At 45.7% G+C, this 277,589-nt stretch overlaps 4 protein-coding genes across 14 annotated transcripts; 3 read left to right on the top strand and 1 right to left on the bottom strand.

Moving 5' to 3' along the window:
* The first annotated feature begins 357 nt into the window (after positions 1–357).
* On the top strand, positions 358–44,504 carry Xylb (xylulokinase). 3 transcript variants are annotated; one of them, XM_027932509.2, is made up of 19 exons: positions 358–492; positions 1,691–1,773; positions 3,585–3,654; positions 5,598–5,678; positions 8,172–8,258; positions 8,841–8,969; positions 9,989–10,054; positions 12,104–12,176; positions 13,394–13,512; positions 16,574–16,655; positions 18,041–18,081; positions 18,668–18,783; positions 19,536–19,651; positions 20,346–20,419; positions 22,668–22,764; positions 29,667–29,725; positions 31,551–31,638; positions 34,736–34,821; positions 36,625–44,504. In XM_027932509.2, exons 1-19 carry the CDS (start codon positions 436–438, stop codon positions 36,700–36,702), a joined length of 1,602 nt encoding a protein of 533 aa, XP_027788310.2. In that variant the 5' UTR covers positions 358–435; the 3' UTR covers positions 36,703–44,504. The 3 variants fall into 3 exon arrangements, 2 of the variants coding, with proteins under 2 accessions (XP_027788310.2, XP_071455963.1); XR_011703948.1 differs by lacking the exon at positions 31,551–31,638 and having other exon boundaries at positions 36,625–36,711; XM_071599862.1 differs by lacking the exons at positions 34,736–34,821; positions 36,625–44,504 and adding an exon at positions 33,291–33,406.
* A 15,197-nt stretch (positions 44,505–59,701) lies between these two features.
* Acvr2b (activin A receptor type 2B) lies at positions 59,702–99,137 on the top strand. Of its 2 annotated transcripts, none has more exons than XM_027932203.2 (11): positions 59,702–59,959; positions 83,372–83,579; positions 83,915–84,024; positions 84,185–84,336; positions 84,420–84,563; positions 85,292–85,435; positions 85,756–85,904; positions 87,664–87,778; positions 88,457–88,595; positions 88,681–88,811; positions 89,345–99,137. In XM_027932203.2, exons 1-11 carry the CDS (start codon positions 59,908–59,910, stop codon positions 89,537–89,539), a joined length of 1,539 nt encoding a protein of 512 aa, XP_027788004.2. In that variant the 5' UTR covers positions 59,702–59,907; the 3' UTR covers positions 89,540–99,137. The 2 variants fall into 2 exon arrangements, with proteins under 2 accessions (XP_027788004.2, XP_071455977.1); XM_071599876.1 differs by having other exon boundaries at positions 84,209–84,336.
* A 3,167-nt stretch (positions 99,138–102,304) lies between these two features.
* Positions 102,305–130,006, top strand: Exog (exo/endonuclease G). Of its 2 annotated transcripts, XM_027932424.2 has the most exons (7): positions 102,305–102,479; positions 102,603–102,635; positions 103,903–104,052; positions 107,734–107,873; positions 109,646–109,722; positions 111,654–111,768; positions 128,219–130,006. In XM_027932424.2, the coding sequence occupies exons 1-7, from the start codon at positions 102,317–102,319 to the stop codon at positions 128,678–128,680; spliced, it is 1,140 nt and encodes a 379-aa protein (XP_027788225.1). In that variant the 5' UTR covers positions 102,305–102,316; the 3' UTR covers positions 128,681–130,006. The 2 variants fall into 2 exon arrangements, with proteins under 2 accessions (XP_027788225.1, XP_027788227.1); XM_027932426.2 differs by lacking the exon at positions 102,603–102,635.
* A 22,614-nt stretch (positions 130,007–152,620) lies between these two features.
* Scn5a (sodium voltage-gated channel alpha subunit 5) lies at positions 152,621–231,231 on the bottom strand. 7 transcript variants are annotated; one of them, XM_027932276.2, is made up of 27 exons: positions 230,959–231,231; positions 228,368–228,486; positions 221,939–222,028; positions 220,406–220,534; positions 214,023–214,114; positions 210,506–210,736; positions 208,972–209,035; positions 207,497–207,638; positions 206,801–206,998; positions 205,545–205,724; positions 204,602–204,973; positions 199,300–199,432; positions 198,661–198,899; positions 188,522–188,695; positions 186,882–187,238; positions 182,010–182,450; positions 180,474–180,632; positions 177,502–177,622; positions 176,452–176,606; positions 167,862–168,035; positions 164,013–164,135; positions 162,141–162,422; positions 159,640–159,693; positions 158,903–159,040; positions 158,140–158,244; positions 156,647–156,917; positions 152,621–153,861 (listed from the first exon to the last, which is right to left on the bottom strand). In XM_027932276.2, exons 1-27 carry the CDS (start codon positions 231,229–231,231, stop codon positions 152,621–152,623), a joined length of 6,057 nt encoding a protein of 2,018 aa, XP_027788077.2. The 7 variants fall into 7 exon arrangements, with proteins under 7 accessions (XP_027788077.2, XP_027788076.2, XP_027788078.2 ...); XM_027932275.2 differs by having other exon boundaries at positions 180,474–180,635; XM_027932277.2 differs by lacking the exon at positions 214,023–214,114 and adding an exon at positions 214,254–214,345 and having other exon boundaries at positions 156,743–156,917.
* Between the last annotated feature and the right edge of the window lie 46,358 nt (positions 231,232–277,589).

Genomic DNA, 277,589 nt, shown 5'->3' on the forward strand with positions numbered 1-277,589 from the left:
AACAGCTGCTCCAGTACCCAAGAGACAGCTCTGGAGGATTCTCAGAACCTGGGCCACCAGAGGGCCAGGCAGGGACAAATTAGGTTAAAGGTGAAACCTCTGGGTCAGGAGTCCTCGGGGCAAGCCGGGCGCGTTAGGGCAGGCTGGTGTTGACAGCAGGTGAGGATGGCATCCCCATGAATCTGGGAGGGAAGTGGGCTGCTCAGGTGGCCGGTCTATTGCACAGGTGCGAAGCCAGAGGCCCAGGCCGGACGCGGTCCCAGCTCTTGTCCCTCCGCAGGCGGCGCCAGAGCGCAAGCCCGCCTCGTGACTCCAGTTCACAGTCCCGCCGGGCGGGGCGAGGGGCGGGCCCGGGAGCCTGGGCGTTGGAGCGCGGTCACAGTCACGCCGCGGGACGGACTCACGGACGATCGCTCAGCCGGACCTTTCAGGGACATGGGGGAGCGCGTCACTCGTAGCTGCTGCCTAGGCTGGGACTTCAGCACGCAGCAGGTACGGTCGCAGGACCCCACTGCCTGCGGGGCGGGGCCATCGCCTCCGCTACGCCGCGCGGGCTTGCTGGCTCCGGGCCCTGGGATCCCTGGGCGGAGCAGCGGGTGCGCCGCACTTTCGAGCTTCCCGGGGCTCAAGCGCCTCTTCCTGGTGCGTGGCTGCGGGGCGATGCCCTGCCGGAGAGGTGCGCTCTAGACTCCAGCCTTTCCGGAAACGGCGGGCGCCCCCCGGCGGGACCCAACTGGCACGTAGCAGGGACGTGTCCAGAGAGGGGCGGTTCGCCTGCTGACCTGGGCACTGAGTAGTAGGGACTCCAAGACATTCAAATCAGTGAGGCAGAGAAGCCAACAGACTGGTAGACGTGCGTGCTACGTGTATAACCAGTGACCTGAAATGGATCACCCTTCCAACCGCCTACCCCCATTCTTTTTTCTTTCTTGAAATGGGCACAATGTACAAATGGACTTTGCCCCTCCCTTTGGCCGCCCTTGGATGCACCAGTGTGCTTGGGTCTGTGGACCCAGGACTACTGGCCAGAGGAGGTCTGTGCTGCTTTCAGGTCCTGCAGACAGGCGAGCAGAATTAAAATGTGCCATCAAACTGAGCATGGGATGCCCATGGGACTCCTCTTTATAAGTACTGGGGGATAAATACAGTCAAAACCCCCAGTCTTTAGGTGGGCCAAGGGAGCAGGCCTCAGATAGCTCTAAGGGGAATGTCCTGTGGGACTCCAGTTGCCTTGCTAGGCTTCAGTTTCCCCATCTGTCCAGGAAAGGAACTAAATTCCCGAGGTTGGAAATATGCTTCATCGGGACATTAAATGTGTCTAGATCATGATCATGGTTGTTGAGACTAGCCCATGGGCCTTGCCTGGTATCTCAGACCTCTGCAGACATGAGTGACACCTGCCCCTTTGCCTCCATTCCTTGCCAGGCACTGGAACCAGCTCATCTGTACTGGTTACCTTTAGAGGGTCTTGGCTTTTGGCTGTTTGGGGAGCCACGATTCAGGTTCTTCATTTTATTAAATCTTTGGATATGTCCCCAGATGAAGCCTTTGTTGCCATGGCTACCGTGATATACCCTAGCCTCCCAGGGGGTGTTTAGGCTGAACCTTGCCTAGTGATGTTACTAACTCCTGGGCCAGTATAGAAGCTGAGGAAAACTCTATGCTATTTTTTTTTTTAAATGCCTTCCAGGTGAAAGTTGTTGCTATTGATGCAGAGCTGAATGTCTTTTATGAGGACAGTGTGCATTTTGACAGAGACCTTCCAGAATTTGGGTATGTACCTGTGTGTGTGTGTGTTGGGGGGCCAGTGGCTTTGGGTTTCTTCCAAAATTTACATTCATGAACCACGGTGTTATGGTTTTATAAAATTTTAGGAATGGTGATCTTGACAGATCTCTGAGTATCTTTTTTCTCTATACCTGGAATACTTTCTTCTCCATTTCTTCCCAATGCTATTCATCCATTTGCTCATTCATTCCTACATGTCTTAAGTGTCATTTGAAATCTGCTTTGTAACAGACACTGTGCTGGTTGTTATCAGTCCATTTTCTGTTGCTGATGACATAATGCCACAGACTGAGTAAGTTATAAAGAAAAAAAAAAGTTTATTCTGGCTTATGGTTCTGGCAGAAATCTAAGGGCCACATCTGGTGATATCCTTCTTGTTTTCAGAGTCCTAAGGTGGCACAGAATATCATGTGAGAGATAAAAAGTATGCCTGTGTATTTGTGTAGGAACTCTCTCTCTCTCTCTCTCTCTCTCTCTCTCTCTCTCTCTTTTCCTTTTGGTGCTGAGGATCAAATTTAGGATCTTGTACATGCTAAGTACTTGAGAGAAGGAGTTACTTCCTCAGCTGTTGACACTGTCCCTGTTCTCAGCCTAAGCTTCTAGAGGCCTTGCACACTTCTGCTTTTATTCTTAGAATCCTGCTCAGTGTCACCTGAACAAGATCAGGCTAGCCTGCTGGAGAATAAGAGACATGTCACCTCCTTGCCCTCTTCCTCAGCCAAGAGCCAGCCAGCTAGCAGCAGAGCCCTCTAGCTACTGTTAGCTGACCACAGATGCACCAGTGAGCCCAGCTGAGCCCAGCCCAATGTCTGACCAACAGAATTGTAAGCTAAGTGAGCTTAGTGCTTTCAAGGCACTACATCCCTCTCTCCCTTTTTTGGCATCAAACTTGTAGTCCTCCTGTCTCCAGAAGACAGAGCTTGGATTATAGGCATGCATTACCACACCTGGCCTTGTGTGAATAGTTCTGTGGACTTATACTTTCCTTTCTCTTAGCTATTAGGGATAGAATGGTTAGATCACAAGATATCTAATAGATGGTGTGGATTATGAACCTATTTTAAAATATTAATTTATAGTTGTAAGTGTTAGATTTTATTAAACCAGCTTTTTGCAGGAAGGTCCTTTAGGGGTGAGATAAGGATGAAGATGAGGAGAAGGTTCCAGGAAACTTCCAGGGCTTCCAGTTCAAGGAATCCCTGGTAAGGGAGCACAGTGGCACTCACCTGTAATCCCAGCTATTTGGGAGGCTGAGACAGGAGGATCCAAAGTTCAAGGATAGCTTTAGCAATTTAGCAAGACCTTGTCTCAAAAAATAAAAAAGGACTAGAGATGTAGCATAGCAGTAGAGCATCCTCAGGTTCAAACCCCAGTACTGTGCGTGCATACACATACCTACCCCTCCACCACTCCGGGGCTGCTGTGATAGGTGAGAACTTCCTGCAGATGTAGCATCTCTGTATAACAGCTGTCCCTGACTTCTCCAAACTCATGAGGTTTCAGAGGGCTTTTAGTTCATCCCCACATTCTCCCATTTCCTTCCTGGCCTCTGCACCATGCCTCCCCTGGCCAGACCCTCATGCCTAGAAGATCCTTTCTAAGAATTGCCACCTCTGGGCCACCTTGGGTGATTCCATGCCTTCTCTCCCCATCTTTCCCTCTCAGAGTTCCACTTAAAGCTGGGGGGGGGGGGTTGTTTATCAGCCAGTTTCTAGCATCTGCCACCCCAGGCTGGCTTCACTGTGGTCAGCCTGCCCTGAGGCTCCAGCCAACATTCTATCTTGTTCTCCCTGCAGGACTCAGGGTGGTGTTCATGTGCACAAGGACAGGCTGACAGTCACCTCTCCAGTCCTGATGTGGATCCAGGTAAGCACAGGCATCCTTTCCTTCTGTCCCTAGCCTGTCTCACTGATAGTCTTAGTGATTTACTAGGAAGCCCCAAGGTGGAAGCTCATGAGAGCATCTATTGAGACCAGGTTCTCATGGTTTAAGGGAGTCTGTTTGGTTCCTAGGGCAGGTTCAGCCTTAGCCTTTGTGAGAGGACTCACAAAGGACTTCCAGGTACCAGAGTCACACAGCTGCCAAGTTCTCCTAGTACCATATTTATTTGTTTGTTTTTGTTTTTGGTACTGGTGATGGAACCCAGGGCCTCATTCATGCTAGACAAGCACTCTATACTAAGTTAAACCCCCAGACTTTTTTCAAAATTTGAGATAGGGTCTCATTATTCCCAAGCCGGTCTGGAACTTGTGACTTTTCTTGCTTCAGCCTTCTGAGAAGCTGGAATAATAGGCTTGTGCCACCACTCTGAGCTCACCAGTGCCATCTTTAAAATACCACAGAGAAAGCCTTCCAAGATACTTGGAAGTATCAGTCAGGTGCTGTGGTCTGTCTTCTACCTTGAATTCCAAACAGCCCTTGGAATGTTATGCTTATCCCCCTGGACCCTTCAGCTTCAGGGCGTGGGCATTCACACTGGTAACTTAGAGCCTGACCAATCATGCTCAGATCAGTCCAAATGGGCCTGCCTGCTTAGGACTAACAAGAAAGGAAGATTCCTGTGGCTGGATCTAGTGACCCATGGGGCTCCAGGACCAGGGATGTAGACAGCACAGATAGGCATGATAGGGCTTGGACTGCCTCACGTCCCATGGAGACCAGAGTCTCTGAAACTAGAGGCCAAACAGGCAGCATTTGGTGTATCTGCCAAAAGCTTTTTTGAGTCCTCCGATACCTGTTAACCAATTCCTGTATTAAATTCTTCCTGATAAAAGTAACTAGTATAAGTTCTTTTTTATCAATCTGACCATGACTCATATACTGGAGAATTGGGTAAAGGATAGATTTTAATCTAATAGAAGAGCTGGAATGTATTTCAGAGAGCTAAGCCAAGGTGGGGATTCAGGGAGTTAGAGGCAAGCTTTACTGTTAAGAGGTCTCAGAAATGACATTAATGGCATCTGATATACAAAGGCCTTCATTGGGGAGGCAAGCACAGAAGAAAGATCCAGGCTTCGGTGGGGGGTCAGGGTGATTTCTGGAACTGTTCCTAATTTGTTAGACCCTGCCTAAGGTTTGACAAGCAGGGAGACAGCTGGCAGCATAGTCAGGGCTGGAGGGAGCCCTCCTAGCATGATGCAGGGACAGCAGGATCAAGCAAAAGCTGGAGTGATTTCTCTGTCCTCAGGGAAGACACAGGCTGAGGTGAATCTGTACTTCCTGCTGTGAAATCTTAGGGGTAGTGTCAAGGTCTGTTGGTCGCACCATTCACCCCACCCATGGTGTCTTGCTGGAAAGATAATTGCAACCAGATATTGGAGGGTGGACCGGGGACTTGTGACAAACGGCCACCATCTCTACCCACATCCTCAACTTTGGGCTCCTAGACACAAAGAGTCTGGGCCTGGAGCCCTCCTTTGATGGAAGAGCTCTCCCCCTGCTTTGCTCTTCATTTCTCTGTTAAGTCAGATCATTAATATGGTGGGTTAAAAAGAAACCTAAATTTAGGCTGTTTTGTTTTGCTTCTCCTGAGTGCTTGGAAGTCCCAAATTGAAGAACAAACTTTAAAGACTTGTGATTTGTGAATCTATTTATTTTAAACATTTTTAGCATAGTTGACCTTTTTATTTGATTGATGCCTACTTGTTTAATTAACATATTCTAGTGCTTACAGATCCTGTCTTTAGGACCTTCTTCCTCTGCCCAGAGCCCTTGCTGTAATGGCAAGCACTGCATTTCCATTTTGAGGCTGTGGCTTACCCGATTCAGTAGTTCAGTGTAGTCACGGTGGATTCTGTTCTTCTTCTCAGGCTCTGGACATCATCTTGGAGAAGATGAAGGCTTCGGGTTTTGACTTCTCTCAAGTCCTAGCCTTGTCTGGGGCAGGCCAGGTTTGTGTGTAATAGCCATGTCGGTCCTCTGAGGGTGGCTGTTGGAGACAATGGCCTGGGTGAGAAGGTGATGGCTCCTTTTGGGACACACATTTGTTGTTAGTGAAAGTGCCTCCAGCTATTTCACCTTAGAGACCATATGACTTACTTTATCTAACAAGGATCTGGGACAGTTCTTATGATGAAGCAGCATGTAAAATAGGACATTTGGTGAGCGAACCAAATAGAGGTCCTCTAAAGAGGATGGAACATTCAACATGAATTTATTATGACTATTTGGGGGCACTGAAATTGCTTTTCTGTTTCCTGGAAGTAAAAGCCAGATAAGAAATGATACTAATGATGGCAGTAATTTTAGTAGTAGGAGTCATAGTCATAATAATATCAAAGAATGCTGACTGAACCTTTAATATGGCCAGGGATTGCACTGAGGAGTTCATGTCCATTATCTTAGACCCTATAGCAATTCTAAGAGGGTACTGGTTATGTTGATCAGCGTAAGAGCTCTGGGCATGCCCAACTTTGTCGTTTACAAGCTGTGACCTGGGGAATATCACAGGCCTTCTAAGTGCCTCCAGATTCTCATCTGTCATAGAGTTATGTGAACATTATTTTATAGAGAATACTGGGACATAATAAACCTTATTTAATGTTATCTATGGTTTTTATTATTATTGACATTTACCTAAGGACATTGAAGCACACAGAAATGATATCACCTGCCCAAGCTCATCTAGCTGCTAGAAAGGGAAGTCAGTACCACCTCCAGTCTCATCCTCTAGTCCCTGTGCTATGCTGGAGTCCCTTCACTTCTCACTGGGTCACTAGGTTTTTACCTTCTCATTAGATGGACTTCTAAAGAGGCCTTTTGCTTTACCCCTGACCTAATAGGAATTTATTGTTCTTATTCTCATTAAACTAAAAGGATTACTTGGGAATCCATTTCTCTCACCTGGACCCCAGGCCTGGGCACCTGTTGCCTTCCTAGACATCTGTTTTAGTCAACTTTTTTATCAGTGTGATTAAAAGACCTGACAAGAACAACATAGAGAAGGGAAAGTTTATTTGGGGCTCACGGTTTCAGGGGTCTCAGTCCCCTAGCTCTGGGCCCAAGGTGATGCAGAATATCATGGCGGAAGAGCATGGCAGAAGAAAGCAGTTCAGGACATAGCAGGCAGGAAGCAGAGAGCTCTGCTCTCCAGGGACAACATATAAACCCTCAGTGACCTGCCTCCTCCAGCCACAGCCTGCCTACCTATAGTTACCGCCCAGTTAACCCCTATCTGTGGATTAAGTCACTGATTAGGTCCCACTGCTCATAATCATTTCACCTCTGGAAATTCTTGCATTGTTTCTAAACCATAATGTCTCCAGTCCCCATGACTGGGAACCCTACAAGTGCCTCAAATAGAATGTCCTAGACTGGGTACTCTGTCTTCACCCCATACCTCCTTCTCTTCAGATTCCCTTTCTCAGGGAATTCTCATTGTCCTCTTGTACTCCTTGTCCAGGAGTACAAGCCATGTGTCATCCTTACTACTCCATCTTCCCACTCCACATCCAAGTTGTAAGAAACTCTTGAATCTACCATGTCTCTGCCAGCACTGTCTCTGTTGTCCCAGGCCAGGTATCTGTTACTTCCCTCTAAGCCTCTGCTGCAGCTCCTCTGCCTTCTTCCTACTTTTCCCTGACTCCCATGAGCCCTTTTATACGCTCAGCCCTGGCCACAGAACTCCCCTCCAGACCATGGCTCCTACCACCTTCAAGATGATCCCAGTCTCCTAAGCCTGGTTTTCAAGATCCTTGGTGCTCAGGCCGCCTCCTCTCCCTCCATCCCATTGCCTAGGTCCTGCTCTAGCAAAAGGCCCATTGCTTAGAATGCCACCCTTCACCAGACCTGCCAGGCTGGCTCTCACCTGTGGATGCTTTCTCTGTGGAGCACCCGTGCACCTAACTCTGTCCTAACACTCAGCACCCACTTGACTTAACTATACTCCAACCTGGTTGGGTTCTGTGTGTTCTCACAGCCCTGTCGCTGCAACTCCACAGGGTTTTGTGATTGTACATTTGTATCTTTTCCCCTGACTTAACTCCAATATCCTGAGAAATAGAGTCAAAAATATCCTTTTCATCTATCCTATGTCTGGTGTGATCTAGGGGCTCAAGTGATTGAATGAGTAGGACGAGTGAATTTTAGGTAATGTTGCAATCAGTACATTTAAATACAGTTTTACAACAGACACCAAGATACAGAAGAGTAATTCTTTCTTGGAACCTTACTATAAATTTTGGTGTGACAGGGCAGAGTTCTTTCCATTTTATTGAAATGAAAACCAAATCTCATAAAGGTGATGAGATCTTTAACTAAGACTTTGCAGAGACAGGCTTGGAGCCCAGTTCTTTGGTGTGTGGCCTGGGACTTTCTGTGTCTCCAGGAGGCTGTGATACCACTGTGTGATCACATGAGCATGTGCTTGGGTTTCCCTTCAACAGCAACATGGAAGCATATACTGGAAGACTGGGGCCAGCTTGACACTGACGGCACTGTCACCAGATCTCCCATTACACCAGCAGCTGAAGGTAACTGTGACCATGTCTGTGAGTCTGAGAAACTTCAACAGAGAGGGCAGAAGAGCCCCAACTCCTGTGGCCTGGAAGTCTGGGGCTGTATGCACTGTTGAGAATATAAGGAGTTGGCTTCAGCAGCAGTTCTGTGGGTGGTCTGTCCTGCCTCCCCAGGTGGAGTTTCCCCACTGTCTGGGCAGGGCGTCAGGTGCTAATGACCTGAATCACATAAGTCCCTTCCTCCCAAAATGACTTTGAGCCATCCTCTGCATGCCTCTCGAGAATCTCCCCTTGGTGCATGCTGTGAAGTCAGGGGCTCTGCCTTCCCCCTTTCTCCTGAGTTCCAGAAGTCCCTGAAAAATCTGCACCTGACTAGAGCTGTAGCTCTTCTCTGGTAGTCTCTAGTGTTGTCTGCTGTGCTCAGGTGCCCTCCCTGGAAGAGCCTTTGCCTTTAGGCCTTCAGGGAGAGACCCCCCAGGGCCAGGCCAAAGGGTTGCCATTGATGGGTCTCCCAAGGGCACATCCTGGGAAGAAGTGCTATACCTGCTCTTTGAGTCAACCATGGAGCTCAATCTGCACCTTTGTGCTTCTTTCCAGACTTGCTTCTCCATCAGCGACTGCCCAGTGTGGATGGACTCCAGCACCACAGCCCAGTGCCGCCAGCTAGAGGCCGCCGTGGGTGGGGCCCAGTCTCTCAGCTGCCTCACAGGGTCCCGCGCCTATGAGGTGGGCAGCCCCCACAATGGGTTGGGGAATAGGGCAGATCTTTTCTCTAAAAATGGGTGTCTAGGAGGGTGGAGTGGTACCCAGTCTCTGTGGGAGTCATGTGAAGTGTTGCTGGTGCTACCCAAGGGAGCCAGAATGGGACATGGTGTCCCGGCCTCCTGATCCAGGTTGTCCTGCTTCCCTGGGCACGTACCAGGCCAGGGCAGCCTCTTCCCATGAGTTCCCAGGTCAGGCTGGGATGTGAAGTGAACCCAGCTAAGCTACTCACATCAAGCTACTACTGTACATGGTATGATCATGGCAACCTCAGTCTCATTCTCTGAAACCTGGACATAGCAATAGCACTTCCATTGTATTTTTTATTTTTATGGTTTTTTTTTTTGGTGGTAGATGGACACAATATCTTTATTTTCTTTATTTATTTTTATGTGGTGCTGGGGATTGAACCCAGTGCCTCACACATGCTAGGCAAATGCTCTACCACTGAGCTACAACCCCAGCGCACCATTGTAGTAGAAAAGAGTCAGAGAACATAAGACTGTGCAGTGCCTGGCTGACTTCAGCCCCAGCCCCAGGGATCATGTGATTGGCCACCATGGATCATGTGACCTCACTGGAATTGAGGTTTAGGGGATCAACCCAACTTAGGCCACCTGAAACAAGAGGAAGTCGGATGGAGAGAATATCTGCATAAAAGTGCCTCAGTTCATGAAGGCTTGTCCAGTCCTGACAAGTGAGAGGCCCTCCCAGAAGGCCCAGAAGTTACTTCTGTGTCCTTTGGGTACAGGGGGATTGTTTATTGCCAGAGTATTTGATTACCCTAGAACATTTTAAGGATCCAAAGGCTAAAATACACAGTGTGATTGTTCAGCAGAAACTAAGCATTTCCAGATTAGGGGCCTTTTAAAAGTTTTTATTTTACCACCAAATATTCAGTGCATGCTATGTTAAACTCTCTTTATGGAGTTATTTATTCTGTGTAGGATTTTGATTTCTAAGAAGTTGCACTCTTTTTTCAGCGTTTTACAGGAAACCAAATTGCAAAGATATACCAGCAGAACCCTGAGGCCTACTCACGCACAGAGGTTGGTTCAATATTCATGTTTGATTGAAAGTCACAGATACTCAGAAGGCTGAGGCAGGAGGGTGACAAACTTGAGGCCAGCCTAGGCAACTTAGCAAGACTCTGTCTCAAAGTAAAAAATAAATAGGGCTGGGGATGTAGTTCAGTGGTAGAGTGCTTGCATAGCATGTGCAAGGCCCTGGGTTCATTCCCTAGTACTGTGGGGGAAAAAAAAAAAAAGATTACAGTGAGCTGAACACCTCCTATTGTCTAGTGACATTATAGCTGTCTTAACTTTGAAGGGAATTCTCATGTGTTTGTGACAATGATGCTGTAAATAAAACTGCTATGCTTCTAGTCTCTTAAAAGTGTTTTTATTTTTTTATTTTTTGAGTTTCTGGTATTGGTTATTCTGAAGATACCAAAGCTATGCTTATATAAGAACATAAAGGCAAAAAAAAAATTATTTGTACCTTTTCTATGTTGAGATATGTTTAGAAGTCAGATGTGGTAGCATATACCAGTAGTCCCAATAACTAAGGAGGCTGAGGCAGGAGGATCTCAACTTAGGAGGATTGCCAGCCTCAACAACTTAGTGAGGCCCCAACCACTTAATAAGACCCTTTCCAAAGGGCTGGGATATGGCTCAGTGATAAAGTGCCTCTAGGTCCAATCCCCAGTACCCAAAAAAGAAGATACATTTAGATACACAAATATTTACCATTGTGTTACTATTGCCTACAGTATTCAGTATGGTGACATGCTGTATAGATTTGTAGCCTAGAAGCAAGCAGTAGGCTCCACCATCTATCTGGGTATGTAGTATGCTTGGTTTGTGTAAATATCCTGCATGGTGTTCGCACAATGATAAAATTGCCTAATGACATTTTCTTAAACCATATCCCTGTTATTAAGCAGTGCATGACTGTATTCAACTTGTTTTTTTCCCTCATTGTCAGACTGTTGCCAAAAACAACAGCCTTGTGAGAAAAAGAAGTCAGGGGCTCTCATGACCAGAAGGAGTCCGGGGCAGGGGCAGGGAAGAAGTGGTGGGAATTTGGGTCTTTCTGAGACCACCTGAGTAGGAGATCTGGGTGCCTTGGGGCTCTCTGTCCATTCACTTTCCTGTATGGTTGATGCAGGATGGCATGGCTGGTGGGCACTTGATTGGCATGGGTCAGGGTCTTCTCTGTAGACAGGTGGGGCTGGAGCTTTGTGTCTCTAGCTGTGGTCCTTCAACCTGTATCACAGGTTGCCAGATCCTTCCTGGTAGCCCAGTTTCCAAAAGCCAGCACTTAATGCTACCCAAGAAGCAGCTCTACACCCTAGCTGTTGATTTTTTCCTTGCAATAAGAAGATGACCATCTCACAATAAACTCAAAGTACCCTTTTAATCTTGGAAATTCACACGCAGTTTATTATTTAATGATTTGAAGGTCTAGGTTACTCTGTTGCATTAGCCATGGGGGATTGCCTCCCCAAACTCTGTGTGTGGAATAAAGGTGGCCTGATGGGGACAGGAGGTGGCAGCACTCTGTCCACTAGTCCTGGAGCCCATAGTGCTCATGTGGATTCCTCAGGCTGACATTTTAAGTTCTGTCAGTGATTCCATCTATCACATGATTTTAAGGTCTGGGTTCTTAGGGACCAGCTTTTATTTAAACATATCCCAAACCCCCAGGAGTATCTTGGTTCATTCTGAGTCCTGTGGTCACATCCTCTTCCCTGTGGAGGAGGAAGTCAGGGCACATGTTTCCCAGCCCATGGATTCTGTATGGAAAATCAGCTTCTCTATGCACAGATTTTTCACGGGCTTTTAGTTTGTGTTTTCATTGATCTTGACAGTTCCATGGCCTGTCAGAAATTGCAGACAGTGAGTGCTCTACCCAGGAGTCAGTTCTTGGAATTCCAGCTGCTCTTATCTGGGATACTCAGTTTCCACTGTTTGCTTGGATTTTGCTCAAAGTTTCCACTTCCCTTCCCAATTTAAAACTCTCTTCCTGTTGTGTCAGAAGTATTCAGTAACTTAAGGTATGTGGAAGCGAGTAACCTTTTACTGTTTCTTTTTCAGAGAATTTCTTTGGTCAGTAGCTTTGCTGCTTCCCTATTCCTTGGTTCTTACTCCCCCATTGACTACAGTGATGGTAAGCCTTAGGAGTTCTGACTGGGTGCTTGTGGGCATATGGGTACGCAGGCAGTAAGAGCCCCATCCACCCTGGGTGGATGCTCATCTTGCAGCTCTCATCATTGGGCAAGAAGGGAGTGTATTAGTTCTCTTTGCTGTGTAACAAATGACCCTAACATTTATAGCTGAAGACCATAAGTATTTATTTTCTCACATAGTGCCTGAGGGTCAGGAATGTGGGAGTGGCTTAGCTGGATGATTCTGGCTCAGGATCTCTCTCAAGGTGTCAGGCAAATTGGCAGCCAGGGAGGTAGTCATTTGAAAGCTTAACTACAGGATTGAGCCTTCCAGGATCTTGCACAGGACTGTTGACAGGGGGCCATAGTTCCTCACAATGTGTCTCCTCTGGAGGACTATTAGTGACATTAGAGAGGAAGAGAAAGAAAGGAATAAAAAGAGGAGGTCAAGCAAAAACTGCATAGTCTTTTTCTTGGAAATTTTGGAAGCAACAAGCCATTGCTTTTGCCTCATTCTGCTGTTCACACTGACCAATCCCAGTAGAATGAGGTGCCCCCTCAAAGCCAGCAAAAAGCAAAGTATCGAGCAACTCAGTGAGACCCTGTCTCTAAATAAAATACAAAATAGGGCTGGGGATGTGGATCAGTGGTTGAGTGCCCCTGAGTTCAATCCCCGGTACCAAAAAAAAAAAGTCCATGAACTTGTAAAATCCATGTGGGCAGATCCATATCAGCTCTGGGGCTGCCTTTGAGGGGGCACCTTGAAACCCAAGAAATAGGGCTGAGGTTGTGACTCAGTGGTAGAGTACTCGCGTAGCATGTTCGAGGCCCTGGGTTCAATCCTCAGCACCGCATTAAATAAATAAATAAATAAATAAAGATGATATTGTGTCCAACGAAAAAATAAATATTAAAAAAAAGAAACCCAAGTAATATGTGGAGCAACAGATTTCCAGGCTGCCTGTGGTGTTTGATCTGTGAGGACATTTAGAGGAAGGGATGCTCCATGTGCTCCAGGAATCCTGCTGTCCTCTGGTTCTCTGGTTCAAGAACAGTGTGGTATGTTGCAGACAGACGTTCTATGAATTAAGAGGCCCAGGCACCAGTTGGCTGTAAGATAATTATCTGCTTTTTGCCAATTTTCACCAAAGGTTCTTTTCTCACAGGTTTCTATTTTGTTGTTGTTGTTGTTTGTTTGTCTGTTTCCTTCCTTTTTCAGGTTCTGGAATGAATCTGTTACAGATCCAAGACAAAGTCTGGTCCCAGACTTGCCTTGGTGCCTGTGCCCCTCATTTAGAGGAGAAGCTCGGAGCACCGGTACCATCATGCTCAGTTGTGGTAGGTGCCCCCTTTTGTAACTACAGTTAAATTGGATTTTCTGCCATTACAATCCCCATTTGTGTTCTTTTTTCTTTAGCTCTACAGTGTTATAGTTAATAGCAAACCATCAGCAATTCCTTCTCAGGTGCTTTTCTCACAAACTTGGAAGAATGAAATTCACGGACAAAGGAGGGACCAAGGGGACAGCTCTCGCTGAGTGAGAGAGATCCTAATAGAGGATTGCCACCAAAGTGTACCAATCTAGGGGCTTATATAACTGCTGGGTAGGGATGTTGCTCAAATGTTTATGCTAATCAGGTACCAAAAGAATGCCAAACCTATTGGTCCTTTTATGATAATTAGGTTATCAGGAAGGTGACTTGTTCATGGGTCAGACCTGTGACATTCTGATGATTTGTTCCCTTTTAGCCCTTGAGTTTGAAATTATCTGTTTCCACACAGAGCTGTTCCACCTTCCCTTTTCTTACTTCTCTTGAGTCAAAGGATTTGGGGTGATAATAAGGCTTGGAATGTTTAGACAGAGCCATCCGTTTATATGCAGTAGTGCGCACTTTGCATTTACTTAGAGAAATCTTTTGGGAGCCTGTTGCTATAACTGTCTGCTTGTAGCTTACTGTCTGACTAACCTACCTATTCATCGGGGCTCCTGTAAGAGCTGGCAGCTACAGGGAAGCACTGACATCTGTGCAGGCACACCCATTCATCATTTTACTCACAGGCGTGGACACATGAGGCTTTCAGTTTAGTCTAAGACAAGAATTTGATGTACGTCAAAGTAAAGTACCTGGATCAGCACCTTGCACATAGCAGGACTCAGGGGCATGTATAGATTGCTGGCTCATAGCAGGGGTGAGTTTCAGGGTGATTGCATACCTGAGGAAAAAAATGCAGACTGCTGGAATTCTAGGACTGGGACTACTACTGAGGCTTGAAGCAGGCAGGCTTGTGGGGAAATAGAAATGCCAGGGAACCCGGATGTGCATAGACTGCTTGGACTGAGTTCTAGATCTACCACGAACTGCTTCTGTTTAATCTGTGCCTTAGTTTCCTCATCTGGAACAATGGGAAGAATACTGTTTTTCTTATGGAGCTACTGTGAAAATCAGATGAATTATGATATATTTAAAGTGCTCAAGATGGTGCTTGGTAACATGGGTAAAAAAAAAAGACTTGATCGTCAGTGTGGTACCACCCAGTTGAATATCCTGGTGGGCCCTGGTTGGCTGGCCCTGTTCTTGGCTGTCCTGGGGGGATAACGGAGTAGAAAAAGTCCTGGGAGGTGCCCTTGGGGTCCTCTGATGGGGTGCACATGGCACATGGCCAGAATAACCAGGAAGAACTCCATGTGAGAGTGTTGGGTGTGAAGGGAGGAGAAGTAACCCTGAAGCCTGCAGAGAATCATGGAGCTTAGAGGGACAGGCCACCAGGAAGATGGAGTTTGGGGAAGTATTCTCCACTGGGACTTTCAACCACAGAAGCCCTTTTTTTTTTTTTTTGGAGGATTCTCACTGACATGATGAAAATCACCTTTACCGTTATGGGGCAGGATGTCACAGCCAAACCCCTATAACACAAAGTGTGCCATGGAGGCCAGTGCACAGGACTGAAGGAAAAACCAGCCCGCCCCAGAGGAGCCAATGGTGCGAGACCCAGCTAGATAGGTCATGCATGTCAGAAGGACAAAGCAGCCTCATCCCCGGGGTTGCCATCCATCCCATGCGTGGCTTTTAGTTTAAGGTGAAATGGAGAGCAGCATTTTGTCCAGGGAAGCAGGCTTTGTTTGCTGTGAACTAGGAATGAGTGACTCCAAGAAGGAGCCTGTACAGAGATAAGCAGTGAGAACTGATTTTTGAAAAGATGCATTTTCATTTGTCAGATATCACACGATGGGGGAAGCCATTATGGCTTCAATACAGGTGTCCCCTGCTGCCCCCTACCTGAGCTGTATCTCCTCACTTTCCATTCTGGGGCTTCTCTGATTGTGTTTGTGTTCTGGGAACTTGGAGGTGCAAGATGTTAACACCCCATAGGACGCCTGTCATGAGTGAGGTGAGGGAGCCTTGTGGATGGTTAACCGCTCCTCCCTCTCTGTCCCCAGGAGGCCATTCCTCAGGTCCATTTCCAGCTCTCGGAGGTTCCTCTGTGGCCTGAGCCTCAGTTGCCCACAGTGATGATTCTTGGGCCAACTTTCCCTCCTTCCCTGTTTGTCTTTTCTAGTCCCCACTCCTGCCTCCTGGGATCACATCCCCAAACAAACCACCTGCATGCAGCCCTGTCTCAGGCTCTGGTTTCGGAGGCATTCTGAATAGAGATATCAGTTTTCCCAGGTATTAGCTTGTTCTGATGGGCATCTAAAATTTTTCTGGCTGGAGCAAAATTTTCTTCCCAGACACCAGGAAATCTTCATTTATTTTAAACTTTTGAAACTACAATATAGTCAAAGAATGGAGGACATGTTCTGTATTTTATAACTGCTTTCTCAAGCATATACGTCTGTTGGGGGTTATCCTATGCTCTTATCCCATAGTGTCTTGTGGTTCCTGGATGGGTCCCCTCCCCCACCACTGCCATTTTTTAGTTTATTTTCTTTAGAACATTGTTCTCTGCACTAGCATATCTGATTATTGATAATCCAGTGGCTGGGATCATAAGTAAGTATGTAAGGTACTATCAACTTCCATGAGTTTTTTTTTTTTTTTTAAACTGGTGCTGTGTTACTTTTTTTGTATGCTCTATCCAGACTTTGGAGCTTACAAAGCAGGTACAAGTTGGGGATTGTTTTGTTCTAACTGCCCTGATTCTCAAAATCCAATAAATGGTCTTCTGTCGGTCCTGATGCTTGTGGTTTCAAACCTGCATTAGGCTCCTCCAGCAATTTGTGAATAGAAAGGATGTGCCTGGTTTGTGACAGGGAGTGATACACCCCCAGGCTTTGCAGAAGATTCCTTCAGCTCCAGCAACCCAGAGCCCCGGAACATTCTCATGGCCTGAGGTGTGGACAGCTGTGCTGAGTAGGCGGGATTTATCTCAACAGAGCACACATGCTTTTTCTCCTCAGGGAGCCATTTCTTCCTACTATGTCCAGCGCTATGGATTTCCTCCAGGATGCAAAGTAGTGGCCTTCACTGGTGACAATCCAGGTGAGTGCTTTGGAGGATTTCCCTCTCCAGCTGGACCTGTAGGGTCTATGCTACACTTCTGAGAATTCCAGTTCAGTCTCTTGGTAAAAGCCCTTCTGCGCTGTCCCTTTTGATTTTCAAAACCTGCCTCCTTGTCCCTGCCCCAGTTGGGTCCTGACTACCCTCAAGAACTGCTTTGCCAGTCCGTCTGCTCCCTCCAGGTGAAGGGTGATGAAAGAAGGTCATTGTGCCCCCTCACCCCCAGCCTCTTTTCATTCCAAGCTAATGCCTCAGCTCCCTCTTCCCCTCCTCTAGGACCAGGTTTTGAGTCTCTGCCAGGTCATTTGATCTATAAATGACTCATTTCTCACCTGGACACTTTGTCTCCTTCCATGGCCTCTCTGCTTTTCCTCAAAGGGGCTTCTGAGGTTCCTGGATAAAGACCAGGTGAGCCACACTGAGTAGCACCCTGACCACTGGCCCTCAGCCCCACCCTAGGTAAAGCAGCCCCTTCCTGAAGTGCCACCAAATACCAAATTAGGGTTAAGATTGTGATGCCTCCCCTTCCAGTTTCTTCCTATGCTCATAAATAAGCAGCGGTGTTTATTTGTTGTTGGTGGTGGTTTTTTGTTTTTTCTCATCAACCTGGGCAACCTCATTTTCCTGGTGGTCCAAGGTTCAGCTGTCCCAGAATTTATTTCATTGATCCCCTGTGGATGGAGGTTGGTGTTCTTCTAATGCTTGGGCAGTGTAGACAGCCTGAGATGCACGATCTGCCCTGTCCCTTTGTCACTACAGGATCAGTTCTCAGAGGTGGTATTCCTGGGTCCAAGGCTTCTGGCAGCCACTGCCGACTGCATCTCACTGGAAGAGCTTGAATGTGCCTGTTCTTCCCCCCACTTCTTGTTCAGCCATTTGTCCCTTCACTGAGCATTTAGTGAGCACCTGCTTATATACCAGGTCTTCTTTTAGTACTGGGGTGCACCAGCAAACATGCAGATAAGGATTGCTATTGTGGTCCTCCCATCTAAGGTGGGGACAATCCGCACAACCTTGGTCCCTTCCTGTGCACACTCTGCCTTGCTTTCATCTTTCTCTGCTGTGTATTCTTGGTGTCTCGTCCTGGCCCCTTTGGTTCTCAGCACTCCTTAGAGTTCCTGACAGTGGTGTGGAGTTTGAACCCCTTTAGGGAAGAGACTTCCTAGCCCAGATCAGAGTTCATGACCACAGAGACTCTACCCTTTGACCCCTGCAACCTTCTCTTGGGCCTCTGAGCCATCAGCTTGCCCTGCTCCTGTGTTGGAGTGGGAGATAGGGGTCTGTGCTGTTGTCTGGGGGGCACTGTGGTTTGCTTCGTGGTTCCTGTGTGGCCTCCAGCTAACCAGAGGCTCCCCTCCCATTCTCAGCGTCACTGGCAGGCATGAGGCTGGAGGAAGGTGACATTGCGGTAAGGTGACTTCTCATTCCCACAGGCTCTTTCTGCCCTGGGGACCAGGGTACTGGGTCTTAGCATCTTTACTATCTATTAGAGGGTCTTCTGTTCCTTAAAGGGTATGGGGGGGTGCTACATCTCCTTCCTTAGAAGGTCATCACTCTTTACTGAGTAGACAAAACCCTGCCTGCTCAGTGGTGACCAGTCTGGTGGGCAAAGTGGCCAAGGGTCAGACATGAGGGCTGAGAGCTCCCCGGGTGAAGAGGAGGATGTAACTCATGCCTTCCTGCATCTAGCAAAGAAGTCATTTGGGAAAAGTAACCACCTACACCATTATTTTGATGCAGTTATGGTAAGTTCTAGAAAGTTAGTAAAGGAGGTCCACAAGAGCCTGGATCTGGGGAGCTGACTTTTGACTCGTCTGGTATGGGAGGGTCAGACGAGGTGTCTGAGGAAGTAGCATTTCATCTCAAGTGAGGCCTGCAATACGAGGAGTGAAGTGATGCAGTCAAGATGGGAGAAGTGCAAAGTACATCACTGGCAGAAAAGAAGCATTTGCAAGCAAAGCCCCAAGCCCCTCACTCTGCCCTTCTTGCCCCAGGTCAGTCTGGGCACCAGCGACACCCTATTTCTCTGGCTCAAGGAGCCCACACCTGCCCTAGAAGGCCACATCTTCTGCAATCCAGTTGACCCTCAGCACTACATGGCACTCTTGTGGTAAGCCTGGGTGTGGGTTGTTACCATTCCCTGGGGTGAGGCCAAGGAGGGATGGGCAGATCTGGCACATCTTGGGCACCTCAAGTCATTCCACTAAGCAGGCTCAGATGGGCAACTGAGACCCCCGGGACCTATCTGCTCTTGCCAACATCTGAGTTAGGTGGGGAAAAGCCTAAGACCTGGGGTCCTCCAAACCTAAGTTCAAATTCTGACCCTACCACTTACATATCCTGTGTGATGCTGGGCAAACCCCATAGCACATCTCAGCCATACCTTCATCATAAAATGGAGAGAATAAGATTGTTGACTTGATAGTGTTGTGGTGTGCCTAGCTCATGGTAGACCCTCATCAAATAGTGAGAGGGACATACTGCTTCCTGACCATTCTCACAGAAGGCCTGGGCTCTGTGATCTGACCATAAGCCTTTGGAAACCTTAGGAAGCTAAGCCCCAAGATCTATGGAGGATTTGTAGGTTAGTCAGCCTATCAACCCCACCCTGTTGTATAGATACCCCAGCTCCCTGACTCTGCCTGGGCTCCTTTGTGGCAGCCTCCTGTGTAAACAGCCTGAGATAAGTGATTCCAACTCCTCTTAGGGATGTGCCAGGATCCTGGAACTTGGGTCAGAGCCTCAGACATTGGAGGTTCTGGTTCCCTGTAGGCTATGGTCCAGCCTCACCCGCAGGCTCTCTGCCTGAGACTCTTCCAAAACCCATGGGTCCAGTGCTCAGAGTTGTGTACACTTCTGCAGCTTTAAAAATGGCTCCCTCATGAGAGAGAAGATCCGCAATGAATGTGCCTCCTGTTCCTGGAGTGAGTTCTCTAAGGCACTGCAGTCCACAGAGATGGGGAACGGCGGAAACCTGGGTAGGCTGTTTAGTGATGCCTGGGCCTACTAACGGGCTGTAGCTGTTTGCTGGAGGGGTAGGGTCTGGAGCCCCAGGAGTTGGGGGAGAGGAGGCCCATGGAGAAGTCCAGGGGAGTCCTGTTTGTCTGTACTTCTACTCCATAGACCTCACAAGCTGATGTGTTATCCCATGTTCTGAGTGAGAGTGGGGCCCTGATAGCAGTTGTCCACTGCCCAGTGTACTCGGTGGAGGTCAGGCCATAGCTGCCTCTTGTGACCTCCTTGAAGCCCCCGGTGACAGGATCAGAAATGTCATCCATAATATCTCCCCTACCCTGGTGCTTCCCCATACACAGCTTTCTGCGTGGACTCAAGGTTCTATTAGGAAAGGTACCCAACACCTGGGCAGGCCTCTGATCAGGGAGAGGATGTGCCTCCCTTGGTGAAACCTCTGTTGGTATTTCAGGAGGGTTGGGTAGCCATTTCTTTAAATGGGCTGCCAGGAGGGAGTAGGAAGTCACTTCTAGGAAAACCTGTCTTGGGCCTTTCTGGGTCTCCTTTTGTTCTGATGGAAAGAAGGAACTGAAAATATTCCCAAGGCTCCTCTGTGGACATGGATACGGGTCATTTCACCTTGCCCTTTTCTAAGTCTGTTGAGAAGCTAATCTTTGTTTTTGATGCCTGACAGCTAATCTCTTCCTGGTTTTGTTTCAGGTTTTTATTTTGATGTAATGGAGATCACCCCTGAAATTATCGGGCGTCATAGGTTTAATGCAGAAAACCATGAGGTAGGTATGTTATTAGCTGCATTGATTCCAGTTCTGAGTGTTAAATTTAACAGTTGCCTGTCACCTTGTGCTACTTTTAGGGACTTCTTTTCCCCCCATCCACTGGTGAAACAGAAATTTTGCACGTGTAGCCCACCTTCTCGAGGGGGGTAGGCAGCAGGGTCTAAGACAGACACCACCCTTTCCCCCAAGGAGGAGCATGGGAAACCTGAGTGTTCTCTGAGCTAACACTTGCTCCTAACACTGCTACTGAGTGTCATAGCGCTTGTTTCTTTGTTGAGCCATACCCTAAACCTACCCATGGCTCAGAGATTTTAAGGTCAAAAATTGCTTCCTTGTAGAAAAAAACCTATGGGATGGGAGATACTACCATTTATTGAGCACTATTTGGTTCCAGGCACTGTGTTTGTGGTTTTCTGAATCTTTCATTTACTTCTTAAAGCAATTCCAGGAGGTAGGCATGATTATTCCTCTTTACAGATGGAGAAATTGAGGCTTAGGCTTAACCTGCCCAAAGTCACAAAGTGACAGTGAATGCAGGAGGCACAGTCCCAATTCTCTCTGCCTCAGAAGCCACTGTTCTCTTTTTCCTTCACCACATGGCCTCTCTCTCCCAGGAGGGATTTAGTCGGTGGGTTTGGATTGACTTTTCTGATAGTTACCCAATGGTCATTATCCCATATGGGGTTGGATCTGAGAGTTGCTGTGATCCCGTTGAATGTGGATGAACCTCTTTAAGACACTATTTAATCATTGTAACAGGTTGGTATTGGAAAAATGGCTGACAGTGGCATAATATATTTGGTTTAAATGGAAAGCTTTCAAATTAATGAACTCTCCACCACTGTAACAAAATACATGAGAAAAACAATTTAAAGAAGGAAAAATTTATTATGGCTCACTGTTTCAGAGGTTTTGGCCCATGGTCACTTGGCTTGGTTGACTGTGGGCCTTTGGTGAGGCAGAACATTCTGGCAGGGAAGGCATGATATAGTAAAGCTGCTTATCTTGTGGTGACCTGGAAGCAGGGGGTGGGGTTAGGACAAAATAAACCCTTCAAAGGCATTTCTCCACCACCACCTACTTCCTCTAACTAGGCCTCATTTCCTAAAGTTTCTACCACCTTCCAACAGTGCCGTCAGCTGGGGACCAAGCTGTTAGCACATGACCTTTATGATCCAAACCATAGTGACTTTATATGAAATGAAGGGAGTTCCTCTTGATCCTCTGATGTGATCAGTTTGGTTTCTGTTCAGAGAGAGAGAGAGAGAGAGAAGATAGGTCTGCTCTCTTAGACATGTCAGTCCCAGCTTTGGCAAGGAGAAGGTAGCAGACATGTCTGATTGGTGTCAGGTGCTAGGGACACAAAGGAGGGCAAGACACAGGTGGTCCTGGCTCTGTGGAGTCCACAGTCTAGAAAGGAGGTGGACAGTAAGCAGGTAAAGGAAAACATACACCACTCCAGGGGTGATGCAGGAGAGAGCAGGAGGTGGGCTGGGGCTTGCCCATGTGGTGTGATCCAAGTGGCCCTCTCTGAAAAAGGGCCCTTAGGCTAAGACCTGAAGGATGGGGAGGCTCTCACTGTGGGCTGGAGTAAGCTTCCAGGGAGGGAGCAATTGGGGAACTGGAAGTAGGTGTTTAGGCTAGAGTATAGTAATTGGTGAGGGAGGGAGGCTGCAGGTTCTGTTCTTGGTCTCAGGTCCTAGAAAGACAGGGTAGAGCTTGGGGGTGACACCCATCAGTATTAGCTTGACCAATGCCCCTCAGCTCCACAGCCATGGGCTTTCAGCATAAGCTCATGGCTCTCACCTATCAAGTATTAACTACATCTATCAGGCTGTCATTTAATACGGTCATTATAACAAGCCTAAAAAAACAGGTGCCACTCTTACCTCAGTCTTGTTAAGAAAGAGAATGACATTCAGCAAGATGGAAACAAATCAAGATCACAGAACTGACTGGTGGAGTCAGACTTTAACCCTTGGCTGCCTGAGACTGAGCTCTGTGAGGCCTCTGACTCCCTAAAGTATTACACACGTGAGATGCGTGTGTCTCTCTCACTCTCTGTTTCTTTTTGTTTGTGCATGTGACAGGTGAAGTTAGTGGTTGAAGAGACCAGCTACTCTAATTCTGGTGTGTTGTTGAAAAAGATCTCTCTCTCTTACACACACATACACACACATGCACACCTGCACACCAATGGGCGTTGGGAGTTCCTCACTGTGTGCCTACCTTCTCCTGGAATCAGGTCCCAGCATTCCCCAGAGATGTGGAGATTCGAGCACTGATCGAAGGACAATTCATGGCCAAGAGGATTCATGCAGAAGGCCTGGGCTACCGAGTCAGTAAGTGAACTGCTGGCAGGGTATGTGCTAGAGTAGGGGCCCAGGGCACAGTCACACCTCAGGCCAGGACAGGCAGGACAGTGTCTAAGTCTGTTACAGGGGGCCTCACACAGGAGGGTGGTGGAGCCTGACCCTGTTGTGGGAGGGGTGATAAAGTGAGTCTGCCTGCCTCTGTGGGCAGGTGTGGAAGAGGAGGCGGTTAGCCTGCTTCTCAGCTGCTTCCCCAGGAACCTGCTTTCTTAGCCAGGAACCACAGGACTCAAAAAGAATCCGAGTGCCTAGCCACAGACCAGACATCCTGAGCTCTGGATCCCAGGGACATGGGCAGTGCAAGTGGCAGGCTCTACTCTGGGTCATGACTGGGACTTTCCGCTTGGGCCAGGACAAGTGGGGATTCAGTACCACCATCAAAACTCAGAGGACTGACATGAAGAGGGCAGATCCAGGGCTCAGAGGGAGGCAACCAGGAAGAGAAAGGGATTCATGAGAACTTGAACTGTGGAGTAGGTGACTCCAGAAGATCAGTGGGTTCCCTTTACTGATGGTATTGAAATGGTCTGAGGTTCTGAGAGGAAACGAGACTGGATGACCATAGAATTCAGGTTTCCGAGATGTATTTGTCCCTCTGAGAAACAACTGTTGTCACTGGAGAAGGTCAAAAACCTCTGAAGCCACTTTGCTTGAGGGCTCCCTTAGGAGCCTTTTATGGGCAGTTCATGTTCTGTGTAGGATATGCTTTATTATGTTTTTGAACCAACCCTGTAAAAGGATGCTATAAAAATAAGCACTGGATAAACCTTTTGGAAAACCTGTTAGACAGCATCTGCTAAAGCTGGATATCCACTTTCCCAGCAATCTTACTTCTATGTAAATGCACAATAGAAATGTATACACATGTTCTTTAGAGGTTCATGAGAACCTTTATCATGATGTGCTTAATAGCCCCATGGTGGAAGCAGTCCAGTGCCCATCCACAGTAGACAGGATGAATGCATTGTGGCCTATTCATGCAACACGATGCTAAGCAGAAATGTAAATGAACCAGCTTCAGCTACATACAACTAAATGGGTAAATCTTGCAAAAGTAGCACTGAGTAGAAGACGGCATTCAGTAGAGTATAAATGGCAGCGTTCTGTGTACATCAGACTCAAGACAGACAAAACTATTTGCTGTTGTTGGAAGTCAGGGTAATTAGTAGTTATCTTTCAGAAAAGAGAATGAAGCCAGGCTTGGTGGTACCTCCCTGTGATCCCAGCACCTGGGGAGGCTGAGACAGGAGGATCACAAGTGCAAGGCCAGCCTCAGCAACTTAGCAAGACCCTGTCTCATAATAAAATAAAAAGGGCTGGGGATGTAGTTCAGTGGTAGAGCACTCCTGAGTTCAAACCCCAGAAACACACACACACACATACACACAGAACATTTTTTGTACAAAACAGCATAGAGATATTTATCCCCTTAGCAAACTTAAAATCAGAATCAAACCTCTTTCCAGCTGAGCTTATTCTCAAATAAAACCTCTCTCTCTCTCTGTCACTCTTTTATTTTTTTGATCAAGCCCAGGACCTTGCGCATGCTAGGCAAGCACTCTACCACGGAGCTACACTCAGCCCTACTCTTTTTTATTAGAGCATATTAAATATATAGAATAATGGGTTTCATTGTGGCATATTCATACATGTGTATGACATTTTGATTATTTCCACTCCCCATCACCAAACGCTCTGATCTCCTCTATCCTTTTCCTTTTTTTTTTTTAATTTTTTTTTATTGGTTGTTCAGAACATTATAAAGCTCTTGACATATCATATTTCATACATTAGATTCAAGTTGGTTATGAACTCCCAATTTTACCCCAAATACAGATTGCAGAATCACATCGGTTACACATCCACATTTTTACATAATGCCCTATTAGTAACTGTTGTATTCTGCTACCTTTCCTATCCTCTACCATCCCCCCTCCCTCCCCTCCCATCTTCTCTCTCTACCCCATCCACTGTAATTCATATCTCTCCTTGTTTATTTTCCCATTCCCCTCACAACCTCTTATATGTAATTTTGTATAACAATGAGGGTCTCCCTCCATTACCATGCAATTTCCCTTTTCTCTCCCTTTCCATCCCACCTCATGTATCTGTTTAATGTTAATCTTTTCTTCCTGCTCTTCCTCCCTGCTCTGTTCTTGGGATACTGCTACATAGATGTTCATAGCAGCACAATTCACAATTGCTAGACTGTGGAACCAACCCAGATGCCCTTCAATAGATGAATGGATAAAAAAAATGTGGCATTTATACACCATGGAGTATTACGCAGCACTAAAAAATGACAAAATCATAGAATTTGCAGGGAAATGGATGGCACTAGAGCAGATTATGCTTAGTGAAGCTAGCCAATCCCTAAAAAACAAATACCAAATGTCTCCTTTTCCTTTTTTTAATAGTCTTTCTTCTAATTTTATATCATCTTTTCCCCCTAGATTCCACATATGAGAGAAAACACGAAATAATTGTCTTTCTAAGTCTGACTTCTTTCACTTAACATATTCTGTAGCTCCATTTACTTTCCTGAAAATGACAGGATTTTGTTCTTATAGGTTAATAATACTCTATTATGTACATATACCACATTTTTAAAATCCATTTATCTGTTGATAGACACCTAGGCTGATTCTATAACTTGCCTATGGTGAATTATAATAAACATGAGTATGTGGGTATCTTTATAGCATACTGACTTTTTTGTATATGTGTGGTACTGGAGATTGAACCAGGGGCATTCTACTACTAAGCTACATTTTTCTTTAAAGATTTCTTGTAGATGGACACAATATCTTTATTTTGTTTGTTTATTTTTTATGTGATGCTAAGGTTCAAACCCAGTGCCTCACACATGCTAGGCAAGTGCTCTACCACTGGGCCACAATTCTAGCTCCCACAGCTCTTTTGTAAATTTAATTTTTTTAAAAAAAAAAATTTGACACAGGGTCTCACTAAGTTGCCAAGGCTGGCCTCAAACTTGCGATCCTCTTTCCTCACTCTCCTAAGTAGATTACAGGTGTGTGCTACTGTGCCCAGCTAGTATATTGACTTTAATTCCTTAAGCTATATACCCAGGAGTGGTATAGCTGAATATGTGGTAGTTCTATTTTTAATTTTTTAAGGAACCAATTCCCATGGTGGCTATACTAATTTATGTTCCCACCAACAATGTTTAAAAGGTGCTTGCAGCATTTATTGTTACTTGTATTCTTTTTTTTTTTTTCCCCCAGTATTGGGGATTGAACCCAGTGTGCTTTACTGCTGATGTACCTCTCCGGCCCTTTTTATTTTCTATTTTGACACAGGGTCTTGAGCTGTCTTGACCTTGCCTTCTTCCTGCTCAGCCTCCCGAGTACCTTGAATTACATACAGGGGTGCCCCACCTCAACATGTTATTTGTATTCTCCATGATAGGCATTCTGACTGGGGAGACCCAGCCCAACTTTTATCTTTTTATATTTCTTCCTTCTATGTCATTTGAGTCCTTTTCCTTTTCTATATTTTAATATTTTTATTCCTATTTTGTATTGTCTTTTGATTAATGCATTTCAAAAGGCTAGATGTTAGCTGGGCCTGGTGGCGGCATGCCTGTAATCCCAGTGGCTTGGGAGGCTGCGGCAGGAGGATTTCCAGGTCAAAGCCAGCCTCAGCAACTTAGTGAGGCCCTAAGCAACTTAGCAAGACCCTGTCTCTAAATAAAATATTTTTTTAAAGGACTAAGGATGTGGCTCACTGGTTAAATGCCTCTAGGTTCACTTCCTGGTACAAAAAAAAAAAAAAATTCCATAACATGTTGTGTGTTCAGTTTTGCATTTCTTTTCTTTTCTTTTTTTTTTTTTTCCATTTCTAAAAAGAGTAATTTTCATCTTTTTCTGTTCTAATGAATGTTCTTTAAAACTAGCCCTTTGCTCTCTTGATATATTCCCCATTTCTTTAGTTTGTAGGGGCAGGATGAGAGAGAAAGTATGTCTGCACCCTGTATTTCTTAACTCAGCTCACTGAAAGAGGCTGGGAGCAACATAATCCCAGTAGCAAAGAACATCCAGAGAACGATTTTAAACAGCTTTCTCCACCCAAGGAGCCAGAGCTCCTTGGATTAATGAAGGTTATAGGGCTGATATAAGGATAAAACAAGTTGAACCTGCCACATTTTCTGTGCTATGTCTTGTCTAATTTTTTTCTGTCTCTGTTTACCACTCTAGTTTTAAGAAATTCCCTGATTTGTATCCTTCAGGTTATTAAATTTGACTTTGCTGTGTTTATTATTTAGCCTTTCCATTTAGTTTTTTATTTTTGTAACCATACATTATTTTTTAATTTCTAGGACTCTTTCTTGTCTCCTGGTTCTTTCTTATAGTGTTAGATCCTTGGTTTTGGAACGTTATATTCCTTCAAATATTTCTGAAGATTCATATTAGGATTTATTTCAAATTGGCTTTTTTAATTCCTTGAGTTATTCCCTTATTTCTAGAGTACTCTATTTGTTCACGTCGATCCTTCTCTTTCTTGCTATTGTTGTGGTTGTATTTTCTTTTTCAAGAACAGAGTGACTGGGGGTTCTTGGTGCTAAATGAATCACATCTCTTAGTGGAAACAGGAAGCTTAGGTTTCCTTTTCAGGAGCAAGGTCTCTTCTCCTAGTGGACCTTCCTCCCTGCCCAAATACAAGAGATACCTAGACAGGCTATGTATTTGGGTAAATGTGTTAACTTTCTGTCACTATGGCAAAATACCTGACAGAAACAATTTGAAAGGAAGAAAGGTTTATACTGGCTCACAGTCTCAGAGATTTCATTCAGTTCATGTTCACTTGGCTCTGTTGTTTCTGGGCCTGTAATAAAGCAGAACGTCATAGCAAGGAATACATGTGGAGCAAAGCTATTCACCTCATGGTGGCTGAGATCATAAAGAAAGGGGCTGGGAACAAAATCTACCCTTGAAGGGGATACCCTAGTGACCTACTTCCTCCAATAGGCCCTACCTCCTAAGGTTCCCACCACCTCCCAGTAGCCCATTAAGCTATGAATCTGTCAGTAGATTAGTTCATTGATGAGGTTAGAACCCTCGTGATCCTATCACCCCCCAGAGGCCCCACTTCTGAAACACTCCTGCATTGGGAACCGAGCCTTCAACACCAGAGCTTGGGGGACATTTCATTTCCACACAACAGTGAAAAGATAGATTTAACTTGATGCCTTTGAGCCTTGTAAATGCTGTCAAGCTGGATGGAGTCTTCCCTACAATGTCTTCAAATGCCAAAATGAGCAGGATATTATTCTGGTTAAAAGATGAGCCCAGCTTCTTTTTCTAGTAAATAAGTGCAGCCACGTCTATCTGTCCACGTCTATCTGTCCGTCTGCCATGGGAGTTTGGTGTTACTTCAGGTTCTACTTCTCTGTCCACTGTACCCTAAAGACTTCACTTTTCACTTGAGGTCAGACCAGGGACAAGGAATGGAGAGAAGGGGTTTCATCACCACCAACACTTAGCATTAACCACCTTTAAATTTGTTGCCCATCTGATGGGTGGGTCTAAACAGATATCTCAGTGTTAGTATAATCGATGTTTCTTTCATTAATGAGTTTGAACAGCTTTGAGTAACTTTAGTTTCTTCCTCTTTGAACCGATTATTTATATCCTTTCCCATTTTTCTGTTGAATTGCCTTTTTAAAAATTGATTTGCAGAAATTCTTATGGCATTGATGAGTATGCCACTTACTATGTTAAATACTACATACTATGGATCTTTGCTTTTTTTCTGAATTCTATCATTTATCTATTGCTTTTTAACAAATTAACTCAAAATTTAGCCCCTTAAAACAATAATCAGCCTTTATTATCTTACACAATTCCCTTGGATCAAGAATTTGAGTCAGCATAATCCAAGTGGTTCTTTTTGTGCATTTTTTTGTAAAGGTGTCTTCTTATGTTGCCCAGGATAACCTCTAAATCCTGGGCTCAAGGGATCCTCCTGTTTCAGCATCCCAAGTAGCTGGGACTATAGGCACATAACAGAGCATCCCAGGTAGCTGGGACTACAGGTGCATACCACTGAGCCTGGCTCTGCCTAGTGGTTCTTACTGAGAGTCTGTCTTGAGTTTGCAGTTGAGCCATCTTCCAGGGCTCGAGTCTTCTGAGGACTCCATAAAGCCTAGAGGATCTGCTTCTAAGATGGTATATTCACATGGCTGTTGGCAGAAGACCTTGGTTCCTTACCATGGAGACTTCTCCATGGGGCTGCTTGAGTATCTTCATGACATGGCAGTTAGCTTCTCTTGAATTGAGTAATCCAAGAGAGAATGATCTACATCAGAGCAAGATGGAAGCTGCAATATCTTTGGAGTTCATACCTACCCTGTCACGCACACAAGTCCTGTTGGTTACATGAGTTAGCCCTGTTGAATGTGTGAGGAGGTTACATGAGAACATGGATATTGGGAGGCATGGGTCATTTGGAGGTCATTTTGGAGTCTGGCTGGCATATCAGTCTTAAAGATAATACTTCTTAACCTTTATGTTAAGAATGGTGTTTGTTGCAAATTTTGGTGAATTCTTCTGTCTTATACAGTCCTTTAATCATCTAAGGAAATTTCTTTCTATTCTTGGTTTTTTGAGAGGTTTAAAAAAAATAATGAAAATGTAAGACAATAAAGGTGGATGGACAGCAGTCTCCCTAACAAATTACATGTGACAAGCCTACGTAGACAGAATCAGCTTTGGTTCTCTTCCTGGTCATGGATATTACAAGAGGCATTGCTCCCTCACAATCACTCAGTGACTGAAGAACTCTGGAAAACAGCCCTCTCTGCCGTGGGGGAATTGTCACAGCCATTACACTTTTTTTTTTTTTCCTTGCAGTGCCCAAGACAAAGATTCTGGCCACAGGAGGGGCATCTCACAATAGAGACATCTTACAGGTAGGTGCTGGTAGTGGACCCCATGCCATGGCCCCTTCCATGTCTGTCATGTCTAAGAGCCAACAGGAAGGGCTGCCTCTGTTTCCACACCTGCAGGAATGGGGAGCCCATACTCAACGCTCTCAGAAGCTAGCTCTTTGGCCTTATAGCTCCCACTGTGAGTGGGTTCCATCTTACATCCAGGTGAATTCTTCGGTCTTTTATAGTCCACTCTCTGATAGCAGCAGTGGCCTCTGGAAGCCCATGGGAAGTGCCTGTCCTTCCCCTGTGTGAGCCTTCTGACATCTAAGACAGTGTTCTTGTTCCTTAATGTTTCTCCCTTCCAATTTAACTCTCTGACTTTCCAACCATTCCTCTTGTAACACAGTTTCCAGGCTTTGTCTCTATCCCTCTGGTCCTCCATTATGCTAGAAATATATGACCCAAAGTAAAATCAATCTACACATGTCTGACACTCAGGCTATCACATTGTACAGCCATTAGCTCCTCCTAAGGGGACACTGTACATTTTGGGGTTTAGCCTGTGGTTGCCTTAGCTATTTGAGTAATGACCTCAACTGCTGCATTCTGGCATACCTGTCTTAGGTAAGATTATCTAGGAGCAGAGCCTGAAGTGAGGATTCTTCTATAAGTTGTTTGTTGACAGTACTCCCAACAAGAAGGGAGTATGGAACTCGGGACAGGGTTGGGGAAAAAGAATAAGCAAGGATATGATCTGGAGTCTGCTTTAGCTTTGTCCTCTGGGGTGCTCTGGAGCATGAATTAACTACTGAGCTAGTTCTGCCTTGGGCAGTAGGGCTAACTAACTGCCTTGGAGAGGGTTGAGCATAATCCTTGAGAGGTGGCCTCTGTTCAGCCAAAATTTGTTCTCAAGAAGTACTGTGAGCCCTTAGCTTCCAATACTCAGCAGCTGGGTGGGGGATACACACGATCCAGTGAAGAGAATCCTGGTGGGGTGCCAGTGGCATCTACTACAATACCTCTGGGCAATTATAAGACCTTCCCTCCAGTCTTTTCCATGTGAAATCGTCTTAAGACAGTTCCTCCATTCTAAATTTATGCAATTTAATTTCTGTACCTAAATGAAGAGCTTCATCATGATCCTTATAAAATGTGTCCTTGGCTGCATGCCTATAATCCCAGTTTAATCCTTGGCTCACTGAGGTAGGAAGATCACAAGTTTGAGGCCAGCCTTGGCAACTTAGACCCTCAGAAACTTAGTGACCCTCAGAAACTGTCTCAAAATGAAAAATAAAAAGGACTGAATATGTAGCTCAGTGGTAAAGTATTCCTGGGCCCAATCCCCTATACCAAAAATAATAAATAAATAAAGTTCCCTTGTTAGTTTGTGCTTGTTAACATTAGTCTCTTTCCTAGCTGTTAGTGGCATTTAGTAATCATGCCTCCTAAATCTCCTGCCTTGTCTTGTTAAAATGGTTTAAAAGTACAGGGATAGCCTGGAGAGCTGTTGCCCTCCACTAGGGACTTCCCCTAGGTCACCCTTCCTCTGTTATCCCCGGGGCAGCGTGGCTATGTGTATTTCTTCTTCTTTTGGTACTTGGGGTTGAACCCAAGGGTGCTTAGCTACTGAGTCACATCCCCAGCCCTTTTTATATTTTTATTTTGAGATAGGGTCTTGCTAAGTTGCTTAGGGTCTCCCTAAGTTGCTGAGGTTGGCTTGAACTTGTAATCCTCCTGCCCTAGCCTCAGGAGCTGGGATCACAGGCATGCACCACCACAAGGAGAGTCTGGAAATTTATTCCAAAATGTCCTTGTGTCCTCTGAGGAATGACTCACCACCATAAAAACTCTGTGTCCTTCCCAGGTGCTTGCAGATGTATTTGGCGCCCCGGTGTATGTCATAGACACTGCCAACTCAGCCTGTGTGGGCTCTGCATACCGAGCTTTTCATGGTAGGTTGATGAATGAGGGATAGGAGTCTCTGGAAGCATTCTGGCACTGTCTGGGCTGAGGAGGGTGGGAAGGGAAAGTAAGGTGTTCCCACTTTGGGGAACTTGGGGACTTTAGCTTCATCTTTATCTCTCCCAGCAAACAAGGACCAACCTGTGCCCTTCGTTCCTTTATTCTCTACTTAAAATCGAGACAGGATGTAGAGATCTGGGCTGGAGTCTGCTTTAGCTTTGTCCCATGGGGTGCTCTGGGACACCTCTGAATGAGTCCTCTGTGATAATCTGGCTCTGCAGAGGGACACTGGAATAGGGCACAGGACATGCTTGAGTGGACATGGGCCTGGGTCTGGACAGATGGTGGGCAGGAGAGGTGGATAAAGCTGAGCCCTACGTTCAGCAAGAGCAGGACATTGAGACAATAGTGGAGGCTTCAGAACCAAGCATTCCAGCACCCTGGACAGCTCCGTGTATGCTCTGATTGAGGCCCTCAAAACCTCCAGATAGCATCCTCATCCAGGAGAGTTCTGGAGGGAGCAGCTCTTGCCCGCAAGGGCGGTCTCCCTCAATTTGGACCAGTTTTCCCTGTTTCCTGCCTGCTGAGGGAGCTTCTGGCTGCCGTGTACCTCCAGGGCTTTGTCCCTTCCCTCTCTAGTGCTTCCAGTCTTTTGCATGCTTGCTCACAACTCTTCAACATACTTATTCAGACTTATAGTTTTCTTTTAATGTTGAGAATAAATCACAGATATTTCCTCAACAATTAACCTTCTTTATTCCTCTCCCTTTGCCTCATCTTCCTCAACCCACCTCTTATATCAAGATCACTAGGGGTTTTATTTCCAGATTGTTGTATTTTTAATTATATTTTACATCATATTAGCTCTTATTTGCACTTAACTATGAGTCTTTCTTCCAACTCTCTGTATTTTCTTTTGTCTCTACTAATTTTGTTTGTTTGTTTTATAGTGTGTGTGTGTGTGTGTGTGTGTGTGTGTGTGTGTGTTTTGGCACTGGGGATCAAACCCAGGGATTTGCACATGCTAGGAAAATGTTCAAAGTGACCATAGGTGGTATAACTGTTGCCCTACTGAAGTGTTTTTATAGGTATCCTATATATAGAATGATAGGATGTAATAGGTTAAAATCATGCTAAGGGCTGGGTATAGCCACTGGTAGAGGCACTTGCCTAGAATGTGTGAGGTCCTAGGTTCAATATCCATCTCTATTTCTATGCTAGTTTTATTGACAAACGAAATGAATTGATTGATTGATTGATTGACTGTGGTTCTGGGGATCAAACCCAAGGCCTCATGCATGCTAGACAAGTACTCTGCTACTGAGCTACACACCCAATCCTCTAAATGAATATTTTAAGATAGAATCCAGCCAGTGATAATTTTGAGGCCTGACATGTCCAGCAAAGTTTTGGTTTCAATGTCCCAAAGAATGCTGGGTAAAGGAATCTGAGTTCAGAGTACTTTTCCCAAGAACCTTGATAATGCTGTTGCCTAATCTGGCCTTCAGCATTGCCAAGGAAAAGTCTAGAGTCCATACGATACTCCTCCTACTGCAGAAATGGGAAGGAGTTACCCTTTAGGTACTTCACTGCTATGTTATCCTATGTTTTGATTTTATTTTCCCTTTCTATGCTCCTTTAGTTGTTGAAGGGGACTGGGTCTGTTGCCCTGCTCTGCCCTCCAAAACCAAAGCCTGATCTGAATCCTAGCTCAACCTCAAGGCCTGTTAGCTGCTTTATTTGGAGCTTTCTCCTCCCTGGCTGGTCTGGGAATGAACCTCTCCTGCAGCAGGGTTGTGAATGTGAGTGGAGCCAGGAACAGAGTCTTTGATTTGTTTCTCAGCTGGCCACCCACCACCCATCCCACTCCCTCATCCATACCCCTCTGGCATGAGATTTTCTAGCACCTAGTTGGGAAAACTGGTTCTTACGTCTTCAGGGGACCCTCCTTTGCTCAGGGTGCTGATGCATTACTCTGGCCATCTGACACCCCTGCTTAAAATGCCTAGGATTTCCATACTGCTTCTTGCCCACCCATAGCAGCCTTCCCCCCTTTCCAGCTCTGCTATGAATTTGCTTGATGAGCTATGATTGAGTGCCTCCTATGTGCCAGACCATGTGCTAGGCTATGGGTATGGTGGTGACTCAGAGAGATGCAGTCTCTGGCCTCTTGGAATTTGTAGCTTGGCAAAGGAGGGACTTTAAACAAAGGATCACCCAGGGCAATGTGGCTTATTGGCAGTGTGCCTTCCTGACAAGTGCAAGGCCCTGGGTTCAATTCCCATACAAAACAAAGAATCACCTAACAAATTACAGAAAGTGCTATGGGGAAAAGTAGATGGTGCTCAGGGTTGGAGGCTGGGGGAGGCCTCCTGAACTAGTGAGCTTCCTAGGAGCAAATTATCTAAAAAGGAAATAGGTACATGAAGAGGGAAAGAATATTCTAAGGCAAAACATGTGGAAAGAAGACCAGGGTGGTCAGAACATGGTGAGCAATGGGAGAGTGAAGCAGTACAAGGGAAGACAGGCAGGTTGTCTGCTTCTGAGGGTTGGCTTGGCCATGCCATGAAAGGCCACTCTACAGTAAGCAAGACAGACTAGGCCCCTGCTGAAGAGCAGTCTGACTTGAATTTTTTTTTCTTTTTTTAAAAACAAATTTATTGAGGGGCTGGGGTTGTAGCTCAGAGGTAGAGTGCCCGTCTAGCCTATGTGAGGCACTGGGTTCAATCCTCAGCACCACATAAAAAAATCAAATAAAGATATTGTGTCTACCTATAACTAAAAAATAAATATTAAAAAAACCAAATTTATTGAGGTACAGTATGTGACACAAAAGTCACCTATTTTAAGTGTACAACTCAGTGATATTTTTAGTAAATTTGCTGATTTGTGCAACCATCACCATAATCCAGTTTTAGAATGTTTTGATTTTGTCTTGATGCTGGGGATCAGACCCAGGGCCTTGAACATGCTAAGCATGATCTTGGCTTAGAACCAAACCCCTAGATTTAGGACATTTTGTCACCCCAGTGTGATCCTTTGCAACATGCACAGACAGGAAATGATCTTTCCCTTCTTGAACTACAGGTGGAAAAGACGTGCCCTTTACAGAGGTCGTGAAGTTAGCCCCAAATCCAAGACTAGCTGCTACTCCAAGCCCAGTAGCTTCTCAGGTGAGACACCATCATATTTTGTCATGCATTTGCACTGTGAAAGCAGACCAGGGTATTTTTTTCCCAAAAAGGTTAGTTTTTTTTTTTTTTTTTTTTTATCATATACATTAAATTTGATGTGTTCAACTGAAGAGGAAATCCTGTTTTGAAATTATCAAGAAAATGGGGCAAAAGAAGCGAGATTGTCAGCTGGAATGCACAAATATTGCTGACACTGATGGGAATTCTGAAGATAGTGTTGGTTTGGTGGTTCAGCATCAGAAGTCTGAGTAATGTTCCTAGCAGTTCCCCAGATCAGCAATGGACAAAGGGAACCTAATGTGAGCCGCCTGTGTTATTTAAAACTTCCCAATAGTCTCATTTTTCAAAAGTAAAAATAAATAAGATTAATTTCAATAATATATTGTATTTAATCCAACATATCAAAAATATTGCCATGACAACATGTAACCAGTTAGAAGAATTACTACTGTAGCCAACTTGTGCACACAAGTTGCTCTAATCCCAGCTCTTCGGGAAGCTGAAGCAGGAGGACCATAAATTCAAGACTAGCCTGGACAACTTAGTGAGACCCAGTCTCAAAATAATACAATAAAAAGGACAAGGAATGTAGCTCAATGATAGAGCACCTTGTTGCTCAATTCTCAGTTCCAGAGTTAGGAAAAAAGGAAAAAATTTACTATTATGATATTTTATTCTTTTTTGTATGTGTACGAAGCTTTTGAAATTTGGTGTGTATTTTGATCTTACAGTTCTAGGCAGGCTTCAGGTATGCAAAGGCACACTGGCTTGTGGCTGTTCTCTTGGATAGTGCAGCTCTAGATGTGTCCCATGTGGTCTCAGGATGTCAGAGCTGCTTCAAACATCATGCTCTCATGCAGCTGTGTTCAGAGGCAGGTATTGGAAGGTACCTGAACTGTAATGTGGAAGGCAAGAGGGAGAAAGGTGGGCAGGTAAAAAGACCCTCTCCTGGACCACTGTGGGAAATGCTGGATGGACCACCCTGTGGTCCCCATTGAAGAGGAATGCTGGCCAAGATCTCTCCAGTCTATACCCTTCTGAGGGCCAAGGTGTGGCCCATGGCAATCATATGAGTCTGAATGTTTAGAGGTATCTAAGAGGACTCCTACTGGGCTGAAGACCCTACATGTAGAATTATTTCCTTACTAGAGTTTCACAGTAGTATAACAACCAGGTCACAGACTAAGGATCCCTTAATACAGATATGAAGTCAAGTTGATTTCCACAAGGGTTGTCCCATCAATTTTCACCAGATATACAGTGAGACAATCATTCCCAACTGCCCTCACCAGAATTTTTTTAACTTTTGTAGATTTGATAACAAAAATTGGTTTCTTATCGTAATGTACAGTTTAAAAAAAAGTCTTAAAATACAAGTTTGAGAACTAATAGCAGTTCTTTTTATTTTCTTCAGTATTGGGGATTGAACCCAGGGCTTTGCACATGATAGGCAAGTGCTCTACCTCTGAACCATATCCCCATCCCTTTTTTTAATTTTTTTTTTTTTTTTTTTTTTGAGACAGGGTCTCCTTGGTTGCCTTAGGCTGGCCTTAAACTTGTGGTCCTCCTAACTCTGGGTCCCAAGTCACTGTGATTACAGGCATACTACCATGCTCCTACTGACAACATTTCCTCTTTCATGAATTGATGCTTCCTTTCCTTTGTCTAGGAAAAAAGCTAAATTGCAAGCTAATAGGATTTAAATTTTTTAAATTGCAAGTTGCAACCAGATGTCAGAGCACCCTCCCCTCCTGTCCTAAATTGTTCTTTCTGCCCTTGTAGGTCTATGAGGCCCTTCTCCCCCGGTATGCTAAACTTGAACAGAGAATCTTGTTCCGGACCCAAAGGCCTCTGGAATGAATTCTGCAGGCCCAGGCACCCCTGCCACCCCTGCCTGCCCAGATTCACTGATCCCACTTGGAAACACAGCCCTGAACAACAGGGACTGTCTTCCCTGTTCTGAGCCGCTCTTCCTGCTCATGTTGACTCCTCAGAGTGCTCCTGCCCATCCAGGATCATCCTGAAGCTGACTTCAGCACATCTTCCTGAAGATATTTGGGCTAATAGTGCCCTACGCCCTAGGTCGAGAGAGCATCTCTCCTTTCCTGTCTTTCATTCAAGGATGCAGGATAACACCGACTCTGGAATATATCCACTAAAAATTGTGACCTTTCTATTTTCAAAGGCAGAATGAAAGCTGATCTTGGGACCTTAATCAGCAGAATGGGAGAAACAATGCCTTCTCCCTCGCCTACCCCGGCCCTGACTATGCTCACCAAGCACAGATGCCCCACCCCATACCTTGACCCTGCTGTTCATCATCTCCCATCACCCAGAGCCCACAGACACTTCTCTCCTATACCCTGGCCCTCCCAGCTGTTTCTGCCCTGTTCATTTCACCCTCCTAGGTGCCTTCCCAGGACTTCTCCTGTCTCACACCCTCCTTCCTTCATATGCTCACCCTTCTCTGCATACAGCACTTGTCCCTTTATGGGTCACCCAGTTTCTCCCCACATCCACCTGGTGTAATTCACCATTTCCCACCTGAAAAGAACTAATAGTCCTGGTAGACACACTTCTCATGCCTTCCCTCAGTTCTGCCCAGAGTCTACTAGACTCTGGGTCTGGTTGGGCCATCTCCCAGGTGGTGGATTTTAGGGCTCTCTTCTCTTTCTCATTGCAGTTCAGTTTTTGAAGATATTTTATCATGTTTCTGGGAGAATTTTCCAAATTCTTGATTTCTTTTTTTTTTTAATTTTTAAAAAATTTTTATTGTTGGTTGTTCAAAACATTACATAGTTCTTGATATATCATATTTCACACTTTGATTCAAGTGGGTTATGAACTCCCATTGATTTCTTTTTTTATTTGGAGTATTTTCATCAGGTAAAGAACTGATCTCACTTTCAGTTATCTTTCTATATTTTTATGGAAATTGGATTCCTTCTTCCTTCTTCTCCACTGCTCCTGTTTTACTTTATATCTCTCTATTTCTGGATCAATTATTTGCAAAAGCTTCCATAGAAAGTCCTTTGTGATCTTACTCCTGTTAAAATCCTCCAGATTTTTCTTCTGTCACAGACCTTTGCTGATTCCAGTTAAACCAAAATACTTGTGGACTCATCCAGAGTGGCAAGATGCTGCAGGCAGGTCTGAGACCTGGTGGATGAATAATCCTGGTGGAAACTCAAAAGGGAGGTGCTTAGACTGTGACTAGGACCAGAGTGTCACTTCTATTAAGAGATGAAGCCATGCTGAAAGGGAGTGGTGTCCCTCAGGGGTTGGTGGGTAAAAAGGGGAAAAGGAAGCAAAAATCAAAAGATAACAGCAACTCCAAGATACAGAAGAAAACACAACTCCCTCATCACTATCTGGATATTGCTTGTTAAAGAAATTTTACATCAATCAATAGAAAAGGGCTCTCTTGGACCGTGAAACAGAGTGAACTGTAACACAGCTCTCCAACAGAAAATTTTAAATCAATTAAAAATTCGTGGATGTGAAAGAAAACCACAAATCACAAATTCAAAAACAAAATGAAAAAGCTTTTCGAATGTGGGAAAGAATTTTAACAAAAAGATAAAGTCATGACAATATGGAGACTAAATTCCAACACATCCAAATGAAAGTAGATAACCGCTGTAGTACAGTAAGGCTCAAAGAAGGCAGGAATGCGAAGAAGATAGGCAAAGAAGAGACAGCATGGGTAAATTGGAGCTCCTGAAGGAAAAAAAAGAAAAGAAAAAGAAATTGAAATGGTGTTAATATTTAGAATTTCCCAAAAGAAACTTCTGAACACTCTGAGCAAGTGCTCCATGACTGAGCTACCTCTTACCCCTGAAACTAGATCTTGAAAAGATCACTCTTGTCACTTGTAGAAATTGGCCCCAAAAGATCAACTCTGAGACCTACTGCAGCAAACTATTACATTATGAAGCTAAAAGAAAAATTCTCCAGGCCAAAGATCTAGTCCCTTACAGAGGAAGATCAGGTTGGTGTTAGACTTCTAAACAAAGCAAAATAGCAATGGAGTGACAATTTCAAAAAGTTTTTTTTTTTAAATATGAACTATGGATTTTTATATCCAGTTAAGCTGTCCTTTAAAATCCAAAGACATCGCAGGAAGTTTTAATTATGCAAGAGCTCAGGGAATATTATAACTTTTACAGAAAGAGAAGGTTCATCCAACTAGGAAATGATTGGGGAAACTTGAGCAAAAGTACATCTTTAGTTGTAGATCTGACCTCCAAATGCAAGCGGGGGTAAGGGTGAAAGAATAATTTCAAATGGTACATGCTTTGACAGAGGTAGACAACTAGAAAAGTGGAAAAGAAGGGAGAGGGAAAAAGGAAAGTATAAGAGTTCTTCATGACATAAGCAATATGTAGGAGTCAAACATTATTTAAAATTGACAAACCAAAGGTTTGAGGTGTAAGTAAGGAGAAAGGGGAATTAAGAGCATTAAAGTATACTATACTATTGAAGGCAATAGTATAGTATAAACAATATCATCACTAGAATAAAAATGCAAATCTCCCTCAATACCCAAAGAGACAATAAGTAAGTGGAAAATGTAGTGAATATAGCATCATTCACATAGTAAATAATAAATCCAAGCATGTGAATCCCATCAATAAATGTATGTGGACTTCATCCACCTATTGAAAAGAATTTCAGATTGACTTACAAACCAGCATGTCTGTTATTTATAAGAGGCAAACCTAAATAAGTGATTCAGAAAGGCTAAAAAGTAAAAGGATAGGCAATAGCATACCAGACAAATAGGAACCACAGAAGGCAAGGTTTACAATTCATTTCTTTTTTTTAAATTGTTTTTAATTAGTTACACATGACAGTACAATGATCTTGACATATCGTACATTTGAATCAGATGGGATATAATTTCTCATACAATTCATTTCTAACAGGGTAAAATTCAGGAAAAGAAGAGCATTATGATATTCAATGCGAAATAAAGATACACTAATTATGAATGTTATAGTCTGAACTGCTCGGCTTGTGAACTTTGAATGATATTCTTCAACTCCCACCTATTGCCTGTGTAACAAAGAGTTCTTTGTACTTTTCTTTCCCTTTCGTTTTTCATTATTCTAGTTGTGTTGCTTCTGGCTTGTCAAAGCATATGACATTTGTACAACAAACTGCAAAGAAAAATAGCTAGAAGTAATAAAGAAATTTAACACAGCACTCTTATTCAAGACTGAAGTCGAGGCAACAAGAACTACATAGGATATTAGAGATCTAAATAACAGTTTCTATAAAGTAGATCTTTTGAATACATATTGAGTTTCACACCTTGGTAATATTATCTATTCTGACAAAATTGATAATTTATTATACTATAAAGAAAACCCCAGTAACTTGCACAAAATAGTAATAGAAACTTTAACCACAATGCAATGAAATGAGAAATTAATAGAACACTTTTTAAAAAAAAGTCTTACCTGGAGAAAAGCTTCCCGTTAAACTACTCTTGGGGGAAAAAAAAAAAGAAGCTAAATCAAAATTTCAGAACTTCTCAGAAAAATGATTAATAATGAAATTGATGTTATGTAATTAAAGCAGCAAATTAAATATAGCTTATAATATTGGAATACTGATAAAAATGAAAAGTGAAATGAATTGATATCCAACTCAAAAGGGAAAAGAAGAATAACCAAGTGAAAAAGGAAAAAATAAGGATGAGAACACACAGGTTAGGAAAATGAACAAAAAATAGGATAAATGAATAGAAATTTGATAATAAACATGGACAAACCATTATGTAATGTAAGGGGAGAATGCAGAAATACATGGAAAAAAATAGTGAAAAAAAATTTAATCTTAAAGATTATTTTTCACAATTGGATGGAATTAAATATGACAACTTAAATTAAATGGATAATGATCTAGGAAAATACAATATACTAAAGTGATTCCAATAGATAGGAAGTTTAAATAGACTAATTTTCTTAAAGGAAATAGAAACAATTATCAAAGAACTACCCTGTAAAAAAGAGGTTAAATGGGGAATTCTGCCAAATCTTCACTGACCAAAACACTAGAAAAGAAAAAAAAAAAAAAACCTCCTGATTATTTTAGGAAGCAAACATAACTTGATCCTGTATGGAAGGTTGCAGAAAACAGCCCAAATCTTTACATGTCCCTGTAACCTCATAACCTGCCATGGAATTCTGTTGTGCCATCCCTGTGTGATTCTGGGCCATACATGTGACTTGCTTTAGCAATGGGATTGTCATAAATGTGATGCAAAATTGGATTATTCCCACTTGTGCTCTCTGCCTTTGTCATGAAAATTCTGTAGCTAAATGGACCTGACAGAAGCCATTCAGTTTCAACCTTAGGGTTGTTGACTATCTCAGACATATGAGGGAGCCCAGAGGAGACCAGGACTACCCAGCCAAATAATTATTTTTTAAGGCATTGAGATTAAATTGATTTTTTACACAGCGATAACTGATGGAAATTAGTGCCAAAACAAAAACCTAACATATTTAACATTGGAACTAGGCTGCGGAAGGAAGCTGGAAAAATGGTGAGAAAACCATTATAGGAAGCCAAAAAACAAAATGCCAGGAGAGTAGAAAAAAATGGTGACCCATGTTACCACCTGAAGGTGACTTGGAAGCCAGCAAATGTACCCACAGAACATTTAGCCTTGGAAAAGAGATGTCTAGGTGAAATGTTGGAAATGTCAGCTTGCTGTTACTCCAAAGAATCAGTCAGATGTTAAGTAGAAAGAATTTAGAGGGACTACAAAGTACTACATTGGAATAATAACTTTTTCATCTTCATCCTTTAAAGCCAGAATAATATTATGAAATGAAAACTTGGCTTTAAGTAAAAAACGAAACCAAGGGCTTTGAGATATTTTTCCATGACTTTTTGGTTTTTGCTTGGTTTTGGTTTTAATCCTGGGAATTGAACCCAGGTCCTCATGCATGCTAAACACACACCCTCCCATTGAGCTACATACACCCCTCTGAAGGAATCAAGGCACTAGCTAATAGATCCTTCCAGCTGCTTTCAGGAACGATTAAGATTGTTCCACAGCCATTGGACACACCTAGAGTATCAATGATTAAGACTGATGGGGGGAGCTCACAAATAATTGTGGGTGTGGCCTTTTGCGCATAGAGTGGACTCCAATCAGAGTTTTCCCCAGAAAACTTTAGAGAGCTACACTAATGAAAGTGGTATTAACCTAGACTAAAAGGAACTACATGTAGAAAGACTCTGGGCTCCTGGGTAGGAAGCAAGCTATGAAAGTTGCTGAAAAGGCATATTTTACACTGCTGTCTTCATAAGTGTCCAAGGAGGACAATAGAGCATGGAAGGTACAAGAGGGTGAAGCCAAGAGCCAAAGAAAGCAACGGATTGGAGTAGACAAATTCCAGTGTGGCCTGCAATGATCCCTGCCTCCTGAAATTTACGCCTTTGTGTAATCCCACCTCTTAAATATAAGTGGGGTCTGGGATATTCTTCTATTAGGATATGACAAAGGTGATGGAATGTCACTTTTGTAATTATGTTATGTAAGGTTTTAACTTCCATCTTCCTAGCAGGCTGTAATGACTCCCATGCTGGCTTTGATGAAGCAAGCTGCCCTACAGAGAGACCCACATGGCAAGGAACTGGGGCCAGCTTCTTGCCAATTTCCATCAAATAACTGGAGCCCTTATCCAATAATCCACAAGAAGCTGCATCCTGCCAACAACCCCATGAGCTTGGAAGTGGATCCTTGCCCAGTGAAGCCTCAAATGAGACCCTGGTCCTGGCTAACACCTTAATTGCAGTCTTGTAAGAGATTCTGAAGTAGAGGACCCAGCTAGACCATGCTCAAATTCTTGACCCACAGAAACTCAGATTACAAGTGGGTGTGGTTTTAAATCACTAATTTTATGCTGATGTTGTTAGGCAGCAATAGATACCTAGTACACGTAGGATACAGAACTGGAGCTTATTTGCAAAATATTGCCCATCTACAGAGCAAAGAGACCTGCTATCACTTTCCCATTGGGATTTTGGAATTGCTATGAGCAAGTAAATGTTATGATGCCTTCCATTCTCATGCTTTCCAAATGGAAGTGCTTTTGTAATTACCCTGTCCTTGTTTTACCGACTTATGTTAGGTACATGGGGGGTTAACTAATTTGACCATTTTGGGGGGGGTACCAGGGATTGAATTCAGGGACACTCAACCACAGAGCCACATCCCCAGTTCTATTTTGTATTTTATTTAGAGACAGGGTCTCACTGAGTTGCTTAGTACCTTGGCTTTGCTGAGGCTGGTTTTGAACTCAAGATCCTCTTGTCTCAGCCTCCCGATCCTCTGGAATTATAGTCGTGTGCCACCGTGCCTGGCCTAATTTGAATTTTAATTCATGTATCTTGTGTGTGTGTGTGTGTGTGTGTAAATATATATTTTAGTTGTAGTTGGACACAATACCTTCATTTTATTTTATTTATTTTTTTAACCTGGTGCTGAGGATTGAATTTGGTGCCTCGCATGTGCTTGCGAGGGCTCTACCATGAGCCACAACCCCAGCCCCCAATTCGTGTATCTTTGGATTATGAGTAGCCACCTCCAGACGTTACAGGAGGAATTATGAGATCTTGAATTCTGAGTCATGTTTGAGATTTTTGGAGGCTGCTGGGATGAGAATGCTCACATATCATATGTAGGAATGATGTGAAGAATGGTCATGAGGACAAACAGTTGGCAAAAATGGCCCCAAATGCTTCATACCTGGGTTAACCAGTTTTTCACTACAGTAGCAAAATACTTGAGATAAACAGGACTGGGAGTGTAGGACACTTTCCTAGCATGAGTGAGGCCCTTATTAAATCTCTAGCTCCACAAATAAGCCAACAAACAAACAAACTCTGAGATAAACAACTTAAAAAGAGGAAATCTTTTATTTTGGCTTACAGTTTGAGTGGGTTTCAATTGGTGGTTGGCTGGCCTCATTGCTTTTGAGTCTGCAGTGAGGCAGTATTTCATTAGCTGAAGCCTGTATGGAGGAAACTCCTCACCTCATGGTGGCCAGGAAGCAAAGAGACCTGAAGGGACCAGGGTTCCAATATCCCCTTCAAGGGTATAGCCCTGATGATCTAATTTCCTTCCACTAGGGCCCGCCTCCTAAGGATTCCACTACCTTTCAATAGCAACATGGGCTAAAGATCAAGCTTTTAATCATGGGCCTTTAGGGGACATTCCAGATCCAGACTACAGCCACACCTAACTTATCCACAGAATTTGCTGCATAACTTGGTCGTACCCTTCCGTTACGACTCTTAAGATCCGCAGTGCTATTTGGTTTAGTCAATGGGGTGTTAGCAAACACGCAAGCTGAGGCTTGAAAACAACTTGTGTTGTTGAGCTTGCTTTCTTGCAGGAGCACCATTTCTATGATAACATGACAAGGAAAGATGACAAATGTGGAGAAGAACCTGGTCATTCCAGCTGTTCCTTCCAGCCATCAGTCAGCTGAATTCCATATATATAAGTTCAGCCAATATCAAAATCGTCAGTCACATAAACAATAAATATTTTATCTCTGTAGGCCTCTGAGAGTTTGTTGTTGAATGTTAGCATTATAACAATAGACAACTGACAATACCTAAACTCATACATATTATACAAAATAAAACTAGATCAATCTCTTATAAATATCAAAATTAATAATTTTATCAAATTATTGATTAGTATAAACTATGATTATAAATGATATATTTGTCAAATATTATAAAATTAATATCAGTGAAAAAAAATCTCAAAATATCAACAAACCGTTAGGGCATTAAAGATGATGTTTCATGACCAATGTAATTTATTACCAAATGGTTCTGTATCAGAAAAATCAATGAATGTAATTCTTTATTTCAATAGGTCTAAGAAGAAAATCAATTTGATTGTAGCTGCCAAAAAGGTCTTTGACAGAACTTAATGCTCATTCCTGATTCTTAAAAACTAATAAAAGTCAGCATGTATTTAAGGAGGAAATACTAGAGTCATTCCTGCTAGAATCAGGAACAAGCTACTCTACTAGTACTTAATATTTTTTGAATGTAACAACCATTGCATGCAGACAAAACCAAGACATAAAAATTGAAAAGGATGATATAAAATGAAAGAGAATCAATGCTAAAACTAATGCAAACAATAAGAAAATTCAGTGAAGTGGCAGGATATATATAGTCAATACAAATTACATGCTGTGAAGGATGAGAGCCCAATTGCATAGCAACAAAATGTTAAGATACTTAGAAATAGAGCTAACATTTGAAGAAAATATTCAAACATTTCTTAAAGGTATAAAAATAGACTTGAGCAAAAGAATTACTCAGAATCATGAAGATTTTATGTGTTCCAAATAAAAATACCAATTTTTGTAGGGCAGGGGATGTTTGCCTGGATCTAGACAATGAGATTGTAAGTTCATTTGCAAAAGCACACAAACAGAAATAGCTAGGAAAATTCTGAAAAAGAAGTTCAGTGAGGGTATACCAGCCATGTTAGATGATGAAACAAAGTTTCTATAAAAAAAAAAAAATGTGCTGGTTTAGAAATAGCTCAAGAGAACGAAATAAATAGTAAGTCCAAAAACACACATAATTACATGTGGACAAGAACTATATGAAAAAGATGCTGATTTAAAACACTGAAAATATGGAATTTTTGATACATAATGTTAGGGAAATTGGACAGCCATGTGGAAAAATATAGTAGTAGAATCATGCCTCATGTCATATACCAGAATAAATTTCAAATGGATCAGAGATCTAAATATAAAATGTGAAGCCATACAAATCCTAGAAGAAAACATGATAGAATTCATTTGTAATTTGGGACTAGGAAAAGCCTTACATGTCTCAAAATCCATCTTACATTCCTTACAGTAATGCAAAAGGGACTCCATTCTCCACATCCTTGTCAATATTTATTATTTATACACACACACACACACACACACACACACACACATACACACACATATCATCATTATCCTAGTAGGTATGGAGTAGAATCTCATTGTGGTTTTGATTTGTGTTTCCCTAGTGACTAGTGATGTTGAGCATTTTTTCATGTGCTTATTGGCTATTTGTATATATTTTGCTGTTTTGATGCTGTTGTAAAGATATCTCATTTTTTAATTTTCAGTCATCTATAGGATTGTCTTGAGATATTCTACGGTGTACAAAATATTCATTGTTAATATATAGAAATTTATTTTTATCTGATGTATCTTGCAACCTTAGTAAATTCACTTATTACTTCCATAGTAATTTGTATTAGTGAATATAGGATTTCTACATATTATGACATATTTTTGGTAAAACAAACCAAAAAACAGACTTTCTGTTTTTTTTTTTTTTTTTTTTCTGATCTGTAAGAATTTTCTTTTTCTTGCTTTATTGCAGTGGCTAGAATGCCCAGTGTAATGTTGAATAAAAGTGAGAAAGCAATAATTCCTGCCCTGTTCTGGATCTTAGGGGACAGTTTTGTTTTGTTTTAACCACTAAGGGTCATGTTAGATATTGGGTGTGTGTGTGACAAGGGGTGAATACATGCATGTGTATGCCTTTCATTAGATTAAGAAATTTTGCTTCTATTTATAATTGAGAAAAAAGGAAAAGAGATAGAGGCATTGAAGAGAAAGTATGTGTTTGTCATGCATTTGACAAATGCTTTATATGCATCGATTATGGTTTTTCTCCTCTATGCTGTTAAAATGGTGATTACATTATTTGGTTTCAGATGTTAAAGACAACTTTGTATTTCAGGAATAAACACCACTTAGTTATGTGCTGTCAACCTTTTTATATATTTCTGGATTTATTTTAATACTATTTTGTTAAGAATTTTTCATCTGTGTTCTCAAGGATTTTTCCAAGGTTTTTGTTGTTATTGTTATTTTGTGATATTAAAGATTGAAGCCAGGGCACTGTGCATGCTGGACAAGTGCTTTACCACTGAGCTATGTCTTCAGCACTTTTTAAAAATTATATTTTGAGCGGCTAGCACATGGAGGCACTGGGTTCGATCCTCAGTACCACATAAAAATAAGTAAATAAAATTAAGGTATTTTAGAAAAAGGATGGGAATGTAGCTCAGTGGTAAAGCACCTCTGGATTCAATCCCCAGTACCAAAAAAGGAAAAAAAAAAAAAAAGAACGTTTAAAAAAATTATTTTGAGGGATCTTGTTGTCTCACTATTGGTAAATTGCCTGGGCTGAACTCTAATTTGTAATCCTCTTGCCTTAGCCTCCAAGTAGCTGGGATTACAGGTATGTGTCACTGGGCCAGGCTTCATGGTTTTTAAAAAAATATCTTTATCTGGTTTTGTTACAAGATAAAGAATTCTTGTTCCTTAAAATAAGTTTGAAAGGTTAGCATCATTTATTACTTAAATGCTTGTTAGAGTTGGACAGTGAAACCATTTTAGTTAGATGCTTTCTTTGTGGGAGTTAAGAGTTACAAATTGTTTATTAAAATTATAGGGCCCTTCCTATTCTGTATTCTTTTTTTTGTGTCCATTTTAATAATTTGCATCTTTCAAAGAATCTCCCTTTATAATTTTTTTCTCATTTGTAGATGGATACAATACCTTTATTTTATTTTTTTATATTATTTTTATGTAGTGTGAAGATCCAACCCAGTGCCTCACACATGCCAGGCAAGTGCTCTACCACTGAGCCACAACCTCAGCCCCAAGAATCTCCCCTTTTAACTTATATAATTTATTAGCATAAATTATTCATAATTGCTGTGATTTGGAGCTTGTATTAAAGGAGGCTTGATTATTAGCCTATGGTGCTATTGGGAAATAATGGAGCCATTGGGAAGTGGGACCTACTGAGAGGTCCTTAGATGACTGGGCATGCTGTTGAAGAGGATATTGGGACATAGCCTGTTAGAGTCTGTAAACAAGTCAAAATAACACCTGGCATTTTGCCAGGGGAATGTTAGAGTTCGTAAACAAGTCTGGATGGTGGCCTGTTACGGGGAGCCCCGGGACACTCGGGGGTAAGTGATGAAAAATGCTGCCCGTCCATAGATAGGACGGGAGCAAATCTGCTCGTCCCTAGGCAGATAGGGCGAGAGGAAAAATGACAATTTCGAGAAAATGGAGAAGATTGATACAGTATGTTTGTGTCTTGTTTTGTCTCAGTGTATTGTATTGTCTTTGTGATGAAAATATGGAAGGGGTGAGAAGTAAATTACTAAGGGAAGAAGGCACCCCAGTGGAACCAAGAATAGTTAGGGCATGTGTTGATAAGAGCCCAGGAACTCTAGTCAGAAAGAAAAAGAAAGTTCAGAAGAAGAAGGATTATCAGGAAAAAAGTTGCAGCAAAAGGCTATTACTGAATACTTTTCGTTACCGGAGGGTGCGTGAATCGGAGCGGCGGCTGCCACGTGCGCAAAACGCTCATGGCGCAGCAAGGTTTTTCCAAGCAGCGGCAGTGGGCTCTTCCCCGCCCCCCGCCCGGGGAGCAGGACGCCACTTCAAGAGCCCAAATCCAAACCTGACCTGGAGGCACAGTCTTGCAGGCTGTTTGAGTCCAGGACACTCCCCAGGGCCATCTGGGGCTGCCCGGGATGCTACAGCCGGCAGAAGATGCTACTGGCATCCCTGATGTTTGGTCATTTTCAATGCCAATAACTAAGCTACAATGGTTCTCCCACACCTGGAAGCTAATGAGTAATAAACACTATTAAGGCTTATTTCAAATGTAAAAAACCTTGAGATAATGTACTAAATTGTTCAGAAGGTTGTTTTCTTAGTGGAATACTACAGGATTTTTTTTAGCCATCCAGAGTTCCTGCCTTCGTCCCAGTGCCGGTGAAAATGAGAGTGGAAGAATTTCCAGTGTTGCTGAAAACCGGAGGGAGACTTCGGCTGAGAACCGGACGAGACTTTGGATCAAGCTAGCTGCCTGCAGAACTTACCTGGACTGTGATTTAAGCTAGCTGCTTGCAGAACTTACCTGGACTGTGATTTAAGCTAGCTGCCTGCAGAACTTACCTGGACTGTGATTTACCTGGACTGTGAGTTAATCTATTGAGACACTACTTTACCTGGACTGAGACAACAAACTGTAATCTATAACAAATTGTAACTCGGTATCTTTGCTAACAGTGTCATTGCTGGTATAATTTTTCCAAGGGCTTCTTGCATGGAGCCATCAAGTGGCTTGGTATTGTGGCATTTTGTATCCTCCCCTTCTGGTTGTAGCAGGTTATTTATGGTGTTTCTGTAAAAACCACTATGGTGGTTATTTAAATTAAACAAAAGGGGGAAATGTTAGAGTCTGTAAACAAGTCAAAATAACACCTGGCATTTTGCCAGGGGAATGTTAGAGTTCGTAAACAAGTCTGGATGGTGCCTGGCAAAATGCCAGAGGGAGTGCTTTGAGAAGTAACAAAAGCGAGCCATTAAGTGTGGAGATTCCTTATTGGTTGACTGATATATCTAGTTTATGCTAATTGGATGAGCTGTGTGGAATGTATAAATACTGCTCCTGTCCTGCAATAAACGGCTCCTACTCCTGCTGTATCAACGTACACAAGTTATTCGTCACCCCCCCCCCCCCCCCCCCCCCCCCCCCCCGGTTATTTTGCTGCAGCCGGACTGCGGCAATAGCCTGTCTTTTTGTTTTGTGGCTGCTATGAGGTGAGCAGCCTTCTCTGTTATGCATCCCCCCAAGATGCTCTGTGCCACCACACACTCAAAGCGATGAGGCCCAGAGACCCCAGACTGAGACCATGAGCCAAGATAAACTGTTGCTCCTTTAAAGTTGAGTCATCATGGGTATTTTGTCACAGAAATCTCACATGGTAATATTCCATTATCCTTACATGTCTACATCATCTATACTGATGTCTTCTCTTTTTTCATTTCTGACATTGGCAAGTTCTATCTTCTCTTTTTTTCCTTACTCAGACTAGAGGTTTATCAATTTTATTGATCATATTCTTTTTCTACTTTATTGATTTCTACTCTTTATTATTTACTTCAGATTTGTTTGTTTTTGGTACGGGGGATTGAACCCAGCGGCACTCTACCACTGAGCTACCTGCCCAGCCCTTTTTAGTTTGTATTTCAAGACAATGTCTCAGTTGTTGAGTGTGGCCTCAAAATTTTGCTCCTCCTGAGTAGCTGGGATTACAGATGTACACCACCATGCCTGATTACATCTCTTAGCCCTTTATATCAAAGCTTAATTACTTAATTTACTCTACTTTATCTGGCTTTTCAAGGTAGAAACTTAAGATTGTAGATTTAAGACATTTCTTATTTCCTAATATAAGCATGTAACATTATAAACTTCATTGTATGTACTGCTTTAACTGCATCCCATATTGTGTGGTGTGTGTGTGTGTGTGTGTGTGTGTTGTTGGGGATCAAACCCAGGACCTCATACATGCTAGACAAATGCTCTGTCATTGAGCTATATCCTCAACACCCCAAAACTTCTATATACTGTGTTTCTATTATCATTCAGTTCAAACTTTTTTTCTGATTTTCATGATTTTTTCCTTGACTAATGACTTAATTTCCAATTATTAGGAGATTTTCCAAATATCTTCTTGGTATAATTTAATTTTTGTTATTTAATTGGTCTCTGTGGCCCAAGAACATACTTTGTATGATTTCAGAATTTTAAAATTCATTGAAATTTGTTTTTTGGCCCAGTATATACTTTAATCTTTGGGAACATTCCATAAGCAATCTAAAAGAATGAGTTTTCTGATCTTGTTGAGTGTACTGTAAGTGACAATAAGGTCAAATTGGTTGATGATGTTATTTGAGTTTTTAAAAATATCCTAACTTATTTTCTGTATACTTGTATCATTACTGAAGGAGGAAGAATAAAATATCTAACTATAATTGTGAATTTCTCTTTTTTCTTTCAGTTCTTTGCATATTGCTTCATGTACTCTGAAGTTCTGTTACTGGGACATGCACATTTGGGACTATTAAGTCTTCTTAATGATTTGACCCACTTATCATTAAGAAATGTCCTTTAAATACAAGCTTTTTTTGGGGGGGGGGTACCAGGAATTGACCTCAGGTGACTCGACCACTGGGCCACATCCCCAGCCCTATTTTGTATTTTTTTTTTTTTTTTTAAAGACAGGGTCTCACTGAGTTGCTCAGCAACATGCTTTTGCTGCCACTGGCTTTGAACTCAAGATCCTCCTGCCTCAGCCTCCCGAGCCACTGGGATTATAGGCATGTACCACCTGGCATGGTGACTTGCATAAATTTCTTTCTGTTTTTTTTTTTTTTTTCAGTTTTCGGTGGATACAACATCTTTATTTTATTTTTATGTAGTGCTGAGGATTGAACCCAGCGCCCCGTGCATGCCAGGTGAGCGTGCTATTGCTTGAGCCACATCCCCAGCCCTTGCTGTTCTGTTCTCCATCTTTCTTATCTTTTTTCCTCCCTATATATATGTCTTTTTCCTCTGGCTGCTTTTACAGTTTTCTTTTTATCAATGATTTTCAGCAATTTGATTACAATGTTTCTTGGTTTGTATTTAAAACTATGGGACTTATTGCACTTTGTGGATTTGAGGGATTATAGTTTTCATCAAATTTGCAAAAATTCCAGCCATTATTTTTACAGATATTTTTTTCTCTAAGACTTCAGTTCACTTCACATATTCTCTAGGGCTTCAGTTAAACATGTCAGACAATTTGATATTTCTCCACAGGTCATGAAGTGTATATTCACATTTTCCTTGTCTTTTTTTCTCCCCATATTTAATTTTGTTTTTCTATTACTACATCTTCTATTTCCTGGATCTTATTTTTCTGTAGTGTCTAACCTGTAGTCGATTCCATCAATTAATTAATTATTATTATTATTTTTTGTACCAGGGCTTAAACTCAGAGGCACTTGACCCCTAAGCCACATCTCCAGGCCTATTTTGTATTTTATTTAGAGACAGGGTCTCTAAATAAAAGTTGCTTAGCACCTTGCTTTTGCTGAGCCTGGCTTTGAACTCGCGATCCTCCTGCCTAAATCTACAGAGCCACTAGGATTATAGGTGGGCACCATCGCGCCCTATTCACTGATTTTTATGGGGTTTTTCTGTCATATTTTCCTCTGCTTTTGCCTGTGTTTAGCAATTTGTGTATGTGTGTGTGTGTGTGTGTGTGTGTGTGTGTGTTGCTGGGGATAGAATGTAAGGCCTATGCATGCTAGGCAAGCACTCTACCACTGAGCTACAACCCTATCCCCATGCCTAGTAATTTTTTATTAGTTGTTGGACATTGTAAATTTTTTGTTCTTGAATCCTTTTAAAAAGTGTTGGTCTTGCTGGGCGTGGGGGTGCACACCTGTAATCCCAGCTGCTCAGGAAGCTGAGGCAGGAGGATCTCGAGTTCAAAGCCAGCCCCAGCAAAAAACAAGGTGCTAAGCAACTCAGTGAGACCTTGTCTCTAAAAAAAAAAAAAATAGGACTGGGGATGTGGCTCAGTGGTTGAGTGCCTCTGAGTTCAATCCCCATTACCCCCCCACCCTTCCAAAAGTGTTGGTCTTTGTTCTGGTGGGTTGTTACTTATAGATCAGCTCAATAATTTTAAGAATTAGGTTACTTTGTTTTGTTTTAGCTTAGTATTGTGGATTTATTCTTTATTCTAGTGCTAGTTTAATTCCATTACTCAGAGTTTCCACTGAATATCCTGGGTATTCAATGAGGGATCTCCATCCTCTGCTAAAATTATTTTCCAAACTGTTTGAGTTCTTGGAGCTATTCAGTTAATAAAGCTGTTTTTCTTTTCCTCACCACATGGGGTTTGCGAAACTTAGAATTCAACAGAAGACCTAAGGAGACTCTCCTGCAGATGAGTAAAGCTCCCTCTTCTCTGGTACACTGCCCTACAAGTTTGCAACAGCCATCTCAATCTCCAGTCTCCATTCTCTCTCAGCTCACAGGGTTGCCAGATTCTAGTTGGGATCCCCTCACTGCATTATGAAGTGGAATTTGTCTCTAGACAGAAATCATGGAGCAATTGTATGACTCACTTTTTGTGTCTTTATCTCAGGGATTAGAACATTTTTAAATGTCCAGGATTAATTATCTCCTATATTTTGTCCAGTTTTCTTCTTGTTGTGGCAGAAGGGAAAACACCATCCCAGGAACTACATGGTGGCCAGAGGTGAAAGTCTTATTCAGCTCAAATTGTATTCCATTTCTAGCAGTTTTTCCTCAATGTCAGATTCTGACATAAAAGGGAGACCCTGGGCTAGTGAATCTTGAGACTTCACTGGGCAGACAGTTCCAGATCCTTTTATCTTTACCAGAATCTCCTTACATTCACTTGCTATTAGATTGGGGAAAACCCCTTCCCGTTTCACTGGCTATTCTCAGGTGATTGACCCATGCTGTCCAGCAAATAACTCTCAGCTACTTAGGGATTCTTTTACTCTAAGGTACCCTGTGCATCTATTGTGTTCCTCTTGCATTGATGCTGGTCCCTGCAGTTTTTATTGCTGTTGGTAGTTTGTCATTGGTCTCCATTTGCTTATATTTTGATATTTTGGAGAAAACTTGTCACCTAACTTTATCATGAATATGTATGGGTTTTTTTCCATGTAGATGCTTAGTGTTTGTGGGGATTTTTTTTTTTTTTTTGGATGGGCCTTTATTTTGTTCATGTATTTATATGTGGTGCTGAGAATCAAACCCAGTGTTTCACACAAGCACTCTACCACTGAGCCACAACCCTGGCTCTGTTTGTGGGGATTTTGAAAGATTTAAAAACAATGACAGCAATATCCTTAATCACTACTTTCTCAAAATCTGGTAGAAGTTTTAAGAATTAGCATGTAATTTACTATACTCTCTTCCCCTTGTCTCTGCAATTGTAAAGATGTGTACCAAAATATAGCCTTTATTTATTTATAATATTTTTTTTAGTTGTTGATGGATCTTTATTTTATTTATTCATATGTGGTGCTAAGAATCGAACCCAGTACCTCACACATGGTAGGCAAGTGCTCTACCACAGAGCCACAAACCCAGCCCCCAAATGTAGCCTATATTAGCCTGGATCCCTGAGTTATTACAATGAGTAGAGCTTGTTCGGTGACCCCTAATGGATGTGCAATATGAGTGAGAAATAAATTTTGTTGTTTTAAGCCATTAAGGTTTGGGGATTTTCCATTAGCACAGTATAATCTAATATTTCTTAAGAGAGAGTGTTATCTTTCTACCCAAGCCAATTCATTTACTTGACCTCAAGGTAGCCACCATTAAGAAGACAGGGGGAGGAGAAGTATGGAGTCAAGGAACAAAAGAAATAAGGAAAAGAAAAAAGCAATTTGAGAACTATGTCTAGGAAATAATGAATAAACAGCTTATTAAGCTTTGTGGGGAATTATATGGCCAAAGAAACCATGCACCTTCCCCCATTGTGCAGTGGGAATGGTACCCTCGATACTATACCTAAACTACCCACTACACCTTATGTCTAAGCAAGACCTCTCAGAGGCTGAGGGGCTGGGGCCACTCTTTTTTCGAAACTGAATAAGTCTACAAATTTAATATGAACATTGTTGGCTACTTTAAAAATATACTTTAGGGCCAGGGCTTTGTGGGTGTAGCTCTGTGGTAGAAGACTTGGTTGGCATGCATGAGGCCTTGGGTTCAATTCCCAAGACTGCAAAACAAACAAACAATAAGTAAATAAATAATATGTATGTGTATACATAGATAGAGATATAAACTAATACATTTAATCCCACCATAGACTGCATTATGATTACACAGATACCAAGTCTTATTCTAAGGTATAGTGTTCTGTCTTCTTCCATTAACTTGACAGTGAAGGTTGCCATGCTCAGTTGTTTCTAATTCCTTGGTTTCTGATCTTGATTGTTGAGGAAGGAAAAGACCAGGTCCTCCCATACAGAATGCTTACTGGCAGAACTTTTTCCCCTACATTTTAAAAATTGGTGCATTATAGTTGTACACAATGGTGGTATTTGTTGTTACATATTCATACACACACACACACACACACACGAACCATATAATTAGGCCATTATCACTCCCCTACACTTTCTCCCTCCTTCCTTTTCTCCCACTCTGGTCCCTTTCCTCTCCGCTGTTGATCTCCCTTTGCTTTTCATGAGATCACCCCCCCTCCCCCACACCTGTCTTTTCTTTTCCTCTCTAGTTTCTACATATGAGAGAAAACCTACTGACCCTTGACCTTCTGAGTTTGGCTTATTTCACTTAACGTAATGGTCTCAAATTCCATCCATTTTCCTGCAAATAACAATTTCTTTATGGCTGAATAAAACTCCATTGTTTATACATACAATATTTTCTTTATCCATTTGTTATGATTTAGTTAATAGGTGTCCCCCCAAAACTCATGTGTGAGATAACATGAGAACCTTCAGTGGTGAAATGATTAGGTTACTTGAGGTATAACCTAATCAGTGAATTAATCCCTGACAGGGATTAACTGAATGGTAACTACAGGCTGGTAGGGTATAGCTGGAGGAGGTGGGTCCCTGGGTGTGTGCCTTTGGAGCATATATTTGAGCTTAGTTGCTCTGCTTTCTGATCATTGTGTGGGCTGCTTTCCTCTACCACACTCTTCTGCCATAATGTTCTGTCTCACCTTGAACCCTGGGGAATGAAGCAGTCTTCTATGGACTGAGACCTCTGAAACTATGAGCCCCCAAATAAAGTTTTTCTTCTTCTTCTACAATTGTTCTTGTCAGTTCTTTTGGTTAGAGCAGTGAAAAAGCTAACTAAAATACCATTCATCTATTGAGGGACACCTAGGCTGGTTCCATAGTTTGGCTGTTGTGAATTGTGTTGCTATAAACATGCATTTATCATTAAAGATGCTTTTAATTTACAGTACATTAGTCCTCCCTTATGAAAGGGGATACATTCCACGACCCCAGTGGATAGTACCAAACTCTATAACTTAATGCCTTTTTCATCTTAACTTAGCATTTACACACATTGTGGCCACAACTTCTGCAATTTGAGATGTGTTAGCAAAACTAGAATAAATTTTTCCTTCCTTATAATTTCACTGTAAGATTTGTTCTTATATCTTAGTAACCTCTCCATGTAATTTTTTTTCCTTCTATGTAATTTTTTTCTTATTGAGAACATTCATCTTTTTTTACTTAAAGGAAGCACTTTATGTTTTCTCTTTGGTACATCTGAACTTCCAACATCATTACTCTTGTGTGTTGGGGTTATTATTAAGTGAAATAAGGGTTACTGGAACACAAACACTGTGATACCATGACAATTGATCTAAAATACAAGTCAGCAATTAAATGGGTAACAAACAGTGTGGATACGCTGGATAAAGGAATAATTCATGTCCCAGGTGGGACAGAGTGGGATGGTGAAAGATTTCATCAGGATAGTCAGATGGATGAAATTGGAAGTTATGAATTATTTATTTATGGAATTTTCCATTGAATATTTTCAGAACTTGATTGACCATAGGTAGCTAAAACCTTGTGGAAGAGAAACCACAGATAAGAGGGATACTATTGTAACGTAATGTGAGTTCCATTTCTAAAAAATTTGCCAGACACAATGGCAAATACCTGTAATCCCAGCAACCCAGGAGGCTGAGGCAGGAGGATTTCAAATCTGAAGTCAATCTCAGCAATTTAGTGAGGCCCTAAGCAATTTGGAGAGAGCCTGTCTCAAAAAAAAAAAAAAAAAAAAAGTACTGGGGATGTAATTAGGTGGTGAAAGTGCAACTGGGTTTAGTCCCAGAACAACAACAACAACAACAAACCCATTCACTTCAGTTGCTGTTCAGAAGATTTATTATAGCTAGGCAAGAATGAAAGCAGGTGACCAATTAAGATCTTTTCCAGTTCACTGTTATCAAAGAGGTCCTGATATGAGATGTTGGGTGAGGGTAGTACACAGTATATGGAAAAAGGGGCAAGATGATGGCCATGTTCTTAAGGCCAACTTGCTAGGAACTGGATACAGGACAAATCAAGAACAACTTATAGCTGGGGGTGTAGGTCAGTGGTAGAATGTTTGCTTAGAACATGCTAGAATCTGGGTGTGATGCTGGTACTGTTAAAAAAAAAAAAGACTCATGATTTTTTTTTTTTTTTTTTTTTGTGTGTGTGTGTGTGATACTAACAATTGAACCCAGAGCCTCATGTGTGCTAGGCAAGTGCTCTATCACTGTTTCACCCCCCAACCACGCCTTTTTTTTTTTTTTTTTTTTATCAGAGCATTAGTTATACAAATTAGTTGGGTTCATCCCAACAAAATCATACATGTATGGTCCCTAACCCTTTTTACTTCAATAGAATCTTGTTAATTTGTCCAGGCTGGCCTTGAACGTGTGATCCTCCTGCCTCAGCCTCCAGAGTTACAGGGATTACAGGTGTGTACCACTATACTAAGCTACTCATAAGTTCTTTTTTTAGTACTGGGGATTGAACCCAGGGGTGCTTTACCACAGAGCAACATGCTCCATTTTTTAAAATTATCTTTTATTTTGAGACATGGTCTCACTACGATGCTCAGGCTAGTTTTAAACTTATGATTCTCTTGCCTCAGCCTTCCCAGTAGCTGGGATTATGGGCATGTGCCACCATGCCTGGCTAGTCATGAAGTTTTGATTTGAGTAATTATTTATACCATTGATTTAAACAGGGATATATGGGGGCACAGTAGGTTTATGGGGGAAATGAAGAATTTTGCTCTGTCTAGGTCAAGTTCAAGATGCCTAAGAGGCTGACAAAATATATTTTTGTCAAAGAGGCAGTTGGATATACAAATTCAGAGATTCCACAAAGTTTAGGGTGGAAGATACAGATGTGCAGGCCAACTTGGACCACCCCGAGTCCTTACTGTTATAAGTGACCTGGTGTGGAATAGAAGAGCAAAACTAGCTGATCTCGATTTTGACACATGAATTTTACTTGGTTGCTTCCAGTATATAGGAGGCAATGATTTTTCTTCCCTAGAAAAGACACTCATGCTGGATATGGACTCGCCTTCCTTATCACGGTGGGTCCATCACAGGGGCCTTCTGTGGGATTACCAAATACTATATTAAACATAGTCAAGGTATGTTTACATACAACACTGTTTCTTGCTTGAACTCAGTAGCATCCAATGTTGTAGAAAAGGTCCTACATAATGAGTCACCTGTAGGGGTTGTGGCAAGGAGGAGTTACATAGGATTTTCTAGAACTTACAAAGGGCCCTTAGAAATTTTTCTGGGTAGCGACTCCAAAATATTGTGGTGTTTCTGGTGCTTTGGAGACTGGAGGTGGTGATCCCTATTTCAACTTCAATCAGGGCAATGTACATTCTACATGATGGACTTTATTTTGGGAGTGGTTCTCGGATTGAACCCAGGGGCACTCTACTACTGAGTTACATTCTTAGCCCTTTTTAACACAGGGTCTAGTTAAGTAACCCAGCTTGGGCTCAATCAAAGACCAGGTTGCCCTTAAATTTGCAATCCCCCTGCCTCAGCCTCCCAAAGGCGTGCTCCACTCTTGCCAGACCCTACATGATGGACTTTTACATGGCTTTTGAATTGGTTTCTGCTATTCAAAAATGGAAAGTCAGGCAGTAAGTGAAACTCAGTAGTGGACGGGAGCTTAGCTTATGCAACGCCCTGGGTTCAATCCTCAATACCAAAAAAGGGCAAACAAAACAAACCATAAATCTGATTTAGACATTTGGGCGCCACCTCTCTCCAGGATACTTTTGCCCTGCACCAAGCAGGCTTATGACAACAGAAACTGGAGGACGATTACCGTATCTGAGGATTTTACAGACTCATCCCTGAGCTGGGCTTTCTTTCCATCACGACCTTCACAAGTTCCGCTTGTGTAATAAAGAGTGTGGAATCTGAGACTGGGAACTGTGATTCCCCAAGGAGGAACCTGGGGGCGAGGAAAGCACAGACATTTGCTAGACAAGATGAAATGTAGGGGTTTGGAGGTAAATGAGAATAGTTTTCAAGGTACAGACTTAAAGAGGGGGAGGTACTGAGGACCACTGGAAACCAGTCGCCCCTTTGCACCTGTGGATGCTCTCTGTGGCGGAGCTCTGTTCTCCCTTGGATGGGTACGAATCATCATTCCCCAGGATCCCCCGCTGTGCCTTTGTGTTTGTGGCTTGGAGGACCACTTATCAATTCCAAGAAGCCAGCCTTTTTCCGCCAATTAATCCGCCAATCAATAAAGATGCCTCGCCCACTACTCATGCGGAATTGGAAGACAGAGGAGTTCAGGCTGGGGCAGGCATTGGGGAGCTTGGGCTCGAGGGACCAGGGCAGGAATCCTAGATGGGGTGGACGCTGGGTCCACCAGAGTTCCAGAGTCCGCAGAACGGAGTGGTAGTTCACCTTCCAATCCCGCCACCTCCAAACCAATGCCTTGCCTGGCCTTCCAGCGGGTTGGTTGCACAGGCGTCCTCCTAGGGGTAGCGGGCTGCTGGGCGGGGCCTTGATGTTGTTGTTTCTCTGGGGCCCCGCCCCCGAGGGGGGCGCGGACCACGCGGCCAGAGGGCCCGCCTCCCCTCCCCCTCCCCGCCCAGCTCGCCCGCCTCTTTGTATCCAACATCCGGGTTTCCCCGCTGGCTCGGCTCCGTGGCCGCCGCTCAGGAGCCATTTTGGACTCGGTTCAGCTCCCCTCCCCCAACCCCTCCCCCCCGTTCATGGCCCCTCCGGACTCGGCCCCTGCGCCCGGGGCCCGGGCCCAGCCCCGCTGCGCTATGCCTGAGTCGGGCGCGCCCCGGCCCGTGCCCCGCCGCCGTCCCCCGGCCCCCGCGTCGCCCCGAAGCCCGGGCCGCAGTCTGCGCCTCCCGCAGCGTCTCTGAGCCCGAGCCCGCACGCTGTCCGTGGACGAAGGCGCAGGAAGCGCGCGGGGAACAAGACCGAAAGAAGGAGCGGGAAGGAGAGCGCAGCCGCCGCCGGGCCCTGCGCGCCCCGGGAGCGCCGCGCGGCCCTGCCGGCGGGCTCCGGGTGTCCGCGGGGCGGCGCCGCGGAACATGACGGCGCCCTGGGCGGCCCTCGCCCTCCTCTGGGGATCGCTGTGCGCGGGTAAGGACGGGGAGCGGCGTGGGGGGCGCGGGGAGGGCGCGCGGGGCCGGCATCGGGCGCCGCGCGCTGTTTACCAACAAAGGGCGGGCCCGCGGCCTCGCAGTCGCGCCACCTGCCCCCAGCCTGCACCTCTCAGGGCGGGGAGTAGGGGCGCGCCGGGCGCCCGCCTCCAAGGTCTTGGGGAAGATCTTGTTCGTGCTGTCGTCTGCGGGATTCTCGTTCACGGAGGCGGCCCGGCGATGGGGGCCAGGACCCGGAGCGTCAGGGTCGGGGTTCAGGCTACGTGGGCGCGTGGAACCCAGGGAGAGAGTGAGGAAAACCTGAGCGTGGGGAAGGCAGCCAAGCGGGGCGGGCAGATCTAATCGGGGGGCGGCGTGTTTGTAGATGCAGTAGCGGCCGGGGGAGGGTTGCGCGTCCCTCGAGCCACTAGGTGTTGTGGAGTGCAGGAGGCGGCTTTACACAGCCCAGAGCCCCTTCATCCTACCCCTCCAGTCTCCCTTGCCTTCCTCGCACGGCTGGCAGTTGGCACTGGCTCCCACCTGCTCCCGCTTTCCTCGCTCTGAGCCTCAAATGCGGAGTACGGTCACTTCGTGGTACTGCTTTGTTTGGGGCACCTGGGAGGGGAAGGTGGGGGTGGGCAAGAAGGAAAAAACAACAGGTATCTGTTCTTTCGGGCCTCCCCGAGGCACGTGGCAGGCATGGGTGACCCGCATGCAGCTCGGCCGCGGTCGTGTGGTTAGGAGTGTTCGATTTGCTCGCGTTTGGCCTGGGATGTGTGGGTTCAGGTGTATTCTTGCGGAGTTTTGCCGGGAAAGCGCTTTCCCCCAAATCCGAAGCACCGATTTCCCTCTCAGTGGTGTTGGGGTGTGTGTGCCCAAGCCTGTGGGCGCGCCGGCCAGGCTCGGGCAGTGCTGGGAAACGCTGAGAGCCGGACATTGAGGATCGGGCGAAAAGCTCTGGGAGGTGGGGGCCGCTGGTGCCTGGTGGCCAGGGCGGTGGGTCCTGCGCGTCTTTGTTCCCAGCCCCCATTACACATGCAGCGCGGGTCCCCTGCTGCCGTGGTGGCAGCAGTGCGAAGTCTGGGAAATCCGCGAGGGGCGGGGCCAGGCTTGCAGGGGATGGGCTGGGATCCCCGCGCTGCTGCGGGAATGGGAATCTGGGTGAGAGTGGGGATGGTGTGGGCAATCCGGAACCACATCCTCAACTCTTCTCCTTTTTTCTTTGCAAGGTATTGAGGCTTAGTTGTTAATGCCAACAACAAGAGAATTCCCACGTGGTCCTGCGAGCCTTGGAACCCGAGTGCAAGGACCCGCAAAGACCACTTCTGGTACCTAGGCACCTTGTGGGAAGCTGCATCCCGGCTCCCTTGAAGCCACTTCCAGTGTGGCTGAGGCAAAGCAGTGCTCATGTTGAACATTTTATTTCTCTCTTTCCCCCTCTCTTATGTGCTGCTTTTGAGATACTTTTCCCCCAAGAAGGAGGACTTCAAAGTGAAAGAGAAGGCATTGGCTTGCCAAGGGAAGGGCAGCAACAGGCCAACTTAAGTATACTCAGCAACTCAGCAGCCCACCTGGCTGCTGCCCAGACCTCGTGGACTCCTGGACCAGTTTAGGCTTTTTTTTTTTTTCTTTTGTACCAGGAATTGAACCCAGAGGGGCTTAAATACCTACTCTCAGCCCTTTTTCTTTCTTTCTTTCTTTTTTTTTTTTTTTTTGTGGTGCTGAGGATTGAACCCAGGGTCTTGTGCATGCGAGGCAAGCACCTCAGCCCTTTTTTATTTTGAGACAGGGTCTTGCTAAGTTGCTAAATCTGGCTTTGAACTTGAGATCCTCCTGCCTCAGCCTCCACATCTGGCTCAGCCTGGGCTTTTCTAAGTCTAGTCCTCCTCTCAGGACAAAAGATCTGGGATCTGAAGACCACCCTCCCCATAGTTTGTCAGTCTCACCAGTCTCACCTCCTTCATTAAGCAGGGCAGAGTGGGATTGATCCCTGGGATGTATTTCCTTCCTCTTGGGCCTTGTGCAGCAGCATACCCTACTAGCTGGGAGGTGGAGTAAGACTCCAAGGATCTGTGTTCTTACCCTGGGAGGAAGGTAGAGTCACTGGTTTTTTCTTGTGGTTACACCAGCCAGTCCTTTGACCAGTGCCCTGCACTAGGTCCAAGTTGGGGCAGAGCTGGCTTCCTGTACCTTTGGTTTCAAGGTGGTCTTTCCTTCATAGTCCTGGCTTGTTGTTTTTAATTATGCCCACCTTCTGCATCACACAGTGCCCTGGTAGAAGGAAGATCTATAATAGTGCTGTCTAACAGAAAAATAGGTTGAACCATATATTTAAATTAAAATTTTCTAGTAGTTGTGTTAATAACCATATCTTAATCTGCTCTGGTTGCCCTAACAAAATGCCATAGACTGGGTGGCTTAAACAACAGTAGTTTATTTTCTTGTGGTTTTGGAGGCTGGAAGTCAGACCAGTATGCTGGCATGGTTGGGTTTTGGTGAAGACTCTCTTCCTTGCTTGCAGACAGCTACCACCTCACTGCATTCTCATGACAGAATGGGTGAGAGGTCACTTCCTTTTAGGGTACTAATCTCACCATAAGGGCCGCACCCTTATGGTTTAATCTAACCTAATTCCTCCCAAAGGCCCCATCTCCAAATACTGTTACATTGGGGTTAGCACTTGAACATGAATTTTGGGTGGACACAAATATTCTTTTTCATAATGAGGAAGAATTAACTTTAACAGTATATTTTATTTAATATGTAGAATAATTTCAACATTTAAAGTTAATGAGTTTTTTTTTTACTGTTTTTAAAATCTAGTGTGCATCTTACACTTATAGATCGTCTCATTTCTGACTTTCCACATTTCAAGTACTGTGTAGTCATTAGCTAGTGGTTATCATATTGAATTGCCAGGCTTAAAAGAAAAGGCAGAATTTTTTCTGTAATCAGAGATCAGTTCTGTAAGTCTTTTGTGATCTGTACCTTGCCCAGTATCCAAGCCATTTGACTCTTGCATTGCAGTGGACATCCTAGATTCTCTGTATCCTACAAGAACTCCTGATATCTTCTTCTGTACTTGGAGTTTAGATCAGAGGGCCTTTTGGGGTGGGGTGGAACACTATCCTGAGCTGAGTGTCAGGAGCCATTCTCATAGGCTGACCACTTTCTGACACAGAAGTGTTTCTTATCCATTATCTTGAGTGAGTGAAGTGATCTTCAGCTCTGTGGTCCAGTGTAGTCATGGACAAAGATGTAGGCTATAGAGCTATGAGCCATGGGCTATGGGTACCTCTCCCCTAGGAGGGATGTCCTCTGGTACCTGTTCTGCCTGCTTTGCATTCCAGACTGTCTGGGTTGCTCTTTGGGAGGAGTGGTACCCTCCTCAGCTTCTTAGAGTCCCTTAGATGATGTGAGACACTTGCCCACTCTCTCAGATCCTGCAGCTGGGTGGAAACAGAAAACATGACCTTTCTTTGATAAGCTAGCTTCTTTAGTGTACTCTTCTGCAGGTTTTTGTGGGCATTCAGAATTCCCCAAAGTCCCTGAACCAGCCTTAGCACTTCACCTAGGGAACTCCCTTTGCAGGGAACCCAGCAAAGAAGACCCATCCTATAACATGGTCCTTTTTGTCCCAGAGAATCTAATCTAATAAACTATTGCTCTTCCCCCAGGAAAATACCTATGTGTGTGCATGTGTATCTCTGTGTGCATATGCATATTGTATGTGCACACTGTTTTGCACCTTGATTAGGCTCAAAATTCTGGTTGCCCTGCATATAACTATCCTCCTCAAGGGCAAATGGTTCTTGGCTATGGGTGTACATTGAGCCTGTTCCTGCCTTGCTGACTCTACTTGCCCTATTCTGGCTACTGGATAGCTCCTTTACTTCTGCTTCTTGTAATTGCCTGATGTTCAGATTCCTTCCCCTTTCTTTTCCTCTTCTACCAGGAAGCCACTCCTCTGATTGCCTGTGCATTTAGCACTCTGCTTGGGAGATCAAAGTAGTGCCATTGGGAAATAAAAGGGGCATTGAGTCAGGAGTTTAGAACCACTTGAAGATACTGACCAATCACCATGGAATAGGATCTCAAAGTGAAGGTGTAGGAGCAGGTCTGGTTAATACCTTTGAGAGTGAATGGATAGAGAACCCTGAGGCAGGGTCCTGGTTGCATGGACCTCTTTATCAAATAGAATTTCTCAATCTTAGATACTACTGACATTCCAGACTTGATTCTTTGTTGTGTGTGGGGGTGATGGTGGTGGGGGTGCTATCCTGTGGACTGTGGTTGTTTAGCACAATACCCTGGCCTTTGCCCATAAATTTAGTAGCTTATTTCTCATGGAGACAATCAAAAATGATTGTAGAGCTGGAGTTGTGGCTCAGCAGTAGAGTGCTTGCCTCGCACGTGCAAGACCCTGGGTTCGATCCTCAGCACCACATAAAAATAAATGAATAAAATAAAGGTATTGTCCAACTACAACTAAAAAATAAATTTAAAAAATGGTTGTAGATATTGCTAATTTTCTCTGGTGGAGATGAGGACAAAATCATTCTCAGGTTGAGGACCAGTGGTCTAGAATGTTCTCTAGTTTCTAATGAGACAGACAGCTGGGAGAAGTGGGATTAATGGTTGTACCTTCATCTTTATTCCCTAGGATTCAGGCAGCATTGGAGGTTTGATTCTTCTCAAAACCTAGGAGGTTCCTGCCCAGATAAACCTGTACAGTGTGTGAGAATTTGGCTCAAATTTGTAAATTGGGTATATTGCTTGCCACCAAGAAGAATCCTGGCGTCCTTGAGTTTTCCCAGAAGTGGTTCAGGTTTCAGGGAGGCGTCCGTTGTGGGTGGCCAGGCAGCTTGCCTGCCTGCACCCGCCTACCCGCTCTGACTCTGGCCGTTGCCTTGAGGCTGGCAGGAGTGCCTTTTCCTCCTGCACGCACAGAATGTCAGGAAGTGCCTATTGGTGGGGCCTCTCCTCCTGCCTGGCACCCCCTCTCTGCTCACCTGGGAGCTCCACGAGCCGAGGCTGGCCCATTCTGCCAAGAGGAGCATTGGGGTTGTAGCAAGACGCAGGCATGCCCTTTCCCCCGAGTGGGCCTGCTGGGTGGCGCTCCGAGGAGCCACAGTGGCTATGGGCTTGGAGCTCCCAGGCCGGGGACACCAGGGCAGGGGGGCAGCCTCTTTCCAAAGGTATGGGTGCAAGTCTCTCCCCTCTCCTTAGAGTGTGGTGTCCGGATGGAATCTGAGGACAGGGCCAGGCTTCCTCCTCTGGGCCTGGGGAGGTGTGGTGGGCAGCACTGCCTGAGACAGGTGCTAGTGCTGGAGGCCCTGACGGACATGGTTGATTTCTAAGGAGGCCTGTGTGTTGGGCTCAGCAGACTGGTGGTCCCCTGTGGCTGCCCCAACATTGGTTTTCTACTCCTCCCCTCTCTTCCTCTGCCTGTGCTGGGGAGGGGCCTTGGGTTAACTCCTCCTTTCTGACTTGTAAACTCAGCTAGACACAGCTGGCTGCACTGGGATCTAGTTTCAAACTGGACCTTATGGTGGGAGGAAGCATTGTTACAAGCCTCAGTTTCTAAGTGCTCACTTGTGTGTGGAGTGTGTGCCGGGGTGGAGACTTATAGTGTCCTCTCTTTTAGACTCTTCCCAAGGAGACTTGCTTTCCTAGAATTCTTTGTCTTCTTTCCCTTCCCTCCTGTTCCGTCGCCAGTATTTTTTTGTTCCAGAACAAACACTCACCCCTTTTCTGGGATTCCTTTTTGGTCTCTTGTTCTCCACCAGACTCCCAGGTTGGTCCCAGCCCTGGAGGTGCCTGCTCCTTGTGGTCCTGTGGGGCTGCTCCTGGGTACCAGGTTGCTGGGTGAGGAGATGCTGCTGCCTCTTCTGGGTCTTTGTTTATGGAGGTTGTCAGTGGAATCTCTGCCTAATACAATGGTAGGTACTGAAGCTGCGATTATTTGGGGGTCAGCTGTGCCTCCTCCTGGCTCAGGATCAGTAATGGCTTCCTAACTCTGGATAGCCCATGCTTTGGGCTTGCTGTACACGTACATGTACCTTTTTCAGATCCTCTTGGGGACTGGCAGCTCCAGCTGGGTGTTTTCATTCATGGACATGTGATCCATGAAAGCCGGTATTGGAAAAGAAGCCTGCCCCACTGGGCAGATTTGTGGACCTCCACCCTGGGGAATGTTGTCTAGAGGGGCCTGTGCTCCTCCTCAATGGGGCTTCTCTTTCGTGGCCAATTTCTGAGCTGGAGCTGAGGTGTTTTGTGAGGCAAGCTTATGCTCCTGTTTGCAAATGTGTTGCTCGGCAGACTATTTCAGTTCCACTTTGACAACCAGGGAGGCTAAAATTAGTTCTGAGGAAGGAAAAGGAAGGCTGGTTGGTAACCCAAGCCCTTGGCTGGAAGATGGAAAAGGCTGCTTCCCTGGGTTTGTGACTGAACATTTCAGAGGATGTGACCAGACCAGCTGTTGTCTGTCCATCTGGGGAGATAGAGGGGTCCTTGTTTGACTCTCTGACCTGAACCAATTAAAACAGAGGCTGATTTGGAACCTGACTCTTGAGTGTTGATGCCAGGATGTTTTTTCTTTCAGGCTAAGCCGTGGTTCATAGTGTTTTCATGTGTGAGGACAATGCTTTTTGATGCCCAGTGGCATTGACAACCTTTTTTCCTGTCTACCTTTAACATGACAGTTATCTATCTGTCCATTGGTTCAGAAAGCATGCTTAGGCTCTCAGAGCTTTGGATTGGCAGGCATGGGTTTAGAAACCTTTATTTGATGTACTTTTGGGAATTTCCTTCTCATCTAAGTTTGAAGTGGGGTTAGATGGGTTGAGCCTTGTGGCCCAAGCCTCAGGGAGAGGTTCAGCCTCCCTGTGTGGAAGACATAAAGGTCAAGGCTCATCTGCTCTATGGCTTAGAAAGTAGAAGAACACAGGATTTGAGAGGTGGTGTCTAGTTTTTCTTATCTTCTGACTGTTCCTCTGACCCCTCTAGAAGCCCTAGAGTGGGTCTTGCAGGGCCATATGAAAGTAGAATAAAGGCTAGGGAATAGGATTCTCTTTCCTCTACCCCTCAAAAACTTGCACCCAAACCTCCCCTTACCCAAGGATCTCCTTCCTGGTCAGCCCCTCTGGTGTATCGTTGGAAGAGTAGAAGTCACAGTGGCCCTAATTTCTTTTCCCATTTTAAGTTTTATTTATATAGATAACACACATATACTCAATTGCAGAAATTATCTGTGAACAGTTAAAACCAGGGTCTCTTACCACCCCTGTTCCCCTCCAAAGGTAAGCCTTTTAATTTTAAGGTGGTTGTATATTTTTCCAGGCATTTTTACCTGTGCATCTACAGGAAGTACGTAGAGGAAATAGAGAGTTTTTTAGTTATACATGGACATAATATCTTTATTTTTATGTATTTATTTGTTTGTGGTGCTGAGGATTGAACCAAAGCATCACACGTGCTAGGCAAGCGCTCTACCACTGAGCTACAACCCTAGCCCTGTTGTTTTCTTTTTTAGCTTAAAAAGACATCACTCTTTTTCAGGCATTTAACTGAAGTATAAAATTACAGAATAGTGTAATTATGGATGTAGGTGTAGCTCAGTGGTACAGCACATGCTTTGAAAGTACAAGGCCCTGGGTTCAATCCTCAGCACCAAAAATTAGCAAAGAATAGTGTAATTATCATAAGTGAGTGCTCAATACATATTCATGAACTGAATACATCTATGCCATCAGTGTGTCCAGATCAAGAACCAGATTATAATTCCCCTCAAACCATCAGGCCCCCCCCCCCCATCTCCCCAGCTTTGGTGCTGGGATTAGAACCCACGGCTTCTGCATACTAAGCACATGATGTTCCACTGAGATACTCTGGCCCCCATGCTCTCTCATGTGCATTCCAGTCACTGCCTTCATCCCCTGAGGGTGTTTACTATCTTGACTTCTACCATTATAAATTAGTTTTCTTGTTTTTATACTTTTTTGACTCATACATATGAACTAGGTTTTGCCCGTCTTCTGGTCACCTTTTCTTTGATTTTCATCTAATTGTCATGTCTTTTAAAACCCAGATTGGTTTTGTCAACCTTTCTAATACATATAGATCTACTTTGATCTTTTAAATAGCTATATAAATTCCAAAATTTAGATGTGGACTACATTCTATCTAGTTTCCTGTTGATGAACACTGCATGTCATTTATGCAGATTGTTTCTTAAAGAGAGATGACAAGAAGAATAACTTCTGGGTCATATGATATGTATATTTTACATTTTAATAGATACTGGAAATGCTATATTATTGTTATTATTATTACTATTATTATTAATATATGAGGCAGCTCAGGTGATGGCAGTATGTGTAGAAGTTAGGTGAGATGGCAGTTGGCCCTCTGTGGCAATCAGTGTACAACCTTCTAACTCTTCATCCTCTTTATCCTGTAATGCCTGATTGTAGAGGTTGAAATAGCTCTACATCCTGAAGTTGCTGTGATAGGAGAGGGCTCACTTCCATTGGCTTACTGTCTGAGGAGAGCCTGAGAGTCCGAAGCCTCTTCTGAGTGTCCTGATTACTGAGGTGATGAGGGACAGCACAGTGGACTAGCTAGGATGTGCTGGTCTGGGTTTGGGGTACATATGCATGTGTGTTTCTCTGATCATTTCATATTCCTTGCTGCCTCCACCTTTGAGAGGGACTAAAGCATTTGTTGAAGGTAGCCAAAGAGCTCTGGGTAACAGGGCACAGTGAGTGTAGTGCATTTGACAAAATCTTGGCATGGTAAGATTCTGATTTCATATATGGAAATAAAATATATGTCGGTGGTATTTCTTATAGTAGTTGGTAGTATTTCTTATTCCTGTCTGATTGTATGACTTGTTCCTTTGTATAACCCCGTTATAGTGGGCAGAAGAAATAGGGAAGACAGATCAGGATAACTCATTCTCTAAACCCCCTGTTTCTCAGTCTCTCCATTTAGCATGTTGCCTACTTTTTCTGTACTGTAGTCCTGGGATTCTTTGAGTAAGTCTACTTTTCAGACCCTCCTGGGGGATTTAGATGATACTGAATTTGTGGAAATGTTTCTAGTATGAATAACACCCAATCAAGTTTCCTACATTGCTTGGGTGATGTATACTGTTTGTGCCTTAGTCTGCTCAGGTTGTTATAATAGAATATCATAGGTGACTTAACAGAAACTTGTTTTCTGCTAGTTCTGGAGGCTTAAAGTCCAAGATTAAGGTGCTGGCAGAGTTGATTTCTGGTGGGACTTTTGTGTCTTACAGGCAACCACCTCCTTGTTATGTCTTTACATGGCTTTCTCTCTCTGCACACTCCAGAATCTCTTTTCTTATAATAAGCCCATTGAATGAGAGGGCTGCCTTTATGACCTTACTTAACCTCCTCTAACTACAGACCCATTGGAGGTTAAGATGTCAACCTAAATGAGTTTTGAATGGATGTAGTTCAGCCCATGACAGCTTGAAACAATGAAGTTGTTTGAAAGTGAATTATTGTCCTCTGAGTTACGTTTTGGAATGATAGCTACTTTTTTTTCAGAGCTTTGCTCTGGGGTCTCTGTTCTTGTTTAATACTTTCCATGGGCAATCCCATGCTGATGGGTTTAGTTTCTGTGTATTTGTAGATATGTCCTTGTCTTTGAGCATATTATGATCATGAAAAAAATGTCTAGAAGCTGAGTAAAAAGTAGATATGGAGACTTCCTCTTCTGATAATCAGGACCAACCTCCCCACCCCTTTTTGAAGACAATTGGAAAAAACTGATAAACTAGAGAAGACTTCTGATTGAAGTCATTGTACAGCTAAAATTAATACATTTATCAGGCCAGGATCTGTGTGAGAATAAAGACCCAGGGTGATGACTTTGGGGTTTGGGTTGTTTTCAATCTTTCATGGGGCAATTGAGAGACAGAGCATTGTATTTGACAGCTTTGTGGGGTTAGGAAGACAGGAACTGAATTCTAAGCAGAGGATGGGTAGAGTTAACCCCTCCTTTTAGGTTGGGACTCCAAAGACCTAGGGGTGAGGTAGACTCCAAATCAGTTAAACCCTAAAGTTGGATCAAAATGTTCTGGGTTAATAGAATCTTTAATGCTTGGCAGAAGCACATTTAAAATCTTTCTGCATCCTTGGCCTCACATATACTTCTATAAACAACTTGTAAATTTAGTGACTGGCTGGTGATTTGAAATAAAGAGCCAACAGAAATATCAGTTAAATCAGGGCTGGATGAACTCCAGATTGAAATTATTATGTACATATTTAAAAGTAGCATGCTTACTGTGCTTTAGGAGGTGAACCAGTGAAAATTTCAGTGGAGAGGAAAGATCTATTATAGAACTGATGTGTATATAATATCAGAAATTAAGAACCCCGTACATGAGATTATCAAATTAAGTGCAACTGAAGAGAGGATTAGTGAACTGGATGGTAGAGTAGAAGAAAATGTACATGGAGAGACAAAAAGAAGAATGATATAGAGAAAGAGATAGCTGAGGCCGACCTTGAACTTTTGTTTATTTAATTAGGTATATATGATAGCAGAATGCATTTTGATTCATTGTGCACAATTGCAGCCAACTTTTCATTTCTCTGGTTGTACTATGTGCATTCATATATGTACTTAGGATAATAATGTCCATCTCATTCCACCATCTTTCCTGCCCCTATACCTCCCTCCTCCCCTGACCCCTTGAACTTTTGATTCTCCTACATGGTTGGGGTTACGGGCATGTGCCAGTACACACAGCCATTTTCTCTTTTTTGAACTTGAACTTATTATTTAGGTTTTGGATTTCCTGGACTGCACCTCAAAAACACCTTGATTTTTTTTTTGTCTACTGTTTTTTTATATCTTTGTATGCTTACTTTGTTAGTTATCAATGGACATTTATTTATTTATTTATATGTGGCGCTGAAAATCAAACCCAGTATCTCACACATGCTAGGCAAGTGCTCTACCACTGAGCCACAACCCCAACCCACTTACTTGACTTTCTTAATGATGTTTCTTCGATTTTATCATCTAATCCTTCTGTTGATTTTAATTTATGCCATTGTGTGTACATGTGTGTACATGTGTGTTTGTGCGTGCATGCACGTGTGTGTATATAATGTCCCATAGATACATTACCTTTTCTCTGAGGATAAGTCTTGAAGTTTTCTTCTCTTTGCATAGTCTCAAAGTTATTTTTTCCTACCTGTTTTTATCTTTGTTGTTTACTAAGTGGCTTTCATAGAGCTGTTCATATTTAAAGATGGACCTGGATACTGATTGAAAACTGTGAGCTCTTGAGTGAAGCCGGCCAATGGTCTGGAAACTGGATTGGAACTAGTAGGATTCTCCTGAAGAGTCTCTTCTGATTTTTCCGTCTGGAGGTTAAAGACTAGACTGCCAACATGCTAGAAGCCACAGAGGGAAGAGAACTGGGGTATTGTGTGTGATATGTTCTGTACTTATTCCTATTTTAGAATGTGATTTGTGCCCTCAGATTTCCCCACTTCTCTCTGCAGGGCTTATCATCTGTTTTATCATCTTCAGAAAGTGAACTTCTTGTCCCTGCTAGTTTGGGGTGGGGCAGCCCCCGGACCTGACTGGTGGTAGGATCTGAGCATCTGCTTGTTCCATCCTAGTGGACCCTTCTATTTTTGGATTCATTTTTACTCCATTTTTCCAGAGACATCTGGTGTTGTGGAAATCATGTCTTCCTCATCTTTCTATACAGCCAACATTTAAGAATCTGTGTGGTCAGTTACCACTTATTTGTCTGCTTTCCAGCATTGAAATTTCATTTCTGTAGTTTTCTCCTATTCTTGTCCTCATGGGTTTATTCCTTAGACATTTTTTCTTTGCTGTGGTTTTAGTGGGATTACAGAAGAGAGGGAAAGGAAATGTTTTTTTATGATCCATGTCCTTTACCTGTAAGTTGTCTCTCTAATGTTCTTCAGGAATGACAAGGAATGGAGAAAGAGATGTACTTCTGAGAATTGGTCTTGGCCATACCTTTTATGGGGAGATGGTGCCAGGGACTTGTTTACAAAGTCCAATCTGGAATTGACTTGAGGTGACCTGGCTTGGTTCCTTGTTTCTAGGCTAGGCTTTGGAAGGCAGATGGGGCTCCTCCTGTCATCTTGGAAAGTGCTTCTGGACTTCCACTCCTGGCATTTATAGTGAACAAATGAGCTGAAAAGCTTCATACAAAACAGAAATGCTAGAAAAAGTGTAGTAAATATCTTTTTAAATTCATCTAGATAGCCACATTTGTAAGAATAAGGGAAAGAAAAAAGTTGGTAGGAGTAGAGCTGTGTGCTTCAACTAATTGCAATTACTGACTCCCTCAAGTCTTTGCCCATCTCTAATTTAGAGATGTGGGTTTTGTAGCTGTGTTAGGGTCAGGACATAATTGTGGAATTGGGACTGAAGCCTTCACATCTTCAGAGTTCAGTATAAGTGTGGACTAGAAAAAATATCCTTTTATTGACAAAGGGATTAGATAATGAATTTTCTTGGACTAAATTGATAGGGGAGGGGGTTAGGTTAGGTTTAGTTTCCCCTGAGTGTTTATAACCATAGGCCCATGTATACATGAGTCTGGAGCTGAAGTTTGTATCATCCTGCTCTCTGGGAAACTCTAGATTGAGGAATTAAAGTGCTTCTAAATTGGTAATTTGGAGTTTGGCAGAAGCAAAAAAATATAAATGATCTCTGGAAGGTTTCCCCCTCAAACTTGGTCTCACAATATTCCCACAGAAAAGGTTCCATTGAACATAAGCTCATTATCCAAAATTCTAAAATATGTGAGGAAACTACCATGAGTGAAAATGATCTGAAATAAGAAATGTCAGAAATAGACTTTCAATAAGTTTAATTATGGAATCATAAGAAGGAATTAGACAAAGAACAGAAGTACCATAATTGACCAGGTAGTTTTATTTTATTTTTTTTACAGTACTAGGGATCAAACCCAGGGCCTTGTGCATGCTAGGCAAACACTTTATCACTGAGCTATATACTACCAGAACAAGTTTCGTCTTTTTTAAAAAATAAAACGTACAGGAATGAAAACAAGAATAGTTGAATGTATAAATTAAATAGAAGAGCTCTACAGAAGATTAGACACAGTGAAAGAGGCAATTACTGAATTGGAAGTTAGATCTTAAGGAATTATTTGTAATGGTATTTAGACACAATTGGAAAACATGAAAGCAGGGGCATCTTAGTCTGTTTTCTGCTGTTATAACAGAATACCACAGACTGGGTAATTTATAAACAGTAGGAATATAGTTGGCCTCATTGTTCTGGAGGTTGGGAAGTCCCAAAAGTACGGTGTTGGTATTTGGTAAGGTTTTTGTTTATGATCCTTGTTTTTTACCTGGACAAAGGATCTTAATATGGTGGAAGGGATTATAAGGAAAGAGAGAAACAATGGGAGCCTTTTATAACTCACTCCCAAAGACAGTTAACCCACTCTCTGATGATGACATTTGTGAAATCTTATTTGTGAAGACAGCCCTTAAGATCTAATCACGTCTTAAAGGTCTTCTCAGCACTGTTGCATAGGGGATTAAGTTGCCAGCTTTTGAATTATAAACCATAACATGGAGTTAAGAGACTGGACAGAACATGAAGGTTTAATTTTCATGCAATAGGAATTTCAGAATTACAGCATAGAGTAATGTAATACTCAAATTGATAATAGCCAAGAGTTTCTCAGAATTGATAAGTGGCATGAATCATCAGACTCTAAAAGCATAGTGAACCCCAGTCAGCATAAATAAATTTAAATATATACTGAGATACATTCCTTATAGTGAAACTATAAAGAAAAGAAAAAAGAAAGCAGCCAGAGGGGAAAAGACAGAATATGTATATAAAGTATAGTGGATTTTTAAGCAATAATAGTGGAAGATAGAAAATAACCACTAAGTAGTATTTTCAAAATGTTGAGAAAAAAATAACTTGAGTCTAAAATTTTATGTTCATTTTAAACTTTGCTTTAGGAAGAAAGGTAAAATAATAATTCAGAAAAGCAAACAAAGGCTCTTTTATTAACAAGTGTTTCCTGAAGGAGTATGTTTTTCAGCAAGTACAATGGTCTTAAATAAGGACAGAGATGCAAGGAGGAATGGGTGAGCAGACAAACTGATGAATGTATGGATAAATTTAAAAAATATTGACTATGCTACTGATTGAATGTGTCTCCAGAATTCATGTATTAGAAACTTAGTACCCAGTGCAACAGTGTTAAGTGGTTGAACCTTTAAGAAGTGATTAGGAACAGGACATGGTGTTGCACACCTGTAATAACAGATACTTGGGAGTCTGAGGCAGGAGAATCACAGTTCAAGGCCAACCTTAGCAACTTAGTGAGGCCTTGTCTCAAAATAAAAAACAAAATGGGCCAGGTGCAGTGGTGCATACCTGTAATCCCAGTGGCTTGGGAGACTGAGGGAGGAGGATCACGAGTTCAAAGCTAGCCTCAGTAAAAGTGAGGCGCTAAGCAACTCAGTGAGACCCTGTTTCTAAATAAAATACAAAATAGGGCTGGGGATGTGGCTCAGTGGTTGAGTGCCCCTGAGTTTAATCCCTGGTATCCCCTCCCCCACAAAAAATGGGCTGGGGTATATAGTTCAGTGGTAAAGTGCCTTTGGGATTCAATCCCCAATAACAAAAACAACAACAAAAGGTGATGAAGGAAGTGATTAGGTCATGAGGGGTCTGTCCTTATAAATGAATTAGTGTGGGTTTCCTAAGAGTGGGTTAGTTATCCTAGTAGTGGGTTCCCTGTAAAAGGACACATTTGATCCATTCTATCTCTTGTCCTTCCACCTTTTGCCATGGGATGGCTCAGTGAGAACACATTGCGCAGATATGGACCCTCAACTTTGGACTATCAAGCCTCCAGAACTGTAAGAATAAGTCTCTGTTCTTTATAAATTACCCAGTTTCCATCTGTTATAGCATCAAAAAAAGGTCTGAGATGGTGTATAAAACACAAGTAGTATCTTTTCTTGGGAATTAGGTAAGAAGAAATCAATAACATTAAATACTGAATGCAAGTAATAGATTAAATCTAAATTGAAAATACTTAAAATGGAAATTAAATGTGTAGCTTTCAGACCAGAAGTAACTAAAATATGAACTGTAAGGGCTGGGGGCATAGCTCAATGGTAGATTACTTTCCTAGCATGCATCAGGTACAACCAAGAAATAGAAAAATAAAATTAAAAAAAGAAATATAAAAATATAATCCCATGAGGCTCAATGGTAGAACACTGTGCTATGTATGTGTAGGACCTTGGGTTTGAACCTCAGTACCACAGAAACAAAACAAACAAGAAACATAAATGGAGGTAGCAGTAGAGAAGAAACAAATCTAAACATATGCAGTAGTCATAAATGTAATGGAACTCAGTTCCCTGATTGAATCAGGGAAAGTAAAAATAGGCAGAAATGTGGGTGTTTTGTTTTTATGGTTCTGGGGATTTAACCCAGGGATGTTCTATACCACTGAGCTAAATCCCTAGGCCTTTTTCATTTTTATTTTGAGACAGTCTCTCTCATTTGCCCAGGCTGGCCTTGAACTTGTGATCCTCTGAAGCAGAAAGATTTAAAATAAAAATTGGAAAAGATTGAGAAAATACTAACCACAACAAATGTTAATAGCTATTATAGCATCGAACAAATAGACTTTTTGACAAAGAATATTACAAATGAAGAAAGTTACTATATAGTAAGAAAAGTTTTATTGCCAAGAATATATAAAGATTTTATATTACTTAAAGGAAAAATGACCCAATAGGAAAATGGGAAAGGATATAACAGGTAGTATGCAGAAGGAGAGGTCAGTGATCACAGAAAGATACAGTCAGTATCACAGAAATGTAGATTGAAGCCACATTAACATTTTACACTCTGCCAGGTCACCGAAATTCAGAGTGGATGAGGGTATGACTCAATGTGGACTGTTGGGAACATAAATTGGTATATCCTCTTTCGAGAACAGTTTGACTAGTTAGTGAGTTAAGGATGCTAAGATCCTGTGACCCAGCTATTCCAGCTTGTGTGGATGTACCCTGAGGAAATGCCCACACATGAACCCAAGGGCGGGCTCAGTAATGTTGCTTACATCAACAAACATAAATAACCTAAGAGTTCAACAAGAGAGTGGATGAAAGTAAGGTCACACAAGGGACTGTCACATGGCTTTGGAAATTCGTGCATTTCCGAACTTTGGAGAGGGATCAGTATATAAAGACATGTACTCTAAGAGATGGGCTGAAGTCATTGACAAATGACTTGGGAAGTTACTCAACCTCTTGTGCCTCAGTTTTCTTATCTGTAAAATAATGACTCTAGGTTGTCATAAGGATTAAATATTATTTGAAAAACGCTTAGTATAGTGTCTGAGATGTGGCATGAACTATGCAGTTGATAAATAGATATTAATCTGGATGGTTTAAAAATATATGGACAAGGTTAAAACAGATTTATCTAGGGTTATGATGTTATAGCCCTGGGTTTGATCCCCAGTACTGCAGAAAATGAAAAGAATCCAAATTTATCAAGATTGTGTTTAGTTCTCTTGTGTGAAAGAGTCTTCATCACTCACAATGCTTGTGCACTCTGTGTGTCTGGATATTTATCATGCTCTATCCTTTCCCTTCCCCGTCTCATATAGGTTTTTGGGTCTTTACTCCCTATCCACCTTGACTCTGGTCCTGGTGAGGTGGAGGGGATGATACTGTGTACAGTTTAGAAGCCTCACCTTTAGGTCTCATGGTCCTCCTTGGCTCTTCTAAAGGGACCTGCTAGGTAAAAATGTGGATGTGTAACCTATGTGATTCTGCAATCTGTATTTGGGGTAAAATTGGGAGTTCATAACCAACTTGAATCTAATGCATGAAATATGATATGTCAAGAGCTTTGTAATGTTTTGAACAACCAATAAAAAAAAAAAAAGAAAAAGAAAAATTCAAAAAAAAAAAAAAAAAGGGACCTGCTAGGGTAGCATTTGCTCAGTAAACTTGGGGCCATCTTCCTAGGGACATTGACAGTAGGGGAGAGGCTGCTTCTGCCTCTGGGCAGCCATGGAGGCTGGATACTGGAGGGAGCACTAACTCCCTGAAGTCACCCTTATTAGCTTCTCATGCTTGGAGGCATCTGGGAGAGTGTATCTTGCCCAGCTGGCTGGGGTTGTCCTGAGGTAGGTAGATAGAGTGGTGAGGGGCAGTTGCTCACCTCTTTCAGTGACCATATGGGTGAGGCTGGGTACCTGCTCCCTATCAGGGTGGCTGCTGAGGTGACTCCAGTAGCCAAGAATATAATGGCCTGCTGGGTGCTGGAGTTCACAGATCTTTTTTTTTGCGGGGTGGGGTGGGGGGGGTGGGTACTGGGTATTGAACTCAGGGCTACTTAACCACTGAGCCACATCCCCAGCCCTTTTTTTTTTTTAAATTTAGAGTTAGGGTCTCACTGAGTTGCTTAGTGCCTCACTTTTGCTGAGGCTGGCTTTGAACCTATGGTCCTCCTGTCTCAGTCTCCCAAGCTGCTGGGAATACAGAGTGTGCCACTGTGCCCAACTGGAGTTCATAGTTCTGAGAGATGTTAGTTGACTGGGGATACCCCAAGCCAGAGCTGGGGGAACCCCACAGGAGGCATGGTCATTCCAGTTCTGAGCCACCTTCCCTATTTCCCATTCCTTCCCCCTTCTCTGTTGCACTTTGAGGCCCTCACAGGCTGGACCTTGGTGATATTTCCCTCTGTTTTCCCCAGGGCATAGTGAGATGTGTCCAAAGACCAGTGGACTGAGTTGCTTCAGAGGGGAAGGAGCCTCCCAGTTCTTGTCCTTGAGCGTTGAAACTGATCCCTTGATGTCCCATTACATGGAATGTCAGTTCAGAGCAGAACCTGCATGTTAGCTGATAGTGTGTGTGTGTGTGTGTGTGTGTGTGTGTGTGTGTGTGTGTGGTTTCTGGGACTGAGGTTTTTCCTTCCCTGCCTGCATAGAGGATTTGGTTTGGAGAGCCTAGATTTTTTTTTCTTTTTTCTTTTTAAACTGCCAGGACTTGGGCATAAGGACTGCCTCTTAGGGATAATCAGACTTGAGTTACTTGGTTCCCTTGGAGAGCAGCAATTGAGATGGCTGTGGCTCAGGGATGTAGCAAGTCCTTTGTCCAGGTATCTGGGGGGGATACTCTCTTCAGTACTATAAGACAGCAAATGTGAGGGGCGTTAGTGCCCCGCATCTTGGGAGGACTGCTTCCTCTTCTGCCAGAAGGGGATAGTAGACTAGGGTAGGGAAGCCTCCTGTGCATGAGTGCCCTGGCTCATGAGTGTGGGCAGAAGGCCTTCATCTATTCAAAAGCAGAGGTGTGTGGTTGGAGTATTGCCAGAGGCTATAAATAGCTAAGTGTGTAAAGAAACAGAGCCTGGGAGAGGCCAGGAAGCTTGGAGACCTCTGGATCTCCAGCTGGCAGCAAAGCCTGGGTGTGGGGTGGGAGGGGCATGGAATGTCACTTCAGCTCTGAGAACAAAGCTCTCATGGGTCTAGTATGACTTGATGGGCTGGGGGCTTGAGGGGAATTGGCTGTAAGGGATTATTACAGGCAACAACGAAGGGTATGGCTCTGATACAATGAGTGGAATGCCAGGCCCTTTCTGACCACTCTTGAAATGTGGTCATTTATTTTTTGTGACAACCCTAGGATTTATTATGAACCCCTCTCAAAGAGTAACTGATTCTGTAAAGTGCCCAAGGCACACAGTGGTGAAGTGTCAAAGCAGGATTTAAAGTCTGGCGGCTCAAGGCTGTTATTTTGTTGGATTGCTTGTGGGAGGATCTGGTCATATGGGGCTCAGGTGACATCTTTAAACTTTGGGTCCTTCCTGGAGCTTGATTTGGAGCTCCCAGCCCTTTCCACTTGGGTTCTGCCCATGGTAGTGGCCAGAGGGGTCCTTGCCTGATGATGGCTTGGTGAGAGGAACTGGGCCAGCCTTAGGCCACTCTCTGTTGGTCTCCTTTGTTGGAACTCCTAACACTGAACAGGGAGCTTGTTGTTTGTTGACCAAATTCTTGCTCTAGGAGTGTAGATTAGTGGTAGAACCCTTGCCTAACATGTATGAGGCTCTGGGTTTGATTCTCATTTCTAGCAAGAAAAATAAAAAATGTAGGGGCTTCAGGCTAAAACTATCCTTCTTTCTTGTCCCCTTCTTTTGAAGTCTTGCTCTAGCCACACATCCTACACCCTTCTTTCTTTCCATGTATCCATCCATCCATCTATATGTCTGGAACTGGTTCTAATACTCAAGATGGGCAAGGGTCCTGTTTTCATGTGTCTTGTAGAGGAAGCTGGCATTTCCCCCCCTTTTTATTGATGCGTTATAATTATACATAACAGTGGGATTTGTTATTATATTCATATGTGCATACAATAAAACAGTATAATTTGTTCAATTTTACTCCCCAGTTAGCTCCCCTTTCCCTCTCCTCTTTTCCCCTGATCCCCTTCTTCTTTTCTACTGGTCTCCCTTCTATTTTTTTTTAATTTGTCCTATTTAGATATATATCACATATATATTTTGACACATTGCATTTTTTGCATTTTGACACATTGTACACAAATGAAGCACAACTTCTCATTCCTCTGACTTTATGTGGTGCATAGTCACACCAGTAGTGCAATCATACATATATGTAGGGTAGTAATGTCTGTCTCATTCTATTGTCCTTCCCATCCCCTCAGCCCCACTCCTCCTCTCACTCTCCTCTGCACAATCCAAAGTTCCTTCATTCTTTCTTACCCACCCCCTCTCCACGATGAATAAGCATCCATTTATGAGAAAAAACATTTGGCCTTTGATTTTTTTGGGATTGGCTTATTTCACTTAACATGATGTTCTGTAGTTCTATTCATTTACCTGCAAATGCCATAATTTCATTTTTCTTTGAGGCTGAGTAACATTCCATTGTGTATATATACCACATTTTCTTTATCCATTCATCTGTTGAAGGGCATCTAGGTTGATTCCACCGTTTAGCTATTATGAATTGAGCTGCTATAAACCTTGGTATGTCTGCATCTCTGTAGTATGCTGATTTTCAGTCTTTTGGGTATTAACTGAGGGTGGGATAGCTGGATTAAATGATGGTTCTATTCCACGTTTTCTGACCCAATCTTCAAACTGCTTTCCAGAGTGGTTGCACCAATTTGCAGTCCCACCAGCAATGTATGAGTGTGCCTTTCTCCCCCACATCCTCTCCAACACTTATTATTGTTTGTATTTTTGATAATTGCCATTCTGACTGGAGTGAGATAAAATCTTAGAGTAGTAGTTTTGATTTGCATTTCTCTAATTGCTAGAGATAATGAACATTTTTCCATATGTTTTTTGATCAATTATATTTCTTCTGTGAAGTGTCCGTTCAGTTCCTTAGCCCATTTATTGTTTGGGTTATTTGTTTTTTTTGGTGTTAAGTTTTTTGAGTTCTTTATATATCCTGGAGATTAGTGCTCTGTCTCATGTGTGTGTGGTAAAGATTTCTTCCAATTCTGTAGGTTCTTCACGTTATTGTTTATTTCCTTTGCTAGGAAGAAAACATTTTAGTTTGAATCCACCCCATTTATTGATTCTTAATTTTACTTCTTGTGCTTTAGGAGTCTTGTTAAGGAAGTTAGGTCCTAAGGCGACATGATGAAGATTTGGGCCTGCTTTTTTTTTTTCTATTAGGCGTAGTGTCTGTGTTCTAGTGCCTATTTTGAGTTGATTTTTGTGTAGGGTGAGAGGTACAGGTTTAATTTCATTTTGCTACATACGGATTTCCAGTTTTCCCAGCACCATTTGTTGTCTAGGCCATCTTTTCTCCAATGTATGTTTATGTTGCCTTTGTCTAGTATGAGATAGCTGTATTTATATGGGTTTGTCTCTATGTGGAAGCTGGCATTTGTAATGCAACTGTTGAGCACATTTGTAATATTTTATTTCTTATGCAAGTGTTCATTATGTTAATATTGTTATTTCTTCTTGGGAATTATTTTTGGTTATGTTAAGCATACAGTTTTTGGGTGTCTGAAATAGGCCTTTAAATAAGAACAGGTGATTAACCAAGGGTGGTAAATTAGGTGCTAGAGGAAATATAAGGCCAATGGAAGTAGAGTGTGCCTGGTTTTAGGGGAGAGGCAGGCTGAAATCCTAGGGATAAAGTGGGGAACATCTTACAGCCAGAGGTGGTAATGGGTACTAAGCCTAGAAGCCCAGCACATTCAAGAACCTGGCAGTGAGGTATGGCTGCAGAGAGGGAAGTAGATGAGGGAGTGCATATCTCCTCTGTCTGCAGCCCAACTTGGAGGCTTTCCCGCAAGTCTCAAGTCTTCCCCCGCTAGAATTGCTGTTGTGGAGGCAGTGGGGCCTCAGGTTGGGGAGAGTTGGCATGCACTGTGTGGACTAGGGGCTTTGCATAGCTAAGCTACTGGATGTTGTTGCGAGTGGGCAGGGGCCCTTGTACTTGCTCAGTCTTTGGCTCCTACCTGCATTGGATCCCCTCAGCTTCTCCCCCTACACTATAAGCCTGTATTTGAGGAAGGGTCTGACTGGGGGAAGTCAGTGTACGCCCCTGTGTGAGTACCCATGTAGACCCTGAGGCCCTTTTTTGAGGGCCAGGCTGAGTCCCAGCTGCTTGGCTTGTCACAAGGCCACTTTTTCCTTTTACAAGTGTCAGGGTCTAGGCCACATGGCCTTGGATGGCCAGAGCTATGGTTGGATGTTTTCATTCTAGTTGGGTGATAATTTGAACCTACCTGGATGATTTGGTCCTACCTGGAGCCTTGGAATTTGATGCTTGGCCTTGGCCAGGCCCCCCTGGAAGGACCTTTTATCACTGCAGGGAGGTAGAGCAAGGGTGAGTCTGAGCAGAGTGTGTTCCTCCTTGTGGTAGAGGGGCTCCTCCCTCTACCAGTCAGTATTCTCCTCGATGAATAGGCCTTGGGAATCAAGCCGTGGGCTGTGCTAGAACTCAGGGCACTGCCTTCCCCAGGATCAGGTGGGCTTCCTTCTCCTTGCCTGCCTTTCCTGCTGTCAGTGAAGTCAGGCTGCGCATGGGCTGGCTGGTGGTTTTTTGGGATTGACTTTGGCTCCTTCTCCTCCTATGGTGGGCACAGTTGTCGGGGGAGACTCGGGGAGCCCAGCCAGGGGTGTTGATAGGCACTGCCCCACAGTAGGCTCAAGGAGTGTGGAAAGACTGGTGACTGTTTACTGCTGGTTTCCTCTCAGATATCTTCATGGAGTTCTGGCAGTGAGTCCTTCGTGTGGATGCCTGGTGAAGGGGCCATAGCTGACTACTCCCAGGCAAAATCTCTTTTGCCATCTGCATATTCTTTTCCATCCCAGGGCAAAAGAGTTCATGGGGGAATTGGGAACAAGCTAGGACTGGGTCTGGGGGTCATCTTGTAGGGATAGTAAAGAAGGTGGATTTGGTAAATGTTTGATGCCATGTTTAAAGGAAAGCATTTGAAGGCAGTTGAAGGTTAAAGCAGTTGACCACCTGGGTGGCATTTCTTCCGGAGATAGAAAGAAGTTCAGGAGTGGAATGCCTGCCTGGGGGTCATCATCAGGGGCCAAGCCCAGCTGGGAGATTGATCTGTGTTTACAACTTAGCCACTAGCCAGCTCTTCTCCTGCTAGAGGCACATATCACTGCTGGTGATTCTGGGAGGTTTACCTGTGCAGGCCTCATTATCTTCAGAATTCTGCAGCACCAGGTATGGATGCTGGGTGTAGAAGGGACACTGGAGGGTCCTTGTTCTCTTGTGGAGGACATTCCAGCTCATCTGGGGGCGGAGCACCGTGGTGACCAAGGAGAGAGGGGGCAGTAGGAAGCCGCTTCTCCTTATAGTTCCTCCAGATGTAGTCCTAAAGGTTTGCATCAGTATCTCCTGAGATAGACAGGAAGGTTAAAAATGGAGATCCTGCCCTTATTCCTATTGGATAGATCTGGACTATGCCTGAGAGTGTTTGTTTTTATTAAATACTATAGCCCCACCCCTGCACTTATAGAGATTTTGCACTGGGGCTTTTGAGGGCTTCTTCATTAATCCTGGTACTGCAGGGAAGCAGCCCGCCATCACCCAGCTTCAGGCACTATTAATGCCACCTTTTGTGCCAGTGGCTGGCTGCTTGTCCATCCTGCATGGTATTCGGTTTCCTTCCTTTCCCCCTTGCTTGGGCTTAGGGCAGCTATAGTGGGAAAAGTGAGCTGGGGATGGTGCAGGCTGGCACACAGTAAGCTGAGGTGTTGGATACAGAGGGAGCATGGTGCCCAGTAGAGTGGTTTGGGACAGTAGCCCTGTGGGGCATGCTCAGTGTCTCTTCTCTGGGCACAGGTTCAGGGCGTGGGGAGGCTGAGACACGGGAGTGCATCTACTACAACGCCAACTGGGAGCTGGAACGCACCAATCAGAGTGGCTTGGAGCGCTGTGAGGGTGAGCAAGACAAGAGGCTGCACTGCTACGCCTCCTGGCGCAACAGCTCAGGCACCATCGAGCTCGTCAAGAAGGGCTGCTGGCTGGATGATTTCAACTGCTACGACAGGTACCACAAGGCTTGCCCTTCCTCTACTGAAGCCTGCCTATACTTGCACTTCCCGCTTGGCCCTGTGGCTCTCAGGATAACTGAGCAAGAAAGGGGCTCTTCAGGTGATAAGCAGGCTCCCACGCTCTTCCGCAACCGTGTTTGCCCTGCTCCAGCTCTGAGGAGGGGTTTCAGGGTGTGTTGACTCCTAGTGGTCTCTCCCCAGCTTTGGATGGCTTCACCTGTCCTGCTGATGTTGCCCAGAAGATGCTCTGTTTATAGGGAGGGGTTTGGCTGGGCAGGCCTGGGAGAGTCTTGCATCCCCTGCCTGTGTAAGGAAAGCTCTCTGCTTTCAGGCAGGAGTGTGTGGCCACCGAGGAGAACCCGCAGGTGTACTTCTGCTGCTGCGAAGGCAACTTCTGCAACGAGCGCTTCACCCACTTGCCGGAGGCTGGGGGCCCAGAAGGTGAGGGGCCAGTGGGAAGAGGGCATCTGACCTAGCAGACTTGGGCCTCTCCTTGGCCCAGAGTGCTCAGCTCTGGAGCTGGATGGGGAATGGCTGCAGGGCCCTGTGAAGGTGTGGGAGTGGGCGGGCTATGTGACGCAGGGCTCCGTGTGTCCCCCAGTCACGTACGAGCCACCCCCGACAGCCCCTACCCTGCTCACGGTGCTGGCCTACTCGCTGCTGCCCATTGGGGGCCTCTCCCTCATCGTCCTGCTGGCCTTCTGGATGTATCGGCATCGTAAGCCTCCCTATGGCCATGTGGACATCCACGAGGTAAGACAGTGCAGTCTTGGGGCAGGCGTGAGGAGGGGGCATGAGGCTAGGCCAGAACTGGTTAAGACTTTGCTTTCTGCTAGGACCCTGGGCCTCCACCCCCATCCCCCCTGGTGGGTCTGAAGCCACTGCAGCTGTTGGAGATCAAGGCTCGTGGCCGCTTTGGCTGTGTCTGGAAGGCCCAGCTCATGAATGACTTTGTGGCTGTCAAGATCTTCCCACTCCAGGTGAGTGAGTGGGGGCTCCAAGTCATCTTCCCTCATTGTGGCCTGAGCTGAGACTCTTCTACGCAAGGGCAGTCCAAACCCTGGACACTGGTGGGATGAGTAAGAAATAGCTGCATTGAAGTTGCCATTTACGTTACTCTCAGCTATATGGGGACTGCATTTAGCAGTTAAATTGCATTGAAGAACCAGGGCAGGGCTTTGCTATACCTTGATCTTCTATGGTATATGGGTTTTTGTTCTTTTTTTAAAATTTTTTTTTAGTTGTAGATGGACACAATCTTTGTCTTATTTATTTTTGTATGTGGTGCTGAGGATCCAACCCAGTGCCTCACGCATGTGAGGTGAGCGCTCAGCCACTGAGCTACAGCCCCAGCCCCTGGGTTTGCTGTCATGTTCTGCTCAGCAACTCTGGACACCAGGCCACCCCATGCATTTGCCTAGGACACTTAACAAAGCCTGGCCTGGCGTGCCTTTCACTTGTTGGGTGATGTGGGGCAACTCGCTTCCCATCTCTGGACCCGCAGTGGTTTCATTTTTAAATCATGGCTGATGTTAAGTGATCTAAGAGGTTGCTGCTGGCCTGATGTTGTGTGGCTCAGTCCTGGTCTCCTAGGCCCCTTATGGATGCTGAAACTGAGAGGCTAGTGGGAGGGGGATGGATGAAAGTGCAACCGCCTTGCTGTGGGGTTGTGTGGCTATAGCCTGACTGAGCTGCCTCCATGCTCCAGGACAAGCAGTCGTGGCAGAGTGAAAGGGAGATCTTCAGCACGCCTGGCATGAAGCATGAGAACCTGCTGCAGTTCATTGCTGCTGAGAAACGAGGCTCCAACCTTGAGGTGGAGCTGTGGCTCATCACGGCCTTCCATGACAAGGTGGGCCATGCTGTCAATCTATACGCGATGGAAAGGTTCCCATGAGGTGATTCTGCCATAGGTGTGGACCAGGTTGTCCCTATAAGAGCCTCTGACCCTGAGGTTACATCTATAATAAGCGTAGTGACTTAATGATTACCCCTGGACTTTCTATCCTGGTCTCATTTGCCTTTCCTGTTCATTATAGACTCCCAGGAGAGGAGCCCAACCATTGGCCTTCAAAGACATCTCTCCTAGGGCTGGGCTGGGTTGGGTTGGTTGGGTTGGGTCTTGCCATTCACCTAGAGCCTGTGTCTAAGATTTGTGCTTCCTTGACTTAGGGCTCCCTCACGGATTACCTCAAGGGGAACATCATCACATGGAACGAACTGTGTCATGTGGCAGAAACGATGTCACGAGGCCTTTCGTACCTGCACGAGGATGTACCCTGGTGCCGTGGTGAGGGCCACAAGCCGTCTATTGCCCACAGGTACCTGGGCTAGCAGGTGCTCTCTCTGTGCTTGGCCTGGAACTGGAGAGGGTTGGTGGGTGAGAGGAGGGTGTAAGGTGTGTCTCAATTTTCTATACATGCCTAGTCTCCCTGTGTTGTATTGTAATGACTGGGTACAGAACGAGGCCTTTACCTGTGTCCTTTGGATGGCATGGCCTCCTAAACTGGTTTTCTGGTGCCCTCTAATGGCTATGTGAGGAAGTGCCGACTGCGTTACTTTGAAGAGTTGGCTCAGCAATTCTTGAGCTTTATGGTTAGAACCCTTTAACCCTTAAAAGGAATTTTTGTATATGTGGGGTTTGTCTGTTGATATTTCCTAGAGTAGAGCACACACACTCTTATCTTTTTAGAGTGAGGACATCATCTATCATATAGTCCTTGGAAAACTCTTTTCTATATTTCTGAGAGGAAAAACTTAAAAAGGCAAATGCTAGATAATTAAAGAAAAATTTTGACCTTGAGAGCTCCTGAAACAATTTTGGGAATCTTTTGGGGTCTTTGAACCATACTTTTTGTGGAGGGGAGTATTGGGGATTGAACTCAGGGGCACTTGACCCCTGAGCCACATCCCAAGCCATGTGTTGTATTTTATTTAGAGACAAGGTCTCACTGAGTTGCTTAGTGCCTTACTAAATTGATGAATCTGGCTTTGAACTCATGATCCTCCTGCCTCAGCCTCCCAAGCTGCTAGGAATATAGGATACGCCACTGCACCAGGCCCTTGAACCATACGTTAAGAACCATTTTTAACTTGTCACCATTGTGCTTTACTGAATTGCAGGCAGTAATGCTTGAGAAATACCTGAATGCTTGAGAAATACCAACCTATTGACTCCTCAGTTACCACCTTGTAAGGTAGAAACTGTTTCTTCTCCTTATCTTAAAGGTGAAGGAACAGTAGTGCAGAGAGGTTGAGTGCCTTAGACAAGGTCCCGTATAACTAGTTAGTCTGTCTCCATAACTATGATGGAGGGGAATGAGACTCAGAAGTCCAGGTTTCTAAGCTGAAAGGTCCCTAAGGGTGTTAACAGTAGTGACATAGAGGTTGTGTAGACTTGCCATTTTTGTAGGCCAAAAGGTTGAATGTAGACTCTTGGATATGGTTCCACTTAACAGTAATGCATAGTAAGTTTGCCAGGGGTGGCCCAAAGCATTTTGTTTGCTGCTCACTCAGTTTTATCCTCATAGCAATGCTGGGACAGGTGCTGGGGAAATTGAGGACCAAAGTGGTTCTTATTAAGGAGTGAAAATGAACGCACACTCCAGGACCCTGTTCCACTCTGCCTTTGTGGCCTGTCAGGATCTTTGGCAAGCTAATTTTAAATTCCTGTTTTCACTCACATTCCAAATATTTCTTCCCAGAAAATGTGCATCCCAGGCCAGTGTACCTGTCTCCCAACCTCTCTGAGGATGTGTGGGCTGGCCTTTGATGCTGTGGGGACTGGGACAAGGTCTGACCAGCCATTGGGGTAGGAATTGCTTTGCCAACATTGACAGAAGTCTTTTATCAAAGGCAGTGAGGGATTCCCACACCTGTTTGGGCTCCTGAAGCTGCCTTACCTCTGCACCCAGGCACAGACCCTGCACCCCAGATAGGGTGGGATGATCTAATCTAGGGGCTCTGGGGCACAGACTCAAATATCTTAAGAGCCAAGGTGGGAGTTAGATCATAATGTTCAAGCACAAGGGATGTTGGATCATGATGTTCTACTTCATTGGGGCCCAATTGTCTCCACAGGGATTTTAAAAGCAAGAATGTATTGCTGAAGAGTGACCTCACAGCTGTCCTGGCTGACTTTGGCCTGGCTGTTCGGTTTGAGCCAGGGAAACCTCCAGGGGACACCCATGGGCAGGTAATGAGCCTGGGCCTGGGAAGTGGGGGGGCTGAACCAGGGTGGATACTCTGGGATTGAGCTGACAACTTCTAGGGGCATGACTTTGGAGCTAAGAACTCAGGGAACAGAGCTTGTGTTAGCAGTAAAGAAGCCAAGGCCTGGTGGCTTGTGAAGCTTCCCCAGGCCAGTCAGCTAAGAAACCTAGATTCCCTGTTCAGGTTTTGGCCACTTGTCCTTGTGGTCTCAATCTTTTTTTCCCCCCAGTCATAATTATCAATCAAAAAACAAAATAGAAAAGTATTAAGACTCTAAGCCAAGAACCTAGAAAAAGTAGCCAAAAAATTAAACCTAGCAAATCATCCCATAGCAGTCCATTTTGATCTTAAGTATTCTCTTCTTGCTTTATTTTTGTTTCAAACCTCAGAAAGTACACATCATTGATATAAATGTCTTGTGGTCTTGCTGTTGGAATTTGAAAGCAATTCCATTTTCTACCACTGCTGACTCCAGTGTGTTATATTTTAAAATCATCCGCAGGTACAGTTCATGACCCTGCTGTGAATGCAGTGAGTCAGGGCTTGCTGTCTTTGGTATCCTGCTGTGGTGCACACAGGCTATGGTTTCCGTGCCCTGGCTGAGTGTGCATTTATGCTTGGTTAGTGTCTGGAGACCCTGCACTTTTCTGTTCTCATGCAGGTAGGCACCAGACGGTACATGGCCCCTGAGGTGCTTGAGGGAGCCATCAACTTCCAGCGAGACGCCTTCCTGCGCATTGACATGTATGCTATGGGGCTGGTGCTGTGGGAGCTTGTGTCTCGCTGCAAGGCTGCAGATGGTGAGTGGGATAGCAACTTTGGGCATCCTGAGTTGGGAGCTGAGGGGCCTCCATGTCATCCAACCAGGTTCTCTCTTGCCTTCAGGACCCGTGGATGAGTATATGCTGCCTTTTGAGGAGGAGATTGGCCAGCACCCTTCGCTGGAAGAGCTGCAGGAGGTGGTTGTTCACAAGAAGATGCGACCCACCATTAAGGATCACTGGCTAAAGCACCCGGTGAGGGGTCTGAGTGCAGGGATTCCATGGGGCATAGCAGGAGCCTGAGATCAAGGGAGAATGGGACAAAGAGGAAGCTTGTCCATTTTTTAGATCCTAGAAAGGTGCTCCAGGGACTGTGCGGGGTAAGCTAGAATGATGCCCTCTTCTTGGTTCTCACTATGACTCATATGTTACACTTTGGGCCTTTGTGTTTGGGCTTTGCATAAAATATGATTTAATACCACTGCTCCAAGGTAAGCAGCTGTATCTCCTCTAGGAGGGGTCTGGATCCCTCACCTTCGTAAGCTGAGGAGTAGCAATGTTCTGGGGCTGACGGAAGCCAGTGGGCTCAGGGTAGTGGCTATCAGAAAGGCAAGCATGGTGATTGCTGCAGTTTCCACTAGGCACCTGTTAATTGACCTGCTGGTGTGGTTTGGCCAATAGGCTTTGACTAATCCTTGGGATCATCATCAAGTTTGGTGTCTTCCATGCTTGTCCTTACTTAGAGGTCTTAACAAGGTGTCTTTTCTCATTCTCCCACTGTTGTACAGGGCCTGGCCCAGCTCTGTGTGACCATTGAGGAGTGCTGGGACCATGATGCAGAAGCTCGCCTATCTGCAGGCTGCGTGGAGGAGCGAGTGTCCCTGATCCGGAGGTCGATCAACGGCACTACCTCGGACTGTCTTGTCTCACTGGTGACCTCTGTCACTAATGTGGACCTGCCCCCTAAGGAGTCCAGCATCTAAGCCCAGGACATGAGTGTCTCTCCAGACTCATTGGATCTGAAGAAAAAAGGAAAAAAAAAAGTTGTGTTTTGTTTTGGAAATCCCATAAAACCAACAAACACATAAAATGCAGCTGCTATTTTACCTTGACTTTTTATTATTATTATAATTATTATAATTATTATAATTAATATTATTTTTTGGATTGGATCAGTTTTTACCAGCATATTGCTCTACTGTATTGCAAACAGCGGACACGTCAGCAGGCGTTGAGGTGCTGAGCTGTGAATGCAGAACCAGCGCCATGCTGAAGAGCCTCAGCCACCTCCTGTCCTTTGGGATTCATTTTTCCCATTTTCTCTTTGTTTGTCGTCTCAGAATCTGTGACACAAAGAAACCCATCTCCTGTCTTAGGAAACTTAATGCTGCAAACTCTACTCGAGGAACCTTTGAAGACTGTTACATAAGAACATACCTTCCTCAGAAGAGGCATTTCCTCTCTCCTTGGCCCTCACCCCCTCCTCCCCACCACTTTATTATTTTTTTGTTGTTGTTTCTCCCTTTTTAGGCAGTGAGCTTAAGAAACAGCAGATGTGTCTTTCACGGATTTAACGGGTGTTGTCCTGATCAAGTAAAAACTGGGATGAGGACGAGGAGTTTGGACTGGGGTTGGAAGGGGAGGATGGTGCTAGGGTAGGGTTTGGAACAGAGCTACACTGGACTTGGGCACATTCGGAGCAACATCCTTTTCTGTGGAGGCTACTTCTCAGGTAACCAGGAATTGAGGGCAAGGACCTTGTGGAGGCCGAACATTAAGGGCAAGTGCGGGGTTTGGAGAAAGTCTGAGAGCAGGGGCAGCTCTGACCCACCTGCTGGTCCCACCAGTTTCTTTCTGTTGACCTGGGCTTGGCCTAAGATGAAACATTTTTTCTGCCCCAATTTTAAGATTATGTGGAAGGCAGAAATCATCACAGTTCAGTGAACATTCTTCATGCGATATGATGCTTGTAAGTATCTCTAATGGAGGAAATATTGAAATTGTTTCCTCCTGGGGCAGTTTAGGAAAATGCCCTTAGGGGGCGCCCTGCACAGCTAGGGCAAGAGAATTCCTGGATGGGCCCCACAAAGACGGCCTGTCTCTCTGGGGACCTTGCAAGCCCTGCAGCTCTGGCTCAGCCCCATGTGGTGACATTACTGACCCCATTCTGTGGCTTGTGGACATGGCTTTCTCCAGACCCCTTAAAGTGGTGCATATTCTAAAAAACGTTTTCTATTATGCCATAACCTTGCTCTAATCAGTGAATGTTCCTAATGCTGCTGTTTCAACATTTGAAAATTTTTAATTTATAAAACATGCTAAATTTTTTTTTCAGACAAAACACACATCCACATATACACACATGCTTTGCTATGTGGCTTCCGAGGTTTAAATTTTAAAAAAAGTAAAAGAATTAAAACTTCACGACCACAGACCACCTCAAACCAGAAATACCTCAGAATTTTCTACTTGTGTAAGTTTTATTATATATTTTGTTAGTTGTGTTGTCTTGTAGTAAGTATATTTTAATGTAAGTTGACTTTTATGACAAGGATGTTTAAAAGAAATAGAGGAAAAAGAAAAAAAGTTTGTCTTCTAGGGAGTACTACCATTTTTGTTTGATAAAGCCCCCTTGTAAATAATTGTCATCGAGTATAGGTTGGCTGGCTGGGCTGAGTCTGGGCGTTCATCACTATTGTTGGTGAAGGCTCCTCCTGGTTTCCTTAGATCATTTTATTTTAAAACAGTGTGTCTCTTAATCTCAAGAGTAGGCGAGTTGGCAGGTGATGGAGAGAGGTTGACCTGGGTAGACTGAAGAGGGCTGCTACCTCCTGGGTTATTTGGAAGGTCAGATGTTTCCCATAACTTGATTAGTTGATGTTCAGAATAACCTATGACCCCACTTTAACTTGTAAAACTGTGACCCTTATACCCACATGAGGTAATTTTACCTGAGATTTAATTCCTTCAGTAGATGAGCAGTAGTAATACTGGAGGGGATTAATAGCACCAGTGGCCACACACTATGCCCTGAGGGCAGTTGCCAGAGCTGCTTGTCTGGGGTAGAGGGTGTGGGAGTCTGAGTGTGATGGACCAGCTCACACTTGGGTGCCTGCTCCACTCAGTTGCTGTGTGTGGCATCTGGGCCTTCTGCTTGTGGGTGTCCTTTTCTCTGAGTGGGTACGGGATGCTGTCGGAGGCCAATTTACTTCCCTGTCCAAGCTCAGTTTTTGCTTCATGGGTCAAAATGTGGATTGGCCAAGTGGTCACTGGGACAGATGGTTTTCTTTTTGTTTTGGTAAGCTATGTCTTTTTTTTTTTTCCTGTTTTATTTTGTGCTGTGGTAATTTTTTTCCCTTGGAATAATTTTTAACAGCAAACAGGCCTTACAGCAGTTGCTTTTCTTTTCCACTTATTTCTTTAAGAAGCTTTAAAATATTTATTGAAAAGTGCCATATCTACTTTTTTTAGCTTTTTCCTCAGGCAGTGGGGGCATCTCCACTTTTCACCCTCAGAAGAAACAAATAAACCACTAATGTAGCTAATTCACTGCAGGAATAATCAGATCACTAATTCTACCCAGTGCCAAACACTAAACCCCAACTTCCCTGTTTGGTTTTTCATTTCCTCTGGGTGGTTGGTTTTCTTTTGTGCACTGGCTTAATTCTTTTGGTCTGGCCAAAGGAGCGTTGAGCCCTGGCTCTGTGGGACCTTCTGGTTGGGGTGCAGAACAGGAGGGCAGGCATACCTTTTCTCTGAGTGGCTTTTCTTTGCTGACCCCTCACCCAGGCCCTGCAGTGGCCCTGTGGGGCCTTGACATCAGAATGGAGTGTAAGGAGTGGTATCTGTTTGGTGTGGCTGGGAACAGGGAGAGTTTGGGGGTTTGTGCAGTTCTCAGGGCTTCAGACTGCCCCCACTACTACCCCTACTCTGTGCTGCAAGGTGCTTCCTTTAGCTCCAGGTGGCACATTTGGTTGCTACTGGCTGGAAGGTGGGTGATTTCTATCCACCACCTTCTGGGAGCTTGGGTGGGCCTTTTGCCACTGGGTAAAGGTTTCATTTGCTGCTATCACGTGCTCTGTGAGTTGGGAGACTCCTAGAGTCCTGATATGCATCTGTGATGGTGGTGATTGGATCACAGGGCCTCTGCCTGTGTTTCTGTCCACAGATTTCATGTAACATCCACTTTTGGGGCATCCAGAGAACTGCTATTTTTATTTTACTTTTTTGCTCCAAGCTTTGTGGAAGACTTGTAAATAAGGCCTGGTCTCATTGTCCCTGCCCATGAGAGGCACTGTCCCAGCCCTGTAGGTTTACAGGGGGCCAAATCAGGGAAGAGAAGTAGCCAAGGATCCTTGCTCTTTCCTTTCCAGTGTTCTGTCATCTAAGCAGCCCCTGGCTTTGGGGATGGGCTTCCATAGATAATGTCCTGGTTGAAAACCCCTGTAATAACTGGGATTTTATCCTTAGCTAGAGATCCGGAAATGAACCAGAGAAGGAGGAAGCAAGTAAAGACAGAGGCCACTGTGTCACAGTGTCCTACAGAGGGTCCTCAGTGATAGGGTGAGCAGGGGAGTCCATGGACATATCATCAGAGCATACTGGGCTGGCATGAGCTGGATTTTCTCCTGGGACCATTGGTCCTTAGCAGGAGGGAACAAGAACTGCAGATGGGGTGTTCTGGGGAGAAAGGGGAAAATCTGGCTACAAGGCAAAGTGGTGCCAGCTGCTTGAGTCTGAATTTATCCTGTCCCCAGTTGGGGCCATTTGTGCAGAATAAGAAGCACATTGCCTAACCTTGAATATCATCTTCTGCTCACATATTCTGAGCAAAGGGAAGGGGTTATCCTCTCCAGGCTACCAAACTTGCCTCAAGACGCTAGGTCAGCACTCCTGACATGCTTGATGCTTTAGGAAGCATAGCACTCGATCCTGTAGTTCTGCTTTACGGCCTTTCTTTCCATTTGATCACATTAATATTCTCTCTGTCCTGCTAACTATGCCCTGGGCTTGGGCTATATGTGGTTTTTTTCCTTGGGAACCTGATCTGTGTATTGAATGTTCTTCATGTGCTCTGTGTGTCTCAGAAAAGCCTGTCATGTGGCCCCTATGGTCGAGCCACAAAGGCAGGGAAATGATAGTCCCATCCAAAATGGGAGGACTAGGTGGCCCTCTTACAAATAGAATTTTACCTTTTTTAGTATGTAAAGTTCCTAGTACCTACTGGTAATAATGAGGATTTGCTGTTGTTGTTTGTTTGTTTGCTTGTTTTTTGCTAAGTAATATAGTAAGCATATGAGTTTTTAGGATTGGAACTAGAAGTTAAATAATCATTATTCTCAAGAACTTGGCTCACTAGAAACTTAACTAAATTGGAAAGGTGTCCAGTAGTTCAGTTTGATTTTGTCTTTATTGCAGCCTGTTGGGTTTTCAGTGGTGTACTTTTGGACAGATGACTAGGCCTGGTACACATTTCAGGGGCATTAGACCACACCTTTTCAAGAAGTGCAGTACATCTATTATTTACATGGTAGGGGAGCATCCAGAAAGGGGACAATATGGACTTTCCTTCACACTTGGGTGACATGACTTCTTCTTGATCAATGGCTGTTTGCAAAAGCTAAACTGATAAAATACTCGGCAGCTAATGTGTTCAGCCTAGTAATAAGGAATTTAAGACTTGATCAATATGTTTTAGGCCCAGTAATTCACTTGATGAACTGTGTTATTTTCTCAGTCTATATTTTAAACATTTAATGCATTCAGGGTTATATTCATAGTTCTTTAAGTAAGATTCCAGGTAGTTGATTTGTAACCAGCAGTCTACCTATGAATGTATCCCAAACCTTTAGAAGGCTTGGAATAGTTTTTTTAGATAATAACTTAGTTTTGTAGGAAAAAAGAAATTGAAGTTTAAAATACCCTTAATCCAGTTGATCCAATCACATTTTTTAAGACAGTAAGTTCAAAAGGCCTAGCAGCTGTCAACAAAAGTCCAAGTTATTTAGTGGGATATTTTGAATGTGCACGTTTCACACCTGTTTGGGGGTCCACTATAAACTTGGTTTGGACAAGAATTTGAATGTAAAGTATTTACCACTGTTTAAGTTTTTATCAAGTTTTAACATTTTCATGACGGTATCTTCCAGGTATGAATGAAGCAAGACTTCAGTTGTGGTACTCCATGTATATCCTGTAGTGCCAAAACAGTGATACTTTATTTGCTCCTATGGCAGCTTGTAGAGATAACTGAAGTGGTTTTTCCTTAAGAATTAAAATGCATATTCTCTAAACACCTGAGTGGGTGATGGGCTCTGCGCTGACCTTTTTTCCTCTGGGGCAGTATCTTCTGATAGTCTAGAGTTTAGGCAGTCACAGGACACTAAAGAAACATACATGTAGCTGTATGGATGTATGCAGTATGTTATTTAAAGGAGGGCTATTTTGGATGCCTACAGAAGTGTGACATTCGTTTGCAAAGTTTATGTTGTTGAGCTCACAGTTAAGAAAATTGTGACCCATTAGTCAGTTGGCTTACCCCCTCGCCCCCAGTCAGTGATGATGGGTCTTTTTGAATGAATGAGTTGTGTCTTGAGTTCTGGGAACTTCCACTGTTGGGTTGGGTATGGACCCATTCCCTGACTCTCCTAATCATGTTTGCATCAGTACTGTTAGATAGCATTGTAAATAAAAGAATAGGTTATCTAATAGAGACATAACACTTGAAATTTTACTTCAAAAAAATCTATAGCTCTACATATATATTTAGTTATATCACCTGACAGATTTCTTCTACACAGTGTGGAGATTGTTTTATACCACAGATTATTTTTATAAAGTCTAGTGAGTTTGAATAAGAATGCTTTTGTAATCAGAGCTACTGAGCTTTACCTTTCAGGATAAATGTACACTGGAGCATGAGGGGTGTGAATTTTTACTTAGCACTCACACAGATTCTTGTATACACTGGCAGCCTAGAGTCAATTTATGATTCTCCTGGCCAAAATTCCCACTTGTGGCTGTGAAGGACAGATGCTTCAGCTAGGCTCCTTACAGACCTGAAGGAGGGGGGGCCTGCAGTGTGTTTGACATTTATGCTTCCTCCTGAGATTTCTGAACAGAGGGTTCTGAAGTTAAACATTCGGTTGTAAGCTCCTGACACAAAATATAGTTGTGTTGAGGGTATTTGGGGAATGGAAATTTTATGGGGCACAGATGGGCAGGATGCACAAGAAAAAGATTTAGGCTACAAAAACTTTAAAATGGGGATTTATTGGTTTGAGTTCCACTAAACTGAATTACCTAGGACTAAATTATTGAGTTGAATAATTCTTGGATATGGTCAGAATTGGGTAGGGCATGTGGACATAGTGATTAGACTAAATGAAGAGCTACCGGCATATCTTGTCCCCGGTGGTCAGGGCCTTTGGAGATTAGAGTGAGTGGTTGGCTCACTGCTTTAATCTGTTGAATCAGCCAGGAGCCTACTGAGGAAACTAGAAACCCAGTAATAGCAGGGCATCTTTCACATGTCCACAGAGGTTTTTTCCACTTTCCCCACAAAGGTCAGCATCACTGCCATCAAGTGGAAGGGGGTTTCATTTTAACCTTTTTAATTTTGGGTAGAGAGTGGATGGTTATTTGAGTGCAACTTTTGATGGGGATCTAGGGAAACTGAATAATTAAGCTAAATCCTAGTGTTCATAATGGCTAGCTTTGAGGCCCAGGTAAAGGCCTGACCCCCACACTCTGCCTACTGGCTTCGGGCCATGGCTTCCAGAGGTACACTGGAGGTAGTTGATGTGTCATTTAAAGCCAGCTGTGCTTTCTGTTCCTTCTGGTTTAGAGTGTAGTTTACACTTCACCCTTTTATACTTACAACAAATGTAGTTCCAGCAGATCCAGTAGCACTACAGGAACTAACCCGCACTCCTTTCTCTGTTCCCATAAAAGGACATTTCTCTGCTCTCCAGCCACCTGTCTTGGAATGTAATTTTGTTGTGCCTTTGTTTTTGTCACCCTCCTCCTCCAAAAGCAACTGCTGTAAGCTTTTTTCTACTTGTCTTTTCTATCCCCAAATCCCTTGCCTTTTTCCTTTTTCCCAGCTCTAATTTCTGGATGCACTTGTGTGATCCAGGTCTTTTAAGAACCAGTTACCTCAGACCTCATGTTGAATGGTGTCACCATCTGGGTCCTCTTGATACTGCAGACTTAACATACACACGCAGGAACCCTGCTGAGTGTGGGCACTTAAACTTGTTTTAGTGAAACAAGGACTGAGAAGGGCTTCTGGTGATTTCATCCTGGCTGTGGTGGGGTTGGTCTGGAGTGTCATCTGAAGGTGCTTCCTGCGCTCCTCTGCATTCTGCCGTTTTCAGTATTCTTGTGTGTCTGATTAAGTGAAGCAACTTAACTGGCTGGTCTTGCATGCAAACTAGTTCCAAAGATGAGCTCTTTGTAACACATTTCCAGTCTCTAAAAGCTCACATGTAGAACATTCCTTTAAATGGCAGGATAAAAACCCACCATCCACCACAGTGCATTTTTGGGAAGATGTCTGTAGCATATGTTGCTGTGAAATTAGGCCTTGTTGGGATATGGCTGTTTGTCATTATGATGTATTTTAAATAAATAAATAAATAAATATATATATATTTTTAAAGAGCCTTTTTTACCAGTTCAAGAAGCTTAATTAACCAGCAGTCACCACATCTGAATTTTGTCTTCTGGGGCATAGATGGCAGACCAAGATTAAAAGTGGTAACTCAGTGATGCCATCTGCCTGCCTGGGCTGTCCTGCTGCCCTGCTGACCATGGGACACCAAGGTCATTGTGTTCCCAGTGGGTCCAGGCTCAGCCCTCTGAGTGTTTGATTTTTGCCCCTTTCAGTGGACTGTTGACTTCAGTCCCTGCAAGTGCTTTAGCCCAAGTGGGGTTTTCTCAGAGCACTGCCATGAGTTAAGTGTATGTTTAGCCAAATAATTTCTCGGTAAGGGAAAAATGCAGTCATCCAAATTTTACAACAATGACAGAGATGCGAGTAGGAAAGATTAGGCAACATCTGAGTTTTAATTTGAAAAGTGTCCAAGTCATTGTAAGGCCATCTAGGAGCGAATGATTCATTAGAGATTCTTTGGGAGACCCCATCTGAAATACTAAGACCACCAGTGAGGGGAACAAGTGTTAAAATGCCAGCGGCTTTTCCCTCTCATTTTTTTTTTGAGAATTCTGTAAAAATGCAAAGAAAATTGAGTGGTACTTTAGAGTTGAAGGAGAGAGTTACCGCAGATTAGAAACATATTTCTAGATTTCATTTCCATGCCACAAATCCACATGATGCCATTTTTCAACTGTACAGAAGAATCTGCTTTTGAATCTGACATAATTGTAATGGTAATGTCAAAGGCCAAATTTTCACTTGTTAATACTTTCCCACATTTGTCCTTGAATCTAAATAACTTTATACAGTACTATAAATTTAACTTACATTGAGTTTGATGTCAATTCTTGTGAAAAGAGCTTTCTGCATATAATAGACATACAGTTAAAGAACACAGCAGAGTACAAAGTTTTCAGGAACAGTTTTGGAACCAACAGAAAATGTCACCTTTTATTTACCATCTTATATATCAGTTTTACCAGCTACTTCTGAATTTGTACATTATTTGTAAGGAAAAGGAGGAATACCCTAAGACTTGTCTAACCTAGTGGAGAATGTGTGTGTTGGGCTTAGGATGGTAGCTAAGTCTTATTGAGCTGTGTTATCTAACTTGTATATACAAATTGTAATTAAAAGTTTGGATTCACCTGTTTCTCACAGTTTAAAACGACAAGTAATCACAAACTCTGGAATTGTGACTAGTGTATGATTTAAGACTGTAGAAGCAAGGAAGCTCTTTCAAGTGCTAAAACTAAAAACTTATAGTTTTTGGCTCAAATTCAATAAGTACTGTTTGTATACCAGGATATGTGAGATGTAAATGTAGTAGGTCACTTTTCACCCTTGTAGCTATACAATAAAAATTTTGTAGAACAGAAATAGCTTGTACTACTGAATTAACAAAAGTTATACTAAAGTATCATGTTTTAAAATATATATATATATATACAGAGTTAAGCTTGTTGCTGTTACCCTGTCTGGATTTGAAAAGTGTGCTGATTTTTATATATATATATATATACATACATACATACATATATATATTACACACACACACACACACACACACACACACACACACCCCTAAAATGGCCTGAAGCAGACATCCATGTAATTACAGTTGTGAAATGAAAACATTTTGGAAAGAACATTGTATCATAGTTCATTCATTTGCAGTGGATCTTTGTTCCTTTTTACTGTGGTACTTTTAGAAATGAGTGTCAAGTTTGAAATTAGATCTGCTAAATTGGGGTTTTGCTGCTTTAACTCTGCACTGGGTCCTCAAATAAACCGATGTGAATGTAGTTTTTTCCCCCCTGTGTGAAGCAGCAGCCACACCCCAACAGAATAGGAGGAAAAATCTAGAACTATTTCAAGTTTTATCTTTTTGTATATGAAAATAAAATAATAATAATAATAAACACTTTGTTGTCTCTTTTAATCATGGGGCAGGGGATTGAAATTTCTTTTCACGGGAATTAGAAAAAAAAAATAATGGCATTCCCCTGCTTACAGGACTGGTGCCTGTAAGTGTGCCTGTGAGTTCTGCTTGATTCACATGCTGTTGTTGGTGGCTGCAGACCTAGTCTGTGGTGGGGCTGGAGCCAAGCACAGTTCTTCATTTCTGTAATTTAGAAGTCCAGGGCCTACTTAGGAACACTGCAGGCTTCTCATAAATGAACTGATCTGGGACTCTGGGTAAGTTCCTGCAGAGCAGGGGTGTGTTTTCCAGATCATCAAGATCCCACCCTCCCACCCATTCCTATACTTTGCAAATGACCCTGAGCAATATTTTTATAAGTGGAACAGAGAAGCCTTGAAGGAAAGTTGTATTCAGAACTTCCAGAATACAAGTCCTGCCATTGCCAAACTTGGCTAAGTACCCCAGTCACTAGCGAGCTACTTAAAAAAAAAAAAAAAAAAAGGCATGAGCCCCTAGATCTGAATCAGTAAACCAAATCTCGTGTTTTGGAGATCCTAACTTAAGTCTCACTAAACTGAAACATGGTTGGTTCCTTGGTAATAAAATAATTATGGCCTCTACAACCTAACCAAGAAAACAGGAAAGCCTCAAAGTACCTGCTTTCTGCAATAAAAATGTATTTTGCAGGGCTCAAAGTGCAGAAAAGACCCTTTGAATCTTTCCAGTGGGCTTAATGTCCCCCTTTTAATTTGTCTTTTATTAGGATTAAGCAACCTGCATGATAACTTCTGGAGGGATTTTTGATCAAGGGGCTTTTTATTTAGGGACCGCTTGTAAATCTTTGGCTCTTTCTGTTCTTTCAAATTTAGAAAGCTCACCTTTTGTTAGCGATTGCCCCTGAGGAGCTGGAGAATGAATGACAGGAAGGCAAAAGGCTGACATTTTTGATAAAGGATTCTGGGGGTAGAAAAGCTGAAAGGCTGAACCTCAGGGCCCATCTGATCATATATTTCCTTCAGCAAAGGAAACCTTCCCCAAAAGATATTTTACATAGGAGGTGGTTTATAAAAACAGGTTTGTCTGAGAGCAAGTATGGGAGGGCTCAGGCCATTTGGTCTCAAGCACACCTAAGGAGCACTTAGGGTTCCTCCATTTCCATCAACACTTTAAAAACTGGCATAGTCCCCTCATTTTATAGGTGAGCAAACTGGCTCAGAGAAAGTTTGACTACCCAATGTCAAGTAGCCCAACCAATTCCTCTTGGGGTCAAAGTATGGATTTACCATTTCTTCCAAGTGCAGGATCTGGATGAGGAAAATGATCTACCATTATGTCTTTCTAGAATTTAGCACAGTGCCCAGCATTTAGTGAAGGCCTTGAAAAATGATTCTAAAGTGACTGTATTTAATAACATTCTGGTAGAAGCTGCCAAAATAGCCTTGAAATCTACAGATAGTAGTATTTGGTTGAATTTTCAGGATTCTTGGTTGCAAGTGACGGAAACCACTAGGCAAAAAGGGGCTCCAATAGAAGATCCTAGGGGAAAAAGCTAAGCCTTGGGAAAGGCAGGTTGGGCTTCAGGAAAGCCAACGACACAGCATTGTAGACCTTACCTGTGTCTCAGCATTTCTTCCATTATTGCTCAGTATGGGACCAGATACATCTGTTCATTTGTCTTCTTGGCAGAAAACAATGCTGCAGACTGGTAGTTTGAGTCACAGCTTTGTTGCCTGATCCAAAGTCCCTAGAAATGACTCTAGTTGACCTAACTTTTACACAATCAGAGCCAGAGACCCACAGGATTATATAATATGACTTCAGAAGAGGTACTGCTAGGGAGGGGCAGCCTCCTGTTTGAGACTGGCAAAAACAGCCTGTACTACAGTTAAGTGATCATCACTGAGATCAGATGAAAGATATTGCTACTAGTTGTCTAAGAAATGGGAAACATGAAGTTCTGCAAAGAACTAAGTCCACATGGAAAGCTGGAGATTCTGTTGCAGTGAGTTTTTTAAGTGGGGATTTATGAAAAAAAATACATTGTGTGTATACATACAACACACATACACATAATATATTGTCAACAGGCATTCAGCAATCTAAATTTTATTTATTTATTTTTTTTTTTAAAGAGAGAATGAGAGAGAGAGAGAGAGGGAGGGAGAGAGAGAGAGGGAGAATTTTAATATTTATTTTTTAGTTATCGGCGGATACAACATCTTTGTTTGTATGTGGTGCTGAGGATCCAACCCGGGCCGCACGCATGCCAGGCGAGTGCGCTACCACTTGAGCCACATCCCCAGCCCCTAAATTTTAAATTCTATCAAGACAAAGTGGCTCAAAAATCACTAATATTTATAGAGGGCTTAAAGATATGCCCTGGGCACTTCTCTACATGCCCTAATGTGACCTCTCCTTTAATCCTTACAAGAACCCTAGGGTCTAAGTAGTTGTAGTACTCTGGCTTAAAAAAGGAAACAGAAGCCTAAAAAGGTGAAGCAACAAACCCAAGGTGGAAAGCAATTGAAGGGGGAATCCAAACTTTTGCACTCTGGTCCAAGGCCTTGAGCCACCACGGAGAACTGGCTTGCCAAGAAACTCTATAGGATGTACAAAGCTATTTTTAGAAGTTATAATTTCGAAACCATATGACTTTGAAGCCAGGTGTCATAAAGAAGCCAGTGTGGCGTAGATTTTGGAACCAGATTTCGAATTTAAGTCTCAATTCTGAGTATCTTAGTAGACCATGTGCAAGTGTTTATTCACCTAGTCAATGAGAGTAAAGGTATTCGGACTGTGTATGCACACTATTAAGATCTTAAGACGTGGGATGTGGGTCCGTGGTAGGCCGCTTGCCTTGCACGAGGCCCTGGGTTCAATCTCCAGTAACACCACCTCCACCACCTTCAAGATGTCATACTCTACCACACTACCAGGTGGGTGGGCCAGATATAGATGGGGGTAGCTCCTAGTTCTTCAGGTTTGTCACCAGGGGGCGCGCGAGGACTTAAGCTGCGAGGGCGTGTCTGCGCTCAGGATCTAGCATCTCTGGGAAGCTCGAAACACAGTACTGCGAATCGCGCATGCGTCTCTTGATCCTGCGGCTACGATTGGTCGTCGGGCTTCGGACCCACTGTGCACATGCGCAGTGGCAAAAAGATTGGAACCACGGGAGAGATGGCTGCGAAGAGTTTTGCTTCCAGACTTAAAGGCTCCCGGCGATTTCTGAGTGGTTTCCTGGCCGGGGCTGTAGTGGGCGCAGCAGGAGCAGGGCTGACGGCCCTGCAGTTTTTTCGGAGCCGGGGCGCTGGGGCAGCGTTGGCAGCGAGGGAGCCGGACGGTAAGTCTGTGGACCCGCCCTCCGGGCCCGGTCCGGGTGGCAGCTCGAAACCCTGCGCGCCCCGCGTAGCCTTGGCGCGGTCGGCCTCCCTGCCCCCTTTCCCGACCTTAATTTTTTCTGCAGATCTCTCCCTTCGTCCCCGAAGAATTCACCAGGGTATGTATGTTTTTTTTTTTTTTTTTTAAATTCCTGTGTCCTTCACTAGATCGTTAGCCCCTTCAGCGTTGAGACTGTCTTTTTTTGTTCACCATATGCCTAGCACGGTACAGAATTGGCATTCAAGAAGTATGGATGGAAAAGGAGATGAACTCATAGTTTTGGCAGATTAGCTAACCGCCCTTATTTTCACTGTTCCAATGAATAATACGCTAGCCTTTCCTCAAATTACCAGGTGTCTTATCTATTGCCAAAAAATGACCAAAGTCTTGTTTCTTGCTCTTTCCCAGGCATGCTAATTTAATTTGTTACCTCCTTTTTTTTTTTTTTTTTTTTTGAGAGTTGGGGTTGAACGTATGCCCCCAGTCCCACATGCTAGGCAAGGGCTCTACCACTGAGCCATATCCCTATCCCTATCCCTAACTTGCTCCTTTTGAGCAGGAGAACTGATCTGGTGGTTGAAGACTGAAGAAGTCATCCGAAAGATTCGCCACTAAAGAGTGTGCTTGGTTTCTTCCCCTAGGAAAAAACAGTACCCCATTTTACTGTCTTGCTACAAGGCACATCTCTATCCTTAGTAGGAGACTGTCAGTGAATGATAGTCTGTGTGTGTGTGTGTGTGTGTGTGTGTGTGTTGCTGGGGATGGAACCTAGGGCCTTGTGCATGCAAGGCAAGCACTCTACCAACTGAGCTATATCCCCAGCTCCTGAATGATAGTCTTTTAAAAAACTTAAACTAAGACTGTGATTTTTGTCTCCACACTTAATCCACTTTCACTCTTAAACTCCACGCTCAGTCTTAAAAATAAAGAGGCAGGCTCTTTCCCCTTCAATCACGGGAATGATTCATTACCAGTAATGACATGGAGTGAAAATAGGACCTACAGAATGTAATAACTCATGTTACCATTTGGCTGATCACCTGAAACATTTATTTTAAAAATATTATACATAACTTTTAATAGGGGTTTTCTGTTGCCATTGACAGAATATACTACAAAGGACATTGCAAATAAAGCAGAAACAAACTGATTGCAACTATTTGCCCTAAATGATGACTGGGTAGAAGAGATACTAAGTACCTCTTCCATCCATACTTCTTGAATGTCAGTTACTAGACATATGGTGAACAAAGGATGGTTGAGTAGAATTCTGAGCTAATTCTTTGTAAATGTCACACCTGTTCTTATAATCTTTTGTTCTTAATTAGAGTCACTAATTATTTGCTGTTTTTGTCCTCTCTCTCTCTCTCTTTTATAATTTTTAGAATCTGCAGAAAAGGCTGTATTGGAACAATTTGGATTTCCTTTAACTGGAACAGAGACTAGGTGTTATACTAATCATGCCTTGTCTTATGATCAGACAAAGCGGGTGCCTAGATGGGTTCTCGAACATATATCCAGAAGTAAGATCATGGGTAAGTGGTTGAAAAGAAATTGAAGTAAAGGTATCAGGGAAAGATGTTTCTAAATTTTGAACAAAGTTATTCAATATTCTCTACCTTTTTTTTTTTTTTTTAACCTCACAGCACATGTAGGAAATGATACTTATATGGCTTACTAATTAAATGGACCCTGCTTGGCAGCCAGGGAGCCCCCAGATCCTTCCCAGTTGTTTCAGAGGCTGACAGAATCCAAATCGGGACACTTGAGATGGGGTGCTCTGTCTTGTTGTTGCTGTAAGGAGCATCCTTCATTTTTTTTTTAACCTCAAGTGCCTACTGTGTGTTGGGCACTGTGTTAACTCTTGGGGATATAGCAGTGACCAGAGTAGTTGGGGGAATAGATTGACCTATTAAATTATCGTGAATATGTAATTATAATTGGTAACTTCTCTAAAGGAAGTGATTACAAGTTAAGGTAGTATAATTAAGGAACAGTAAAGAGTATGATGAGAGATTATAACTAGAGAACATAATTTTGATTAGTGAGACTTCTCTGATAAAGTAGACTAAAGGGTAGACGGATGTTACCTAGACAATAGAGATTGGCTGGACATGGAATGTGGAAAAGAACGTTCTTGGTGCAAAGAAGCACATTTTTTATCTGTGAAGGCCTCAGTGTAGAGGTGAGTTTGTTCCTTTAGGAAATTAAAAGAAGGCCAGAAGGGAGAATGTGATGTTAAGTGAGACTGGAGAGGTAGGCAGGTCTGATTGTGTGTCTTTACATGATTTCTTTAATTAAGATTATGAGACCTTGCAGTTTGGGTGGCCGAGGCAGGAGGATTATGAGTTTAGAGCCAGCCTCCAATGCAGCAAGGCCCTGAGCAACTCAGGGATGTGGCTTAGTGGTTAAGTGCGTCTGAGTTCAATCGCTGGTACCCCCCCAAAAAATTTATCAAATCTTTTTTTTTTTTTTTAATTTGTTCTAATTAGTTATGTATGTCTGTAGAATGCATTTTGACATATTGTACACAAATGGAGCACAACTTCTCATTCCTTTGGTTGTACATGGTGCAGAGTCCTTCCAATAGTGTAATCATACATGTATATAAGGTAATAATGTCTCTCATTCTACCAAGATTATCAGAATTTGACGATGAGTATCAAATTTGTTTCAAGGTAGATCCTTCCAGTTTACTCTCCTACCATTATTGTTTGTCCTTCCTCCCCATCCATATCTGTATGAGCATTTTTAAACTTTTATCAGTTTAATAGCTGATTATAGTTGTGCTTATTGATTATCAGGGAAGGATAACATTTTTGTGAATTGTTCTTTTCTGTAAATTGTTCTCTATCTATTTTCAGTTTGGATAGCTTTTTTTTTTTTTTTTTTTTTTAGTATTTCTGTTACGTATTAAGGGTATTCCTTTCATTACAGTTGTTTTGTTCCTATTTTGTTATTTGCATTTGAATTTGCTATGTAGTACATATGTTACTTTTATTTTGCTTTAAAATCTGTGCTATATCTGAATATTAAAATGCTAATATTAAAAAGAATGTGTACTTTTCTAGGGTATATAGCCCACAGCATGGCAGGAGGCTTGGAATGTACTTGCTGCTAGAGGGAAGCTGATATAGTTGAAAACCTTATCACAGAAACTGAAAGTTGATTATAAATTTATGTCAAGAGAAGCCCGTTTGATTTTATAATAAATTTTTATAGCAAAAAGTTCCCAATGTAGAAGGAATTTCAACTTTACTAATTTTTTTCCTATTAATTATCATTTTCAGAAGCATATAAGAAAAGTGGTGCATTTTATATTGTAAATCCCTTGAGTTTCAAAGTAGTAAAATAGAACCAATTAATAGTTTCAAAGTAGTAAAATAGAACCAATTAATATTTGAAAAAAGAAAGCAATACACCTGGATTTTACTTGTCTTTGGTGTAAAGAGTCTTCTGTTTTCAGTATTGACAGACTAAGTTATTAAGACTAACTCTCTTTCTGAAAATTATAATGTTATTAGCAGTGTATAAAAGAATTTTTAAAAATCACTTTTAGAAAATGAAGAGCCAACAGGATATAGGAGAATTGCCAGGCAAAGTCTGGGGCAAAGACAGAGAGACAAGGTCAGTCCCTGCAAATTTGCCTTGGATTTCACAGCCTTATAGGGTGAGAAGTATTAAAGGAAAGACCTAGGGCTCACCCAGGGTAAGTTGTCTTATAGGAAACCCTTCTCCCCCATTAACCTGGAACTCCAAAGGGCTATACTCTTGGGGAAGAGTAAATCAGAACTAACCTGCCTATATGCTGTAGGGTAGTATATGGAAAGTTGTCTTGGCATTAGCAGAGGCATCAAATGGGAAACTTGTTTCAGAGAGGCAGAGGCTACAAACTGTCCCATCTGCAGACTGGTATCCCAAACCTGTGCAGATGAGAGAACCTTAATTCCTGAACTTGGTTTAATATGGTTACTACTGGTAATGCTGCTGGATGCCTGATAGGAGTAAATTTACCTCTTCCCTCAAGGAAGGGATCATCTTATTGCATCTTTGGAAATTTCCACAAATGAGGTTTAAGGGCAGTGAGGGCCAGGCAAAGATAAGTTGACATGAAAGAAGGCAATTCCAAAGTTACTAACACTTAGAAGTTTATTTATGATAATTCTGTATTATCAGTTATTTTTTTTCTTTATGAAGTGATTCCAGAAAGCTAGGTATTAGGTACTTTTCTATGAACCTTGGGATCTGATCATTTTAAAGTTTTTTTAAAAATATTTATTTATTTATTTTTAGGTGCAGACAGAAATACAATGCCTTTATTTTTATGTGGTGCTGAGAATCTAACCTGGGTCCTGCTCATGCTAGGCGAGCACTTTACCGCTGAGCCACAACCTCAGCCCTCTAAAATTTTCTTGGATCAAAAAAATGACACTGTAATCAGTGACTTCATTGATCTTCATTTTACACTTGTTTGAGTAACAATTGAGTATATTCTGTAGCCCTTATAGTTCTTGTAGTTCAAGAAGTTCTGAGCTGATGACAGTGGAAAATATAGTATTAGAATCTGCTCATGTCCTCTGTGGCAAACCATTTTGGAGGCTTCAGAAAATAAGCAAAAGTGAAATTTCTTTTTTCCTTTGTGATGCTAAAATGTTGTGTTTTAAAAATTCCTGAGTGGAGCTCATAACTTAAACATTTGTGTTGTCATGGCTTTAAGAGGCAATGAGCAATATGTCAGAGACACCCCCTCCTCCATGCTGTGCCTGCCCAGAACAAATTGTTTTGTTTCTATATTTATCCATTATTTCAGTACAAATAAACTTGTCAAAATATGATTGTATAAAACACACGGTTTTTTTGTTTTCTTTTCTTTTAAACAGGAGTTTATCTAGTAGCCAAGCTTTTTATGTATTTGAGTTATTTGATTGATCATTGTTTTACTTAAACACTATCCAGGATCGTCTTCCTTGAACTGGGAAGGCTAGAATCAAAATCATGAGAGAGCTACCCTGTATGAAAGGATTCTTTCCCGGGTCAGTCCTTTCTAAATTCAGATGAAGTATCTGAACTATCCCAGGAACTCGAGACGTGCATGCAGTCTCCAGTACTAGCTGCTTGAAGAGATGCCAGCCAGTAGCAGCCAGCTTGCTGTGTTTAGAGAACTTCGAGGGATATTTGTCCACTGACAACTTAACCATTTTGTGTGTTTTTCTTAGGTGATGCCGACAGAAAACATTGTAAATTCAAGCCTGATCCCAACATCCCTCCAGCCTTCAGTGCCTTCAATGAAGACTATGTTGGAAGTGGCTGGTCACGAGGACACATGGCTCCAGCAGGAAATAACAAATTTTCTAGTGTAGGCATATTTGGGGCAGGATAGGGATATGGAGTGTTATGTGTACCACGGGACTTAGAGGTTAAAAGTCTACGGGCCACAATCTTAAAATTTGAGAACTTCCATTCTCTGTTTCTTATTTTTCTTCTCTCTCTCTCTCTCTCTCTCTTTTAAATCATATGCCAAGACATTTTTAAGCAGGGTGAATGAGGAAAACTAAATGCCACATAAAAAGAAACTGAAAAACTACTGGAGACTAAAGCTTCTCACTCATCCTTGTATGTGTGCCACATGCATGTGTGTGTGTGGGGGGGTGTCTAGGAAATCCAAATCCAGGACTTCAACTGTGCTAGGCAAGTGCTTTACCCCTGAGCTACACTTCCAGCTCCCAACTCACTCCTTTTTATTTTGAAAAGTTGAAAAGATAGTACTACAATCACACTTTGGTACATGGACTTTATATGGATATAAGTATGTATGTGTGTGTGCATGTGTATGTGTGTAATGTATGTGTTTATCTAGTAGCCAGGCTTTTTATGTATCTGAGAAGTTTTAAAGCCATCAAAAGAAAATTGCAATTTTTTCCTAAAAAGATTGTTCAGGGCCGTGAGTCATCTAAGAATGAGAATATATTATGGCCAGAGTATCACACCAAAAAGTGTGTACAAATGAATTTCTGTATATTTGTAGAGTCTTATTTAAAAAACAATTGATGGTCAAGTTTCCTGAATGCTCCCAGTTATGTCTATAATAGTTTTTTGGGATCCAGTATCTAATCATGAATCATACATTACATTCTGTTTTCCTATTTCTTTTTTTTGGAGGGGCTGGGACCAGGGATTGAACTCACGAGTACTCAACCACTGAGCCACATCCCCCTGCCCTATTTTGTATATTTTATTTAGACCCAGGGTCTCATTGAGTTGCTTAGTACCTCACTTCTGCTGAGGCTGGCTTTGAACTCGGGATCCTCCTGCCTCAGCCTTCTGAGCTGCAGAAATTACAGGTGTGCATCACTGCACCTGGCTGTTGTCCAATTTCTCAAGTCCCCTTTAATTTTGAATAGTTTCCTGGCTCCCACCCCTTGCAGAAAGGGAGAAGTATCTTTCATGACACTGGTATTTTATTATGTGAATTGTTGATGATTACTATCTTTAAGATAGTGGTTTCAAAAATCCCTAGACTTGCTAAATCAGAAATCTTGGTTGTTGGATGTAGGCATCAATGTTTTTTAAGCTTCCTGGTTTATTCCATTGTGCATCTAAGGTTGAGAGCCTCTGCTTGAAGAAAAGATGGTAATTGTGACATTGACAGTATAGATATTTGAAAAGGAATACAGTGAGGGAGAGCCTTGTGTATGTGAGTGAGAGGTGTGAAGTGAGTAAACCTATTGTGGCCAGGAGCAAAGGGAATTTTTCTCTGCCAGTTTTGAACTGTGCTATACTTTTTAAATTCCTCAAAGTTGACCATTTTTGAGAAATTCTCAGCCACATGCTTAAAACCAAAATTAACACTTTTAAGCTTTATATTGGAAACCTTTAGTTCTTAGAGTTTACGTAATAAGTTTTGATTTTGTAAATGATAAGCAAAGCTAAGCACACTTAACTACTTATTTGTTATAGTGCTTATTTTGAATAGAGTTTTCTGTCCTCAAATACCTATGGCTTTCCTTTATCTAAACAAGAACTGTAGTCACTAATTCCCTAGAGCTAATGATTAATAAGAACTGGTTTTTCTATGTCTGATTTGTAAAATATTTCAGTGTAAGTTACTGTTTTAATTTCTTTTCACAGAAAGCCATGGCTGAAACCTTTTACCTTTCTAATATTGTGCCTCAGAATTTTGATAATAATTCTGGATATTGGAACAGGTGAGGTGGAAAGTTTATAAAATACATTCTGTGGAAGATGAATGGTGTAACAGGAGAATGTATAGTACTGTCTGTCTTTGTTTTTCAGAAGTAACCCCACCAAAGTTAGAGACTTGGACCATTTTCTTTGCTATATTTTGTGTGTAGAGCCTTCTGTGGATAAATATACTTCAAAACTTAGCCTGCCTTTTTGATATATTTGCCATTGTTTAAAAGTCAAATTTTGAAAGAAACTTAATGATATTTCTGTCAATAACTGAGGCAGTAACATCTCTTGTTTGTTTTTTTTTTTTTTTTAGTGTGTCCAAAGAGGGCACTTTTTCTTTTTCTTTTCTTGTATACCAGTGCTTCTGTTTTTTAAAGAAAAAGGTTGGTACTGCTCAACATAACCATTAAGCAGTTTTTGATGAAACTTAAATATAAAATTCTTTGGACCGTCTGCATTTTTCTGACATTAAGTTCTCTCAAATGGTCTCTTTAAGCATTAAAACTGTTTTCCTCATATAGTATTTTATGATTTAAAAGAATTAAGAGCACACCACACTAAAAGAAGACTCCAACAGTTACCAGTCGTGGCCACATGCATTTCATCTGCATGACCATACTTCTCCCCATTGAGATTGCAGATATATTGTTTTATTTGCAGGCATTTCAATGTATATTTTTAGAAGATAAAAATTCTTTTAAAATACCCTAAATTTGCCCCTAAAATATATAACAGCAGTTCTTTATTACCAGGTTCAACTTTCCCTAGTTGTCTTTTATTTTATTTTTGTTGGCTAGTTTAATCAGGATTATAATAAGATCTGTACCTAGATTTGGTTGATATATGTATGTCTTCAGTTCCTTGTAATCTGTAGGTTTCCCTTTTTTCTTATAAATTCTTTGTTGAAGATCTAGGATGTTTGTCCTATATTTCCTTCCTATGTTCTGGATTTGCTGATTACATACTTGTGAGAACATTTAACATTTTCTTTTCCCACTGGATAAATTTTTAGGAGGAAAACTTTACCTTGTAATTGGACATATATGCTATAAAAATAATTTAATTTTACATTTTAGATAAACAGGAATGATGACAAGTACTGTTATCTCATTTAGAGATCTCTTCCAACTATAGTGTAAGTGCAGATTAAAACTAACATTTACCATTTTTATCTGGTAAGTTTGAAATAAATAATTTTTTTTGTTGTTGTGAAACTGCTTTGTCATATTTTGGAACTTAGAGTGAATTCGTAGAATTCCATTAAAAATCAGTTTTAAGTTTTTCATATAATCAAGTCATTAAAACATTTTTAAATATTAATTTTGTAGTTGTAATCAGACACAGTACCTTTATTTTATTTATTTATTTTTATGTGGTGCTGAGGATTGAACCCAGGGCCTCGCAAGCGCTAGACGAGAGCTCTACCACTGGGCCACAACCCCAGCCCTCATTAAAATATTTATTCAGTTATTCTAGCCCTTGACATTTATGCTAAGGATTTAATACAATATTGCATTAATAAGACATGTTAAGATAAACCAAATTGTCCTGCAATAGGAATGGCTAAATATTTTTTTGAAAACTATGGCTTAGATTTTTTGTGTGTGTGCCATGCTGGGGGATCTAACCAATGGCCTCGTGCATGTTAGCTCTACCACTGAGTGTGACACTCTAAGCCCTGACAAATGTTAACAATTTCAATTCTAAAATGTGTGCTAAGTGTATACAGGGAAGATTGTAGATAGTTAAGTTTACATGTGTGATTTAAAAAAAACTTTTTTTGCAATAAAACTTTGAGAACATCATTGCCTATATGCTTATAATATTTTGTGCCATGGTTGCATTTAAGTTGACACAAATGCAGTATTTTTATTCTCTTTCCTAGGAACTGATGTGGTAATGTGCTTTTCCGCATGTTTGTCAGTTTTTTTGGTTTGTTTTTCAGAATAGAAATGTACTGTCGTGAACTGACAGAGAGGTTTGAAGATGTTTGGGTAGTGTCTGGACCTTTAACCTTACCTCAGACTAGAAGTGATGGGAAAAAAACAGTTAGTTACCAGGTAGGAACTTATAACATTCAGGCTTATGTTATTTGTATGAAATTATAATCTTATTTTGTGTTGTACTTTTTAGTTTCATTTATTCAGTAGCATTTATTGAACATCTATTGGGGTTATAGGCATAGAGGAGGTAGTAAAGGATAAAAAGCAACCTTTGACTTCAAGGAGCTCACAGTAGGATATAAATGCATTAACAATGAACCACTTTAAAGTGTAGTATGCTTAGTAGAGATTAATACATAGATACAATGCTGTCACAAAAGCCCTCAAATTCATGTGAGTCTCAAAGGCTTAACAGGGGAGATACCTGAACTAGAGCTTGACAGGTAGGTAAAGAGTAAACTGAGTCAGGAGGAGATCATGGGAATTCCATAAGGTGGCGCAGTGTGAACATAGGGCATTTGGCAGCTTGGTTTTAAGGCTGTACATGTCATTCATAGAGACTAGAGCTTACGTACCAAAAAGTACGGATGACTCAAGGGCAATGGGAATTTCTGCATCAGGTAAGTCAGGAGCCAACTGATAGATGACTTTGTATTCTGTGGTGAAGACTTGGGTTTTAATTTTTAGGTACTATAAAACCATGAATTTGCTTTATGTGTGGTCAAATGTGATTTGTTTTGAGTCTTACTAAGAGTGTTCCAGTGGCAGTGAACACAGAGGTAGAGGAAAGGGGGCATTAGTGAAGACTCAGAGGCCAGAAGATAAGTTAGTTCACTGCTGTGGTAGTCCACGTGAGAAGAGAGAGGGGGGCTGAGCGCAGGTGGTTGGAGTGGGGAAGAGTAGAGGAATCCAGGGAGAGTAACCATCATTAACTTTTTTGGGTGAGGAAGAAGGAAGAGTCCAGGATAACAACCAGACTGCAATGAATTGAAAAAATGGGGAAGAGTTTTTCTTTTAGAAGCTTGGATTTTTGATAATTTTTTTAATATATGCAAGTTATTTGAGCACCTTTATAGACTGAAGGAAAGACATATAAAAGATGTGAGAGAGTATACTTAGTGATGTGAGAGCTTCTGATGTTGCTGGGGAATTCTTAGGCAGTTTACAGAGTAGCACATGAAGAGCCAGTGTTTTTACCAAAAAATGTGTAACTCTGAATTTCATCATGGAGAGGGTTCTCCCAAGAGCAGGGCTGAAGTGATACACTATTACTTTGGGGTCTGTTCAGGCAGGGAATGAGGTGGAGTGAGGAGGAGATGGTAGAGTAAGTAAAAAGAGGGATTGCTGGTCTTGTTGGTGAAGTCAGAGAGATGTTCTTTGAGGGAACACCTGCTCAGTTCTGGGAATAAAGTAGGTCTTTAATAAAGGTGGTTAGATTCAATGATTACTCAAGAAAATCTGTGACAAGATTGCATAACTTGAGGAACAGATTTAGGAAAACAAACACAGAAACTGTGGAGTATTTTCCATCCTGCTTGGCCTGCTTTTGATCAGCCAGTGTGGACCAAATACCCAGTGACTACATCCAGCACATCACATAGGTCTTTATGAATAGCCTGCTTCCTTTTTCTCACTTGAAGTTACTGGTTCAACTACATCTGTTTGTTGGCTGAATAGTAGAAAAGTTGTTTCCAATGACTGTCACACTGTCAGAGAATCCCGGTAATTCTTATCGGAATGAGGCATGGCAAATGAATTAGTGTTTGAAAATTTATTATTTTAAACTTTTCTTCTCTGATTAATTTCTCAAAATGGCATAAAACTCTCTTTATTCTCTTGTCAAATACTAACTATTTGGGGCTTTGTTAAATCTTCTTTGTACTCTTATCACCAGAAAAAAGGTTCTTTTAATTTTGACTGTAAACCTGAAATGATCAAGTTACGGTTTTATGAATGTTGTGTATTCATAAAATTGAAAGATTTATTTGACTAGCTTACTGTGCAGTAGAACAGTTTACCCAAGGTTTCAAAGGAAATATTCACCAATAATTAAGAGTACTTCACAGTTTGTTTATGGACATTTCTGTTAACTGTGTTGCTTAAATGCTGCAGTGGAAGATGATTTGTTTTTCTTATACTAGATACAGTTTTTAAAAATATAACTTACAAATATATATATATATATATCTCCTAATTCTTCCTGTTGAGAGGGCCTAGAAGCAATGATATGCTATTAGCAATGAGTGTATCTTGAGACAAACCTTGGTTTCTAAAAAGTCATCTCTTTCTACAAGGACCCAGCCCTGTAGAGAAATGGCTGATTCCAGGGCTGGCACAGGGAAAGTTCAAAATGGAACATCTTGTGCCAGGGAGCAAGGGACTACTCAGGCATGTGGTGGGGACATGTCAGAAGGACTTAGAGGTCTGCTTGAAACAATTCTCAGTCACCGTATCTGGGAATATTTTAATAAATAAATGCAAATGGATTATAAACTTGTTGAATTAAACAAGAATCCATAATTTAATGAGTAAATAAATACATGGGATATAAAGAAAAGTTTCTGTTTAGTGCTGTGGTGCATGCCTGTGATTCCAGCAGCTCAGGAGACTGAGGCGGGAGGATTGTGAATTCATAGCCAGCCGCAGCAACTTAGCGAGGCCCTAAGCAACTCAGTGAAACCTTGTCTCTAAATAAAAAAATATATATATAGAAAAGGGCTAGAGATGTTGCTCAGTGGTTAGGTACCACTTCAATCCCTGGTACCCCCCCCCCCCCCCCGCAAAAAAAAAGTTTCTGCTAACTGAAGAATGACAATGAATAAATTTTCAGGAATGAAAAGAGTTATAAAAATCACAGTCACCTCCTTAACCCAGTGATTAAAGTTAATATTGCCAATAATGAATGGGATTTGCTGGTATGCTGTACTTCCTGGTTTGATGCACTGAGAAGCATAACTTTGAATCCCATTGTGTAGAAATATTAGTCAAACCCCAGTTGTCAGACATTCTGTAAAACACCTGTCATTTTTTTTTTTTTTTGGAGGCACTGGGGATTGAATACAGGGTTACTGTACCACTGAGCTACATCCTACATCAAGGCTGGCCTCAAACTTACAGTCCTCTTGCCTTAGCCTCCCAAGTCACTGGGATTATAAGCATGCACCACCACCCAGTTTAAAACACCAGTCTTGTACTTTACTAGAGGGGATAGTGTCATAAAAAGCAAAGCTTTAGAAACCAACTCTTCCCCACTAATGGAGACTAAAGAGTCATGAAAACAAAACACATAGTGTAATCTTAGACTAGAAAAACAGAAGTTGCTAAAAAGGACATTATTGGAAGAATTGGCTACATTTGAGGTCTATAGGTTAAATAGTTGTATTTTTTTTATTTTGGTAATTGTTCTGTCTTTGTTCTTTTTTATTTATTTAATTTATATATATATATATAATTTTTTTTTTTTTAGTTTTCGTTGGACACAACATCTTTGTTTGTATGTGGTGCTGAGGATCGAACCCTGGTCGCACGCATGCCAGGCGAGCGCTCTACCACTTGAGCCACATCCCCAGCCCCTCTGTCTTTGTTCTTAGGAAGTGTATCCTGAAGTGTTAGGGGCCCAAGGGGGGTGTCTGTGACTTATTTTCAAAAATTTAGGGAAAATGAGAGTGATAAAGCAAATCAAACAAAATAGTAAAACTTGGGGTGAATCTGAGAGAAGAAAGGAGTTCATTGTGCTGTTCTTGCAAATTTTAAGTCTTAGTTCAGAATTTTAAAAATACATTTTTTGTATTATAATTCTTATTACACCAAAAACTTATTGAAACTATCAAATAGACAACTTGGTTCTCTTGAATAGTTTATCAGTGAATGATATTCAAGCATGTTCAAGTAGCCTTGAAGAGTTTCAGAAGAGACCTGTCAGCTTTCCTCAGTCTTATTTGGCATCATAATGCTCAAATGTGTGATGTCAGTCAGGATTAGCTTCCTGAAAAGTATGCTTTGAGTAATACTATTATTTTTTTGTTTTTATTTTAAAGCCTTTCTGGTCTTAAGTCTTTCATTTCTTTCAGATTTTTGGCCTTTGAGCCAGTATCATTAGTTTTCCATGTCTCTGTTAATTTGTAGGACTTATCCATGTTCACACTGGCAGATCTTTAGTTCAACAAATGTGTGGGGGAAAGGTGTACAGAATTGCATGCAGAAGCTAAATGGCATTTCTAAACTGTATTCTTTTTTTTTAATATTTATTTTTTAGTTGTAGTTGAACACAATATCTTTATTTTATTTATTTATTTCATGTGGTGCTAAGGATCAAACCCAGGGCCTCGCACATACTAGGCAAGCGCTCTACTGCTGAGCCACAACCCTAGCCCCCCTCTAAACTGTATTCTTGATTAGTTTCTCCATTCTTTCCTGCATTTTGCAACTGGAGTCATCTCTTAATTTCTTTGACTCAACAAAATCTTTTTTTAGTATTTATATTTTAGTTATAGTTGGACACAATATCTTTATTTTATTTATTTTTATGTGGTGCTGAGGATCGAACCCAGGGCCTCTCACATGCTAGACAAGTGCTCTATTGCTGAGCCACAGCCCCTGCCCATGACTCAACAACTTTTATTAATTCTTGTTCTCTCTCCCTTTTTTGGGGGGTGGGGGGTGTCCTGGGGATTGAACCCAGGAGCACTTTATTCCAGTGGTATACCCCCAGCCTTTTTTAAAATTTTATTTTGAGACAGTCTCATTAAGTTGCTTAGACTGGCCTTGAACTTGCTATCTTCCTTCCTTACTCTCCTGAGTAGCCACCACACCTGACTTAATTATCTTTCTGAACACCTACAGTATTGCAACAGGTTCTATTGAGTTTCTTTGTCTTCAGTTTTATTGGCCAGCAGTCTATCTGGAGTCCAGAAATCATGACAGAAAGTATACATATTTGCTTTTCTTATCCTCAGAACCATCAAAAAATGAGCAATACCAAATGAACAGAAAAGGAAACTTCATTTATATTAAAATCGGTATAAATGAAAGATTATAAAAATCACTTTGCAGCTATCACAGTCACCTGAAATCAGGGAATATCAACAGTCCCATATCAAAAAATTTCAAATAATATCTGTAGCATACAGTTTGGACCAAATGATTAAAAGATATTATGTTTTGACATGTCTCCTCTTATCAAAGCATGGGACAGGGTGCTGGCATTAGTACGGAAATTAGGAATTCCTGTAGCAGAGCACAAGAGAAATTTCTTTTTGTCTTACTTGATATTTATCCCATAATGGCTTTCCACCAGTTACAGAAGGTATAAGATGAAAAGGTAAAGTCTCCCACTTCTGGTGTGAACCCCACTGTTCATTTTCTAGTTCTTGTGGTGGTAATTTCTATTTCTTAGAATAATGATAGCTAAAACTATTTTTAAGCATTGATTCACCATTTGTTAATAGTTGATTCTTCTCTATGAAATATATTGTTTATTTAGTTCATTTTTTGTATTGTTCCAGTCTCCACCAGTCACATAGTTTTATTTTTTCAGTAAACTTTACATCATTGACTTTACATGATATACTTAAATCTTTACTCAGAATCTATCACTTAAATATTGTCAAGGTTCACAGCATTTCCATTTGTTTGCTAACTATAATTTAGTCTGAGCTTTGCCTATTAGCACAGGTTGTAAACTGATGCCAGACTGTAGAGGTATTTTACTGGAATTAGTAGGTTGTTTTTTGGATTAGTTGGTAATGTTTAATGATTAGGAGAGCTCATATAAATCCAGATTTTAGGTTCTCTTTAAAAAAAAGTCAGATGTATCAGTCGCATTTGGCTTATATTCTCATAAACACCAGTTAATTAGATAAGAGTCTCAGCATTCTCTTTAAATTGAGCACATGTTCTTTAGTGCATTAGTGGTCCCCTGACCCATTTCACTTATTTACAATCATAACTTGAATAAGAACATTATTGGTTCTTGAGTTTGTAATCCTAGATCTATTAAATATAAAACTAGAATTTATAGTATTAGTGATTTTATAAGTAGTATGTTTGGACCTGTAAAGAAGTAGATGTAATTCTATATCATTAAGTCTGTGCCACTTGAGAGATACTATGACAAATGAAAAATAGAAGTGGTAAAGTTGGCAATGTATATTATACTTGCTATTTGTAAAAATGTAATAATATGCTTTTATTATTATTATTTTTTTAAAGTATTGGAGATTGAACCAGGGTGTTCAGCTATTGAGCCACATCCCTAGCCCTTGTTATATTTTATTTTGAGACACTGTGCCTGACTGTACAGCAAATTTTTATTAGGTTTCTGTTATGTACCTAGCACTATTGTGGGTACTTGTGTTATAGCCATAAGACAGACAATGCGTGCCCTCATGGAGGCTTTTTTTTTTTTTTTTAATAGTGAATAAGATGTAAACAAAAAGCCATGTAGAAAAATAAAGAATAGCAAAGGATTGTAGAGGGGGTAGGAAAGAAAGGCCAGGCCAGTGAGGGGAAATAAGATCAAGCAGAATCCTAAGTAGGGTGCAAGCCACACAAAGAGTTTTCCATCTAGCGGATACGCAGCTACAAAGACAGATGGGTGAGACTGAGTTTGACATGTTCAAGGAACAGTGTTCTGCTCAAAGTGGTGAGAGCAGAAGCACCATTGAGAAGGAGGTAGATCATAGGAGGCAGCAATGGGAAGGAGTCTGGACTGATTGAGATGAAATGCTCTTGCAGGATTTTGATCAGGATAGTGACATAATCTAGTTTACTTCACCCTTCCCCCTGCAATACTTGGGGCCTGATGCATGCTAGGCAAGCACTCTATCACTGAGCTACACCCCTAGACCTTTTTAAAATTTTGTTTTGAAACATGGTGCTCTTGAGTTGCCAAGGCTGACTTCAAGTTTGTGATCCTCCTTCTTTAGCCTCCAAGTACCTAGAATTACTGGTGTGTACTCTTCTGCCCAGCTGGTTTACATTTTAAAGCCCAGGCTGGTTGCTTGTGAAGAATATAATAGGTGGAAGTGGGGAGAGTGGCAGTTAAAAAGATAATGGTGGGTTTTTTTTCATATTTTTTTAGTTGTCAATGAATCTTTATTTTATTTATTTATATGTGGTGCTGAGAATTGAACCCAGTGCCTCACACATGCTAGACAAGTGCTCTACCTCTGAACTGTAACCCCAGCCTGCTAATGGAGTTTTCTTAGGTGAGAAATCATAACTTGAATGGGATAATGTGGTAGAAATGGTGAGGAATGCACTGATTTAGTATATGCTTTGAAGCTAGAACTGAAGGAACTTCCTGGTGGGTTGGTGGTAGAATGGGAGGAAAAGAGTTTGAGATGGGGGAAGACTAGAGAGGATCAGGGTTATAAGCTAGAAATTAAGGGTTGTGTTTTGGCTATGTAAATTTGAGAGTATTTGAGGGGTGTGGTGGTACACACCTGTAATCCCAGTGACTTGGAAGGCTGAGGCAGGAGGATCACAAATGGAAGGCCAGCCTCAGCAGTTTAGTTGTCCCTTATGCAACTTAACAAGACCCTGTCTCAAAATAAAAAATGAAAAGAGCTGAGGAATGTGGCTTAGTGGTAAAGTGCCCTGGGTTCAGTTTCCAGTACCAAATAAAATATTAAATAATTAAATTTGAGATTTAGATGTTCAGGTTGGGAGTGGAATTTGTCTTAGAAGTGGTTAGCACACAGATGGGTTTTTTTTGGTGCCGGGGATTGATTTCAGGGGCACTCAACCACTGAACCACATCCCCAGCCCTATTTTGTATTTTATAGGGTCTCACAGAGTTGCTTAGCGCCTCACCCTCGCTGAGGCTGGCTTTGAACTCGAGATCCTCCTGCCTTAGTCTCCCTAGCTGCTGGGATTACAGGCGTGCACACCACATCCAGCAACAGATGGTATTTAAAGCCAGGATGAGAAAATAAGTGAGGATAGGTAGGAGAGAACAGACTGAGGTCATTGGCACCCTGGAATACTAGGACATTAGAAGTCAAGAAAAGTGGAATCCAGTAAGAGAATCGCAGGAACAACCTTTGAATGTGGGAGGAAAACCAAGGGAGAATTATGTCCCAGAAGCCTGCCCATTGGTGGTCTTGGTTTTAAGTCAGCTATACATTTGTCATTTGTTTTTGTGACACTATTTAGGTCCACTTTATCTTAATCTCCTCTTCCTCCTCTTTCTTATTTATAGTGGTGTGTGTGGTGGCGGGCAGGTGATGGTGGTGGTGGGAGAGTATATCCTCAAATTCTGTCTGGAAGTCTGGATGGTAAACTTTTCTAAGTTCTTGGTTGTCTGAAAATGTTCCAAAATCCTGGCAACAGGACTTTGGAATCTGCAGGTATGATACGCTCTCTAGGAAAGTTTTAAGTGCACCATCTGGCTATTGCTTTTGTTGTACAGTAATTCTGCAGATGAAATTTTCAGTCACACACCTTGATTTTGACACCTTTATGCAGTGGAACGCTACTTAACTTCAGGAGCAGTAAAAATTTGAGCTTTGGCTCCTTCCTCTTTGTTTTATCTAATGGTCTCATCACATCCAACTTTCATCTTCCCAAAGTTACTGGTGGTTCTTACTTAGTCTGTTAACACACTACTGCCATACTTAGCATTTTCATGCGTGTATTCTATTTTGTGCCTCATTGTGGCCATTGTGTGTGTGTGTGTGGGGGGGTGTTAATTTTTAAATTGGAAGAAGGAAGCACAAAAACCTGTGCTCAGGTTGCTTAACTTAGAAACCCACTTGAATCTTTTCATTTGTTTTTTGACAAGCTGGTTAATATTTTCAACATTTTATTTGGAATAATTTCATATTTATAGAAGTGTTGTAAGAACAGTACAAAGAACTCTCCTGTATCTGTCACCTAGATTCTGTGGTTGTTAACATTTCAACATATTTGTCCTTCCCTTCCCCATATGAATATGCATTTACCTGTTTTTATTATTTTCTGAAACATTTAAGAATTGCTTATGAATATCTTGTCCCTTTGCTCCTAAATATTCTGTTTTCTCGAATAACCTTAGAATAATTATCAAATTCATGAAATTCAACATGTAAGAATATTATCTCATACATAGTCTGTATTCAAATTTTACCAGTTGCATCAATAATTTCTTTTATGCAGTCTTTTTTTCTGATCTAGAATCCAGTCCAAGATTGTACATTCCATTTAGTTGTTATATCTCTTGTAGTCTTTTTAAATCTGAAATAGTTTCTCACTCTGCTGTTTTTAATGAACATTTTTTAAGAACATAGACAAGATGTTTTGTAGAATATCCTTCAATTTGGGTTTGTTAGTTGTATTCACATGATAGTTATGGTTTTGGCCAAATATCACAGAAGTGATCTTGTGTCCTGCTGATTGCATTACATGAAAAGGCATCTGATATCGTTAGTCCTATTATTGATGATGCTAACTTTAATTACTTGGGTAAAGAGGCATCTATCAGGGTTCTACACCATTTTCCCCTTTGAAATTAGTAAGTAATCTGTGGGAATACTTGGAGGCCATGGGAGTCCTCTTTAAACTCTCACGCAGTAGTTTTATCATCCATTGATGATTATTGCTTGAATTAGTTTTTAACTATAAATATTCCCTAAATGATGATTTCCTAATTCTTATTTATTCTACATTTATTAATTACTATTCCACCATCAGAACTTTTCTCTCTAATTTATTATCAATGTGAATGCATGGATTCTTTATTTTATTCAGTGAGGTTTAATCACTTGGCTGTGATTATTGATTTTGGTGCTCAGGTGGCCCAGATTTGGCCATTAGGTGCCCCTTCAAGTTGTCTCCTTTGTTTTTTGGCTTCATCATTTTTCAAAAGCATTTCTTATTTCTGAGCTGGACACATTAAATGTGCCACATGCCTGTGATACCAGCAACTCCAGAGGCTAAGGCAAAAGGATCACCAAGTTTAAGGCCAGCCTCAGCAAGTAAGCAAGACCCTGTTTCAAAATAAAAAAGAAAACAACTCCTGAAGATGTAGCTCAGTGGTAGTGTGCCCCTGGATTTCACGCCCAGTACCACACACACACACAAAAGAGCATTTCCTGCCTTTGGCTTAGGGCTATGTTTCAGCCCCATCTTGGCCAAACTCTGGTGTCAGCCATTTCTCCAAGGAGCCCTGATTCCTTCTAGTGGGATTGATATTTAGAAACCAAGATTTGAATGACAAATTGATTCTTGAGTGCTCGTTCTGCTGTTTGGCTTGTCATATGTGTTCACCACATTTATTTTTAGCCTGTTTTTTTTTTTTTTTACGGTGGGTGGAGAGAGCCCCAAAGAGCATAGTACATGAATTCTCTTGTCTTTAGTGGCTGTCAAGAAGGTCTTTCTTCCCTGTCTTCTGTGTTCCTGTGGTTTTTTTAAAAAATATTTTTTCAGTCAATGATGTACCTTTATTTATTTTATATATGGTGCTGAGAATTGAACTCGGTGCCTCATGCATACTAGGCAAGCGTTCTACCACTGAAACACAACCCAAGCCCTGTTCCTGTGTTTTTTGAGAAGAGGATGTATAGACCCTGGTCACTAAGAAAGCAAATAACTGCATTGAGATGGGTTCTTTTTTTTTTTTTTTGCATACATAAAGTTTAATGTTGACAATCTATATCCCCAGAGAGTCATAGTTTTTCATCTTTCTCAGAAGCATATCAAAGCAACTTATAATTTGATGTGTTTATGTTTTTTTTAATTGACAAAATTTTCTGTAATAATATAGCTTTTGTGAAAATTTACATTATTTTTTTAGAGACAGGGTCTCACTGAGTTGTTTAGGGCCTTTCTAAATTGCTGAGGTTGGCTTTGAACTTTTGATCTTCCTGCCTCAGCCTCCTGAGCTGTTGGGATTACAGGTATGTGCTATTGTGGCTGGCCAAACCTGATTTTAAACCTAAAAAAATTTAATGTATCCTTAGTGTATCTGTTAGCATGAGAGCAAAATATGGTCTGTTATTAATTGGGAAAATTGTCTTGAAATTTTTGTCATTTTAAGAATAATAATTTGGCTCAAATTTTATATGTATGCACACACAAATCATATAAACTTGGGAGAATTTGGTTAAGGAAAACCCGCATAGGAGGGAAGATTAGGAAAGGGGAGGAGACTAAGAGGTAGGGTGTGTGCTGAGAAATACTAAGAATGTTGATTTACAGGAGACAAAAATGAAAGGTTGGGCCTGTTGGTAGAGACCTGAATGCCCAGGTAAAAAATTCAGGCTACTCTTTAATAAGCAGAGTCTTTTAAAAGTCCTTTAGCAATGCTGGGAAAGGTGACATAGCATTGTACAGCCCTAAATCAGTCTGTGATTTGACTCGTGAATTCCTATCTCCAAGAGAATGCCTTACAATTATGTATGGCAGTTCAGAATGCTCGGAAAGTGTTTTGTTTTCTTATTTAACCATTCAGTATTTATTGCTTGCTTATAGCTATCCTCTGAACCTTAATTTAGAAGAATGTAACCCAATGAAAATGGGGTGTTGATTTGTTTTCTGTCCAGGCAATATATCATGTATGTGTTAGAAGGAAGTGAAGCAAAAGAACTGATATTTATCGAGGGCCTGTATTCCAGGTGGTATATAAATAGCTTTATATGTGCTAATCTCATTCAGTCCTTATTGTAACCCTTACAAAAAATTAGTGGCTATCCTTTATAGATAAGGAAATTGAGGCTAGGAGGGTTCAAGTCCAAGTCAAGATTGCTAGTAAAGGGGAGATCCAAGCCTGGTGTGGTGGGGCATGCCTTTAATCCCAGTGACTTAGGAGGCTGAGGCAGCAGGATTGAAAGTTTGAGGCCAGCCTCAGCAACTTAGGCCCTTAGCAATTTAGTAAGACCCTATCTCAACATAAAAACTAAAGATCTGGGGATATGGTTTAGTGGTTAAGTGCCTGCCCCTGGGTTCGATCCCTGGTACCAAAAACAAAAGGGAAGGGATTCAAATATAGGTCTGACTTTTACAACTGTTGCCAATCATTTATAGCATTGTTCTTTGAGGCTCTCAAAAGTTTACACCACAGGGACTGCTATGCTCTTCATGTACAAACACTTAAGGCCAGCAGGTAATAAAAAATGTGCAGATGGAGAGCAGTTACAAGTAATATTTGCTAGCATGCAAAAATAAGAACAGAAAATGGGCCATGAGGAGGATTCCTTATAGCCAGGCAGAAATGTCTGTTGGAATATGTAGGAGAGGATCACAGCATTGCAGAACTTGAGTAAATGTGAGCCTAAGGGAAGATTGGTAGCAGTGATTTTATCTGAAGTGAGTCATCTGACGGCTCTAATCAGAATCACCCCCTTTATTATAGCTGAGGTCATCCGTGTGCTTTCTCTGATGTGCCTGTTTCAAGAAGAGATTGATTCCAGACAAGTGAAACATACCTGAAGATTCTGGCTTGGACATTATAAATGACCTGACAAGAGAGTGAGCTGCATGCAGATTTTACAACTCGATGGTGGTGGTAATGTTAGAAGTATTTAACAATCTCTATACTGTAACAAGCAGCACTTCCCAGATGTCCACCAACAACGTTGAGAGGGGGAGGAAATTGAAAACATGCCCCCAGGAATCCCAAGCCATCACATGATGGGATAAAGGAGTCTTTTTTAAGTCTCCTGTTTTATATTTCAGGAAAACATTTGTTCATTTCCTTATCTATTTGTTTTAGTTCAAAAATAAATTATTTTACTGGTTATTTCCTTACTCCCACCCTAAGCCTTCAAGGACAGTTGACAGTCTGGGGAAAGGTGCTTGTTTTGCTGTGATTTAGCAGGCTCCCATCCACCTCCTTGCCTGGAGCAGGTGCCCCAGTGTGGGGTGCTCTGTCTTGTAGGGTTTGTGCTGCCTCACTAGCATCTGCTGAGGCTTTGCAGATAACAGAGGGGTGACCTCCTTCCGCCTCCTGTGACTGCCTCGCTTTTCTTGTTCTTTCTGTCCTCTTAGGTATGAATTCCCTATTTATCAAACTACCATGGTTTGTTTCTTTCACTTGACTGGCATAACTTTTTAAGGGCCTGGTCTCTTGATATGTCCTAGCAGTTTTATTTTTGGAATTTCTTTTTTTGTCTTACTAGGGGAATATCACCAAATATTTCTGATTCTAGCAAAACCATTTTTTTTCTCAAGATACTGCTTAATATTTTATTAAAGGCATCGTAATTTTATATATGGCAGGCTTTGTTTGGGTTTTGTTTCTTTTTGTCCTCTTCTGGGGGCTGGAGTGGAGGTTTTGGTGATAGCAGTGATAATTGTTATTTCTGTCTCTTGGTTGGACAAAATCAAGCTCAGGCCAGCATATAAGAAAACTAACTTAGGGTCACGAATGAGTGCCAGCTTATGGCTGTTTGTTGTATTATATTGTATTTTCTATTCAGTCCCAGGTGATTTCAAATTTTTGTTGTAGTCTTGACAAGAGTTCAGTGCTTTTGAGTAATTGAATAGCAGTAAAGGTTTTTTTTGTGTGTGTGTGGAGTATTTTTATACCTAAATCTTTTATGAAAAGGGTTGTTGCTGATTTACTGATATTAAAGACTTGGTTCATGGTAAGCCCTAGAAGTCCTTTGTTTGGGGCATCATTTGTGCCCAACTTGATTTCTTTTTCTATAACCCACTGTTGACCTTTAACTGGTCTAATTTTGCTTGATCCTGTTTTCTCACTATCCCACTTGCAAAAACATTTTTTTTCCCCTGTTGATATCCTATTTTTTGAATGCCATTCACTGCCAGATAGCTTTTAACATAGGCCTGGCATGTTTTGAAGTCTTTTTCTTAACTAACATGTCAGTATGTCTCCACAACGATCTTGAAGATGGCAACAATCTTATGAGCCTGTTTTGTAAATGAAGAAACAAGAAAAAGGTGAATATCACTTGCAGCTTAGTGGCAACCCCAGGAATTGACCAGACATCTGGGCTTCCAGTCCACTGAACCCTTTGCTTCAGTACCCATGTAGTGTCTAGAAATGTTTTCTGGAAGTTTTCCAATTTTTCCCAAAATGGGAAAAATAATGCAGGTTGAGTTGTGTACAAAAAAGATAAAGTATCTTAAGATTTTTTAAAAGATCTTAAATTCAAACAGTGGGTTTTAAAGATTTCTAAATTAAACCAGTTCCTGTTTTAGACAGCTTTAAGGATGTATGTTTTCTGAGAATACAGCAGATTGAATCATAGAAGAGATAATAAGTGGGTAAGTTTTCATTTTCCTACTTGTTTCTAGGGATAATATTTTATTCCTCTTGGAATATTGTGAGAAGGTCATGGCTAGAAGGATCACATCTGGTTCCTAGGAGGAATTCCTGTGTCCAGAAGGATTCTCAAAAGTAATAGTGGATTGGGGGTATATCTCAGTGGTACAGTGTGTGTTTAGTATGCTTGAGGCCCTGGGTTCCATCCTCAGCACCAGAAAAAGAAAGGAAGGACAGAAAAAAAGGAAGGGAAGGAAAGAGAAGCAAACTGTCAGAGAAGTAAAACTGTCAAACATAAAAATGCCAAACATCTTTACTTTTGCCTGGAATTTAATGAACCTAAATAGAAGCTCTATTGGCAGCGAATAGGCATGATCAGCTAATCTGTTTTGAAGATTGCCATTTGTAGACAAGAAGTCCATGAGACCACGAAACAGCCAAGGGGGGTGGTGTTGAAGGATTCTTAATTTGGTCTGAGAACTGTGCTGCAGTGGTATGGAATGCCCACGAGGTGGCACCAAGAATTTGCTTAACTGTTGGATCCCCAGTAGTGGCCAGAACTTTTGAAGCCCATTTCAGCTTCTTCCTCCTTGCAAACAGTGTGGCTCAGCTGTAGCTATGCCCTCATTTCTGGTCCCCAGCTTCCCCTGAGCTCCCTCAGAGTATTGGCAACTAGCCACATTCTGTTGCAGGGAAAGCTGCAAATATTGTGCCCTCCCCCCTTCCCCCACCTAGTCCAGATGGAAGCCTGCTGCTTTTTTTTTTTTTTTTTTTTGTACTGGGGATTGAACCCAGAGGCACTTTACCACTGAGCCATATCCCCAGCCCTTTTAGGGCCTCACTGAGTTGCCAAGGCTGGCCTCAAATTTATAATCTTCCTGCTTCAGCCTCCCAAATCCCTGGGATTATAGGCATATGTCACCATGCCTGGCAATGGTAGACTTCTTAAGAGCAGGCCAGCTGCATTGACTTGCATCTTATTTCTTTTTGTATCTCCAGCAGTTTCAGGCTCAGGGCTTCTGAGTGACATTGTTGAATTAGCATGTGTTGGTAATCTGTGGGCTGGTTTTGAACCTTTGTGGTTTATTTTCAGAATATTTTTTGCTTTGATATGTGCTTATGTTCCCAGCTACATGAGTTTACTTTTTGGAGTAAAGGTTTTTGTGCCTATAGATTGTGTAGTTTCATAAACTTCAGTCTACATTGAAGCCTGACTAACCACTTTCAGGAAGTTCAGACAGTTGCTTTTAGAAGTCATTCCTGTGGATGGGTGTTCCCCTCAACCCTTCCATAGGTCATGGCTATGGGACCTCCACATGTGACAGCAGATGGTCCTGGAGTTCCCAGGCTGTGTGTCTTGTAGGTAGGAGTTTGGGAAAATCAGTAAACAATCCTCCTTTGTGGTTCTCATTTCTCTGCAGTATTTGGGCTCCCAACAGGGAATCCTATACCCAGCAGAGATATCTGATCAGGAAGGAAAAACTACTCTTACCAAGGAAGGACCTGGGAGGGGCGGAAATGCCATGAACATATTTTAGTTGGATTATGTCATGTTATTGGGGACCATTAAGTAAATGGATGGTTCAATTTTTCTTTTTTAGACAACAGATAAGGCTTTTAAGCCTATTGGAAGGAAATTTGAAAAGGTTTCATGATAATGTTATTTCATTAATACGGCCAACCTCCACAGATAGCTAGTTGTTTTCTCCTCCTGATCCTGGCTCTTGCTTTTTCACTGCGTGAATACCTTTCCCAAGGGTTTGGTTTAACAACGTATGGGAGAAGTTCCATGTTTGATGGTCCAAGATGTGCAGAAGTCAGAGAAAAAGCATTTAAATTTACTTAATTAGAAAAATGAGCCACAGTCTAGGTGACACTAGAAATACTGAAGATGATGTGTCTGGCTGTTTCTTTGAAGATGGTTTATTTAGTTTCCTGATGAGTTTGAGAAACCAAGGCCACATTTTTATTTCTAGTGCTGGGAGTACCCAGTCTAACAGTTTTGACTTTTGAATGTTTAGAGCAACAGAAGTTCTATGGGATGAAGAGAAAATGAGGACTTTTCTTGTCCATTAAAAACTCAGACCTCACTCATGGCATGTCTTTGTCCTTTGTCCCACATTCAGAGAAGACAGTGACCCCTGATGTTTGAGTTTGCATTATTTTAAAGAATGTGATCAGAATTGATCTGTTACATATTCCTCTTTTCTGTGATGGATCTCTATTGCCACTTATTATGTCTGCCTTGAATATGAATTCATTGGGATGGGGTGATTAGATTGGCTTATAAGGCCAATTGAGAAAAAATTTGTGAACTGTTAGTACAAATCAGCATCATTAATATGGTCACTTTATTTTTAGGTGATTGGTGAGGACAATGTGGCAGTTCCCTCACACCTTTATAAGGTGATACTGGCTCGCAGAAGCCCAGAGTCTACTGAACCGCTGGCACTGGGGGCCTTTGTGGTGCCCAATGAAGCCATTGGTTTCCAACCCCAGTTAACTGAATTCCAAGTGAGCCTCCAGGACCTAGAGAAGTTGTCGGGACTGGTGTTTTTCCCTCGTTTGGATAGAAGCAGTGATATCAGGAATATCTGTTCTGTGGACACCTGTAAGCTTCTGGATTTCCAAGAGTTCACTCTGTACCTGAGCACAAGAAAGATTGAGGGAGCCCGTTCAGTGCTCAGACTGGAAAAGGTCATGGAAAACTTGAAGAATGCAGGAATTGAACCAGATAATTACTTCATGAGTCGCTATGAGAAGAAGCTAAAAGAACTCAAAGCGAAGGAGCAGTCAGGAACCCAGACGGGAAAGCCATCCTAGTTTTTAATCTCAGAAGACGTGCTAATCAGCTGAAATGAGGCAGGCATGCATTCTTCAGGCTGATGTATTTCGTGGCTTTCCTTTAAAGAAATGATGGAATCCTAAATTTACAACTGAAAATTCCTCTGAAGGATGAAAAATCTACAATTTTTTTGTCATTGTCTTTTTGACTTGTGAACTAATTACTAAGAGCATTGTCATATCTCCAGATCGAGAACTGGTCTTGTGTCATGTTATCAGGACTGTGTCCACTAGTTAATACTGCGTTCATGTCTCTCTGGAAGAACAGTGTGTGAAGGAAGGCATTGTTTTTTTTTTTTTTATGTATCCAAATCATACATTGTCTTTGATATATCTGCTTTGCTTTCTTGGAACTCAGTATTGTATGTTGTCTTTCCCAAGGATCTGAGTTGGTCTTAAAGAAGACTTTTAGAAACCCTCTATTATCCTGTCCAAATATATAATTTTATTGTTTCTTTTCTTATGCCCCATATTCCTCCACCTCTGTCTTCTTTGTGCTAAGCTCAGTGTTTTACTTATATTGTGTCACAGTGATCCTCTGGGGTAAACCCCACTACCCTCATTTTATATCTGGGGAAATTTAGGCTTACAGAGCTTCATATCTTACCCTTGTTTTCACCTTTCCAGAGATATCACCACACAGAGCTAAGTGAAGACTGGTGGATTTAAGTCTTCCCAACATGGAGACTTTTTGACTAAAAAAATGCATTGCCCACTCCCATGGATATTTGTCCTAAAGCCTGCTTGGTAAGAAGGGTCTAGTTTTTGTATGCTACATGAGCCAAAAGGACTTTAATGTCCTCTAATGTGAATAGTCCTTAGCTCTTTGGAACAGAAAAAGTAGGTATTTGAAAGCTCTTGCTTGCTCCAGACATGCCATTCTTCTCTCCTAGTGCTCAGGTGGAGCTGGGTCCATGTGTTCCTTGTTTCCCAGGTGAGCTTTTGTTCTCAAGACTAAGGGACCTAACAAGAGTGTGTGCTGAATCACCAGTGCTGCCTCTGTGCCTGCTTGTCTAGACCTGAGCGGCACAGGGCAGGTGGAGCTTGGGGGCAAAGCTCCAAAGACAGTTACCCCTGGAGGGAAGGGTGGCTGTTACTCTGAGTCAGATCTCTAGATTTGGGTTTACCCAGCATCCTTTTATGGACTATCATAAGTTATAGATAGTAAAATATCTTGAGGGAACAAGAACTTATCTGTCATATTGCTGATGCCTTTCCAAGAAGTATTAGAACAATTTTTGGTGTTTTGTGTTTGTCTCTAATAGAAATGCCAAGGCTTTAAGATAAAGATAAGAAGATAATGAATGGCCTTGTTCTGCTCCTTTATTTGAGTAAAAAGGAAAAGTTGGGGGGTAGAACACAGTAGCCTGATTGATTCCATTTTATTTTATCACACTGTTCCCCATTAGCTTGTGCCAGTCCTTTTCTTAAGGATATATAGCCAAAATGTCACTATGACCAAAAAATTCTGTTACTTTCTCTCCTCAGTGGAGAGGTGATGGTGGGGCCTGGATGTTTCTCCAGGAGCCCAAGGGGCAGTTCTGTGGGATAAGTCCTGGCTACCTGTTGTGATTCTTTGCAGTTGAGCCCGACTCCCTTTCCCCATCACTGTGCCTTGCTCTGTGCTGCCCTGACCTTCAGCAGCCTTGGAGTTACCTCCTGTGCTCCTCTTGGGATAGTGAACAATGCTGATATTTTAGCTCAATAAACTAATGTCTTAGGTTTTTATTTCCTATGAAAAATGCTACTTGATCATTGTGAAAAATGAAGCTAAGGTCTCTGCCTCCTGTCCCCTTTACCCTCAGAGACCCTGGTCAGAGGGGAGTGCTGCTGTGGAGGAACTGTGAGGCTGGGCAGGCCCTTCTGCAGGAAGTTCCCTCTGTGGGTGAGGGGATTCACTCCCTATCTTTCTCCATCACCTTCACAGTGACACCTTCACACTCTTTGGTCTCTGGATGAACGCTGTTTGACCTAAAGTAGATTTTATACAACAAGCTGCAAAGGTTAGGAGAGCAGGTGTGTCTGCCTCTTGAATACCTGTTAACATTTCTGCACCTGCACCTTAAAACAACTGAAAACTTGTGTTCCTCCTTTAGGCCTTTGATTAGAGCCCAGCAGGAAAGACAGTCTGATCTGGAGGGAATGGCTTCCTGCAGAGCTGGGCTCAGCTTGCAGTCCTACACTTCGAATGATCCTGAGCATTGCCATGTGTGTCACCTGTGTCTCCTGGCTCTATCCTTGTGCATATGTGTCACTGACATCAACTTCATGAAACAGACTTCCTGTTAGCAGCCCATCCATAAATCTCTCTGTGCCTGGAGCCTATTGTTCTGTTCCCTGCTCACTCTTATACCTTCACAGGGTGGGCCCTTCCTGCTCTAGGTCCTTCTGGTCCACCTCTACCTTTCTCCCTCATTCTGGTTCATTCTGGTGGAGCTGAGAGGGGCTGGCCTCACATTGGGTGCTCCTGCCAGCCTTCATGCCCTGCCTCTCCATCTGGACTGCTTTTCTTGATGTCATCATTGGAGATTTGTCTACATCACCCCCATCTTCAGGAATCAACGCTTAGGTTATTAGAGAGGGTCAGTCAAGCAGAAGGAATTGCATTTTGAAGTGAACCTCCAGGTAGTTACGGGATGTAGGGTTGTGGTGGTGAATTGGGTTCTCTTGGGAAGTCCTGAACATAACACTGTGTCCTAGGGACTGGTTTGCCCCTTAGTGCCCAGAGTACCTCTAGGGGTCACTGTGGCCTAATGGCATACTGCAAGACAGTTTTGGCTGTGGCCCAGCTCCAATATAGAACCTGTAGCTCTACAAGCCCCAAAGTACACGGCCAGCTTCAGACGCCAACCTGTAGGCAGGCTCTCAGGCCAGATGGAAGACAGGGGTTATCTCCTCCAGTGATTTTTTGCTTGACTTACACCAGAATAGCTAGAAGTAGTTTAATTTTCCCCAACTTTATTTTGAGAAATTTCAAGCATATAGAAAAATTGGAAGAAAAGTACAGCAATTGTTCCTTCCCCTAATATTTTGTTTCATTTATTTCCTCTTTTTTTTCTTGAACCATTTCAAAGTAATTTGTGGTTTTTTTTTTTTTTTTAAGTAATTTGTAGACTTAACAGTTCATTTTTTCCCCCCCCTTGGGGATTGAACTTGGGCGCGTGATCACTGAGCCACATCCCCAGCCCTATTTTGTATTTTATTTAGAGACAGGGTTTCACTGAGTTGCTTATTGCCTCGCTTTTGCTGAGGCTGCCTTTGAACTCGCCATCCTCCTGTCTCAGCCTCCCAAGCCGCTGGGATTATAGGCATGCGCCACCGTGCCTGGCTTAACACTTCACTTCTTAATACTTCACCTTATATTAACCTAAGAACAAGAATATTCCCCTATTTTCCTAAAGTATATTATCGAATCTAGGAAAATTACCAAGAATTCAATATCATCTAATAAATAGTTGCCATTAAAATTTGCTATTGGGTTCCAAAATATCTTTTAGACTCTTTAAAATGTAGGTTTTGATCAACGTTTCTATTGTCATGTCTCATCTCTTAATCTAGAACCATCTACCTGGTTGGTGTCAAAAGAATACAGATTGTCCAAGCATGCTTTTGAGATGTTGATTGATAAGATCTGATGTGAGGCTAGAATTTATTTTTTAAACAAGTGACGCTGGTGATTCAGATGGTCACCTGGGGTTTGGAGCCAGCCTCTTCACTACTGTGCCCCCACTTGCAGTCCGTACTAGGGGCCCTGTCAGACAAGTGGTCTTTGGGCTCCTGAATGTCTCTGAGGGAGAACTTTTTCATCCCCTTGGGCCCAAGCTGCCATATTTTCTCTGTAGTAGAGCATAAAATTGAGCCAAAACTTAACTCCTGCTCATCAATGGCAGGCCTAAACTGCCTGACAGAGTGGCTGGCACCTGCCTTCACCTGATAGTTCTTTAGAGACAGGAAACTCATGAAGCTGTCAGGGCATCTCTCTTCATGCTCAAGTGCTCATGGATTTTATGTCCCCTCATGATGTAGCCGTCACATCTGGGCAAAACATTCAGGATGGGAGATAGCAATTGGGTCAGGATTGAGTTCTCTTCTCAGGGACATTCTGCTCTCCTCACTATACCATTGGTTCATGTGGGATTCACTCCAGCTAACTGCTCAAGGTCGTTTTCACAGCATCTACTGTCAAATCAATTCCCCATTATGCACTTTCATAGTCAGGTTTTGGAACACAAATGTGGGATATTACTTATGCCCAACTGTTGAGATGTCCTCCTATTGCATTTTCTACCCATCTTCGAGTAAGTTCACATTCTTGATGATCCTGATTTGGCCATCTGACATGTTAGCTGTGCCTCTCAGCTTTGAGATTGCAGATTGTATAAACAGGCTTCCAGTGTGTTTGTTAAAAACATTGAATGAGACAGAACCCAAGAAGATCCCTTTGGTAAAACATTCATCTTACATGGCAGCCCACATCCCACACCCAAGAAGCTTCATGTGATGATGTGCTCTGATCATTTCTGCCAAATTAATTTGTTTCTTTAAAAACACTATGTTGACTACAGAGTATAGAAATGGATCTTCATGACAATTTGCCCTTGAGTCACTCTAGGACAGGGAGAGTGGCTGCTACGTCTCTAGGTCCACATGGCATGACTGGGCCAATGCTTTAGACACATGCAGCAGGTAAGGAGGCACACTTGGATTGGGTGCCTGTCTCATCATCCTCTTCAGTGGGGCAGCCTTGGGCAGTGACTTCCTCCTCCTCCATCAGGTTTCCTCATCCAGGAACAGGTTTAGATGACCTGAAGGATTGGTTGGGGATTGAATAGATAACATATGCAGTTTATTGAGCTCTTAATAAGTGGTAGCCAGTTACTAAACATTCTTGAGGTTGATTATCAGGTGGTTGATGAAGGTTATGCTATCCTTAGAGGCTGAAGGACAGGGCCTGACCTCAGTATGGTGTTAAGCTGTGGACCAGTTTGAAGCAGTTCTGTCTTTTCCCAAATCCGAAGACTTTGATATGCTGCTACCACTCCATTGACCATATCAGCCATTTATAGTTTGTAAAGCACTTTCCCAGTAATATTCCACCTCTTGGATAGGTGCTGTTCATTCTACTTCACAAGCGAGGAAATGAAAACTCAAGGAATTTATCAGGGTTTTCAAGCAAAAATCTTAATGTTTACCCTCTACCCCCGAAGGATATTCGTTATTTCAATTTGCTTTATGATTCAGTCATTCATGCAGTTATGCAGTCCTGCAGTGAGCTTCTCTGGGGCCCCATAGGGTTCTGCAAATAGTAGGTGATCAAATGTCTTAGAGTTACCCAACAAGTCAGAAAAGTGGAGTGTATCCTGTCCTAACTATTTATTTTCCCTATGGGGGGACCAGAGATGGTGGGGACCAGGGCCTGGCTCTGTGGTTGAGGGCAGATCTGTGAGTGCAGCAGAACAGCAGGTCTGTGTCTTGGATTGATAACACCAGGTACTGAGCTTTGCTGACAGCATACCTGGGTTTCCAGGGGACTTTGCCCTGTGTCTCCTACATCAGCTCTGCGGTCTGTGCAGTCTAGTCTGGTCTGTAGGCAGCCTACTCTATGGGAGGATGCGAGTGAGGAGGTGACAGTGTGCTGAGCAGGGGTTTCTGTATGCTTGAGCCTGGGGGAAGCAGAGCTAAAATTAGATCTTCCAACTGTGTGCAGGTGTGAAACCCCACCCTCTCCCTCACCCCCAGCCATAATTTCAGAATGTATGTCCTCTCTCTCTTCCAGCCCAAGTTACTCCACAGGCACAAGATGAAAGTTCTGTTTCTGGTAATGTCAGGGATCCCTTCTACCCAAATGTCCTCTAAGGCTATGGGGGTGGGAACAGTGGCAGGCAGTATCCTTGAGTTTGCTGAGCCTTGCCACACTTCTGAGACCTGGGTATAGTCTTCTTGTTAGACCACCAGGAAGGCCAAGCAGTGCATTGCAGGGCTGAGCATATACACAAATGACCTAATTATAAAGTCAGTTGAAATAACAGAACACCCTTCAGGGGTAGAGGGTAAACATTAGATTGGGCACTTGATGTCACCACCCATGAAAGGTCGCTGACTTCTGCTGGTCTCCCAATTGATGTGCTCTGTGCCCTCACTCACCTTACTTCAGAGAGAGCCTTGGATTCCTTTGCCGGCCATTGTGATTCAGACACAGGTGGAGAAGGCCTGGTCTGGAGCAGAGATGGAAGAGCCCTGGCCTGGGGGATCTTACTCAGGTGAGTGGAGCCCAGGACAACATGACCTGATTGCGCCTTTTCTCCCTACGTGAGGCTAAAACTTAAATAGACTATCACTGCTCAGGGATAAATGTACCTGCCATCCTTCTTCACTATGTCCTTTGGGACTCTACTCTTGTCCCCAGGCTCGGATCCTTGCATGTTCTTCTGGTCTGGGGTCAGAGCCTATCTTCTGGCTCTGGCTCTTAAGGGTACTTGTGACATGATTTGAGGTAATCAGCATCTCCTTAGTCCTCAGTTCCCTACCTGTAAAGAGAAGTGTTGGGCTAGACCATCTCTGGGGTCCCTTCCTATTTGGTGTCTTAATTGCATAGAGCAGAGCCTTCTCTGGAGAAAGGCAGCCTGCTGGGGTGGTTTGCAGAGGAGGCGTGGTGGGGCAGGCGGGAGGCCACAGGGGCAGAGTGGCCGAGGGCCTCTGAGGAGGTGTGAATGAGGGAGGCAGAGCAGGGCCAGTGTGGACAGGCCTGTCCCAGCCCTATCTCCCGTCTGAGACACCCTCTCCACACCCCAGCCCTGATAAGCAGGTGTGAGCCACGGCCGCCTTGTGACAGGCCCTTCGGCAGGGAGGGTGATGGCGGGGGTCCACTCCACTTCTGAATTCAGACGTCAGCATCTTTCTCCCCTCACCCCCATTTGCCTGCCAGATTAGACGGGCCAACCAACTAGGCATCCTTCCTGACACTCAGCCCTGGCTCTGAGACTTAGTTCCTACTCCATGAGATCTGGTAGGGAACGGACTCCTCCAGTCTTCTCTGGCAAAGTGCCAAACAGGATGGCCCCCACCCTCCCAGGCCTGTTCCTGCAGCCACTGCTGCTGCTTCTGTTGCTGCTGCTTTTTGTTTTGGTGCTAGGGATCAATTCCCCGGGGGTGCTTTACCACTGAGCCACATCCCCAGTCTTTTTATCTTTTGAGACAGGGTCTCTGCCAACTTGCCCAGGCTGACCTCTTAACTTTCAATCCTCCTGCCTCAGCCTCCCCACTTGTTGATATTACACTGCTCCTGGCAGACCTGTTCTTATTACTGATGAATCTCAATAGCTCGTCTTTTGTCCTTACCCATCTCCTCAAGTCCCTGTGGCCATCAGCTTCCAGCCATCCTCCCCCAGCTCCAGCTTTTGGGCTCCTCCTCTGGGGCCTACCCACACTTTTTCTTCGAAGGCCCCAACTACTATTCATCAGATGGCCAAGCCCCCTTATTTCTGGGTTTGTGGCCTGGGGGGTGCACAAAGATAATTTTTGTTTTGTTTTGGTACTGAGGATTGAACTCAGGGGCACTCGACTACTGAGCCATATCCCCAGCCCTATTTTGTATTTTATTTAGAGACAGGATCTCACTGAGTTGCTTCAGTGCCTTGCTGTTGCTGAGGCTGGCTTTGAACTCATGATCCTCCCATCTCAGCCTCCCAAGCTGCTGGGATTACAGGTTTGTGCCACTGTGCCCAGCTCAGAGAAGTCTTAAAGAAAGGAAAAAAGCTTGAAACTCTAGGGAAGGAAAAGGAAGACAAATGGGACTGAACCAGAGGCCACAGGAAACTCTCTGGTATGGAGGGTCTGCTCAGGGCCCTATTACCCTGCAGTCCAAGTCCCTAAACCTTAAGACACTTAACTCTGAACTTCATTTCACTTTCTGAATGACTCTCTTCTCTGTTCAGATCTGAAGATTTTTGGGGAGTTTGTAGGCCGTAACCATTCTATACCAGTTGTGTGTGTGTGTGTGTGTGTGTGTGTGTGTGTGAGAGAGAGAGAGAGAGAGAGAGAGAGAGAGAGAGAGGGAGAGGCGGGTGGGAGAAGGAGAGAGGGGGAGAGAGAAGAGTGCTTGTCTTCCCCTGTGCATTTCTGTCTGGGGTTTCCATTCTCCACATCCGCAGAGCATCAGATCACACTGGCTATGAGACAGACTTCAGAGCCAGATGGATTGACCTGAGATCAAATCCTAGCTCTGCTATCTCACCATGTGGGAAGTTGGGCAAGTAGTTTAACTGCTGTGTGCCTCGGTTTGCCCATCTATAAAACAGCAGAATTGTTGTGAAGGGTTTTGAATAGTGCCTGCTACTAAAAAGTACCATTAACTTTTGTTTTTTATTAATATTTTTATAAATTTCATTTTAATATAATGATAAAGTTACAGAATGTTGCAAGAAATCCCCACATATCTTCTATGCACATTTACCAATTGTTTATATTTTGATCATTTATCATTTTCTCTTTTTCCTCATATACATATGTCAGTAGTATACTCTATATTTTGCTTATACTAAACATAACACATCAACATATACATATGCACACATTTTGTGTGTGTGTGTGTGTCTGTGTGTGTGTGTGTGTTGCCAGAGATTGAACCCAGGGCTTCATGCAGTGTGAGGCAAGCTCCGTACTACTAAACCATGTCCCCATACACATATGCACACATTTTTTTTTCTGAATTACTTAAGAATAAATGCCTTTTTAAACCCCGAAATATGTCATTGTCCACTGGTGAAGACAAGGATCTCTTACAGAACCACAGTCATTATTAAAAAAGGTAAGATTGACCTAGTACTTTTTTTTTTTTTTTAGTTGTAGTCGGACACAATACCTTTATTTATTTATTTTTATGTGGTGCTGAGGATCGAACCCGGGGCCTCGCACATCCTAGGCGAGTGCTCTACCACTGAGCCACGATCTCAGCTTCATGACCTAGTACTTTTGGTTAGTTCGCAGTACATATCCACATTTCATTAGTTGTATCCCTCTTACCTCTTTTATGTCTTCTTTTAGGTAATCTCAGGGTTACCTATTGCATTTCATTGTCATATACCTTTAGCCTTTTCATTCTGAAAAAGTTCATCAGCTTTTCTTGGTGTTTCTTGAAGAGTGTAGGTCAGTTAGTTTGTAGAATGATACTCTCAAATTCTGTTGCATGTTTCTACATTACAATTTCAGGTTATGCATTTCCAGCAAGATTACTACAAAGATTATGTATGTTTTTGAGTATTACATCAGGAGACAAGCAATGTCGATTTTTCTACTTGGTAGAGATGTTACCTTTAAATCACTTGATTTTTAGTAGCACCTGCAGAATCCCACGCTGAGAAGAACTGTCTTTGTAACTAATACATAATTGTGGAAGGACACTTCAAGATTGTTCCTCATCAAACTTTTACCATGTTTTTCACCCATTGATGGTTTTCTGCTCCATCATTTCCTTCTAAACTTACTAGTTGGCCCAAACTAGTTCCTGTGTCCTTTGTCATACCTGCATCAGTCCCTGAGCACTTTCTTCACTTTCTGGAACAACAAGATGTTCCAAGCTCATCTGATATTTTCTCTGGTCTAGCTCTGAATTAACCATTTCACCAATGAGTCTTGGTTCCTTTTTAATGGAGGATGGAATTAGAAACCAAGCTTTGGCTGCTGGTGTGTTCATCAATACTGATGTGCTATTGCTTCTTGTTGACCATTTAAAAAATCTCTTTACTTATATGTAAATGGGGGGGGCACTGAAGAAAATATTAGCTTAGGGATGGAAATAGCGCAAAGGAGCAAGATGAGCGAGATAGAGAGCCCCCTTCTCCAGCTCTCCGGGTCCTTCCTGATTTCTCTTTCCTTTCTTTCTCTCTCCGTCATGACCTCATCTCCCCTTTCTTGGTCAGAATTCCTCTAGAGGTTCCAGTGTGGGAATCTTTGAGGCCGTTTCCCCAGCCACATGTGTGTTATCAGAGGCAGACAACTATGTGACCTTTATGTGTGAACAGCCAAAGGCAAAGATAATTTACGAGAAAGTTTTTGCTTAGAACAATCTGGTGACAAGGTGATTGGGGAAGACACATTTGGAAGATTTCCACCTGGAAATGTTCCTTCTTCTCGCATGAAAGCACTCAGGCCAATGTCTGCATGGAGGCTGGGGATGGGCTGCTGTTGGAGGTCTCCTGTCCAACTGAGTCTCAAGGTTCTGGGGACCAGTCAGGAGGATTTAAATGCTGGCCCAGCTCACTCTTCTGTGCACAGGTAACAGGTACAGTCAAATGGCTTAGTCATGCAACTGTGGAGTGAGTGGGTAGCCTTGTTCCCCATTTAGTTAACTGTTTTGATTTTCAAATCAAAGCTTCCTGTCCCTGAGATCGTGGGTATGCAGAGCTGGTCCCTGGAGCAAGTGCAGAAGTTTCTGTAAGGACCTCAGAGTCTCTGGGAGGGAAGAAAGCACCACCCAACTGCTGCTTCCTAGAATTGAAGAGCAGAAGACCTTTTGGCATGGAGTTGGGAAGGCACACTAAAGGCTTTGGTCCAGGGGGCTTCTGAAAAAAAAAAAAAATGACTCAAGGATGAAAAGAGTCTAGTTGCTGAGGTTAACAAGTAGGGTGAGGACATTGTTCAGAGTCCCGCAGACTCTGCCATGCTAAGATTGTACCTGTGCTCTTGGCCTGGGATTGTGGTTATCCACAGGAGTGTCACCTAGAGATGGGTCCAACTGGGAGCCCTGGGTCCCCTGGACTTTCAGGAGTGGGTGTAGCTTCTGGTAGCCTGGGCTGGACCCGCTGAGGATGCGGTGTCTTCTCCAGTGGCGCAGCTGTGCTGGTTAGATCCCAAACCCCCCCCCCCCTTTTTTTTTTCTTAGTTCAAGCAGAAGGTGAAAGTCCCTCAAAGGAGGGACTGCATGTCATGTAAATTCTTAATTGGTTAGCAGAAGAAATTAGAAGTGGGTGGAGGCCACCTTTTGAGCTTTGTGCTCAAGGGACAGTTCACACAGCTGCATCCACAGGCACCAGAGGAGCCCAGTGCTGTGCCCATCCCTAGCAGTTGTGCCTTCACCGCCAGCAACACGACTTGGGAACTTGCTCTTTTTAGAGTTCCTGCCCTGGGAGGCAGAATGGGGACCCTGAGCATATTCTTAGATGGAATAAGCCCCCAGGGGGTCACCCATTCACCCATTGCCAAAGCTCAGTGGGCAGATGGGAAGGAGGCCTGAGGGCCTGCCTGGAGGTGATCTGAGGTGACCTTTAGTGGCACCTCCTTGCTGTCTTAGCCAGAGCCCCCAGGAGCCTCCTTTCCCACTGCCCAGTGCACTGCCTTTCTTGCATCTGCAAGAGCTCCACTTTTCTCATTCTCCATGGTCTCTACCCTGGTCTAAGCCACTCATCTCTCCCCATAGAGGCCACCTGGCTGGTTTCTTCTCATTCATTTTTTGTCTCCTTCAAACCTTTCCCTCAGAGCAGGAGGTGGGATCTTTCTAAAGCACAAGTGTGATTAGCAGTTGCACCCCTTGCTCCAAATTTAAAAAAAAAAAATGGGTGTGTTAACAATAAACTAAACCTCTTCCAATGGCTCTTCATGGGATCTGTGCACATGATTGTGTCCCCCTTCAGGTCAACTCCAGTGCCATGTCTTCAAGAGTGGTCTTCCGTGACCTTGTCCCCTGGATACTCTTACTCATTGCACTTTCTCTTCCCTTTCCAGGAACTTTGTAACTGCAGACATAGGGTTCTTTGTACAGAGTTTGAGGTTACTGTGTCTCCCTAACTGTGAGCTACATGAGGTCAGAGTTTCTTTTGCTCATTAGAACTCCAGAATCTACAAGAAGCTCTATTCGTGTTTGCTCAGTGAGGAATGGGCTCAGTTTCCCCAGCTGGTCCTCCTTGGCTGACCTTATTTGGTGACAATGAAGGAGGGAGGAGACCCCCTCTGGCTCTGGATCCTCCTGTCACTCTCTTTAGAGGTGGCCACTGGTGTCAGCCCAGCTGTCTGGGCTTTGGCTCTGCTGCTTGGCACACATTTATCCTCCAAATGTCAGGAAAGAAGGAGTCTGGTCAAGTGGCAGGTAGGGCTGGCAGTGGGAAGACTCATGGCCGCACAGTGAGGCTATCCTTGAGGCTGCCTAGTCTTCAGATGGGGTGCAGGGACAGACAGATTGGCTTTGAGGGGCTTTGTGGCTGAGGCCTAGAGGCAGTGGGTGGTGCTAGTGGCACTCAGGTGGTGACTGGCCCAGGGAGAGGAAGACAAGGAGGGGCCATGGTGCCAAGAGGCTTTTGGCGAGGGGTGGTGGCTGGGCAGGGCTGCCCACAATTGAGGAGGTGACAATGAGTGTCAAGAGCATGTTTAGTGGACTTGAAGGGCTGGGAGGATGGGGAGGGCAGAGGTTGGTCTCCCCCTGACCTCGCCCCTGCTCCTTGCCTCTCATCTTCCCCACCCTCATGCTCTCTGGTCTCTTGGTGCCTCTGCTTCTCCCTGATCTGGTCTTCGAGAGCTCTGGAACCTCCTGTCCCTGAACCCCTCAGCCCTCCCAGCCCCTCTGCTTTCCCACTCAAACCCCCACCCGACTCTTGCCCTGCCGGTGGCCTGGGCCCTACTGAGCGGCTGTGCCCTTCTCTCATCACCTCCTCCTCGCTCCCTGTGGCACCCTGGCGCCAGCCCCAGATCTGTGTGTGCTGATTGCCCAACACGCCCGCCCTCCTCCCTACCCCACTGCCCCTGAGGGAGGGGCTCAGGGACTTGAGACGCTTTGCTCATGGGTCCAGCTTTCCCACAGAGGTCAGGGGGGATGAGGGTGGAGATGATGGAGGTCTGGGCCCCACGGAGCTGTGGAGCTGCCTGGGAGAGGTCATGGGGGGTGGGCAGGTGAGGAGAGCATGCTGAGCCACTGTGGGGCAGGATGGGACCTCACACTGCTTTCCCCAGCCTCCCAGTGTCTCTTGGTCTTCCCTGGTGTCACTGCCCTTCCCAACTCTTCCATCTCCTCCATCTCCCTGGTCCTTACAGTTTCTGTGGTCCTTTCCATTGGAAGCTGAGCCCTAGGCCATTCCTTGAGTCAACAGGAATGAGCTTCCTGCTGCCTGATGTGTGTAACTCCAGTGCTCCACTTGCAGGTGGCTGCTGGGGTGGCCCATGGGGCCAGGAAGGAACCTGAACAGTGTGTCAAGAAACAGAGTAATTCCAGGACTCAGTGGATGAGATTTAGAGATCGCAGCATCCCCACACCCCTGCAGTCATTTATAGATGAAAACAGGGTCTGAAGAGGGAAATTGGATTGAGATGAACAAGTCACATAGGGATTAGTAATCATCATCATCATCATTGTACTGAACATTTATCAAGTACTTACTGTGTACCAGGGATTATTGTAAATTATTCATGTCTTAACTTCCACAATCCTCACATTACCCTGGGAAGTAAGTGTTGTTGTTATCCCCATTTCACAGATGAAGAGACAGAGAGTAGAACAGTGAGGTCAGTTTGCTCAGATTATACAGTAAGTCCATGGCATGGTCTTGCTCCTTGGGAACAGTGAACTAAGTATATAAGCGTATTTTTAGAGTTCTTTAGAAACAGTGGCAGACATTTCACCAAAGAAGATATAAAATATCCAGTAAACATGAAAATACACTCAGCAACATTAGTCATCATGGAAATGCAAAATAAAGTTAGGAAATGGACTTTCTGGAATGGTTAATGTTAAAAGAAAAATTTAAAAAGACTGATAATACCAAATGTTGGCTTGGATATGGAGCAACTAGAACTCTCATTGCTGAAGGAAAAGCATACACTTTGGAAAACATATTTTTCTTCAAAAGTTTAATATACACTTACACTTATAACTTTAAAATTCATTTCCTAGGGTTTTACTCAAGAGATTAAAAACATAACCACAAAAACATCCGCAGACAAATGTTCATGGTAGCTTCATTCATCATAGCAAAATAATTTGAGCTACCGAAATGTCCATCAACTATAGAATGGAAAGCAAACTGTGGTACATCCATGAAATGGAATTCCACTTGTTCTTTTGTAAAAAGGAACAAACCGACACAGGTGACAGCATTGATGATGGCAAATGCATTATGGAGACAGGCACAAAAGGCTAAATATGACATTATTTCATTTATGTGAACTCTCCAGAAAATGCAAATCTAGAACAGAAAGCAGAGTAGTGGTTACCAGGAGATGGGAGTGGGAAAATTGTAAACTCGAATGAGGTGAGAGACCTTCTTATGCATGGAGATGTTTGTTTTCTTATTTATGGTAGTGGTTATCCTGCTTATTAATTTGTCAAAACTTAACAAACTGTGCATTTAAAAAGGGCAAATGCCGTATTATATGTAAATGATACCTCACTAAATCTGATTTAAAAATAAAAACACTAGGCACTATAGTGCACGTCTGTAATCCCTGCGGCTCGGGAGGCTGAGACAGGAGGATCATGAGTTCAGAGCCAGCCTCAGCAACTTAGAGAGGCCCTAAGCGACTCAATGAGACCCTGTTTCTAAATAAAATATTAAAAAAAAGACTGGGGATGTGGCTCAGTGGTTAAGCACCTCTGAGTTCCATCCTGGGTTCCTAAATAAATAAATAAATCCATAAAAAACAAATAAAAACGGTGGACCAGTAAAATTAGAAGATAGAATGGTCATGGTCGGCCTCATTGCAAAAGTGACATCTGTGAAAAGTCTTGGAGGAGGAGGGGGGTGGCCAGCTCCTCCCTGGGGAAGAGCACGCCAGGCAGAGAGAAGGTTCAAAGCAAAGGGGTGGTGTGAGATGACTTGATTTTAACAGTCCCACTGGCGGACATGCCGAGAAGAGTGGGGAGCAAGGCCCCATTAGGAAGCTGTTGTGAAGATCCAGGGGAGATGATGGAGCTCGGACAGTGTGGTGGCAGTGGAGGTGTTGAGAGTGGTTGGACTTGGGATATATTCTGAAGGCAGAGCCAACAGGATTTCCTGCCGGATGGGATGTGGGGTGTGAGACAAAGAGGAGGCAAGGGTGACGTCAAGGTTTTTGGCTTGAGCAGCTGGAAATCCAGCCGGGCACCCCCCGTGGGCACTGTTGAGTGGTTTTAACCGTCTCCTGGGGCCTGGGAGAAGTCAAGACGGAGACAGGAGGGAGGGGCAGCTGGGCCTGCTCCCAGCTCTGGGGCTCAGGGAACGGGCTGCACATTCTGGTTATTCCATTACCCTTTATTTATTGGCCTTATTGGCTTTTGTCATTTCCTCGTTGTCTCCTGTCTGGAGTGAAGGCTATAAATGTGATAGATTGACACAGGATACAGGAGGCCCAATTATCTCTGTTCAACTGACCTCTCCTCTTGGACCAGCCCTCCCCAGCCTCCCTCACCCTTGCAGTGGCTCCTACAGCCTTGTCACAGAAGCAGCCTGGCTTTGGCCTTCCAGAAAAATGGCTGCCCCGGCAGGAGAGATGGCTTTAAAGACAAATAGTGGAAGGCAATCTCAGCCCCCTGATAGTTGTACTTAACATTCCAGCCCACATAGAGGTGGCCACAGGGCAGGGCAGGCAGGACAGGACATACTGCTGGTCAACCCACATCCGGGAAAGGGGGCTCTGCTACGACCACACACGCCTTTCTGGAATCTGAGCCGGCCTGTCTCTCCACAAAGGCTGGGATGATGGGACTTTTCTCTCCAGCAGCAGGTGCCTGGCAGCTGCCCAGGGATGCCAGGCCCGTGAGCTGGCATGGGAGGAAGTGCTTGTCAGGGTGGTCATTACACGTGCCTGGCTCAGGATGGCTCTGGCTAGACCCCTGTGGATCAGGCTGACTTGGGATACCCACAGGAGGGTGGCCTCCCACTGGGTCCCAGGGGCACTCTGGGTTCCCCCTAGACAGCTTGGCAGGGGTTGAGTGTCACTTCTGAACAAATTCCCTCGCTACCCCCTCTGATGGCCCTTTGGCATGCCTGCCTGCCTCTGTCCCTGGAAATGTCCTGAGGCCCTAGCCCAAGAGGGTTTGGGACAGGAAGCCTGAGGTTTATTCCCAGGACTTTGGACATCTTCCTATGCCCCCAACTCCCTGCCCGACGTGGACCCTGATTACCCACTGGGCCTAGCCGGTGTGTGAGTGCCCATGTGTGAGTCCATACGTGTCTCGCCATCTGGGTAAGAATCTCAAATGGCCCTGCATCTGGCTTCCTTCCAGAAAAACGCACAGTAGAAAGTGGGACTGCTGGTCTCCAGGAGACCTCAGAGGACAGGAAGGATTCAAATGGAGAGGAGAATCCAGGTGAATCTGGCAGAGTGGGTTGATGGAGTGACAGGTCTGTGTCTTTTGCAAACATTCCTGATGCCTCATCTGTTCCAGGCACTGTGGTGGGGACTGGAGTCTGAGCTGTGAACAGCCTGGCCCTCTTTAGCCCCAGCGAGTGGCACAGGACTGGTGTGCTCAGAGCACTGGAGCTAGGGGGTGGCAGGTGCAGAGGCAGTATGTCAGCACAGGCAGACCCTAAGAAGCAGCTGGGGTCAGAAGACACCAGTCCTTGAGGCTTCCCTGAGCCCACTGGGGGTCAGCTGCCATGATCTTCCTTTGCTCTGGGTCGCTGCCTTCGTTTGTTGCCTCCACCTGTAAGAGTGCCTGGGCCTCTGTCTCCCAGCTCCTCCCAGTCTCCCGGGCACTGAGTCTCGTGGCTGTCATGGCTGGTGGTGGAGGAGCTGCTGGTATGGGGGTAGGGGAGCTGCCAAAGCCCTGGCCCCAGGGTGAGAGCTGACGTCTGTCCAGGAGCATCTCTCCCTGCCAAGGGCTGAGATCCTCGAGCTGCATGCCTTCCCTCTGACGTGGGAGCCGGCATCTGTCACTCACAGAGCCACCGGCCTGGACCCCAGCCTCACCCCAGCGTGGCCCGGAGACAGCTGCAGCATTGCTGCAAGCACAGGCCTCCCCTTCTGACCTTGTCCCTGACCACACTCATACCTGTGTCCAGGTGAACCTGCCCACATCCAAGGGCAGCAAAGGCCCACTTCGAGCTTCTGGGGAAGATCCCACAGAGGGGCCGAGAACCCCAGACTCCAAGCCTTGGATAGAGGTGGGTAGTTAGTTGGGTCTCTTCTCTCACTACAGTGAGACCCCAATCCCTCTCAGGCTCATGGTGGGGGCTGCATCTCATACACCAACCCCTGCAGTACATTCAGGAGACCATGATTGAGTTCCTAGCATAAGCCAGTCTCTGGGTGAGATCCCGGCATGCAATTAAGGAAAACAGACATGGGCCTGACCTTGTGTTTCTTTTACATTCTGTCCTCTGGGGTTTCTAGTAAGAAATGTATTTGCCATAACTCACCAAGGTATACATTCAGGCATGCCCCCAAGTTTTATATCTATCAGAAAGAGCAGTTTCACAAATGGACTTTTTAGAATGGACTTTTCCTGCCTTGGTTTTGACCAAGGGACCAATGTCAAGGGTTCCACGGTTTCACACCATGTGTTTCTCATAGGCAGATTGTTTACAAGGGAAATAGCAAAAGAAACTTAGTCACTTTAGGTTTTAAAAAGGGTTCTGAGAAAGCACATTAGGGCAGAAGGAACCTGCAAGTGGGTTTTCTTTGGAGAGAGCTGTCCTGTGTTTTCACTAGGACCCTGCAGCCTTCTCTTGGCAGGGGATCTGTTGGGGACATCGCCACCTTCTAAACCCAGGCCTGGTAAGAGAGCTTCAATGGGCTTCTCAGGGAGGCATGTTTGAGATATGATAGACATGGAGGTCTGGACCTCTCTGGGCTTGAGAAAGCTCAAGTGGATGCATGACTGTGGTTTGACTCTGGCCCTGGCAACTTTGAATGAGGGTCTGGGGTCAGCTGTTCTGGGGGCTGGAGGTGCTGCAGAGTGTTTTGCTGTCAGGGCATGGGAACAAGTGCTCCTAGTGTTTCCCATGGACCAGAGGTGGGCAGGCAGAGAGAGAACCAGTGTGTGCCACCACGGTATGGCTGCCTGGGGGGATCAGGGGTCTGGGCAGGAAGAGGGAACCATGGGAGTCTATAGGCAAGAGAAGATGCCCCTGGAAGAGAGATGCACTTTCTTTCAGAGAGAAGGTTCAATAGGTTGTTGCTAAGAAAACCCACAGAAATACCTGCGTGAGAATCCCTCTGATGGTCTGCCTGGCCTGGGGAGGAGAAGCCATCTGGTCACTCTGTCTACTCATGGTGCTGACACTCTGAGCCAGGCTGAGACTATATTTACAAGAAAAATGACTGTTGGCTGCTATTCTGTTATCCAAGACTAAAGCTATGGGATCCATCCGCCTGGGTCTCATCCAGAGCCAGGAGGATGCTCTCCACAGAATTAAGCTGAAAGGGACAGGGAGGGACAGAAATAAGAAATGACATCTCTCACATCAGGGGTCCTCTGTGTTCGCATACTCTCTGCAGGCATTTGTAAGGAGGGACATTGGGTGCTGTGGTGCCAGGGTTCAGGGGTGTGGTGAGAAATGGGGAAGGGGCTGGGCAGTGTCAGGGAAGGTTCCCAGAGGAGGGAACATTCAGGTGAGACCTGAGGCTGAGCAGGAAGGAGAATACTGTTCTAGGTGGAGGGAGCAGCAGCTGGAGAGGCTGGAGGAGGATCCTGGAGCCATTGAGGGGTTGGAGAGATGCCGTTACAGAGGTTGGCAGGGCTGAGGCCTTGGAGGGTCGCCTTGATCCTGAGGCCACAGGAAGCCACCGGGCGGTTTTATCCAGGGGGTCATTATCTTGGATTAAAATATCACTCTGGCAGCTGAGTAAAGAGTTTGGAATGGATAAAGTTGGAGGAAGAAATTGCCCTGGTGGTCTCCGTGAGGCAAGACACGGGCCTCAAAAAGGAAGGGGCAACAGAATGGAACCATGTGGTGGGATTTGAAAGACGCCATGATGGTGGAACCAACAGGGGTTGGTTGGACAGGTGAGTGGCTGAGGGAGAGCAGCAGGACGATGGCATCTGAGGGTGTCTTCACAGCCAGGCTGGAGGGTAAGATAGAGGAACTCAGTGTTGGACACTTTGGCCTTGAAAGCTTTGCAGATGCCCAAAGTAGGCAGCCGGATATGCTGGCCTGGGGCATGGTGGAGCAGCCAGGGCTCAAGGTAAAGATTTGGGACTCTTGGGCTGGGGATGTGGCTCGATGGTGGAGGGCTTGCCTAGCATGCATGAGGTCCTGGACTTGATCCCAGTACTGGAGCCGGGAGTAGGGGTGGTAGGGAGATTCACATTGTCTTCAAACCCATGTTTTAAATATTTTTCACTTTTCCTAGGAAAGGGCCTGGGGCCCAGAGAGCTTGCATATTTAGTCAGACCTAGAAGATGTGCTCCTGAACAAGCCGAAAAGACAATCAAAAGGACAAGAGGAAGCATAGGCAACAAGGATTAAATCGACAGACTGGATTTCATGAAAATGGGAATTTTGTGACTCCGAAGACCATCAATTGAGCAAAAAGGCAACCCACTGGTGAGGAGGAAATATTTGCAAATGATATAGCTGGGAATAAAGAACTTCTAAAACAAAAAACCGAAAGAGCCTAATTTAAAAATGGTCCAAGGCCTTACATAGAAATCTCTTCCAAGAAGTTATAAAAATGGCCAATAAGTGTATAAAATACGTTCAGCATCGATAATGGTTAGGGAAGTGTCATCAAATAAGCAAAATAAGCCAAACCCCCAAAACCAAAGGCCAAATGTTTTCTCCAAGAAGCAGATGCTGATCCATATGGGGCGGGGGATAAGGGAAGAATGAAGGAACTTTGGATTGTGCAGAGGGGAATGAGGGGAGGGGTGGGGCTGTGGGATGGGAAGGACAGTGGAATGAAAGAGACATTATTACCCTAGAACTTTGGATTGTGCAGAGGGGAATGAGGGGAGGGGTGGGGCTGTGGGATGGGAAGGACAGTGGAATGAAAGAGACATTATTACCCTATGTACATGTATGAGTCCATTACTGATGTGACTTTGCATCATGTACAGCCAGAGGAAGGAGGTTATGCTCCATTTGTGTACAATGTGTCAAAATGCATTCTACTGTCATGTGTAACTAATTAGAACAAATTTTAAAAAATTGTAATGAGATACAATCTTATACACATTAGAATGACTACTACCAACCAACCAACAAACAGAAAATAACAAGTGTTGTGAGGACGTGGAGAAATTGGACTCCTTGTGCACTGCAGGTAGGAATGTAAAATAGTACAGCCTCTGTGGAAAATAGTATGGCTGTTCCCCAAAAGATGAAACGAAATTATCACATGCTCCAATAATTTCCATTCTGGGCATATGACCCAAAGGGTTGAAAGTAGGGTCTCCAAGAGATACTTGTATACCATTTTCATAGCAGCAGCATTCACAATTGCTAGCTAGCACATGGAAGCAACACAAGTGTCCACCAAGGGGTGAATAGATACACAGATACACAAAATGTGGTATATCCATACAATGGAATATTATTTGGCATTTAAAAAGGAAGGACATTCTCACACCTGCTGTTATGGACATACTCTGAGAACATTATGCGAAATGACTAGTCAGAACAAGACAAATACTGGGTGAGCCCACGTTTTTGAGGCACTTATAGTAGTCAAAAATCCTAGATACAAGCTGGATGTGATAGCACACACCTGTAATCCCAATAACTTGGGAGGCTGAGGCAGGAAGATTGCAAGATTGAGGCCAGCCTCAGCAACTTAGTGAGACCCTGTCTCAAAAAATAAAAAGCGCTGGTGGTGTGGCTCAGTGGCTAAGCACCCTGTTGGGTTCAATCCCTGGTACACAGAAACAGCATTGCTAGTGGCTGGAAGCAGGGAGGACTGAGGAATTAGTATTTAATGGGTACAGTGTTCCTATTTTACAAGATGAAGAGAGTCCTGGAGATGCATGATATGGTGATGGTGGCCCAATGATGTGGATGTGTTTAATATCACACTTAATAATAATGGGAAGGATGGTGAATTTTATGCTGTGTGTATTTTACCACAAATTTAAAATTTTGGGAAAGAAAAGAAAGCAGGTGGAAATGCTGGCGTGGATAGTGGCCATGGGGGCACGGGAAATGCAGGGGAGAGGAGGCTCTTCCCCAGGGGGCTGCTGTCCACGGAGTAAAATGTGGCAGAGAGATGCAGATGAGGACGGAGGCAGCAGCACTGCATCCAGTGGCACAGAGGTCCTGCAGCTGGTATCCTTTTGGTGTCTGGTTGGGAAGACAGCTGGGAGCCACAGTGGGCTGAGGAGCGAGGGGGAGAAGCCACTGCCAGGTGTCACATGGGTACAGTCCACCAGCCCCACTCAAAGCCCCAGACTGCGAGTCTTGGAAAGCAGAGCCTGGGTGTCCTCCCCTGGGTTACCCACTGCTCTGCCTGCACCCCACTTGTGCTGGTCTGGCCCATGCTTCTGGCTATTTTCCAAGGAAAAGGACCCACACTCTTGGTCTTTGGAATCTCCCTTCCCCCACCCCAACACAATTGCTCTCCAGACTTTCTCAGGCCAAGGCCTCCTCACAGCCTGCCTGAGCCTCTGCCACCACTCATGTCAACTCTCAGCACAAGAACGGAGCCTAGACCAGGTCATGTAAGCCATTTATTGGTTTGTTTTAAAAATATGTATTTTATTTATACACGAAGTTTGGTGAGAAGTGCTCAATTAGTTCAGACAACATCTGGCACTTGATGCGTGTCCGTCTCTCCTATTTCCTACTCTCTTCTTCCCTCCTGCTGGTCATTGTGTAGTTCTGGGGGAAAAAAATGAGAGCCAGGCTGTGCTACGAAGTCAGGTCTACCTTGTCCCTGCCCTCAGGCGCAGCGCCTGCAGCCAGCCCCGGACACCTGTCGCCAGGCCCCCAGGGCTGTCCATACGCACAAAAACCAGAGTCTCTTTCCGGCCAGCTGGGCTGGCAGCCCAGCCTGCCGCCCAGCCACATTCCTGCATGGGCAGCGGGCAGTGAGTGCCAGGGAGGGGCATTCACCTCTGCAGGCCTTGAGAGCAAAGCACAGAGAGCTACAAAAATAAATCTCCACTCAGAGAAGTGTCACGGGGACAGTTAAAACCAAGTCCCACACTGGACTCAAAGGGAAAATGGGAGAAGTCTCTGGGGGGTGTTTGGGGTGGGGGCTGGGGCTGCCACCAAGGGAACTGGGGTGACGAGAAGAAACGTAATACTTTACTCGACAGCAGTGCCCCCTTCGGCACCGCCTCGAGCGTGTGCCATGAGCATGGGGAACCTCCAGCCCTCCGACAGCTCGGCGAGGTAGGTTAGGAGCAGCCAGCCCAGAGTACAGGTGAGACTGAGGTGGCCTGTGAGCTGGATGCCCCCCGGCAGAGGGTGGCTCTGCTGGAGAGCTGGAATTGGGCAGTGGTGGGGGGGGGGAGCCCTGCCTGCTCAGGCTCTGCCAGCTGACCCTGTCACCAGGGCAACAGTTCCCTACGTTAAGTTAAAAGATTTGCATATGCTAAATAGGATTGTCAGCAGCTGAAGAGGTCCTGGGGTGATTGGACTAGTAAAGGTAGTTTTCCCTGAAAAAGCCTTCTCACAAGGGTCACAGGACCCTGCCCCCAGGAGGTCCTGTATATGAGTGCCCCCAGTGCCTGGGCTGAGCCAGAGAAGCTGGCCCTGAGCCACAATGCTCCCTTTCCCAGAGGAGCTCATGGGGAATAACCCCTTCTAGTGCAAGAGAACCAGGCCTGACCAGCCAAAGGTCCCTTCCCTGCACAGGGCCAAGCTACCCTCTCCACTTCCATGCCCCTCTGCCTGGAGACAAACTGGGGCACACACAGGAGTCCCTTCCTCGCATGGTCAGAGGAGAAAGACTGGGAGGAGAGCCTGGGAGATGGCAATAGGTTCCTTTCTTCACGTGGGCTGAGAGGCTCCCACATCTGGGCACGGCTACACCTAGCTCTAAACCCGTATGACTCGGCCTCTCTTCCCTTGGCCTACTGGGCAGGGCCTGCTAGGTTCTAGGAGGAGGGACAAGCTGTGGGGCCGGCCATGAATGGCTGGCTCCCCTGTGCCCTTGGGCTTTAACATTAATACTCTTACTGGAGGGAAGAAAGGGCGTCACTGACTAAGTTCAGCTCTGGGACCAAGGCCACTCCCTTCTGGAAGCTTTTCAGTTTTGTAGGATTGACCCCATTGTGACCTGCATAAAAAGGCAGGGAATTGGGGCATGGGACCTTGGAGACAATGAAAGGCCAGAGAGTGCTCCACTGACAAGAACCCCATCCATGGAGCCAGAAGGAAAGGCCTTTCTTCCTTGGGCCAGGGATACAGGTGGCTGTCTGACATTGGCCTGAGGGGAGCCTGGGCCCCTGTGGCCGGCGTCTGGCCTCTGTGTATGTGAGGAGTGTGTGCACATGCGTGAGTGGGTGAGGGACTTTGGCCTTCCTGGCACCTCAGCCCAGCAGCAGGGGATCTCCAAACCTCCCCTGGGCAGAGAAGGCCTGCGGGAGCCGCACTGGATTCCACTTTTGCTTTGAGGACAGAGTTCTGGCAGCTCTATAGACACTCTTGTTCAGGGTTGAGAAGAGGCAGCAGGAATTGCTGCCTTCACCCATGGAAAAAAAAATGTTAGTTCTTTGCTCAAGTAAAAAAATATCAAATATAATAAATTTATGAAAGCCCATTCACAACATATACAGTCTGTTTGATATTTCGCCTCAGCAGCTGGGATGAAGTTGCTTTTCAGAGTCCCAGGGTGCTGCCTCACCAGAGAGGCCACTGCTGTGTAGAGCCTCCAGGGACAGGCCTCCCAAGGTGGCGGGCTCCTCCAACTGTCAACACAGTTGCCACAGAACTCTGCCTTGTGGATCCACGGGGCTGAGACCCGCTGCTCACCCCCAAAGCTCAAAGCCGGGAAGGCCCCAGCAGATGCTGATTTTGACCGTATTCAGGTGTGTCCTGATACAACAGGGTGTGTCCTGACCACCTGGGGCCAGGCTCACACTATTGACTCGCGGTCCCTGTCCGGGGATGGGGGGAAGTCTGCGAGATCTTCGCTGCGGCTGTAGTCAGACACCCGCAGCTGGAGGTTATCGCTAGTGGCCCTGGTGACACTGTCATAGGAGGGTGGGAAGGACGTGGAGGAGATGGAGGAGCTGGAGGGTGGGCCACCACGCTGGGAGAAATTCTCGTTCATCATGTAGGCGATGAGACCCTCTCGCTCAGGGGCATCCTCTTCGGAGAGACCACTGCTGCCCACTCGCTGGCGGAAGAGGAAGGAGGCGTGCTTCACAGAGCGCTGCAGCAAGTGCCTCCGGAAGGCCCGCTGGATGACCGTGGCCGACACCTCCTCGTGCTTGCGCCGGAGTGTGGTGGTGATGGGCTCATAGGAGATCTTAGATGGGTTGGCCGCCATGAACTTCTCCTCCATCTGGATCTTCAGGGCATCCATCTCCCCAGACTCTCCCAGGACCCTCTTGGTGAAGGCAAAGAGGATGTCCATGCAGTGGATCCGGTCCCCGCTCACCATGGGCAGGTCCATGTTGATGAGGCTTATCTGGTTGGGCTTGGCGATTCGGAGCGGCTCAGAGAGGGCATCGGCAAAGTCGGACAGGGCTGAATACTCAATGAACTGGGTGGCCTCGGGGTCGAATTTCTCCCAGATCTCATAGAACATGTCAAAATCGTCCTCACTCAGGGGCTCTGTGCTCTCCTCTGTGGCCACGCTGAAGTTCTCCAGGATGATGGCGATGTACATGTTGACCACGATGAGGAAGGAGATGATGATGTAGGTGGTGAAGAAGAGGATGCCCACCGCTGGGCTCCCACAGTTACCCCGGGAGCCATTGCTGTTGGGCAGATTGGGGTCGCAGTAGGGGGGCCCTGTGTTGAGGATGGGGCTGAGGAGGCCATCCCAGCCGGCTGACGTCGTGATCTGGAAGAGGCACAGCATGCTGTTGGCGAAGGTCTGGAAGTTGAACATGTCATCGATCCCGGCCTCCCACTTGACGTAAGCGAAGTTGGCCATGCCGAAGATGGAGTAGATGAACATGACAAGGAAGAGCAGCAGTCCGATGTTGAAGAGGGCAGGCAGGGACATCATGAGGGCAAAGAGCAGTGTGCGGATCCCCTTGGCCCCTCGGATCAGTCTGAGGATGCGGCCGATTCGGGCCAGGCGGATGACGCGGAAGAGCGTGGGGGAGAAGAAGTACTTCTGGATGATGTCTGAGAGCACGGTACCTGCGGGAAACAAAAGAGACTGTGGCCACTGATGGCACCTCTGTCCTGCTTTCAGGCCAGAATTACTGTGTACAGTGAGGAGCCAGGGAGAAAAGGCTCTTCCAGGAAGGTTGGATCAAGTGCTGGGACCCTGCCTCCTCTCACCTCTCTATGATCCAGGGAAGGAGGACCTACATCCTTTACAAAATGCCTTCTTGGTCCCTTTATTCCTTATTCTTTAGGGTATACCTGCACAACAGAGCTGAACCAGGCCCATCTTCTACATCATAGGTTCTGAGGCCAGAGGGGACTTACTTAGCATCTTGGCAGCCCAGCTTGGACAAGAACTCAGGCTTTTCAGCTCCTCACTACACAAAGTGTGGTCTGAGGACCAGCAGCTGTGGTAGCTCCTAGGTGCTTATGGGAAATGCAAAATCTCAGCTCCACCCCCAGCTGATTTCTTTTTAATAAGCCCAGATAATTTTTGTGCATGAAGGACAAGAAACAGTGGCCTTGAATCAGTGCTCCTGTTACTACTCCAAGCCTGTCTTCTCTCAGCCTCTCTGTGATGGTTCCTGTCACCTCCCAACTCTGCCTTCCTCCAGGGTTTCCCATCCCCGTGTCTCTAGTGACTACACGGATTTGGAATTTTAAGGAACATAGATATAAATTGTAGAAGAAAGAATAAAATAAACTTGCCTCCTATTGGTCCAAGTGACAATTCCGGACTCCTCATATAATAATAATGTTGCTGGCCGACACATGTCAATAGGGCACTGGCCGAGCACTTTATAGCCATCATTTCATTTAGTCCTTCTCATCACCCCAAAAAAGTGAGCTGACATAATCCTCTTCCCTTTCCAGAAGAGGAAACTGAGAGGCGAGGTAACTTACTCAAGTTGCCACCTAAGTGAGAAGCTAGGATTTGACCCAGACACTCTGGCTCCAAGTTGACCTCTTACTCATGCCTCTCTGTAGGGCCCAACCTCTGAGACCAGCAGGTGATCCTGAAGTACATGCTGCACCCCTGGAAGCCATTCTTCAATGGTTCCTTCCTGCTTCTGATGTTTTACATTCTCTAAAGCTTCTCTCCAGCCTCACAAGGCACACTGTCATCCACACCCCCATCTGGAACCAAAGGGCATTCCTGACCTTGCTTTATGCTTTAACCACCTGCCTATTACTGTAGCAACAGCAGTGCATGCATTACTGTTTGGGTTCACCAGAGAGAGAGAGAAGGATGCATATGGCAGAAAGACAAAGGTCAGAGTCACCCTAAAGGCAGAGATTCCAACAGGAGTGGGGTCAAGAGTTTGGGCTCTGAGCACAAATGACAAAAGAAAAATGTTAAATTAGACTTCATAAAAGTTAAAAAAAAAATTATGCTTCAGTAGATACTACCTCCCATACACAGACTGGGAAAAATATTTGCAAGTCATGTATCTGATAAGGGATTATTATACAGAACACAGAAAGGACTCTTATAACTCCATAATAAAAAAGATAAATAGCCTAACTTTTAATGTGCAAAGCATATTTGTGCAAAGAGATTTCTCTAAGGAAGATATATAAATGACTGATAAGCACGTGAAAAAATATTCAGCATCAGTAGTCACCAGGGAAATATAAACCAAAACCTCGGTGAGATAGTGTTTCATACCCACCAGGATGGTTATAATTTCAAAAATACAGTAACACATACTGGTGATGAGGTAGAATAATAGGAATCCTTATACATCAACGGTAGGAATGTAAAATGACACAGCCACTTAGGAAAAGGTTTGGCAGTCCCTCTGAATTATAGATTAGTGATTGCCAGGGGTGGAGGGATAGAAAATATGGACAGCTACTAAATGGGTAGTTTCTCTTGGGGGTGAGGAAAATATTCTAAAATTAGTGGTAATGGTTGCACAGCTCTGTGAATATCCACTCATGCATCACATAACATTTTAGTCAATGACAGGACCACATATGTGAAAGTGGTCCTATGTTGTGTCGGGATGCTGTAGCCATCTTGGTTTGCATTAAGTATATTCTGATGGTCACTCAGTGATGAATTGACTAATGACACAGAATATTTCCCTGTTATTAAATTGTTAACACACCAATTGTATACTATCAACTGAATTTTATAAATTAACTTTCTGTGAATTTTATGGTTTATGAATTATATCTCAATAAAGCTACTACATAAATAACTTGGAATCTGAGTCCAAACAGACATGCTGAAGATTCTATCTGTGCTGCTCCCTAGTTGTATGATGTTCCTCCCCCAGGGCTGACCCTACAAGGTGAGTTGCATGAGGCAGGTGATGTCTGAAGGAAGCTGGCACACATCTTGGTGGACTCCTGAATTCTCCATTTCCAGGTATTACTTCTACCCTAGCAGGTCACCTACTTCCCATCCAGGGGGGAACTCACCTCACCCTACATGAGTCTTCAACCTAAGGTGGGGGCTTTCCTTTGGTGGTCAGAAGAACCTCCACAGTGCCTACTCCCTCTCCTAGACTTATCCTTGAAGCTCTCTGAACAACCAGGGTGCCCTGGAGGGTGGGATCAGGAGAGAGTACTGAGTTTTCTGCCATCTTGGCTCCTTTGGATTAAGTGGGCCCTTCCAGACAAGTACTCTCTGGAAGGGGTGTGTGAGTTTGTGTGTGTGTGTGTGTGTGTGTGTGTGTAGAGGGGTGAAGAATGCAGAGAAAAAAGAAGGAAGGGGCCTAGTGTTGTCATTAAGGAGAGACCAAAGGGCTGGAGGAGAGGCCTGACCTGGGGCTGGCTTCTCTGTCCCGCTGACTTGCATACCCACCCACGATGGAGAGGATGACAACCACGAAGTCGAAGATGTTCCAGCTGTTGGTGAAGTAATAGTGGCGCAGGGCAGCCATCTTGACAATACACTCGCCTGTGAAGATGGCCACGAAGAGCAGGTTGATCTTGGCCAAGATGTTGACCTTCTCAGGGCTTTGGTCATCTGTCTCCACCATCATGGTCACCATGTTCAAGCAGATGAGAAACATGATGGTGACGTCAAAGGCCTGCTTGGTCACAATGTCGAATAAGAAGCCCTGGTACTTGTTCTGAAAGGAGGAGGGAGTGGGATAAGCTTCCCAGATGGGCTAGCACACTGCTCCCATTGCTGCCCCTCACCCAGGCTACCCCTCCTCCTACTCCATCCTCGGGTGAGGCCAAAGCCCCCACCATCCCATCGTGATGAGTGCTGAGGAGGAAGCTGCAGAGATGGAAACAGCTGGTTCTCCTGCCTACACACTCTCTGGGCTTTGAGCAAAGCTCCTTCCCTCCATGAGGCCTTCCCTGATGGATCCTCAGGGAGAGATTTTTCCCATCCTGAGTTTCCTTAGCATACTGTTCATTGTGCTTCTTTTCGTTCCCACAGTCTGAAGGTCAAATGAAAACTTCAATCCTAATAATTATATGAGACCTCAGATTAATATACTCTACTCTTTTATGGAATTGATTCTATTTATTCTGCCAAATAAAACTATTTTCTATTTATATGCATCTTTTAAAAATATATTTATTTTAAGTTGTTGATGGACCTTTATTTTACTCATTTATTTATATGTGGTGCTGAGAATCGAACCCAGTGCCTCACACATGCTAGGCAAGCATTCTACCACTGAGCCACAACCCCAGCCCTATGTGTATCTTTAACTATAAGTCAATCCAGATTATTTGGGGGGGAGAAATAATATTATAATTAATTAAGCATATACAGATACACCAAACTAACCTATAACAAAGCATAGTAAACAGACGAAATGATGAATGAGATTTTAAAAAGTGGGTCTGCCACTAATGAGGTAGTGATGTAGGTTACATCACCTAATTCTTTTGAGTATTTCTTCCCACCCTTCCCCCACCTTTGCAGGGAATGACTTGATGGGGCCAAGGGAGTCAGCCTAGGAGAGGACTCAGCAGCCCCTCCTGGCTCCATTCACCAGGGGACTTAATTACACCCCCCTGCCTGCTCAGGGGGCTCCAAGGATGAGGCTATGAATGGAGGTGGGGCTGCAAAAGCTACCTGCTCTCCTCGGGGAAAACCTCTACCCCTTAGTGTTAGGAGGAGGCTCATGGGAAGCAGACGTGTTCCAGTGGATATGTAGTGTCCCCTGGAGGCCACAGCCTTCTTGTGCTTTTGCCACCACCTGTGTGGGGCTGAGACAGTATCTCTCAGCTGGGCTGAAAGATGGTGAGGAGACCCCAATGGCTTGCTATGTGTTAGGGATGCCAGGGTTCCCCCAGAATACCCTCCCTACTCTGCTAAGAAACCTGGCTTACCACAGGCCGTGGGATGGGCTTCTGGGGCTTCTTGGAGCCCAGCTTCTTCATGGCATTGTAGTATTTCTTCTGTTCCTCTGTCATGAAGATGTCCTGGCCCCCTAAGTGCAGAGAGACAGGCACCAGACTCATTTTGGGGTTCTCAGAGGCCCAGCATGGAGGGCATAGGGGGTCTTGCTTCCTTGATGAGGGTGCCAGGGTCTGCTACCTCCTCACTTCTTCTCATGGTGCAGGAAGTATGTCCCTAACATTTCTGCACCAGAAATTCTTCCCCAGGATCCCTGTCCTCATTCATCTGGAGTTCTTGCTGGCTTTCTTAGTTGCAAATCCAATTCTCCCTATGACCTTTCCCTCTTCTTGGCTCAGTCTGCCCTGGGGTTCTTTCTACCCACCTGGTTTACCTGCAACCCAATTGTGGCCCCTCTGATGGAGCTCCAGGAAGACCTTGAGCCTCTGCATTTCTCCACCCAGGACCCCTAATCATCGACCAGGTGAATAGCCCCCAGCTCTTACCCCTGCTTTCTCAAGAGCTTTGTCTCAGGTAGACTAGGGCAGGCCTCTCACCAAAGCCCCTTGTCATATTCTTACAGGCCGAGGCATAGCTATATTCATGGAAGTACCCCCCACCGGATTCCAACAGGAGCAGAAAAAGGACCATCCTTAAGGGGGAGGGCAAGATGGGCCCTGGAGCCAGAATGGCTCCTCAGTCCCCAGCACCCAGCCTTTCCCTGCCCAGCCCGGGTGGAGCCAGTGCTCTACGTATCTTTTTCTTTTGCTGGTTGAAGTTGTCGATGATGACACCGATGAAAAGGTTCAGGGTGAAGAAAGACCCAAAGATGATGAAGACAACAAAGTAGATGTACATGTAGAGGTTGTACTCCCACTGCGGCTGCTCCTCATACTAAGGGAGAAATCAGACGGGGAGGTCAGACAGGCTGAGGCCTCAGGGATCAGGCAGGCAGGCAGGGGGTGTGGCAGAGAGCCATTCTGGGGGACAGGGTTTGTCCAGAGGAAGGTGTGTGCAGGTGTGTGTGGCTGTGTCTGAGAACAGTGGAGACCGAGGTAGGTAGGACAGAGTGAAGGGGGTGGATGGTGGCAGGCAGGACATCAGGCATGCTGGGCTCAGGGCCTGGCACTGTGTCAGTATGTGGCTTCAGCCTGTGGGCCATTGGGAGGTTGGAGTATATTTGGGTCTCTCATTAATGAACTGTCAGTGTGATTGGATAGGGTGAAAGGACAAAGAAGAAACTTCATTTCCATCTCTATTGCTTCCAGCCCATTCTGAGTACACTACATTGAGTTTGGAGAACTTCTTGGGAGATCACCCAACTTTGCCTCAGGGCTATGTCCAGGGATGCTGAAGCCCAGGTTGACACACTAGATATTGTCCTTGAAGATCTTGCCCTGAGCTTTTAGATGTGGACACAGGTTCCCGGGTAGCTAAACAGGCTGGAGTTTCAGGTGCCTAATTTGGTGGGAGAGGTCAGTGTGACAACCTACCCCTCTGGAATCCACAGCCGCATACATAATGTCCATCCAGCCTTTAAATGTTGCCTGGAAGAAAAAGAGAAGATTAAGAAAATTATTTAGCTTTTGCATCTTGCTTGAGTTAGGTAGAGCCCTTGTCTGGACCAATGAGGCTGGGCTTCTCCTATAAGAAGCAAGTGAGCCCCACTCACCCATTCAGTAGTGTCCAAAAGGCCGGGCAGTCCAGGGAAAGATCTTGTTTAGGGCTAGGGGGATTGGGTGGGAAGCAGCTGAGCAGACACCCTAAGGAGGTCATGCAGTGTGAAATAAGCTTCATGATAGAGGCCAAGAGTCTGCCCTTCAGATGTGCACAGCTTGGATTCTAACCCAACACAGAGTTCCTACAGTGGGAGTGAGGGATGGAGAGGTGGGCCTTGAACTCTGGTCCAGTTCACAGTTCAGTGCTGCCCTGTTTAGGCACCTCAGAGAACCACGAAGAAGCCCCTGAAGAATCCCAACCTTGCCTCATAATTAAGGGGTTCCTTTTGCTAATGGTGTGCTGTTAACTGGCTAACAAATGGATTTCAAGAAGGAAAAAAGAAGTTCCTCACTGTCTGTTTACCAATTTTTCTGACTTAAATATTCTCACCATGGCTGATTTCAAGTTGCCAGAGTGTTGTGACTGAACCCAAAGTCAGGAAAAGATACACAGGAGAACAGCATTACAGCGTTTCCTACTGTTCAGACAGAAGCAATGAAAATAACTTCAACAGCACAGATGATAATGCAAAGTAATGCTGAGATCTGAGTATTTATTATCTTTGTTTGAACATCATTTAGTTAATTATATGTTTATAATATTTAATTTTTTATAATGGCTGTGTTTAACCATCAGCTTGCAAAATTTCTGCAAATGTCCCAATCGGCTCTTGTGGGCTGCCACAGGCTGGCCCCAGCACTCCACACCAAGGGAGTAAGGAGGGAGGGAGACTGAATGATGGAGATGGGGCCCTAGTGTGGGACATGGTTGGCCCCATGCTGGCTGCTATGAAGATTCAGAAAGAGCCCAAGAGACATGCTTGATGGTGAGACTGACTGCCCAGTGGATCTCACTTGTGGTCTTGGCAAAATCTCCTCTCTGAGCCTCCTTTCATGGCATATAAGCCCAGCTATGCAAATGTACTGTGTCTAGAGGTCCTCCTGAGACAGGCAGGTGCTATGGTTTGGGTCTAGAATGCCCCCCAGGTCCACATGTTAAAGTTCTATACCCAGCAACGTGCAATTGGTGGGGAGGAGGAATATTTAACTGGTGGGGCCTAGTAGGAGACTTTCAGGTCACTGAGGGCATCCCCTTGCGGGGGCTAGTAGAACTCCAGCCTCTTCTTCCTTTCTTTTGCTTCCTGCCCAGGAGGTGAGCAGCTTGCTCCACCACCTAGCTCTGCCATGATGAGCTGCCTTGCCACAGGCCCAAAGGTAAAGGGGGCCTATAAGTCCATTATCTCAGGTATTTGTTCAATTAACAGAGAGCTGACTGGTAGTACAACAGGGCAGATGGGCAAGTTATGTCATCTCTCTATGCCATAAGTCCCCACCTGTAAAGAGAGGCTGGGGAGTGCTTTGGAAACTGCTGGGGACTTCCCAAGGTTATGAGGTGCTTGTGACTGAATTCTTCCCAGCCACAGAATGGTTCTGGCTGCAAAGGTGAGCAGTTATTGTTCTACAAAGGGGTTTTCCTTCCAGAGTTCTAACATTCAGAGGGACAGTGACAGGGATGGACAGCTCTCAAGATTTGGCCCTAATCCCATTCTCCCCGGGAGCCACAGGGGACTCTTTCTGGGCTACTAGTGCAACTTATGGGGTACATGAAGGTGTGAGTGGTGGCACAAAATTTGTAGGTGATACTCTGCTGAGTTTTCCTCTACTTTGGGGACTAGCAACGGGTGACTGGATTTCTGATTGGGTAGCAAGGCAAGAGAACTGCAGCTTCACGCACTATGGTTCTGTTTGCATTTCTGTTGTCAGAGTTAAGAGTAGGTTAATTTTATGGGGTATGTTATAGTCACTGAAGCTACTGTATTCAAAATATCAATGGAAACTCTTGAAGGATGCTGTTTAAACATCACATGTCTTGCACATTGAAGATGAAAGCAAACATTTTCTTTTAAACAACTCAAGAGGTGTCACTACCTTCCATAACAGAGGTGGTCAGAATCACAATTTTGCAAATAGTTCAGTACCTGGGGGAGTCTTTTTATTATTATTATTAATTATTATTATTATTATTATTATTATTGGCTGGCCCACATGCCATACATCTTGGAGAAGATGGTCTCTACTCTAGAACCGAAAATCTGCAGACCTGCCAAGGTACCAAGGGAATTTCCCTGGGAAATCCTTAGCTTCCTTTGAACCCTATGACCGTATGGTGAGGATCCCACAGAGCCTCACCACCTCTGCTCCCACTCACGGGGGTGAAAGCCTGTGCTGCTGGAGGGCCAGTGGGAGGAAGGAAGTTCCTTCTCTCCAGGACTTACCACCTGCAGAAGGGCCAGGTATCCGGCCCCCACGTTGTCAAAGTTGACTTTCACCTTGGTCCAGTACAGTTCGCCAGTCACGTTGAAGGACTCACACTCGCTCTTGTTGTTCACAATGGTGTAGTTCAAAGGCAGGTCCCCCTCGGTCTGATTGATGCACCTCCCAAACTTCCCCGCAAAGAGGTTCACGCCCATGATGCTGAAGATGAGCCAGAAGATGAGGCAGACCAGGAGGACATTCATGATGGATGGGATGGCGCCCACCAGGGCATTGACCACCACCTCAAGTGGACAGAGAGGAGACTCAGTTCTTGGGGGTGCCTGGAACATAGGCCCTTTTCAAGATCCCTTGTGGACTGAACTCCCCTGGCTACAGGTGCTGAGGGGGTGGGGGTTGCAAATCCTCCAAACATGGGAGAGGCCAATTCCATGACTAGGAGCCTTAGTGGGGAGTAAGGGATGTGAGAGAGAACACACTTTTCCTTTGCACCCTACAGTCTGCTGCAACTCCAGAATACACATCTTTCTCTTCTTGGCCCTGCCTTTCTTGCATCCATGACCTTCACAACTTGACTTTCATATAAGCAGGGTCTCTGGTAGTTGAGGATGCCATGCACATGTTCCCAAGACTTTGGGCCTCCTAGGAATCTCACTGGTTCTTACAGCCTCTAAGCTAAAATTTTAGTATATTTTAGAGTTGCTGCCACTGGAATGGATGGATGGATGTTTTTCCCTAAAGTCCACCCAAAAGACTCCCAGGTACATGTCTGGAGGGGCCTGTGATTGTCTCCAAGTTCTGGTAAGAACAGCACTGGAGGTGAAGCTGGTGTGGGACTCCATGGTGTGCTCAAGAAGGTCCAGAAGCCAGGTAGGAAATGCTGCTCCCTAGCAGAGATGATGTCCCCTGACCCAGCTCTGAAGGGCACCAAGCTTCCTGGGGAGAGGGTAGGAGCCTTTGGTTGGCTTCTGAGGCCAGTGGCCAACGGGCATTTCTGGAATCTACCATCTCCCTGTGTCCCTCTGGAATCAAATGTCCTTGCTTCCAAAGAGACATTTAACTCTAGTCTGATTATTCACTTGTGAATGGGTATAAGTGATGTATTTCTCCATGAACGGGAGATGTGGCCAAGGTTCAAAGCCACCAACCAAATGACAAACTGTGTGATGGTGCCTGCTGGGTCAGATAGACAATAGAAGTGTTTTCTGAAGTCACCCAAAATTGTGTACATTTGTTTAAAAAAGTGCACACACCAACACACGTTTGTTTTCTTGCTGTGTATCACAGCTAATGCTCATTTGCCTTCCATGCTCACATTCTTTGGCGACATGTGATTACCAGAAATGCATGGGCAGCTGCACCAGGAACACAGCGCAAAGGTGTTAACATGCACGTGACTCTCGCACTCTGCAAACTGGCACCTGATGTGAGAGTGTAGCAGGCTTCGTGCCACCTCCTCTCCCCTGTTCCCGTCACAGAAGGAAGGCTGCCTGTGTTTGCCAGGAGGCAGGGGGTGCAGGCTACAAGCAGTGGGTACATGGAGAGGGGACCCTGCAGCAGAGCAGAAGTGGAGGGGCCCGGGTGCCAGTGGGGCTGTGGTGTCACCAAGGCTCCTGGGCCCCAGAGAGCTGTTGCCTCTTCTCCCTTGTCCAGTGTCCCTGGCCCTCACTGGACCCCACAAGGCTGCAAGGCTGGGGGTGGTCTCGCCTAGCTCTCTGTCCCCTGTTTCTCCCCCCACAACCCAGCTACACCTCCCCCAGAGATTCTGAATCATGCTCCTGCCAAGTCACTGAGGCCACTGTCCCAGCTTCAGCTGGGTCCCTAGCTGAGCCTGTTGCTCCCTCAGCGTGACTGCCTCTAGCAGGTCCTCTTACCCTCATGCCTTCAAATCGTGACAGGGCTCTCAGGGGACGGAGTGCACGCAACGTCCGCAGTGACTTGATGGGGCCCATCTCGGCAAAGCCCAGGGTGTTGGCCACCAGGCTGACCAGTGAGACCTGCGGAGGAAAGAGGAGGTGAGGGGATGGGGGTGGCTGAAGACACAGAAGGCAGGGCTCTGGGCCCACCTCAGGCAGGCTGGGCCTTCCTCATGTCCAATCTTCATTACTCCCAAGCTTCGCAGGCCTACTATGCACTGGGCCCGGCGTCCTGGAGCCTGAGAGGCTTGGGGAGAACCCAAGGGTGTCCTGGCTTTAGGCCCTTCTGAGATCCCACTATTTGCATGCCACACATACTCTGAATTGCTCCTTTAGCTCCCTGGTGTTGCCTTGGTCACCCCTACTCTCCAAGTCAGAAAACTGAGTTCCGAAGCCACCCTGCTGCTGGGGCAGAGCAGGGACACAAAACCCAGGCATTGACTTCCCAAATGCTTTCCTTCAAGTCAAATTCTAAGAGGCCTCTTGGGGGTCCTGGGTGGAGCGTGAACAAATAGCCCAGGGGGCACTCCCCCAAAGCTGGACTTTGCAACTTGCCAGCGTCTTCTAAGGAGGACAGAGTAGGTGGCAATAGGAGCCTCAGAAATCTGTTCCCTCTGCCCTAGCAGAGCATCCCCACCATGTGGATTTTATCTCTCTAAAGCTCCATGGTCATCCTCTCCCTTCCTACTGCACTGCTGGCCTGTGCTCATGGGCTGGAAATGGCTCTTGTCTGTTCTCCCCTGCAGTCTCCCTTAACTCCACCCTGGTGCTCAGGGGATCCTGGGGTAGTAGGTGCGTGGACAGGGGCCTGAGTACACAGCCTCCTTCCAAGTTTGAAGTACCAGGTGGCAGGTGGCTGGTAAACGGGGCTTGGAGGAAGAAGACCCTGGGATTAAGTCCTTTGCTGCCTCTACCCACCCCTTGAGGATGTTGGCCTCTGGGTCCTCAGTCCTGGAGAGGCAGAGGGACATTCTCAGGGACCTCCTCCTGAGGGCAGAGCCTCCAGGGCACCAAGCCTGGCCAGTCTGCCTGTCCTCTTCCTAAACGCCATCTGGTCACCTGTGTTCTTTCCAAGGCTTGCCCCCCTTGCTCCATCCCTAGCCTCCACCCCTCATCTCAGTTGATGATAGCTCCATCCTTCCAGCTGCTCAAGCCGCAAGCCTTGGCCATGTCCCTTCCTCCTCTCAGTTTCTGACACCCTGCGTCTAACCCATCAGGATTTCCTGTTGGCTCGGCCTTCAGAATACTCCAGACCTCTGAACATTTATCACCACGTCGACTGACGCCCTCCTGACCAGGCCACGTCATCTCTCCCTGGGTGACTGCCAGAGCCTCTAACTCTTCTGCCTGCCCCCACCTGTGCTCCCCACCCCTCACAGGACAGAGCGATCCTTTAAGAATGAAAGCTGGTCCATGTCCCTCTTCGGTTCAAAGCCCTCGGATGCCTCTGCATTTCATTCTAAATAAAAGTCCATGTTTTTCCCTCTCCATTTGTTCCTGTGCCTCATCTCCTGCCTTCCCTCTGCTCCAGCCACTCTGGCTTTCTGGCAGTTCCTCAAACATGCCCAGGCATTCTCCAGCCACCGGGCCTTTGCACTGCTATTCCAACCTCTGCTGGGAACATTCTGCAAGACATCTGCCTGGCTAACCTCAACCTCTTTTAAATCTGCTCAAATGCTGTCTCTGTGGGTCAGCTCCTGACAGACTATTTAAAGGGAAGGCACCTTCCCTTCCAGCCTGGCTCTGGTCCTGGGACTCCTAATCTTCCCTCCCCCTTTTTTTCCATGCTACATCTCACATTCTGACATGAAATAAAATGGACTTATTTCGTCTGCTTATTGTTGGTTGTCACCCTTCCTCCACGTGGGAAGGAGTTTTGTCTGTTTTATTCCCTGGGCTCACAATAGTGTTTGCACATAGTAGATGTTCAATAGCATTTACTGAAAACGTGCATGAATAGGTCCTGGAAACATCCTGAGCCGGAGACCACCTTTCCTGGACAGCATGGCCAGTGCCAAGAAAGCCAGATTCCAACTGGGCATGGTGGTGTAGTCCTGTAATTCCAGCAACTTGGGAGACTGAGGCAGGAGGATCACAAATTCAAGGCCCCAACTCAGCAATTTAGTGAGGCCCTGAGCAACTTAAATGAGACCTTGTCTCAAAATTAAAAATAAAAAGGGTTGGGGATGTAGCTCAGTGGTAAAGCACCCCTGGGTTCAATCCCCAGCACCTTAAAAAAAGAAAGGAAGAAAGAAAGCCATATTCCGGCATTTGCTTCCTCTGCCCTACTATAGGCAAGGCCCCACCTTGCCGTTACCTGAGGTGCCTGCTCCCAGCTCATCCTCCTGCCTTGGCCTGAGCCAGGCAGGCCTTCAGCTCCCTTTACCCTCTCTGCCTCAGCTCTGAGTTCCCCATGGTGGCGGTGGCAGTGGTGGGTGGCCTGTGGCTGGTGGGTGGGCTTCCCCAGAAGTCTTTGCAGCCTCTCTGAGCCTGCCCCTGGGGAGTTCCTCAGCAGACCTAACTTCCCAAGAAGCTGCAGCAACAGCAGGCCTCAGGGCTGAGTTGTCAGGACTCCAGGCTCTCCCAAGGGCCTTCTTCCACTTGTAGGGCTCTGAGGGCTGGACCAGGGTGCTCGGGGCATCTAGAACTCTGTCCCTGGTCCCCCAGCACTGCTCAGCCTAGCAATGGCATCCTCTTGGCCTCTTAGGGTGACAGAAAGAGGCTAGGACTGGAGGCACAAGAACCTGGGTTTGTGTCTCTGTGCATATTCTCCAGCCCATGAAGTCTCCCCTGCCAAAGCCTCCCGCATGGGCTTGGTTGGCTAGGCCTGGTCAGGCTCCACTACTAGTGCTGAGCCCCTCCCTCTGGCCTCTGAGTCGTGTACAGGGACTGAGCACAGGCCATAGCCACTTCCGTAACCACAGAAAATCTGGGCTGGTGTGAAAAGCCCAATGCCAAGCCCAGGAGCCACTGGCAGACCTGGAACCTTCTGGAAAGCCCTGTGCAGTCTGTAAATCCTGACCCGACTCTGCTCTATGGCACCCACCCTGAGCCCTCTGAGCCACTTGTCTTCACCCTCTGGGAGAGCAGACAGGGCTTTTCCACGGGCTGAGCCTGGAGCTTGCTCAGGGTCCCTGAGTCATTCTGGCAAGTGTCCTGGGGCCAGGGAAGCTACGGGGCAGGGGCTTCCCACTCCGTCTACTCAGATTGGGTGCTCCAACTAGGTGCTCAGAAGAAAGGGCAACTTCACAGACAGGCAAGTCCTCCCAGCTTCCTGGCCATCCAGGCAGCCACCCTCAGCCCTCCTCCTCATAGGCAACTCCACCCTGGTCTATCCTCCCTGGTGGTACCTGGAGCATCCATTACCTGACCTCCCTCCATCCCCTGCATGGGCAGGGAGGCTCTGCACTGCTGGCTGTCTAGCGGGCCTGAGACACTCGTTAGTCCATATGGGGAGGACTATTTAGATCAGGTGTGTCTGCTCATCCTCTTCTTTTGGCCACCACAAGAGGGTGAGTCCCCCATTCTTCCCTGGCTGATGCCTAAACTGCTAGTCAACTGTCACTCCAAGAAGCAGGGACCTAGGTCCTCTCCTGCTCCTGTTCCAAATGGGGGGTTTTAATGGCAAGGACCCTGAGGTCAAGTCCTGGGTCTCTCAGACTCATAGCCTCCTTCCTTTCTGCCTGCTCCACTGCACAGCTGAGCACCCCCACTTCCGGCTGCTGACTCTTACGGGCCCAGTTCCTCCATCCCTCTCTGGGCAATGAGCCACCCCCTCCTCTGTTCCCCACCTGTGGCCACACTCACATCCACTATGAGGAAGTCCAGCCAGCACCAGGCGTTGGTGAAGTACTTCTTGAAGCCGTAGGCCACCCACTTGAGCAGCATCTCCAGCACGAACACGTAGGTGAACATCTTGTCAGCATACTCGAGCAGAACCTTGATGGTCTTCCGCTCCTCCAGGTAGATGTCCTCAAAGGCCTGTGGGTAAGGACAGGTGGGTGTAGTGTCCTGACCACTACCAACTCCATCCTGCAGGAGGCACTGTTGCTCACAATGGCTGCTGCCAGGTGGGCGGGGACAGAGGTGAGGGACAGAGGAGGGGGGCTGAGGGGTGATTCCTCCCTTCAATGCTGGGCTAGATTCCACTCCAAGGTGGGGTTGGGCCAATGGTGGAACAGAAAATAGTCCTACAGTGGTGGACAACAAAGGAGCAGGTGTCAGTTCTGGTCTAGGGTGTGTTTAGGATTAACCTGTCCAAAAGGATTTTAAAAAATATTATTTTCGTTGTAGATGGACACAATATCTTTATTTTTTTATTTATTTGTTTGTTTTTTTTTTTATGTGATGCTGAGGCTTGAACCCAAGGCCTCATGCATGTGAGGCAAGTGCTCTACCACTGAGCCACAACCCCAGCACTTCCAAAACAATTTTATCATGGAAAGCTTTTATAGCTTTCTGCCAGACAAAAGGTAAAACTGTGTTTTTTTTAGTTGTTGATAGACCTTTATTTTATTTATTTATACATGGTGCTGAGAATCGAACCCAGTGCCTCACACATGCCAGGCAAGTGCACTACCACTAAGCTACAGCCCAAGCCCCTAAAACTGGTTTTGTATTCATTCTACTTATTTGATTTTGTACTCATTCTACTTATTTAATTTTTTTTTGTTTTTTTAATGGTCTAATATTCATAACTCATTTTTAAAGAAATTAATTAATTTATTTGTTCCAATTTGTTATCCATGACAGCAGAATGCATATCAGTGCATAGGACTCAAATGGAGCACAATTTTTGTTCTCATTTTGGAAAGGTATTCATTCCATTTATTTTGTACAGCTCCCTAATATTCATAGGGAGTAATATTGGCTTCCAATTGTAATAGTGATCAAGTTTGCTTTGACAATTAATATATGTAAATAAAAACAAACCCTGGGGCTGGGATTATAGCTCAGTGGTAGAGCATTTGCCGCACACGCGTGAGGCCCTGGGTTCGATCCTCAGCACCACATAAAAATAAATAAATAAAATAAAGATATGGTGTCAATCGACAATGAAAACAATATATTAAAAAAAAAAAAACAACCCATCGAGAGTTGGTCTAAAGCAGAATTTTTAATATATGTTTGTAAGAGTGATCTTGGATATGAAGTTTAGGAGGCGTAGGACTAGATGAAGTCACATCGCCTATTATCCTCAGGATTGAGGAGGCAAAGTTTCCAGAATGCTGAGGTGGTTGGCCTTTTCCCACTTCCTCATTCTTGCCACCACCCAAGGGCCTCAGCCTACAGGGGCGCTCCCGTGGCTGCCAGCTGCCTTCTTCCACCTCCAGCCTTCCAATAAGTACCTGCTCTTCTCCAGTTACTTCGCCATCCAGAGCGCACTCTGAGGCTCCCCATCCAGGCAACTGAACGCGTCACTGAGGGCCCTGGGGAGCACCCTCCTCCTGCCACTATTGGCCCTCCCCACCTGACTATAGGGCCTCTGTGTGCTACACTGAACTGCGGATCAGTGCTGTTCACAATGCCTGGAGGTGCACTGCTGAGGCATATATATGGCTAATTGGGTCCATGTAGATAGCACAAGGGTATAATTCAGGTCCCCAAATGGACTTTGGAAGTTGTTCAAGATAAAAAGCAGGCATATATATATAATTGCATGTGTTTAGATACGTATGTATATCTTAATACATGTATGCACACATATCTTAATTTCAGAATACATATATTCTGAAATAAAATGTGTGCTTCTTATAAAATTTAAATAACAGAGAAATCATAAAAATGGACATTTCCAATGTCATGACTCTAAAGCAACCACGGCTAACATTTAGGTGAACACTCTTTTTGACACTATTGATGTGTAAGTGTGCATATGTATGCACGCACGCACACACACACACACACCCATATGCAATACACACAGAATTTATACACTATTATTTTTATAAGATACACTAACTATTTGCTTTGAAATTATTTTCCAACAGTCTATTAGGTGAAACTTTATTCACTCAATAATGTGAATGCCTCATATAATAGTTATCAATCTTTTAAAGGGCTATATATTTTAATATCTGCATATTCTACTATTTATTGAGCTAACACCCTTATGGGTGCACATTTCAGTTTATCCTTAGCGGAAACAACACTGAGGTGAACAATGTGTCAGATTACCTGTCAAGGATAAATTTCTAGAATAGAGGGGCCAGGTCAAAGGTGTGGTTTTTGTATAGACTGGGAAACAAGTTCCCAGAGGACAGCAATTTACACTCCATCTACAGAGCACAGAGGTGGCTGCTTCCCCAACTGCTCCACCAACACAGGTGTTATTTTTTCTTCTTTTGCTTTTCCCAGACTAATGAATGAAAACTGTATTTCATTACATTCTAATTTATTTTACTACCAGTAATGCTGACATTTTTCCTTGGGTATCTGCAGTTTTCCTTTTGTGAATTGCCTGTTCATATCCTTTGCCTATTTTTAAGTGTACTGTGTATTTGGGCACATTAACTCTGTTTGATATACTTCATCTGACTTTGTTGTGTGCCTTTAAATCTTGTTTACCCCACGTCAGTATCATTTATGAGTATATTATTTAATATGGTTATAGAATTTGTTATAATTTTCACTTAATAAAATCTTTGGTGTACCAAGAAAGCCCTTGTTTGTTCCAAGACTACAAAATCCTTCTTTCCTTTTTTTTGGTAATGGGGATTGAATCCAGGGGTGCTTTACCACTGAGTCACATCCCCAGTACTTCTTATTTTTTATTTTGAGACAGGGTCTTACTAAGTTGCTTGGGCCAGTTGGTGAGGTTGGTCTCAAACTTAGGATCTTCCTGTCTCAGCCTCCTGAGTTGCTGGGATCATAGGCATGTGCCAATGCACCCAATGGGTCCCCCACTTTTTAAAAAGTTTTGTGGTTTGATTGTTTGGTATTCTGATTTTAAAGATCAATACGTTTTGGTAAAGAGTAAATACCTATTTTAACAAATTTTAAAAGTGATTTGACAACTGTCTCAACACTTTATTAAGGGATCCACTTAAAATCCATTCATTAGACCTGAGTGCTTTGGCGCACACCTATAATCCCTGTGACTCAGCAGGCTGAAGAAGGAGGATCTTAAGTTTGAGGCCAGCCTCAACAACACAGTGAGACCCTGTCTCAAAAAAAAAAAAAAAAAAAAAAAAAAAAAAGGCTGGGGGTGTGGCTCAGCAGTGGAGTACCCCTGGGTTTAATACTAAAAACAAAACTACTGTTTAGAAGTCAATTTTGTCATATGCTACATTTTTTTTAATTAAATCTATTTCAGCCCTCTGTGTTTTTGTTTTGTTTGTGATGTTGGGGATGGAATCTAGGATCCCATGCATGCTAGGGAAGTGCTCTGCCACTGAGCTAAGCTCCTCTGTGTGGTCTGATGATGTCTTTCCCGCATTAATATCACATGAATTTCCTAGGACCTTTTTGTAATTTTCAAGATAAACTTCAGCTTTGTTTGTCAAGTTCACTTAAAAAGGGATAAAATTTACTGCTATCACATGGAATCTATTAAATGCTTTAGAAACTAATACAGAGTCTTCCTATCTGAGATTGGAGTATGAATTCTATCTGTTTTTTAAAATGCTTCTTAGCAAAGTTTTTATATATATATTTGGTTTTCTTTCTTTCCTTTTTTTTTTTTTTTGTTCCAGGGATTGAACCCAGCAGCATTTAACCACTAAGCCACATCCCCAGCCCTTTTTTGAATTTTATTTAGAGGCAGGGTCTCACTGAGTTGCTTAGTGCCTCACTGTTGCTGAGGCTAGCTTTGAACTCAGGATCCTTCTGCCTCAGCTTCTCGAGCTGCTGGGATTGCAGGCATGTGCCACCATGCCTGGCTTATATGTTTTCTTTAGAGACAGGGTTTCACTGAGTTGTTAGGGCCTTGCTAAATCACTGAGGCTGGCTTTAAACTTGAGATTCCTCCTGCCTCAGCCGCCTGAGTTGCTAGGATTACAGGTGTGCGTCATCATGCCCAGCTCTTATATTTATTCCCAGTTATTATGCTTACAGTGTCTGGCAGGTAAGGAATATTTGAGAAATATTATTTGTGACTAAGTGGTTTCTGTTAGTGTAAAATAATAACAACAGCAACAATTCTTTGTTACTTTATAAATAGACATATAACATTTTTGAAAGGTTTTTAAATTGTTCTAGGTGACCATATTATCCACAAACCATGATATATTTCTATTATTTTTAAATCCTTTTTATTTTTGTGGTGTTAAGGATTGCTGGGCAAATGCTCTACCACCAAGCTACATCCTTAGCCCCAATTTCTATTATTCTTTTTTCTTTTTAATATTTATTTTTTAGTTTTTGGCAGACACAACATCTTTGTTTGTATGTGGTGCTGAGGATCGAACCTGGGCCGCACGTATGCCAGGCTAGCGTGCTACCGCTTGAGCCACATCCCCAGCCCCCAATTTCTATTATTTTTAATTCTTGCTTTTATGCTCAACTGATTGTATTGACTTCACTTTCTTCCATTTTCCAATTTTTACACTGTGTGTTTAATTTTCTTGATTAATCACACTGGCAGGTACTTAAGACTGTTATTTAATAATGAGCAATAGCTAAGAAGTAGTTAAATGATCCTTCTTGTATTCTTAACCTTAATGAGAATGTTCAAGGGCTTTACTACTAATGATGATGATAGAATTGGAGAGTTTTTCATTATATTTTAAAAAGTATGCTTTATATTTTCACCAGAGTTTGAAATAGGCATTCATTGAAATATGATTTTTTAATCTTTGTCCTATTCATATAAATAGATTTCCTAATATGCACCATACTAACATTTTAGAATATAACTATGATATATTTTATCTTTTAAATATGTTACTGGATTATATTTGCATGTGTTTTTTTTCAAGATTTTTGCATTACTATTTGTAAGTACAGCGTATGAACTATGAAAAAGTAGTCTATTGCTTCCTTTTTGGTATACTGAAATTTTAAAAACCAGCATTCTTTAGTTTTCATAAAAATAATCGGTAGACTTTCCACCACTTTTAATGTTCTAGAATATTTTAAGTAGGTTGGAACTATTTTCTTCCTTGGAAATGTGAAGATATTCACCTTTGGAGATGTGAGGGATTAGTTAGTGGCTTATTTTATTATTTTAATTTTTAAAAATATTTATTCTTAAGGTTTTTTTAAAGGTGGACACAATATCTTTATTTTACATTTATGTGGTGCTGAGGATTGAACCCAGTGCCTTGTGCATGCTAGGCAAGCACTCTACCACTGAGCTACAACCCCAGCCCTTATTATTTTAATTTTTAAGGTTTGAAATTTTATATTGATTATTTTCTAATTCAGTAATTATTTCTCATGATTTCTTTAAGATTTTTTTTATATGTTTCTAATTTCTCTAATTTTGTTATGTTTCTTATTTACTTTCTTTTTATTTAATGATAAAAGTGTTCCTCTAAGAATTTTCCTCTTATTACAGCTTTGGCTGCATCCCACATGCAGTATTTTCAATATGTTATATTCCAGGTGGCCCCATTGGTTTTTTCCTCAATCTTTATTTTTCTTTTCTTATTTTCCTAGTTTTCATGTAGCAAAGTTGGTGGAATAATAATCTTTGATTCACTACACACTGTCATCACTGGTCCATAAATGATCCTCTTTATTTTACTTATTTATTCATTTACTTATTTATTGAGCATTTATGAACCTAGCACCAATGTATTTTCTGTTTTATTCAAGGTCTAGTTAAGAATGACTTTTATATTTTAAGTGTTTGTTTTTCATATTTTATTTATTCATTTATTTTATGTGTGGTGCTGGGGATTGAACCCAGGGCCTCATATATGCTAGGCAAGTGCTCTAATACTGAGGTACATCCCTAGCCCCTATTTTTGGCATGTCTAGCAATTTCCTTATCTGTAAAATTGTCTTAGTAATTGTACTTATCTTATAGGCTTATTGTGAGAATTAAATGAATGAATGCTCATAAAATGCTTAGAATAATCTCTGGCACATAATGCTATTTAGGTGTTAATTTATTAGATAAAATTACATATATATATAGATATATAGACACAGACATATATATCTCATTGTCTTGTTCTTTATACTTGATTTGCCTAAAACTAACAGAAGTGTGGTAAATCTCTAAGTACTGTTTCACTGTGTCATTTTTTCCTGTTTTTTTTTCCCCCGGTGGTTTTTGTTTTATATATTTCAGTGCTATGCCATCCTAAGCTGTTCATTACAGTTATACTTTTATTGTAGATTGGACCTTCACTGTCTCATCTCAAGGTTTTTAATTTAAATTAAGCTTCATTTAATATTAACAAACAATACCTCTGTTTTTTGTTGTCATTGTTTGCATTTGCTTGATACAGGTTGAGCATCCCCAAATGCAAAATCCAAAATGCTCCCTAAACTTCTGGTTGCTGACATAACTTTCAAAGTTTTGGGTTTTGGACCATTTCAGATTTTGGGTTAGGGATGCTCAACTGGTAATGTCTATGCAAATGTTGCCAAATTGAAAAATATTCAAAATCTGAAACACTTCTGGTTCCAAGTATTTCAAATAAGGGATATTGAACCTGTAAAACTTTTATTTTATGTTTAATATTTCTGAGACTCCTTGTTTCAGGTTTGTCATTTGAGAGCACATAGCTGGGGTGTGTGTTTTTAAAATCTATTCAGAGTCCTTTTCTTTTTAAAAGATGAATTTTACCCACTTATATTTAATATTAAAACATGTTTGATCTTGCCTCTGCTATTCTCTTTTCCAATTTTATGCTTTATTATTACTTCTTTTCTTTCTTTCTTTTTTTGGTTGTAAAATTTGTTTTGCTTTTTAAAAAAGTTCCCTCAGCAATTTGGAAGGGATATAGTTTGCTTTCTGCTGAACAAGTTTGTAACTTTAGATAAAACACTGAAGACTTCTTTTTCCCAATCTATCACTGACATGGTGCTTTTTTTTTTTTTTTTTTTTAACAACAGTGCTTGGCTGTCTCCCCTGATCAGATTCACCAGATGCTTGCCAAAACTCCTCCTCATTTACGCCAGGCTGAGATTTTCCTCCACAGCCCAGACTAAATGGCTCTGGCTGCCCTTGCTTGTGGCTGTTTAAAAACAAAACTTGTTAACATATTGTCAAATCATCCTTCTCTGAAACCCACAGAGATTTGGCTCTGGTTGCCAATGGTAAAACAGCAGGCGGACTGAAAACCATGGCTTTAGGCCCACTCTGAAATAAGGGAGGGGCAGTGTTTGGGGCGGATAGTAGGACCAGAGGTTGAGATGTGACAGTCACAGTGCCTCCCCACAGATAGCTTTGGATTAAAGTGCCCTTCCTCCCATTCTGTGGCCCAATGTACTTCCTGTTAGTTGTTCATCTGTGTGGGGCTCTCACCTCCCCAATAATACAGGTGCTTGTTCCCCCTGGACCAGGAACGTTTCCATTTCTTTGGAAGCCCTCTCCCTGTTCACTAGTACCTACCAGAAACCTCTCCAGGGCTCTCCTGAGAGATCAGAGCAGGGTGCTTGAAAGCCAGATACAGCATCTCTGCAGGGCTTCACTCCTCCTCCTGGCCTCAATAAACCTCCCTACTTCCACCGTTCAGCTCCACCTGCTGCCTCTGGGAAGTCTCCCCTAATTGCTCCAGTTCCCCTGGCTCAGTGCTGAATCAAACTTCCTGAATCTGGTTTCCCCAACTAGACTAGAAGCCCCTGACGCCAGGGCTGAGGTCTCCTTTTCCTGTTGTTCCCCCACAGCTCACTGTGAAAGATACAAGGAGAGTATAGGAAAAAAAATCTATTGAACAAATAAATGGAAGGTCGAGACAAAGGGCTGTGGAATCTGACTGCCTGGGTTCACATGCCAGATCTGTGGCTCCTGACAGGTGGGAATTTGGACATATTACTTAATGTTGCCGCAAAGATTTGTTGTAGGCATTAATGAAAATGTGTGAACTACGTGGCCTGCCTCCCTAGAAGAGGAACTGAGTGGAGCTACCACTGTACCCTCAGTTTTAACTTTATTATAATGGCCTGAAAGAATGCCTGATGCTCTCTCTACGCAGGCAGGTGAGTCACCAGAGCTCCAGTGTGGGAGGTTGGTGATCTGGGGCATCCCATTTCTCTTTCGTGGAACAAGGAAGGGGGCTGGACACATGGCCTCTGCAATCCCTTCCTGGTCTGGCCTCCACGCATGCTGTGGGCATGGAGTTTGTGAGCGGTACTCTGCTCCAGGAGCCCGGGGAGCACATTTTCAGCAGAGGTTCTGCCCCAGTTTCTGACCTGGCTTTCCAGCTGGAGACCTCATTTTCCTGCCCTCCCCTCCTTCTCCAGCCCTCCCTGCCCCAACTTTGCATCCCGGGGAGAGTACCAGAGCTCCACTGCTGAGCAGGATCATGAAGATGATGAATGTCTCGAACCAGCTGTGCTCCACAATGCGGTAGCAGGTCTTGCGCAGTCGCCACCAGACCTTGCCTGGGGCCTGTGTGGTGTCCACTGCACAGCAGGGACAGCGCCGGACGCAGCCTATGGGAGAGGGTGACAGATAGGCCTAGCTCAGGGCCTGTCAATGCCCATGTCTGATGGCAGAAGGCTGTGGAGTTGAGGGAATGACTGAGAGAAAGAGGTTGCAATAATGGGGTAGTAAACAGGGCAACATGGCGGGTGGGCCCATGGTGGGGGAGGACTGTCGATATTCCCCGCAGGGGCCACACACACTCAGCAGGTACTCTGTGGAGAGGCTGAATGAACTAAGCATTCAGAGAGTGGGTGAACAGCCTGGTGAGTCTGGGCAGGAGCAAGACTGGGGTTGGCATGGGTTTCAACTTATTCTCTGCTCATTTGGGAACCCCCCCCCCTGGAGAAATGCTCAGAAACTCCTGGGGTACTCTGTCCCCAGTCCTTCTCCTTCTTTGCAGTTTCCAGAGTTTTGGGAACAGTAGACCTCTCCATGACAGCCTCTACTGATATGTCACATGCAGGGAAAACCCTCATTTTGTCCCCAGCTACCAATTCAGGAGAACTACAGATGTCAATTACTAACACGGCCACATGCCACACCTACCTTAAGTATTTACCAAGGGCCTACTATGTGCCAGGGCCTGGGGCACCAGGGTGAGTTAGGCCCAGTCCCTGCTGCAGTAGGGGCATCTACAGTTGGGCTACCACACCACACAGTGTCACCAGGCCTTGGTGCTGCTGTACCATAGCTGCCCAGCCCTGCACACTCGGGCAGACGTGCCATGACTCATGTCAGTGGCAGATGGAAGAACTCCCAGGGTCACAGAGGAATGGGGAAGGAGAGTGGTTCCAGGTCAGCGTGTGGGTGTGACATGGCCCTGGATGCTAGAGTTGCTGGTCCTTCTGTCTGTCCCCTCTGGGAGGGGTTGAGGCTGGGGCAAAGGGCTTCCCAGAGCAGTACCTTCAGTGAAGCAGTCTTCCGGATCCTTGACGTCCTCACCCAAGTCTGGGATCTGCTCTAGGAGGTCAGCAGTGTTGGTCATGTCTGCTGTGCTCCCCTCAGAGTAACTGTCCTCATGGGTCTGTGGGCAGGGGAGGGCAAAGGCATGAGTGGGCTGAGAAGCAGCCTCCAGCCCCGAGCCGAGAGTCTGGGAGAAGCTTTTGGCTCTCTCAGGGGAGGAGCCTCGGTTACCCTCCATTGCATACTCTGGGAATCTGAGGTGGGGGAGGGTAGGGGGGTACCCACTGCAGAGACACTTAGGGCCAGTCAGGCCTGAGCCAAGGCTGGACCTCAGAGCTCCTGGGTCTGTGGTTCTGGTCTTCTGGGGTTTAGACCCGGGAGGTGGTATAAGAAAGGGCTCTGGGAGCACACTGGGATGGGTAATGTATCTAGTCAGGAACAAAACAGACCCAGGAGGGCACAGGGGACACACATTGGGAACTCAGACGCACATTCAGAACAGTCAGAACAGGGCCGCAGGCACACACAGCAGCAAGTCAGACATGCAGAGAACAGGCCAGCAACCCAGCCCATGCTTCTCGACCCATCCATATGGATGGTGATGTGATGTGCAGAGCCTGGGGTAAGACTGAGAACATGCCACAACCTTCTACCGGCCATGCAGGGAATTGCTGCCCGGGCCTGATAACTTGATGGTGCGTGCATGTGGGTGGGCCCTTGTGTCTGTGTGTCTCTTGTGGGCATATGAAGGTGTCGCAGTGGCCACTGCTCGTGCTCTGCCCGGTTCCCCTCGACTAGGCCAGAGCACCCATTCCTGGTTGCTGTGAAGACTGGTGGCTTGGCTGACCTCTCCTCCAGAAAACTCCTATTAGCCAGGGAGCTGCCATCCTGGGAAGTGTCTCAGTGGTTACCCCCTGGGTGGCCAACACCCAGAGGCTGACTACAAGACTGGGGAAGTGCAGCCCCTGCCTGTGGCGCACTTCATACTCCTGAGCTTCCCCGCGGACAGGACGATGAAGGGGACTCAGCGAATAGGACTTTCACAGCTCCCTCCTGCACCTCGGCTGCGTCTCCTACTTCCTCATGGAGCCCTCCCTTCACACGCAGCCATCCCAGCTCAGGTTCTGCAGCTAGGGAGTCCAAGCTAAAGACAGATGTCATCAGGGGTTTCTGTGAAGAAAGGAAATCCCTCATCGGCCTCCCACCAGGTCAACCCCCGCCTCAGCTGACTCTGTGTCACATCAGCCCAGGCCCACGCGGCTGCCACTCTGCTTAGATGTGGAAACAGCTTTGATCCTCCAGGCTGCCTTGTTTGTCCCTTCCTCTGAAAATCACTCTGCTGATATCTCCACATCTTGTGCACGTCTGAGGTTTGTGATGGGAAAGGGCTGACGAGTTCCAGGGGAAAGCAGTTGCTCTGGGTGGCCCGAGGGGTGAGGCTCTATTTTTTGTGATCTCTGTGACTTTGAAGGCTCCCTCCTCTCTCTTCCCAGCTCAGCTGGGCTATGAAAGGGGTAGGCCAAGAAGGTCCAGACACTGACGATGCCTAAAATACATGGGGCTGTCACTTGGAGGACACATTTTCAGGATCTTCCTGCAGGTGAGACATGGAAGTCCTTTCCTGGGGAAGACCCTAGCATCTCTTTCTCTCCCCCTCCCCCTCCCTCTTTTTCTCTCTTTCTCTCTCCCTTTTACAGGGCCCATCATGAAGTGATTTGAAGAAAGGAAGAAATGATGATACTCCAAGGTCCACATGCTCTCCGGTGACTGTCTGTCTTCTATATTCCTGCTCCCACACCCCTTCAAGGTTAAGACCATTCAGGGAGAGGACTGTGACCTGCCCAGTGGGAAGGATGACTCCACTAGACCCTCATACTTCAAACTAACCGTGACCATAAATCCTTCCCCAGGTCTGTCTCTCAGCAGGGAAAGTCACAATGCTGGGCTGAGGAGCAAGGTCAGGTGGAAGGACAATAGCACTGAGCTCTCTCTGCACACGTGACCTCTACATTTCACTTAACGTGAGCAAAGTTGGGCAGTATAGTTAGCCATGCCATGATCCCTTAGCTCAGGGGCCACAAACTCGAATGACTATGGGGGCCAGGCAGGTAACCGTCAGTCAGGCAGGTGGCTCTGTAGTAAGTCAGGGAGCTCCAGCCTGAGTCTGGGACACAGTGACCACTTTTCTTCAGCAGTTCTAGTTTTTCAGAAGAAGCCAGAAATGCAGATTTTTTATAAAAGTTCCCAAATTTGAAGGGGTGGTAGCTAATCAAAGTAAAACTGTTTTTTTTTTTTTTTTTTTTGTGTGTGTGTGTGTGTGTATGTGTGTGTGGTACTGAGGATTGAACTCACGGGCACTTAACCACCAAACAACATCCCCAGACCTTTATTGTTTTTATTTAGAGACGGGTCTCACTGAGTTGCTTAGGGCCTTGCTTATGCTGAGGCTGGCTTTGAACTCACGATCCTCCTGCCTCAGCCTCTGGAGCCACTGGGATTATAGGCATGAGCCACCACTACTGGCTGAAAGTAAAACTTTTTTTTGTGTGTGGCCAGAACAAATTCTTATGGCAGGCTGGGCGGGCCTCCCATGTGTGGCCTCTGCTTTAGTGTAGGTGACAAGCAGCTGGTGATAAAGTGCCAAAAACAGTTCTCAGAGCTCCCTGAAGGTCTCTTTGGATGGGAGATTCACAGGACAGGTTGCCAAATAGGACAAGAACATAGGAACATGGAGTGAGGAGAGGGTGAACACACAGAGGCGTTGGGTTAGTCTGCAGCAGGGTCCTGGGCTGGCCACTTCCCGATGGCCCTGTGCACCCCTCTCTTGTCAGAACACATTGCCCAGTCTGCTCTCTGCAGATGGGTCTTCCACCAGCAAATGCAGGCACGTGCTGGTGCAGGGACCTCTCCCAGCCTGGGTCCAGCCCAAGCAGCAGCGCCCCGCCAACTTCAGGGACAAAGGTGTGCATTACCTCACTGCACCCTGGGGCCCGGGGCTCCGCTTTCTGCTGTTGCCGCCAGTCTGCCTGAGATGCGCTGGCCTCAGCCTCGGAGGAGGCTGTCTCGGACACCTGGCTCCAGGCCCTGGGCTCTGGGTGGGACTCTGGGCCACTGGACACAGGCTGGGATTCCTGCTGAAGAGACCCCAGCCCGTGAGTTGAGCCTATACACCCTACCAGAGGGTCTCCAGAGTCTTAACTTTGTGGGCTTCCAGCCCTGCCCACTCAACAAGGGCCCTGCCTTCTGCCCTCTTCTTAGAGCCTCCATCTCACTGAAGACCCTCCCCAGGGGCCCTAACCAGGTGGGTGGGAAGCTCCCATAAAAGTCCAGGTAAAAGATCTATAAATATCCTCCACTCCCAACTCCCTGGAAGGGTGTGGCTGGGCTATGATGCCCACCAAACAGCACTAATTTGATGGGCATTATAGCCCAGCTACACCCAAGCCCCCTGGCTTGCTTGCTCGTTCTCTCTCCCTCACGCTCACACCCTCACACCCACGCACACCCACCCACACACACACACACACACACACGTACACATGCATGCTTCCATGCTGGCCCCAGGAAGCCAGAGCCCACAGGCTCAAGAAAAGGAAAGGAGAGGAAAAGAGGGATAGGTGCAATTCTTCTTCTGTACCGGAGACAATTGGAAGCTGAAGTCCTGGCAACCCTACTCCCCCTGTCCCCCAACTGTCACTGCCACGGTCCCACAGCCTGATTCAATGGGCTCAGGCTAGCCTCTGGGACCACAGGGAGATAGGAGGAGACAAAACCAAGCCCAGAGCCTCAGAGCAAGTTCCCTGCATGGGGAGCATTTCTCTCTAGGCCAAGTGCCCTCCGTGATGGCCAGAGGAAGCGTTCAGAATGAACCCAGCTAAATGGAGAGAACCACCGATGGCTGCTTGGCCTACAGACCTAGGAGGAGCCACTGGTGCCTGGCTCAGGCCAAGGGAAAATGGAGGGGGAGGGGACTGTCTCTCTTGTCCAGACCCTGGTCCCAAGTGTTAAAAATAACAGGTTGGGAGATAAGATAGTGCTGTCTCTGACACCTCCGTCTTAGGGATGCTTATTTTTAAATCTCAGAATTAGCCCTGGGCATGGGAGGAGGAAAGGGGGCAGTCAGGAGGTCAGGAAACGGCACCCCTCCTTTGCCAAGACCTGCCACCTGGCTAGTCCTGGAGACGGACAATGGCCAGGTCAGGGTGGGGTTGTGGGGCCAGGGCTCTGGCTCTGTCTTAGACACATGAGGAACTCCCAGCAATCTGTATCTTGCCATGCCTCAGTTTCCCTGTCTGAACACTTAGTGGCCTATGACCAGCCAGGGCATGAATGAACAGTAGCTGGTCTTGGAACCCCTCTGAGAGATCAGCTGTTGGGCAGAGGGCCTCTCTTCTACCCCACCCACTCCACTACTGAGGCAGGGGCTCTAAGCGAGGCTGGTTCTTCCAGACAGTGGTGCTTGGGCCCTGAAGAAGAAGGTGCTGCAAACATGTAAGGCAGGGACTCACCTGCTTGCTGGATTCTTCCTCCGTTCCCTGGCTGTTCTCCTCATCCTCGTCCTGGTCATCTGTGTCTGACTCAGCCACGGCAATGGGCACACACACCGGCTCTGGATCCCCAGGGGTGCCCTGGCCTGGACGCTTGTCTTCCTCAAACCTTGTTTCCTTGCGGGCTGGAGGTGCCTTGTCGGTCTCTGGGGGTGGTGGGGAGCTGGGGTTGGCAATGCAGCTGGGCAGCTGGCCGTGCGAGGCAAGAGCTGCAGGCTTCTTAGGTCGCCGCCGTAGGAGTCCGCAGCAGCAGTCCCAGGTGGTCCTCTTGACAAAGCGCAGGCCCCGCTGGATGCGGGCCAGGGCCAGCTGGAGGTTGTTCATCTCCCCATCCTCATCCGGGGCCGTGAGGTTGTCTGCACTGAAGGAGCTGAGCAGCAAGGCCAGGAAGAGGTTCAGGACCTGTTGGGGCGACAGGTCAGGCTCACCTGGGTGCTGAACCATGCCATGGACACTGAGTTTCAGCTCATGTGAAAACTCGGGGTCAGGGCCCGTATTCTAGCCCCCACCTCCATTCTCTTGAATGTGGAAGGTTTGTCTGTAAAAGAAAAATAAATTTGCTGGGTACAGTGGTGCACACCTATAATCCCAGCGGCTTGGAAGGCCAAGGTAGGAGGGTCACAAGTTCAAAGCCAGCCTCAGCAAAAGCAAGGCGCTAAGCAACTCAGTGAGACCCTGTCTCTGAAAAAAATATAAAATAGGGCTGGAGATGTGGCTCGGTGGTCGAGTGGCCCTGAGTTCAATCCCCAGTACCCCCAACCAACAAAAAAAAAAAAAAAAAAGAAAAAGAAATTCAAATTCCTCCTCCCAAGTGCTCACCATGCAGTCTAAATTCGGGTTCAGTGGGAGAACCATATCAAAGACTACAGATGGAAATGAACTCCAAAGAGGGGCTTACTTAAGGTCACACAGGAGGCTGGGCAGAGCCTCATCCCTGTTCCAGATACTTCTATACATAGGCCTTTTTTTTCTCTTCTCTCACCTCTTTCTGCAGCATTGGGAATGGGGTCAGGATGGGCATGAGGTTCCTTCCTGGGAAATGGGTGTCTAGGAACAAGACAGATTTCCACCCAGAAGCAACCCAAATTCTCAGGACTTTCTTGAGAAAGGAGCTGGTGTGTCTGATGCTGAAGGAGGAGAGTGGTCTGCCTGAGCTCCCGCCATAAACAGGCTCTCTGCTCTAAGACCTGCAGCTGCTGTTATGGAAGCCTATTCTCCCTGTGTTCTAGGTCTGTGTTTCCCAGGTGAAGGACGCAGGGGATTGAGCAGAATAGAGGGTAATGATAGGAAAAGAAGCCAGAAAGCCATGAGAAGGTCTCGGGCCTTTCAGAATCACTGTGGGGTCTGGCCCCACAGAGGTGGCTGTGTCTAGCTTGTAAGGGCACCCAGTGGGTGCTGTGAGTGGGACCACATAACTGGGATAGGGTGGGGGACCTGGGACTGGGTGCCAGGGTCAGCCGTGGTTCTAAGGCCCATTCGGCTACCAGGGGTGAGAGGAAGGGTTTGCATCCAAGAGATTCCAGAAGGCACAGTACTTTACTGAAGTTGTTTCTTAGGGGTTAGGGATGAGAGACTCCTTAAGGAGAGTTTGCATAACCTCTCAGCCTTTGGATGGTTCTGGATAATTGCTTGTTGTTAAAACATCCTGAAAATGTGAAGTTTTGTTTTTTTGCTAGGAATGAGGATGTTTGCTGCATGACAAGGGACTGGGTTTGAGTCCATTTCCCAGTCTCGTGGAGGGTAAAGGAAGATGGCGGTAGGCTTATCACATACATGGGTTGGACTGGTCTAAGAGCATCACCAGGTGCACAGCCCAGGGACATAATGTCCCCACTGAGGGCTTGATGTCTGCTCCTCCCAGCCCCTCAGGAGGGACTGCAGTTGAACAGGGCCCTTGCAGCAGGTGGCTGGTAAAGGTGGGTGTACAGTGCTTATCAGAGATCCATTCGGAGCTCCTGCTCTGACTTCTTGTAAGCCCCTAAGAGATGCCACACACCCCATCCAGGGATGCCACACTTGTCAGAAAGCTGTGAAGGAGATTCTGGTGAAAGTGGTGGTGAGGCGAGGCCAGGCCTCTGTATTCACGCAGCAGGTAACATGTATTCATGTAAACGGTATGGAAAGGGTAAGGAGTAAGCCTCTCCCCTGCCATCTCACTGACAGATGACCACTTTGACACCTGGCAGCCCTTTTAATGTCGTCATCTGGGGGCAAGGCATGTGATGTGAATCAGAGGTGCTGGCCTGGCCCAGGCACAGCCTGCCTCTGTTCCTGCTGACCTCTGCGGTCCCCTACTCCAGCCCTCACTGCATATGTGGCCTCCCATCTTCTGATCCCAGGAGTCCTGGGCCCAGGCTGGGGGCAGGGTAGGAGGGCACCTAGAAGCCTTGTCCACCCACACAGGACCTGAGTCCTCCCTTGTCTACGGCTTCCAAAGTTCGGCTTCTTCCAGGGCTTCCCAGTCAATCATGCCGCTGCTCCCCAGCCCCTGCCTGATCCTCACTTCCCATTTCAATGGCAATCTTGCTTCCACCCACGCCAGCCCGGCAGCGGCCCAATTCCTGAGGCGGCCAGGGAGGGAGCTGCGTGGGCCGGCGCTAACTTCCCTCCTCCAGCAGCCTCTAATCTTCTCATCCCCAGGCAGATCCGCTAGGAAATGGCAGGGCTCTGTGTGTGAGGGGCGGCTCAGCCTGGCCAGGGGCTCCCTGCTCAGCACACTTGCATTCTTCTTAGAATGCCAGACCCTTCTTAGACAGGGTCTGGCAGCCCCTGGGGCTGGGTCAGGAGCTAAGTGAGGCTCCCACCCAAGGGGCAGCAAAAAGAGCTGGGTTCTTTGGGCACGGATACCCTGGCTCCTCTTTGGGCTGTGAGCTCTGCCAGGTGGAGGTTTGACCACAACTAGTCTTGTCCGATCCTATCCTGGTTAAAGCACATGGAGGTAAAAGCAGGCAGGTGTGGGGAAAGGCTCTGAAATCTACAGCCCAAAGCTGTCATCCCACAGCAGCCTGGAAAAGTGGATCTAAAACCTCTCTATGTGCAGATGTGACCCTGTGCTGCCCTCGACAGAGACACAGCAGCAGCAGCAGCAGAGCCAGACCATGCAGCCGTGATGTTGGAGCATGAGTGGGCCACCTGAGCGCCCAGGAAGGTGGCTCCATGTCCACAGTGGATGCTGACTTGATTCTGAACCAAAGACTCGCCTCAACCTTGTTTCTTCCTAAGTTCTATCCTCTGGCATTTAGACCTTGATCTCTCTTAAATCTGAACTTCTGCACAGTTTAGGGACACAAGGCAAGATCCTAGGACAGAGAGGGGGCCATAGGAACAAAGGCCTGGCTCCTCTTTATGGGACAGCAGGAACTCCCACCACAATCAGGTAGCTTAAAAAGCTCCTACTGGACCCACCTGGATTACCACCTGTTTATACCTAATGGTCAACCTCTTCCGCATTACCTGGTTATCAGGACAGCTTCAAACCCTCCTCCAGGAAGCCCTCTTTGATTCCCCTAGCTGGAGGGGAACATACCCATGGGCTCCTCCATGGTGCTCTGGTCACTTGACCAGTCTGAATTATTTCAGACCTGTCTGAACTCCCCACCTCCCAATTCTCTCAGGTGAGTGAGCAGTGTCAAGGCTGGGGCTAGGCTCCTTTGCTTCAGTCTGCTTTACTGGTGTTTGGAACATTTACATGCAATAGGGGCTCAGTGAACATATGCTAAGCTCAACTGAAAATCATCTGGTGATTCACTGTAGTGACCATAAAAGAATGCATAGATGAGTCAATAAATAAATTAATGAGATGAGTAAATAAGTGGGTGAATGAATGAATGAGCAAAATTCAATTAAGAGTGAGTGATAGGTGGACGTGGTGGCACATGTCTGTAATCCCAGCAACTCAGGAGGCTGAGGCAGGAGGATCACAAGTGCAAAATCAGCCTGAGCAATTTAGTGACGCCCTAAGCAACTTAGTGCCTGTCTCAAAAGGGGGAGTGGGGAGTATGGCTCAGTGGTAAAGTGCCCTGGGTTCAATTCCTGGCACAAAAATAAATAAATAAATAAATAAATAGGTGGATGGATAGATGAGTCAATGAGTAAGGAGTGAGTAGCTAGCTGAACGGATGGGACTGGTAAATAAGTGAATAGAAAGGTAGGTTGATGGATGGATGAGTGGGATGAATGAATTAAGGAACAGATGGGTGAGAGAACAGATAGGTAATAGATGAATGGATGGATAAATGGTGGATATATGGAAGGGTGAAGGGTGTGTGTGTGTGTGTGTGTTTGTGTAAATGGTTCATGAATGGATGGTTGAGGGACAAATGAATAGATGGGTGATGAATGAGTGGATGGATGGATGAGTGGATGAGGACATGGGGTTGAAGGATGACTGAATGGGTGAATATGGACAGGAGATTGGTAAGTGAGTAGGCAGACGGATAAGAAAGGCACATGGTGGGAGTGTGATTGGTAAGTGGATAGATGGCTGTAGAGGTGAATGTATTAACAAGTAGGTAGATAAAAGAATGAATGGGTAAGTGAATATATGGGTTGAAAATAAGCGCATAGATGGATGGGTGAGTGGGGGCATAGGTGGGTGGATGAGTTGATAGGTGAATAGAGGGAAGGACGGGTAAACAAGTAGATGGATGAACGGATGGGTAGGTGGATGGATGAGAGATTGAGGGGTGGGTGGTCTGACAGATGGCTGGATGAGTGGGTAGAGAGGAGGAAATGTAAGCAAATGGATAAGTGGATGGCTGGGTTTGGGGTACCTGGCAGGATGAAATGTTGGTTGGTTGGGTGGGTATGCATGTGCACCCCTGGCTGACTTACCACAAGGTTGCCAATGACCATAACAAGCAAGAAGACCAGCAAGCACAATGACTGCCCAGACACCTCCATGCAGTCCCACATAGTTTCAATCCACTCGCCACAGAGGATGCGGAAGATAATAAGGAAGGCATGGAAGAAGTCCATCATATGCCAGCGGGGCAGCAGGCCGGAGTCACTGATGCGGTGCCTCAGCTCTGAGTAGTTCTTGCCAAAGAGCTGCATGCCCACCACGGCAAAAATGAACACAATGATGGCCAGCACCAACGTCAGGTTCCCCAGCGCCCCCACTGAGTTCCCAATGATCTTGATGAGTGTGTTCAGGGTGGGCCATGATTTGGCCAGCTTGAAGACCCGCAGCTGGGGAGGGAAGAAGAGGAGAGGTCCATGTGAGGGACTTTGGCTCTCACTTCCCATGAACACCCTTCCCCTCCCCCAGCTCCTGCTTGAAAGCTCAGGGAAGCCTTGGAGGTCGCTGACACCCACCTCTCCCCATTTCTCCAAGAGCATACACTCGCACCCATTTCTGAGAGCAACCTGGCTGGACTCTGCTCTGGGAGTCAGGTCAACAGCTCCAGTGCTTGCCCCTCAACTTATCACCTCTTTGTCCCATACCAGCTTCCTCCCTTCCTTGGTCTTACATCCAGGAACTTCCCAATAGATTCTCCCAACCTAGAACATCTTTCCTCTTTCAGATCTGTCCTCATCAGCTATCCTTCGGGCCATCTCAAACCATCTCTGACTCATCCAATGACCTCCATCTTTCTCTCCTCTCAGTTACCACAGAGAAAGGGGCACATGCTAATGTGTAATGCCTGTGCCATGCCTGTGCTTAGGATGGTTTGCTTCATTCAGAACTCCCAATAACCGCATGAGGCTGGCACTATTACTACCTTATTTGACAGATGAAGAAACCAATCCTTACAGGTGGAGTAACTTGTAAATTCCTTGGCTCATGGCAATGGAATCAGGATTGTAACCCACATCCCAGGCTTTCTTTACTTACCCCACCACTCTACCTTCCTATATCCCCCAGAGGAGCCACCCGCAGAGCTCAGGAGCTGTCTCTAGGAAGCCTTCCATGACCACAACTCCAGCCCCACATCTGGATCTTACAGGCGTATTTGAGCTCCAAGTGTGGTTCACAGATGTGCACCTTTGGCATCACCTGAGAACTACTGAATCAGTCTCTGCATTTTAACAAGATTCCCTGGTGATTTGTGTGTACATTGTATGTACATTAAAAATGCTGCCTGGATGAGTGGCCAGCCGATCTGGCTCCCCCTGTTACTTGCCCTGTGGCTTTGGGAAATTCATTTAATTTCTCTGAGTCTCAATCTCCTCATCTGTGAAATGGGGAGGTGGCAATACCAGCCTTACTCCTGGGTCCTATGAGGACTAACAGGGACACTGTGGACCATGAAGGGCTTTGCAAATCATTCAGATATCACCCCGATTGCTCTCTTGTAAAGAGATGTCTCCTTCTGTCTCATCCACCTCCACTCCTAGGTGCTAGGGGCACTGAGCGAATGATTTGGGGCTGAAGGCATAACATATCAAAGCAGGGGCATTTGAGAGGTGACCCAGAGAAGGGGTATTCCCAGCCACCCACCCGCCCCCCTGCAGTGGGTCCAGCTGGGTACCAGGCGAAAGGAGCGCAGCACCGACAGGTTGCCCATGCGGCTCAAGCCCAGCTCCATGAGGCTAAGGATGACGATGATGCTGTCGAAGATGTTCCAGCCCTGCTGGAAGTAGTAGTAGGGGTCAAGGGCAATGATCTTGAAGGTCATCTCTGCTGTGAAGATTCCAGTGAAGACCTGAAGAGGAAGCAGGAATCAGGGGCTTCTGAGGTTCGGGTTGGAAGACCCTCTGGCCAGCAAGGGCACTTCACTTCCTGACTCTGGCTCTGGCAGGGTCTTCCTCTTGGCTGGCAGCTCTGACTTGTCCTGGGCTCCCAGTGCTGCTCACTCTGTGCTGGCTCTCTTCTCCAGCCTGGTGTCCCAGCCCTCTCAGCTGCTCATCAAGCACGACACCAGCCTGGGCCCACTGGGACTCTACAGACTTCAGTCTAAGAGGCCCCTGGTGTGGGGGAGGCAGAGGAGGGTGGTGGTGACCCAGCCCCAGACTCCTTCCAGCACGCTTCTCCCTGGGGAGCACTCCTGGTGGAATGACCAAGGAGTGCTCCCCAGGGAGCACTAGCCCATGCTGTTCCTGCTGCTCAGAATGCCCTCAATCCTTGTCCACCTGCGAGCTCTTCCCACTGTAATGTTAGCCACCTGCCATTTCTGGATCACTGGTGATGTGCCAGGTGCAATACTAGAATACTCTGCATGTATTGCTTCTTTTAATCCGTTCAACAACCCCATGAGGAAAACATCCTTGTCCCCATTTACAGGAAAGGAAACTGAGGCACTGAGAATTTTTCACATATCACTACCCCCAAAGGCATTCCTAAGTGCAAGGCCTTCCCTGAGTTCCAGGCTCCAGAAATAAGTATTAGTACTCATATATCTAACAGTCCTTAAGAACACACCCTCCCTTGTTGTGCCCAGGGACTCAGAGGAAGGGACAACCCAGGCCTCACCATTAAGAACTCTCTGGGAAGCCTGGGGCAGGAGCGCCTCTGCCTGAGGTCTCTGAGCACAGGTGCATGAGGCGTAGGCTGGGCAGGGAAGGCTCCTGAAGTCAGGATCCTTGGGGTCATAAAGCTATCAAGTTCAGGAGCCAGGAGAATAACCCAGAGCTCTTTCCTCCAAGCTTTTGAGCTTCCCTTCTCTCCAGCAGACCTTCCTGAGTGGGTGGAGGCTGAGCTTCACCTGGTTTGTTGACTCATGAATCCCAAGCTGCCTGACCTTGGCCATTGGAGCCTGTGGTTCAGGAACTCATACTGTGGTGGGCCAGGCTGCCATGACCATAGCCAGCTGTCCTGAAGGCTGCCAATTGCTATAACAGGGGCATGGTTCCAAGAGTGGGGGATGTCTGGTGTGAAGGGAAGTCAGAGGCCTGTACATGAGCCTCCTTGGTCTTGTTGAGGAGCTGTGAGCTATCCTCAGGGAGGCGAGGAGGCACTCAGGGCATTCTGGAGGGGAGGGAATGCTGTGGGCAGAGGACTGGGGAGCCTCTGGGAACAGTGCTGGGTCTGCAGCAACAGTGAGGACATGGGAGTCGGTGACAGGCATGGCTGAGCCAGCTCCCTGGGGTCAACAATCAAAAGGGAAGGTCACTCTGGCCTTGGCACCTGAGGGGTCTCTGAGCTAAAAGGAGAGAGAGAGAGGCATCTGTCAGTGGCCACAGCATCTGCCTGTCCCTTCTGTTCAGAAGAGGCCCCCCTAGAAGTAGGCTTGGGGAGGCATGGCCCTCATGCGCCCAGAAGGAAATGTTCATTCCTCCACCAGCCAAGTTCTTGGCAGTGTGTATGTGTGTGTGGGGAGGAATGACTTGAAATATTTCAGCCTCCATCCAAATTATTGGGTGGCCCCAGAAAGCATCCTTGGGCTCTGCTTCTTTCCCAGGACCCAGGCCTATTTCCATAGCTTCTCCATCCCTTGGGCCCCATCTCCTTGCTGTTCTCTTCCCAGGGCCTTTGCACTCACAGCTCCCTCTCTCTAGAGCATCTTCTCCTTCATCCACAGGGCTCCCTCCCTTCAGGTCTCTGAACAAAAGCCACTCAACCCATGGGGCCTCCTGATGCTTGAAATCATGTGCCCTCCATTCCACTCCTTGTCCCCTTCCTTGCTTTCTCTCTTTCTCACCTACCACCATCTGACAGCTGCATGTTCATCAAGTCCCCTCTGTTCAGAATGTAAGCTTCTTGATAGAAAGGACTTTTCTGTCTTACTAGACCTAGGATAATGCCCAGTGCATAGGTGGCTCACCAGTATTTGTTAAATAAATAAGGGCTGGGCCTTTGACCTGCAGGTACCATGGTCCCTCTATCTGGCACCAGCTGGGTCCGCTTTCCTGACTTCAGGGACCTTTCCCCACCCAGCTGATGTCTCATGCACCTGTGCTCAGAGCCCTCAGGCAGCAGTGCTCCTGCCCCAGGCTTCCCAGAGAGTCCCCAGTGGTGAGGTCTTGTTGTCCCTTCCTCTGAGACCCATCTGTGACCCTCCCCAGCACCTGCCTGGGCACACGAGGGAGGGTGTGTTCTTAAGGACTGTTAGATCCATGAGAACTAATTCTTATTTCTGGGGACTGGAGCTCAGGAAAGGCCCTGCACTTAGGAATGCCTTTGGGGCAGTGATACATGAAAAATTCTTTGGGTACCAATAGCATCATCTGGGAGCTCTTTAGAAAAGCAGAATCTCAGATGATCCCAGACCTGCTGAATCAGAATCCTCATTGGTGCTGATTCCTAGGCTACTGGAAGTTGGGGCAGTGTTGTTTGGAATGCACAGATTCTCTGACCTGAGAACCGGAATCACCTTGGGAGCTTTGAAAATGCCAAGGCCTGGATCCCATCCAAATGACTCCAGTTACAGGAATTAAAAACAACAACAACAACAACAACAACAAAACAACAAAAAAAAACCTTCCCAGGTGACTCTAATGCACAGTCAAGCTTGAGAAGTACTGGAAGTCTGGTACCTGCTCCTGTCACAGGATCAGGTGTTCTAAGGCCATTGTGATCACAGCTTGATGGTTTAAGATGTGCAGAGGATGGCAGTCAGACCTGCAGTATAAAGCAGGGTCTGCCCTGTGTGATCTTGGGCCAGTTTCTCCATCTCTCTCTGAGCCTTGAGAGTGCCCATATGTAAAATGGGGATAATAATAACTCCATAGAAGGTTTCTAAGAGTTAGAGCTAATGGATGTAAAGTGGACACTTTATGAGAGGGCGATTGTTATGACCATCAGAGGCATTTATTATGACTGCTGAGAGTGGGCAGGGGCTGCTTCAGATGGAAACAACTCTGAATATTTGATAGGCTCACTGGGATCTGGCAGATGGCTCTGAGTGTGGGGACCCACTTCCTCTGACTCTTGGCAGGAAGCCCACCATCAGTGCTCATGGTGGAGTCCCAGCAAATGGAAGGACTTCTGGGGAACCCCAAACTCTTCTTGACCTTGGCATGTCTTAAATGGGATCACACTCTACATGCTGTAAACCTGCCCTTAACACAGAATACCCAGTGCACTCCCTTCTGTGCCAATTATGCACTCTACAGCATTGCTTTCTTTCTTTTTTTTGTGGCCTATTGCACTGTAGAGTGCCATAACCAGTTTAACTATTTCCCTGTGATGAGCATTCTTTTTTCCCCTCTTAAACACAAACAAATAAGTATCCGTTTACATATATACTTTAAAACAACTTTCCCAATTCTTTCCATGGGGCAGATTTCTGGAAATTGAATTGTGTAGTCAATAATCATTTTTAGTGTTTCCAACACATTGCTAAATGATCCTCAGGGGCAGGTTTTCACCAATTCCATGAGCTATGTGTGAGTAGCTGCCTCTCTGCTAGTATTGGGTATCCTATTCCTATTACCTTTTCTAATTCAACAGGACAAGGCTATTTTATTTGCTATTTCTTTGATTTTTTTTTTTTTGGTAAAATTGCCTTCACTTGTTGTTCATATACATTGCTTATTGTTCCACTAGGATGTTTGCTTTAAAATTTATTTATCAATATACTTTATATATTAAGGGTATTACCATTCTATCTTCTCTATGCATTGCCATGATTTTCCTGATTTGTTACTTATCTTTACCATATGTTTTAAATTATAAAATAAGAATGTATATTTTAAGTATAGATAGAATAACGTAGTGGATACCTTTATACTCGCCACAAACTCTGCCAAATATTAACATGTTGCCACATTTGTTTCAAATCCTGTTTTATTTGTCCTCACAAAATAATAATAATAAAGACTTAAATAGCATTTGCCGTATGCCAGGCATTGTTCGAGTGTTTCACACATATTAAACCATGTAATTCTCATGATAAACCTGTGAGATATGCCATATTTATTATTAGCTAGGGAAACTGAGATACAGAAAAGTTTAGCCATTTACATATATACTTTAAAACAAGGACCTAAGGTCAACGATGGCTTCCACCATGTTCTGACCCACCATGTGCCACCACAGATAAAACTGAAGTCCCCTGCATTCACTCCAAGGCAGTCACCATCCCAAGTCTGATGGTGATCATTCCCATACATGTTTTTACATTTTAAATGCACATAATAATTTATTCGATTATTATTAAATGGACTATGCTCATGTGTTCAAGACCTTCAAAGAAGAATTAACACCAATACTCCCCAAATTATTCCATGAAATAGAAAAGGAGGGAACCCTCCCCAACTCATTCTATGAGGCTGATATCATCCTGATCCCCAAATCAGACAAAGACACATCGAGGAAAGAAAACTTCAGACCAAAAAAAAAAAAAAAAATCCCTGATGAACATAGATGCAAAAATTCTCTATAAAATTCTGGCAAATCACATACAAAAACTTATTCAAAAGATAGTGCACCACGATCAAGTGGGGTTCATCCCAGGGATGCAGGGTTGGTTCAGCACATAGAAATCAATAAACATAATTCATCACATCAATAGATTTTAAAAAACAAGAACCAGATGATCATTGCAATAGATACAGAAAACACATTTGACAAAATGCAGCACCCCTTCATGTTCAAAACACTAGAAAAACTAGGCATAATAGGAACATACCTCAACACTGCAAATGTTATCTATGCTAAGCCCAAGACCAACATCATTCTAAATGGAGCAAAATTGAAAGCTTTCCCTCTAAAAATTGGAACAAGACAAGGATGCCTTTTTTCACCACTTCTATTCAACATCATCCTTGAAACTTTAGCCAGAGCAATTAGACAAGAGAAAGAAATTAAAGGGAAATGAATAGGAAAAGAAGAACTCAAACTGTCACTATTTGCAGATGACATGATTCTAAATTTAGAAGATCCAAAAAATTCCACCAGAAAACTTCCAGAACTAATAAATGAATTCAGCAAAGTAGCAGGATATAAAATCGACACCCATAAATTGAATGTATTCCTATACATCAATGATGAATCTACTGAAAGAGAAATTAGGAAAACTACCCCATTTCCTTTTATTCTTAACATCATGTTTATGAGATTAAGCTAATATTGATACATGTATATGTATTCATTTTAAATTGTGTACAGTATTTCATTTTATGAATACACTGCATTTTATTTCTTTATGTTTTTAAGGATGGAGGAAATTTATATTGATTCAAATTTCCCTATGGCTAATAACCCTGTAAAGAAATTTCTGTTTCCCTGTACAGAAGTCTCAGAGTTTATTAAGAATATAAATTCCTGAGTTGTAGAGTATGGATGTCTGTTATGAAGCAGATACTGTAAATTGTTCCCCATGATGGGTGTACCAAATCCTCACTCTTACACAGAGTTCCCACAGTACCACATTCTTGCCAACCACAGGAGTTTATTTTGTACCCTCTTATAGGTAAGAACTACTATATTAAGTCCCTCTAGTTTTCCTTCCTCTGTGTCTTACTTCATGCATTTATAACCACCTGATTTGCTTGGCATTTTGTTTGTTCACTGTTATGTTGTGTTTTGACCATTAAATTGTCTCTTTTTTCCTTATTGATGTATAAGTCTTCAATATTGTCTGAATTTCATGAGTTTCCATGTCTGTCCAATCAAATGCTTTTCCTAAGGTCAACTTCTAGTTTGTGGAAAAGTGATTTCACTTAGCTTTTGGTATCTTTTGTTGTGCTGATATTATAAATGTGAACACAGGTAAATTCAGCAATCTTTTCTTTCATAGTATAAACTTTTCAAGTAATTAAATCATTTTCTCTTAATTTTATTCTAAGAGCTTTTAAGTTTTTCTTTATTGTATTTATGTGCTAAATCAAATTACTCAGCATCTAATTCATGAGTATGATGTGAGTAGGGGGTCTCAATTTATTTTCTTTCTTAAGATTAACTATTCTTTCCAGAATTGTTTAAGGAATAGTTCATTCTTTTTCTACCCTCTTATAATGCATTTCTGTTATTCATTGAGTCTCCAAATATGAATTGTTCTATTTCTGAGGACTTATCATAGCACTGGTCCATTTTTTTCTACGTCTATTCCAATACTATAATGTTTTTAGCTTTATAATATATCTTAATATATAGTAGTAAATTCTTTACCTTATTCCTTAATTTGTCTTGATAAGCTTTACTTTCTATATAAGTTTTGGGATTACTTTGTATGAGATTTTGATTGGAATTATACTGAATTTATAGGTTAATTTGGAAAAAAATTAATATCTCTACAATAGTCAGACTTTCATCTATAGAAATGGCATATAATTCCAATTTTTAAGTCTTCTTATGTTTTCCCGTAGTCTCATAATCTTCTCATATAAACTGTGTTATATATGTGTGTTAAGGTTTTTTTTTTTTTTGGTGGGGGGGCGGTATTGGGGATTAATCCCAGGGTCACTTAACCACTGAACTACATCCATAGTCCTTTTTATTTATTTATTTATTTAGTTATCTATTTATTTATTATTTATTATATTTATTTTTTTTTTGTTGTAGGTGGACACAATACATTTATTTTATGTATTTATATGTGGTGCTGAGAATCGAACCCAGGGCCTCACACGTGCTAGGCCAGCGCTCTACCACGGAACCACAACCCCAGTCCTCCTTTTTATTTTTTATTTTGTGACAGGATCTCACTGAGTTGTTGAAGAAGGCCTTGAATTTGTGATCCTCCTACCTCGGCTTTCTGAGTGGCTGGGATTACAGGTGTGCACCACTGTGCCTGGTATGTGTTAACTGTCTTAAAGTTATGTTTTCCAATCAATTGTCAATGGTGACGAGGTGCACGCTTTGTGATATTGAGCTTGTAACCAACAACGTTGCTGAACTCTCTTCCTAGAGTTGAAGACCTCCCTGTGGATTTCCTTGGGTCACCTATGTAGACAACAGCATACGCTGGAAAATGATGTCAGGTCTGTTTTCCTTTCTTTCTATCTGTTTCTGTTCATCTCTCTGCACTATATCCTGAGCAGCTTCCTTACACATAAATTTATATTCATTGGTCTCCTCGGCTGCATTAATGTGCCATTGGATTTGAACGCTAAGATTTTAATCTCAATGGCTATATTTTTCATTTCTAGAGATCTTGTTTGGTACTTCTTCAAAATCATTTTATTTTCATGTTTTAATTTCCTTCTCTCACATCTTTAGTTATTATGAATATTCTTGTTTTTATTATCTCTATCCAAGAGTTCTGCTTTATGACATTTTAAGGGGTTAAGCCTGTATATGTGTGTGTGTGTGTGTGTGTGTGTGTGTTTGTGACTCTTGCTCACAGTGGGATATTTCCTTAAGTGGTTTATAATTCGGGGAATCTAGTCTGACCTGGTTTAAAGACATGTCTTTCCAGGTAATTTCTGTTTGCCTCTTTCAGGGTCTTCCACAGATCATCCCGGGTTATTTTATATGTTAATCTTCTCAGGTATGGGCTCTGGGAGCAATCCGGTATAAATATGAACCCTGACTTTCTTTAAGGCCAAATCCATGCTCACAAGCTTCCAGGGGTGACTTTCCCCCTCTCTAGCCTCAGCTAGAGGTTTGCCATTTTACTGAATGTACATCTGGTCACTACTACGGTTTGAAGGTCCCTTCCAAAACTCATGTTCAAGTTTAAGTGCCGTTGTGTTGGTATGAAGAGGTCAGACCCTTGAGAGAGGACTGGGCCATAGGGGCACAGCCCTCATGAATAGAAGAGAGCATTATTAGGAGGGTGGATTAATTATAAAAGGAGAGAGTTTGGCCTCCTTTTCCTTTGTCCGTCTTTCTTGCTCTCCTGCCATGTGGTGCCTTCTTCCATGTGAGGATACAGAATGCAGGCCCTCATCAGATGCAGCCCCTCAGTCTTGGACTTCTCAGCCTCAAGATCTATGAGCCCCCCCGCCCCCCGCCAAAAAAGAAAATTCTGGAAGACGGACTATAGCAGCCCAACCCCTGCCCACGCTTGCCAGACTGTGTCTCGTCTACTTGGCCATGACATGCCAAGCCTCCAGAGCTCTCTACCCAGCGCCCATCCCCAGGGCAACTGCAGAACCATTTCATGGGTTTAATACTGTGTGTGGCCTCTGAGCCCCTCTTTGCTCTGGGCACTTGGAGATTCTGTTACTTTCCATGTATTTAGTTACATTTAAGTTGTTTCATCATAGACTTTTCAGGGTTTTTCTGTCCATAATGTTGTTGAGGACAGAAGTTTCAGTTGCCTTCTACCTTTCTTTATATGATGGGTCAAAAAAAATGACTCAAATCTATCAATCTTATTTTTTATAAAATTTGTCTTTAGAGACAAGCTTGGAAAGTTATTTTCCAATATCAAGATTATTTACCCATGTTTATTTTTGTGGTTTTGTGTCTTTACATTTCATATTTAAACCATTTACACTATATTAAATGCAAGAAAACCAAAATCTTACATATTAACAATAAAGCTATTCAAACAGAACAAAATATAGCTATAACCCAACTGTATCTCTTGCTGCCAATAACCGAGTTTCATACAACTGCCACTCAACCACAGCTTGGTGGTCCAGGGAAGCTTCCAGGGCTCTGCATCACAAGTGACTCAGTCCAACCCAGGGGTCACATTCCCATAAAACCACATCAACCCAAACCCTGCTTAACCACCCAACACCCCAGCAATGCCAGGAGATTCTGACAGACTGAGACGTAGCTTTTACTTTTGTTTGCAAAGAGAAGAAGAAAAGTAAAATTACAGCCAGACGGGCTCAAATTAGTGAAAGAATTGGAATACACCCTGCGGAGAACTATCTAGAGTCCCGGGTTTGGAAAGTAATACAAGAAGAAAATTTTCATGCTCCACAGTGTGGGAGATCTACCTGCCTCTGGGGGCCACCTGAGCAGCTGGATCTGAGACAGGGCTAAGTTCTGCTGTAAGAGAGAAAAGCTGAGACCCATAGGCTGGAGGGCCTTTCCCACCAGCCTCAGTGACGGATCCCAGGATCATGCTACTTCCTGAGGTCAACCCTGCCCCATGATCCCCTAGAGAAGGTCTGGCTGTGTGCCTGGCCAGAGCCAAAATAGCCCATGCATGTGGGTCAGGAGACAGTTACTCCATGCCTGACTCTACCTTGACTAAGTCACATCCTCCTATCTCTGGGTCTCAGTTTTTCCTGTTGGTATGGTGAAGAGGCCAGACTTAATTTTGTCTCAAGGGGGAAAAAAAATCAGAATTAGAACTCAGACATTCTGACTTCCAGGGTCAGTCTCCATAATTACAACAATAACGAGAATAACCACAGCTATCATTTATTTTGAATGCTTATTGTTTATCAGACTCTGAGCCCAGCACATAATACACATTATCTGATTCAATCCTCATTAGCTTCCTATGAGGTTGATATTGTCATACTAATTTTATATTTATTAAATTTGACAAATACTTATTGTGCCAATTACCAAGACTAAATGATTTGCTTGAGGTCTCATAGTCAGTAAGAGCTGAGTCAGAATTCAAATCTGGCTCTGCCTGATGTTCTCGCTGTGCCTAGCTATCTATCCATCCATCTAGCTGACCATCTTGCTGTCCTAATCTCACTCCAAATCTATATCTCTCCAGTCCTTAAAAGCTGACCCTGAGACCCCCCTCTTCCCAGAGGTCTTCCAGGATGCCGCCTGCCCTCAGAAGACCCTTTGTGTTCAGGATCCCTTCCCCCCTACCCTTCGCTGGGGACGCCTGTTGGAGAACCGGTGACAGGTGGCTCTTACCAGGTTTCCGACCTGCAGCATCTCCTCAAATTCGGTAGTCATGTTGTAGTGCTCCAGAGCCATGAAGAGCGTGTTGAGCACGATGCACATGGTGATGGTAAGGTCGGCGAACGGGTCCATGACCACGAACTTCACTTTCTGCTTGATGGACATCCACAGCGGGCAGCACTCCCAGATCAGGTAGCGCTGGGCAAAGCGGTTCCAGCATGGTGGACACTTGCGGTGAGACTCCTCCAACTCTGGGGGGACAGCCAGGGAGTTAGCTGGGTTTTGTGGACTGGGTCACACGTGTCTTCCTGGGATGCCAGGAGTGTGGGTATGGCTGGGCTGAAACGGGAAGGGCTGCTTGGGGTAGGATGATTCTAAGGAGCCTGGGGATGCTTGGGAGAGGCAGGGATGCGACGGATAAGAGCTTGGGACATGCCAGGACAGATGTGGGCATGTTGGGAAGATACACAGACATGGGAACGCCTAGGAAAGAACAAGACACTGGAGGCCAGGCAAACACATTTGAGGCTACGGAGGATAGAAAAGTCTGAGTGCAATGCGGTCAGATGGAGGAGGCCCGTGCAGGCTGGGGTGGAGGCGAGGGTCCCTAGAGCGGAAGTGTGGAGTGCTTGCACAACACAGGGGACTGACCTTCCAGTGCGCTGGTGAGGATACTGACAGCGCTGAGGGCCCGCTGCCGTGCTCCTGGCTCCTCAAAGCCATCAACACACGGAGCCTGGGGAGTCAGCATCTGGGGTCCACCTGGGTCCTCCGATGGTGTGGTCTGGGTGCAATCAGAAGATATGGTTTGGGTGGGGGGGTCCTGCTCCCAGCTGTAGTCCTTCTGGGCCTGGGGTGGCCAGTCCAGACTCAGGCTGGGGACAGGATAGAGGTCTTGATGGGATATTAGATATTGGGCTTAGAAAAGCTAAGTCCAACTCTCTCCCAGCTAATAATTGCCCTGCTCCCATGCCTCCTGCCAATCATTATTACCTTCATTTTTCTTTTTTAAAAAAAATTCTCCACCACATCTCATTGGCAGTGATTCTTGAGTGTGGTTAGGAAAACACAAGTACAACACAGGTCCTTTGTGTGCCAAATGCTGTCATATACATTAGTACATGCAAAAATGATCTGGGAGTCTTAATTGACCACAAGCTCCCTGGAGTCAAGAGCACCAAAGAGCCTGGAAAAAAAGAAATCTAACGTGCTCTAAGATGACCTCAGTAGAAGCATAAAGCAATCCTGCTTAGATGTGGCTGGTAGGGGGCCACATATTCAGTGGAGGCAGGTTTGTATCTACCAAGAAAATTTTAAATTGGCCCTACAATTCCTCGTCTAGTAATCTAACTTCATAAATGATTATACACACGCACCCAAAATATACATAAATGATGTTCATGGCGGCACTGTTCTGAATACCATAAAAACAAAACAACCAATCAATAGGAAGAATATTAAAATCAATTATAGATACAACCCGACTCTGGATTCTGATACAGACAATAATGAGAATGAGGTGGTTCTGTGTATGATCCCATAGGAGCATCTCCAAGACAAACAGTTGGAGGAAAAAAAACAAGACCAAGGTCTGGAAGACAAATACTGGTTGTTAGAGTGGAGCTCTCTGGGGAACTGGATTGGGGGCAGGGAGGGGCAGAAGTTCCCTGTTCGCTGTGGGCAGCTCTGCACAGCTGGACTTGTTTCCAACATGTGCACCGTCATTTTTATAAGTAAAAAACAAAACAAAACAAAAAGAAAAAAACCAGGCCTAAAAACAGAGATGCCTGGTGGATGGAGCTGGCTGGCAGGTGGTCTTCAGGCTTCCACAGAGCTCCCCAGAACCAAGGAGGCTCACAAGAACTTCATGGGAGCAGGGCCCTGCACAACCACAGCCCATGGGCTGGAGCTGTGGAGGGAACCAGGTTGCTCAGCGTGCACTAGTGGAGCTCTACAATCTGTGCAGGGCAGAGAGGGAGATGGGTGAGGGCCACCCAGTGTGGCAGAGCCAGGGTGTGGGGTGGGTACCAAAGAGACCTGGGCTCAAGTTAAGGTCAATCTTTGCAAATGGTTAAGAGCTCTGTGAAATGAGCTCCCAGTTATGGAAGCATTCAAGTGGAGGTTCTGGAAAGGGCTGAGGTCGCTGGCACAATAATAATACCATAGGTTCCACAACCATTTGGAGGTGGTGGTGCTGGGGATTGAACCCAGGGGTGCTTTACCACTGAGCTCCGCAGTCCTTTTTATTTTGAGACAGGGTCTCACTAAGCTGCCTCAAGCCTGTGATCCTTCTGAGTCACTGAGATGACAGGCAGGTGCCACTACACCCAGTTATAAATTTAGCCGTTTTAACTCATAAGCACATTTAAGTCCTCCCAACTTCTCTGCTACTTTGTTACCATCTAGGATGGTTTGAGTTAGCATCAAGCAAATATTCTCTTTCCCTTTCCACGGTGGGTGAAGGAGACTTTCCTGCCCCCTGAAGCAGATCTACTTTGGCCAGGAGCATATAAGTAGATATAATGTGAACAGAAGCCTAAAGTATACCAGTGCTATTTGCCCTCCCTTGTGCTCCAGGAAACTTCCGTGAATCCAGGAATTCACCCTTCCAGCCCAGGCCTCAGAATAAAGACAAGCGGCACAGCCCCAACCTAACCCACAGTGTGAGCAAGAGGTATCCTAAAGCAGAGTTGCCCAGCCAGGCCCAACCTAGACAGGCCAAATCATGGCCAATGTGCAGATAAGGAGCATGATAATTGAGGCTTATTGTTGTCCATTGACTTTTGGGATGGTTTGTTACACAGCGTTATCGTGGCAACAGCTGACTGATAAACCATCTTGGCGTAAGCCATCATGATCTCTTTGCTACAACTACTGCAATAACCTATTAACTGGCCTCATCTCCTCTCTCTTCTCTACCTAGCAGAAAAGAATTCCCCCCCAAAATAAACTGGATAACACCATTGCTTTGTCCAACTCCCCCCTCTGCTCCCCATCTTTCTCAGAGTAGATCCAAACTTTTCTATGATTTACAAGGCCCTGCGTGCTTCAAATCCTAACTCTCCAAACTCATTTCTTGTTCCTTTCTGATGTTTCCTTCACACCTGGCCCTACCAGGCCCTCTCGTCCCTTCAACATGACAAGCCCATTCTTTCCCCAGAGCCTTTGGTCCTGTTTCCTCTGCATCTTTATGTCTGGGCTCCCTAAAATCATGTGCCTGTCAGTTTGAATATCTCCTTTTTGAAAAGTCCTTCCCTGAGTGGTCTAACCTATAGCCCCCATCCCCAACCCTCCCCAGCAACTTTCTACTGTGACCTGAACATATTTATCATTTCTCTGTCGGTTTTCCTGACTCCAGGTGAACTCCATGAGCACAGAGGTCAGGCTTATTCTATTCATGGCTATAAAAACAGGAGCCCCCATGCCACCTGGCACTCAACATAGCTGGATGGCACTAGATAAATAGTGGGTGGATGGAAAAATCAGTTGGGAACCAGGAGGCGCTGGTGAGAAGTCCGGCTCTGTCCCTAACTTGCTAGATGCGAGGGAAATGAAGATGAAATTCTAACATATGGAGGAAGAAGTTCTAACATATGCGATGGCGGGTAGAGGTCACAAGGACACTGGACTGCAAGGCTATTCAGTGGGCTTCTCCTGACTCCGTCTGGCTCTCCGGACAGGAACACTCATACCGATGGGGACAAAGTGAACCGTCACCCTTTCCCCGCAGTGTGGATAAACTGAACGTGGGTCCTCAGTGGCCCGGCCCTTCCTCCTGCGTCTCACCCTGACCAGGCACCACAGGGCCTAACCCTGTGCTGTGTTTTCAGACCAGAACTGGGCAGAAGCCACTCACTGGGGACCCAGTGGAAGTGGAGAAGGAATTCCCAAGGGCCCGCTGCCTGCTAATCTCTTTGACTTTTCAAATGTCTCCATCTTGGTCGATAATTCCTTTAACTTTGCAAATGACCCCGTCTTGGCCTGCTAATCCCTTTAAGGATACAAATGGGCCCTACAGAAGTGAGAAGGGGTGAAGTCAGAGTTCCCGGTAATGAAGTGTTTGAACTTAGATTCCTCCCGACATGTGCTGCACAATGAGATGATTTGCTCCCTAATGAGATTAGGAAATTCTATTAGCGCTCCAACCTGCTTCCCCGAGGCCGAGGCTCCAGGACTGGACCGGCCTGCTGCATGTTCCTGGAAGCCAGACACCCACCCTCCAGGTGATGGGGTCCAGAAGCTGTTCTGCTCAGTTCCTCCCCTTCATACATCTGCCCCACCCAGGTGCCCTGCAAGGCACCCCAGGAGGCTTTATTCAATGATACTAATGGCAGATACTAATGAATAGGAGGCAAAAACTAGCCAAAGCGCCGCTCTGTTTTAACTCTCCTGGTCCTCACCACAACCTGATGACATTGTTAATTTTTTAGAGACCTTTTTATTTTATTTTTTAATGCGGTGCTGAGAATTGAACCCAGTGCCTCCCACGTGCTAGGCAAGTGCTCTACCACTGAGCCCCAGCCCCAGCCCCAACATTATGAATTTTATTTCCACTTTCCAGCTGAGGTAATGGAGGCACAAGAAGGTTAACCTGTACCAAGCCCCACAGCTAGGGCAAGTCCGAGCAGGAGCACGTAGGGCCATGTGGCAGGGTCCTCCCTCCTCAGCCCCACCCCCACCATCCTGACCACGTCTTCCTGCCAGTCCAGTCATGTTCCCCTCAGAAAGCTGGCCTGCCTTTGTCCCCTGCTGGCCTCGGGGTCTGAGCCACACATTCAGTTTATTCCTGGGTGTGCTGTTTTGGCGCTGTGATGGCGGATAGAGGTCACAAGGACACTGGGACAGCTGATTGGCAGTCACCAGTCTGTCTCTGGATCTGTTGACTGAGTGACGGAAGCTCTGAGTGGCCTTTCATGACCTGGATGGCCCCTCCCCAACCCCTCTGACAGTGACTCCAGCCTCTCTTCTAGCCTCGTTGGCCTCATGACTCAACGGCCTCGGCATGCTTCTGCCTCAGGGCCCTTGCACCTGCTATTCTTTATGTCTGGAGCACACTTCCCCAGATGATGGTAGTGACCATGTCACTATCGTGTTCTAATATCAGAATGTTCATAGTCTGCAGGGCCTTGCCATATTAGCTCATGGCATCCTTACAGCTTTCCTGAGATGGGTATTTTTTCACCCATTTTATAGATGAAGACACTTGAGTTACAGAGAAATAAAGTAGGTTGTCCACAGCCATCCAGGTGGTCAGCTATGAGTTGGGATCCAAATCCAGGGTGTCTTCAGAGCCAGGGTGCTAACCACTCTACGACATCACCCTAGTTTCTACTATACTCTCCTAGTTTCAGAAAGCAGCATGGCTCCTGGTCTTCTCCCAGTCTTTGTTCAAAAGCCTCCAAATGAGTATGGGGTTCCCTCTCCCCTTTTTTCCTGCTCTGACCCCCACGGCACTTATTGCTTGGGCTGATATTGATTTGCCACTTGGTAAAGTACTGCTTATTTCCAACCTGGTGAATAATCGTTACCCAGAATCCCTTCAGTGTTCCCTTGCCTCTCCAACCCTTCTCGGAGGACCCCCGGGATGGCTTTTCCCTGACCCTACAATTTAAAGGGTGATTACATGGCACAGTCAGGGCTTCCAGGACACTATCAGGCACTATCGTGCCACCTCGGCGCCTAAACCTTACCAGTGAAATATCTCAGCGTCATCCTCATTTATCACCATTACACACCTCAGAGACATTCACACACACACACCACTCTTCTTCTTTCTTTGATTTTCGTCAGTCTGCCCTTACTGACATGGAAGCGCTAAGCAGGCAGAGATTTCTTGGTAGGACAGCACTCAACAGGTGCTCAATCAACACGTGGCCAGTATTTTGGCCCCTGGCACCAGGGCAGTTTGGGAGATCACATCTTCCCTGGTGCCTGCATTGTGGGGCTGGCTCACCGTGTCTGGGGGGCGCTCCAGCATCATAGGGCGAAGCAGGCGGCTCCCTGGCGATGTGGCCTCTGGGTCACCTGCCCCCAGCAGGGAGACCACCCCGTTGCAGTCCACAGTGCTGTTTCTTTTGCCATTGAGGACATGGCCAGGAGCTGCAGCCCCAGGGCTGGGCTGTCCCTGGGCACTGGGCCTGCGCAGGGGCCAGGGCACCAGTAGTGACGTGCGGTGGCTCTCGCTGTCCCCTGCTGTGCTGTTTTCATCATCTGCAAAATCCGTCTCGGAGCCCAAATCTCGCCGGCGAAAGGTGAAGATGCTCCCACGGCTGGAGCGAGGCTTCACGGAAGTCCTGCTGAGGCCGTGGGTGAGGCTGAGGCGATTCTGAGGACACAGGGAGCGGTGACATGACCAAGACGCTCTTCACGTGATCACAGCCTAATTCCCGTGGCACTGGGCCCAGCTCAACCTCTTGGAGCACTGGGGACTTTTGCCAGTCACACAGGAACTGGGTGGGCTGAGCCTGGGGGTACTCAGAAGGGGCCTCTCCGGTTCCTTTCCTCACCTCAAGTCGACGCTTCTGGATCTTTGACCCTGAAGTTCATCAGGGCCTGAAGGTGGGGCTGAGGCTGAGAAAAGGGAGGAGGAGGCAGGAGCCTCCTGGTGTAGACAGGCCAGCCTGTCACATGGGCATATTCTTGGGCACCTACCACCCTATACTATGTGAGGACCCATCCCTAGTCCCCATGATGGAGGACTAGACCCAGTTTGAGGCTATTATAACACCCAAATCTACCTTGTCCCTCTGCCCAGGGCTCCTCCATACCAAGAATGCCCCTGGGAAAAAAGAACAGCTGGAAGGGTGCCCAGGGATGCGTCTACCAGAGCCCTAGCAATATAGCCATCTGTGGCCCGATCTACCCTGCAAAGGCTGTGACCACGCGCTGGGGATTACCATTGCTCTGGGGCCATCTTCCGAGTCAGATTTGGGGAACCTGTCATCCCCACACTCCTCCGTCCCTGAAGACATTCGTTTTCTCCTCTTGCTCCTTCTCTCGTGGTTGGTTACTGGGGCCAAAGGGGACATCTCCAAGGAGCTACGGGACACAGTGTCCACACCCCTGATGGTGAGGGCCTGGAAGAGAGTGGAGGAAGGGACATCTCAGTCATTGAGAGACTCTGTGCAACCTCAGGCTTAGGTAGGCCAAGCAACTCTTGGCAGTTTGGTCTGCCCCATCAGTAAGTGGACTCGCACACTTAACCCCAAACAGGGGGCATTATGGAGATAGTCTCAGGCCAAGTCAGAGTGTTCTCAGGACAATCAAGATCCTTGAAGGAAGAAAGGAATGGCTAAAGTGGGCAGCTCTTGGAAGAGCTGAGAGTGTGGGGCAGGTGGAAGGGGATGTTGATGAGGAGAGGAAGTAGCAGAACTAAAGGGCAGCGGATCAAGAAAGTTCAGCTGGCCAGGAGAGTGCTGGAGATGGGGCAGTGAGAAGAACCAGTGGATGCCTATGGTCTGGCTTCTAATAGCTGGCTCCATAACAGTCTCCTGCAGCCAATATGTGGGTGACTATGGGCAATCAGGGAAGTATTGCCTCGTCTTATTTTTTTTTTTAGTTGACTCAGGTCCTCAACCTTGGCTCTTCCTTACTACCCAACCACTTGACCAGGATAAACTATGTCCATAGACACATGGATTTCTTTTTCTCATGGCGGGGAATGGAGATTGAACTCAGGGGCACTTGACCACTGAGCCACATCCCCAACCCTAGTGTTGTATTTTATTTAGAGACAGGGTCTCACTGAGTTGCTTAGGGCCTTGCTTTTGTTGAGGCTGGGTGAACTTGCAATCCTCCTGTCTCAGCCTCCCGAGCTGCTGGGATTACAGGTGTGCACCACCACGCCCAGCTGACACATGGATCTCTTCATCCAGCATGTAATGTGCTCACAGGGACCACCTTACCCAGAATGCACTATTTTTACCCAGCTGGCACCACCTTCACCTGGAATACATCATGGCCACAGAAAAATAACTTTACCCAGCAGATACCACACTCACAGGAAATCTCTTTACCCAGCAGGCACTGCTTTTTACCCAGTGTGCACCATGCCTCCAAGAACCAGCTCTACCCAGCATGCACCACGCCTCCAGGTACCCCTGATCAGGTGAGGGCTTGACCTGGAGGCTCCTTGTCTGTGCTGCTCACCTACCTCATGCTCTTTCTTGAGCATCTCCATGGCCTCCTGGAAGCGCTTTTCCTTCTCCTCGGTCTCTGCAATGGTGGCTTGGTTTTGCTCCTCATAGGCCATGGCGACCACGGCCAGAATCAGGTTCACCAGGTAGAAGGAGCCCAGGAAGATGACCAGCATGAAGAAGATCATGTAGATCTTCCCTGCGGACCTCAGGGTCTGGAGGAGCAAGGGTAAAGAGGTCATCCTCACTGGGGCCTCTTCTGGGTTATGACATTCCCAAGTGACCAGTCTGATGGTGCCAGGGCTTTAAAGGACCAAACCTTGGGGGGGGGGAAGGTACAGAGCTTGTCCCACCCAGAGAGAGGGCCATCGCTGACCTACAGAGGAGAATAACCTACACACAGGACAGAATTCTACCTGCCTGGGGGGAGTGCAGTGCTCACCCAGGAGAACATCCCACCCTGGAAGGTGGAGGAGTTTCCCCTCACAGAGAAGACAGAGTCCTGCAGGAAGGGATGGTTACTTGGCCACCCGCAAAAGAAAGTTTCTTTGTGGCTGAGCCCCTCTCCCTCAGATGCAAGTGTCCTTGGCCCCTGTCCCCTCCACGGCTCTCACTGTGGGAGCTGTTGGGGTCACTTCTGGCTAGTCACGCGTGCAGCCTGGGCCCTGAGCCCATACCTGTCCTCCCCCTGCTGGGCCGGGGAACCACTGTACCTGCTGGTAGAGGCGCTCCCAGCAGTCCTGCGTCATCAGGCGGAAGAGCGCAAGGAAGGCCCAGGCGAAGGAGTCGAAGCTGGTGTAGCCGTGGTCAGGGTTCTCGCCTGCCTTTAGGCACCGGTAGCCCTCGGGACATGTCCTGCGGTCAGACATGCACTCTGTCCCATGCTGTGAGGGCTCCTCTGCCCATGAGACCCTTGCTAGGCCTGCCTCGTCTCCCTGTGTAGCCCAGTGCTCTGTGAGGCTGAGCTTCACAGCCCTAGTACCACACTGCTGGGTCCTGCCTCCAAGCCTGTTCATGCTGTGCCTCCACCCGGGACACCAGCTCCCTCTTCTCTCTACCTGTCTGTATTCTCTGAGGTCTATATACAGCCCCCCTCCACCCACACGACACACCGCTGCTGTCGGAGCTGCTTCTTCCCTCAGAGTGGAAGTGCAAGGGTCTGGTTGATGTTCTTTCTTCTGTCTGCCCACCCCACAGGGAGCTTGGCACAGCATGGGCACCCAGAGAGGGGGCACAGTAGACTTGGCTAAGCCTGGGGTAAAGGCAGGGCTGTAGGGTGGAGGAATGACCCTGGGGAGGACAGGCTGGGCCTAGCCGTGTCTGTAGAACGTGCCCATTTGCGTCATGGCACACACAGACATTTGTCCAGGGAGGCAGATGCTCAGCTCACGCAGCTGGAGGTAGGAGGTAGGAACCTCTCTCCCAGAGAAGGAGCCCTGGCTGCCTTCCTGGGTCGGAGTGTGTGTGTGAGAGAGAGTGGGGGGAGAGGGAGGACACATAGAGAGAGAGAGAGAGAGAGAGAGAGAGACAGACAGACAGACAGACAGAGACAGAGAGAGACAGAGATGGGGAGGGGTGCACTTGGCAAGGGGGAGGACGCAGACAAGGGGTTCTGTGCCTTGCTAATGTCCTAAGACCCTCTCCCACCAGGGAAGCGTGTGTCCCTTTTCTTAACAATGCATGCACAGTCACCCTGCCCCAGACTCCAGGGTGCTCAGAGCCCTGGAAACTGCACGTGGATTCTAAGTGTATCTGGGACCACAGTCAGGTGCAGCCAGGATCGTGGCCTGCTTGGCCTTGAGGACAGTCCAGGCTTTGGGGGGAGGACATTCACCACTGGGGGGCAGATGAGCAGGGAGGGAGTAAAGCCTGGGGTGGAAGGTGGACCCTGGGGAAACTGGAGTCCAGGTTGGGCTGATAGGAGGCCCTGCAGGGCATCCCAGGCTACCCCCATCTTCAGGGGTCTATTGGCCCTCCCTGCCCACCTGTCCCTGACCTCTCTTCACCAGTTGTCTCCTCTGTGGTGGGAGTTGGACGGGGAAGGTGTCAGGGTCCTGGCAGGAAAGAAAGACAAGGGAAGACCTCCCTGTCCCTAGGGTTGGAGCATACACAGCAGAGGGCACAATTAGTTGAGAAAGCACCAGGAGACGGCTGGGGGAAGTGTCCCTGGGCAGGGGGTGCCACCTACCCGGCGTCTGAGCTGTTCCCGCACAGTAACACGTCAGAGGTGCCATTCTTGATCAGGTAGTTTTCTATAAGGGAAACATCAGAAGGTGAGGGGCACAGTGGGCAGCCCCCTGGGGTTCCCACTTTGTATCCAGGGCTTCGTGGAAGTAGAAACATGGTTGGTGGTTACTCTCTATTTCTTTGCCCCCTGCTCTGACTCCTACCCTTGGCCTGGCCAGGCCTCAGGCAACTCCAGTTGCTTCCCTGGCCTTCATCCTCCTCTTGCACAGACATGCCACTGTCAGTGTCCCTCCCACTCTAGAAGACACGGGAAGGCCTGGGCAGGGCCTCAGTGGTCTCCTCGGAGCTTCTCCCAGCCACTTGCTGGGGGTAGGGGAAGTGGGGTCAAGAGAGGCCATGAACCAGGAGGCAAGGGCCTGGGCAGAGTTCCAGCTTGGCTTGCTGAGTCACAGCATGGCCTTGACAGGCTACTGCCCAGCTCTGGACCCTCTTCCACTGCATAAAAGTGTGGAAGAGATGCCTGCCACAGTCGCCATGGAAACACTGGTGGTCTGTTCAGACAGGCCTGGGGCGGGACCAGGTGAAGCACAGGACACATGCTCTGTCCTCTCCTCACTGAGGCCCTTGTCAGTCCCCATCACTCCTCCTTACCTGCCTTTGTCTAAGGTACCAGTTGTCAAAGTGTGGTCCCCAACCAGCAGCCTCAGCAGCATCTGGGAACTGGTTAGTGATAGCACCCAGAGTGCCAGCCAGGCCGACTGATCCAGAGACTCAGGCTGGGACCCCGCAGTCTGTGTTTTCTGGAGACCTCTAGGTAACTCAGGTGTACATTGAAGTTTTAGAGCCACTGCTAGAGGTCACAGCTGGACCACAGGCACATTGACTCATTGATCTTCTGTCTGGTTCTATTTTCCAGAGTGGCGTGCTGGCGCACATGTAAGTGGCCCTAACTTCAGAATGGCCCTCTGGGTGCTTGTGGCCTGGCATCTGGCCTTGCCCCAGTGTCTAACTTTGATCTAAATTGATGGCTTGAATCAAGAGAGGCCCTGAACACAAGCCTGGAGGATCGTAGTGTAAACCACGGGACAGTGAACTGAGGGGCTCTCACAGCTGCACCACAATCTCCCACTTATTCTCTCGCAGGGTTCTGGGGTACACGTGCGCGGAATCAGCACTTGGTAAGGAACACCCACAGTGACTGGAAAATTCCCCATGCCAAGGGGGTGGGTCTCTACCCTGAAGCCTCACCAAGGACCCCAGCCCCCCATGGCCCCCTTTCTCTAAATTGATGTTCCTCGGCAGGTAGGCTGTTCTCCTCACCATTCCCAGGTCAGCCCTGCTTCCAAACATTACCCCTCCATCTTACTCCATCCTTCTCATTCTTCAAATATCATCTCTCTGCCTAGCCTGGGAACTTCAAGGGCAGTCTCCTTTTGAAAGGCCCTGGGGGCCTGCCCTCTGGTGAAGCCCATGTGGTAGGTGGACGGCCTTGGGTGTCTCACAAAGAGTCTGCAGGCCACAGAGCCAGTCTGCACCTGGATCATTGAGGTAGAGGTCCAGCGAGTCCCAGACCAGGCCATCGGCCTCCACGGAGCCATTGGTGCCGTTGAGCTCCGTGAAGTTGCGCACACACTTGTGCCTCAGGTTGCCCATGAAGAGCTGGAGGCCGATGAGGGCAAAGACGCTGAGGCAGAAGACCGTGAGGACCATCACGTCAGCCAGCTTCTTCACGGACTGGATCAGGGCCCCCACGATGGTCTTCAGGCCTGGCGAAGACGAGAACAGGCACAGGGTCACCCATGGGCGCCCTGCTCCACAATCCTCTGGGAGGGAGCTAGGCTTCCCTGGGGTCCTGAGAGCTGGGGGGTGGGGTCAGGGAGGGCATCTATGAAGTAGGGACAGAGTGAGGGAGGTATCTTTAGACCTTTAAGACCAAAGCCCCCTTTCCTTAGCTGAGATTCTATCCTGACTGCCCCCAGGCAGGAATCCAGCCTGGCCTTGTATTCAGAGGGACCTGGTCCTGTTTACGCTCCACTAGCCAAATATATGAAATGGTGTAGAAAGTGCAGTTTTTTTGATAACTTTGGCTGGTTCCTAGGTATGCCAGGCCTGGCCCTGGCCCTGGCCCTTTTACTGTAGCCCATGGGAAGAGACCCAAGTCCAGGCAATAGAGGAAACTCAGCCTGGATGCTGAGATGGGGAGAGAAACAGCTCTCTGGGTAGAGGGTCCTCCTGTCCCAGCCGGAGGCTCCCTTTGATGACACAGGGGTTTTTGATTATTTAGAGGCAACTAGGAGACCCAGGGTCTGGGGGTTGTCCTGGGCTAGTGTGTATGCACTGGGGACATGAGGGGACAGGTTTGGCAGGATGGTGGTGGGTGGTGTCCGAAGAGGCCTGCTCTGGTTTGGGCCCATATTTGGGGAAGGTTCAAGGGTAGAGAAAGGGTTGACCTATGCTGCATCTTCCCCACTGGCTTGTTCCTCTGAGACCCTCCCCAGACCTCCCATTCCCCAAAGCTGAGAGGCTGTGGTCTGTTAGTTGCAGGCCCAGCTCCCTGCGCAAGCCAGCACCACACAGTGGGGTGACAGAAAAGCACGTGTAGACGCATTCAGTCCAACCCTTAGCTATAGTCCTAGGACCAGTGCGAGCCGAGCACAGGGCGCCAGGGCCCCTCTGCCAACAGCAGGGCCCCGCCCCCGCCCAAGCGGCCAGATCTCAGATTAAGCTCCATCCATCCACTGTCCAGCCGGTTAATGTGTTAGGAGCACCTATGGCTACTGTACCCATGGCCCAGAAATGGGGAGGCAGTGATGGGCAGTCATGGGAGAGTGGAGAAGATGGCTTTCCCATGGTGCTGCTATCACTCCTGCCTGCCCAGGGCTCAGGCACTCAGCACTCTGTGGAAATTGTCCTGGCAGATGTTGGCAACTGTGGGGACAGTGAGTGGATCTGGCAGGAGTCGGGGCTAGAGCAGTGGTAGGATCCACCAACCCTTTGTAGTTCAGAGATTATCAGTTGTAGAGGCCCTGGGACCCCCCGTGGGACATGTATCTGGGGCTGCTCCCCCAGCCTGGAGACACTGCTCATATCTTGTGGGGAACAGGTGAGGGTTTGTGCGTAAAACCCAAACTGCCTCAACTGTTAGGCTGACATATTTTGGAAAAAAATCCAGTTTGAGGCCAGCAAAGCACCCTGCTCTGTTCTAGGAAGACAGTGGATGAGGTTAACCCATCCCTTTACACCTGTCTCATATCAGTGATGGCTATCACTTCTGGCATAAATGGTTTCATCTGACTCATAGGATTCTTTCTTAAAAGCCCCAGGAAGGGGAGTCCTGGGGGTCAGGCGGGAAGTCCTGGGGGTCAGGTGGGAAGTCCTGCTATCACGGAAGTTGTGACAGGCTAGATGGGAGGGCCCTTGGGACCTACCACTCTGACTTCACTCTGGTTTTACAGAAAAGGAGACTGAGGTCCAGAGAGGGCTGAAGCTGTGAGGGCGTGACCCTGGGGAGTCCTTTTGCATGCCCCCCACAGCATTCTTCTGATGACTACTTCTGGGGTCTGCTGTCTGCTCCCTTGGTGGGCTGCTGGTGGCCTTGAAGAGAGCAGTGGTCTGGGCTGGGGTCAGTAGTCTTTCTCCTTTTCTCTAGGACCGAAAAATATTTTCCTTTGTAAATCTTTAAAATAGATCAGATCGTGCCTTTTCATAACTACTGTGGTCAGTGGTTATCTGCTCTGGGGTAGGAGTCCCCTGTGAGGCTATCCCTGGAAACTTGGAGGACTGGGAGGCCTCTGAGCACTTATGGCCTCTGAGACTTTCCTGTCTTAATGGTGGCTTCACAGGAGTGGCAGAAGGGTGACTGTCCTACTTGTTACTGGCTCTTGGTAGTCTGAACCAGTCTGAAGGGCCCAGAGAGAGAGAGAGGGTAAAGGGTCCCTGGGCATGTACCATGGTGGGTTCAGAGACCAGGAAGCACATTTGGAAGCTTAGTTTGAAAACAAAATAGTTGGGGGCTCCTCTTACAAGGTAATTAACCTGCCCAAGGGAACTTTTGGGGCAGGGACTTCAGAGAAGGCCTTCTGGCCCTCTGGGGGCAGCAGTAACCAATCACTGTGGTAGGCCTGGGTACCACCAGCATTCCAAATCAGAAGTGGATGTGATCACCTGGTTAGAGAAGGGTTTGGAAGGAGCTTCTGGGCACTGTCTCTCCAGAGAAAGTTCCTCAAAACAGGGGGAACATTGAATCTGGCTCTCGTTACTCTGGGGAGAGTGAATAAAAACTTGGGGTAAGAGTCCCCTGGGTGGTACTAAACTTCAATACAAGCACCTCACCCAACTCGGCCCTCAAGACTTGGCCATCTTTGGAGTTTCCTGAATGGATGAGTGGAATCATTTCTAGTAAGACCTTCTGGGCTTAGAAGATTTTGGGTGCACAGTTGCCAACATCTGTCGAGGAGGATTTCTTCCCGAGGCTACCATGCACGGTTTGCTAAACCTCTACCGCACCATGCAGCGAGGGCTGTTAGACGCCATGGCCCAGTGGTGCCTGTCCACAGAGCACACTCCCTTCCACCAAATGGGGCTTCAGCTGTGCACTTGTCACTAGAGGGGCACAAGGCTGGGAATGGGCACTCAGCCAAAAAAGATGGTGCCAGGGCTTTCCTGTTCTGATCTGGGTGTGCATGTGAATTCCCTCAAACGAGGTACTTTTGCAATGTATGCGCAAGCTTTTTAGCTTTGCAAGCAACTAAGTTCAGCTGGAAGAGAAATTCACCATTTGGGGAAGAGTTAGGGTTCATTGCAGGCCCTGCGGTGGGGTGCTCTGTGGCCCCTGGTGTCTGAGAGTGAGCTAGGCTCGGGTGGGCAGCCTGAAGCCCATTCTGAGACTCTGGGGGGGGGGGTGACAGGTACATCCACCACTCTGAGCTCTGGGAAAAGGTATTCTGGTGACAGGCACATTCACAGGGCCTTCCTGAGGGTCGCCTTGACTCCCAGGTGGTTGGAAAGTCCCAGGCAGGTCCCTCTAGCCTTGGCGTTTAACCTGATTTTCACCTGAAATGACTGATATAGTTTTCAGGGCCCGGAGGACTCGGAAGGTGCGTAAGGCTGAGACATTGCCCAGGTCCACAAATTCAGTTGTATATCTGTAACAAGGGAAATTCACACACGAGACAGTGACAACACGCCAATAAGAGACACACGGTCGTAGGAGGAGAGGGGTGGGGGAGACAGAGAGAGAGTCACTTGTAGCTGAGATCTGAGAGGCAAACCTGGGCATCTTACCTGGGATAACTGAAATAGTTTTTAGAGCTCTCAAGACTCTGAAAGTTCGAAGAGCCGACAAATTGCCTAGCTTTATATTTTCTGATACATACCTGCAGAATCAAACCACAGTTATTGGGAATTACAAAGCAGAACCTCAGCCTGCCCTCCCCAACCAGCCCTCTCCCCTCTCCCTGTCCCTCAGGGGAGCTGTGGATGGCCTGGGCCCTCCCCTGGGCTTTCTTCTTGATCTTAACCCTCCTGGTACCAGAACTCAGCATGGGTGACTCAAGGATGTCCACACAGCGAGCCTCACAGGTGACTCTGTCTGTGGTGCTCCCAGGAACAACTGTCACCAGGAGGCAACTACTCTGACACATTCTCTAAGCCACTAGGGACTGAGATACAAAACCATGTGATAGGTCTGAGCTTGGGCCACATCAGAATGAAGAGGGAAATTGTTTTCCAGGAGGTAATATTGGAAGCAAGTGGGTGTCTGGTGCTGATTTTTCCTGCATCTTGTGCTGTTATCAGCTTACACATGGCTGCTCTGATCTAGGAGACCCTTCAGTCCTGGCTGAGACCACCAGGGTAGGGTGGCTGAGTCTCCAAGGCTGCCCACTTCTTCCTTCCAACTATGAATCTCTCTGTTCAAGGAGTGGACAGGAGGCCTTGAAGTCACAAGGTGGAGGTGGCATTGAGTACTCATTGGAAAAAAGAGACATTGAAGAAGGGAAAGGAGGTTGCCTGAATATCTGTTCTTTAACTACTCACAGGCAATGGCCAACCCAAGAAGAGAAAGGTGCTGAATGAGGGTCCCCTGGGTGATGTCAGTGCCCCACCACAGGGTCATCCTTGTACTCTTGGTGTTGCCCAGGGATGACCCTGGGTCTCCACAGGAGTGACATTGGGAGATGAAGAGTTCTCATGGTCTATCCTGCATGGGTCTGAGTGACGGTCCTCAGGATTGAGTGGCTGTGGGGCTCCCATCTAGGACTTGGACAGCTGTTCATCTCAAGCTCCACAGTCATAGGAGGCATTGGTTTCTTGGGGGAAGGGACCTGCACAAGCAGAATGTGAGGACATGCAGCGGACAGGCCACATGATCAGATGGATGTCTGAGAGACAGATGGACAGTGTGTGATCAAAGCCATTGGGACAATGGCAAATGACCGGTGATATTTAACCAAAGGCCTCGCATCCAGGGTGTCTGACATTTAACTGGAGGTGTCCAGTGTTTAACAAAGAACATCGAACATAGGATGTCTGATGTTTAACCAAGAGTGTCTGACCCAGGTGTCTGAATGATGTCAGGCCCAGGACACCAGCCCTGCAACACTGGACAAGTGTCAGGAATGGCCTGACAGTGGGCACTCATTCTGCCAAGCAGCCTGGGCCTCCAGGCCCCTCCACTCTGCTCAGAGCCTCTGAATTCTTCTTCAGGCCACGGGTATCTACAGGCTGTCAAGAGACTCAATGTCCTGGTGTCACTGGGTCAAGCCCTGACACTAGGCTGACACCAACATCCTCTTCCAGTTGTGAGGCCCATTCATCTTCATGGGGCTCTGTAAATGGGCCTTCTCCCTCCTCACTCACCTATCCCTACAGAGAGAGAGGGAGTCTGCAAATACATCCCCAGAGCTTTTCTGCCTCTGGTTACACCAGACCCTTCCTGTGGCAGAGTGTCCATTCCTGGACTCACTTCACCTTGCAAATTCCACCACAGCAGTCAGATGCAGCCCCATGGTTCACCGGGGAGCAGAAGTCACCTCCCTTGTTCTGGCCCATATGTGCCCATTAACTCAACTTTCAAGAGTTATTCCATGTTCCTCAATGGCTCAGAACCCAAATCCTCTGTCCCACATTCTTCTTGGGGTCTCTGTCTAGATATGGTGTTGCCATGGGACTGTGAGCTGGAGCTTGGTATACCACCAATGCTGTCATGTCATGGAAGCCATGGGTCAGCCCCCAGAGGCTGTGGGCTCGGCCTCCTGCTGCTGGTCTACTGGGTGTGGCTTGGAACAGCACATCCTCTCATTCAGGACACTGACTTCAAGGCTGCTCCTCTGGTAACAGGGAGTCAGTGGACCACTGTGCAGGTCAGAGAGGGAACAACTGTCTTTGCTTCTCTCCTCCCACCCCTGAGAGCCCTGGTGCCTTCCCCGGTGTCTCTAGGGAAGACCCTGCCTATCCTTACCTGCCTCACTTTCAGGGTCCTCAGCACAGATAGTACCTGCTCTCCACTTAATCATCTGCCTCCTCAGCAGCTGATGCTGAGCACAGAGAAGCCAGGATCCCCAGGTGACAAGGATAGGCGGGTGACAGAACAGGGAGGAACACATCTGTGCTCCTGGCAGGCTTCCAAAGCTGGCCAAGTGGTTGGGAGTGGGAGTGGGAGTGGGCCTGGTGGTGTGTTTGTGTGAGAGGGCAGCTGTGGGTCTGAGGGAGTCTCGAAGGAGGAGGCAGGGCTGGGTGAGGGCACAGTGTGTCTGGGACCATGTCTATGACATGGGGACCTGCTGGCTGCTGCACTCTACCTAGAACTTGGTGTCTGGCTGCCTCCCATATTGGGACCCCAGACCCCACTGAGCCCTCTCCTGGGGCCCCTGAATGTGTCAGGGCACAGGGCCAGTTTCAGAGGTGAGAAGGGTGGTGGTATGGGACGTGGCAAAACCCTCCTCTGAGCCAGTCCACTCCTCTGCTACGGCCAAGCGACTGGCCAGGGGCAGACAGGTCGAGTGAGATTATGGGCCCTGCCTCAGAGAAAGCAGAGTTGGTGCCTGAGAATTCTACCCTGGCACACCAGCCCCAGCACCGTGGGAGCCTTTCTGAAGGCCGAGGAGGGGCAGATGCTGCTCCACCCTTGTCTTGAGATGGCGAAACCCACACTGCTAGCAACTGCGGGTGACTGCCACCCCTCCTCTCTACCCTCCCTCCTTCCCCTCCAGGTTTGGTTTCCATAACAACCCCAGAAGGTGGGAGGCTGTGCTAACTAACAGGTAATGCCCAGCCAAGGGGGGGGGGGCACAGGAGGAGCTCCGGCTGGAGGGTTGCAAGCTGAGCCTGGAAGGCTTCCAAGCACTCCCCCAACCCCGCCATCACCTCTCAATTGGGTGGGGCGGGGCATCAGGCTGATAGCTGCCCAGAAACACCAGACATGGGATACCTCTCCCATCCATCCCTGGCCAGCAGGTAGGACATTTGGTTCTGGTTCCAGCACTGCTACTGATTCATTTTGGGCAAATGGTAGGTTCTCTCTGAGCCTTAGTTTCCCCATTTGTACAATGGAGGGTGGATGGGAAGTTTCACTGAATTGAACTTCTGCCATCCAAGACTCCTTTGATCATCCCAGGTACCCTAAGGTATTAAACCATTCCATATTTTACAGAATGCTCTTCAGAAGCAGGAAGGAGCTGGCTTTTGTCAGGCAGAATCACTGTCAACCAAAGCTGTGGGGCCAGTCCCACCAAGAGCACAAAGCTGAAACTCCAATGTGTCCGGGCAGCCTCACGGAGAGTGAGTGTGTTACAGCTGCGAGATGCTATCTAAGCCTCTGAGTTCTTGTTCTGCTGCTGTGCCTGGTTCTGGTGAAGTGCTTGGTAGGGAGCATCTCGGTGGTGACATTGCTTTGCTTAGGCTCCAGGATGGGGAGGTAGGAAAGGCTCAGGCACATACTGGCTCTCTTCTGCCTGAAGCCTCCTTCCTTCTGTGTCACCTGGTCTCAGGGCCCTGTGGATCACTGCCCCTGGCCCATAGGGCACCTTAGAGCCAGAGCTCCCAGTCTGGCAAGCATACTCTGTCCCCAAATCGGTACAGCCTTCTGGCTGTGACACAGGGTTCTCCCTGTCTCAAGCCTCAGGCAAGCACCCCATTCTCACTGATGATCCTGCTTATTTCACAGAGAAAATAGAAGCAATCAGAAGAGAAGTTCCTTCTCTCATCATCAACTCCATCAATACATCTCCATCTCCACCTGAAATTCTGCCTTCCCTAGGCTGAAGGTCAGTGCACCTTCTACCTAGGCACTGGATTCCTGCTCCCTCTGGAAGCTCAAGGGCTTTGTTCCTGCAATCTCTACCCCTTGCCTACACCATCAAATGTCCCCTCGCTACAGGATCATTTCCATTAGCCTACCTTCTTTCAAAGTCCTCCCTTGACCTATTTTTTCCTTTTGGCTACCATACCATTTTCTGTTCTGCTTTATAGAAGCCCCATAAAAACCATGTCTATATGTCTATGCTTCCCCTCCCCCCTTTCTTGAACACTTTTTCACCAAGTGCATATCCTTCCATTCCACTGGGACCTCTCTTGTCAAGGGCTCCAATGACCTTCCTAAACCCAACAGTCCCTCCTTAGCCATCTGCTTCCTCAACCTCCTCCAGGTGTATTTCAATTGGATCATGCTTTTTTCTTTCTTTCTTTTTTTTTTTTTTTTGGATGTCTTTCTGGATATCACTCTCTCCAGTCTTCTTTGCTTGAACTTCTTCTTTCCTGACTCAAGATGTTGGCGTGTCCCACAGCACAGTCCATAGCCACGTTCACTCCTATATGACCTCACCTGGTCCCCTGGATTTATATACCCTCTGTGTAGCTACCTCCACCTTGAACCTCTTTCCTGAACTCCAGATGGGAATATCCAGTTACCCACTCAGTATTTCATCCTGGATGCTTCTTAACATTTTCCAAACCTTCCATTCCTTCTCCATCCACTCTGCAGCCACACAGTAGCTGGGGTGGACTCTATAGAATGTAAATCAGGTCACAGGTCTGCCCGCTTGTATCCCCCGGTAGCACCATCGCTCCTTTCTCTTAACATGACCTATAAGGATGGTATAACATATCCCTCATCACACCATGCTGCAACTTCATCTCCCATTACTCTTTTCCCTGCTCACTCGGCTCGACTTGGGCCTTCATCGACACAGGGTCAAGCCGCATTGCCTTGCCTCAATTTCTCAAACTGTAAAACGGAGGCCTGGAGTGAGTTCACAAACAGCCTGTCTGGAAACAGGTTCTAATGCATCTTCTAAAAACCAGGGTCTCCACCAAGCTTGAAAGTACCCCATCAGCAGAGTCCAGTCCCTGTCTCCTTCCACCACAGATGGCTGAGCTCAGGGTTGCTTCCATCTGGAGTTAAAGACTTTGTCACAAATAGGTAGATTCAGTGAATGCAAGAATCTCAGAAAGTAGGAGTTAACTGAGCCTCTGATCCCAACAAGCATGACGCTGTCCTTTCACATGTGGGGAAATCAAGGGCTTGCCAGGGTAGGAGGAGAATCTTCTCAGTTCTCTCCTTACTGAGATGCACATGTTGAGTCCTCGGCTTGCAGAAACAGTTAAATGGCTGAGCCCCTGATCAGGACTTCTGCATGGCAGGGTCATCCACCTGATCAGTTGTCCCATGTGATCCCTGAGACATCCTGGGCAGAGTACCTCCTCAACACTGACCCCTATGCAAAGATGTCCTGGGAAAGGAAGTGAAGCCTCATCCAGGGCTGCGGCAGGCAGGGATCACATTCACTTTTCGGTGGGCTCCCTGTGCATCTTTGGCATTCGTTTTCTCATTGGTAAAATGAGGCTCAGTGGCCTCTTCCAGCCCATGTCTCTGGCTAGTGTGAGGATCCACTGGATTGGATCAGTGACCAGGTGCTTTACAATGTGCCAAACGCAGGGCCTCTGAATGGAGACAGCAGTTGCCCTGGTCCACATGGCATGAGCTTCTGGGGGTATCCAGTCACTTCTCTTGAGAAGTGATACCCTTACTGTAATTTCATTCTTAATCACCTTGGAATCCAGGTCACTGATCATAGTGGGCCTGGGATTTGGGGCTATAATGTTGGTTTCCCTTAGTGGAAAGGGAAGAGGATGCTAAAACAGAAACTTAATGATGTCCCTTGAGCATGGAAATGTCATGGGCCCCAGACAAGGAGCCTGACCACCATGGCCACCTGAGCTACCATGGATCTGCTTCTTCCCACCAGGATGGTCTGAGGGCCTTCGCCCATCCTCCTGCTGCCATAGCACCAAGGCTGGTTGCTCTACAACCTGAGCTCAGAGCTACAGGAAGCCTGCAGTGGGGAAGCCTGGAAGGCCTGGGGCCTGGGCAGGGGTTGTGCAGACCCCGCAGTGTGGCCTGGCACAGCACAGCATGGCGCAGCAAGCAGGATACTTACGCCATGACAATCACACTGAAGTCCAGCCAGTTCCATGGGTCCCGAAGGAAGGTGAACGCGTGTAGACAGAAGCCTCGAGCCAGAATCTTGACCAGAGACTCAAAGGTGTAGATGGCAGTAAAGGTGTACCTGGGAAGGAAAGGTCCATCGGGGTTCTCAGGGAGGCTGAAGCCCACAGACCAGTCCCACCAGGTTTTCCTCGTGGTACAAGCTGCATCAACACTCCATGCCAGGAGCTAGCATATCAGGCTCCCTATAATATCCCGTGGCAGATCTGCAGTTGGGGACTGCAGTTCTGTTCCAGATATCTGGCTAACTAATCCATCTTCCCATTTATTTTATTGAGTGCCTTCTCTGTGTCCAATGAACTCTCCTTTCTCTCTCTTGGTTGTCTTGGTGTAAGAAGATCCCTACCTATCTCCTTACCCTAGCCCTGGGGGTCCACGTGCCTAGGTCCCAGGTCTGCACCATGGGACACCATGGACAGGCAGAGTTGCTGCCTCTCACCCAGGTGTATGGATCTTCAGTAGCTAGCAAAGGGAACCTGGTCCATCCTCAATTGCCTATAAAGTAGGTGGGTCCAGCTGTCCACCCTGGACTTGAAGGGTGTTGATGTTCCAGTACATGAGGCTGAGTGAGGGGTACTCAATCTGCTTGGGGAAGCCTGCAGAATCTACAATGTCTGGATGCTGGTACTGTCTCACAAGGCTAGAATGGGAGAGGACCACATCCCAGGTCTCGGAGCAGCTGGACTCAGCCCCAGCACCTCCAGCATGACGTGGTCCTTTGTAAACATGGAGAGAAACCTGGCAAGTCACAAGTAATGAAGGGCACTGGACATTCTGTCAGTCTCCGATAAACAGGAGCCAGGTACAATAATTCTCAAAGTGCTTAGTCAAATGCTTAGAACCTTCTTAGGAACATTTTCCCCCTCTCACTTGGGAAAGAAAGGCCAGAAGCACTTTTCTCAAATTGTGCAAATGGTTCTAGAAGAAAAAAACCTGAAAAAGGCAGCAGAATATGGTACCAAAGTGGGGACAGCCCTGGCCTTTTCCTGCTGCCATGCTGCCTCACTGCATGATGTCAGGCCAGTTACTGCTCCAACGCTCAGTCTGCTCATCTGTCAAATGGGAACAGGGGCTGCACTTACACTGACGGATTGCCAGAGGGATGAAGGAGATGATGTTTGTTGTTCTTTTCACAGTGCCTGGCCTGCGCTAAGTACTCAATGAATTACTCTTATTATTTCAGAGCCTTCTCCAATGTCCTCAATTCTCTTTAGGGGTTGACAAGAGAAACTCCCCACTTTGCCAGCCAATCAGGGGAACTTCTTCCCCTGAGGGCACGACTTACATCCAGTGCTTGGCAGGACTGGAGAAGGCAAAAGAGGGTAGAAGGTGGTCCAAGCCTGAAGAAGGGGGTGGCCTCTGGCTCTGGACACAGTCCTCTTCTGGAGTGACTTTAGGGACCATGGCAGGCAGTGGAAAAGGAAGGGATGAAGCCAAATGGAGGACAGGCGCGGAAGATACTCACTCGACATACTTGGTCCAAGGCGGAGGGTCGTGCTGGGCCATGAACACGCAGTTGGTCAGGATGGTGCACATGATGAGCATGCTGAAGAGCATGGCGCAGGGGTCAAGGAAATCTGTGGACAGAGGGTCAGCCGCGCCACCACCACCGAGGTTCTTGTCCCTGGGGCTGTCACTGCCAGCTCAGGGCTGCCAGATGGGTAAGAGAGACTCTGTGACGGGTCCATGCCAATGCCTCTCTATGAGGTCGCTCTCTGACCTCTCCCTGGCACTTGCTGCTGGACCCCCATCCTGCTCCACAGCCCCTAGCAGGTTCCAGACACTTGACACCACTCTGTAGGGTTCAGCATAGAAGAAGGGGAGGAGAAAGGGCAGATCTCAGACCTCAGAGGTTTTTAGCTGGTTGTATGAGCAGGAGATGGGCATTTACAAACTACTCCTTGAGTTGGAAAAGCCCGGGTGTGCAGGGCCCTAAGTTCTCTTCCTCACTTCTAGGGGAGCAGGCCAGGTGGGCTTTTGCTTAGGAATGCTCTGCTGCCAAATAACTCACCTCAGGGGGACCCACCGATCCTGGGGAGCAGAGGGCTGCTTCCCTGGCTGCTTCCTGCTGCTGCACCCACTCTTCTCTCTTGTCCTCTGCTCTGTCTAGAAAAGCCCTTCTCATCAGGAAACCCCCCGCCCCCAGCAGCCTGCCCTGACTTTTTGGCTTCAGCACCCCCAGAACATCAGTCACCTCCCGTTTAGCCATCTCCTCTTTTAGGTGTGGCTGCTCAAGGAACGACAAAGCCCTGTTTCCCCACCACAAGGGGAATTCCTCAAATACCAGGACTGTGTCCTGGACATCCCTGTGGGCTCTTGGCCTTACAGTGAAGGCCTCAGGCCTTGTGGAACCCCTGACTCTGGCTGCTGTTTCAGGCTGGACAGGACTCTCCATGAGCTTCTCCATCCCTTCCTCATTTTTGTAAGACCTGCAGAGAATCAAGGAGCAGAGCCTGGGCCTCATGGGGCTAGGGGACTCCCAGGGGGCCTGGCCACGGGCAGGGGTACGGTGCTGCCTTCACAAATCTCCTCCCCAGCCCAAGAGGAGAGGCTGTGCTTTCCACCATGCCCCGGCCTCAGCCCTGAGCACACAACTGCCAAAGGCGATTCCCACAGGCAGCCCAGGAGCTGCAGTAATTGAGCTCCAGGGGCTGCTCCTTCCTCCCTCCCACAGTGCCACTCATCTGGAGGGGAGACCTCTGCAGCCAGTGCCGATTGCCCTGGCCGGAGAGTGTAGGGTGGCCCCTCATGGAATCTAACCAGGCCGATGCTCTTCCCACCTCCAGTCCTCCGTCTAGGAGTCCAGGCAATCAGGAAGTCAGCCTCCGAGACCCAGCCTCCAGTTGATAACAAATTCTCCTACTTCTCATGGGAGCTGAGGGGGTGATCTGGCTCCGAGAACCTCTCTCAGCCAATCGGGGATGGCCCACAGGAATGCTCAGCTCTAGTGCCCTCAAGGAAGCCCTTGGTTTCACCCTGGCCGAAGGACACACTGGGGTTCCTCCCTCAATGGGCATCTTCCCAGCCCTCTGCCTGCAAGGATCTCCAAGGCCACGCCTAGCTCCTTTTCCAGATTTCAGAGGTGGATCAGGCACTCATCTTGAGACCCTCCTCCCTTACACATGTTCCTACACCCAGGACCCATTCCAAAGCTCTCCTCCCTGGAAAGACGGTTAACAAACTTCTTAACCAGTTTTATTCATCCCCACAGATCCACTGCCAAACTGTCCACTGAGGATCCCAGATGATTCCTGAAACAGGTAGGTCATGGTGCCAAGAGCAGAGACTTCTTCAGCCCTTCCTGGGAGCCAGGCTCTGCTCTCTGAGTCCACTAACTAATCTGATTCTCTCAACAACCCGATGAAGTGGGGACTCTGTCTCCATTTTAAGAGATGAGAAAACTGAGTGAAGAGGTGAAGTTCCAGTTTACTGTCCTAGGCAGAATAACAGTCTGCCCAAAGTTGACCACTTCTGAATTCCTGGAAAGTGTGAATACATATTTATATGACAAAAGCAATTTTGCAGATATGATTAAATTAAGTATCTTGGGGGTGGAGAGAGTATCCTAGATACTCCAGGTGGGTCTAATGCAATGACAAGAGTACTTATAAAAGAGGGGAGCAGGGGTCAGAGTCTTGTGAAAGACACAGCTAATCATTGCTGGCTTGAAGATTCCTGATCCACAGAATGTGAACAGCCTCTAGAGAGGGGGAGAAGCCTAGAAAACAGTTTTTCCCCTAGAGCCACCAAAAAGGAACTCAGCCCTACCGATCTTTGATTTTAGCTCAGTGAGAACCTACAGACTGTGTGCTGTTTTAAGTGACTGGGTTTGTGGCTATCTGTTCCAGCAGCAACAGGAGACTACTGTATACAGTGCAAAGCTGATGGGGGGCAGGGCGAGTCCTTAGCCTCATCCCTCCTCCCATTTGGGCCTCACCTCTGGGGCTCCCTCTCTGCACAAGGACACCAAGGGCCACCTGGTCCACTCTCCTGCCTCCAGACGGATGGGCCTGCATGAATCACATGGCTTCAGGCCCTTACCTGCCAAGCAGGTATGCTATTCCTCATCTGGTTTATGTTACCCACAGAAAATACAAACACCAAATGAGGTAAAGGGCTCCATTAAGAGTGAGGATACTGACAGCCAGAAGGGGGTGAAATGGAGTGTCATTTTTAAGAGCAAACCCTCACCTGAGCATGAGGGCCTGGCCCTGTGTGGGGAGACTACAGAGCCATTCCCCTGAAAAGCCCCCAAATGGGATATTATGAGAAACTAGACACAGCTCCGGTTGGGCTGGGCAGGGAAGCTTCTAGAGGAAGCTTAGTTAGGCACCAAGACTGGCCACAGTTCCTCCATCAATCAGTCACCCAGCTGGCCCTGGGGAAGCAGTGGGGACTGAGGACAACCAGACCTTCCCTGGGCAGCCAGCTCCTCCCAGCTCTAGGTGACTGCTCACAGCTCTCCTTAGCAAGGAGTAAAGGCTCTTCTGCAAAGAGAAGGGTGGACAGGACCAGAGGACATGGCTGGACACACAGAGGGGGAGGGAGAACTCTAACATGGAGGCTAAGGGGAGAGCTGGGTTTGTGGGCTGGTCTCATGGTGGCAACCACAGGAGATGTCTATCTGGGTTTTTGTGTGTATAGTGCTGGGATTGAACCCCAGGCCACATGCTTCCTAGTACCAAAATCCTAGTACCTGGATTTTGTCTTTTCTAAACACACCCATGGCTTTGGAGTGAGTGAGGCAGCTTCTCGTCCCTCTGCCACTTGACAGCTCAGAATCTTGCCTGGCTTCCCATCTTGAGGACAGCACGTACACTATTTTCAGTCATTCCTCTGTGTGTGTGTGTGTGTGTGTGTGCATATGCGGGTGTGAGCGAGGTCTCTTCCTACCTAGACTGAGCCCCTAGTCCATGTGAGTCTGCCCAAAGCATCCCAGGTCCCCCATGGAGCCCAGCATGCGGCCAATACCAGACAGATGAGTCAATTGAATGCCCAGCCAAAGCATACCTGTTTGCACTGCCTGCTAATTTCAGGCCGATGATCAAGCTGGTCCTTTGTGTGGGCAGAGGCAAAGGCCAGCTCTCCAGGCCTGAGCTCAGCTGAACATCTTCAATCCTGTCGTGTCATTGTCCCAAACACCCACTCCCATCCTCATGATTAAAATACCAGCAAGGACTGCCAGTGCTGGTTGTGGGGAATGCCTGAAACTTGGACTGCTTAAGTCTTCAAATCCCAGGGAGTCTAAAGACTTCTAAAGAGAAGGGAATTAATCACGGGGGTATTTTCATGAGGGTGTGCTACTGAACAAACATGTACACACACACAAACACACACACACAGTTTGATTGCCCATTTGAATCTGGTAGAGAAACGTGGGAGGGTTTTGTGAGCAGATCCTGGGCACCCAGGAAAGCAAAAATGCTTCTCATTGTGAACACGAGGCCTCTCTGAATGTGACTACCGTGGAATCTGGAGACCAGTGGGTCTCCTTTATGTAATCCCGGCAGGAATACATTCGGCAGGATTATTACAAAAATATGTAAGAAAAAAAATAATAATTCTACGTGCCTTATTTACTTTTTCAGCAACTTCCCAGGGACGCGTTGCAAGCACAGAGCAAAGAGCAAAGTGAAATGGAACAAGGGTGCAGCGCTAGCGTGCCACTCGGGGGGCCTCTCGGTTATTTTAGGGGAGCAGGTTTCCTCACCAGGCTGTGTTCCTGCCCTCTTCTAAATGTGCCTTTGCCCTGCCTGCCCTTTCCAAAGAGCCTGGCACGGAATTTAGCACATGCAGGGGACTCAATAGATGTTTGGATGAATATAAAAATTTAAGCAGAGTGAAATTCCACAATTCAAAACATCAAATCTGACTGTTCATTAGAAATGCGCTGGGGCTGCCAGTGGGCACAGGGGTTGTTTTGGGGGTGATGAAAGGTAGAGGTGATGGCTGCATAAACTTCTGAATATATTAAAAACCACTAAATTGTGTGCTTTTAGATACATTGTATGATATAGGAAGTATACCTCAATTGTTAAAAAAAAAAAAAGAAATGTGGGAAGAGCTAGTAGATTCCTAGGCCTGGCACTGGTGGTTCTGGTCTGGAAAGGCGTAAGAATCTCCCTTTTAAACAAACCACCTGGGTGACACTGAGGTGGCCCTCACAGGCAGGCATTTGGAAGCAACCACAGTGAGGACCTTGTTAAAACAGGTTTTGGGGTGGGGCCCGATTCGGCAGTTCCTACCAAATCCTAGTGATGCTGATGCTACTGATGAGGACAGCACCATACACTCAAGGTGTGTGGCTCAAGATGTCAGGGCTCAAGGCCTCAGAGGGGCAAACCCCACAAATTTGGGCCCCTTCTTCCCCCAATGCCCACAAATCCCACTAGGTGGCGCTGGCGAGGACCAACAATGTGTTATCCCTAGGCAGTGGAGGGCCAAGGCAGCCGCTGGGAGCCCTGTGCAGGGCCTCCAGGATGCTGATCACTTCCCTGGGGCAGCTGCCTTGGGGGAGAGAGGCTGGCTCAGAGCCCTCAGGATGGGTCCTGCCAGATGCAATCAGCACCTCACAGCCTCAAAGTCACTGCTCAGTGGACCCTCTGGCCAGGCTGGGGACTCCACCATGCCCCCTGCCTCCCTTGCCTGCCCATCGGTCTCCCTGACCTTCCATTGGCCCTGTGGCCCAGCCCAGCTCCTGGCAGGGGCTCTGGGATTGCCGCTGCATCCCTGGGGGGTTCTGTGGCTGCCAAACAGTGCTGGGTTGGTTAGATACCTGCAGGAGAAGCCCCAGGTGAGAGACGCGGATGCTTTCAGGGAGGCCACGCCCCTGCAGTGAGGCCGGAGACAGGCTCAGAGCACAAAAGTAGCTTGCCTTTCTGGCTGCTTGATTTTTACCCCGCTGTGACCACCGTCTGGCAGGAATGACAGCTATTTGTGTAGCAGCCCTATCACTCTTAGGGGACTGTAAAATTCCCAAGGGGAATGCCCATTCAAAGAGGAGAGCCAAGGGGGACCTTGGAGAGCTCTGTAGGGCCAGCCCACCAGACCCACCAGCAGGCACCCCGCTAAGTCAAGCAGCATGCCCTCGCCCTGGTCCATGCCTCTCCCTCTCTGTGAAGCTCTGCCTGTGTGTGAGGCCCCTTCTCTGAAGTTCAGAGAACAGGCAAGAATAGAGCCTGGCACCCCATCCTCTGTGCTGCCTGGATGAGGCCCCTCTCAGGCCCAAAGCCAGTGCGGGGCCCTTATTCCATGGCACCACTCGGCTACTCTCTGCAGACTGGAGCTTTTTTAGGCTGTGGTTTATGTAATTTAACGCTAACCAGAGTTCTTTCAGATGCTCTGAAACTGCAAACATTTTGTCAACACCTCGTCCAAAAGCAAGTGTTGCCTCCCTCGAAAGATGCCCACGTGAGATAAACTGGAGGCCTCTTTACTGGGAAATGGCTTTTCCTTGTCTGAGCCTGGGGAACCTGCTTGAAGGTCCCTCTCTGCATGTGGGTGGGATGGTAGAGGGCCCAGGGGTCATGGTGGGTGGGAATGTTGGAGCCAGGAAATGCTAACGGGTCTCATTTATTCTGGGGTCCTCAGGAGCTTGACTTCTGGGATACTCTTCTCCTGAAGAAATCAGAAGGGTTTCTCAAACTTTCATATGCCCGGGAAATGCCCTGGGGATCTTGTCAGATGCTGGCTCGGCAGGTCTAGGGTAGGGTCAAGTTTCTACATTTCCAATCAGCCATTCCTTGGTGGCTATGCTGTCTGTCTTAGGAGCAGTGGGGAGTCGGCACCACTTCTGGCTCTAAACTAGGACAGGATGGGTGGGGGCAGCACCCTAGGCACAGCCCCAGTGAAGTCCCCCTGGGTGCACACAGCAGGGATTAACTGCAAAGGATATGAATGAACCAGAATCTTCACTGCTGCTCTGCGGACAGGGTGGAAGGGGCTGAGGACATACAAGGCGTTGGTGGCACTGAACCGGAAGATGGTCTTGCCCTTATTCAGCACGATGAAGGTCTGTGGACAGAGAGCCATGAGAGGTCAGGAGCAGCAACCCCTAGGCCCTGCGGACAGGGGCTTTTGGGGGGAAGCTGTCAGAGCCCTAGGACTATGGCTAGCTGGGGAAAGAGGAGCGGGAAAGGACAGCCAGCATACCCAGCGGGCTAGTCGTCCCCATTGCCTCACTCATGGGTGAGGTGGGGAGCAGCCTAGTTAAGGGTAAGGTCAGGTTGGTTGAGACCTAGTTTAGTTTCAAGATTATAGCCCCAAGAAGTAGGGGTTTTCCATGGTCCTTGTCCAACTGCTGTCACAGCAGAGGCCCAGACCTGGGATGGCTCCTCCTTCCCCTTCTTCCTCCACTGACCTCTCCTGGACCTGCAAGGCTTCCCCACCAGGCTCCCTGGGAATAAGGGTATGGCTGGGGGGATGGGGAAGCTGGGAGGACATATGGCTCAGGAGGAGGGAAGGGGAAAACACTGAACCATTGGTTTTTCCTGAGACCCTGTCTCTTGAAGTCAAGGGCAAATGACAACCTAGCATTTCCCTCTAGGGGAATCACGAGCAGCTCAAGGCAACCCCATCGCTTGGCTTCTAGAAGATGCCTGCCTACAGAGCAGCGTAGCAAGCAGTGTGGGAGCAATGAGGGCTGGAGGTGGAGCTGTGAGCACAGCAGGTGGGGATCTGGGCCAGCAGCCCAGAGGACAGAGGTCTTCCAACCTGCCTGGATGTGTGATGGGCACAGGTCTGGGATCTCATTTGTCCAAGGGCTAAGCTGGTGACACAAGGTTCTAGCTTATCTGGGCAGGGGAGACAAGTTGACCAGGTAGATTAGAACCACAAGTTCTGCTGCAGTGCCTCCATCAGCCCACAGGGCTATAGGCAGCGTGGTCAGGGGCTCAGCGAGGGGAGACAGGAAGTTCAAGGCCAGGACCACAGCTGGAGCCTCTATTCAGACATTCTCAGACACAGAGGCAGAAAAGATGGTGTTCCCAACTCCTTCCAGGCTAACTGACACCAGTCTCTGCAAGCCTACCCTTAACCTAAACTCATTCAAGTCCACCTGCAGTGACTCCTGCCTGCCCCAGCTAACTCCAACCTAATCACCATCCATCTGCCCACCGTAACCTTGACTCACTGCCCGCTGTGGCCCAACCCCAACCCAGTTCTTACTTTCAGCTCTCACCCACCTTCCAGCCTAATAACTCTGACCCCAGCTAGGCCCATCCCCCAACCTTCACCCCACTTCAGTCACTTGAACCAAGGGGAAGTTTATCTGGTCCTGCCTGGGAGCAGGACCCGGGTCAAGGTTTCCTTTTCCTCCTGTTTATATAGACTGGGGGAAGGGACTCCCTTCACACGCGTATCCACTCACATATACATCCACGCGCACATACCCTCAGGCTTTTAAACAGTCTCAAACCACCATTGCATACACTCGGCACTCGGTGACATAGGCATGTGTGCTCACACCTGCCAGGTGCTCACACACGGGCACACTGACCACACTTGCCCTGTCTGCCCCTCAAGTGCCTCCTTAGCCTAAGGCTGGCTGCAGAAAATGTGAGCACCTGCCATTGTCCTTGGTACTTTCTGGGGAAAGGTCCTCCCCAGGTCCCAACCCACTTCCCTCTAAGAGTGAGGCCCGGAAGCGTGGGCAGCAGGTGGGAGTCTAAGCCTCTAAGGAATCCTGTGTGTCTGTGGTCTGTGGCTGGGTGCAAGGTGGCGCACATGGTCCTCACAGAGAAGGCTAGGGCAGTGCAGGGCAGGAGATCTGGACTGGGGAATTTAGCTCCTGGGTGGAAGCTGGAGTCACCTGCCTTAATGGACAAAAGCTGCTTCCTCTCCCTACACCCAGGAGGGACAAGGGCAGAACAACTACCCCACCATACTACACCCCCAGCAATCACTATCCTTTCTCCCTCCACCCCTGAGATCTTCCAGTGGTCTTCATGGCCCCTCTGCAGGTCCACAAGGCTCAGGGGCTGCTGCTATGGCCCTGCCTATGGGACTCTCCCATGCCTGGTTAGTTCGTGCTGCCTGAGGGGTGGGGCGTGGGGGCTGTGCACTGTCCCTAGTTAGGAGAGGTGGCCATATGTTGTGCCCACACTGGATCCAGGGCAGGACACTGGTTCCAATTCACGTGCACACCTCCTGATGGGGAGGACTCCACGGAGTCCCAAGGAGGGAGGTGAACACCCAGCCACAGGTCATTCTCAAAGGAAGCTTCCGCCAGAAGGCAAGATGTCAACAGAAGCTGCTCTATCTTTGCTTCATAGCACCAGACCAGCAGCTTGGACTGCATAATTCCTGTCTTTTATTTTAGAACTCCAAAACTGAGGTGATTGGAATATAGATTGACAGTGAGTCATTACCCCAAAGCCCAGGGGAGCTTGCCCCCCACACAGTCCTTATGGAGGGAAGGCCCTCTCTCTTCTGCTGTACTGCAGGGAAGTGCCTGGAAGGGAAGGGGGTGGGGAAGGTGGGAGTCACCTTTTGGGTGCTATAGAAGGGGTCCAGGTCCTCCAGGGGCTCCCCAATGAGCTCTCGGGGTGGGTTGCCATAGAGATCTGGCAACTTTTTGGAGGCCTGCAGGTCCAGCTGGGGCCGAGGAGCCTCTTCCTCGGGCAGCCCCTCCCGGCTCTCCTGCGAGGTGGCCGAGCCGCGGGCTTGCTTCTCCGCCATGCGTTTCTCGATGGCCGCCAGGGACTCCCGGGTGAACCTGCGGAAGCTGCTGGTGCCCCGAGGTAACAGGAAGTTTGCCATCTTCTCATCCTGCTTCTGGGGCACAGGCTGTCCTCAGGCTGCCTGGGGGAAGCTGAAAGACACAGATAATGGGCCTGACGGGATGCCAGGGCCAGAAGGCAGGATGGCCAGACCTGCGAGGGGTGGCTGTGCAGGTGGAGCAAAGGACCGGACTTGCAAAGAGGCTGGAGACCCCAGGCTACCAACCACAGCACATGCAAACCTGGCTGACACCAGCGTGGGAAAATCCAGAGCCTGTGGGGTACTGGCAGGGAGGTCAGTTTCCCTGTCCCACCCTAACAAGCTTAGGTGCAAGTGAGCATCGTAGCACTGTCATCCTGCCCCATGCAACCCAGAAGGAAAGGCTCGCGCCCTTTGGTCCCTTAGCTGTCTTCATTGGAGACACTCCCATCACTGATGTCCACACCCCTGGGCTCAGGAAGGTTACTCTGTGAGGCAGGGATGGGGTCTGTCATCTTTCTACTCCAATATCCCTGGCAGAGCAGGCCCAGAACAAATGGGGGAATGACTCAAAGAACACATTTAAGGCATTAGAAGGTACCAAGTCCTGCTTCTCCTCTTCAGGGCTATGGTGTCTGGTCCCCCACAGCATCACATGTCTCTGTGGGGCATTGTGGGCCGATCTCACCTGGGGCATCAACTGATGGGACTTTTGCATTTGCCATAGGAAACCCAGGAATATCCTGTAGGTTTTTAGAAACAGCTGGGAGCTCTCATCCAGATGTTGGCGGCCTGGTGTACACAGCTGTGATAGAGCTCCTGCTGAAGCTCTCAAAGGAATCCCCAAGGTGCTACATCCTCCCAAACGAACCTGCTGCCAAACATGGGAAGTGCTGAGGGCTCCTCAGGCTGCTTCTTACTCCCCTCCTCCCAAGCAGATGAATAAATGCCAATCCCAAGGGACGGCAGAACCAGAAAACGGTGACCACTATCCACTAGGACATCCAGCCAGCACACGCGTGTGACGTCAAACCGGGAGAATGTGGCCCCTGGTGGCCTCAAACGATCCAGAACCTGGTGTGAACGCACTCTGCCAATGACAGCAAGGCAGAAGAATGCATTCCCTACTGCCCCACCAAAACAGGATGTGGTCAGGAGGGCTCCTGACCGTGACACCAAGCCAGGAGGCTGTGCTGCTAATTACCACATCAGACCGGGAACGCTGGGCACCAGCTCAAGAGGGCAGGATGGACACCTGTTGGAGATCTCTGCCAGGACAGAATCCCTTCCTGTCAACCAAAGGCTTTGCCCTGATCTTACTCCTGCAAAGCATGTCACCAGTGACCCCATGAGCTGCTGGGGCATCCAGCCCGCACAGAGCGGAAAAAGGGCCCGGACCTGGGGCTGCCCTGAGCACTATGGGTTGCAGGCACTTGGCCAAGTGGCAGGTAAACAGGGAGCAAACACAAGACAGCCTGGCCTCAGAAGGGTGCCTCTGTCCCCAGGGAAGTGCAGCCTGGAATGTGTGGAGGGAGGCAGGAGGGCGGAAGTCATGGACCAACGCTTTTAGGGGCCATCCCATCCTCTGCATCTTTTTTGTGTTTCATTCACATGAAGTTAAAGGAGCATCTCCGTCAAAAATAGCAGGTGAGGGAGTGGGTTTCCACTTCATAAAAGCATTTCCCTGTCTACCTTCCTTCTCTGAGTGAACACAGAGACTTCTATAACACTTGTCACCAAATGGGAAATATGGCTCTTTTTTCTCCTCAGCTGGGGAGAAGTTTGGGTGATTTTAAACTTTTTTAAAACTTTTCTTCATTGCTTCTTTTTGTTAATGATGAGCTTGCAAAAACAACAAGGTCACTATTCTTTTTATTAAAACAACAACAACAGACTGGATGACAGCAGCCCCTTGCAGGGCAACCCTCACCACTGTGAGCAATCACTAGTTCTGTAAATTGGGAAGCCACCCCTTAAGCTTGGAATTATTTGTTAAAAATAGTGCTCTTTGTCTGACTGTATCCATCTGTGTACATGTGTCTGCAAGGGTTCTGGAGACACATACACCTGGGGATGTGCAAGGCTACTGATACACACTGGCAAAAGTTGTGTGTGTGTGTGTGTGTGTGTGTGTGTGTGTATGGAGAGAGAGGGGGAGAGGGGAAGGGAGCTTGCACCTGCATATACGTCTGTTCTAGCAAAGATGTGTTTGTAATTTGTATTGAAATAAACGATCCATGCAGATAGGTGCCCATTAAGTGTACAGGTGGATGAATTTCCACAAACTGAACACACCTGGTAACCAGAACCCTGACAAAGAAAGAAATGGTTCCCACTCCCTCCCTCCTGGGTCCCATTCCAGTTACTAACTACCCTCCTTCAACAAGGGTAACCAACCACTCTCCTGACTGCTAAGGGTATGGATGAATTTTGCCCGACTCCGTAGTTCAGGGGTTCGTAACAGATTCCTTGGAGGGATGGGGAAAGGATTCTGGAGAGAAATCACATCCCCGTCTCATTCACCTTCAACTCAAATTTCTTTCATTTATGAACACAGGCGACGGAACAGAGGGTTAGCAGTATCTGTGACCAAAAGAAACTGCAGCTTCCTCTGAGCCATCACAGTGGCTGCTCGTATATCAAAGATTATTCACCGCTACTTTAAAATCATAGTACTTACACCAGCAACTTGATCTTATTTAAGACATTAATAAAGCAGCACCACATTAACAAAGATTGGTTTTCAAGTGTTCTGATAGTTGCATTCAATACAATTGGTTTCCTGTGTATTTTATGCTGTGTATTTTATTGACTTGAAAAATGTGATTCTGAGCTGAGCTTCACCCACCTGCAGTAGTCCCTGCTGAATGGCTGACCCTTGGGTCCCCTCCTCTACACCACACTTTCCTTATCTGTGTATTGAGGAAGGTGAATGAGGAGACCCTCAAGTCATTCCTGGGATTCTCTGATGTTGTCACCACCCCGCCACCCCCTCTGCCTTTCTTTCGGCCACCCTGGAGAATGGCACTGAAGGCTCTCCCAGGAGAAAGTCTAGCCTGAGGGCCCCAGCCCGCGCCCCCTTGGGTCTGATAAATTCCATTCTGAGGCTTGCATTACCCCAGTGGGAGAGGTAGAGGCAGGCACCAGGTCTTGGAGGATGCGCAGAGGTTATGGGGGGGGGGGTGTAGGTTCACATGCCCAAGCACTATCTCACCCTTTTTAGTTCCCCTTCACTGGAAGCCCTGACGATGGGGTCCTGGGTCCCAAGAAGGGTCTGTCTCAGCTGGCCTCCTGCACAGCATCCACACTCTCAGGGCCCTGGCCTGGGAGGGGTGTGGGCCTCCCGGGAAAGCAGCTGAAACCAGATTCCAGATAAAGTTCCCAGCTCCCCAGCAGCCAGGCAGCTTCAGGTTCCAAAGTAAACCTGCCAAGAGCCTTCTTTGTCCCTGGCTGCTCCTGGTGGGTGGCAGGATCCATTTCCGCCTTGTTCTCCTGTTCCCTGCACCTGGCTCTGGCCCTGTTCTTCCTTCAGCAGCCCCGGGCCCACGCCCTGCTTTGGCCACGCCTGGCTGAGCCCCACTGCTGCAAGGTTTCCAGTGATGTCAGGGTGAGAAGGGCCCAGGCCGCCAGAGGATGCTCAGCCACACCCCTTAGGCTGGGAGGTCAGACCTGCTGATTAGGAAGGGTCCACAATGGGGAGGCTGCAGTGGTCATTGGACTCCAAGACCACAGCCACCCTCCCCCTAGATGCCAGCACTGCCTGCTGCTCCCCTGGCCCACGCCAGCTTCTCCCTCTGCACCAGCTCCACAGTTGCTCTCTAGGATGGGACAGCGCTTCCATCTGACCACTCTGCTTGGGCAAGTTTCCCCAGTCCTTTCAGCCTCACTATCCCCATGTTCATCTGCCTCTGGTTACTGGGCACATCTTTCTCTAGGTCCCACTGGCTCTGGAAAATTAGTGAATCCTCCCTTTCAAACTGGTTCCTCTTGACACCCTTTCTTCTGATTCTGACCCCAAGTCCTCCAGTCCCACCTATTATTATCACTTCCATCCCCAAAGCCACTGCCCTGGGCCAGGCCTTCTCACCCCTGCCTGGACCCAACCATGCCCCTGGTAACCCCTACCTTTCTTTTTCCTTCCACCTCACTCTGTGACTCCAACATTCCCGCTTTCTGTGCCCTGTGTGATTGCAGTTATCTCCCGCTCTTTGTTACCTAACCTGCTGCAAGACACCTCTGACTATCCACTCACTCATGTCCCTCTGCCTCCTCCACACCTAGGCTTTGGCCCTTCCTGACAGTCCCTGGAGATGACTCTGGTCTTCACTGTCTAGTCTTCTCCTCACCTCTTCTTAGGGCAGGGCGGGGAACTCCTCTAACCTTTGGATTGCATTATGAGGATTCCCACCAAGACAGAGATGGCTGCTGGGAGTGTGTGAGGCAGGGGGTGGTGGGGGGGAGAACACGGTTTACAGCAGGAACTGGCCTCCTGAACTGTCTTCTCAATCAGCCTGCTGAGGTGGGCATGCAGCTAGTGACCTATGGATGGTGCTTACAGGGCTGTGACATGGAACACATCAGCCTGGCAGCCTGGAGTGCAGCCATGGGCACTGTCTGGGGTGGGGGACTGATGCTGGATGATTAACTTGTCCAGATTTGCCTGGGACTTTGCCAGTTTTAGTACTTAAAATACCTGCATCCCAGGATACCTCTCAGTTCTGGGCAAACCAAGATGGTTGGGAACAAGCTCTGGTCTTCTAGCTCCTTGCAGCCTCTCCCTGCCCACTTCAAACCCAGATCCCCAAGACAGGCACACACCAGCGTCCTGAGTCATGTCTGGCATTTTGGTCGCCTTGGAATCAGAGCCTCTGGAACCCAGCATGCAAAGAATATTCTTTGCCATGTAAATTTATGCAAAGCGCTGTGGAAGTGGCTCCCAGGCTTCCTAGGAAATCTCTGCTAGCTTCCTCTACTCTGGGCTCCTCTCTCCTGCCTGGCAGTCTGGTGACCTTGGACTGGGGCACCTACCAGCCCGGGCCCACAATCCCATCTGCCTCAGGACCACTTTTGCCTCATTCTGGGGCACTTCTCTTCTGCCTTCCTGTGCTCCTAAAGAAGAGGTTCAGGGAGAGGGTGTGGGTAACCCCGGAGCAGGTACCGAACCACCCAAGCTGGAGGCCAGGGCACCAGTGGTTTCCTGGGTACACCCTGGTCACATGCCATATGTGAGCACAGGGTCCTGTCCTCTGCTCAGGTTGATGGGACACACTGGGAAGACAGGCACTTCTAGACTGACTACACCAGGAACAGGAGGATGGGGTTGAGGGAAGTCTGACAAGTCATCCACAAGATCCCAAGTGCTGACATGAGAACTAGGGACCTTCCTCACTCTGGGGCCTCAGTGCCTGAAATCCCATGAAGATCTGTAGCCCTTGCACACATCAGGCAACTTCCTGTCTTATTTGAGGAGAACATGCTAATGAACACCTCAACTTGGGCTCATTGGATTAACTAAATGGTTGAGGGGAACATTTACTCAGCATCTGTGTATAAGTTCCTACGCGTGATTTCATAGAATACTTTTCTTCTCAAGGTGACAGATTCCAAATCAACAGGTGGTGATGAGGAAATGAAGTCCCCAGAGATTCCACACATACTTGCGGAGAATGGCAATGAGAAGACACCTGGGCCAGAGAACCTGCCCCTGTATCTGTCTCTGCCTCCCCTTCTGGCCTCCCCACTTCCCTCTCTTGAAGATTTCCTGTCCTTATGTGGGAGGAGGAAGTGGTTAGGGCTGTGTCTTGGAAGCTAGTTTGCCTATATGAACTTGGGCCCTGGCTCCTTAGTTGCCTGTATTCTCGGGCTGGGGAATTGATTTTCTCCAGCTTAGTTTTCCCATTGGCAAAGTGGGGTTTCTAATAGTACCCACTTCCTGGGACTGTTGTGAGGCAGAAGTGTATTGATATTTTCCCAACCTTGGCACACAGCGCATATTCACTGAATATATCGGTTGCTATTATCATGGTGGTTACAGCTGTCATTACGATCATGTGTCACTTAACAATGAGGATAGGTTCTGAGAAAAGCATCATTAGGCACTTCCGTCATTGTGTGAACACCATAGACTATATTTACACAAACCTAGATGGTGACTATCAATCATTATACATAGCCTCTCCCCTCTGCCCTTACTTTGGTGCTGGGATGGAACCTAGGGCCTCACAACATGCTAATGCACGCGCTATACCACTGAGCTACACCTTCAGCCACTGAACTCAACATGGCCTCTTGACACAATAGAGAAAGGAAATAAACATGATCTGTACGGCATAACACGGCCTACTGTTATATGGTAAACTTTATTTTATAAGTAAGCGTTCACTCTAAAATAATGATAAAAATATGGTAAATACATAAATCAGTAAGGTGACCCTTTGTTGTCAAGTATCACGCTCTACACATAGTTATATGTGCTGTGCTCTATGTGCCTGGCGGTGCAGCGGGTACGCACACTCCAGCCTCTCTGCACACTCAAGGCCAGGAACTGCTAATACAACGGTGGCTATGACACCACTAGGTGACAGCTATTTTTCAGCTTCATTACAAAATCCTGGGACCACCGCTGTTTATGTAGTCCGTTGTTGACACTGTTATGTGGCACAGAGCTCTATTATTATTCTCATACGAGATCCAGCTCAGAGGGCCTCCCTTCCTCACCAGCCCTCCCTGCCTGGCTGGCTCTTCTCCTCTCGGTGCTCCTGACACACTTGAATTCCCATATGCATTTTATGGCAGGGTAGAGTTTGCTTCCACATATACTTTCCCCCTTTGGGGTTTGTACTGAGCCCCTAAAGGGAGCCCAACCCAGTGAGGTGCCTGTAAGAGCCTGATGGATGAAGGAATGAACGCAGACCCACACTGTGACCCTGATCTCCTTTCTGGTCCTCAGTTTCCCCAACTCTGAGCTGGAGTGAGCACTGACAAAGGGCTATCCCAACAGTGTCCCATGTTCATTATGAGCCCAGCATGGCACAAAGCACTGTTGTGGATTACTTTATTTCATCCTCACAAAAATCTTAGGAAGGGGGTTGTGTTCATTATCCTCCTTTTACAGATGGGAAATCTGATGCTTAGAGTAAGTCAGTCTCTCAGTCTGTTTGAAGTCTAACTATTGCACGACATTGCCTGTACTTCAGAGGGCACAGAACTGGGAGGAAAGGGTGTGGCTTAAGTGTGGCCACCAGTTTGGACTGAGCAGGTCTGGGACACCCCCTCCCCGCCCCCTACACACACACACACACTCACACACACACTCTAAGACTAAGAGTCAGCTACTGGCCTCAGCGGAGGCTGGCCTGGCCCATGTCCACGCCTGGGCAGATGCTCCCAGGGAGACCTGGCCGATTTCTGCCCATGCCCAGAATCAGCAGTTTTCCTGAAAGAAAAGATTCCCTAGCAGTTTTCTCTCCAGCTCTGACACTGTCCAACAGGGTAGCCACTCACTGTGTATGGCTACCAAGCAATTGGAACATGGCTAGCATGACAGAGACGTGCTGCTGGGAACCCATACTAATTGTGAAGGTTTAGTAGGAGACAAAGAATACCAACTAATTCATTACTATTTTTTTTTTTCCTGTATGAGGGATTAAAGCCAGGGGTACTTCAACACTGAGTCACATTGCCAGTCCTTGGTTTTTTACTTTTTATTTTGAGACAGGGTCTTGCTGAGTTGCTTAGGGCCTCGCTAAATTGTTGAGGCTGGCTTTGAACTTGCAATCCTCCTGCTTCAGCCTCTGGAGCTGCTGGGATTACAGGCGTGTGCTACCACGCCCAGCTCATTAATAATTTTTAATATTGATTACAAGTTAAAAAAAAAGCTACCATTGAACTTGATAATATACTGGATTAAATAAAGCATGTTCAAATTGATTTCACCTGTTTCTTTTTACTTTTCTAAATGTGGCTGCTAGGAAAATCTAAAATTACATGTGTGACTTGCATTTGTGGCTCATGTTATATTCCTGTTGGAAGCCACTGATGTAGCGTTTGGGCTACCAGACCTTAAACCAGTATAGAAAGCCACCTGCTCTGGAGCCATGCCTCAGGCTGGCCTCTGGGGAGGAGGTGGGGGTGGGGATGTCGGAGGGGTGGAGATGGGTTGAAGGAGAGTTGTCCAGGCAGACCAGGAAGTGCCACCCTGGTTTCTGGCAGTGGCCGTGGGTGGCTATGGAGGCTCAAGCCACAGGTTGGGGTGGTGCAGTGGAAGGGGGAGGGGTCGACAGTGTGTTCAGACCATCCTTCCTGCCCAGGCAATTATCTGCACGTCCTGCTCTCCTCTCCGGGGTAACAGCTTGGACAAAGACTCCGTGGGGGTGCCAGCTGGTGCTCGTGGCCTGTGTATTCAGGTCCTTGCTCCCAGATCAAAGGCACATTGACACATCCTTGCACAAGGGCCTCAGCTAACCGGCTCCCTGCAGGCTCTATTCCTTTGAGACTGCACAAGCATTAACCCTGTGCAGTCTGGAGCCTGCCCTGAGGAGCTGGGGCCGTCTAAGGGGGCTTTCCTTCCGTGGTCCCCATCCAGCCTCCAGCAATCTTGGGAAGTCCTGCAGAATCACCCCCATCCCTCTCCCAGGCGAACACGCCCACCCCAGAAGCTGGGGATGCCCTCATTTACACACATTTGCATCCCCTCATTTATTCCAACACTCTGGGAAGCCCTGGCTAATTCAGCAGACAGGAAAACCCCGCCCATTTTCGCCCTGCCAAGTGAATCCCCTACAGGGATGAACAGGGGGGTCTTGGAGATCAGAGGCCCCTTGAGGGGTGGAAGCTGAGGAGAAAACTGGCACTGTCAGCCCCAGCCCTGCATTTAGTCCACTTCAAAAGGACAGACTGGTTTGAGTGCTCCTAAAATGCTGCTCGCCCCGCTTTTCCCTCCTCACCCCTTCCCCACAGCAAGAATGGGGGTCAAGGGTCAGGGCTTGATAGCAGCACATTCACCGCATCCACTGTTCAACAGTGTCTGGGTGTGCCAGGTCAGGGGACTGCAAACTCCCCAAGTAGTCAGGAAATCCCTCCACAGGGCACACCGCCCCCTCTTCCTCCAGGTCCTGGTCTTCCCTGTCAGCTGCGGGGATCTATAGTGCACTGAATGGCACCACACTTGCGGCCAGGACCCATCATTGCCAGACCCAGAGGGTCCAGGATGGAGACCTGGAGGATCTAACTGGCTGAAACCACAGTGACAGTGACAGGGCGGGGGAGGGGCAGCCCAGCCACCCAGGGGCACTTTCACCCTAGACCCCCCAAACCAGGTGTGTACTCTTACACAGCACACATAATCAGGGCAGAATGGTGCCCACCAGAGAGAGGCCCCATGGAACACTCTTGCACACTGGTGCCCATGAGACTGCAAATCAGCATCCTCTCTCTAGCCTAGTTCCTTCCAACTCATTTTTCTTTATTCCTGAGCTGAAAAAAGGCCTTCATTGGGGAACTGCATGGACGCCATGGCAACAGAGGCATTTATGAGGCACCTACTGTGTGCACTGAGGGAGATAAGACACACCCCCCAGAGGAAACTGGGAGGTCTACCCTCTGGGGTCTTTCAACTCCCGGAGGGAGATAAGTCAATCCAAGACACTAAATCTCTGCCACAAAAATGTCCACAACACAGTATAACTCCATATGCAACCCCTTTTCCTTAACACTGCTTTAAATTAAGGTCTAACTTAAATGCAAGAAAATGCACAGTTTAGACATAGTTGGATGAGTTTCGACGAATACATATACCTGTTAACTGCCACCACAATTAAGATAGTAAACACTCCCCTTACTCTAAAAGTCCCCTTCTGTCCCTTTCCGACACCTGCTCTGATTTCTAGCACCACAGATTAGTTTTGCCTGTTCTAGAACTTCACGCATATGGGCTCTTTTGTGTCAGGTTGCTTTTGCTTCACATAATGTTTTTGACAATTTTTTTTTTCTTTTTGGCGAGTGCCAGCTAAGATACCTGTGCAATGCAATGTGAGCACAAGGAATTCTTCTGGGGACAAGTTCTTAATTGGATCAAAAAAAAAAAAAAAAGCGAGGACCGGAAGAGGCCCAAAGTCCAGTTATCTCTGAGGACGGTAGGCCCCCAAGGATTCATAGGGAGTGTTTTTTTTCCCCCTCTCCTTCCCTCAGACAGTTCTTGAAACGGAAGTGCAGCAATTATACCTCTAATAGGCACCCGGGCTCAGCCAGTGAGTGGGGGCTTTCCCTGGGTTTCCAGTTCTGTTGGCAACTCGCTGTGGCTTTATTTAACTGGCAGTCTGTGCTGAATCCGACCCAGCAAGGCGGCGGGGCTGGCGCTGCAATCGGCCTGCGGCTGAGAGCCTGTGCATCTTCCGCTGAGCTCTACTTTGGTGGTCAGGCCTTTGTCCCTTAGCCTCCCTGCATCCCCCACCCCACCCCAGCTGGTGTCCCCTGGGTGGGGCCCTGGCCCAGCAGGGAATGAACTCAGGGGCAGCAGAGCTGAGCAGCCACCTCTGCTCGGAGGGGCTCCTCTGTCTGGGTCCCCTTCCTGCTTTTGGCCTGGGTTGAGGAGGAGGCTGGGACTTTGATGGTTGGGCAGGCAGGCAGTATTGATTGGCTGGGCTGGTCCCTCCCATGGTCTGATCCACCCCTTAGATCATCCTGGCACGTCCCAGCCCGGCCCCAGGTGTGGGGGATGGCTAATGTAGCCTGAGAGTGGATTTGGTGTCTGAAGTCAGATTACCTCTCCTGCCCTACCATCTCTTTGAAACCTGCCTCTGAGCCAGCCCCTTCCTTCATCAGGCCTTCCCTTCGAGGAATCAATAACCCGCCAGAAAGGCCCTTTCCACTGTTCAAAATCCATTCCCAGAAAGCTCAGGCTCCCTGGGCAAAGGGCGTGGCCCTGGGCTGAGCTCCGCCCCCCGCATCCCCGGGTGACCTTGAGCCTAGGAGGTGGGCGGCACCGGCCCTCAGCCTCCCAGGGGTGTAAGGCCAGCAGCAAAAGCCTGCAAGTCCGCGCGATGACCGAGGACGGAGGATCTCCGGGAGGGTGAGGGACCTGCCGGGATGCACACCGACGCCTCCATCCTTCCCCTCTGCTAATACTCCTGTGGGGCCTCGACTTTCCACTGCCTCCCTGGGAGATTTAATCAGAAGAAACTGAAGAGGAGCGAGAGAACTCCTCCAGCCTCAGATCATAAACATTCTCTCCCGACAACAGCCTCAGAGACACCATCCGATCCCTTTCCAAATCTCGTGCCTCCTCCACAGCTGGGCTCCAATCGCATCTCCTCCAGGAGGCCTTCCAGGCTGCTCTGAACCCCACAGACTCCCACTGGGGAGCCCAAGCCCCTAACCGCGACCTTGCATTCGGCCTGTCCTGGGCAGATCGCTTTCTGGCCCACGGGGTTAAACCTGGGAGGACCTGTGGGTCCTCGGGATCCTTGTCTGCCCCTCCAGAGATGAAGGAAGAGAGGGGACTGAACAAAAGAGGCTGACAAACTGTCACATCAGACTGTGGCTCTAACAGTCACAACTACATTTTTTTTTGGGGGGGGGGGACGGGGTATATCATCCTCCTTCAGGAAATGAAATGGTTGGAGGAGGCTTTGGTACCTGGCTCCCCCCCCCCCCCCCCCCCCCGCCCACAGAGGTGACTCTGCAGGGAAGGGGTGAGGGCAGACCCAGCAGAGAAGGTGACACAAGTTGTAAAGAATCTATGACAGATGTCCCCAAGGTTGTGCCAGCTGTGGTGCCCGTCCCCACAAAGCCTGGTCCCCGGACTTCCTCCCCTATCTGGGGGGTCCCAGGCCTCAGGAATTGACGTGGGGTCTCTATAAATAGTGCCATTCCATATTGATCATCTTAAAAAGACACGGTATGTTCTAGGCCCACGGAGAGGAGAGTTGTGTCTAAAAATAGACTCATTCCCAGGAACTGCTGCCAGGGAGGAGAGTGGTGTAAGCTGTGTGTAGCCGAAGGGGCAGTCCACTGAGAGGGTGGGGGTTAGGAGTGAGGCACAGCACCTCTTCATCCCCACCCCATCTCCTCTGCTCCTGCCACAGCCGCCAGCCCACTAGCTGGTTCCTGCCTCAGGGCCTTTGCACGGGCAGTTTCCTCTTCAAAATTCTTTTCCCAGCTCTCTTAAGTATTGGTTCCTTCTTGTGATTCAGGTCTCAGATCAGTTTCCTACTTCAAGAGGCATTTCCTGGTTAGCCTGTCCTATTGTCTCCAACCCCTGTTTCATTTCCTTGATAGCACTCACCAAAATCATCTTCTGTACTTATTTGTTTAGTGATATCCAGTCTTACTCTACTAACATGCAATAAACCTCATGAGAGCAGTTATTTTATCTGTTTGGGATACCTTCTAGAATCTTCCATGGCACAAAGTAGGTGTTGAATGTCCTCTCCAGGCTCTCCCTCACCACCCCAGGCTGAACTCTAGGTTAGGCCATCCTGGGCTACAAGGAGGCAGGGGCATCCAACCCAGGCTCACTCTGCTACCTCTGCTATCCTGGTAAGTTGATCTGCCCCCTGGCTGCCCAGCCTCTGCCCACAGGCAGCTCACTGGCCTTCTCTTCCCTCTGCCTCGTTTGAGGTTCAGCCACAGGACTTTTACCCCAGCCCTTCCATTCCCAGTTTTGTCACCCTGGATACCTGCCCTAGACAACCCCATCATGTGTCCTTGTCTCTGAATACAGTTTTCTGGAATACCCTTCTCTTACCAGAGCAAGGACTGCTCCCCTGCCTAGCCCCACCACTGCAGCCTCTCTTGAGGTTCACAGGAAGAGACACTTAACCTGGGCCTTCCTGACTGGCTCCACGAATAAACAAGGACAACTGTATACCCATTGTGCGCAGTTTTAAGCTGCAGACATCCGGCCCCTCACTCTGGGGGAAAGGCTTTTCCCCATGAGTGCCTGCCCACGGGTGGGCTGCAGAACACACCTGCTAGAGTGTCCACATCAGGCTCTCCCTGGACCCCACCTCTGGCCAACTCCCCTCTATCTTTCTCCTCCCTCTTCAACCATCAAGCCCCTTGAAAGTGCTGTCTACACATGCTGTCTCCACCTCCTTCTCACTCCTCAACCTGCTCCATCTGGCTTCCCTTCCCACCAATTCATTCATTCACCAGAACTGTCTGTGAGGGGCACCACGTTCTGTGGCACTGGGAGAGGAATTTCTCCTGCCAAGGTCAACAGTACCTTCACTGTTGCTCAGCCTAATAGGAACTTCTTTTTAAATCACTTATACTTTTATATATATATATATATATATATATATATATATATATATATATATATATATATATATCCATGAACTTCCCAGAGGCAGTTTTTTAAAAAATATATTATATTTAATTTATTTATTTGTTGGTATTGGGGATTGAACCCAGGGGGTGCTTTACCACTGAGCCATATTCCCTGTCCCCTTTTATTTTTTTATTTAGAGAACAGGGTCTCGCTGAGTTGCTTAGGGCCTCGCCAAGTTGCCGAGGCTGGCTTTGAACTTGTGACCCTCCTGCCTCAGCCTCCCAAGCTGCTGGGATTACAGGTGTGCCACCACCATGCCTGGCCTCCAGAAGGTATTTTCTGAAGCCTCTCGGTAGAAAGGTCAGGGAACTCCTGGTTTTCCTGCTGCCACTCTGGTTGCTCCTTCCGGCCTCTGCCCACTTCTGCCTCCATTGTTGAAGTGCTTCTGGGCTCTTGACCCCACTCTCCTTCCTCTCACTCTCTATACCCCATTGGAACCATTTGGATGCTTTCAAGCTACAGATGCCCCCAAGCTCCACTCCAGAACCAGATGAACTGGCATGCTTGGGGGAACAGCCTGAGCACAAGTACTGTTATATACAGCTTTCCAAGTGTGGTGAATGTCACCAGGACTGAGAATCAAGCACTCTCCCTGGGCAATCTAATTCATCACTGTGGCTCCAATGACCAGCCTCTGCTGGCCGCTCCAAGTTCCTACCTCCAGCCCAGATCTCCTTCTGGAACACAATTCCTTCTTGGATCCTTCCCTCCAACTCCCTGCTGGATGTTAGTATCTCTCCCAAGAAGTACGACAGGTTCAAAGCAGAGCCTGAGAGGTCAGTTTTCCTTTGCTCTTCATCAAGTTTGTCAACCCAGATTTCATTTGCCCATCCCGCCTCACAGGGTGATATGGGGACAGTACACCTCACTGGGTGAACCGCCAAAGTCAGGGATGGCAGAGATCATATTCCTTAGTGGAGAAGGAAGATGGCTCTGTCACCTGTGCTAACTTGCCTGTCACCTCTCCTTCAACTGAAAGACTCTGGTTGGCACCTATGTTCTGCCCTGGAGAGGTTGGCATATTGCAGAGCAGATACATTGACACCGGGGCTCAAACCCAAGGTCTGCCACTTGGTAGATGTGTGACAGTGAGCAAGTTCTGGGTCTCCAGTTTCACCTTCTGCAAAATGACCATTATTATTGTCCTGGCTGCCAGGGTTTATGCACAGGAGATTCAGTGGATGAGCCTTGTAAAGTGCGCAGCGCATCCCTGACCCAGAGAAAGCGCTCAGTCAATGTTACTACTTTTAGTACCATTACTGAGGATAAATTCCCAATTCTTGAACATAGCTCATAAGGGTCCCTGTGATGGTGATCTTGGCTTCTACTTTGCTCTTTTCTCCCTCACACCAGAGGACCCAGCAGATCACTCAACTAATAACTGTGCTGTTTCACATCTCAGTACTTTTGTACATACTGGCTATGATGGCTAAAGTGTGCTGGTCTCGCCTTAAAACTCCTATTCACCCTTCAAAACCCAGGTGGAAAGTTATTATTTTTTTTTCTTTTTTGAGATAGGATCTTGCAAAGTTGATTAGGACCTCGATAAGTTGCTGAGACTGGTCTTGAACTTGTAATCCTTCTGCCTCAGCCTCCCAAGTGGCTGGGATTACTGGTGTGCACCACCAGACCATGCTTGGAAGGTTTATTTTTGTTAGAAAGGTAATCACCTTTCTAACAAAGGTAATCACCCCTCCTTTGAGTGGGCTCTGGGGACATACTTTTATCATTGCAAATCCTTCAAGCAACCTTCCCAAGGATCAACAGGAACTAGTCCCTGTGAAATCGAAACTGCTATTTATCACTGTCCTAGGCTGCCCTCAGGACTCCCTGCTCTTTGGATTGCCTGGGTACCAGCCTCCCCTGCTCCTCCATTCCCAGCTGTCTCTGGTGCTTCCCACCATTCCTTCAAGCTTGTTCTTCAGGCTGAATGAGTCAATCCTGGAATTTTTCCAGAGTAGCTTTGATCACCACCCAACGCCAGGCTGGGCGCCCTGGAGTGCATCAGCTGCCCATGCCACACTGGGCTGAATGTGGTTCTTGACACCTTGGGGCCAGTTCTTTCTCTCCTCAGATCCTCATTGGTTAGTTCTAGGCCCATTTGGCCCCCCGGGAAATGGACTTCAAGGGATCTTCACCCTGAGTGGTGCCCCCAATCTAATGCTTTCTCTGTGACCTTGGATAAGTCCTTGACCCCCTCAGGGTTTTGATTTCCCCACTTTTACAATATGGTGGTGGTGATAGGGTTCGATGAAAAGTTTTAAAAAGCTCTTTTCAGCACTTTGTCCATTCTAGCAATGAATCTCTGCTCCACACCCTGTCTGTCCCTAGACCCCCTCCACCCCGCCCCTGCTGTGTGCTCTTGGGACAGCAGCCTGTCTCATCCTAATTCCACCTTGCCACTCATTACCACCACTCATGCACACCTGCCTAATTCTCACTGGGAGGAGATGAGGTCAAGGAGATGGGAGTGGAGGGCAGAATCAAGGATCCTGACTCTTCTTAGTCTGGACCTCTGCTGTTCAGGGTCCCTCTAGGTCCTGAGGCCTGGTGGGAACTTGGGAGAGGGCGTTGGTGATGTGGCATAGTGGGGGTCATGAGGTGTGTCTGTCTGGATGGTTCTGTCTTGCTCACCGGGAGAGGTGCTTGGAGTCTCAGGGGTAAGCAAACAGTTGGGGAACGGAAAGCCATCCCAGGACCCCAACAGGATACCATGGCCCAACCAGGCTCAAGGCAGGAAAGGGAAGAGTGAGTTCCGCAATGGCGGCTGCTGTGCCTGTGCGCTGCCCTCCAACAGGTGTCCGCAAGGCAGGCCTACAGCCAGTCCTTGGCCCCAGCCTTGCCCCCATCACCACCACGACCGCCGCCGCCACCCCTACCCCCACCTCTGCCCCCACCAGACCTTGGCCCCTCAGACAAGGCTAGGCACCTCCACTTTCTCCCAGGGCGCCACCAAAGAGGATCAAATAGCACAGAGGTCAAGAGCCGCCTCCTGTCAGGGAGCGTCAATCTGTCCGGGTCAGAGCTAGGAGGGCAGAGAACTCTCCCGAATCTCAGCACCCAGAAATCTCTTTGCTTTCGCAGGGCAGAGATCAGATAGCAGCGATGCGGGTCCTTTGGGGTGTCAGAGGGTGCCGAGATCTCTTCGTGGTCCAAGCGCCCAGAGATGGGGCACACACGTAGATCTCTCTCCCATTAGCGCTCACTGAGATCTCCTTTCAAGACGCTCAGAGATCTCGTCCAACAGAGAGAATAGCCCCAGCGGACGGATCCCCTGGGCCCAAGGAAAGAGGGTGCTTGGCCTTCTCCCCCCCATCCCCAGTACTATCCTGTCAGCCCCCTCACCCCCGCTCTCTGGAAACACATTCATTGCGCGCCTCATCGCCGCTCTGACCTTGGGGTCTCCGGCCTCGGGAATCCGGGTCCCAAACCTAGACTGTCCCCGAGCCTGCGCCAGGGATGGCCGGGAAGCCGGGCCGGAGCTCCCCCTCCCCCGGCCCTCGACAGCGCACAGGGAAACCCGGAAGGAAAGGGAAGGGGAAGGAGGCACCCGGCTATCAGAGACGCCCCCGGGGGATCCCCTCCAGCCAGGGCGACCTGTGCCCCTTCTTCCCGGTTTCCACTCTCAGGAGCACCGATCGGGGAGGGAGCGACCAGCCGGACCCTGGGCAGGGGAGGGGGCGCGCAGAGGCTGGAGCTCCGGCCCTCGGGGAGGAAAGTTGGGCGGCGGCAGGCGCAGGGGGCTCCGGCCGGGCCAGGGCTGCCAGGAGCCGGGGCGCTCGCTCACCTGCTGGTCCCCCGGCCCGGCCCCGCGGTGGGCGGCTGCGGCTCGGCGCGGACTCGGCTCGGCACGGGCTTGGGGCACTGGGCTCAGGCTCAGCGGCCCCGGGGGCGCGATCCCCGCATCCCACGGGCGCCGCCGCCGTCTCGGCTCCGCGGCTCGGCTCGGGCTCCCGGGCTCGGCGGGCGGCGCGGGCTCGGGCTGGGGGCGGGGTCGGGGGCGGGCCCCGCCTGGGCTCGGCCTGGGGCTTGGGGCCCCGGGCTGGCTCCGCCCCAGAGCGACGCGCCCGGGGCTCCGCACGTGGCGCTCCGCCCGCTAGGAGGGTGTACACGCCGGCACTCGCCGGGGCGCACACCCCCACGCTGACCCGGGGACGCCCTGCCATAGACAGCCGCCCACGCGGGCACCGGACAGACACACAGACACACGCTGGCTTACGCACACTGACCTGGGGACGCTTCGCCACAGAGAGCCACCCACGCAAGCACGGACAGGCACACACCGACAAACACCGGCAAGCACCCTGGCACAAGCGGGAGTGTATATACACACATCTCCTCGCTGACTTGGGGACCCTCTATGCCAGACACCCATCTACTGGACACACACTGACATCCATTCTGAGACAGACACACATCTGCATACCTGCACCGACATACATACGTACATGCACATTGAGAGAGATGAGATACACATTGACACCCACACCGAATTAGACAGACACATCATTGACACACACTGACACTGAGGCAGTCACACACTGATAAACTCGGTGTCACCCGCACGGCTCAGACGTACATCCACTGGCACCCTGACACACACACAAAGAACCACACTCTCCTAGAGACATGCAGTACAGTACAGAAACCTGCACAATAGTTGATGCCTACATGGACACAGGGACACACATGTACTGACAGAAGCAAACACACAGCCAGACCCAGAATCAAGCTTGCAACCAACAAACACAGACACCTACCCCGACACACACACACACATACACTCTTGAGCTAGGTACAGCCTTCTCCTTGGCTCATACAGAGATAAAGAGTCACTTACTGACATGTATAGTCGCTCACTCAAGGACTCTATCACAGGCATGTGAGATACAGTCATTCACATGTGGGCACAGATTTACATACAGAGAAACATTAATTTACACACCCAGGCAGATCGACAGGGTAACACTCAGAATACGTTGGAGCACTCTTCTGTTTAAAATGATAGGCCACCAGGTTTTGTCTCCCAGGGAGACAGTGCATGTCTTCCTGGGACTGGGCCACTGCCCAGTGCCATCACAGGAACACACCCATGTACACATACATGCACACACACACAGCCTTTATTATTTTTCTAGTAGCTTTTTACTTTTCTGGACATCTTCAAGGCTCCTAGAAGCTTCTGTTTTGTTGAGCAAAACAGGTGCTGGGTTTGGAAGCCCAAAGGCTGGAACCTGATCTTCTATTATTAGGATTTTGAAGAAGTGGGGGTGGGAGAGTGTCCGCATCCCTTTGGGACCTGGGTGTGGGGCTCTCGGTGTCACTGGATGCCTTATGTGTATACAGAAGGGCTGCGCATGTTTGCAGAAGGGATCAGTAAGAAAGTCGGTCTGCAGGAAAGTTCAGGACACAGGCCTTTGGCTCTGAGTTGGACGGGATGTCTGGCGGTCAGACAGATGGACCACAGATCTCCTGCCTGCCTGTAGCCCCTGCGTGGCCTCAGGTTAGCCAGCAGCTCCCACTAGCGGTGAGAGTGAGAAACTGGGTCCTTGTCAACCTTTCAGTTTCGAGCATGGGACACGCCTTCCCAAGCTCAGACCTACTAGGAGGGAGGAGAGTGCAGGAAAAGGAAACTCCCACCTTTTCCGAGATCTTCCACCACCACCGATGTCTGAACCCAGAATAAAGATTCAAACTTGCAAATGGGCATTGGACCAAGGAGATGAGAGGGCTGGAACAGAAGTACTGGGGGGTGGGGGACAGTGCTGAGAGCCGGCACAGGTGGGCTTTCCACATTCCTCCTTAGGGCTGGGGATTCGATGTAGCCTGCAGGAGAGTTGGACTAAACCAGTGATCGGCATTCACCAGGGATTTAAAGGAGGTGGGGAGAAGTCCATGGAAGGGAAGTAATCAAAGCCGTGACCCCATGAAGAGTCAGCCATAAAAACACATCTGGCGGGCGGACAGAAGCTGCAGAGTGCAGGAAAGGGCAAGGCACCTGGAGTCCGTGCCTCAAACAAGTAACCCATGCCAAGATCTAGACAGCTCCCCTCTTTGTGTCAGATCCTATTTAATTAAGGCAGTGAGAAGAATACGCAGTTAGTAGTTGGTCAAAGGGTTTTTAAAACCTGTATTCCCTATTTTTCACCCTTCCCCTCACCTCAGACCTGGAGTTGGATTAAGCGTATTGTTGCGTGGATCTGTGCAAGATTCTTCTCTTGTATTACTGTATTTCTTTCCCATTACTGTTACCCGACTGCTAATTACCTCCCCACACAAGGCATCCTCTCTGATAGATGAAAGTAGGTCTTTAAGCACATACATACACTTGTAAAATACGTGTTGTTTATGCACTTTTTTTTTGCCCTGTCCTCAGCTTTTCTATATATGTTTTGCTTCTGTTGAACCTACAGTTGGAAATGTGTACATCCTCAATATTCAGCTGTAGGGCTTCCCCCCAGTAGAACCCATCTGTAAAATCAGCACAAGGAAGCCAATCTACATCTCTCTCTCATTCTCTCTTCCTGCACTTTTGTTATCCCCCTTCCCCAGGATTAACTACGGTGATATCATCAAATTCTCTCTGCTAGTTTTTCCTTGTTTTGATGTTTATTTAAAATGGAATTGTGAGTCGGGCGCGGTGGCACACTCCTGTAATCCCAGTGGCTCGGGAGGCTGAGGCAGGAGGATCATAAGTTCAAAGCCAGCCTCAGCAATGGTGAGGCACTAGGCAACTCAGTGAAACTCTGTCTCTAAATAAAATACAAAATAGGAGTGGGGATGTGGTTCAGTAGTTGAGTGCCCCAGATTTCAATCTCTGGTACCAAATAAATAAATAAATGGAATCATAAAGCACCAACTCTTTTAAGCTTGGATTCTTTGGATCAGATTTGTGTTTGTGAGATTCACCCAAAATTGCTGTTTGTTGTAGCGTATTTGTTCTCATTGCTGTATAGAATGTCATCATGGGAATCTATCGACATTTGTCCACTTTGCTGATGATGAGGGTTTGTTTGGGTAGTTTCTAGCCTGGGTTCACTATGAACAGTGCACTGTGCATAGTTTAGCGCATGAATTTGGGTGAATATTTATACGCACTTCTGCCAGGTACATACCTGGGAGTGCAATTGCTGAGTCATCAGAGAGCAAGTGTTCAGTTGCTGAGTCATTGGAGAGCAAGTGTTCACTTGTAGTGGACGTGGCTAGTTTTCCAAAGTGGTTCTACCACTGTGCCTTCCACTAGCAGTGAAAATGCGTTATGTGAATGTGTACTAATTCTGGTTCATCTACATTCTCCAGCACTTGGTATTTTTGTCATTTTCATTGTAGTCACTTGAGTGGGTGTGCAGAGGTTTTACATTGTGGTTTTAATTGGCATTTCCCTGATGACTAATGAAATTGAACACTTTTGCATGGTTTATTGGCCATTTGTGTGCATGCACTTTTCATTTATATAAATGGGTATTGTTCTAGATTTCATTCTTTTCTTATGTTTCCCCCTGAATGCTCTGCTTTTGAGCTCAATCCATGGTGTGGTGTGGGCAGCCAGTTCTTTGCTTCTGATAGCGGCAGAGTGTTCCATGTTATGCATCTACCACCCTTTATTTATCCCTTCTCCATAGAGGTGAGGGACTGAAGCTGATAGGTGGATGAAAAGAGTAGTAATTGTTTTGTTTCTATTTTTGTCACTCTGCTAATTCCTGAGGTGGAGGTGGGCAAATAAGCAAGTGTATTAGGGTCTTAGAACCCAGAAATACTGGACCATGAGGCATCTTAGAAGGCAGAGGGAGATGCAGGGTGGGGCTGGGGGAAAGCCACACAAGGACCAGCAGACAAAGAGATGTCTTCTCCAGTCTCCCAGCCAGGGGGTCCTCCCCTGTTCAGTCTCTTGACTTTGGGAGGGGGCATCTGACACATCAGAGGCAAGAGTAAGGAGGCTTCTAGCTCCCTACTTCTGTTGGGTGTTGGAACTCTGGCTGTCATGAGCACATTCCTGTTAGGCAGGGGGTTGGAGAAGTTCCCATTGAGAATCCAACCAGCCAAAGAAAAAGAGACCGCCCCCCCCCTCCCAATACCTCCTCCACCCACAATCATTGCTGCTACCTGTCAAGAAGCCACACCCCCATCCTTCTTTTTCCTGCCTGCCTCTCCTGAGAAGGCTGTATGTAATGCATGGTGTCTCTCTTCAGTTTCTCTGTATCCAGCGTGGCATGGAACTTGAGGATGGCCAAGAGGCATAAGCACACCTCAGCCAGGGAAGAAAGAGAGTGGTTCTGGGAAAACATTGGCTTTCCTGATACAAGAGGACAGGAGCCACGGGATCTCCTGGCTTCCCTCTCCCGGCTCCTTCCCTCTTTGAGCAATGGCAAGGTGCTCAGAGCATCATAAATGTGAGGCTGGGAGATTTTGAGACTTTGGCCGGGATGACAGAGAGCTTCATTTCACTCTTTGTTTCAGCAGAGAACTGTAGGCTTCTTTCATTTGCAGCCTGCTGGTGTTGGGTGGGGAAATACCTGGGAGCCCAGTTGCTCTGGATACAGGCTGTGTTGCCAATTGTGTTTTTTAGCTTCTCTCCTCCTCCCCACTTTCAGGATTTCAGGAGATGAGTACCCTATGCTTCTTTTTCCAGGAAAGTGGGGATCTCTCCCTCTGCAGGCGCTTGGAATCTAGCCTTTTCTACTCTGCTAAGTTACTGCTGAAACTTCCAAAAAAGTTGTTGTTTTATCTGTGGATGGCTCCTCTTCCATTCATTTTGGTCTCATGGGGTTTATATCTATTAAAAAGAGCTCGCTATCATTTCAGTGAAGTTTCAAGAGGTACAGTTACTCTGCTATCTCTTGAACAATGACCCTCCATGTCAGTTTCTCTTCCAGATAATATTAGGTAGTAATCAGAGGCTACCCTCATGGGTTGTCAGCATTCTTGTTTTATTTTCAGTTTCTGAGCAACTGAGACCCTCTATCTCAGGAAAGGCAGAGAAAAAGAGAAGGGTCAAGGGCAAGGAGGTGACCTGCTGCCAAAGGGGGATGGCACTTTGGTCTCCTAGTTGACGGACAGGTTAGTGCTCTTATCTGAAGGACCACTGCTAGTCAGAGAGCATCTCCTGTCTCTGACAAGCACACTTAGCCCAAGTCAGATGCCAACCGCCTCCTGCCCAGTCTGCAAATGAGGAAGAGCCCCCACCTCCTCAAGACACTTGACTGCCATCTGCTGGATATTTGAGAGAAAAATAGATACAATCTCAGATGACCAGGAAAGTCCAAGGTAACCCAAAGTTGTGATGTGCAATTGTTCAAGGCAGCCTGCTCCTGCCTTTGCTTATCCCATCTCCTCCTTATAAAATGCTGTCTCTTACTCATCAACTCTGGCCATTGTAGTAATTAGAGAGCGGGGCGTGGAGTGTTGGAAGCCTAGATTAGATTCCTCACTTAGAGTCCATATGAACTTGGTCCTTTCTGGACCTTCTTTTACTCATATATATATGATGGGATAATTACCCACTTCACTGAGTTACTGACAGGCACAAATGAAATAACACAGGAAAGTGTTTTTTAAGTGGAACAAATGTTTTGCAGATTGAATTTGACAGTCACAATATCTAAAGACCGTTCACCGTTTGCCTTCAATTGGGTTCCCTAAAACCAGACTCCAGAGATGGAGATTTACCCCTAGGAGGTTTCTATGGAGTGAAGAGGACCAACATCCAAAAGGGTGGGTGGGATGCAGGGCCAAGCAAGGGAGAAGTTGGATGCATTTATAGCAACGGCCTCAGCTAAGGCCTTGGGATGCCCTGAAGCTGGGATGACCCCTGGGTGTTGTCCTGCTTTTAGGCAGGAGAGGGGCTATCTTCATTGGCAGTCGGCTGCTCCTAGGGAGGGGTCATTGCCTTGGGTAAGGCAGCTCCCATGAGGCCAGAGCAATGCTCAGAAAGGGGCACAGCTGTGAGCCAATAGCAGTCCCTCCTCCAGCAGCTGGAAGAATGCCAGACCTGGGTTCTGAGAGGGCTCAGGACAGCTCCCCAAGGCATGCCCTCTGCCTTCTGTTATATTTGTAGGTGAATGTGTTTTTGGTAGATCCCATCGGGAAGGTATAAGAAAAAGAACATTATAGACTCCTCCTGGGTTTGAGCTTTGTCGGTAAGAAACACCAGACTATGGTGGCTGGGGTGGGGGCGTCTCCCCAGCACTCTCCCTTCAGCCCAGCTGGTCTCTGATAACTGTATTTGCTAGAAGCACATTTTACAAAAGCCCACCTAGGGCAGCCATTGCGAACATATGGTCGCCCTGAATTCGGCCACCTTTATAAAGATGATACAGCCTGGTCACCTTGTATTCTGACATATTTCACATCAGTGCAGTAGTATATTGAGCAAGAGGGTCAAGTTGAGAGTCAGAGACTGCAGACTGAGTCCTGGTGCTTGAATTCTTTTCACAGATGTATCCCTATGTGCTGAGGAGCAGGTACAATGTGTCAAATTGTAGTCATATGGAGATTGATATTTTTGGGGGGTGGGTCCTGGGGATTGAACTTGGGGGCACTGGCCACTGAGCCACATCTCCAGCCCTATTTTGTATTTTATTTAGAAACAAGCGTCTCACTGGGTTGCTTAGCACCTCGCTTTTGCTGAGGTTGGCTTTGAACTCTCGATCCTCCTGCCTCAGCCTCCTGAGCCACTGGGATTACAGAAATGTGCATCTGCGCCCAGCTCTAGATTGAATTTGACAGTCAAGGCATCTTAAGTCTGTTCATCCTTTGCCTTCAGCTGGGACATATATTGTCCGGGTTGTATTACGTATATTAACAATACTTACCCTGCCCTGCAGGCATTTGAGGTTTTCTCTCTTGGATTAGGGTCAAGATGTTCAAGAGGATTCTTTGAGCACTCAGTGGGGCCACATGAACTAGGTTCAGAAGTAGGTACGTGTCCAGAGAAAGGCTGGGAATTTGGGGCTCTGGACTAGCTGTGTGTTGCTATGAGCAGCAGGTCTGGGACAATAATGGTGTTGAGTAGGTAGTGGAGGGTGATCATGGAAGAGCTGGAATTCTGGAATTCTGGAAGAGCTGGAATTTCTCAAAAGAAAGGAATTCTGGTTGGAATTTCCACCAGAGTTTTATTTTTCTATCTTTAAGAAGCATTTTTCTGGATACACACAACACGGATGAATCTTAAATGTGTTATGCGAGGTGAAAGAAGCCAGCCTGAAAAGATTACTTGTATTTATATGATTTCATTTATATGGCATTCTGGAGAAGGAAGCATTAAAGGAACAGGAAACAGATCGGTGGTTGTTGGAGTTTGGGGTTGGGGAAGGTATGAGTCCACAGAAGCCCAGTGAGAGGGAGGGAATGTTCTAGGGTGGTGGATCTGTTCTGCAGCTTGACTCTGATGGTGGTTGCATGACTTTGCATTTGTCAAAGCCCACAGAATTGGACACCAAAAGGAATTTGCCCAAGTGTGAGTTAGAATACAAATAAATAATTAAAATCTAAGAAGGCTTTTTTTTTTTTTTTTTTTTTTTTACCTTTTTGAATGGAAGTGGTACTTCCATCAGGAATGTGTGGGCATGTGGGTGATGAGAACCAGGAGGTGCTGTGGGTCTCCAGGAGGGGTAGTGGGATGGGGCAGGCCTGACCCTCAGGGACTCAGTGCCAGGACTGGAAACAGGAGTACTGGGCTTTGACACAAGAGACTTTGTTGTTGTTGTTTATTTGTCTTCCTCAGACCTCTCCTCCTCATGCTTCCTGGCAGGGACAAGGGAAGGAGCCCGGTCCACACTAGAAGCCTCACTACAATTTCTTTCCTTCCCAGGATCCACAGCTTCTTCAACACAGAAACATCATGTAAACTGGACTGAATGTGGGCCAGGAGAGTCACCGACTTTAGTTCCTTGCTTACAGATGAGCTAAGAGGCTGCTATGGGCCTCAGTGTCTCCATCTCTAAGAGAAAAGCCCTGATCTCCTGAAATCCTCCAGTTGGGTATTCCACCTTGAATATTTATGTATTTATTTTTTTTGCAGTACTTGAGATTGAACCCAGGGGTGCTCTCCTATTTTTCTACACCCCCAGGCCTACTTTGTTTTTTGGGACAGGGTCTCGCTAAGTTCCTAAGGCTGTCCTCCAACTTGCAATCCTCCTGCCTCAGCCTCCAGAGTAACTGAGATTTACAGGTGTGTGCCAGTGCAACTCCACTCCACTTCTAATATTGAATGAGAATGTCACCTTAACAAGCGAAGGAATCTCATAAGGAGGACTCAGCCTCTGCCATAGCTTGTCCCCTGCTGAGGGCCATCTGCCTCATCTCTGCATCCAAGCTCTGTCAAGAAGTCCTGGGTTTCCCTGCCTACCCCATGCCATCTGCACACTCCCAAGAGAGGTGAGTGAAAGAAGGTGCCAGACCTGACAGGAGAATTCAGAAAACTTTTTTTTTCCCCCCACTGGAAGTCAATGCTTCGGGCCAGAAAATGCTCAGAACTGGCAGCGACTGACAAAAGCTGCCTCTTGTCGGCAAGTGTATCAGCCTGTGAGAGATGAGAGGCAGGGGCTGGAGTGCAGGCTTCTCAAGTGAACGCTGACAGGAGAACAGAGGAGCTGCCTCCCACTCTCACGGCACAGAGCATCCGGTGCCAGAGCGGGAGACGCCATCACTTCAGCCCCCTCCCTGCTCCGAGATGGGAGACAGGCCCACTGATGGGCGGTGACCTGCCCAGGGCCTGGAAGTGGCAGTAGCTGTTGCTGGGCTCCCTGGGGGAGGGCCCGGGGAGCTGGCATCCTAGCTGTGCACTGTGGGAGTATGGAGCTGCTCTGGACTGCTGTGTGGAATGGAAGGAGCCTTATCATTTCTGACAGCTGCAGAGAACAGAATCCCCGTGGCTCCCTTCTGGGAAGGGAGTGCTGCAGGTCATGTTAGTCACACTCCCTGGGAGCTTGGCTTCTGCCTGGGCCGTCACCAGGGCCATGCCCTAATCAACGGACCTTTCCAGAGGAAGTTCAGGTGAACACTGGGCTGGTCTTTTGTTCTTGCAGAGGACACTACTGAATAGTTCTTACCCATCCCCCAGGGTCCAGACATGGGCTGTAGTCCCTTCATGCAAACCCTAGGTGCCCCAGGAGCTGCCCCTTCCAGGCAGATGACACACAGTAGGAATGCCTTCTGTGAGCATTCACCTGCAAGTCTTGGTGTGAACACATTCTTTCTTTTCTCTTAGGTAAACGTCTAGGAGTGAAATGGTGGAATCATGTGGTAGAGGTTTTGCTTAGCTTTTTAGGAAATTACCAAAGTGGGAAATTCCACTTGATCTACATCCTTCCCAACCCTTGGTCTGATCATTCATTTAAAGTTTGAGCTATATGTGTAATAGCGTGTCACTGTGGTTTAAATTGCATTTCCTAATGACCAATGACATTGAATGTTGTTTTTGTACATGCTCGTTCGCTATCTTTACATTTTGTTTTGTGTGTGAAGCGTTCATTCAAATCTTTTGGCCCTTTTTATATTAGGTTGTGATTTTCTTATTATTGAGTTTTGAGAGTTCTTTGTATATTCTGGACCTTAGTCTTTTATCAGATCTGTGCTTTGCAAATATTTTTCCTCCAGTCTGTGGCTTGTCATTTTATTTTCTTAATGATGCCTTTTGCAGAACAGTTTAAAAACTCAATGAACTATAATTTCTCATTTTTTTGTGTGGGTATTGCTTTTTGTATTGTAGCTAAGGAAAACTTGCCTAATCAAAGATCAATAACTATCTTCTCCCAGAAGTTTTATAATTTTAGGTTTTATATAGGCATGTGGTACATTTTGAATTAATTTTTGTATGGGCTGTGAAGTAGGAATTGAAATTCTTTTTCTTTGCTGTATATGTCCAATTGCACCAGAACGATTTCTTGAGAAGATCATCCTTTCTCCATTAAATTGCCTTTGTGACTTTGTCAAAGATCAATGACATTCCATTAATCTCTCTGTTTCTCCTTTTACCAATGCTTGTGCTACCTGGATTACTAAAGATGTATAGTAGTAAAAAGAAAAAAAAAGATGTATAGTAAATAAATGAGTTAATGAGAATTTCCCAATTTTTTTAAAAAAAACTGTTTTGGCTTTTTAAGTTTTTCTGCCTTTCATATAAATTTTGGAATTACGTTGTCAATTTCTGTAAATAATCCTGATGGGATTTTGACTAAGACTGTATTGAATCTATAGATGAGTTTGGGGGAGAATTGACAGCTTAGTAGTGTTGAGCCTTATAACTCATAAATATTGATTACTATTTAGATCTGATTTGATTTCTTACATCTATGTTTAATATACATGGTTTGACATATATCTCTTGTATACATTTCATGAGATTTATACCAAGTAGGGCATTATATGTTTATATTTATATCAAGTATTTCAACTTGTATTTCACCTTGGAGGGTAAAATACAAGTTGAAATACTTGATATAAATATGAACATATAAAAATGCTCCAAATTACTGAATCTTCATTAGAAGCTTTGCTGAGGCTATGTGCCCTTGTATTTTAATAGGATTCCTCTCTAATTTTCTGATTCATATCTCTTACTGAAGGTATCTAAAACCTCTGCTACTTCCTGTACATCAGACTTAATCATCATACTATCAAGAATGACATGGATCAGTGAGCTGTTATGTAAATGTCAGTATGTTGAAGACTACTTCAGACTATACAATTGCAGAGAATATGCAAGTTGAAATAGTCCTAAGGCAAAACTGTGCAGGAGTATTGTTAGTCACACCAGGTAAAAGCAAGATGCTTCTGGTGATCTTTGTAAACTGATATGAAGGAAGAAGCATTTTTACCATTAATGGTCACATCTGAGTGCCAGAGGATGTGTTGATAGGTCCTAGGAAAGATACTACATCTGGTGGGCAACAGGTGGCACCCTCTTGTAATTCCAGTGACTCAGGAGGCTGAGGCAGGAGAATTGCAAGTTAAAGGTCAGCCTTAGCAACTTAGTCAAACCCTGTCTTGAAATGAAATATAAAAAGAACTGGAAATGTAGCTCGTTTCAGTCCCCAGTATCAAAACAAGCAAACAAACAAACAACAACAACAAAAAAATTACGTACATCTGAAATAGCAATTATAATCATTACTGGGTGTATAATAATCCACATTCTCTAAGATCCATCTGCTTCCTGCCTGGGCTAGACTAGTAAATTACTTAAGATATCATTTGTATCCCTCCCTTTGCAACTTTAACTTCTTTGTTGGTGTTACTAATCTTTTAAATCTTTTAAATTCTCCTAAGAGTGTGATATTGTTTTTTATTTACTCTCCTGTTAAAGAAGCAAGTTCAAGGGACTTCCACTTGGCCTTTTCTACCATGGTGGCCCTTGCACCATGTATTACAAAGCCAATGTGGGGATTGTGTCTGTTACCAAATGGGCCTATTCCAACTGTCAGGGCTCAGCAAAACTTTTTTTTTTTTAAAATAACATTTTGTAAACCTTTATCTATCTATCTATCTATTTATTTATTTATTTTTATGTGGTACTGAGGCTCAAACCCAGCATCTTGCACGTGCTAGGTGAGCGCTCTACCACTGAGCCACAACCCCAGCCCCCTTAGCAAACCTTATTTGTATAGGACCAGATAGTAAATGTTTTAGGCTTTGTGAGCCACATTGTTGTTGTTTACCTCACCCTATTCTCTCCTCCTCATTCTCAATCTTTTTTTTTTTAAATACTGGGGTTTGATTGAACTCAGGGGCATTTTACCACTAAGTTACATCCCCAGTCCTTTTATTTTTTATTTTGAAACAGGGTCTCAATATGTTTCTGAGGCTGGCCTTGAACTTATGATCCTTCTGCCTCTGTCTCCTGAGTAGCTGGAATACATAAACACATCTGGCCTTTTCTCAATCTTTCCAGAAGGTAGCAACCACCTTTAGTACACAGGTTATGCCAAGGGGAGGAAAAAGGGCTACAGGCCATATTCACCTAGGCCATAGTTTGCCAAATCTTGAAGAGACAAGTGTTATATTATATAATAAAACTTGGAGTGATAACGAGATAATGAAAATTTAAATAGCTGTAAGTGGCTAGTGGTGACTATATTGAACTATGTAGCTCTAGGTCCAATGACCATGGAGTGTGTCAGGGGACCTCCTAATTTCACTACATTTGACCTTAGGCCACAGCTCCATGAAGCTCCACTTTTCACTTAGACCACAGTGGCATTTGGAATCCTAGGAATTAGTGTCAGTGTTTTTTAATCCCTGAAAGGCATTTCCTTTTCTCCAGTGTACAGTTGCTATAGTAAATGGTGAGAAGTCCCTTTGGGAAAAGCTGGGTGAAAGATTTACAGTTTGTTCTTAAGGAAGTTCTGCAGGATCTCTTACCCAGGGGAACTTGTCTCTCCTTCAGTCAAAGAGATCTCCGCCCATGAACCGGCTTATATGTGGGAAATGGGTGAGAGGCTGTGATTCCTCACTGCAGTGACTCAAGTTATGTTTCTGGCTACCAGATCTGGAGTTTTCTGGTTAAATAGATCAACTGAATTTTAGTAGGCTCCCATCTATTTCATCCCTAAGGCCTTTTGATCAAATGTTCCTATGTTTCAAAATACTGTGATTAACTTTTCTCCCCTACTTCCCATTATCTTAAAAATTCACCCACCTCCTCTTTTAATTAAGGTAGTTATTCCTGCCTTATGGCCTCGACTATTCCGGAATTCCATCATCCCACTGAAGTTAGAAAGCCCAGGTCAATGACAGCATATGCCCTCACTATACCTGGATAAAAGGAAACAGCCATGCTGTAGTTTAGCTCTTGAGCATCCCAAAGGCCCTGTGTTAAAGGCTTGGTTCCTGCAATGGCACTTTTGGGAGGTTGAGGAACCCTTGGGAGGTGGGTCTGTGGGAGGTCTTATAGGTCCTCTCAGAGTGGATTGTGGATCCCTGGTCTCTTCCCTTTTCTCTCTTCACTTGCAGGGCTCTGCCACACACTTTGACCATTCTGTGCCGGGCTGCCTACCCACAGGCCTCAAACAATGGGGCCAATCTATCACGGACTCTTACCTCCAAACTTTTCTCTTTATTAGTTAATTATCTCAGGCGTTTCTTTACAGTGACAGAAAGGTTTTCAAAGATGCTGATTCTCTCCTCATTGGTATATTTGTCAGTGTCTTAGAGAAGAGAGTATCCTTTGACTGTCTTAAGGGATATATTGGAAAAGGCTGATGAGCAGATCACACATAAGTTCAGTCCAATATTTCATCTAGGGATTGTCTCAATATTCAACATATTATACTTATTTTAAATTCCATCATCCCACTGAAGTTGGAGGGCCCAGGTCAATGATAGAATATGCTCTCACTATATCTGGTAAGAGAGGACAGCCATGCCATAGTTTGGACCTTGAGTGTCTGTTTGGATATGATTCATCCGCCCAAAGTTCATGTGCCGAAGCTTGGTTCCCAATGTAATGGTATTTAAAGATGGTGGGACTTTTAAGAAGTTGGGCCTAGTGGGAGGCAATTGGGTCATGACTGTCCTCAGAAGGGATACATGATGGTCTCAGAGATTGTTTTGGGTCTCACAGTAGTGGGTTGAGAGATCGTGGGTTGTTATAAAAGAGCAAGCCAGGCTCCTCCCTGCTCTCTTACTTCCTCTGTCGCTATGTAACCTGTTTCTGTCTCATGTAAATCCACTAAATCAATCCACTACTGTGAGAACTAACACACTATTGCCAAATGATACCATCTATCATGTTGTGTCACAATCGGAGGACCCTAACAGATTCCATGCTGTTGATACTTTCCAGCCACCAGAATCATGAGCCCAATGAATCCTTTTTCTTTATACCTTACCCAGCATCAAGTATTTTGTTATAGCAACACAAAACGGACTAAAATACGGATAGTTCCAATTTCTGTTCCACATAAGATTTCAGCTTTTATATTGCTTTATCTCTTCAGATTGTTTTATCTTGACATTTTATGTGGCTTGTGATTTTTTTTTTGTTGTTGTTGTTGTTGAAAGTTGGAAGTGTTGTATAGGTCAGTAGACAGGGGTAAGTATTTTTATGCTTGGAGATGAGTATATTTTTCCTTCTGCTAGGTCTATAGTGTGGGTTAACATAGTCAGCAGTTGGATGGTGGTTGAAGCTCACTCCCTGCCTGGTTTTGGGTCTTCCCTTTTTTGCTGCTCTTTTGAGGGAATGGATTTCTTACTCTTCTCTCAGTTGCATTTCAATTATTTTTACATGATGCTTATAAGCATGGAGGTAGAGAGCAGGGATGCAAAGATTCTTTGTGTATTAATGTAGCCTCCTTTAAGGTGGGGACAGGGTCTGGTTGAGTTTGGGCAGTGGCTGCTGTTCCCCTTCCCCAGCCAGCATTGGGGAGGGAGATTTATCAAGATTCTTCCCTGTGAGAGCCAGGATAGTCTGAAGGGAGGCTGTGGACTCCCCAATTCATATGCTTTCCCACTAACCAGGAGCTTTTCTCTTTCAGGCTACCCCAACTGTGTCCTTTATAATTCATTAAAAATATCTAGTTGAATCTCCTCACTGGCTTGCATGACATTCAGTGGCATCTAACCCAGGTAAGCAAATACTCTGGACTTGTTTTTCCCCATAGGTGCCTGTCTTGCTCAGATATTGGGGCAGTTCTTTGTTCGGTGATTTCAGACCTCTCAGGGGTTTAAGAGAAGTCATTAATTTCTTGTATAGTGGGAACAATGCTTTCCCACCTCTCTATGTTTCTAAGCTGAAGCTGGAAATCTCCACTACTTATTTTAACAGAGATAATTTAATGTAAAGAATTGTTAGCCAGGTATTAAGCTGTGAATTAGGTAATGAAAGAGGTTTAAAAAAAAAGAACATTAGGGTATCATAGTTAGAGCAATTGCAGGAGGCTGGTGTAACTAGATAGAGCTGGAGGTACAGAGCTAAGAGTCTGGAGAAGGGATTCTGAAAAGCTGCAGTTTGGACTTCAAGGAGGGGATTCTGGCTGTTTACTGCAGGTGTTTCTGGGGGTAAAGCATGTGAAGTTGGTTATTGAAGTGTTAGCAGATGTCAATAGATTGGCCTAAGGATTGGGGAAGGCCCTGTGTGTGGCTCAGCACATTATTAATAGAGCAGAAGTTCCTCAACCCGTGACTCTGCTAGCACACAGGTCAGTGACTGAACAGAAACTCAACAAAACAGGAGATTAAGAAAGAGAAGCTGATCTCTCCTTTGCATAAGTTAATTTTGAAGATAGGCAGTCCAGTCCATGCTTGGTGGCTCTATAATCATTGGGGATCCATCTGCCTTGCCAATCCATCATTCTAATCCACAACTTCTAACTCAAATTACATCATTTGCAAGAAAATGGATGGAATTTGAGACCACTATGTTACGCAGAATAAGGCAAACTCCGAAGGTCAAAGGTTTCATGTTTTCTCTCATATGTGAAAAATGGAGAGGATGAAGGGAAGTGTGTGGTATGTCACATGAAAATCAGATTGTCAGTTAGAGTAGAGGAAAGGGATGGGTGCATGAGGAGAGAGGTAAAAGGGAAAATACTGGGGAATGATTTTGGCCAAATTATATTGTTATATCGTGTGCCTGAACTAGTACGTAACAATAAATCTCACCATTATATACAACTATAATGCACCAATAAAGACTATTGGAAAAAAAAATCATATGGACATATTAGTGTGGGCCTATTTCTGTTTTTTTTTTTTTTAATTTCATTCTTTCAACCTATGTGTTTATTTCTCCACGAATGCTGCACTATCTCAATTACAGCTATGCAGTAAAATCTTAATATTTAATAGTGATTCTTTCCATTTTTTTTCTTTTTCAAAATTATTTAATCTATTCTGGATCCTGGGCCTTCCCACATAATGTTTAGAATAGGCTTGCCAATATCTACAAAAAGTGTTGGTGAGTTTTTGGCAGAAATTTCATTACATCTCTGGGTTAATTTAGGGAAAACTAATTATTGAAACTTCCAAACCAAGATTTAATCCATGAATCATCCAATCCATATTTGTTTTTATTCATTCATATTTTATAATTTCAGGATATAGATCATATATATTGTTAAATTTATATATTTCTTTTTCTTTGATATATAATTCAATAATAGTATTGTTTTTAATTTTGATTTCCAAAGACTTGTTGATAATAATATAAAAGTATATTTGAATTTTATGTCAAACTTGCTTAACTCATTTATTACTTCTAGGAGTTTGTTTATTTTGTGGATTCCTTGTCATTTTCTACTAGACAATCATATCATTACCACCTAGGACTTTCAGTAGTATGTTGAGTAAGAGTTTTGAGATTAGACATTCTTCCCTTGTTCCCAATTTTAGGGGGAAAGTATTCAATCTTCACCATTAAATATGATGCTAGTGGTAGGTTTTTGTAGATACTCTTAATTAAGTTGAAGAAATTCTCTTCTACGCCTCCTAAATTCTTGAGAGGTTTTGTCATGAATCGGTGTTGGACTTTTACAAATACTTTTTCTAAATAAGTTGATATTGTGTTAGTCAGCTTCGTGTTGCTGAGACCAAAATACGGGACAAGAACAACTTACAGGAAGAAAGGTATTATTTTGGCTCGTGATTTCAGAGGCTCAATATGTGGTCAACCAGTTCTACCACTTTGAGCCCAAGGTGAGGTTGACCAGTGGCAGAGCACTGCTTACCCCATGGCAGTAGAGAAAGAAAGGGGAAGGCCACCCAAAGTGACCCACCTCCTCCAGCCACACCCTATCTACCTACAGTCACCACCCAGTTAGTCCATTCAAACTAGAAGGGCTGATTAAGTTATGGCTCTTACAATCCAATCATTTTAATCTGAATATTCTTGCATTAACACAGGAGATGTTTTTTTTGGGGGGGACACCTCATATCCATATCATAACACATTAGTTGATTTTCAAAAGTTGCGATCATTTTCAAGCCATTTGAATAAACCCCGTTTAGTTATGGTATACAATAATTTTTAAGCATTACTGGATTCATTTATCAATATTTTGTTGAAGCTTTTTTCTGTCTAAGCTCCTGAGAGATAGTAGTCTCTCTCTCTCTTTTTATTTTTTTTTGTACTTTCTTTGTCTGGTTTTGGTATAAGGGTAAGTAATAGCATCTTAAAATGATCTGGGATGTGCTCCCTCCTCTTTATTTTCTAAAAGATAGTGTAAACATGATTCCTTTGAAAAATCTGTTTGAGCTGTTGGGATTTTCTCTTCTTTGGACTGCCTGTTTGTACTTTTTATCCACTTGTGTATCACATTGTTTGTCTTTTTCTTATATATATTTGTAAGAGTTCTTTTTGTATTTTGGGTATAAAACATTTATCTTCTCTATGGATTACTCCTGTCTTCTCCCACACTATCTGGATCTTTCTAATCCATTTAGAGATCAGTGAAGGGCATCATGACGAGGTGGCCAAGTGCACATCCCTCAAGCACTTGACCACCAAGGTTCAAACCCCCTCCCTCTACCTCTTATTTAGAAATTCTACCTCTTAAAAATTGTAAGTATTATAAAAAAGGAATCAGAAAAATACAATTGAAATACCAATGATTTATCATTTTGTCAGCCTGATAAAAGTTAAAAATTCTGACATTAGTGCAGATGCCAATGTGGGGAAGCAGGAATTGCCCATGCTACTGAGTTTAATTTGGTTTGACCTCTCCATGTTATTTACAACTGCTAATGTGTAGTATGTACGGTAGGAAAATGTGAAGTATGTGCCCTAGAGAAACTTTCACATATATGCATGGGTGACTCTTGAGTGTCCATACTGGGTGGATGGGAGGTGAGTGGTACCCTTGTAAGGGGTAAGGGCACTGGAGGCTGGGTAGGGGAAGGGGTATGAACTAGATATAGCTAGGAGGTGTTTAAGCCAGGTGAGAGAGAGACCTGTGAGTAGGGGTGACTCTGAACTCTTACAATTAATGATGGTCAGAGGATGGAGCATTCAGAAGAACATGGACAGGAAGCAAAGAAAAGTTTGCTTTCAAGAGGGACAGTTGTAGGCAGGGCTTAAGCCCTCCTACCCCTTCCTCAGGGAGAGAGAGGGCCTGGTGTGTCATTCTGCTCCATGAGGAGGCAGCTCTGGAAGTTAGGCATTCACATTCCACATTGTTGGAAGAATTCCACAATGTTTCCAACATAACAGCCCCTCAAGAAATTCCTTTTCTCTCCTAACACTTATAAAGCAGTTTTATTCCCTTTAAACCTCTTGGTGGACTTCATTAGGGCAGGAGTCTTGATTCCATTGTATAGTCAAGGATAGTTGCTCAGAGAAGTTGTGACACAAGCAACAGAAGCCCTGGAATCAAACTGGGTCATTCCTTCCTCTCATCCAGAGCTTGGTTCAGAGTACCACGTTGCTTAGTGGATGAGTTGAGCATTTCTGTGTGGATCGTTTGCAGACATCTTCAGCCTCCCAGTGGTTCTGGGGCTCCCTGTTCCAACCACAGGATGCATCATTACTCAATAGGCACACACATGCCTTTATATAGCTGATAATGCAATTAAATCTGAAAGCAGGAAGCAGGAGTGGCCCCGTTTCTAATAACCAAAGAACCCAGTTCTGGTCAGGGGAAAAAAAAAAGAGTCTTTTTTATGTATAACCCTTCATAATTTTTCATCTCTGTACAGTGAATTGTAGCGACTGAGTTTTGTTGTTGTTGTGAGTTCTATTGTCAGAACTGGTGCTTTAAAAGGTCAACGGTAGACGTGAACTTTCAGTGTTATGTCTTTGATGCCCATAGGCAAATCCTGCCTTTTTCCACCTGAACTCATTTGGATGATGAGTCAACGGGGGTCCCTCAGGAGGACACACTTCAAATATATTTCCACTTCAGGGAATGTATGAACAGTTTTCTGGGGTCAGAGTCCAATGCTGATTTGGGGCTGAGGGAACATTCATCTGGAAGAAAAGGTCTTGACCTTCTCACCGGAGAAACTGGGAGTGGGCATCCCATCCATGTCATGAGCATCCGATCTGAATAGGTTTAATGACTCTTAATCAATTCGCTTGAAGAACTAAAAAAAAAAAAAAAAAAAAAAAAAAAAAAAAAAATCAATAGCTTAGGTCTCCATGGAACACATCTTTATATCTAATCTCCCTGACCTTAAATTCAGCCTCTACCTTAACCTGTCACTGCAAACAGAGGGATCTTTATGAAACAGGAATCCAACTATAATTTTGTAACACAATGGGGAATTTTTGCTTAGGGGGTCTCTTTCCTCCTCCTTTTGGTGACAATATCTTCCTTTTTTTTTTTAAGGGAGCATGGGGGGAGGCAATTACATACAATCTTGGTGGAGCTGTCAATCAAAATTCTCCTGCCTTTCTTCTTCACTGGAGCTAGGCCCATCAAACGTTCTTTTGTGGGAATTTGAATCCCGACTGGACACCCTCAGGGAAAAAGAAAACCTCTAACGACTGGTCCTAGCCTTTTGGAAAGACTCTCTAATGGTTTCTGCTACCCAGAAACTTGCCCAGCCTTGGCTGAAATCCTCCTGTTTATTCAACATTTACTTCCTTTCTATGAGATTCTCTGTAGCCTTCTGGTAAATTCCTCTTATGCTGGAACTGGTTTGTGTTGCTTGTTCCTCTGACTGACACAAAAATTGATAACTGGAAATGGGTGTTACTCTTAACGGATCCTAACATGTGGCATCAGCCAAATTGAAGTGGGGTGTAGGACACTGAGACTTTCTTATCCCAAGATCTAAATCTGGAAATTTCTATCATGTTCTTAAATGTAGCCTGTTGTGTCTGGTAACCCAGCTTGCCTCTTGCTGCAACAATTTAAGGGACTTAAATTAAGGGACAATCTCTAGGATTTGGAAAGCTATAAGATACTTTTGGCTGGCATAGTAAAGCTACACAAAGAACAACAAATTTTGCCTAAGCTGACTCATATGAATGCAGAGAGGAAGGACTTTTTACTGTCTTATAGTCTTGCGCCTTGTCCTAACCTAATAATAGTGGGAAAGGCAGAAGATCTGGAAGTAGTGGTGTGTTGGCAAGAGGTCTATTGCCAAAGGCAGCAGCACCCAGGTCCAAGTCTAGATTGAAAGACAATAAGCCAACAAGATCTAACAAATCTAAAATGCAAGAGAAAGAAATTCTACTGGGGTTGTATGGGATATGCAATGCCAGAGAAACTTCAGCCAAGGCAAGTAATGACCCATGATTGATCAAACCTGAAGACTACTTCCAGGGCCACCCGGTGCCAGCACAGGAAGTGAGGAAACTCTTCATTCCAAAGAAGGAGTCTTCCCGGATGTTTCTGTCTATGGGGAAGTAGGCCGTAGAGGAATTCTCCCAGACAGCAGGACTCAGAAAGCTCTCCACTGTTAGGACAAGGGGCATATGCTTCAGGACACACTGTGGGTGTACATTTCTGGATGTGGTTTCTCCTTTTAAAAACAAGTTTTAAAAGATAGTGTGTTGATCTGATACTTTTGCATATTGATTGAATTGTTAGCTTTTGGGGACTGTGCTATGAGAGCTACTTCTGCACTGGTCAAGAAGACGGCATCTCACTCATTTGACAAATCTCTTTGGCACTGTTCTTGTGGCTGGGAATATATTAGTGAGCAAATAGAGTTCTTTCCCTCAGAGAGCCAGTTTTCTAGTAGGAAAGACAGACAATAAGCTAGTATATACATGATATTGCAGAGCCTGGAACAGGGCGTAAGTGCTGGGGATATGGCTGGCAATTAGACAGAAATGAGACATGTGCATATTCTGACTGAGGGAAAAGTGAGTTCCAAGGATTCCTGTGCAGAGGCAAGAGCATGGTTGGTGAGTTTCAGGAATGGTAAGGAGGACGGGGTGGGCCAGACACAGCCAGCCAAGGAGGCTGGAGGGAACGGGGTGGGCCAGACACAGCCAGCCAAGGAGGCTGGAGGGAACGAGAGGTCAGAGAGGAGTGAGGGCCAGATTATGTAAAGCCATTGTAATGACAGCTACTCAGAGCACCATAGGAGCTGTGGGTGGGTTTTGAGCTCTGGCTGCTGTTTGGGGCAAAAGTAGCAATGAGGCATTGTTTGGAAGACTTGAAATAATGCTTGTATAAGATGATGGTTACTTGGGTAAAACTGAGATCCATCAAGGTGGTGAGGAGTGTTCAAAGCTGGATGTATTTTCTTGTTTATTTATTTTTAACAAGTATAAAAAGAGGTTTATTCTAATGGCCCACACAAATGGACAGGTCCATGAATCATAGAAGTCACCAGTAAAAAGAAAGAAGGAGAAAAATTATAAAACATTTAATTAAAGCCATGGAATACTCAAAGAAGTCTAAGAAAACTCAACATAATTAACTTTTATAGCCTTAATTAGTGCCAGGCAGCGTGCCCTCTCCTTCCTTTCAAGAAAGTTGCAGTTCAGATGTGATAATAGGACACAAGCTAATAAAGGGAGAAAAAAAAAAGCCAAATAGTACCTATTACATGCCAGTAAACAATAAGGAATAATTGCAACAGCACATGAGTGCTACCTCATCTTCTTTGAGAACCAGAGAGCCCACTTGTGTCTGGCTATACTGAAAGGTATAAAATAGACTAATAAAATGACATGTTGAAAGAGACTCCTTCAAAATACAGAAATTTCATCTAGCGGTATCATCATTTAATGATGTTTGCACACCAAGTACGCTGGCACTAACAACAATTAAACATAAAATCTAAGCTACCCTCCAAGTTGAAAAAGCAAATCTTTGAAGATGGCATATTTGATTGAAAAATGTAAACCTATTTTAATAAAGTCTGCTTGATCCAGTGGCTCACTCACCCAGCCTTGAGCTTCCTTCTGTAATCTAAAAACTGGATGTATTTTTAGAGTTTATAGGGTTTTCTGATCTATTGCTGAGACATTCTTGGCTTAAAGCTGGATGTGTTGTCTGGCTTTGTCTGCATTGTCTCCCTTTGGGAAGAGGGAGCTTGTGGCTTTATGTGGGACAGCTACAGTGTTGGGTAGGTATTTTTTGATATTAGGTGTCTGGAGAGAAGGATGTGTGTTGACGTTGGGCAGCTAAGGGTGGGAAGGTGGTAGACAGCTATGGTTTTATATTGCTCATCTGCTGTTTCCTCTTTTTATGGCAGAACTCTTCTGTTTGGGAACTGCTCTCAGCTTAGTTCCAGATTCCCAGGGTGAACACACGATCTATAAGCCGCCAGTATGCTGGACACAGTATGTCTCTCTGGATTTTTGATGAAATTATTGGAAAAGATTCAAGTTTCTATTCTGAAATCAAAGATGTAAATGATCGCAGGGCCATCTTTGCCACCACATTTGGAAAATCTGCCTTGGAATGGGGTCAGCATAGAAGAAAGCAGAGTGAAGAGGGAGAAAGAGGATATTCCCCTGGCACCATTTGAGTTCCTGAATCCAGCTACATCTCTAGGTCGAAATTATTTTCTTCCTTTTTCCCCACAAGCTAATTTGGGTTGGATTTCTATTATTTGCAACAAAGGTTAAAAATCTGGTCCAAGTGCACCTGTATAGTGAGCTATTCCTGTGCTAGTTAGTAAAGCCAGCCTTCTAAGTGGTCTCCAACCTCTCTGTCCCAGCAGTTCTGGTCCTCCCTCCTTTGGGGTCTTTCTCTAGACCTTTCCATAATCCAGCAACCAGAGGATTAGTACCTCCAGAAGCATGCTTTTGGTAATGTGGTCAGTCCTCACTAATTGGTTGGGGTCCTGTGCTAGGCAGATTGCTTGAAGTTTTAATATCACTCATGACACCATCCGAAGTGATTCAGTGGGATACAAACTTGGTTACCACTGGGAACATTCTACTCACTTCCCCATATCTTGGTTACATTTTGCTAAACTCTTCACCCTCTTGCACGTCTCGGGCATCTTGCACAGTTGCTATTCCCTTTCCCTAGAATTTCCTTTTAAAATTACCCACCACTAAACTCCTACTCCTCCCTTTACACTCAGCTCAAATAATCCCAGTCCAAGATATAAATGCCATGATTGAGAGGAGAAGACAGTAATTACTTCTGGGAAGAGAGAGAAGAATCTAAGCTGAGCCATTTAAAGTTTTTTTTCCTTATTTTTGAAATTGTGAGATACAACATATACACAGAAAAGGAATTAGACAAATGTGTTTAGCTTAACACATAAAGACAACACTTACGAAGAAGAGTGTGTAATTAGTACATTGACAACATCCAATCACAAATGACTTCTTCCCTTTGTTGAGACCTGTACCCTGACTTTCATAATGACAGACTCTTGTTTTTCCTTAGGCATTCCTAGACAATACAGTTTAATTTTGCCTGTTTTTGAATCTCATATAATCATATAGTAGATGTAGTTATGTGTCTGGCTTCTTTCATTCAATATTATGCTTGTAAGATTCATTTATAGACTGGTATTAAACTATCTGTCTTTTTCATTGTTGCATAAAATTACATTAAAAAAAGATACAACAATTTATTAAATTATTCTACTGCTGATGGACCTTGGTTGTCTCAAATTGGGGTTCATTATGAACAATGTCCCTAAGAAATATTGCACATGTCTCCTACATCATGTGTGCACAGATTTCTCTAGTTTTTGTAGGAATGGAAAACCTGAGACTCGAGCTTTATGTATCTTCAACTCTTTTAGGTTAAGTTGATCTGTTTTGCAAAGTGCTTGCACCAATTTACACGCTCTTCAACAGTGCATGAGAGGTCTTGTTGCTTCTCATTTTTTCCAATTCTTGATGTTCGTTAGTCTCTAAAAGTTGTGCAGATCTGATAGATGTATAAAGGCATTTTACAGTAGATTTCATTTGCATATTTCCATGATTACTAATTAGGTTGTGCACCCTTTTATATGTTTATTAGTTATTCAGATTTCCTCTTTTGTGAAGTACCACTTCAATTCTCTTACCATTTTCTATTGTGTTGTCTATTTCATATTGATTTGTAGAAGTTAAAAAAATCTTTGAATATTAGACTTTTGTTGGATATTAGTGTTGTTTTTTTTTTCCCTGTTGTGGGGATCCAACCCAGGGCATTGTGCATTCTCAGCAAGCATTCTATTACTAAGCTACACTCCCAGCCCTTATGAGTGTTTTAAATATTTTCTTTTACTCTGTAGCTTGCTTTTTAATTCTTTTTTTAAAATTTTTTATTGTTGGCTGTTCAAAACATTACATAGTTCTTGATATATCATATTTCACACTTTGATTCAAGTGGGTTATGAGCTCCCGTTTTTACCCCATATACAGATTGCAGAATTACATCAGTTACACATCCATTGATTTACATATTGCCATACTAGTGTCTGTTGTGTTCTGCTGCCTTTCCTATCCTCTACTATCCCCCCTCCCCTCCCCTCCCCTCCCCTCCCCTCTTCTCTCTCTGCCCCCTCTACTGGCATTCATTTGTCCCCCTTGTATTATTTTTCCCTTTCCCCTCACTTCCTCTTGTATGTATTTTTGTATAACTCTGAGGGTCTCCTTCCATTTCCATGCAATTTCCCTTCTCTCTCCCTTTCCCTCCCACCTCTCATCCCTGTTTAATGTTAATCTTCTTCTCATGCTCTTCGTCCCTACTCTGTTCTTAGTTACTCTCCTTATATCAAAGAAGACATTTGGCATTTGTTTTTTAGGGATTGGCTAGCTTCACTTAGCATAATCTGCTCTAATGCCATCCATTTCCCTGCAAATTCTATGATTTTGTCATTTTTTAATGCAGAGTAATACTCCATTGTGTATAAATGCCACATTTTTTTTATCCATTCATCTATTGAAGGGCATCTAGGTTGGTTCCACAGTCTTGCTATTGTGAATTGTGCTGCTATGAACATCCATGTAGCAGTGTCCCTGTAGCATGCTCTTTTTAGGTCTTTAGGGAATAGACCGAGAAGGGGAATAGCTGGGTCAAATGGTGGCTCCATTCCCAGCTTTCCAAGAAATCTCCATACTGCTTTCCAAATTGGCTGCACCAATTTGCAGTCCCACCAGCAATGTACAAGTGTACCCTTTTCCCCACATCCTCGCCAGCACTTGTTGTTGTTTGACTTCCTAATGGCTGCCAATCTTACTGGAGTGAGATGGTATCTTAGGGTGGTTTTGATTTGCATTTCTCTGACAGCTAGAGATGTTGAGCTTTTTTCATGTACTTGTTGATTGACTGTATGTCCTCCTCTGAGAAGTGTCTGTTCAGGTCCTTGGCCCATTTGTTGATTGGGTTGTTTGTTCTCTTATTGTCTAATTTTTTGAGTTCTTTGTATACTCTGGATACTAGGGCTGTATCTGAAGTGTGAGGAGTAAAGATTTGTTCCCAGGGTGTAGGCTCCCTATTTACCTCTCTTATTGTTTCTTTTGCTGAGAAAAAACTTTTTAGTTTGAGTAAGTCCCATTTGTTGATTCTAGTTATTAACTTTTGTGCTATGGGTGTCCTATTGAGGAATTTGGAGCCCGACCCCACCGACTGTAGATCGTAGCCAACTTTTTCTTCTATCAGACGGCGCGTCTCTGATTTGATATCAAGCTCCTTGATCCATTTTGAATTAACTTTTGTGCATGGCGAGAGAAAGGGATTCAGTTTCATTTTGTTGCATATGGATTTCCAGTTTTCCCAGCACCATTTGTTGAAGATGCTATCCTTCCTCCATTGCATGCTTTTAGCCCCTTTATCAAATATAAGATAGTTGTAGTTTTGTGGATTGGTTTCTGTGTCCTCTATTCTGTACCATTGGTCCACCCGCCTGTTTTGGTACCAGTACCATGCTGTTTTTGTTACTATTGCTCTGTAGTATAGTTTGAAGTCTGGTATCGCTATACCGCCTGATTCACACTTCCTGCTTAGCATTGTTTTTGCTATTCTGGGTCTTTTATTTTTCCATATGAATTTCATGATTGCTTTCTCTATTTCTACAAGAAATGCCGTTGGGATTTTGATTGGCATTGCATTAAACCTATAGAGAACTTTTGGTAATATCGCCATTTTGATGATGTTAGTTCTGCCTATCCATGAACAGGGTATATTTTTCCATCTTCTAAGATCTTCTTCTATTTCTCTCTTTAGGGTTCTGTAGTTTTCATTGTATAAGTCTTTCACCTCTTTTGTTAGGTTGATTCCCAAGTATTTTATTTTTTTTGAAGATATTGTGAATGGAGTGGTTGTCCTCATTTCCATTTCAGAGGATTTGTCACTGATATACAGGAATGCCTTTGATTTATGCGTGTTGATTTTATATCCTGCCACTTTGCTGAATTCATTTATTAGCTCTAATAGTTTCTTTGTAGACCCTTTTGGGTCTGCTAGGTATAGAATCATGTCATCTGCAAATAGTGATAATTTAAGTTCTTCTTTTCCTATTTTGATGCCTTTAATTTCTTTCGTCTGTCTAATTGCTCTGGCCAGTGTTTCGAGAACTATGTTGAACAGAAGTGGAGAGAGAGGGCATCCCTGTCTTGTTCCAGATTTTAGAGGGAATGCCTTCAGTTTTTCTCCATTCAGAATGATGCTAGCCTGAGGCTTAGCATAGATTGCTTTTACAATATTGAGGTATGTTCCTGTTATCCCTAGTTTTTCTAGAGTTTTGAACATAAAGGGATGCTGTACTTTGTCGAATGCTTTTTCCGCATCTATCGAGATGATCATATGGTTCTTATTTTTAAGTCTATTGATGTGGTGAATAACATTTATTGATTTCCGTATATTGAACCAGCCTTGCATCCCAGGGATGAATCCTACTTGATCATGGTGCACAATTTTTTTGATATGTTTTTGTATCCGATTCGCCAGAATTTTATTGAGGATTTTTGCATCTAGGTTCATTAGAGATATTGGTCTGTAGTTTTCTTTCTTTGAAGTGTCTTTGTCTGGTTTAGGTATCAGGGTGATGTTGGCCTCGTAGAATGAATTTGGAAGTTCTCCCTCTTTTTCTATTTCCTGAAGTAGCTTGAAAAGTATTGGTATTAGTTCCTCTTTAAAGGTTTTGTAAAACTCTGCTGTATACCCATCCGGTCCTGGGCTTTTCTTAGTTGGTAGTCTTTTGATGGTTTCTTCTATTTCCTCAATTGATATTGGTCTGTTTAGGTTGTCTATATCCTCCTGACTCAATCTGGGCAGACTTAAGAAATTTATCGATGCCTTCACTATCTTCTAATTTATTGGAGTATAAGGATTCAAAATAATTTTTGATTATCTTCTGTATATCTGAGGTGTCTGTTGTGATATTGCCTTTTTCATCCCGTATGCTAGTAATTTGAGTTCTCTCTCTTCTTCTCTTCGCTAGCATGGCTAAGGGTCTGTCGATTTTGTTTATTTTTTCAAAGAACCAACTTTTAGTTTTGTCAATTTTTTCAATTGTTTCTTTTGTTTCGATTTCATTAATTTCAGCTCTGATTTTAATTATTTCTTGCCTTCTACTTCTTTTGCTGTTGTTTTGCTCTTCTTTTTCTAGGATTTTGAGATGAAGTATGAGATCAGTTATTTGTTGGTTTTTTCTTTTTTTAAGGAATGAACTCCAAGCAATGAATTTTCCTCTTAGAACTGCTTTCAATATGTCTCATAGATTCCGATATGTTGTGTCAGTGTTTTCATTAATCTCTAAGAATTTTTTAATTTCCTCCTTGATGTCTTCTACAACCCATTGATCATTCAGTAACCTATTGTTCATTCTCCAAGTGATGTATTCTTTTTCCTTCCTTCTTTTATCGTTGATTTTCAGTTCCATTCCATTATGATCAGATAGGATGCATGGTATTATCTCTACTCCTTTGTATTGTCTAAGAGTTTCCCCGTGACATAATATATGATCTATTTTTGAGAAGGATCCATGTGCTGCTGAGAAAAAAGTGTAACTGCTTGATGTTGGGTGGTATATTCTATATATATCAATTAAGTCTAGGTTATTAATTGTGTTATTGAGTTCTATAGTTTCCTTATTCAACTTTTGTTTGGAAGATCTGTCCAGTGGCGAGAGAGGTGTGTTGAAGTCTCCCATGATTATTGTATGGTGGTCTATTAGACTCTTGAACTTGAGAAGAGTTTGTTTGATGAACATAGCTGCACCATTGTTTGGGGCATATATATTTATGATTGTTATATCTTGTTGGTGTATGGTTCCCTTAAGCAGTATGTAGTGTCCTTCTTTATCCCTTTTGATTAACTTTGGCTTGAAATCTATTTTATTTGATATGAGTATGGACACTCCTGCTTGTTTCCGAAGTCCATATGAGTGATATGATTTTTCCCAACCTTTCACCTTTAGCCTATGTATGTCTTTTCCTATCAAATGCGTCTCCTGTAGGCAGCATATTGTTGGGTCTTGTTTTGTGATCCATTCTACTAGCCTGTGTCTCTTGATTGGTGAGTTTAAGCCATTAACATTTAGGGTTATTATTGAGATATGGGTTGTTCTTCCAGCCATATTTGTTTATTTATGTTACTAAACATGGTTTGTTTTCCTCTTTGATTATTTTTCCCCCCTTTACTGTCCTACCTCCCACTGTTGGTTTTCATTGTTATTTTTCATTTCCTCTTCCTGTAATGTTTTGCCAAGGATGTTTAGAAGAGATGGTTTTCTAGCTGCAAATTCTTTTAACTTTTGTTTATGGTGGAAGGTTTTAATTTCATCTTCCATCCTGAAGCTTAATTTCGCTGGAAACACAATTCTTGGTTGGAACCCATTTTCTTTCAGTGTTTGAAATATGTTATTCCAGGATCTTCTAGCTTTCAGAGTCTGTGTTGAAAGATCAGCTGTTATCCTGATTGGCTTACCCCTAAATGTGATCTGCTTCCTTTCTCTTGTAGTTTTTAAAATTCTCTCCTTATTCTGTATGTTGGGCATCTTCATTATAATGTGTCTAGGTGTGGGTCTCTTATGATTTTGCACATTCGGCCTCCTGTAGGCTTCTAGGATTTGGGATTCTGTCTCATTCTTCAAGTCTGGGAAGTTTTCTCGTATTATTTCATTGAATAGATTGCTCATTTCTTTTGTTTGAAACTCTGTCCCTTCCTGTATCCCAATGACTCTTAAATTTGGTCTCTTGATGTTATCCCATATTTCTTGGATGTTCTGCTCATGGTTTCTTAACAGTCTTGCTGAGCTGTCTATGTTCTTTTCAAGTTGAAATACTTTATCT

The sequence above is a fragment of the Marmota flaviventris genome, chromosome 1 (genome assembly GCF_047511675.1).
Source record: "Marmota flaviventris isolate mMarFla1 chromosome 1, mMarFla1.hap1, whole genome shotgun sequence".
NCBI lineage: Eukaryota > Metazoa > Chordata > Mammalia > Rodentia > Sciuridae > Marmota > Marmota flaviventris.

Bases quoted from the DNA above. Each gene is read 5' to 3' on its own strand.
- Xylb (XM_027932509.2), top strand. From the start codon at position 436: ATGGGGGAGCGCGTCACTCGTAGCTGCTGCCTAGGCTGGGACTTCAGC. The intron at 493-1,690 runs GTACGGTCGCAG...AATGCCTTCCAG, and splicing joins GGGACTTCAGCACGCAGCAG to GTGAAAGTTGTTGCTATTGA. The intron at 1,774-3,584 runs GTATGTACCTGT...TTCTCCCTGCAG, and splicing joins AGAGACCTTCCAGAATTTGG to GACTCAGGGTGGTGTTCATG.
- Exog (XM_027932424.2), top strand. From the start codon at position 102,317: ATGGCTGCGAAGAGTTTTGCTTCCAGACTTAAAGGCTCCCGGCGATTT. The intron at 102,636-103,902 runs GTATGTATGTTT...TATAATTTTTAG, and splicing joins TCCCCGAAGAATTCACCAGG to AATCTGCAGAAAAGGCTGTA. The intron at 107,874-109,645 runs GTAGGCATATTT...TTCTTTTCACAG, and splicing joins GAAATAACAAATTTTCTAGT to AAAGCCATGGCTGAAACCTT.
- Scn5a (XM_027932275.2), bottom strand. From the start codon at position 231,231: ATGGCAAACTTCCTGTTACCTCGGGGCACCAGCAGCTTCCGCAGGTTC. The intron at 210,737-214,022 runs GTGAAAATCAGG...CGTCTTCGCCAG, and splicing joins AACTATATCAGTCATTTCAG to GCCTGAAGACCATCGTGGGG. The intron at 153,862-156,646 runs GTGGGTATGCAA...TGTTTCCCGCAG, and splicing joins TGTCATCCTCTCCATCGTGG to GTACCGTGCTCTCAGACATC.
- Acvr2b (XM_027932203.2), top strand. From the start codon at position 59,908: ATGACGGCGCCCTGGGCGGCCCTCGCCCTCCTCTGGGGATCGCTGTGC. The intron at 83,580-83,914 runs GTACCACAAGGC...CTCTGCTTTCAG, and splicing joins GATTTCAACTGCTACGACAG to GCAGGAGTGTGTGGCCACCG. The intron at 87,779-88,456 runs GTAATGAGCCTG...GTTCTCATGCAG, and splicing joins CAGGGGACACCCATGGGCAG to GTAGGCACCAGACGGTACAT.